Here is a 288,358-nt window from a genome sequence, read left to right on the forward strand (position 1 = left end):
GTAGGAAATCTCAGCTTTTTTTCAGCAAACGTCTTTAACAGGGCTCAGTCTTCCTGAAGCAACCACCCATTCAGTGATGAAAGCTCAAATCCAGCTCCCTTGCACATCATGGCATCACCTCCCTGGTATCATGGTCACCCTTGAGGAGGAAGGACTAACAACAATAGGGGAGTTCCTCCCATTCCCATTCACAATTAAGATTATTGTTTATTTTCTTCCATCTCATTTTTCCCCATTTTTACCTTTCTCTCCCCTTTCACTCTGTCCCCCCTCCCTAGTGTTTGTTTCTCACCACCACCTCTATCAGTCTGATCTCCCTTCTAATAACTGTCTCCTTTTTTTTTTTTCTTTCTCTTTTTATTTCTCTATAAGGTAAGACAAACTTCTACATTTAATTGAGTATGTTATTCCCTCTTTGAGCCATCTCTTCCCTTTCTCTCTATCTATAGATGCCCCTTTATGTGATATAATGTACCCTACTTTCTCTCCCTTTCCTCTTCTTCCAATAAAATCCTTTTGTTTTACCCCTCAAATTATTTTAGATCAAAACATTAAAGTCAACTTATACTCACAATCTCTATCTATACTCTTTTTAACTGAGGTAATAGAGATATTGTTCTCAAGAGTTACAAGTATTATCTTCCTGTGTAGGGATGTAAACAATTTTACCTTATTAAATAATACTTTTTTTTCCTTTCCTGTTTACTTTCTTATGCTACTCTTGAGTCTTGTATTTGAAAATCTAATTTTCTGTTCAGCTTTAGTCTTTTCATCAAGAAAATTTGAAAATCCTCTATTTCACATTGAATATCCATCTTTTCCCCTGAAAGGTTATACTCAATTTTGCTGGATAGTTGACTTTTGGTTGTAATTCAAGCTCCTTTGCTTCCTGGAATATCATATTCCAAGACCTTTTATCCTTCAACAGAGAAGCTGTTAAATCCTGTGTAATCCTGACTGTGGCTCCTTGATATTTGAATTGTTTCTTTTTGGCTGCCTGTAGTATTTAGTTCTTGACCTGATAATTCTAGAATTTGGCTACAATATTCCTTGGAGTTTTCATTTTGAGATCTCTTTCAGGAAGTGATCAATGGAGTCTTTCAATGACTATTCTATCCTCTGGTTCTAGGATATCAGGGAGTATTCTTTGCTAATTTCTTGAAAGATGCTGTGCAGACTTTTTTTTTTTATCATGACTTTCTGGTAGTCCAATAATTTTTAAATTATCTCTCCTGATCATGACTTACAGGTAGACCAATAATTTTAAAATTATGTCTCCTGGATCTATTTTCCAGTCAGTTATTTTTCCAATGAGGTATTTTACATTTTTTCCTCCTTTTTTTCCCCACTTTTTTTGATTTTGTTGGACTATTTCTTGATATCTCATGTAGTCACTAACTTCCACTTGCCCAATTCTGAGTTTTTGTTTTTGTTTTTGTTTTGTTATGTTTTGCTGAGGCAAATGAGGTTAAGTGACTTACTCAGGGTCACACTGCTAGGAAGTGTTAAGTATCTGAAGTCTAATTTGAACTCATGTCCTTCTGACTTCAAGGCTGGTGCTCTATCCACTGCGCCACCTAGCTGCCCCTCCAATTCTGTTTTTTAAGTATTTTCTTCTTTGTACCTACTTTTCCATTTGGGCAATTCTTCTCAAAGAAGTTGTTTTCTTCAATGCGGTTTTTTTTTTTTTTTTTTTTTTAATTTGACCAACTATTTTTGAGGAAATGTTTTCTTTAATTTTTATCCTTTCTTTTTTAAGCTATTGACACTCATTCTCTCTCTCTCTCTCTTTCTCTCTCTCAAGATTCTGCTTTTTAATCAACTCTGCTGTTTGCTTTCATTTTATGGTAGAATTCATCCCATTCACATTCACAATTATGATAACCAGTTTTGTGTTTCCCTCCATGCTGTTTTCTCCTCCGTATATAATTTAGTTCTCTCTTTCCACCCTGTCGTCTAAGTCATATGTTTTTTTTTAATCCACTCACCTTATCTTCTATCAAACCATCTCTCCTTCTTTTACCTTTTTCCCTAATGTTTCTGCCCTCCCTTCTATCCAGTCACTTCCTTTTCTTTTCTTCTTTCTCCTCTTACTTCTTTATAGAGTTAGATAAATTTCTATACCCAAAATGAATATTATTCCCTTTCAAGCCAAAGCTGACAAGATCAAGCTTCAGATAATGCTCAACCTCTTCCCTTTTTACTCTATATTGTAATAGGTCTTTTGTACCTCTTCACGTGAACTAATTTTCCCATTATACCTTCCCTTTCTACTTTTTCCAGTACAGGCTTCTTTCTAAACTTTGTTGTCTTTTACTTTGATGTCATCACATAATAGTCCATTCACATCAGTCCATGTGATATCTCCCTCTATCTGCCCCAGTGACAGAAACAGGGTTTTTTGTTTGTTTGTTTTGCTGAGACAATTGGGGTTAAGTGACTTGCCCAGGGTCACACAGCTAGGAAGTGTTAAGTGTCTGAGGCCACATTTAAACTCAGGTCCTCCTGATTTCAGGGCTTTATCCACTGCATCACCTAGTTTCCCCCAGATACAGTTCTTAAGAGTTACAGATATCCTTTTCCCATCTAAGGATGTAAACACTTTAACCTTTAAATACAAATTTTCTCCATTTACCATTTTAGGCCTCTGATTACTGTATTCCGAGATTAAATTTTCTATTTTATTTGTATTTTTTCAATATAAATAACTGAAAGTCTCTTATTCATTGGAACTCCACCACTGCCTCATAAAGATGCTGAGTCTCACTGTTTAATTAATTCTTGGTTGTAACCCTCGGTTCTTTGCCTTCCCAGAATATGGTATTCCAGGCCCTCTGATCCTTTATTGTACAAACTGCCAGATTGAAGTAATCCTGACTGTTAATCCTTGATATTTGAATTGTTTTTGTCTGACTGCATGAAGTATTTTTTTCTTTGAGAAAACAGCAATGTTCCTTGGGGCTTTCCTCATGGGATCTCTTTCCAAAGGTGATTGATGGATTCTTTCAATCAATTATTTCCCCTTCTGTTTCTAGAACATAGGGGCATTTTTCCTTAATGATCTCTTGTAGAATGCTACCCAGGTTCTTTTTTTGATCATGGCCTTCAGGTAGGCCAATTATTTTTAAATTATCACATCTGGATCTATTTTCCAGGTCAGCTGTTTTTCCAATAAGGCATTTCACTTTTTTTTTTTTTTTTTACTAGTTTTCCATTCTTTTTAGTCTGTTTGAGTGATTCTTGCTATCTCACAAAGTCATTAGCTTCCATTGCCCTGTTCTAGTTTTTAATGTGTGATTTTCTTCAGTTAGCTTTTGTATATCTTTTTCCATTTCGTTAATTGCACTGTTTAAGGCCTTGCTTTCTTCAGACAATTTTTTTTCTTTCCTTTTCCAAGCTGTTGACTCTCTCTTGCATAACTCTCACTTCATGATAGAATTCTGGTTTGGTTCAACTATTCTGAATATCAATTTGCAAATATGAAAGAAAAATGATTTACAATATTTATACCTTTAAAATATAACACATATGGTCTTAAAAAACAAAGACAAAAACAAAGCTAGAATATATATGAAAATATTCCTAGCAGCATTCTTTATCGTAGCAAAGAAATGGAAATGAAGTGAATATTCATCTATCAATTGAAGGATGGTTGGAAAAAAACTGGCATATTAATAGAAATAATAAACATATAGAATTCAGAGAAACAAGTTAAGATATGTATAAACTAATTTTAGAATTATAAGGAACCATAAAGGTCATTTAATTCAATTTCTTCATGTAATAGATGAGGAAACTGAGGCCTTAAGGGCTTGCAGTGACTTGCAGCACTAAGCAACAGGGCCAGCCCTCTGATCCCAAGACCCAGACTTGTTTCATTGGACCAGACAGATTTCTTATGGACCAGAAGGATGCAAAGAGAGCTAAAACCAAACCTCTCTTCTTTCTTCCAGTCTCAGACTTGCTGTTTACCCTGGACAGGGGGAAGATTCATCCCTTTGCAATCCTTCACCTGTCAGATGGGAACATGATCAAGTGCTGAAACAGACAGAAGCCTAGAAAGGCTTTACAAGGATCCACAGTCTGGGGTTAGCTGTCTTGTCAAAAGACTTTTTGTTTATCTTTGGATTTATATGCACATAGCTTATAAGGTCCAGAGATATTTGAAGATCTCTACTCTGTTTTCATGGTTCTATAATAAATAAAATATATTGAACCTTTTATGTTTCCATAAATTATTGATGTAATTAATATCACTTTATGACCTTTATTCCATTTCACCAATTTTGCCTCAAAATGAAGGGGAATTAATGTATCAGAATGGTATTTTAACTTTAGGGTTCTTTTCAATCTTTTAATATTCAGTTTTTTGCCTTGACAATTGATGACATTTGAAACATTCTTTTGGTTCAAAATAAACCCAGCTGGATTGTTCCTAGATACTCTAGATTGAATAGCTAACTACAAGGTCTTGTTAACTTCCAAATTTACTGCATTAACAAATACAGATAAATGCTTCCTTTTGTGTATGATTTATATTAACTCTCAAAAGCAGGCAGCAGCAGCAACAGGCTCATCCTAATCCTTTTTAATTTGCGTGAAATATACATTGGAAATTTTCCCTTTTCATTCCAAACCAAGAAGCTCCAAGAGCTCAGCTTTTAAAAATGTAATTCATTAGTTTGAAAATAGGAAGTGGCAGAAAGTAATTTATCTCAATCTCAATTTGTTCATGAAGAAGACAGCTTTTATTTCTTGGGCCTTAGTAGCCATTGCTAATTAAGAATATATATTCTTTTGAAGTTTTTTTTAATATTTCCCTTATTTGAGCACTAAAAATAATTTTTGAAATGTTAAACACCTAAGAAATGTCAGTTTTAAACAGTATTTTCCAGTAATATGGCCAAAGATGATAATACATGTGTTTATTTTCTTTTTTCTCTGTTTTTCTCTCTCTCGCTCTTTTTCTCCCTTTTCTTCTCCTTTCCTCTCTCCCCTCCCCCCCAATACCCACCTCCTACTAAGACTTTAATTTTGTTAAAATATTTGGAATGCAGCTGGGACTAAAGCAGTTCAGCTAGGTGCAAAAACACACAGTTATTTAATATTCAATCCACAGTCTAGACAGAATCACATTAGGTCATTTGAAAAAAAAAAAAAAAAAAGAGCTGCTGAGACTGCTTTATGTAGCACTGTGGTAAAGTCCTGCTGTGGAGTCACATACTGTATTAAAAACATTTGGCATCTATCACTAAAGCAGTAATTTGTTTTTTGGTAACATGGTAAAAATGGTTTTCAACTGAGACAAAATTTAAACTTCAGCATGAATTTATTCTTTTGTGTGGAAGGAAGGCAGTTGTTCTGTTTACATAGATATTTTATTACTGTATTGTTTTAAAGTTGAAAATTTAATTGCAATAGTCTATACTCTGTACTTACAATTCCTCATTATCCATTCATTTCAGGAACTCATGCAATCTGGATTACATCCCTATTCATACTGTCAAAGATATCAGCAATCACCTATTAATCACTAAAAGAAAAGACTTATTCTTCAGGACTCATGGGAGACACCCAGATCCCACCTGTTCATCTCTACCATTCTTGTGGATAATTTCTTCTTCCTTGGTTTCTCAGATTACTTTCCAGGTTAACTACCTTCTTTGCCATCTTTGTTGGCCGCTCTTATTTCTGTCCTTCTCCCTTAATATCATTCCTTAAACTTTGTCTTCTGTCATCCTCTTGCCTAATTCCACAGCTTATGTTATTACCTCCATGCCAGTGGCTTTCAAAGTCATACTTCTAGCTATGAGCCCCCAAACTGCATTGCCATTTACCAACTCCGGAGTTTCAAGAGGATATAGCCTTGGCACCTCATGTTTAATGTATCTCTGCCTTATCTTTTCCATAAACCTTCCTGTTGTCCTGCTTCTCTTAATAGCCAAGCATTTCTGCAATCTCAATAGCATGGAGTCCTTCCTCTTCTTTACCCTTTATACCCAACCAGATGTCAGATCATATTGGTGCTATAGCTTCACTATTTTTTCACATAATCTATTGCTATTATCTTCATCTAGACTCATTGCTAGCCTCAATTATTGAAATAGCCTTCTACTTTTTCTCTTCAATTGCAATCCATTCTTTTTTTAAATTTATTATAACCTTAGTAACTATTAACAATACAAACTTTCAGGTTCCTAAAGAATAAAAATTTATTGTACAATAAATTAAATCTAAACTCCAATATCAGCTTATATATTTACTTAAAGTAAATAAATTTACTTAAATAACACTAATGAAAACATACTACTTTCCATGTTTCCTTCAGAAAATCTTTCTTGTCTCTGTAAATTTTCTAGGCTTTGTTGACTTTTACCCACATAATTCTCTAATTTATTCATTCTATATTATTTAATGTAATATTTCATATTTATTTGTATTGTTTGTAGTATAGTAATTTTCAATTATGTTCACCTACAAGTATAGTCACTTTTCCCTTATTAGACATATTTCCTAGTTTTTAGCCACTATAAATAATATTTGATATATATTTTTGTGTAGACAGTTTCCTTCTTTTCTATAACATCCTTTAAGTGTAATCCTAAAAATAGGTTCACTGAGTCAAAGAATATGAGCAAAATTTTCTGCTTATTTTATATTGCCATATATATATAGCCAGAAAGAGTGAATCAGTAGTTCAATCAGTAATGTGATACTGTGCCTTTTTCTCCATAGTTCCCATCAATAATATAATAAATCATTTTAAATTATCTTTTGCCATTTAATGAAAATAAGGTAATATCACAAAAGTTTGTACTGCTCCACAAATTAGAATGTTTGAACAATTTATCAAGTGGTTGCTAGTTAGTTATAATTCTGAGAATTGTCCATTCATTAATAGTCTTTATGCAAATTTGTTAATATTTCTTAATTCTTTTTAGCTCCACAGAATAATCTGTATCAATTTACTTCTATGTTCTCACAAATTATGTTATTAATTTTTTATTAATTTTTAAAATTCCTGTAGCAATTGCTATTTTTATTACACTTTGGTCTTGTTAAACACTCTGTTTAATGTTTCTTTGGTTAAATTTTCTTTGTATTCTAATAACATGATCTATTTTTTATAAAGATGCAATGTAATACTGAGAATTATCTATTGAGAAGATGAGAAGATATCTATTGAGGAGTCTTTAGTACAAAATTTTCTAATAGTTCTTTATTTTTCCCTTTTTTCTTTTTTGTTAAATCTGTCCAGCTCTGAAAGAGATATATTAATGTCTTTTTCTATTATTGAATTACTATATGTTTCTTAATTGAATTTACTTTTGTGAATTTATATTCAATATTATGTTTCATTTCTATGGTTTTAAAGCATAATACAATCTCCTTACTCTTCTCTACTGATATTAGGAGTTTTTAAATACTGCTTTATCTGAAAAGACAATTGCAAAGTCTAGTTTATTGGAATTTACTTCAAGCATAATAAATTCTGTCCCAAATATAATTTTAATTCTATATGTATCCTTTTAAAGTATGTTTCTTATGTATAAGATCATTAAATTTTATTTCTTCATCCATTCTGTCACTTTAATTTTACTGGATTATTTAGTCTATTCACATTTAAAGCTATGATTGTTAGGCTTGTACTCACTTCATTTGTCTCTTTTAGATATCTCTTTAAAAATCCTCTTCCTCAGATTTCAGAAAGGCCTGGAGAGACTTACATGAACTGATGCTGAGTGAAATGAGCAGAACCAGAAGATCATTATACACTTCAACAACAATGCTATATGATGATCAATTCTGATGGAAGTGGCCCTCTTCAATAATGAGATGAACCAAATCAGTTTCAATAGAGCAGTAATGAACTGAACCTGATACACCCAGCGAAAGGACTCTGGGAGATGACTATGAACCACTACATAGAATTCCCAATCCCTCTAATTTTGTCCGTCTGCATTTTTTATTTCCTTCACAGGCTAATTGTACACTGTTTCAAAATCTGATTCTTTTTGTACAGCAAAACAACTGTTTGGACATGTATACATATACTGTATTTAACTTATACTTTAACATATTTAACATGTATTGGTCGACCTGCTATATGGGGGAGGGGGTGAAAGGTAGGAGGAGAAGGGTTGAAACAAGGGGTTTTGCAATTGTCAATGCTGAAAAATTACCTATGCATATAGCTTGTAAATAAAAAGCTATAATAATAATTAAAAAAGGAAACAAAAAAATCCTCTTCCTCTTTTTAAAGTCAGTACTTTTTTTTTCCTTGCAATTTGCTATGCTTAAAATCAGATGCTAATCTTTCCATATGTGTTCTCTCTCCATTGTCCCATAGGTTATTTTACCTCCTAGTCCTTGGATTTTATTGAAAATATTAATTTATTTTATATATTTAGTTTTCTAATTTCCTAGTCAGTTAAATGCAGACTTCCTTCCTTCTGGTTTATTTTTTAAATTAATTTTATTTTACTTTGCTTTTCTTTTCTGAACAGGCAAAACATATTTCTGCATTAATCATATTCCAAGAAGAAAAAGCAAGAAGTTGAGAAAATTCTGAGTTCATCAGTTTTCTTTACTGAATGTAGACAGCATATTTCATTAGAAGTCCTTTGACTTGTAAGCACCTGAGTTATAGAGTTTGCCTAGTTTTGGCATTGGTTTTCACATGCTTTTTTTTTTAAAACCTTCCCCTTTATCATTTTTACAACACAATAATATTCTATCCCATTCATAAGCTACACCTTGTTCAGCCATCCTTCAGATGATAGACATCCCCAAAGTTTACAATTTAGCTTTAGTTTTGGGGTACAGTTCCAAATCATTTTCCAGAATAAATGAACTAATTATCATGCTTTTTTTTCTACAATATTTTTCTTTGCTTTATTTTCTTTATTACCCTTCTTACTTTATAGTATTCTCTGAATTTTGTTTTCTGATTCATATATATATCATGATTAGTTTTGTGTATATATAATACACACACACACATCCTAGTATAGTTTTTGTAACTGAGAACAATTGTATTCCGATAACTTCTTGAGTTTGTGTTGGCAGGACTCCCAAGTATTTATATCATCTATGATTATTTTTTATTTTTTTGCTGAGGCAATTAAGAAAGAGTGAGTGACTTGCCCAGGATCACAGAGTCAGGAAGTGTTAAGTATCTGAGATCACATTTGAACCCAGGTCCTCCTGACTTCAGGACTGGTGCTCTATCCACTGCGCCACCCAGATGCCCCTGAAGTTATTTTAAAAGATATTTCTCTATCTCTTCCTGCTGGACTTTGTTGATAATATATAGAAATGCTGATGTGGTTTATTTTATAACCTGCAACTTCGTTGAAGTGGTAAATTATTTCCACTAGTGGTAGGTTGTTGGTTTTTTTTTTGTGTGTGTGTGTGTGTTTTTTTTTTTTTTTTGATTCTCTAGGATTCTTTAAGTATAACATCATATCATCTGCAAATAGTGATAGTTTTGTTTCCTCACTGCCTAATTTTATTCCCTCCTTTAATCTCTTTTGTCATTTGTTTCTATAACTAGCATTTCTAGAATATTAAGTAAAAGTGGTGAAAATGGGCATCCTTGTTTCCACTGATAGTACTAAAAAAGCTTCTTCTAGCTTATCTCTTTTCCAGAAAGTATCTGCTGATGGTTTTAGAATCAGTCATCATCTTATTCCTATGATTTCTATTGATTTTTTTTAATAGAAATGAGTGTTGTATTGTCAAACATTTTTCCTACATTTCTTGAGATAATCAGTTGGTTTTTGTTGTTTTTGATGTTGATATGGTCAATTTTGCTGATAATTTTCCTAATACTAAATCAGCTCTGTATTCCTAATAAAAATCCCAGCTAGTTATAATTAATGGCTGATCTTTGTGATAATAGTACCATAATTTCTTTACTATTTAGAAAGTTTTAAGAAACATTTTTTCATCAAAGTTCATTAGAGAAATTTGTGACATTCCATAATTGTAGGCATGTTTCAGTTGTCATTCTATGAAATGAAATAACTGTTTTCTATGATTTGCTGGCTGACCCAACTCACTCTTTAGGATTAAATTATTTTGTTGCTGTGTTGCTTAGTCATTTCAGTTATCTGATTCTTCAAGCCTCGCAATGTGCCTTCCAACCACTTCTCTTATCCCCTTTCCCTCCTGCTTCCCTGTAGGATATGTATAGATGTTATTCCCTCTTTCAATCAATTCTGATAAGAGCAATGTTGAAATATTACTTTCCCCTCAGTCATCTTCCCTCCTCTACTGTAAAAGCTTTTCCTTGCATACTTCTTTTAAGCAATTATCATTTTTCCTATTCTTCCTCTCCTTTCTCCCAGCACTTCCCTCTTTTTCACTCCTTTTGTTTTTTCAAAATCATCCTATAATACTCAATTCAAACCCATACCCTCTATGTATAGTTCTTCCTAATGTCCTAATAAAAAAGTCCTTAGAAGTTACAAATATCATCTTTTCATATAGGAATATAAACAGGTTAACCTTATTAAATTCCTAATGATTTCTCTTTCAAGTTTACCTTTTACTACTCATGAATCTTATATTTAAATGTATTATTTTTTATTCAACTCTTTTCATCAAGAAAGTCTTCTATTTCATCAAATATCTATTTTCCTCTTCAAATATTTATACTCAATTTTACTGAATGCATAATTCTTGCTTGTCATCTCACCTCCTTTACCTTCCACAGTATCATTTAAAATCTCTGCTCCTTTTAAGTGGTAGCTACTAAATCTTGTGTTATACTGATTGTGGCTTCACAGTATTTGAATCATTTCTTTCTGGCTACTTGAATGATTTTCTCCTTGACTGGGAGCTCTGAAATTTAGCTACAAAATTCTTGGGAGTTGCCATGATGGGATGGATCTCTTTCAGGAAGTGGTCAGTAGAGTCTTTCAATTTCTATTTTTACCCTCTAATTTTAGGATATCACGGCAATTTCCTAAATAATTTCTTAAAATGATAGTTAGGTTTGGGTTTTTTTTTTTTTAAATCATGGTTTTCAGGTCTAACAATTCTTAGATTATCACTATTCAATCAGTTGCTTTTCCTATGAGATTTTGACTTTGTTTTATTTTTTTGATGTCTTACAGAATCATTAGCTTTCACTTGCCCAATTACAATTTTTGAGGATTGCTTTCTTCAGTGGATTTTTTAATGTTTTTTTTCCCAATTAGTCAATTTTGCTTTTTAAGGAATTCTATTCTTGGTTTTCCTTTATTTTCATCATTTTCATCATTTTCTTGTATCACTTTCATTTCTTTCCCCAATTTTTCCTTTCTCTCTCTCTTTTGATTTTTAAAAATTCTTTTTGAGCCTTTCCATGATTTCTATTTGGGCTTGTGAACAATTCATTTTTTTTTCCTTTGAGGCTTTGCTAATGGCAGTTTTTGACTTTTTTTTTTTTTTTTTGAGTTTGTATCTTGATCTTCCCTTTCACCATAATTTTTCATGGTTAGTTTTTCTATTGTTTGCTCATTTTCCAGCCTATTTCTGGTGTTTATACTACACTTTACTCTGCTTCTGGGATGAAGAGAGCACTGTTTCAAACTTTAGGTATTTTGTATGCTGTTTTCAAAGCTAGTTCTGGGAGGGAGGGAAAAAAGGAATATTTAAGTTTTTGATGTTTCTAACATGATATGATCTCCATCCTAGAACTGATCAGGATCCTCTTCTTTGCCTTGGAATTGTGACTAGAAACTGTGTAAGGGCGATGCAGCAGAGTACTGAAGCAAGCACCAGCAAAGGGTTCCCTGCGACCCCTTTCTGACCAGTTGTCCAACACCTTACACCTCCTCTTCCCGGGCTTGAGAGTTCCTGAAGCTGGTGCTGCCACTGTTGCAGCTGCCTTGGAGGCTTGGTACAGATGACTCAAGGTGGGCCTGTGTCGTGCTCCCTGCCCAATCACCACCCAGATGAGACACTTTTCCTGCTGACCTCCGAAGTTGTCTGGGACTAGAATACTGTTTTACCAGAACCTTTTGTTGGCTCTGCCACTCCAAAAATACATTGGGGTGTTCATTTTAATGTTATTTGAAAAGGAATTTGGGAGAGTTCAGATGAATTCGGGCCACCCCTTGGACACCTTGGTTCCACCCCTTAGAAGCTCCATTAAATGGTTTAATTATAATTTCAACAAGGATAATTCTCAGATTTATATATATTCATTCTTGATCTCTTTCCTGAACTCTCCCATCATGAATTACCTATTAGACAATTTAAACTGTATGTCTGATAAAATCTCAATTTTTGCAGATCCAAGACAGAATTCATTATTTCCCCCTCTCCACCAAAAAAACAAAACAACAACAACAAAAAAACCTACCGGTCTTCTATACTTTCCTATATTTATGGATGGTTCTTCTGGTTGCTCAGGATTGTAAACTTATTGTCATCCTCAGCAACTTATTTTCCTTCCTTTCATATACTGAACCAGTTGGCAAACCCTAAATTCTGTTTATAGCTCAGGCCTTCATCACATCTTGGTTGACCTACTGAAAAAAGCCTCTTAAATGAGTGTTTGGATATCAAGTATTTGATAAACCCAAAAGATCCCAGACTTGGGGATAAGAATTCAGTATTTGACAAAACCTGCTGTGAAAACTGAAAAACTATGAAAAAAACTGAAAAACAAGAATAGAGCAACATCTTATACCAAAATAAGATCTAAATATATATGTGGTTAAAAACATAAATGATAATACTATAAGTATAAATAAGAAATAAATAAATAAATTAGTAAAGTAAGGAATGTCAGATGTATAGAAAAAGGAAGACTTTATGATCAAACAAGAGATAGGAAGAAACACTACTAGATGTAAAATTGACAACTTTGATTATACAAAATTTTTAAAAAGTTTTGCACAAATAGAACCCACGCAATCAAGATTAAAGGAAAGCAGAAAGCTGGAAACAATTTTTACAGCAAATGCCTCTGCTAAAGACTTCATTCCTCAAATACATAGAGAATTGGTTCAAATTTAGAACACAAGTCATTCCTCAAAGAATATGAACAGGCAGTTTTCAGATGAAGAAATCAAAGCTATCCATAGTTATATATATATCAACACTCATTCGAGAAAAACAAATTGAAATGACTCTGAAGTACCACCTCATACCTATCAGATTGGTTTATTCGACAGAAAAGGAAAATAATAAATGTTGGAGAGGATGTAGGAAAATTGGGACATTAACATTGGTGGAGCTGTAAATTAGTCTAACCATGTTGTAAAACAGTTTTCTATAAAAACTGCACATACCTTTTGATTCAGCAATACTACTATTGGGTCTATATCCCAAAAAGATACAACAAAGATCTATCTGTGCAAAAATATTTATAACATCTATTTGATATTGAGGGGATGCCCATTAATTGAGGAATGACTAAATAAGTTGTGGTATATGACTGTGATGGAATATTACTGTACTATAAGAAATGAGCAGGCTGATTTCAGAAAAAAACAGGAAAGACATATGAACTGATGCAAAGTGAAGTGAGAAGAACCAGGAGAACACTGTACACAGTAACAGTAATATACAATGATCAACTGTGAATCACTTAGCTGTTCCAAAAGATTTGGAAAATGCTATCTGTATCCAGAGAAAGAACTGACTGAGTTTGAATGCAGATATATTTTTCACTTTCTGTATTTTTTACTGTTAGAATCTGTGTCTTTCACAATATGACAAATATGGTAATATGTTTTCCATGATCAAATACACATAATCTATATCAAATTGCTAACTGTCTCAGGGAAGAAGGAGATGAGGGAAAGAAAGAAAATTTGGAAATCAAAATTTTTTTAAATGAATGTAAAAAATTGTCGAATTGTCTTCATTTGTAATGGGAAGACATTTTTTTATAGATACATATGTATACACACACACACACACACATATATACATACACATATAAAGTCCTGGTTTCATAGAAAAGAAAAATGTCTCTTATTTGGACTCCCTCAAGTTCCTTCCTACAAAAACCATTCTACATAGAGATGTCGAAGTCATTTTCCTAAAGTGTAAGCCTGACAATGTCACTGTTCCCTTACTCAAAACATTCCAAAGATTCCCTCTTACTTGTTGGATCAAATGTAAACTCTGTGTTGTAAAGTTCTTCACAATCTAGTTCCATTAGACCTTTCTAGACTTTTGTATGTTACATACTTTTACCCCTCTATTGTCTCTTGAAATTGGGTTTCTCATTATTCTTCACACAGGGCCCTCCATCTTGTCTCCAGCCTCTGTAGTGGTCTTTCTCCAGCCCAGAATGTCTTCCTTCCTCCCTCACTTGCACCTCCAAGAATTCTCAACTTTCTTTAAGGTTCAGCTCAATCCCTCCCTATAAGAAGCTTCTCTTTAAAAACCTTCTCTAATATTCCTCTCTCAAATAACAAATTATCTTCAATCTTTTTTGCATATTCTTGTATATACACATACTGTCCCCTGTCCTCCTAGACTCTTAAGTTCCCTGAGGGAAGAGACCATTTCACTTTTAATAGCTAACATTTACATAGTACTCTGAGCTGGATGCTTTCCAATGATTGTTTTCATTTGATCATCACAACAACCCTATTTTTATCACTACTTAACAGATGAAGAAACTGAGGCAGACAGGTTAAATGACTTGCTCAGGATCACATAACCAAAAAAGTGTTTGATCCCGGATTTTAATTGCTTTGGCTCCAGACATGGCTCTCTCTCCACTATGTCTTTTAGCTGTCCTAAATTCTCAGGGCCTAGTTTTCTAAAATGCAACAGGAGAATGGGCTCCCAGTGTGAGAGTTATTTCTATAACTTTTTCTGTCTTTGTTGTGCTCAGTAAATGTACCATAGAAATGAAATAGAGATGTGCTGGTTAAATGATATTGGCCCCAGAGGCATAGTCAATAGAGGCTCCTGAGTAATAATACCAGAAGCCACAACTTAATGTTACCCATAGGATCCTGAGGGGAGAACCCTTCCTTCTGGGACCTAAGCTGCCAGTCTAAAGCAGAGTGAGAAAGAGAACCCTGAAGGTGGGCTCAAATAGTATTTACTATAGCTGAGGGGAGTTCTATGTCTATTTGCTTTATCAAGATTTTAGTATAACTTCTGATGAAGTATCTTATACTGTTCATGGGGAAAAGCTAGAGAAAAACACCCTCAGAGCTCGTTGGCTGGCTCGCCCTAGGGGTCAGTTAGTGGTACAATGGATAGAGTTGGGAAAATCTGGGTTTAAATCTGGCCTCTGACACTGGCTGCAGGCCAAGCCACTTTACTATTTGCCTTAGTTTCCTCAAGTGTAGAATGACACACTGTAGAATTCCTCAATTGTAAAATGATAGTACCTACCCCTTAGGGTGGTTGTAGGGATGGCCTCTGTACCTATTTCTGAAAAGTGTAGCATATGGTGTCTGGCACAATGCTGGCATTATGTAAATACTTGCAGAGTTGTTTAAAGACAAAATGAGATAGATAGTAAAATGTGAAGCACTTTGTAGACTTTTAAGTTTTCTACAAATAGCTACTTTTGTCTGTTGGGATTGTTTTTGCTTGGTGCCTAGTACAGGCCTTGATATATAACAGATGCTTAATAAATATGCATTTGATTTTCAAGATTATTACCTGGAGGGATGTAGAGGGCCGGAAGTCTGGAGAAGTCTACTTGAAACAAGGTGTTAAGTCAGTGGAATTGACGAGATGATGGTTCTCCAGTTCACATATATACTTAGTATGGTGATGTAATGGTTCCCTAAGTTCACACATAATCAGTATGCTGTAATTACAGTAAGGTATGTAAGGGCTAAGAAGGACTGGAAGAGACATTCTACCTCTGACCAGTGTCCTGGTGGCTCTCCTGCCTCCTGCACTAAGATCAAGCCTGGGCCAGAATAAAGAATCTAGACTCTAGTCCTGACCATTCTCATAGTGTCTGTCCTGCTGAGACCCAGACCCGCCGGAAGGACCTCCAGAAAGCTAGCCCCAACATTACAGAGGGAGAGAAAGAATACTTTTTAAAATTAGGAATGGGTATACAGATCTTTTTAAACTTTTTTTTTTTTTGATTCATTAGAGAAGAAATTTGCTTTTCTTCTATCACACTACACTTGGTAACATTTTTAGGAAGGAATTACCCAATGCTGGTGTATCAATAACAAAGATATTAAACAACAAACTATCATCCTGTGGGCATGTGGTAAATTTCGACGGAGAATGAGAAAAGAGAATATTAAGAAAATATTTTAATCTTAATAGCTGGATGCCATTCATTAAAGAAAACATTCCTCTTTATGAAAGCATCTTGTCTTTATTTTCCTTCCACAGAGATTTTTCTAGGTAAGCAGCTCTGATCTATATAGAATCTCTCTACCGCATCACTAAAAAACCACGTAGGAGAGACAGAGTAAATGGTAAAACATTTAGAAACTATCCGCGGGTAAGGACCCCTCTAGTCCCCGACATCCATGACATTCAAGTCCTTGACAGCCTTCCCAGTCTAAGGTCCTAAGGGTTCCGCCACATCCCCCTTTGCACTTCAGTCGGGATACTGCACTACACTGTCTGCTTTCAGAGACACTCTCTCCCCAAACATCATCCCAAAGAAAACTGAGCAGCCAGAAACGCCCAGCCAGGCTCCCCCCCCCCCTTCCCGTTAAGTCTTTGTTCAGCCTCAGGTCACATTCTAAGGGAACCACTTAATGTTGATTAAAGGGAGGAGCCTGGGGACACCGAAGTCAGAGGCAGAGAAAGTCCGGGAGCGGACTGAGTCCATTATTCAGAACGGCCAGCCTTGAGGACTAGCCCGGCCCTCCCCAGCAGGGGGGAGCATTCATGCTGGGGACCACGGGCAGAGGGGGAGACTCTCGGGAACCCGGGCTCTGCGCGCCTCCCCCCGCCCCGCGGACGGGCTGACAGCGGCCGAGGAGGAAAGGCAGTCCGGAGCGGGGAGCGCAGCCGGGCAGGGTGACCGTCCCCACCGGCTCCTCGGGACGGGCTGCTGCTTCCCGGCTGCCGGCGGGGTGCGGATGCGCTACAGGCAGCCCGCGGCTCAGCTCGCAGCCTTCGGGAGGCACCGAAGCATCGGCCGGACATCCCCGGCGGGCAGGGATCCTCAGCCATGGGCAGCCTGGACAACGAGACTCTGCTGTTCTCGCCCTCCCCTGAGGCGGAGAACTACAGCCAGATGATCACCGAGGGCGGCTTCAGCCCCAGCCCTGCCCTGAACTTCAGCCCCAGCACGTTCGAGGACCCCAGCCTCAGCCCCAATTTCAGCTCTAGCATTAGCCCTGACCCCAGCCCCAGCCTCAGTTCCAGTCTGAACCCGACCCCTAGCCCCTGGGAGCCAAAGGTCAGCAGTAGTCCCCAAGGTCTTGCCCACCTCCCACAAGATTGGGGTAGCCCGGACAATCCGTTCTGGGACACCCCTCTGAACCATGGCCTGAATGTATTTGTGGGAGTGGCCCTGTGCATCACCATGCTGGGTTTGGGCTGCACCGTGGAGGTCAATCACATCGGGGCTCACATCCGCAGGCCCATCGGGGTCCTGCTGGCCCTGCTCTGCCAGTTCGTCTTCATGCCCCTGCTGGCCTTCCTCCTGGCCCTCATCTTCTCTCTGGACGAAGTGGAGGCTGTGGCAGTTCTATTATGCGGCTGCTGTCCAGGAGGAAACCTTTCCAATCTTATGTCTCTGCTGGTGAATGGCGACATGAACCTCAGGTATGAGCTTCCCTTCTCAAACCAATTAGCGACCCAATGAGATGAGGAAAAGGAAGGGAGCCGTGAAAAAGAACACAGCGGGGACAAAAAGTAGAGAAAGGATTTAATGTGAGAGGCTTTCCAATCAGAGAAGCCTTAGTGGCTTTGTTAGGGAAAAGGGTTGTAGCTTTGAAGGTGGGAGGGAGGAAAGGGAGCCCCAGAAGCTGGGCTCCTCCACCACTGAAGTCAGTTTTAGAGCTGGGATGGCTCTGTAATTGGGGATGTCAAAGAGGAGATTGTCACTTTGGGCAGCTGAACTACAAAGAAAATCTGTTGAATTCAATTCAACAAGTAGATACAAATAAAAAGAAATAATCAAGGACAATTAAGAAACAAAAACATGTTCAAAAGAATCAACTACAGATCCTAGTCCTTCTATTTAATTAGATCCAACCCGAATCAATGGAGTACTTTAGAATATTGGCAAACAAAGACAGGGGATGGGAGTGGAACATAGCTCTTAACATCTCTCAGACAGGTTTCATTAGGAGGATTGGCCGTAGGCCCCTTCATCACTCCAATATGTTGCTTTTCCCTGCAGCTCTCCTCAGATCTTTAGGGACCCCTCCCCAGACCTTAAACTGGCTAATTCAGATTCACTTTCCCCCCCTTTCTCTACAGAGACTGGGGGGAGGATGTTAGTCCTAACTAGATGTTTGTTGTGTTTACTTCCATCTCTACAGTATTATCATGACTATTTCTTCCACACTTCTGGCTTTGCTGTTGATGCCCCTGTGCCTGTGGATCTATAGTCGGGCCTGGATCAATACAACTTTGGTGCAGTTATTACCCCTGGGAGCAGTGACCCTGACCCTCTGCAGCACCCTGATTCCAATTGCTGTAGGTGTATTCATCCGCTACAAATATACACGAGTCGCTGACTATGTCCTTAAGGTATGGTCCTGATTCTGTTCCCAAACTCAATCTTGTTTATCAAAACCTCAGATCACTTCTCTGACCCTTAACTGGCCTGAAATGGGGAGGATCCGGGAGGGAAGAAAAGGAGAATCAGCTTCACAAGTTACAAGGAAGAAGCTACTCTAATTTTACAAAAGATTACCTACCTCCATCTCAAAGTAATGATTGAGGGTTATTTGAAAAGAATCTTACAAGACACAAGTAGAAGAAACAAAAGAGAAGTAGCTAGGGAAAAATAAGAAAATGCAGTAGAAGCAAAAATTCTTTCTCTAACAAGAGCTGATCAAATAATACTGTCAAAATACCTTACTGTATTTTGTAAAGCTCACGAAAACTGGCCTTAAGAACACCATCTAAATATAGTTTATTGAAAAAAAGAAACCAATTGTTTTCAAGTTACAAAACATTTTAATATTCTTAAAAACAAATGTGGACATGAAAAAACTCAAAAGAAATAGAAATAATGGTTTAGTAAATGGACACTATAGATACAAAATATATGTGTGAACATAAAATAGTATTTTATTTTTGAAATGTAACTTATGCCATAATCTTGGTTTTCTTTCTTGGTGAAATATAGTTTTGCATTATTTTTGGATATTTATTGTAGATAAAGTTTTCTAACCTTAGAGAAAAGAGAAAAATGAAAAGAATTCCAAAGTATTCTTCCAACAACAAAACCACCAAAGACATAATAAATTAACTCTAAATAATAAACACCAATTATTTCTTTTTTCTGATCTTTTTCTCTGTGGGAGAGATACTGAACCAGCTTTCAATAAATAAATAAGGTTTTCTGTATCAATATTTAGTCAAATCAACAAAAATAATCAACATATCAAATCAAAGGCCAACCTGACAAAACAACTGAATAGAAAACTCTATGACAAAGTTTCAATTATGTGACATTTGAGAATACTTCATTTGTTTAACTTTACCATCAGCAATATCTTTATTTCCTGTGGTTATATTGTTATATAGAAGATCTAAATTTGTTAATAGCAAAAACAATTATGCCTGCTTTTACCATGTGTACTGGACTCAAAAGTCTTATGAAGAAATATATGACCTTAAAATATATTTTTTACCTAATTTTTTAAGTGTTAAAAGGTGTTTCCTTCAAGACTTAATTGACAAAGAGAATCAAATTATCAGTTTGCAGGCCAAAAACAAACATTTTATTCACTTAAAAATAAATAAATATATTTGAAATTAACTGGAGAACATGGGTGAGTTATATGGCAGAGTGAAAAAAACACTGGACGGTTGACAAGGGTCCGACTCTCCCTTAGTACATTAGTCAGCTATATGACACATCTCTTAATTTCCCAGGTCCCCTGTTTCATTCCCCCCTAATATGGGGATAATATTTTCAATTAGCTACATTCTAGAGGAAGGCTTTGAGGAAATCCTTCTCAAACCTTAAAGTCACTTTGTCCTGGGGGACTTGGGTTCTCTGTCCACCCTAGCAGAAAGTCTCTTTTAAAGATACTTTACAAACTTCCAAAAATGATAAACATGAGTGGGTTTGGGGGACACCATATCTGTGATTTCATTCCAGTAACGGAATTCAAATCAGTGAGAGGCAGTACTAGAACCTCCAGCTTTTCCACAAAGAAGCCAAATCTTGATCCACTATGCCAGAGCTGATTCTCAAATATCCTTAAATGTGAATTATTTTAGGAAAACACAACGGTGAGATTTAATAATATTTTCAGATACCTGTAAAAATTTAAAAGGAACATCAAGTTCCCATAATAACTAAAAGAATTAAAATAGTTGAAAGACAAAAACAAACTCTACAATAAAATATTCCAAAGGACAGGTGATTTCCTTAGTCTTGATTTTCCAATTGTACTGACAAATCAATTGGAACAATGTTTTTCATATTTTAAACTACAAGGATCATAAGGTTGTTTAGTTTCCACCTATTTTTTATTTGAAAGTAAGTTGAACATATTTTTAGGAACTTCCAATGTTGAGATCTGTCTTAAAAGTTACTATCATATAGAAAGACAGAAAGTAACATTAAGGATATGCCAACCCCATATATTAAGCTCTCTTCAGAACCATTTAGGAGCTTGATGCATTATTAAAGGTACTGTATAAAATCTTACAATTTCCCACCACTCTCTCACAATGCAGTCTATTTTACTTGAATGAGTTAAAAGTATTTGGCAAGATGCCAAGATGACAGTGTTCTGTAACACAGAAAACATTTTTAGTGCCAGCTGTAATGTATAAACAAGCTACCTATTATGATGATGATATAATATCGTCATAAGAAACTATTATAGTCTAACAGATAAGTAAGAATATAATATGGAAACATTCAATTTAGTTTTATAAAAAATACATCTACATCTGACATCAGCTTGTTTGCATTCTTGACATCACAAAAATCTAAGAGATATGGTTCAACATTATGAAAGCTCCTTTGGAAATGTGAAATACAATCACAAGTGTTAAAAATATTGCTTGCTAAAAGGAATTTTAAAATTTCAGTCATTTAATCCCAGATATAGTACATATATGTGTGTGTGTGTGTGTGTGTGTGTGTGTGTACTATATATATATATACATATATATATATATAGTACACACATATATAGATATAATATAGTGCAAAAAGCACAATGTCCAGTTTTAAAGTTGTTATATAGTTTACATATGTATGTACACGTACATATACATACATATACATAATATAAAGTTTTATGTTTTGCATTAGTTAAGGCCACATTTGGAATTCCGTGTACAACACTGGAGGCTACATTTTAAGACGGACAATGAAAGTTTGTGAAATGGACTAGGAAATTGTAGAATAAGTAGAGTAGAATGTAGAAACTATGTTATATGATGAACAGTTGCAAAAATGAGGAATATTTAGTCTGGAGAAGAGAGGAGGAGAGGCAGAAAGCCAGATCTTTGTGTATCTGAAGGCAGTTATAGGGAAGAACTTTTTGCTCCAAAAGGGAGAACAAAAACTAACCAGTGGAGACTACAGGAGAGAAAATTCAATTCAACATAAAGGAAGAATTGAGTAAATATAACTCTGTTCAATAATAGCAAACTGACTGGATAAGTCTGACAAAAGCCAACAATTCTAGAGGGCTTTCAAGTTTGCCAAGCAGTTTCTAATCCTGTAGGGCAAGTAGTACCACTGCTAGTCTTCAGATGAGGACTTAGCCAGGGAGAAATCATGCTCACAAGCCAGGATCACAAAGCTTACAAATGTCAGAAACATCTGAATCCCTGCCTTTCTTACTGAAGCCCAACACTATTCACTTGCTATATAAAGTAATATCTGTAATTTATTTTTTGAATTTTCCTGCATTTTATCTGAATTTCAATGTGATTTGTCCATTTTCTATTACTAGGTTTCCCTGTGGTCTCTGCTAGTGACTCTGGTGGTCCTTTTCATTATGACCGGTACTATGTTAGGACCTGAACTGTTGGCAAGTATTCCTGCAACTGTTTATGTGGTAGCCATTTTTATGCCTTTGGCTGGATATGTGTCGGGATATGGTTTGGCTACCTTATTCCATCTGCCCTCCAACTGCAAAAGGACTGTTTCTCTAGAAACAGGTAGTCAGAACGTACAACTCTGCACGGCTATTCTAAAACTAACCTTCCCTCCACAGCTCATAGGAAGTATGTACATGTTTCCTCTGCTTTATGCCCTTTTCCAGTCTGCAGAAGCAGGGATTTTTGTATTAGTGTATAAGATGTATGGAAGGGAAGTTGTACATAAGCAAGATCCTTTGGATGAAGATGATACAGATATTTCTTATAAGAAACTGAAGGAAGAAGAAATGGCAGATACTTCATATGGATCAGTTAAAGTGGATGAACGTAATTCAATAATGATGGAACCCACCCAGACCTCCCTGTAGGTTACATTTAACGTAGAGCAACCTATCGACTCCTCCCCTCCCCCACCTCCCATTTATAGTCTGTGGGATGTTTAAGCAGTATTAAAGGGCTTCACTGTAGCAGGATTCTTCTACATGGAACCATATACCTTTCCACTGTTAGACAATCTGGGCTTCATGTTTGTCAGCTTCAGACATTTCCTCAAATTTAAACACTCAAGTACGTTCAGTGTTATAGTACATCAGATTACCAACACAAAGTTGAAGTTAAGTGAATGTCTGTTCTTTAAATACTTCTTTTAAAATGGAGACAGATTAGAGACCGGGACCTCTGAAACAGGAATTTTTGGCGCAGTGCGAGTTAATACAAGCTCTATCTCTAAGACCATAATCAAATTTCATGTATTCATTGGGGGAAAAAAATGTAGGATTTGTCTTGTGCTCAGTTAAGCTCAGTCAATTAAATAAAAACGGTGTAACAATGTCAATTCTGTTGAACCCACATCATATTAGAGAAAATCAGTAAAGACATTAAAACGCCTACTTGATTTGGACTGATATTATTTATTCCCGGTACTAAAGAGCACCACTCCCCAAGTGAGGTGGGACCTGAGGTAATAATCAACACAACAATCCGCAGAGCACCTTCCAGGGGAGAGAGAAAAGGCAGTTTATTCTAACTCTCCCAAGACGGGAGAAGAAGCCGGCCCACCCGGTGGCAATCCCGCCGAGGGGGTGGCCCAGCAGCCCAGCCCAGAACTCCACTCCCACCCCCGCCCTCAGGCCGTCTCCCGCAGACTTTCCCAGTTCTTTCCCCTCGTGCTCACACCTGGGGACCCCTCCTGCCGTAATTGACCAGGGCGGCTCTCTCTAGACCCGGGAGGAGTGGGGTCCTTTGGCTGGGGTTCAGGGCAGACCTGCGATGACTCTCCCCCCCTCCCTGCGGGGTCCCGGGGTAGTGGAAAAGGGACAAAGCTTACCTGGGCGTCAGGCCTTGCAGGCGGCCCCAGGCCCGGCCTAGACCGCCCCCGCGGGGAGGAGGCGTCTGGCCTCAGGGCCTCGGGCTGGGAGTGCCGCCCCCGCGGACGGGCCCGCCTATTTAGGGCGCTGGCGCCGGGCACAGCCGGGCTGCGCACATGGCTGGCCTAGGCGACGACGGCGGCCTGGAAGGTTACATGTTCCCGACCTACGGCCCGTACGCGTTCCCATACGCGCCGGGGCCCAAGGGCAAGGCCGGCGGCGGTGGCTGGCGGCCCCGGGGTGCGGTGGGGGTGAACTCCGGCCTGCCGCCCTTCGGGCAGCCCCCGGCGGCCGACTACCTGGACAGCTACCAGCGGGCCCAGCTCATGGCCGTGCTGGCGCAGGTGAGCCCGGGCCTGGTTCCGCGGCTGCGCAGGGCCCCGAGCCGCGACGTGGCCGTGCAGGTGAACCCGCGTCGGGACGCGGCCGTGCAGTGTTCGCTGGGGCGCCGCCCGTTACCTCGCCGGGCCCGGGAGCTGTCCGAGGCCGCTTTCCCGCGCACCGCCGCCGTCTATTCGCCCGTGGCCTCGCGCCGTCTCGCAGCCCTCGTGGAAGAGCCCGAGGGCGGGGGCTCCGCGGGGGAGGAGGCGGGCTGTGAGGCCCAGGAGGGCGGCGGCCGGGACAGCCCGGCCGAGGAGCCGACCCAGTCCGACGGCGCCCAGGCCGCGGAACCCGCCGACGAGCCCGAGGAGCTGGAGCCAGAGCAGGAGCACGAGCAGGAGCCGGAGCGGGCCGCGGCCGGGGAGGCGGAGGAGGCGAGGGAGACCGCAGCCCCGGGATCGCAGAGCCCCGAGCAGACTAAGACGAGGCTGCGCTTCCAGGTGAGAACCCCGCCCCTAACTCAGAGTCCACCCCCACCTTCCACCTGGCCCCTCTGTTAGACGCCGCCTGTTTGCTGGGCTGTGCTCGTCTTAGGGACTGGCGTCCAAAGCAGCAAGTGACTCTGGAAGGAGCGTGGGGGGTGAGGGGAGGGAGAGTCAGCCCCCATCCCCAGCGTGGAGCCGGGGCTGCCTCCGAGGGCCTGGAAGCTTTCTTAATGGAAAGCCTCGGGTTCTGGGGAAGACTATCCAGCCAGGGATTGCTCTGCCCATGTGCGCCCGCGGCCCTTGAGGGTTTGGGAAGTTTTTGGAACGGCTGGGGGGCTTTCGGCCTTCAGTGATGTGGGTCCCGTTGGTGCCGGCCGCCGCCAAGCGTCCAGGCCGCAGCGTGGAAGCACGTGGGACACGGTTTGGGGTCCTGGACCCCTGGGTGCCTCCCCAACATGCAATTGTAAATCTCTTACAAATAAAAGCCTAGGCCTGTCTTTTCCAACGTGGGGACCTTTCTTTGGGGCTCACATAGGGCTACATTCTCTTCCCTTAAAAAGACCCCCAAACTGCCTTTGAGCTCTTCTGTCCCCCTTTGGCCCTGGAGGTTACCTTATCCGCCTTGAGCCCCCCAGGATTATGCTTTGTTTTGCTGGATCCCATGATGAGCGGTTTCTTCCTTGGTGAGTTCCCGGAAAAGAGTCTGTGGAAATGGTTCGTGTTCTCCTTTCCTTAGCTTTGGGAGAGTACGATTGACCTCAGCCAAAGTACAAAAAAAGCCCCAGCTTCCATCACTGTCTCTGAAATAGAGACTGGACATTACATCTCATTTGCCCCCTTACAATGTTGTTGTTCAGTTCTTAGAGCAGAAGTACGGCTATTATCACTGCAAAGACTGCAACATTCGATGGGAGAGCGCATATGTGTGGTGTGTGCAGGGCACCAACAAGGTAAGCGGCACGTGCAACTGGTAGCATCTTTGTACCATGGAGTGTCTGGTTGGGGGGGAGGGAGGAATAGGGCACACTTACCTTACACTCTCTCCTCTCAGGTTTACTTTAAGCAGTTTTGCAGAACTTGTCAGAAGTCTTACAACCCTTACCGAGTGGAAGATATCGCTTGTCAGGTAAAATGTCTTTCTTTGCTCAGAAATGGGTGTGATTTGGGTTTTTGTTTGTTTTTAGTGCACCTTATTTATACAAAAGCTAGCTGGATACCTGATAGTTATAGAATCACAAGTCTGTAATAAGAAGGGCATTGGATTAGAAGACTAGGAGAATCTGGATCCTAACTTGGTGGATTGCTTGGGGATGTTGTAGAAAGGATTCTTGGTTAGAAATATGGCCTCTGAATTACCTTCCACTTTGTAGATACTGTGATTTTTGGGCCTAGTTTTTATGCCACATCCCCCATTACTAAAGCCAAATAGTCTCCTAGTTCAGGTTTTGGTACACAGCATTCCTCTTTTCCTCCAGAGTTGTAAACAGACAAGATGTTCCTGCGCAGTGAAGCTTCGCCATGTGGATCCTAAAAGACCCCATCGGCAGGATTTGTGCGGGAGATGCAAAGGCAAACGCCTCTCCTGTGATAGCACCTTCAGCTTTAAATACATCATTTAAGTGAATGGCAAGAGTCCAGATGTAACTTCTGCAGACAAATGAGTTTGTTTTGCTTGCCACCTTCCCTTCCCTCATTTAAAAGACTGATGAGAAAAGTAAGAATATTTGACTGAACCTTTAAATAAAGGTATTATTGCAAAACAATCTATACGTTATTGAGGTCTCACCTTCTTTGCTTTTTAAAAATTTTTTATTTTGGGAAACAAATTGAATCAAAAGAAAAAAAAAACAAACCTGTAACTCATATTGCAAGATAGATTCCAGAAAGTATCCATTTTTATACAGAAATTATTTATTTTGACAGATTTTTTTGTTGTAATAAACTAGAGTGACTTGGAAGAGGAGAAAAAGTTGTAGATGCCTGATCTGAGTCTGTTAAGTCCAATTTCTTCTTTGGATCTCTGCTCTCTTTATCTTACTTCCTATTATAATTGTAAAGCTAAAGCCATTGAAGTGTGTGGTTTTTTTTTTTTTTTTAAACTTGTCACAAGAGGAGGTGCTATAAAACCTTGAATGAACAAATCCTGGGGATTAACAAGAGTTGAAATGATCCTGAGTGTTGATTATTCGAGTAGGATTTAATATAAGAAGATCAGACTTCTTATTTGCTTATCACCCCAAAGAATAATCCAATGTGACCAAAATGGCGTGTAATCCCACTGGATTCGATGACTTTTGTAATGTATCCTGGCCTAGATCATTTTAAAGGCTAAGAAACTGGTGATGTGATAGCATGTGGACTCAGACATGTTTATACATGCCCAGATTTTCATTATAGAACTGAGATGGGCAGGTAGTAGCTCAAGGGATGGAGTGCCAGCTCTGGGATCACTTGGAGAAGACCTGAGTTCAAATATGGCTCACACAATTTCCCCATTGGTAAAATGAGCTGAAGAAGGAAATGGCAAACGTTTCCAGTATCTTTGCCAAGAAAACCTCAAATGAGCCCATGAAGAGTTGTAGACAACTAAATAGCAGAATTGAAATATGAATGAAAATGTTTTCTTCAAAATCTTTTTAAGTCCCTCTATAATCTTTTTTGTAATGGCCTCTTCCAAATTAGTCTTACTTCAATCATTCTGAAGAATCCTGGCAGTTAGAATCAAAACAAAAACTTCATTTGGAGGAAGCTACTTGCAGATAGACTTTCACTGAAATACAGGTGTCTTGTCTTTCCAGCCATATGCTGGAATCAAATTGAACATGTCTGCCTCAGAGCTGCAAAGGGGGGGGGGGGCTCACTCATGTGCTTGCATGTTGCCAATGCCTGTTAACTCTTTGCTTAATTATTTCAAGTCCTTTAAACCCCAAATCCAAAGAAAACCTGATGAAGTCGTTCATATTTGTTGCCTCAAAGGCTTTTGTAGAACAAAAGCTCTTGCAGATGGCAACATGTTACATGAATGTTAATTACTTCTTTCCTCTCAGTACTTGGCAATTCTAAGGCACTTGGGTAATATTGCAGTGACAAGCAAGTAATTGATGAGGTTTTACCCCTTTACAAGAAAAAATTCCTGGAGGCCAGTTCTTATATAAACTGCAGCCCTGAGTAGGTACTATAATAGTTGCAGTATCTTAACTATGTAAAATGAAATTTGTTTATTCTGTTTTGCAGAAGTGCATAAGAAAAAAATTTGCACAAAATTCTTTGAGCATTTGGACAGTTTAAGCTAGAAAATGATACAGAACTCTAGTTTAAACAGGAGTCAAGGCTGTTTTACAATAAATAAGCTTTTGGTAGTAATATGATAGTGTTCAGCATAGTACCTGACACGTAATGGTACTTTATAAATGCTTTTAAAATTTTATCTGAATGGCCTAGGGGGAAAAATTTAAAGGAAAATTTATTATGAAAGTCTTTACTAGATAATTGAGTATTATTTTTCTATGAGGAAAAACCCAGATCTTAAATGTCAGTAATACTGGCTGTGTGATTTTGGGGAGGTCACCACCTGTCACTGTGCCAAGCCCCCAGAGGGGCTTCTCATACAGATAGTCCTGAGATGCTGCTGTGGAACAGTGGCAGAGAGTATTCTACAACCTGAGTCATCAAAGACTGCAGAGTTTTTTCACTGAGTAGGGTTCCATTGTTAAGAGCTGATTTTCTCCAGACATTTCACTATCCCTTTAGGCTAAGGAGTAGGAAAGTGAAACCAGTTTAGCAATTTTAAATACTGCTTTTTAAAAGTATGTTCACCATCTTGGTGTTATTTTGACTAGAAGTCTATTATATTCTTATATTAACTTTACTGTGCTTTGGTAAGTTGAAGCAATATCTTATATGATTCTCCTAACCCTGACACATAGGTGTTATAATCCCCATTTTACAGTTGAAATAATACTTTCATTTGAGAATTTAAAAAAAATATGTGAATATTAACAATTGGTATCTTATTTGTACAAAAGTTTGCATGATCCCAATCAATACAAGGTGATGATAAGACACATAACTGATTTTTTAAGCTATTGCTTAGAGTGTGATTAAAATAAAATTAGTAATTAATAGCTTTCTGCTTTTGTAGCAATTAGCTTAGATGAAGTTTACTGAGGCAACAGGATCAAGAAATAGTTTATAGAAGAAAAGGGTGGTGAAAATCTACATGCCACCAAGTTCCCTGAAGGTTCATGTGAAGAACTTCATGGCCTAGCAATTGCAACCTTATATGTAGGATACATTTGAAAATTTGCTGTTATTGCTTGTTTTTCTTTACTTTTCATCCTCCCCCCTCAAAAAAAAGAAAGTTATCAGTTACCAGTTAGTTATCTTTGACAGTTTATAATACAGCTCACTGCTATTATATCATTTTGGATTTTATATCCCATTAGAATGAAGATTTCAGTTTTTCTACTATCACCCCTCTTCCCACCTTTTACAGAATAGGAAGCATGACATGAAGAACCAGATGATCTTTTTTTTTCCTTCACAGCACCTTTTGTTTCATTCATTTATTTATAGTAGTAATTGAGGTTAAATGACTTGCCCAAAGTCATACAGCTATGAAGTGTTAAATGTCTGAGTCAAGATTTGAATTCAAGTCCTCCTGACCTCAGGGCCAGTGCTTTAATTTACCCAGCCATCTAGCTGCCCCAACAGCGAACCTTTTTTGTAATGGCCTCTTCCAACTTAGTCTTACTTCAATCATTCTGAAGGATCCTGGCAGTTAGAATCAAAACAAAAACTTCATTTGGAGGAAGCTACTTGCAAATAGAGACTGTTTCACTGAAATACAGGGAGGCATTTCTCCTAGAGATATATAATATTTTTGTTGGAATATAATTGTAGATTACTAGAAAGAAATTAATTTTCAAGTCTTAGAAGAGAGGATTAATTCTACCTAACTGTACTTGTTTCATTTTATTTATTTAGTCTTTGACTTAACTACAGTAATTTCCATGATATAACTGTAATACCTTGGATTTTTGCTTTCTGAACATAGAACAATTAAGAATTTTTAGGAAAATGATCCTAAATTGATTCTGAAACTCACATTTCATAGAAAGTAATTTACTACTTGTTAAATTCTTGCAAAAGCAACACTAAAGCTAATTACATGTTTTCATATATATCTTTAAAGAATACTTTGTTTCACTTTTGGAAAAAAAAAGTGATTTTTAATTATATTCTAGAAATATCCTGCTCAATATTTATTAGTTTGAATGAGTTTAACATTAGGTTATAACTATACTTTTGGTCTGTAGTGAGGTATAAGAAATTATTTTACAATCTTTTAAAATAAAAATGATAAGAAAATGAAGTCCATTTAATGTAAAAAGCTTAAGATATAACTAAAATTATTTAAGCACTAACTTTCAAAATAATACACCAAGTAAGAGATACAATATTTTTATTTTAACAAAAACAAAACAAAAAAAAAAGGGTCAAAGGAAGAGAAAAAATAGGAAATGGAGAGAGATGATGGGAATAAGTGTGTAACGCACCACTAAATAAAACTACCTAACCTTCAGCAAATAGTTATTAAATAATTAAAAGAACACCATCTACAGTACCAACAAGCCATCAAAATAATTCAATTTTATCAGGGTCAAAAAAATACAGTGATTATGAATGTGCCATGACCAGTTATAGAACTTTAAAGGTAACATAACTACTGTCAGCAGTCCAACAGCGCGCACAGTGCCTTCGATGAATGCATTTCAGCATAATTACATTTCTGGTGGGGTCCTCTTCCCCAAGAAAAGGCAAAGCTAAGAATTTCATTTCTACATTCTAAACTCTGGAATCACAGAGCCTGTTTTTTTTTTTTTGTTTGTTTTTTTGTTTGTTTTTTTTTAAAGAAATCACAGTGGGTAAGAGATGCATATAAAAAATACAAGGTGTTCCTTTCAAATCAGAGGAATTGTGGGACTACATTCATTTCTTTTACAAAATACTTAAAAAAAAAAAAAACCTAACAGGTACAGTTCATATTATACTACAGACTCAATGGAGAAGTCTATTGCATGTTTTGGTATCCATCCCCTGTGGTCCTGTATTTGTCTTTTTCTTCTGCAGCCCCAGTTTCCTTAATTGTGACATAAGTCCTGAATAAACATCAAAGCATTTGCACCTCTTCAGCAGACAACAGAATCTGCAAGTCTTATGTTTCTACCACCAGTGGCCACAATTTTTCATTAGCTTTGTACATCCATTCTTGTATAACAGTGCATTGCACAAATGTACAAGAAAAATACTGGTTTTATTCTATACAGTTTCTAGAATATTTACAGAATAAAATAAGTTAACTTTTTCTAGTGAGAGTTGCTGATGGGCAGCATATATCTTTAATATACATTTTTAAGTCTCTGCAGGCAGCTACTTTGGTTAGTTGTTATCAATAATTGTAACATAAGCACTGATCAGAGAACTGAGCAGCATTCCAATAAAGTTAACAGATATATTATTTCTTTTAGAAATTCTGGGAAAGCCCAGTTTTAAAATATTATTTAATGTCCTAACATTTACACACTATGAAGAGTTAGATCTAATAAAATAAAATTTATTCAAAAATAATTTGCAGTGCTCTTTTAGGCATGCTCTGAGACTTTTATCAACAAACATCCATACTTGGAAAATGGGACTGTCACATATCCATACATCCTAACTCTCGCACATACAATGCCTTATGCAGACAATACAAAACAAAGAAAAGAAGTCCACCACACACGACTGCAATCCCCAAACATTAAGAAGTCAATGTTTTGTTTTTGTTTTTGTTTTTTGCAAACAGTCTTTTTCTGTTGATGTCTGACTGCACATTCTTCGTGTAGATAATTAGGTCTCAAGTGATGATTATGCTTGTGATTGCTGGAAAGACAGGAAGCCTTGCAGGTTTTCAGCTAAAATAACCCAGCCTTGATTTCAGCCTCATTCCACCTGCTTTTCGTCGTTTCAAGATTAGAGAAACATTATTGCAACTACTCATAGAATTATTTTCTTGCTGCAGAAAATAATGCATTTCTGTGCATCGCTTTTAGCCCTTTTTTTTTTCCTTTCATGTAGTTTATTTTGTGTAATTAAAAAAAAAAGTTTACTATTGTACAGAGTTATTAAGTGAAGTGATGGCAGTCAGTCAGCATTTTTTTTTTTTCCCTTCAGAGCTTTTGTTTTCAAGTTCGTCATTTCTTATTTTGATAAAATTCTACATTGGTCACCAAGGTTGTGGATGCTGCTGGAAAAGGTATTAATTATTTGCAACAGTTTGTGAAAGGTGCTTGATAAAAATTCTGAGGGACTCCTCAGCTTTAATCTTGTTCATTTCTAAGCAATGAAGCTTTTCAAAATCCAGTGCTCACCAAATTTCTGATTGGTTTGGCCTTTGTTAAAAGCTGGTAGGATTGCACCATTCGTAGAGACTCTCTTATTTCGAGATTAAGTTCCATCAGTTTTAAGCTGGCTTCTGACATGTCCTGGTTAGAACCTATCACTGCAAAACTGCCTGTCTGGCCCAACGTTTGATGACGGAAATATATGTGTAACAGTGTTTGGACAGGATCATCTTCACAACTGCCAAATATGTCATTGGGCCAAAGACACCTGCAAATATATATTTAAATTAAAAAAAATAAAGCAACTATGGTTAAATACTGACTGTTTTTAAAATAAATTACAGGTTATTATGTTTTTCAACAATTAACTATTATAAGATTAGGATCTATTTCTTAAATATGGAAAGGGAGGTGTTTCTAAAAAGTTAATCTTTTAGAAAACATTATGGTGAAAATCTTTCACTTTCAAAAATGACATGTATTAATCTATTATCATATTTAAATGGGCTGTGTAGAACTTTTATTTTCTTATGTATATGTGGCTAAGGGACCTGGACAGACTCAAAAAAATTCATATAACACATGACACAGATAATAAAACAGTATGATACAATAGACTATAGATATCCAGAAAAATAGCAACTATTTTCCCTAACAGCAACCTCAGGCCTTTGCCCCTAGTTCTCCCTTCAAATTTCAGAGTGACACTTTTCTTTTTGCTTAGCAGGGACCTCATCTGACAGATCAGTCAACTTTGTTCAACCCCTGGCCTCTACACTACTGAAGCCCAGAAGGACAGCATTAAATGGCCAGTGGTAAATCATTTTAGCTTTACTCCAAAAAAAAACTCACTTTCAAATGATTACATATTTTTACCTGAAAGTTTTGACTTGTGCTACTGCTGCCATAAAGTCTTTATTTCTCAAAGTTTCAATGAGAGAATGAATGGCTGTTTCTATGGTAGCTTGTGCAGCCTCAGATACATCACTTTCTCCAATGTTCTCAGAGGCAGCTTCGGCCTCTTGAAGAAAACTCTCTAACTGGGCAAGTTCCTCTGACATGTTAATGACCTAAAACAAATAATTAGTTATAATAGTTATAAACTTTATAGTAAAAAACTAATTTAATTTAAACATTTTTTTTTTGTTTCAAAATGGTTCTTTAAAGATATCAGGTTTGAATGTTACCAGATTTTCCCAGCACAGCACAAATCAAATATATGTGCTCTTTCCATCACTTTGTAAATGTACTGTGAAGTTCACAAAACAGGATCATAGCATTTCAGAGATAAAACATACAAGGGATTATGTCTACTTAAAGAATGCAGTTTTAGCAGCTATGTCAACTTGGCATTTTATAATGGGAAAACAAAGGCCCTAAAAAGTCACTTAGTCAAAGCTATTCAAATAGTAAGTGTTAAAGCCAGAATTTATTCTACTATCCCCAGAGGTTATTACATGTATAATGAAGTACAAGTTTAATCCTAGCTTTAATTTGTATAGTAACCATGAAATATTTCAAAATTATAATAACACATGATATGTCTTACCTCTGCTTCATTTTTGATTGTATCTACTTGGCTGATAAGTTTACAGTATGCCTGGAACAGAAGTAGCAATTGGAAATGCAATTTGTATAACCTCCGACATAATTCCAGTTCCTAGGAATAAGTAACATTACATTAAGATTTAGGAATTATTTTTCTGTAAACATGACAAGACATGTTTTAGCCAGCTTTTCAGCAAAGAATTTGCAAATAGTTATTTGTTTACTGCAGAGAAGGAAATGTAGAAAATTTTGACAAGTTAATAGGGTGTAAAGCTGACTAAAGGCAGATGAAAGATGCTTAGGGAATCTCAGTTTATAATTAATATTTAAAGATGAACCACTGATAAAGGCTATTTTATTTTAAAGTTTATTTTGAGAGTGAAAGCACATTTCCAACATAATAATGTTGGTCTACCAAGGCCATATGTAGAATGCTTTGAAAGGTGCAGTGCCCATGTAACACTTAAAATTCGAGCAACTTATAAATGTATGTTATTTTCCATTGCAAAGAAAAAATTCATCCCATTGCATTTACTTACAGCTGCCTGACACAGCAAACAAAAACTAAATTAATTCTTACTTAGAAGTAAGAATAATCATTTCCTTCTTTAAACTGATTTTTATCAATTCCCCCAAATTTCGTATCCTCATTGAAATAAGAAAGTGATATTAACATTTGCATTTTAATAATTATTAAAATTTTCTTTTAAAAAGCCACTGCTAGTTAGATTTAATTATGAAATTCCACAATCAATGTAGGAACAACATTTCATGGGTTAGGACTATGCAAAACTTAAGCACACACTATTCTTAAGGTAGTCTATGACAAAAACATTGCTATGTCACAAATGGACAAGAGACAGAAGACCAGTTTTTGTCCGACATGGTTAAGTAATTCTATAAATCAAGACAGTTCACTTACTGCTAGAATTTCCATTTGCTAAGCAAGAAGGTGAGCGGGTCACAAAAAAACACAAAGGAAGAAAGAGACCAAGAATTAGTTTAGGAAATCATTTTAACTAGGGTCACAGATGTCCCAGGCAAACTGAAAGAAAGACATTTATTCCCATAAAGAAAATCATCAGAATGAAACTTTTTTTTTTATTTTTGCTTTGCCAGAAAATAGAATTTGATAGTCACAGTGAAAGTTTTGTGTACTCTTATTTAAATACTTAAAATATAAATGCCACTGAGAGTAAAATAAAATTTTAAGACTCAGACCACTCATAAATTATCATGAATAGTATCAGACATAATCTTTTTTTTCTAGCTACGTTTTTAAAAATATTTTTAAAAAATCAGGAATTAAAATGAAATGAGGTCATTTGCTTTCATTTACAGAGAATAATTTTCAATTTAAATTTTTATGTAAGTGGTGCTTCTCTTGTAAAGTACTTCAATGTTACAAAAATGAATGATCTCTTAAATTGTTTAAGCATTTTCCATTTATATATATGTTTATGTTGGTTATTTACATTATCAAGTAAAGATGGGATTTCCTAAACTTCAAGTTTCTGTTATCATATTATCAACCCAACACAGAAGCCCTTTTAGAATTTAAGTGAATTACTAGTGTAATTTGAATCACCGAGAACATACCATATATGATATTTAGAGATTTCACTTTACTGGAATTATGAACACCTGCCCAGGAAATGAGTTTACATTTTCATATTTTACATTTTCTCAGTATTTGTATTTTCAATTCTTTATAAAACATCAATATAATAGTACATAACAGTCAACAGTCATTTTGACATTCTCATGTTTCTTTAAATGCTTCAAATATAATGCATATTAGAAGAGGATAAATATTATCTAAATATGCATATTTTTAAATCCTACTCCTAAAAACTTCTTCAGGGTAAAGTTGTTTTTATAAACATTTAAGAAATGTTTGCTGAGTTATAGGAATTATTAGTGTTAACTTTTTAGTGTTATTTTTGCTTTCAATTAACAAATTTTTAGACTCTTCCATTTTTTCAGAAAGCTTATATATAGAAATTTTGAAAAAAATTAATACCTGTAAGTATATAAAATTACAGCCTTTTAAAATACAGATAAGAACTTCAATTTATGTTATGAGCTGACTTTCATGAAATAAGGGAACCCAAGAGTATTTTTAAAAATCAGGTGCATAATTTTAAAAGGGCAAAATAAATGTTATGAAATCAAGTTTCACAAATAAATCAATTTTTGAAAATTCATTACATGCAGAGAATGACTCCTCCTCCCCAATCAGCTCCTAAAAATACTCACTGATTTGTATAATTTAAGAAAAGCATAAGAGGATATAACAATGTCACATATCTGCATTATCCTTGTTTTTAATATTTTTGTAACAAATTTTCCTGAGCAGGAGGGCAAAAGACATCCTTTACTTTAAATAAATACCTATTAGTCCCGAATATCCCACACTCATAAGTTCCATGAATCTCTCTCAACCAGTATGGTTCCTAGTAAATAAACCCCCACTTTTGCTTCTGCTGCCTGTTCTCTACCAATAGTTTTCTCTTCCCTCTTGCTAACTGTCAGCCTCATCCTTCCTTCTTTCATCTGAAATTGTTCTCTTTAGCCTTTATACCATAACTGTTTTCCATACAGCTTTTCAAAGAAAGTATTTCACTCTATTTTCTAATATGAAAACCAGCATTGAAAACCCCTCCCAATATATAAAATGGATTCTTTAGCCTAATTTTTCCTTCCAAAATAAGCACGATGGTATTGAAGATGTTGAAAAAATGTACCTTTCCAGCCTGATCCCAACTCCTCAACACTGTTCTTTGTCGTTAACAATGTAATTTAATGTCTTTCAATTGTTGAAAGCAAAATAGACAAAACTTTTTCTCCATGCAGCTATCAGGTGGAATACACAAGGTCTACTTATCATAGTGCTTTTAGTCCATTTGTATTTTTCACTAAACTTTTATGTGAACAAATTGCAAAGGGTCCAACCAGAATTTCATCATCAGAAAGCCTATAATATAGTTCTACAGTGCTAATTTCAGGTCTGGTTTTTGGAGTAGACAATGCATCTGTAAGGGACTGAAGCAGAATACTAATTCCTTTTCTTTTAGAGGCAGCTGCACTCAAAGCAGACCTGGGCTGACTGGTGCACAGATTTTTATCTAGCTTATCTATTGAATATTATTAAATCACATATCACAAACTGGTTGCTTACTTTTATTAAAGTGAAATTTTCATTACTAAGCCAATATTTCATGGGAACCTAACTTTCACAAAGATGATTCTGATAACTAAAATGAGAAGCTTTATAAATATTCTTTATTATTTCTAAGAATATCAGACAAGAACTGGAACACAAGAGTTTTTTACTTGCCTTAGAAATATACCAAGAAAATGAGAATAAGACACTTACCTGTGCATCTGTGTTATTTCTATACATGTTATCACCACCACCAAATGTCCTCTTGCAATTGTCTAACCACTACGGGGAAAAAAAAAAGCCAAGTAACATTGAGTAAGAGGAGCTTCTCCCACACGGTACCCCGCAGGCTGCGGACTGTAGGGACACCGTCACTGTAAGGTGCTTACCGTACCTTCTCACAACTCTCTCAAGTAACTATTACTGTATAGCTTGATGGAATTTCATCTTACTGAAGAGGAAACTGGCTCAGAGAGAAGAAAAGTGACCCACTCGGTGGCTAGGAAGGACTGGAGGTCGGGGCTTCCTGACTTCAAATTGAGCATGCTTTCCATTCTACTGTAGGATTTGGTATATATGAAAATATTCTGTGCTCTAGAGATGGACTGATAATTATTGCTTTTCTTTAACTGCTGTCAACTCACTCAAGCTGGATAATGCATCAACAACTATACTGCTACTTTTTTTTCCTTGTTGAATTGCAATAATGTTCATCCATCTCAGGATAAATAATTATAACTGTTTCTCTAAAAAAATTGAGAGGAAGTAAAGCTCATTTAGATACATCATTTAACGCTTTATAAAGTGCTCTTCTTTTAATAGCCTTGGGAGACTGGTAGTACAAATATTATAATTTATATTTAGCAGATAAGAAAACCCAGGATCAGAGAGGTTAAAATGACTTTTTCCAGCTGGGGTCATGTACAATGGATACAGTGAAAAGACCAGTTTTCTGACTGACTCCAAAGCAAGTGATGACTACTATGACAGATAACCTCCCCAGCTGAAAAGCTCTTGAGAAAACAGCATTAAAATCTACAATTTTCAGGAAAGTGGTTTCCAATTACTGATTCAAAGAAAAAAAAAATTTTTTTTTTTTAAACTTCAGAGAATCAAGCATATGGGGAATAAGTAAAATTAAGAAGTCCATTAAACTTAAGGAACAGCATGGTTTTAGATGTAAAAAAGTCACCTTTCAAAGCATGTAAATATGACTTCATTCATTTGGTTAAAAGGTTTTTCCTCAGAAGTCTGTGTTATTTTTCATAAAACAAACATCACAATTATCTTAATTTTATTTAGAATAAATATTTTTTAAAAATCAAATAAATATTTTATCTTTAGAATGTGAAAGATTGTTTAACATGAGTAAAATAAAGCTGACTAAAATTTTATTTTAATTTTATTCAGTAATAGCAGGGTAATGTACACATTGCTGAGACTGAAGTGCCAGTTCAAACATGGTAAAGCTTTTTTGACCGTGGCTCCCTCCAGACATAGGTCGGTAAACAGTCCACTTTGCCTCTTTAGATTTCATTGGAAATCTTCCTGACCTATATCTAACCTTTGTGAGATGTAAGACTGGGAAATGAAAAATGTGGTTTCTCATCTGGTCAATTTAATAAAGGCTACTGAATGAATTAACCAGGTCTGTTTGCTTATCAGAAGTGGAATTCTCTAAACACTGGTGTCACTTTCAATTAGTGACACAGAATCCAAGATCCATTTTAAATCTAGTAACAAAGAAAAAAATCATGGGTGTCAAGAAACATTTTAGCTTAAAAAATCAGATACAGACCTGGATCATTCTTTTCTATGCAGTGAGTGCACTTTTTTTTTCCTGCTCCTAAAGTTAGGCACATGTAACACATTATTGCTTAAGGAAAATGTATTATCAAATGTAATAGGAGGAAAAAATGTTAGCCGTCAATTTTCACTGGGTAGATTGGTTCAGTCCTATGTATATATTAAAATGTGTAAAACTATTAGAGCAAAATTTCAAGGCATGGAAAAAACCTTTTATATTTAGCTGAAATACTTTAATGATCAACAAAAAGTAACATTTTCGACCTCCATCTTAGCTTACAATTTGAAAAGAATAGAAAATGAGGCTTGATTTCAGTTATTTCAAAAGAGTGCTTTTGACCAGATTGGACCTCTACCCCAAACATTCAGAATGAAGTGGTCCTTGGGCTATTTTCTGACAGCATCACTGAAGAAAAACATGTTGTGCACTCCTATTGAGATAAGGCTGACAGAAATTATTGTCAAATGCCATCCAGTAGATTTCTTAATATCTGCCTGCACAGCAGACATCTATCACAAGATTACGCATTATCTTTATTCATAGACTGCTTTCTAACAGAATCACGATGCTAGGGGTAGTCTTTGTTTTTGTGTTTTAAATCTATCACTACTAGCAAATATACAAATAGTAAGAGTTTTAAATCTCTTAAAAAATCATGTTTCCTGCACCCCAAAATAATTTCAATCCTACATCGCCTGTTCAAAATACATACATGCATTATATTCTCATTACGTTGATTCTTGTTTTGCCCTTTCCTTCCCTACCCCCCTTCCCCCCTCGCACTGGCCCCAGGCCCTGCCATGTCACGAGGTGATTTGAGTCTGGCAGATGCCAGGGAGGGATTCAGCTAAGCCCTGGGGAAAATGACTCGGTGACCACAGGCAGGCCACTTAAGCTCTCTGGGTGGCTTATTTGGGGTTGAATTAGATGATCTCAACATTCCCTCCCAGCTCCAGATATATGAGCTGATACAAGAAAAGCTTCTACACTATGGGCACTGAGGAGAATGTGGAAAACAGCTGGGTGCTGCCTTGCAAAGTCAATTCACTAAGTCTCTTACTATGTCAGGTGCTCAAGATTTCAATCAAATCTCTTTATTCAACACATTCCCTAATCATGTTGATGTCTGCTTAAAAAAAAAAATCAAGTAACTATACTTCCAGAACTACAAATGTACAGAATCTGAGCAGCATTAGGCCATAACACAACACACTAGAATATAACTGCTACTTCCCTTCTAAAAGAAGAATGATATAAAACTGTCTCAGGTCAAATAGGGAAGGAACACATCCTTAGGAAATCTAAAATTGTACCTTAGAGTCTAGATTCAGCTGCACCCCTGAAGCTGTTATAGATTACTACAACTCCAGTGGCTCCTAGACCTGGAGGATCAGATGTCAAATCCTTTGCCCCTTCTTCCCTTTCCATCTTCTTCCATAAACTCTACAGCCCAGTGATGTCTCCAGACTGTTCTTGCACCAGACATTCCACCTCCTGATTCAGTGCATTTTTCCTGGCTGTCTCCTGGCCCTGGCATTCTGTTCTCTTACTCTTCCAAAGCTTCCTTCAAGTTGCAGCTAAAATCTCAATTTTTCTAAGAAGACTTTCTCGATCCTACTTAATGCTAAGTGCTTTCCTTTGGAGATGATCTTCAATTTATTGTGTCTATATTGTTTCTGCACAGCTGTTTGTACACTATAAGCTCCCTGAAAAAAGGGAGCTTTTGACTTTCTTTTTATCCCTAGTACTTAGGACAGTGCTTGGTACAGAGCTATACCCTATGAACACTCTCAGATGTTAGTAAGACCTAGAGGGAAGTCTCTGGAACATGAGATGATTTATCAATGAAAAGGACAAAAATTAACACAGAATCAGAAAGCATATGGATAGTAATTGGCATTAGTGGAGAGATGACCCACATTGGTGAGATCATAGGAGATAATGAAGTACTGAAAAGGCCATGAGTCAGTAATATATGATATCAATCTTTCTCTTAGTCACACATACTGGGGAAATGCTCACAATCCAGGAGTACTACTATTATTGAGAATTTCATTTTTGTTAAATATTCTGCAAGTCACATTCCCTCCTTTAATCAAATGAGATATATTTGTCAAGGACTTAGCACAATATCTTCTGTATGGCACTAAAAAATGCTTATTGCCTTCTCTCTCCCTTTTAAGGAGTTTATTTCCTCATTCTCAGCTATATAATTACCAAGCAAGAAGGTAGTTATCCTGCACTATTATATATGTACCTTTTAGGAGGGTACTAGAGTAGTACTTAGGCATTAAAAAGGCCTAGCTTGGAGGCTGTTCAGTTACCAAAGCTTAGGTATCCCCTTAGTGTACCCAAGTAAATTGGCAAAGGGAATATGTTCAAAAAGCAGTAAAGACTCAAGAGATTAAAGTCTAGACCTAATATCCAAGCTATTTTGCTGCCCTTTAAAATTTATGGCCAAAGACACACCAACAACTACCTTTGCTGTTACAATAAAATATGCTGCTTGAAATGAGTCACCTGTTCGGCTGCTTCTCTTTTGGCATTATACGTATCCAGATGTTCTTGCAATTCCAACACGCTGAACTTTAGTGTTTCTAGCAAACCACATGACATCAACTGTAAGCACAAAAAATTACTTTTACATGGTTGGCCAATTTAAGAATAATCATAAAATTAAACATTTGTAGCTGAAGGAGTATCAGAATTAAGGGAATCAACTTTGATCTGGAGACTAGAAAGGACTTAGCTAGTAGCTGCCAGCTTTTCAATTTCCTTGGACAATCTAATGTGTGGCAAGAATGTCCATGAATAGAAGAATAGCCCCCAGGAATTTAATCCCACCTCTATGTTCAAGCACAAGATTTTGGAATTCCTATTTCTGACGGAGCCACCAACTATCTAAGTTGCACACGGAAATTTCCTCAAAGTATGGTTAGAAATGGAAACTGAGGGCATCAGATATTCCATGCCAAAGGAGTCAAATCATATGAGGAGTGAGATAAAAAATTCGATCAAACTGAGAAGTCTAAAGTCTGAAATGGGAAGAGAGGTACCAGAGAACTGAATTTCTGCTGCATTATCATAATTTATGAAAATGAAGTTGGCGAAATAGGTGCCTTAAGGCAGGCACTGATTCTTATTGTGAATGACCTAAAGGTCAGATACAGGGCATGGGAACATAGGATAAGAATGCTAGGTACTATTTGGGAGTAGGGACAGAGAATAATATATAAAAGCAAATGCAGGATGGCAAAGACAAATTTTACCTAGGATTTACCCTAGCATATCCACTCATTTCCCCCTTCAAAGTACTGAGAAGAAGTTCTATGGAGGACCATTTTAGAGTCCTTCCAGGATAAGATACTGTACCATAGGAGAATAAACACTGGTCTGGAAGTAAAAAAAATTGCATGGTGCACTTAACTTTGCAATGTGACTCTGGACTTTAATAATACCTACTTATATGCCAATAAAATAAAAACAAAAATAAAAAGATTCCCTATCTCTAGGTTACTAATATTTTCTCTTAAAAACAACATATATACAAAATCTGTATGAAATAAATACAAGGTAATCTGGGGAAGTAACCATTAGCAACTAATGTAATCTGAAAGGGCCCCATGGAAGTGGTGGAAGATGAGTTAAATCTAAAAATGGCAAGATAAAGATATATCTTGACTTCTCTTCCTCCCCCCATTACAAAGTACTGTTATTGCTTTCTAAGATTTTTCATTACATGAAGTTTTAATCCTTTATATTAGGCTCAGTTGTATCACTTTACCGTTTCAGCATCCACAAAGACTGTTGGGCATTCTGAACACATCATCATTACTTCCAATGAACTTTTAAACTTTGTTCCAATTCGTTGGAGACTCTCACCAAGAAAATTGATTGAATCATTTGTTATAGCCCCAAATTTTCTTTGAATGGTCTAGAATAAAACACACAGAGGAAACTAATTATAAACATAATACATAACAAATATCCTTCCATCTAAATCTTTAATTTTATTAAAAACTAAACTTCAAATTCCACATGTTTAACATATGTTAGATTGCTTGCGGTCTAGGAGAGGGGGGAGATGGGAAGGAAGGGAGAAAATTTTGGAACACAAGGTTTTGCAAGGGCGAATGTTGAAAACTATCTTTGTATATATTTTGAAAATAAAAAGCTATTATAAAATTTTTTTGAGAATAAAATTTACTTTCCTCTTAAAAAATTAAATTTCATAGTTCTGAAAAGTAAATTTTAAAGCTTTTAAAACTACATTTTTGAAAACAAATAATACCAAAGAAATCAGAATATACATGCTTGTTTACCTGACTATGTCTGGGTAGTCCTGAAGAATCAAGAACCCCTAAGCTAAAAATATACATGGAGTGCAGAGAGGAAAAGCCCACCTCCTGGGGGCCCATATCACTTCTGAATCTCTCAGCTACACTAAACCGAAATCATTCTTTGTTGTTTCCAACCATGAATCTTGTTCCTGCCCTCTGCCATTTCTGAGTACCGGGGTTCAAAAAGTACACTGACAACTTGGGGATTGTGTAGAGAAGTGCATCAGGACAGAGAATGGCCTGAAGTGATACAGAGTCCACGGTCAGAACTTTAACCCACCCATATACCTTCCATGGCCACGGAGTTAGTTTAATCAAGACGGTCTTAGGAATTGGCCTATCTTAAGCCAGACCTAACCAAGTACGAGGTCACCGTCCCACTGATAAGCACACCAGTTAGTTCTCTACCTGGCCCTTCCCCAAGTCCTCCCCAACTCCCTAGGTCCTGCTCTTATTTTCCTTCCTTTCTCTCTAACTTCCAAAGTCCAAGCTATTGGAAGCATCTTGCTTAAACATATGTGATTCAGCCTTGCTTGGTCTTATTTGATTACATTCCTGATCCTTTCCCCATAATAAATGGCATCCTTTGTGGCTGTGATAAATGTCTCGTGAATTCTTCATGTTCGAACCACTCTCCCACTTAGTAATATGGCACTTTATATTATACTTCTTCACTAAGTTCATGACATATGAGGATTGGCTGAAGGAGGCAGGGCTTAGAAGGCAGAATCAGGAATAAGGGAGGGGGAGAATACAGAGAGGCAAAGATAAAAAGAGGAAGAGACCCTGCTAATGGTGACCATACTGAAGGGTGGGTGATGGGATAGAGCAGATCAAGTTGTGAGAAAGTCAGAGGAATGGAGTGAGAAGTTACTCTAGGTATCTGAATGTTGAAATTCATTTATCTAAATATACAAAATTTTCAATGGCAAATTTCTTTTAACATTGTAAAAAATCTATAATGATAAACAACACTTAAGAAGAACAAAGATTATACAGATATAAGCAAGCTCTCTTGTATTATCAGTCTCTATAGAATCTGAGAACTAGAAGCTCACTTTCTAAACAGAGGAAAACCAAACCTCAGATTATACTGATTAAAATGTATAATGCTGCTATCAAGGTTAAAAAAAAGAAAAAAATTAGCATGAATGAAAAAGCAAAGAAAATTGGGGCATCTACAGAAAGGAAAACAATCAAAAAAGCCTGGAGGTAGGAGAACAGAGCAATCAAAAGGAGAGCAGGTTTTTAAAATTACAAATACAAAATTCGTTTTAATTCCAGTTAAGGAAATTTATAGTGCAGATGAACTATATTAGAGGAAAAAACCTAAATGAATTAAGCTAGCATTTAAAGAAGTTAGGAAGAAAAAGTAGTCCAAAGGAAAGGTAGAAAAAAAAATTATGATTAGGACAAAAAAAATCAAGACAGACCATGATAGAATAAATAAATAAATAAATAAATAATCCCCAATGTAGAGAAATGTCAAACAGGTAATATAGCTAAAATTTACTTTAAAAATTCAAAGAAGGGAATGGGCTCAAATGATTGACAAAGGCCCAAAAACTGGTAGCAGAAATTTAGTGATGGATTAGACTGGAAGGATTGATAGGTCAAGATACCATTAGGAGAGCTTGTTTTCCTGAGCTAAAGCCCAGAGAACAAACTGTGCCCTGAGCTTGGCAGAAGAACCATCACTTTGTGCTTGTAATGGCCATATGAAGTGAATCAGGGTCCTGCTTGCTATTCAAGACTGGAAGGTCCTAGCCACCCCAACCCTGGTTCTACATACTGCTCAACAACCACAAGGCTCCACGACTCTAATGATCCAGAGAACTGTTTACTCGAGACCCAAGAATATCTGTTTGTGGTTTTCATGCTTAAAAACCCTACCTTCGCCCTAGGTGGATGAGCCCCTTTTCTTAGGAAGGAGGACTTGGCTTGCAAGCTGTTTCCATCACCATGAAGTTAAAGTTCTGTTTGATTCCTCATTCTCCAGTCTCTAGCCCACTCTGTTGGCTCTGGCCACCCGCAGATTAGAGGCCAGTTCATCAGGCTGACAGATAGGTAGAAGTAGAAAGGGCATTGGGAATGGGGCACTGGATAAAGAAAGGCAAAGATACCTGTACTAGACAATTAGGCATTTATTTATATGCTTATTTTTAATGTCAACCTGTGAATAATCTTGAGCCAAACAGAGCAGGCCAGAGATAGGAGAGTCAGGTATCAAATAAAAATTTAATTTCCGAGTCAGGCAAATGAGACTTGCAAGCAGAGGTTCCCCTGAGGAGAGGACTTATGTAGCTGGGAAAAGGGCAGAGTTTAACAAAAATCACAAGTGGAATGGACTGTGACAATCATTTTTAGATTATGAACTGCTGTCCCTGTGGCAGGTTCATGCACCTTTGGATCCTGTGGGAATAGCATTTCTGTTCTAAGTTTTGTGATTATTCTGTAGGATACAGAACTCAAGTTCTGTGAAGGGATCAGGAATGCCAAACCTGGTTTGGTGCAGTTGGCAGTTATTGCCAAGATGGAAGTACGTGGGCTTAGCTCTGCTAAGATTCCCAAGGGAGATAAGAAGGGTAGATATTTCAGGCTTGAAGAACTGCTTGAATGGAATATATGGGATACTTTGGGGGCAAGTTTGGCTGAAATGAAGAGGTCTGATAGTTAGTAAACCTGGAATCATAAGGTTGTGGGCATGCTTCAAGTGCTCAGAGGCATTACCTGGCTCCAGTGGTTGGAAGATTATGGTAAGGTTAGAAGAAATTTCCAGAAAAATCAGTATTTTTATTCAAGAAAACATGATCTCAGGAGAAGAACTAAATTAAAAAAGCAATTAACAACAGTAAGGAAGAACTTTGGAAAGTCCAAACCTCACTGACCTGAAATAACCTGGAGAACACATGGAAAGTAAAAACAGCACAGGATCCATCTGTGTCAGAAAGCATTTGGTTGACATGGCAACGCCAGGCTTCTTCTTCATCATCATATGCTACTGGTTGAAAAGCAGCTATTATGGCAGAAAGAAATGGCGATGGTGGTGGGGATGTCTGGATTTCTGGAAAGCCATCCTGCTCTTCCTCGTCTTGGCTGTTAACATAAATATTAACAATTAATCAAAATGCTTTATAAAAAATATATATATATTTTTTGCAATACATTGCAAGTACTATCAGGGTGATTTAGGTCTTGGGTTCCTAACGTATCCTTCAAATTATTCTCCCTATTTCCTATTTTTCTCATTCCTAAGAACTACAATTAGCATCTTAGGCAGCGATCACTCTCTATCCCTTTATTCTTTTTCTGGGTCCATGTCTGTCTATATTCTATTTTAACTGAAATCAATTTCATTTTTTAAAATTTTAAAAATTATTTTATAATTTTTACTTATTTAAAATTTAAATAAAAAATAGAAAAAGGAAAAAAAAATGCCCTGTGCATAGCAGAACATGAGAGGATTCAAAATATGAGACAATAAATTTCCATTTCAAGAAAGCATATAATAAATACTACACATTATGTTCAGAGCTGTCCATCTTTTATTTCCTTATAGATTTTCTTGTTTGCTGCTGTGCACTTTTTACTTGGTTTTTCCCCTTACCAGCCCCCACCTCTCCCCATGTATGTATGTGTGTATGTGTGTGTATACACACATCTATATACACAATATATAATCATACACATACATACAGACATCTGTTATCATATACATATTATATAAGGCTGTACTATGCTTGTTTATCCTCCATGTCTCTGAAGTAGATAACATTATCCTTCATAAGTACAAGCCATTCCATAGTTTTCAAACTCCACCAGCTCATCATTTTCTATATCACAGCAATATCCCAATCTTGTACTATCTAGTTATTATGAATAGTCTAAAACAATAGTGACTAATATGGCTGACATATAGTATAGTTACTCTATTTTTCTCTTTTGACTAAATCTATTTTAGCTTTAACTTTAATCTGAGACTTACTGATTCTTCTGCTGTATTTCTATCTGTTACCTTGTCTTGCTATTTACTTAACTTACCCTGTTTCAATGACTCCCTCCCTTATCCTCTCCTCCTACCTTTTCCCTTCCTCTTCATTTCATTCCCATTAATCTATACATTCTTTTATACTCCTCCTCCTCTTATCCTATTCCCTCCTTCACTTAGTTTTTTTTTTAAATAAATTTAGAAAACTTTAACCCATGCCCAATGTGAGTGGTACTCCAGAACTACCAGTTTCCTCCATCTAATTCCTCTATTCTTGCTCTCCTATTTCATTCATATAACATGATTACTATTTTTATCTTTTCCTACGTGACTTTGCTTTTTAGAATCACAATCTTACTCTTCTCTTCCCCATTCTTTCCTTTTAAATTACCTAATTACTAATCTTAGACATATATTTGCATTTTCGTATGTATGTATGTATATATATATATATATATATATATATATATATATATATATAAATCAACAGTTTGTCCTTAATGAGTGCTTTGTAATTATTTTAATTTTTTAGCTTATATCGAATTTATTTCATTAAAAGTATCCTATAACCAAATACATTACTAGTATTCATTATCGCCAACTGGGAACTATATTGTGCTGGTTGAAAAGAATTATGAGAAGTGGTTCCCATCTAGGAAGTTTAAATTTTGTTGGAAAGATAAGATACAAACAATCCTGGGATTGTATATAATAAAATATTTAAATTTATTAATTCAAGCTCTAAAATCCATAAGATTTCACAGAACAAGAGAAATCAGTGTAGTTAAAGCATTTTGGGAAAAATTTTTAGAAAAGTTAGGATCTAGGTTGATAATAGAAATGTTAATGTGGTTGTTGACTAATATAAACAAATTATTATTTTTAATGTTTAAAAATAAGTTAAGAGGGGGCAACTAGGTGGCGCAGTGGATAGAGCACCAGCCCTTAGGTCAGGAGGACCTGAGTTCAAATCTGGCCTCAGACACTTAACACTTCCCAGCTGTGTGACCCTGGGCAAGTCACTTAACTCCAACTGCCTCAGTAAAAAAAAAAAAAAAAAGTAATACATACATTCTTCTAAAAAAATTCAAATAAGGCAATTTATGTATTACATAAATAAAAATAAGTTAATGTAGCCAATATTTACTAACACTTTAAAGTTTGCAAAGCATCTTCAATACATTTTCTACTCCGGTCCTCATAATAGCCCTGAATATAGATTACATAGGTGTTAGTAAGTAGGTTATATAGGTGTTAGTATCCTCATTTTAAATATGAAGAAAAATGCAAGTCTTAGAAAATTGTGTCTTGCCCATAGATTCATAGTTTTTAAAGAGTAAATTTCAGGTCTAGCACTTTGTTTATTAAATTAAGATGAAGGGTATATGTTATGCAAGAACAGCAACGATCTTTCATGTGTGTACTAAGTAACAGATACAATATTTATCAGTAATTACCATAAGAATACCTAACATGTTCTATAGATAGCTTATTGTTTTTCCTAAGCAAAGATATGAAAATATTGATAAATGAATACCACACTATAAAAAACTATACTCTTAAAAAAAGAAATGTTCAATCATAGGAACAAATAGGTTGGAAAAAACTTCAAAAGAATTAAGTAGATGAAAAGGCAGGAAAGTTTTCTAAGAAATGAGAAAATACAAAATGCCATAGTTACATATATACGTCTTCTTTTTCTTATACTATAAAGGAGTTGATTCTCACCTTGACAAGCCTGAGAAATCAGCTTCCTCTTCTTCACATCTTTCATCCAGCTCTTTCAAGGCAAGGGTAACGTCCTCTTCACACACTGATTCAGGAGAGCTTTCAAGGACTGGGGGCTCTGCGATTTCAGTTTCTTCCAATTCAAGAATTTCTTGACACATGAGAGATTCTTGCTGTTCTTGCATAACATATGACCCTTCATCTTCAAAAGCCATGCTAACATGTTCATCTTTTAATAATGAACTTCCATCCTGTAAGCAAGCAGAGTTTTCATTACTTTTAAAACATTTTAAGAAAGTAAATTCATGACAATTTTCATGTTCAATCTAACCTAACAAGCATTTGTTAAGTGCTTACTATGTATAAGACAATGTATGGGGCCCAGCTGGTAGATAATAAAAACCAATATCTGCTATTGAATTCTCCTTTTTTCTAGAGGAAATGTAAAATAAACGGTCCTGATGACAGCCCCCTTCTCTTCTGATAGTTATTTCTTTATTCATACAATTTTACTTAGCATATCTTTATATTATAAATAAACTATAGTTATAATTTTAATTTTATATTACTGGTTCTAATTGAGGGGATCTCTAGTTCAATCACTTAAACTTTTTTAATCTCCATTTTTTTTTTCATCTGTAAAATCTGAGTGCTGGACAAGATATTCCCTTTAAAATGTACCTGCAATCTTATGGCAATAGAAATATTATGTCTTCTGATATTCCATTACTTTGATTATAACTTGAAAGTAAAGGTTCTTTTACCACCTTAAGTCTTATAATTTCAGCCATATGGTTAAATAGTTTCTAGTCATTGGATTTGTTTTGAAATTTTCCTTATCGATGCCCCCAGGAAAAAAAAGTTATCATGTAAGACATTCAAAAATTAATCGAACTGAAAGTTCATTTATCTAATAAGGTGAATACTAAAGGGAAAATGTAGTCCACATGCCAAACCCCAAAAAATATCATCTAGTATAAAATGTATTCAAACTTCTCTCTTCCAAAATTAAATGATATAACTTTGTATGGCATAATTTTCCAGAGCCCCAAAGGGCTATCATTAATGAAGCATACATGATACTTTAAGGCTTACTATATATTTTGCAGACATTATCTCATTTGTACTTCCTAATGATCCAATGAGATTCTACAGATCTACGTGGCATTACAATTTTCCTAGTAGATATTTCAACCACACAGTGAATATTTTGAACTGAAATTCCTTAAGCATTTCAAGTTCTGGATGTCAAAACTAAATCCAGTATCTTTACTTCCAAATCTGCTCTTCTTTCAGTTTGTAACAACTTCAAGGCTATCTATATGTGACTTCTCACTCTTCCTTCCTCCATAGACCTAATACATCCCTCGTTCTCTTTACTGTAGTCTTTGATGGACCTTTACCAGGCTAGTTCCCCTAGAAGTCCTTTTAATATCACCCTTTCCCATCCCTCTAGTGCAACTTCCTGCACAATTATCTCCTATCTTTGATATTCAATCTTTCTTCATCTACTCACTCTCTTCCTTCCCACTTCCCTATCAGAAAAAATAGAAAACACTTAAATATAGATAGTTACTTATATTTAGTTATATATAATTGAAAATTTTTTCTTCAATTAAGTAATATATTATTTTAATTATTCATTTTAAAATTATAGTCACTGTTTGCACTCTGAATTTGCACTCTGAAAATCAATATTTTTTTTAAAAAAGTATCTCAATCAGTAAAGGAACTTCAGTGTCTTTACTACCTGTTACAAAACACTGTTTGATTGTGGGCACTCTGAGCACTAGATTCTTAATCTACAAAATGAATGAACTGAACTTAAACTTTCCATGATCTTCCCCTTTCACTTTTAAATGTCTATTTTGGATGATCTTCCCCTTTCACTTTTAAATGTCTATTTTGGAAATGCAAGTGCTTGTTGAAACTATTTATACCAAGAGTTAAAAAACTTCAACAGGGAAAAGTGGTATAAAAGTAAATGCTTTAAAAGTCCACAAAGCAGGAAAGTTTTCTACAACTTTGGAGCTTTAGAATGAAATAATATAAGTTTCCTAATACTCAGTAAGGAAATTCCCTCTATCAATGCAGATTAGTCTGGGGTAAGGGAAGTTGAGTGAGCAACCCATGATGGCATAGCAAATTAAGTGCCAGAGCCAGGACCTAAATCTAATTCTATCTGGATAACTTACTTTGCCACTACTTTTCAAATCTAAGCTTAGCAACTACTGGAAGGAATATGAGTGTCCATTAGACACTCTAGATTACTATATCATCTATTTTATGAAGAGCTAATGAGCATTAGACATTTTATTTATGAACAAAATTATTTTTCCATTTCAGTGGAAAGATTATATATCACATGCATAAACATATTAATATTTACATATATACACACTTATCTATAAAGCTTTTATCTCAGTTAAGATAGGTAAGGATATATAAGGTTATAAGAATAGGGGACAGAGACATGATTTTATTAGTATAGGGAAACTGCTTGGTGAGAGCACTCAGAATGATGAGAGGGAAATGAAATACCCATATCACTCAGCTAGGAAAGATCAGAGGAAGGACAAGGACTTGGATAGTTTGGGCTTCAGAGCCAGCTTCCTATCCATTATGCTTTGCTGCCTCCTCTTTCAGAGGCAAAGGGCCTATTATTATTATTATTTTTTTAAAGTAATACAAGTAAAACAAAAGGTTTTTGTTGTTGTTTTCAGTAAAGAACTTCCTGGCTATGTGACCCTGGGCAAGTCACTTAACCCCAATTGCCTCTGCCCCCCCCCAAAAAAAAAACTCAGCTCAGGCATTTCCCTACTTCTCCCCTGGCTATATTATTTGGGGGCTTTCTCTGATTGATTTTTTCCATCATGCCCCAGTCAGTAATCTCCTTACAGGATAACCTGGTCATCACTAAGAGCTCAATGGCCATTAAGCACCAATCCCATCATCATGCTCTGCCTCTCCAAGGGTGGGACCTTGAACTCCAAATCTCCACTGAAAGAGAGGGTTCAGCGAAGAGCCCGAGCTTCTCAGTGGATTACATTGCTCTGAGACTTCTCCGCTATCCCAGCAGAACCCCCAATAGCCTTGGATTTTATCTTCTCCTGTTAAGATTGTAAATTCCTAGGGGGCAGGCCTTCTTCCTCTATATCCTTCTCTCTCACATTTGTATCCCCAGCACTTAGTAAAGAGTCTGGTACAGAGCAGATGCTTTTTTTGGGGGAATAATAATAGCAAAGTAGAGATCTCCAAACAAAAATATACTAATTACTTTACCAAAGATGGATCTCGGGTAAAGAAGTGAAGCATAACACTACTCAATAAATCAGAGGATACCTTTTAAATTTTATGTCCCAAATGACCTACTTAATAAACCAATTAGTTATGACAATGTCATTTTGGTAATACCTGAGAGAAAATAAGATTTTCTAATATTTAGAAATGCTTTTGCAAGTTTACTACACTGAAACCTATAATGGCACAAGATTTATTTAGAATTTCACCTTTATGTTCATTCTCACCTAATGAGTATAAAAAAGCTACAGTAACTACATTCTAAAAATTAATTATCTACAAAAGTCAAAAAAGCAGCTAAGATACTCACATCTTTTTGTTCAGTCATTAGCTTGAAATCTGGCTTACTTCTCACAGGCCTTTCCAAAAAACATAATACTAGGCTTCCAAGGTCCTTTTTAAAGGATTTGATTGCACCAACTGCTAACACAGCTGGCCTGAGGTTTTAATCCCAATCATAGCACCAATCAATAAACCCAAACACAAAGCAAAAAGGAACAAAGCAGTATTTTTTTTTTAAAGAAAATAAAGTGCCGTAGAAAGATGATCACCACCTCCAAGAAAGCATTTCATACATGAACTTAATGTTATTCTGCACTACAAAATGCTTATTGAAAACACTTGCAATTATTTTTAACCTGTGGATTGTTTCTTGAAATATAGCAAATCAGTTTTGAGATATTAACAAAAATTTTAATTTAAGACATTCCCACAGGTTAGAAATACTGAAGACAAATTAAATAATCAGTGTAACAGCTCAAAATTCTTTGAAAAGAAAGGAGAGTAGTTGGAGAGTGCTAAGGAGAGCCCCGATCAGCCATGCGCCAGCCCGCCTGTCTCCCCACCTCAGGCAGCTGGCTGTTAGCATTGTCTAGAGAGGCCTCCATGCCGGGGCTGTCCACTCGGATGTGAAGGACTTCTTCCAGGGCGACGCTGCTGGCTGAATCTTGGCACTGAACGAGGGAATCTGGGTGGTCTGGCATTTCATCTAGGGCGGACTCATTGGTTAGCTAAGAGGACGAGAAAAAGCAAAATGGTGGTAAACGTGGGAGCTGATGACGGGTCTGAAGATTGTAGGAAATCAAACTGACCCTGAATATTGTGTTGCTTGGGTTAAAATAGCTGTTGCAGCAATTTCTTGAAATTTTTTCATTTTAAAATCAACCATGACAGCTATCAGTAACATATTCATGGAAACATCAGTAGATCCCTTCCCCACCCGCCCCAAATAGCCCTAAATATAAGCAAAACCTATCTAATACAAATAGTGAAGGGAACTCCTTCTTGCCTCAGGGTAGACTGGCACCTTCACTTCCACTTAACAAGCCTGGACACTTAGGGGTAAAGTGACTTTGCCATGTGCCAATGCTAGGAACTTGTGGGAGGCAAGCCTCCCAGCTCTGGCTCTCCTGCAGAGACTACTACAGGGAAACTAGGTGGGCCTGTGGTCCTCAGAGACCCTCTATCTCCAAGACCAGCTCCTGTGAAGCATCCTTGAGGCCTCCAGCTTGGAGGTTCTGAACTTTTCTTGTGTCACAAACCCACTGATAAAGTTTTAAACCCTTAGCAGAATAATATTTTAAAATAACTGAAAGAAATATTAAATTCCAGTTAGAGTATACTGAAAATAAAGATGTCCTAATTTTTTTCTCCTCCTTTCGTGTTCACAGCTATCTCTGCTTAAGAACTCCTACTTTTGTCTTTCCTTCCTTATAGCAATGCTTTTGATCTTTTTCATGTACTTTTATGTCAATTCTGTATAGTGGTTCTTTGTGAGAATGATGTTGTTAATGTGTAAGCTTCAAGAGTGCAGACACTATGTTATCTAATTGTTTTTGCCTCAGGGATCTACACACAATGGACGCTTAATGAATATTTGCTGAATTTTTTTACAATTTCTCTTTTGAACTTCTGTCCAGAATTCTGCCCAATAAGTTATCTCTCCTGGCTTTATGTCACTGAGAAACATGGTAGTCAGGGCTACCAAGCCCTTTAGCCTTGAAGTCATAAATGAAGAGGGAAAGTGGCACTTGTACTGCACTTTTAAGTGTGTGATGTACTCTAGAGACAGAATCTTATTTGAGTCTCCTAACTTTATGAGACGTTATTTATAAGACCCCCATTTTACAGAAAGCTCTGAGAGATTAAGTGCTTTGGCTAGGGTCCCAAAGTTAACAAGGATCAGTAGCAAGGATGGTAGGTTTTATGTCCTCTACCCTGCTGTCAATGAGTGAATGGAAAAAAGAAGAGGAAAAGGAGAGGTGTGGGGAGGAATGGACAGCTAACCTACTGCTGTTACTAAAAAGAATGATTCAAAACTCCCATATGGCAATGAGAGAGATATATAGTTTTACCATAATATTTCATAGCTGACTTTACTCTGATGAAATCAAATGAAGTTTATATATATATATATAAAGAGGTCAGCTTGCATACAGTCAAGATCTAAGGAATTATAAATGATAAATGTAAGGGTCGAAAGGACAGACTGGGAAGCCAAGGCCCAGAAGTACAAGGGTGACCCAGGCTCACAAAGGAAGAAACAGAGCCAGGATTTGCATCCAGGCAAAGTTGAGATTTACCATCTGGGAACGGGATAGTATCTGGCTTGCTGTCAGGGCTGCCTCCTCCTCAGAGGACTCATCAGTATCTTCTTGATTGGTCAAGTTGAGGCTGGGCGTGCTGCCAGAGTACTGACATTCCTGAAGGGAAGGTGTGTCCCCTTTGTCAATGCTGTCCAGCGAACGTCTACGGACTCCCCAGTTGAAATTGTCCATACTTTCACCCTGTAAAACAAGACAATTAGTTATTTTATAACCACTTTAGAAAAATTTAATATTTGGAAAACATGTAACAAGTAGAAATATCACCAAAAACATTATAAACAGAGTTTCAATCAGCCCTTTAAATTTTAAAAAATGGTATCATATTGTTAAGTGTTTGTATTTAACTGGATCAAAACATGGTTGATGACCTATAGTTAACTTTAGACAAAGCAGAATTCTCTGAACCTTCTATATGTTATGATTTGGGACAAGCTAATTCTAATGTCTAAGCCATATATCTGCACTAAAACACAAACATAAAGAGACTATGCAAGTACAGACAGACACATCACAGATGACAACAGATTAAGCAGCCCCTAGACCAGGCTGCAACTTACCTGCAGCTCCTGGTTAGCAAAAAGGAAAACACACAGAATTAGAAAAACGAAGACAAACATTTAAAAACAGTCTCTAACTTGGGGAAAATGATTTCTGATTTGCCAATGGTTAAGACTGATTCAAGCTCTGGATTCAGCACCAGCATGGCCAGCCAAACCGCTTTCTGTACAATCTTGTGTGGAAAAGTCAGAGACAAACACTTGGAACAACATTTCTGTTTGGCTAAACATATAGAACAGTAGATTTTTAAAATACTAATTGCACACATACCTACTGCTTTGTGATGAAATATTATAATGATTAAAACTGTCCACAGTCAAAAACAACATACAGCGTTTACAATTTAATGCTGTAGAAAGACTATGCCTGATTTTTAGAAGTCATTGCCTGTGTCCCTTTAAATATCTGATGATTGAGATCCCAACCATCTATAGATAACCTATTCCTATTTCCAAAAGAAAATGTAGGAAATCACAATTCTTACAATTTCTCTAAAGCCTTGCAAAAACAAATTACACCATTAGTCATATTTTATACTATATAATCTTAATATATATATATGTGATAATAATTGTTAAAAAGATCCATTTCTAGATGTTAACAGTTGCATTCTTTGTGATTATTCCATGTATAGGTTCAGCCTGCCTAACATTGTCAACTGGTTCAGGGTGACTGGAATGATTTGCAGGAGGGTCTTGTGACTCTTTCTGTTAACAATCTTAATTCAAACTGCTCTGGGTCTGGGCCTTCTTAGATTTGCAGGAGGCTTCATATAAGAGCAGTTATTTCAGGCAGACCTATTCATATTTTGGAAGGCAACTAGAAATTTGGTTTTCTCTTCAGGATCTTTTTTTTTTTTTTTTTTTTTTTAATAATGACATAACGGTAACAGATCTAGAAATACAACAAATTTCTTTATTCCTGCATTTAAAGTCATTAAAGAAATTCTCCTACTCTACAGTTTCTTCAAAATCTACTTTATCCTTAGAGCATTGTTTGTTGGGGGAGATAGTGATGGAAATTTAATTTATGAATCTCTTTGTTTGTTTATGTAAATCCTCACATTTGACCTAATATTACTGAACTAGAAAACAAACAAACAAAAAAAAACCCAAACCAAAACAAATTACAAAGCAATGGAAGGATTAGTAATAGTGATGGGGAAAGTACATTCTGCTTTACAATAGGAAGTATTAGTTGAATTTCCCATGCTATGTAATACACTTTTTAATAAAAAAAACTTCTGAGGACATAAGAAGCTTTATAGCTAAAGTATCTTAAAAGAAAAAGCTTCCTGGACAACAACAATTTGAAATTTGAGGGGAGATAGCACCATGATAAGAAAATAACTGGGAATGTTATAGGGAAAGATATTCAGTGGTTTACCCCTGAAACAAGTTCAAAAAGAGAAGGCAGAAGATGACAATGGGGACATCTTTATATATGAATAATTTTTTAAACAGCATGTAATATTGCCAACAATTAGAATCATAACATTATTCTCTTCTGTTGAGCAAGAATTTGAATAACTTAGGACAATTACTTAAATATACATATAAAGTTGAATAATGAATTATTTGTGTGAGAGTTTGGGGGCTATATTTTTTAATGATCTTGCAGTTAGAAGGTTAACATACAAATTTTTCAATTTTTAAAAATAAATTTCAAAGCTTAAAATGTCTGTTTTGTTTAAAAATCTGTTTCTCCACTTTGAAGTTAACTGTATGCAATACTTAAAATCCACATGATGGGGCAATTAGATGGCACAGTGGATAGAACACTGCTGCTAAAGTAAGGAGGACACGAATTCAAATCCAGCCTCAGATACTTAATACTTTCTAGCTGTGTGACCCTAGGAAAGTCACTTAATCCCAGCTGCCTCAGCCAAAAAAAAAAAATCACATGAGAAGTTTCTATTTCAATTTTTATCCATTACGAATAATAAAATGCCTATACAGTGAACTTTTACAAAGGACAGACTGGGTATATTCTTAGTTCTCAGACAATTTAAATGTTGAAATACACCAGCATCGACAAGAGATAACCCAGATTCTTACCTCTGCATCTTCCAGCTCAACATCTAAAAAGTCAAAATCCTTAAAAACTCCAAATTGTTGTTCACTGCTGTTGTCCTCCACAGCCACTTCCTCCTCCTGGATGATTTCCTCTGTTGCAGAAATAAGACTAGTCTGTTGGTCTCCAACTTCCAAATCCTCATTAGAAGAAAACACAACCTATAGAGGAAAAAAAAAGAATAATGTTGTGGATTAGAGCCCAAAGCCACTTTACTATCTAAATGGACAATGTCTTAAGAGGCAACTTTTTAAAAAAATAACTTTTATTTATAAGATATATGCATGAGTAATTTTTCAGTACTGATAATTGCAAAACCTCTTATTCCAATTTTTCCCCTCCTTCCCTCTCCCCTCTCCCCAAGATGGCAGGTAGATCAATACATGTTATATATGTTAAAGTATATGTTGAGGCAACCTTTTTTTTTTAACCTAATTTTTGAATTGGCCACAAACTGTTTGTAAGAAACAATCGATTTCCCCCCTCAAATTTAACATCGTGGTTGTAAGTGCATGAAAACAATGGGAAAGAATAATTTCCATTTCTTTGTGTAGGTCATATAATCTAAGAACTCACCGATGGATTCTTTGGGAGACCAGATTCTGGACCACAGAGGGACAATACATTCATTAGCTTCTCTCTTGTTCTTCTCTATGATAAAAAAGCAGAATTCAGTGTTACAAGATGATTAATAAATTTATATATGTGTGTATGTAGTATGTATATACACATACAGAGAGAGAGAGAGAGAGAAAAAGAGAGAGAGAGAGAGAGAAAGAGAGAGAGAGAAAGAGAGAGAGAGAGAGGAAAGAGAGGAAGGCACAGAAGGAGTGAAGGCTAAACCGAGAGAGAATGTAGGCTCTGAATCCCCAACTCTGTTACTTATTATTGGGCCAATTGCTTAACCTTACTGTTCTACATCTATGACCTTACCGTCATCCCTAAAGGTCTTAACCTTGTTTTTAAGCCATTCCCTGATATTGCCACTGTGTATAACTTTAAGGACTACTTGCCATTTGCCTCAGCACTCAATATTTAGGACTAAACAGATTTCTTTCAGACCCTGAAGCTGAACTTGCCTTGATGCTGTTTCTTTCCAAATGGAGTTTGAGTTCCTTAAGAATACTGTTAAGACTGTTTTCTCTTTTAAAAAAATTATTTCCAGCACTTAGCAAGGTAATTGGTATAGAGTCTTCCCTTCTTCTCTTTCTATTTTTTCCTCCCTTTTATTCCCTCCCCCCCTCCCTCTCATGTACCTGGGATAACTGTGGTCTCTTCCAGCTAACAGGCACAAGGGCATTTGAATTTGAACCTGATGAAGTTGAAGAGGTACTTCGAGTAACTGCAATGACTTTTGGTTTCCCATTTCTTCCAGCTGCACTATGTTGATCACCATATTTATTTCCAATAATTGGTGTCTACACAGAAAAGGAATAATAAGCTTGACTCAATTCAAAATTATAGATGTAAATGAAATGTCTGAAAATCAGTTTAAGAAAGATGATATATTTTAATGTTAGATACATATGGTAAAATGATAAAAATGTCTTTTAATGCTTGCTGTTAATTTTTTTGGGGGGTCTTTAAATGAATTCAAAGATGATTCTTCTAAATATTGTTCATAAAATCAGATGGAAAAAATTATCCTTAAGTTTAATATACCAACTTTAAATTCTTTGCTATTTCTAACTTACCATCCAAAGATACTTTATATTTAGCTTTACTACTTCTTGTAGCTTACTTGACTATAAGTATATTAGATATTCTGGAATTCACTTTGTTTCAAGCAAAACATCACCACCACCAAAAAAACCCCAACACTCTTCCTCACTGTAATAACTCACTCAGAAAATACCATAAAGCACAATTCTCCATCTTACCCATTTGCCCATTTCTCTTGACTTTCAGAATTCAGGCAGCAGGATGGCAATGCTAAGCACCATCTCAAAAAGCCCATGTATTCTTGTTCACACACACCTCTCTCACACTTTCTCTCATTAAAAAGACAAAACCAAACCCTACTGACAAGACTATTACTGTATCTTTAGTGCACAGGATTTTAATAATTTTCAATTCCACTGGGGAAAAACTCCCAAATATAAGATGTAAAATTCTGTTGAAAAGAAAATGGGATGTATTTTTCTGTTTTATACTATTTTGATTACATGAAAGAGTTACCTCAGATATATCAAAATGAAAATCTAATGTCTTTCCAGGCAACTCCTTAGAGACATTATTAAAAATTTTTGTGAATGATATTTCAGGAGAACCCATATCACTGCCATAACTCTTAGGGATATCATTGGGGACAACCAGACTTGCAGATCTCGATACCACCAGCTTTAATATGTTGAGAGCTTCTTTCCAGTATGGACTCTAAAAAGAAATAAAAATACACTAGTTAGACATTTTTTTTCTCTTACACCCAGACATGCTGAACAAATATACTAAATGGAATCTAAATAATGTTTTGCTCTTGAAGGATTTCCCAGGGTAGAGAAAAGATGATGAGTCCAGCAGAAATGGGACATTTGGCTCTGCATATACACAAGCACATAAATTTTAAACAGTCAGATACTATAACATGTTATTTATCTCTGTGACATGATAAACTCTTAGCTTTTTAAGTACCCAAACTCTTTTTTCTAAATAGCTAATATTTATATAGCACTTGCTATGTGGCAAGTACTCTACTAAATACATCACAGTATCATCTGATCCTCATACAACTCTGAGAGGTGTCTTAATTTCTATTTTACAGAAGGGGAAACTGATGCAGAGGTTTAAGTGACTTGCCAAGGGTTAAACCCTCAGCAAGTGTCTTGAGGGGGACAGATAAATGGCTCATTTTGGTAAGCTCAAATCAGCTGCAGACACTGACCATCCATGTGACCCAGGGCAGGGCCCTCAGCCCTGTTTGCCACAGTTTCCTCAACTGCAAAATGAACTGGGGAAAAAAATGACAAATCTACCAGCTCTGCCAACCCCAAATGGGGTCATGACTTAAAAACATAACAAGATATCCTTAGGCTGTTTGTGCTCAGGTCTCCCTGATTCCAGCCCAGTGCTCTAGATCCAATACCACCTCATTTTAGCTGCCTCCATTTTCAGCTGGGTTCCAAGTGAATGAAATGATCTCTGTAGAGGGAAAGGAAAGGCTCCCCCCACCTCCAACCTAACTTTCCATTATTATGGGCAGGATGCTGCTCTGTTGTTTGTCCTTCATTCTACAAGGGGACCAATGACGCCAGGAAGGTGATGTCTTGACTAGCAAGTCGACTGAATTTAAGTGAGGCAGGGCTGGGTACTTAGCCTTAACTCATTCAAGTTCTTACTCTTCTTACTCTCAAAAGAAGCTTTTTTAGCTGCCCTACATCACCAATCCTGTGCAAAGCACAGTGCAAAGGGCTGAGGTTCTACAAAGACAAAAATTAAACAATGATGGCCTTTAAGGAACCCCACTTCTACAGAAAAAAACATGCATGTCATTAAGTTCTTTGTGAAAACACTAAGATAAATAACATTTCGAGTCTATAAATATCTTTTCTAGGATACTTAAAAAAAAGGAGAGCCAGGTAAAGTATAACATATAAAGGTAGGTAAGGATTTAAGAGGGCCCTCCATAAAAGAGTGGTCATTGAAAGCTGAGATTAGGACAGAACAGTCTTATAGTAAATGCTTCCTAGTAGCTACTTCAGCAAAAGCTCCTGTGAGCTAATTCCTGCTCTTCCCTGTTTACAGTCGAGGGAAAAGGGTCATTAAAGTTTTTTCCTACTGTACTCCCACAAGATCTGTAAAATGAAGGAGCTGAACTAGGGGGCCCAGATCTCTTCCAAATCCATGTACACTCCATTTTAGAAAGAGATGGTGGTCTTCCCTTTTGTATATCTCTTTATTTATAGCTATCTACATATATACTAGCAATACATCTGTACAACCACAAATCAACTCTTATTTTCAATGAAGGAATGATTTTAGAACCTTATTTTATCTGCAAGTGATTCAAGAGAGATGGACTCCTATATTTCAGTACAACATTGAAGAAATATGGTCTTATAGATAACCCTAAGTCTAAGAGCAAGAAAATCTAATGTTATTTTTCCCAGATGTATTCCTGGCAAAAACCCTTTTTCAAGAGTTTAATAGGATATGAAGCTGATACAATATATGAAAATTGTCTAAAATGAGATCTCAATGCTGTAGAATAGGAAAAAAGTACTTATCCTACTTTTGTACTTAAGTACTTAAGTATTTTAAATACAAAAGTACTTAACCCACATTTTTGTGGTTCCTCCTCCCCTTTTTAAAGCAAAGTTTTGAGATAAACTATAAACATTACAACAAATTAGAAGGATAGGGATATATATATCAGAAGGAGGAAATTCAAGTACCAAATCTATTTTGCTATGGTATGACATAAAAATTAAGAGAGCAAATAATTAAACCTGTATTTATTTCTTCTTTTGATATCACATTTTAATTTGATATTTTTAATAAAATCAAATGTTGGATTAGTAAAGTAATAGAAGAACAAGGCCACAAATTAGCTTAGTGGGCGAAGTCTCTAGATTTTGATTATTCTATACAAATTGCTGAATCAATCTGGAAATATTTTAGGCAAGGTTTAAAGGAAACTCATAAACTGCTATATATAAGTGAAGAAGAGGGCTTGGGTACTTCTCAGGAAATTTGAAAATTTATCTAAATCTTAGGATATGAGACCCTTTCTTAGGATTGATCTAGAACAGGAACTAGCAACTTTTTAAGGAAGAACCATTTTGATCAAGTGTCTGGTAGAGAAACATTTTATATTATGCACATTTTTATACATGCTGAATTGATATTAGAAAAATTTTAAAAGATCCATATCTGCCCTTATCCAACTCAAATATTCAAAAGGGTCTGTGATCTCTGTAGGACTCCTGTTCATGTCCTCCCAGTTTGCCATAGAGATTTCCCCCAGCATACTTCTTCCTCTCTCTGTTTAGGTTGTCTACATGTGATTCCTAGTTTTTACCAAATAACCAGATCCTCTTCTCCTACTAAAGAAGCTATTGGTTTCCTGACAATATCCTTTACTGCTGTTCTTCTTCAGAGTTTCTTGTTGGTTATGTTGCAGGCTGCCTGTATAAACACTGTGAACTTTTTTTAGTTCTTCAGAAGCAGTGCTTGTTCCATGGCTTGCTGCCATATAGCAACACCAATAAAATGTGAGATTGAAATGATAGGCCTTCGTTTTCAGGAAAAACTTGGGATTAGTAAAAGCTGCCATTTTCAGCCCACTTTCCTCTCACTCTATTTTCTATGGAGATAGGTCAAACTTCTCTGAATGATGACATTTATCTTCCATGAAGATTTACAAAACTTTGGGGCTAAATAAAATCAAGAAGTCACCAACAAAAAGGAGCTTCTGTAATTAGGGATCATTCTTTAACCTGGACTGTGCATTTAATTTCATTTTATCACAGTGGCAAATATATTCAGCAAGTATTCTTCTCCCTGATTTATATTTAGCCTGATGTTTATTATCAGAGAATCATTGAACAAGGCTATTTCTTTTTTGTTTGGGGGGGGTATAAAGCTATTTCTAATGTTCTATTTTCCCATGAATTTTGATGTACAAAATGAAATATTTTATTTAAAAAATAGCATCTTGTTCAAAAAAATACACGACAGCACAATAGTTTTAAAAAAATAAGTCAGAACATGATTAACAAGCCCATTTGTTTTACTGCTTTAGCTAAAAGTCATACATGTATACTAAAAGAGCTATATGTGAAAATCAAGCTGTTAATCTTTCAATCTCTGGAGCTTTAAATCACTTTATTATTAAAAACAAAGTCCAAGAGGCCCCAGTGAAAAATCAGGATTCCTTAATCACTTTTTTCAGCTCATCCAAGTAACTGAAAACAGAGCATAAGCCAAACCAAGATACTTGGTCACCTCATCTAAATTGAAATATATAAAAGTGGGTTAAATTATATTATTTCTAAAGTCTCTTCTGGGTACAATACTGTACAACTGAAAAACATTTCCACTAATTTTTTTTCTCCAATGTTTCTGGGGATACAAAAACAAAAATGGAATATAGTTCCTGCTCTCAAGAAGTTTCCACTCAAGAAAACAACAAGTACATGATTAAGTAAAATATGTCCTAAATACACACAAAGTAATTTTTTTTAGTGGATGAGGGAAACTGGGGAAAAAAACAGAAAAGATTGCTTGTAGGAGACTGTAATTTGAATCTCAGAAGAAGTTAGAGATACAGAGAAGTAGAGAGGAGGAAAGAGAGAAGTTCAGACACAGACGAGAAGAAAGGAAGAGACAGAAGATGGAATGTCACGTGCAAGGAATTGTAAGTAGATCCATTTAGTTAAAATGAATGGAAAGTTCGTAGAGAAGAGAAATGTGTCATCAGCCTGAAATTTAAGGTTGGAGTCAGATGCAAAAAGCTTTAAATGCCTAATAATGTAGTTTGCATCTTATGCTAGAGGAACCTGAGAACTGCTTAAGTTTCCTAGGCAGAACAGTGGCATAATCACCCCTGTATGGTGGAATAAGTCCTAGATGGTGTCGAGGTAACTGAATTTTAACAGCATTTTAGTCAGATGTGATTTGCCAACTCTTGTTAGTTACACCTCCCCTGCATTTATTTATCTCTCTTCTCTGATACAGCCCCCTCTTACCTCTCATGCCCAATTCATCTTTGGGCATGTCCGACCATGACATTCCCCATTTCAATAAGCTCTGGTGGTTCCATTATAGCCTTCACTGCCAAATACAAATATCATGGGCACTTAAAGTACTTCACAATTTGGCTTCATACACTGTGTTCTACTTAAACTGGCCTTTCTCCTCTTCCCAACACAATGCTCCAGATCTCTTTTGTCCACACTTTTGTGCAGCTGATTTCCCATGCTGATGAAGTATTTATTAAGAGACAACTATTTAGGAGGATGCGTTACACATGAGGGATATGTACAAAGGATGAAACAAACCTTACTCAAAAGGAACTTGCATTCTACTGAGGGAAACAAGTACATAGGCAAACAGAGACAGTATAAATACAAAGCAAATAAAATAAAACTATGTACAAAACTGTTAAATGCGAGGCACTTAGGGAGAGGGAATGCAAACAGTTGTGGGACTCACGAATGAATGAAAAAGCACTTATTAAGCCCTTACTATTAGCAAAATGCTTTGCCAAGTGTTTGGGATGCAAATAAAAGCTCTGCTCTCAAGGAGCACACGTTCTTGTGGAGGAGACAACATATGGTAGATGGAAAGTCTCGGCTGCACAGCAGACAGACGGGTTCTATCATTTCTAGCAACAGATGGCAAAGCCTTTTCTTTAATATCATTTCCACCAACAATATTTTAGTCTGTGATCATTACTTATTAGATAGCACACTAAGGCCTTTGTTAGCAAAACCTTTTCTGGGTCTTCACTACCTGGGACTAGAGGATATGCTTCCCAGGTGATGGCTTTGGGGTCCTAGGCCATCTCCAGTAGGATCTGAAGGAACATGGCAGTTAAGAGAGTAGAGCTGGTCTGCCTGGCTGGCACGGACTACCCTTTGTCCCTTCCTAAGAGGGCCCTGCTCTTTTAGGAAGGGTGGCTCTTGGGAGCACTGGGAGCAGGCGGCAAAATGGCTGGCTTCTGCTTCATAGAAGTTGCTTCTCTTCCACAAACAATGGCTTGGGGTTACGGGCTGAACTGGAAGCAAAACCAGTGGATAATCAGTCATTGGAGTCACCCTTCCCTGGGTTCCTGTGCTCTAATGCTTTTTCAGCTGGTGATTCCCATTAGAATCAGTGGAGAAAAAAAATCCTACACTTAAAAAAAGCAAAAAAGTAAAAAGAGCTGCACAGAGGCAGAGCTGAGGTGGCACTGAGTCATCCATTTAATCAAGTATGACCTGGCCCAAGGACGATTCCTTAAGTACAGGACTGCCAAGAATGAAGATGTCCAGACAATTCTAGAGTCATTATGAGAATGGTATTGTAAATAATCATATTTAACATTAAGTAAACTTGTGAACATGGGGAAAGAATCATCATTTTTCAGGCAAGTAATTAGACTCCAGGCATTAATGCACAAGCTTTTTGTAAAAAGCCAAAATTTCTCCAGGGACAATACTTCCAATAAATTACATTAAGAGTTATATTCCAAATGTAAAAGAGATCACCAAGGGCACAATTGTGTAAATGACTGGTATCATCTAAAGAAATGCATTCTAAAAAAAAAAAAAAATAGGAACTTAAACAATTCCTGTGAACTTTTGGAGTTGCCATAAATACAAGATGGTAATATCTTTGTTTTAAACAAGAAAAATAAAACCTCAAGAAGAATCAGATATTCTTTTGTAAGGAAATATGATTCTCACTCAGTAAATTCCTAATTTTAGTGTGGAATAGGGCTTAAAACAACAAATAACTCTGCCTTACATTTAACACTATAGGGAACTCTACTGGAAAGTCAGCAATCTCAATACTTTAATAGGCTTTTGTTGTTCAGTCCTTTGAACTGTGTCCAATTCTTTACAACTCCATTTCTGGGTAGTTTCTGGGGAAGGCACCAGAGTCATTTGCTATTTCCTTCCACATCTTATTTTTACAGATGAAGAACTATAGCAAACAAAGTGAAGTGACTTGCCCAGGTTCACAATAGCTAGTAAGTATTCTGAGACTGTATTTGAACTTATGAAGATGAATCTTCCTGATTCCAAGCCCACTGCTCTAGCCCTGGGCCAATTAACTGCCCTACCTTAATCACAGAATATTAAAAATATTGTATTAATTTTAATTCAAATGAATATTGTAGGTGGCTAGAGGGCGCTACAGATAAAGCACTGGGATTGGAGTCAAGGAAACTGAAGTTCAAATTCAACTTTGGACACATTAGTTTTATGACATTGGACACTTAACCTCATCTGTAAAAGGGGGATAATAACAGCATCAACTTCTCAAGGTTGCTGAGAGGATCAAATGAGACAATATGTATATTGATACTACTCATCATTACCATCATCATTATATTTATTACAAGGGATTTTTCCTTTTTTTGATTGATAGAAAGCTTAGGAGAGTAGAAAAATGTTTGTCACATGAAAAAATAAATTTTAATAATAAAAGAAAAACAGAAAACAGTTTTAAATCACAACAATTAACAGCATTTCCACAAACAAATAATCATAGGTTAGTTTTGCAAACCTCAAAGGACAAAGTAATTATCCCAAAAAAGTCTGCTTTCTTTGTTAAATTAAACATCCTCTATAATATTGAATACCAATTTCCTTAACAAACTTATTAACCATTTAAAGGTAAATTTCAGTACAGAGCATCACAAATCCCAAACAGTCAAATAATCTCTTTTAATACTTGAGACTTCAGATAAATATTTTCTAAGAAGTTAATAATAAGACTCACCTGTACATATTTCCCAATAACCTTTATGATCTCCAAATTAAATTGTTTCACTGGGGCTGCTGAGAGGTCAATATGACTCAGAAGGCTATAAATGATCTGTAGTAAGGACTGCTGCATACTTGACAATCCTTTTTCTAAAAGCTAAAAATAATGTGACAAAGTTATTCTTTAGTCAGGTTACAAGACAAGTTTCTTTTTCTTGACTAAGATACTGAAAATACTTGTTTATGATGTGTAAAAACATAGCTACAGCTTGAGAAAATTTAAATCAAAATGAGTAAAAGTATAGCATAATTAAGCTGTATATGCCTAAGATACAATGCATATGCAAACACCAGTATTTAACAATAAGCGTTAAACACTTTTTGATATTGAAATAAAGCATTTCTCTTAATTTGGTAATCTGCAGATTTGACAATTGGTTATAATAAATTCAGAGGATTATGCTAACCTTGTCATATCAGAAACAATGTTTCTATTATAAATTTCTATGCTTTGGAAGAATATAATATTACTTCTAAGAAAGAGGAAAGAATGGAGCTTTATTTTTCCTCTCAATCTTTCTTAACACATCCATTTTGAACAACCTTTATATTTGGCGAAGCTAATAAATAAATCAACATCTTAATTGGGACAATTAAACATAAGATATGGGGAGGAGATTAAAATATGAAAACATCAGCACTAGTGAACCATGACAATATAAAAGATTTCAAGCCTTAGACTATACCTTCAGTATACTACTTAAAACTACTTTGGTTTCAGAGTAGTCAGTAGTTTGATGGACATATAGAGGATTTACAGAGCCTGGGAGTTGGGAATGATATATCTGTTTCGTCAATTGGGCCTTTTAAATGAAACTATTTCTTTATCTTGCTCTATTGGGATTATCATTAAAAAGTAGATGTTAGTTGGGTTTGTAAACTTTGACATGCTATGAACTTTCCAAATTGAACAGGGTCACTTAGTCTATGTTTAAACAGACATGGACTGCAAAATCACTTATTACCTCTGTCCCTATTTATCACTGTCACAGCAATGGCCCATTTTGTAGCAGAGAACATTAGTACACAGAAAAGTTTGGTTTTAGTTACCAATTCTACAAATCTTCTATCTTTGTTCAAATTTTTGCTTGTCTTTATATAGCCTTGGGTCTGAACACTGACAGATGTTGAAATTCTGTACTACCAATCAAAACGTTTGAAAAAGGAGATGATCTTCATTAATTGCAAAACTGGTTTCTTTTTGATAGATTTTGGTGACGTTCACTGTATTATTAGTGGGATTCTTGGTCAGAAGGTAATTTTTTTTTTCATTTTGAACCAAAATCAGACTTCTAATGAATACCAGGATAAAAATTTACTTAATAGGAATTTGTGAATAGCATACATTATAGAATGGGGTAAAGGAGAGAAGTTGTTAATCAGTTAATTATTTAACTGAACAATACTGACTTTGCCACCATTTTCAAGGCAGAGGAGCTTTTTACATTTTTTTCCCAAGTTGGAGGCTAGAGAAACTATTTTTCTTTCTGTTTAAGAGAAGGCAAATTGTTTTGTACTCAACTAAATTACACCTCAAATTAGTTGACAGTACTCTGAATACAGTTAGATAGAAAGGCTACTAGAAAAACATAGTTAAATGGAAAATTTTATTAAATTTTAAAATAGGCAGATTAACAAGTTAAAGAAAATTTACCTCAGCAAGATAAGTTACAAGATTAAATGTAGTTTCTGAGAAAGAATCATGTAGATATCGACACACTACATTAATCCAATTTGAGCAGTCCCTGGAATAAGTGTGTGTACTGTATAAACTCATCATGTGAGCCAAATTGACAAGTGTTGGTGATTTTTCTTCTGCACAGACCTGGAAAATAAATGTTTTTCATTCAAAACCAAAACAACAACAAAAGACATTAAAGTCTAAACTCGAGGCAAATGATTACATTAATACATTTAAATTAAAAGGAAGTACAAGTGTGCATTAATATGGTTACAAGAAATCTGGTCTAATCTAAAACTTCTCAGTTAAGACGCTGAAAGAAATAAGCTAATTCTAAGATTCTAATTCTTCATGGGCTTTGACACATCTGAAGCAGTTCAAAGAGATCCCCATTCAGTTCTGCAAATCCATCATCCCAAGCCCCTAACCTGTCTGAAAATCAACTATGATCACATGGTCAAAGTTTCCAAGACATTCCACTGACAAGACAATGAAGGAAATTTGGCACTTCTGAAACCTACTTGTTACTAGATATAGTTTTAAAGACATTATGACATCGTGTCAGGACATTAGAATATCATATAAATGGAATAAGCTACAATAAATTACTATTCTTATCATTTTTTCTCTATTCAAACTCTATTCTGATGAGTATCAAGATGCCTTAGGGTTCTGGCATGTTATGCCAGTAGAACCAAAGCTCTGCCAGCTCTTACTATGTTGAGAAAGACTAAGTATGGGCCTAATAACTATGATGTATGTTATCCACGGACAGTCCTAGGAGCACATCACCAGTTTAACTGCAAGTTGATGAATTTTTCAGACAGAGGAGCTCTCAGAGGTTTTTACATCTATGAAGAAATGGAAAGGCTGTAACCTACAATGGAGAAAATATCCATACTAATGATATTAAGGGTTCTTATAGAATAATAGTGCAGGTCAAATGTGTGTAAATTTTAAGATTTGCACAGCATTTCTTCCCCCTACAACTTCTAAAGTAGGCAGTGAAAGTGTTATTTTCCTCTTTTTCCAACGAGGCTCTCAAAGGTAAATTGCCTGGTCCATGATCATGGGTAGTGGTGGGACTTGCCTATAACATCTGCTACTAGAGCAGAATAAGTTCGAGTTTATGCTTTGGTGGTCTGAGCTGCAGGACAGCTAAAACCAACTGAATGTTTTCATTATAAATATGGGGAAGGTCTTGGGAGTTAAGAGCAGGGATTATAGAATGGGAAGTCAGGTCCAGCCTACCTAAGAAGGGGCAAAGGAGCTTAAAACCGAAATGAAACAAGACAAAGATTCTGTGGCAGTCAGCCCCGGAACAAGGCCTTTTTTATTCCTAGTCTTCCTGGGCAAAATAAGAGGGCCCAGTCTCAGCTTCTTTTCTCCTCTCCAAAAGAGTCAAATGAATAATTTTATGTAAGAAAGGATTTACAGATCTTATACTATGCCTTCAATATCATCAATAGGCATTACCAATGAATAGACCCCAGATGTAATGTGTGTAAGAAATTATATTAGCCCTATGAAATACCCTAAAAGATTTTTTAAAAATGATGCCTATTTTCATACATTTCTTAAATATCTATTTTCCATAAAAATAGCACTCAAAATATTTTTTAAAACCTGATATTTGAGCTATCTGGGTATTTATGTAAGAGATAAAAGAACATCTGTAATATATGAAAAGAAACCTTACCAAGTGCTTTTAAAATATCACAACTGTGCAAATACTTCAGAATATGAAAAACTTGCGGAAAGAATAAAATTAGGTTCTCTCTTAAAAGACAGACATGATTAAAATAATAGCTGACATTTAAAATGTCAATAAAGAATGATCTGTGTTACATTATCTCACTTGATCCTCCCAACTATCTGGCTGGGGAAATATGATACCTATCTTCCAAATCAGGGAACTGAGGTGGAAAAGAATTATGACTTGCCATGATTACATGGTTTATAAGTATGAAGCAGAAATTAAAGCCAGGTCTTCACATCCAGAATACTAAAGTACCTAATTTTACACACACACACACACACACACACACACACACACACACACACAAATAAAACAGAGATTCTGTTTTCAGAAATTCCTGATTCTTTGTCTGGAAGCATATGCATAGTATATATGCATATGTATACAATACCTGTACATATATGTAAAAGATACAGAGAATATATGCATCCAAATATCTTACATGTGTTTGTGTGTCTCTGTGAGAGGATTCTATGTTTTATGAAAAAAGAAATTTATCTGAGCAAAATTTGTAACATTTAAGAAAATGTCATTTTGAAACAGATTTTAGACACTGGTACAAAATGTGATTAAAAGACTATCTTGCTTGACAATATAAATTTCTTGATGTCCTAACTTTTTGCCTGTACATGAAGGCCATTCCTAATCAGTGGGGCCCCATGCCGAGACTCTCAAGTACATGGAGACTGCTTAGAAGATGATGACTTGGGTGAGATTAAAATGAAGATATTTGCATAACAAGTGTTCACAAAATAGCACAAAGACCACTCAAGAGTTATATAAAGGAGATAGCAATTAAAGATTCAATCTAAATTTCCCAAAGCTCATCTACTTCCTGCCGACTAAAGACATCTAGAGAGGAACCTGTTATTCACTACTCAACAGGAAGGAAATAAACATTCTTTATCACAAATAAGAGAGAAGCCAATATGCATGCTGAGATTGTCTTTTAGTTCAGGAAAATTTTCTTGATTATGAGCAGCATACTGCTTTTTTATTTCCTGTGCAAATGACCTATTATTCATTATCATTATTTTTTAAGTCTTCAATTTTTCTTGCAATATTATTATGTATTACGGTTTGCTTTTGCTGTGCTAGTATAAATTCAATTTATCAGATTCCTTGCATACAGGATTATTAATATTTTCAATTTCTATAAAGTGTTTGAACGAAATCTTTCCTTGATATAGCAACAATTCCCCCTTTTTTCCCTAGGACATGCATACTTCTATTTTGTTATCTAAAACTTGTCAATTAGTTGATTTTAAAAAACTACTCATTTTTTGAAGCTCATCTTTGTTGGTTTTGTTTGCTTTTAAAATTTTAAAGCTTAAGCTGCTGATCACCATAATTTTTCCTCAGCTATTCTAATCCATTTTTAATAACATATCATGGACTTAACTTGTCAATTTCAGTTCCTCTTAACTTGCCATTCACTGGCTGTGTAGACTTGGATAAGACACTTAAAACTTTCTAGGCCACAAGTTCCTCATGTATTAAAAAAAAAAAGTTGGGGGGAAGGGGGAGGAAGGACTGCACCAGAAGGTTTATAATATCCTTTTCAGTTTTTAAATCTGTAATTCTATTTTTTTTTACCCTTTCAAATCTTGGACTAGTAAAATTATCCACTGAATTCCAAATCATTTGATAAAATGATTCATCTTGTCATCACGTTTCCCTCCCAACATCACAGTAGTAAAGTTAAAGGGAAAACTCAAGCCAGGGTCAGAGTCTAATTAGAAATATGAGAAGCCACCACATCCCAGCCATGCTTTCTCATGAAGCCCACGGCATCACAACGTGTGACAGAAAGATGTATAAATATGACGGTATATTTCTTTTTAATTTAGGGACTGACAATGGCAAAAGACATTAAGGAGAGATTCACTATACCTTCCTATCTACTGATGCCAACATAGAAGTTAAAGCAGCAATTTATTATTACCATCATTTTTTTCCATATTTACCTTGACTTATCAGTTTAGAAATGTTTAGATATTAACAGTACAAGTAGTAGTATTTCAGAAACTACAATTTGCAAAATAAATATATTGCTCTGTAAAGAGCATTGTGATAGTGAAAAAGCTCTAAGAGTGACTTAAAAGGAAGACCAGAAGACCGTATAGTGAAAGGTTTCAATTTAGAAATCATAATATTTACATACCTTTGCTATTCGACCAGCTGTTTCTTTGCAGAACTGTGTTGGGTTATCAAAATGCTGAATTAAATGAGGCAATAAGCACAGGATATTTAAGGGAAAACCTACAGACATTAAAAAAAAAAACAACACACACATCAAAGGTCATTGTCCACTTTTGGAGACTAAAAACTCAAAATCAGGTTAGTGATACTTTTTTCTTTTCTTCTTCTTTTCTTTTTATTTATTTTTAATCATACTGTTTTATGAATTATGCTGACAAAGAAAAATCAGAACAAAAAGAAAAAATCATAGGAGAGGGAAAAAAACAACAGGAAAAAGTGAACACATCATGTGTTGATTTACATTCAATCTTCATATTTCTTTTTCTGGATGCAGATGGTACTTTCTATCCAAAGTCTATTGTGATTGCCTTATTAGTGATACTTTTTTCAATTCTTATATGTCAACTACAGCAGTTGAAGTCTATATACCACAGGGTCCCTTAAACTACACTTATTACTGTAACTCATTTCATAGAGTTGGTAGTTTCTATGAAATTTGATGAGATATATATGTTTGCTTTCTGGAATTCTGTACCCATAAAATTCATCTAGGGAATCTAAATCAATATTAATTGCTTCTATAGGATGACATGAGTTATCAGTTGAATGAAATATATCTCAATTTTAAAAAGCCATAAGCATCTACATGTTAGTTCTTCACTTAAAAAGAAAAAAACAGCCCATCTCAATTGTGATACTATGTCAGGCAATTAAGAGGCAGAACATTCTGGGAAGACTCACATGTACATATTAGTCAACTATTATGTATGTTTATATGCTTATGCAGTTTTAATTGTTCTCTGCTTTCTTTCTTTGTTTTTTTTTTCAAATCCTCGAAACTATGAGTTGTTTCCCCAATTATAAATCCATATGTCCATCTGGGCTCAAATGGCACCAGAGCACCCAAGGTCTTAGATAAGACTTTCCACATACTTTTTGTCAGACATTTTAAAATAAATTGGAAAACATTCTAATTCCATACTTTTATGCCCTCAACCAAAAATCTGAAAGTATAAGGTTGAAAGCCAAGGTAACATTATTAGTATAATACCCAGTTTTCTACTAACCATCACTTTGAAACTTAGAACCTTTCCCTGTTAAAAAAAAAAAGGGGGGGCACGCATGTACACATGCGCACACTAGCATGGTGGGGGAGAACTGGAAAGTCATATTGAGGTAACTACCACACTAGCAACCAATCTGGATGTAAATGTGGAGGAACTCTCTTCAAAAAAAATCTCATTTGAACTTAAGCTTGTGCATAGAATTTTTTCTCTTCCCTTTCACTGGTTTACCACATAGTTACCCATCTAGAGAGTTCTTTGCTACTAAGTGTAAAACGGAATCATGTTGAAGAAAATGGGCATGTCTCCTCATTTTTAGCAGCCTCAAATGCATACCGAGCCTGTAAGGGTCCTTTAAGTGGGCGGGCACAGCACAACAGGAGATTGAGTGACCCAGAAGTAATCTCTTTAGATATAGGACTTCCCTGTGGGTGGGATCCTGGCCATATTGAGATAGCTTCATAACGGATGATGGCTCTCTCGCTGGTTGGCTGTGTGTGTACCCACTGCAGACAGCAGTCGCTCTCTTTAACCCGGCTCCCTAGCCTGGGGTAGCTGAGCCAAGCTGATAGATAGCCAAGAGAGGTACGGAGTTTGGTAGTGAACACGTGGGTCTTCAGACCAGGTGTTCACTAAGGAGTTAATAAATCAGGGCATTAAGTCAGGGCATTATGTGAGTGGGTATAATAAAGGCTTTTAAGATTACACGTGGCTGTTCTTAAGTGCGCTACCAGTTATTAAACTACTATTCAAGAAATCGTGGGCCAGAGACCTTTGAAGGCCTCAGAGGAGGCGAGCCAGTAGAGTTGACACTGCAAAGGTCAGTGGTCAAAGGTACTCTGCTGGGCCTAGGGCAGCCTGGTAATAGTAACTGGTAGGAGGGCATGTTACACAAGCCCTCATTCAACTTGTTGCAATGATTTACCTTAATTCAATGTAATATGTTTAGACAGTAACAAAAAAATTAGAAACACTAAGAATTTCAACATAAAGATTAACTTATACCCACTGACTCAAAACAAAGGTATTAGAACAATATTTTTCACATTACCTGATAATTGGGAAGGATCCACCAAAGTGTATTTGGAGACAGTAATGAGCTTACTGAGGAGGTGGACTGTCATTTCCTGTGTAGAGACTGAGGTAAAGCCCTTAAGGAAAAGCTGCTGAAGACCTGGAAAATTATTCCATTTTAATTGACTTTGTACATTTTCAATCTTCTCTCTGCTCTCAGATTTATCCAAAGGCAAATGAATGAGCAGTTTGTTGAGTAGCCTGAGAGCTAGGAGGTATTCATATTCGTAATCTGATTCTAGCAAGGATGCTGCTATCCAAAATATGGTGGCCATCAAGTTAGTAGGGTCAGTAGTGGACTGCACATCATTAATTCCTCCCTCTCTCAGAGAGGAAAGGCTTCTAGTCCTTGCTAAACTGCCACCATGATTTATCCGTCCATCCATTATATCCAGTGTGTTACTCCTTCGCCTGTCACCTCTTCGGTCACCAATTAAACTTAGTCTCAAAGAGTTACTTCTTGCATTGCTGTAGTAGCCCAAATAATTGCCACTACTAATGGGGCTTGTGCTTAGATTGAGTTGTCCAGTGCTTTTCCTGTTAGCTGCAAACTTGTTTCCCATTACAGGATCATGGTATGAGGTTCTAGAAAACAAAGAAAGGGCTTAAGCTGTACATGTAAATCACAATTTTGCTAATAGCCTTATAACCATATAAGAAAAAACAGTGTGTATCTATAAAGATGTGTTTTTTCCCCCAGGGTGTTAAATTCCTACATATGAAGAAATACATTTTCTCAAAGCTTGAAAACAGACCCAAAGGATACCGTGGGAGTTAAGCTAGGGAAAAATCTTGCCTTCACCCATCTTGGCTGAATGATCATGAGTAAATCATTTAAACTCTCAATGCATTGAGCTACTTTCCAAGTTACAAATCAGGGCAGTTAAGTGAAAAAGCTGGATATGGATTAAGGAAAATCCTACCCCAGACATTGCTGGCTGCATGCTACTTAGCCAACCTCTGTCTGAGTTTTCTCCTCTGTAAAATGGGGATAAGTAACAGCATTACCCAAAAGGGTTGTTGTAGAGATAAAATGAGATGTATATATTATAATTATTATAAATCTTAAATACTATTGTGAATGTTGCCATTATCATTATTGTTACTAGCAGTGGCAGCAGAAAATATACATTAGTTGAAGATAATGTCCTATTAAAAAGTTACCCGAAACTTAGAATCAAAAACAGTTTTTGTTTGGTTGGTTTTTAATTCTCCTCTGGCATGTTTTTCCTTGGCCTGGGGTTTGTCTAGCTCAAGGAGAAATTTCTTTTTATTTTTTCTGCAATAAGGTGACATTTACACTATTTATAAAATAGAATGTCAACCTTGTATATATGATCAACTTTGTCCTCAGCTTAATTCTTATTATGTCTACTATCATTAGTTAACACTAAGTGACCTATCTTATTCCACAAACCAAATATTTTCTAAATTCTTTTTTTCCAGACTTTCCTGTTTTTATTGATTATCAACACTCTTTAAGCCACACTCAAAATCCCAACAATACTCCCTTCTTCCTTATTCCTCAAATGTAAATCAAATTCCTGCTAATTCTAATTCCTAATGGGTCTCAGTACATCTCTCTTTAACTTCTCACAGCTATAGCCCTATTTCAAGATTGAATTACTTTTTGCCAAAATTGTTCTAAGAGCCTCCCAACTGGTTTCCCTCCCCCCAATTTCTCCCCACTTCTATACTCTATATATCACTGTCAAATTAAAGTCACCAGTCCTTCAAAAAAAAAAAAAAAAGTAAAAATAAGCTCTCTCCTGCCTATTAAATTAAACCCAAGTTGTAGCAAGTGCAAAAAAATGAAAGTACTTGCAGAAACAAAGGTTCAAGCTTCTGAACATATTGACTTATTGAGCAATGCATGACAAGTGCATAATAAATCAGGACAAGGGCTCCTTAGTTTTTGATACAGAACCCAGAATATAAGAGGAGATAGATTTTAATGCATTAAAAACAATTAAGCAAAGAAGAACAATTAATTAAAATAAAGAATTAACCAGAATCTAAATCAGGTAAATTGATTTCTAATTGGAAGAACGATTAGGGACTTTCTAAGTTGGGAGAGAGTGCAATTCCCTGAAATCAGAAAAAGAAATATATAGAATTTATGGTTCTCCAGAATGTGTTTCCAGTTTCACCCTCTCCCATTCCTTCTCTACATGAAATCCATCTTCTAGGTTATTATTCCAAGCTTTTCCATCTCTGGAGACTTACTTTTGTCTGGTAGTAGGTGTAAAGAACCTAAGGGAATTATTTTTAATTAACTTTTCAGGTTTTTTTTTTGTTTTTTTTTGTTTTTCCAGAGCATTGAGGGGATTAGGAAGTTTTTTCTTAATCCAAAATTGCCTTTCCATCAGTGTAAGAGATTACTTCTATTACCACATACTATAAAAATCTTTACTTACAAAGCTCTATTTCCAGACCAAAAAAAATTCATTTATAAAATGATATTTCAGAAGTATTGTATAAAGGTCTACATACAATTTTCTATTTAAAGTGAGAAATCAACCATTTCATTGTAAAAGGGAAAATCGGGGGAAAAAAAATCAATAATTAGGAACTGTCCCAAAAAATTTCCTAATTTTTTTCATGTGATTGTGATATTAAATGAATCATCAAAACACCCTCTTATCTGTTGCAGACACACACAAATCCAAGCATATATAAATATACATGAGAGTAAAGACAATGAGAATTTAAAAAATCACTTATATCAAGGATTAAACAAAAATACAATTATTTTATGTAATATTTCTCATAATAAAATGAGCAGTTTGCTAATGATTTTTAAATATAAAATTATTGATTGACAAATTCTTACTGAGAAAGGGCAGAAAGAAGATCATAATGCTTCATGGTTTCTGCCAATGTATCAATGGAAGACTCCAAAGTGAGAAGGAGTTCTATCACAAAACCCTGGAAGAAAATATAAGTTTTAAAAAATATATTATGCTATGAAAGAAGTAATCACAATGAAATATTTTTTTTCTTTCATTTTTTTATTCATTTTTCCAAATTATCCCCTCCCTCCCTCCCACAATGAAATATTAAAACAGAAAAGTAGAAATTTTATAAAGTATTTTATAATTTAGTATTAAAAAGTGATTTAGATTTTCTTGCACAGCATGATTTTTATGGACCTAAAAATCTATAAGCTATGGCATTTAAAAGCAAGGTAATAAAAAGGGTCATTTTAAGTAAAGGTATACTGATTTTCCCATTACCCAATTGGGATGTCAGAATAGGAAATCTATTCTATATATTTAAAGGAAAGTCTCTACCTTCCCTTACCCACATTGTCCTGCATTCTCTTTTTCAGGATGTTAATCAAATAAAATAAATAAAAGCTTCTTCAGAAAGAATTCCTAACTTAGAGAGGATAGGAGATGAGGATCTATACGTACATAATCACTTCACCACTTAATGGTGTAACATTCTTGATTTTTGGCTGTTATGCTAATATATTGGACATGAATTTCTAAAGTCCTATTTCTTTTTTCTACATTTGAAATCCCAGTTTCACAAACTCATTATAAGATGTTAATTCCCCCATAGCTACCATATAAAAATTGATTAAACTGGAATATATTTACCTGGGCATCTTCTCCTGCATCACCCACAGTTTCTACAAGTCTGGAAAGAACATCTGAAAGTGTATTTGCAGAAAGTGGCTGTTTCAGAGCTCTGAAAATCTGAAAAGATCTCCCAGCATAGTGTCGAGAAGAACAAGAAAGTGCTGTTTGCAAAGCAACTTCACTAAGATGATGCTCCAGTTGAAATCTTGCTGTGAAAATAAATAAAACAAATTCTTTTTTTTCCCCCTAAAACTGTCAGTTTATAATCACAAAGTATCTGTTCCCTTATTTATTTATATGTTCATTTATTTATTTATATTATCAGGCTTTTCCTATTATTTTTTTAACTTCCAGAGTAATAAACCTTCAGATACCTAAACAATTTAAACCATAATTTTAAAAAAAAAAGTATTTTGGAATAAAACTAAAACCCTAAGAAATTGTGAACCTTGATCAAGCTTATTGTGTCACACTCATGTATGTACCTCTAACACAATTCTTTCATGATATACAATAATGAAAATTACCTATGGATGCTGGTATAGTAATTTGACAAATTTTATGTTTGATCAGACATAATCAAAGAAGTCCTGAATTTTAAATATCCTGTTGAAAGGGTGCCTTAATATTAATTCCATTTTTTGGTTTGGTATTTTATTTTTTCCCAGTTACATGTAAAAACCATTTTTAACATTCATTTTTAAAACTGAGTTTCAGATTCTTTCCCTCCTGCCTCATCAACTCCCCTCTCACCACTGAGAAGGCAAGCAATTCGATGTCATACATGTGTGACCACATTAATGTACATAGGAATTGTACAATTAATGTCTATTACTATGAGTAGATGTAACTTTTTTTTTAAAGAAACTTTTTTTGACACAGACAATTATGTTTTATTTTCAGATGACCAAAAAGTATATTTTAGTTTGATATAACTAAAAGACATACCCCAAGGAGGTCAAAGGCCTAAGGAATGGCCTAATATATATAAATATATTTATAGCAGCATTTTTTTTTTTTTTTTTTACGAAGAACTGGAAGGAATGTGGCTGACCACTCATTAGAAAATGACAACTATCATATGTGAATATAATGGAATAATATGTTGTGATAAAAAATGGACCATTTTTTAACCATTAAATAGGAAGAATTCAAAGAAATTTGGGGAAACATGTAAATTGATATAAAGCAAAATAATTAGAACCAAGACAATAATTTACATAACAACAACAATGTAAAAGAAAAATTAAAAGATTTGAGAATTCTGATCAGTGCAGGTGCAGCAACCTATCATGATCAATAATAGGAAACCGGAAGAAAGTAGTGGACCACAGATATGGAATAAGGCACACATATATTTTCAGATATGGGAATTACTATATTTTTAAAAGAAAGGTTCTCTGAGTGGCCAGGCATAAATAAGAGGTAAGATGAAATTATAAAAGAACAAGTGGGTGGGTGTGTTGTTTTTTAAGAAAGTAAGTCACCAATAATTCTCATTGTCAAAATAAATTCATAATTTACAAAGTAGGAATCATATAAAATATTTACTAAAAGATACCTGAGCTTGATTGTTTAAACACAGAAACCACATGTTTTAGAAAAACAGTCAACTGTTCAGCACTTTTAATACTGGGGTTCTTGGCAGAAACATCCTCATGGTTCCAAAGAGGCCCTCTTTTTCTGTAAATAAAATATAGAAATAAATCTTTGTATTCCTAACATTGTTGATCCTAAAGTAATCATAGCATATTTAAATATTTTCTTCATTCATTATGTAAAGATATTTGACCCAAGAAAGGTAATTTCATTGATTCCGGTGTGATATTAATAAAATTATGGCAAAGGGGAAGAAAAGGGTCCATTTTAGAAACAACTTCAGTTGTTAATGGAATCCTCTTTTTTCCTCACACGACACTGCACCTAGCATTTTCTTCCTTTAAGACTCAGCTCAGACCCCGGTACTGCTTGATTCCTTTTCTGATAACACAGACTACTAGTGTCCTCTCCCAAATTACCCTGAACTGAACTCTGGACTTTGTATTGCTCTACTTTCTATGCATGCTTTACATACTTACATACATACCTGTGGGTTTCTCCACTAAAATGAAAACCCTTTGAGAGGAGAAACTGCCTTATTCTTTGCACTTATATCCCTTAACATCTGGCATTATCTTGTGCCATCTCTTTATTTTGTTTTTGTTTTTGAGACTGGGGTTAAGTGACTTGCCCAGGGTCACACAGCTAGGAAGTGTCTGAGACCAGATTGGAACTCGGGTCCTCCTGAATTCAGGGCTGGTGCTCTATCCACTGCGCCACCTAGCTGCCCCTATTTTATTATATTGAATTGTCATTTCTCTTGCCTTCAATGACAAGAAACATTTTGTCTACAGAGATCAAATTATGTTTCCTTAAATCAAATGATAAGAACTATAAAATCCAGCCATTTTTCTTTTTTCCTTATTTACAAAAAAACTCAGATCTAAATTAAGTATATAATTGCAATAACTAACTCATGTCATATATATGCTAACATTTTTTGTCTGTCCTATTATTTTTGATCGCAACATTAAATAAGCAAAGAAAAATAAATTATTGTCTCAGTACCACAGTTTCTTTACCCATCAAAAGGACATGATAAAATTGCACTGATAACTAACTCTTTACAGACTGATTTTGAAGAAAAGTACCTTTTAAATTGCAAAGCACCATACAAATTTGAACTAAATTGCTACTTTTAAAGTTTTCTGTTGAATTTTTTAAGTAACCTCAAATCCTATAGGTGAGGTTAAACAAAATGGTCAATTAATAAATATCTTATATTGTTCATTAACATTAGAAACTTTCATTTCCCTGACTAGATTGTAAATTCATTAAAGTCAAGGATCAATGTTATACCTCCCTAAAAAACACCTAGCTTTGGATATAGTAGAACTGCAAATGTTTGTTTATTAATGATACAGTTCCTGAAAAAGGGACTTTCATCACATATTGTACTCATTCCTCTTATTTTGAGAGTACAACTATGATAACCATGGACCCTCAGGCTACATCATATACTTTTAGAAAAGACAGTAATATATCCATAGCTGTGTACCTCAAATAAACTTCAACTGTGGGTCAATATGTTTAGAGCAACTTATACATGGTAAGAATGGCAAATATTACCTTGAGGTAATGAATTCCATGAGTGTTTTTACTTTTTCATCCTGCTCTACTGAAATGTCCGCCTCGGTTAGGAGAGTGGTGTGCAGCTGTGAAATGGCCGAGCTGGTATTTCCTAGGCTGATACTAGAAGAGGTAGAACTTGAGCTAAGCCCTGAGTCTGTCATGGGGGAGGGCTGGTAATCAGGGATAAAATCGTTAACACCTGTGGAAAGAAACCCATCATCACTACAACACAGAAGACTCTTCTTGGGCTTCAAAGACTCAAACTTAAGCTTTGAGCTGGATAACAGGGACATAGGCAAAGATGGATTCACTTTATCCCATGGTACATGACACACTCATTACATAAAAATGTGTTCTGAAAAACTGTCTCCTTCTAGGAAGGAATCCTGAACAATACGGTGTTGCTGCCACCTGCTGGGGGAGGCCAACCCAGCCAACTCCTCGGAATGCTGCTGAGTTTACCAGAGAGCTCTCAAACATACCTCAAAGATAAAATAATTTTATTATAATAAATTATGTACTAGGTTACCTGAATTTTATTTAAAAACAAAGCCATAGTAATGAAAAGCAATTAAAAGATTTTCTTGTTGCCAAGCTATGATTTCATAACATCTTCTGGGGTGGAAAATCTTCCAACATTCAATGGAGATCAGCAATGGGTCAGTAGTTAACTTACAGACTTAGGGTACCTGGGAGCATTGAGATTTACTCTATCCCACAGAGGCTGAAATAATCTACCATGTTTTGAGAATAAAATAACTGCAATATTATTAAATTAATATTTAATCCTCTTCACATTTTTTTCCCCATGGAATAATCCTGTCCAGAGACATAGGTCAGACCTGATGAATTCTCGAAAAACTCTTTAAATCTATAAGATTGCTGCTAGATGATGCATTAAACCCTAACACCTCTTGGGGAAAATATTAACAACACATAAGTGGTCTTTTAGTGTCTAGGACACGGATTTATTCCATATCTCGGGACAAAAGTATCTATTATGTTTTCACAAAAAAACCACAAAATAAATGAAAAAAATATACTTCATTTAAGTCTACCAAGAGAAATTATCAAATTTCTCAATGATTCTTTTCAATTATCTTAAAAGAATGAATATCAATGAACATTAACAATATATTTGATATGAGAAGAATTCTAAAAAGTTTTAATTCCAAAGTTTCAGGTCATTTTAATGTTTTTGTTGAATCATATGGAAGTCCTAATAAGTGAAAAAAAGATTTTAAAGCCATATTATGAATTCATTAGACATATTGCAAATAAAATTTTATAAATAAAAACCAAAGATGAAATAAATTGAGTTAGATTCATTACATCTGTTAATTCAGAATTTATAAATTAAAAAAAAATCTTAATAAAAAGTTTAAAAGCATTTAAGGCAATTTAAAAAGCAAAATACAAAAATTAAAGCCACCTAGTTTAGCAAAAACTTCAAATCAAACGTTCAAAAATGAAATATTCCTTCAGCATACATTTAATTGAAAGGTTAAGGAAGCTATCATTTTTATGTTTATGATGGTATGTGTTGACCAGTTATTATAACATTAATGTTTTCATTGTTACTTCCTTTTGCTTCTATTACTTTACATGTAACATATAATGGTAATGTAAATTATTAAATATTCTGGTGCTTAATCAGAACCAATATATTGCAAAAGACTGAGAACAAGGCAATCTGACTGTGATACTTCTGACACTGTAGCACTGGACAAGATGCTTAAGCCCTCAGTGACCAAGATCACTCTTGGAGAATCTGAGTTTCAGATAAATTGTATTTTTGTACTGGTAGAGGAAGTTCCTCAACTGGAGTTAGTTCTCCACAGGAATGAAATTCTAGGTCCAGGCAAAAAAATGGTACTTAATTATAACACAACTAATTTGCTTTAAAAATAGGATTCCAGTTTTTCAGGGTCAAATTTGCTTTCTCAACTCCAAAATTCCAAATACACTGTGTTTTCCTGAACTTTCAAATTCTGAAAGGAAGAAAGTGCAAGGAGGATAAGGATCACTGGAAAAGAAAAACTGAAATTACCATAGAGTATGTCCAACGTGCTTTTAAATTGAATAAAACTTCAATTACCTGTGAAAGTATAGTCTAAATGTGCAGGGTGTTTGACAGTAAGCACCCTGGGCTCATTAAACTCCTTATTCCTGAGGAGGACTGAAGCAACAGTTCGGACATTACTATTGGATCCCATTACTATCAGTAAATGCAAAAGCAGGCGTTTGCAATGCTCATAGACCTCAGGGTGGCAGTGGTCAAATCCTAGGAAGGAAAGCAGACATCATAATGAAGCAGGAAAAGAAAATCACTAATTACATACATCATCACATCAACTGCTATCATTACTAAATTCTTGTGACGTAAAATGTCTACAATAAAAACCTTTAAAACATTAAAAGCAAAAATGACAAATCTTTTATCTATCTTTTTTCAATGTTTTATCAGTTGTTTGTATGCAATACCACCTGTATCTAATAATAAGTTAAAAATCTAATACAGTATTTCCTGGTCTGTTTCCTCAACTGCATATATATATATATATATATATATATATATATATATATATGCATGCTAAGCATAGAAAAAAATTCTTGTACTTTTTTTTGGCAAGGCAATTGAGGCTAAGCGATGTGCCCAGGGCCAAGTGTCTGATGCAGGATTTGAATTCAGGTCTTCCTGTCTTTAGGATAGGTGCTGTGATATAAGTTTCACAGTAAGCCATAGCTGCCCTAATCCTTGTATTTTTTCACAGAACTGAGGTAACCTTCTAAAATTCTCAGGCAAGCATAATGTGTCTCTTGTAGGAAGTTGAAGGACAGCTCTGTCCTCAGTGAGAGATGAGGAGTGAAAAGCACTTTAAATCAGAAGAGCTGTGGATCTTTCTCAACTACATGACTTGGTCTATAAGCAAGTCAGTAATGATTTGATGCCAGGTCAGAAGTAGGTCTCCAGTGGAGTGTTCTAGGGTCCTTGGCTTGAAACCATTTGCAATAAAATTTTAATTAATGATTGGTGAAAAGGCATGCACAACAGATTTATCAGATTCACAGAAAACAAAAAGTTGGGAGTGACACTGGATGTATGTAACACACTGGATGACAGTGAGAGGTAGAACCTAAGTAGAATCTGATAAGAAGAATTAAAAATAAAAGATGTAAAATCTTAGTTTATAAAGCTCTTATTGGTGATATTTAACCAATGGATTAGGAAAAGCTAATGAACACTTATTTCTCAGAAGAGTAAGACTATTAAAGTACAAATGGAATAGAATAAATGTTAAAAATTACTGTGAAAAAGTAAGATCAGAGTGGATTCAAAGAAACCTAGTAAGTCTTGCATGAAGTAATACAGAATCAAGCAACAAGAAATAAGAGAACAGTCTATATATAGACCACAAAAATGTAAAAGGAAACTCTGAAAGGCTCAGGAGCTCTGATCAATGCCATGGTTAATGGTTCAGAAATTATGCCCTTCTCACAGCAGAGATTAGAGACATTAGTTCAGAATGAGGGGCAGCTAGGTGGCACAGTGGATACAGCACTAGCCCTGAATTCAGGAGGACCCAAGTTCAAATCTGATCTCAGACACTTAACACTTCCTAGCTGTGTGACCCTGGGCAAGTCACTTAACCCCAGCCTCAGGGGGGGGGGGGGAGAGTACAGAATGAGACAGTCCTTTGAATATATAATCAGCGTGTGTCTTTGTTTTGCTTAAGATATTTGTTATAAGGAAGGACTTCTATAGGAGAGATTAGACAAGAGGAAGTTGTAGGTAGTGATAGTGATGCAAAATAAGAAAGATACATTGAGAAGTAAGCAAGCTCTGGAACTATCATGTTAAACTTAATATGCACTGAAAAAACCAACTATATCACAGAAGTTTACAATTCCATATATAATACTTCTGCAATCTTTATATATTAAAATGATACCATTTATTGAGATTTGCAAGTTCGTAGAAAAAAAAAGTTCATTCTAACTTTTTATGTACAAGCATGGAAACTTATCTATTTCATATATACTAAATATATCAAGAATTATGATTTCAGCGAAATAAATTTCATTAATGCAATAAGCATCTTATTCAAGGACACAATAACTTGGGAAACCAATCATTCCTTCTTTCCCCAAAGTATCAGATTTTCCCCTAAAAAAGTCACTTAAGAGTTCAGAAACTCATTCAAAATTCTAGAGGGATTTTTTTGGAAAATAAAAACAGAATGAAAACTATGAAAAATAGCAGTCATTCCTAATGTCTTCTTGAATTCCTATGCATTTTCAAAGTAAGATCTGGCATCGGCTTTAAAAACTGCTAAAGGAGCTAGTGTTGTAAGCCTTATATTGACACAGCTATAAAATAGTCTAATAGCTCCCATTCTTGCATGAAGTAATACAGAATCAAGGATGGTGTTGGATGTGTTTCTTTTCCCCTTGAGACAGGACTTTTAAAAGAGAAACCAGGAATGAATGACCAAAAAATAGTATGTTCAGATATATTTTTAAATTTTTAAGGAAAAAAAGGTAATGATGAAAGAACTTATGTCCATTACTGTTTCTGGGAAATTTATGTCAGAACAGAATATATTCTTCAAAAAAAACTCTGAAGATTTAAAAAATAGAATTGAGAGAGGTAATATAAATATTTTAAACTGTATGTTTCACGAAATAGTGGCCATTTGGGATCAGTTGGTCTTTAAGTTATTTTAAAACTTGTAATACAGTTTTCTAAAAAGAAGCCCTATCTCCAAGAATCTCGTTTCTTCTAAAAATCAAGTAAAAAGAAAATGGAAAATATTAAAGTAGAGAAAAACAAGATAAATATGCTGAGTATAATTTCATACAAAATCTAAAAAAAAGACAAGCTTATATTTGTTGCATATACACATACACACATATATCTTTCATCTTACTATATAAATATAAGTTTAAAAATTTTCTTTTTACCTATAAAAATTGCATGAAGAAGAAGATGTAGGTAGCTTCCCCATTCCACCTTCACACTATGATCGATGATTAGGTCAGTCAAAAGGATCACTGCTATGTTGCACCTAAGAAAGACAATAGATACAATTAATACCTTACAGAATAAAAGCAAAAACTCCAGGAATTTTATAAAGATATGTAAAACACTTCAATAATTTCTCTTATCAATTAAATATAGATTATTAATAAAAAGAAAAGCAAAAGCCACAGAGCAAAACAACCACCAAGTTCCCTTACTCTATCACTTGCCAAAATAATCTGACAGAGTAAGATAAAAGCTACCCCAAAATTAATATAGTAACTAACAGTCAAATTCACAGCGCTCTTATAAAAGCAGTTTGTGTTAGATGTAGTGAATTGTAACCATGAAGTTTAAGTCCCTTTCACACAATTACTGCTTCCAGTTTCTGCCCCCTATCCCCACCCCGCCACGCTCCATTCAGCCACCGGGCCTGGGTCTATCATGTCTCCCCACCACATCCCTACTGTTTCCTGTTGCCTTTCCAGTCTTCTTATACCTTACTCCTCACCACTGACATTCAAGTCCTCCTGAGAAGACTCTCCATCTCTTTGGTCATTCCCCACATTCCCTCCTCTGCTCTAACCACTGAGCTGCCTGGCTTCCTTTAAGTTCCAACTACGATCCTCTTTCTGACCTGAAAGTCTGATCCATTCCCTCTTAATTCTATCAGTTTCCCTCTGCTAATCATGTCCTATTTATCCTGTGTAAAGTTTACTCAGAAGCAGGCCCGAGCCAAGAAGACATGATGGCTCGAGATGCACTGGTTGACTTTTCAGCATCTAACCGAGCTCTAAATGCTCCCAGCATGCACCTGCCTTCATGGCCACTGGGACTACCCGCTGCTATCCACCCATCCTATCAGAGGAAGTCTTCCCATGATTGGGGAGACACCGTCCCAACTCCCGTGGGGTTGGAGATCCTTCAGCCCCCTCAGTGTCAGCCTCGTTTAGCCCCTCTGCTCAAACAGTTTACCGGCTGCTGGGAGGAGGACAACTCTGGAGCAGCCAGTGAGTAAGGTGGACCTTATAAGCTCCTGAGGTGGAGGCTTTCTTTCAGCTCTCTCCCCAATGCTTGGCATGCTTCCTGGCACACAGTAGAAGCTTAATAAATACTCACAGATTTAGTGATGCATGTTATCTAATGGGATCCTAATCTCATGTTTGATTCATTTTGTAACTTTTGATATTGTATAAAGAAAGTCAAAAGTTTATAAAATTCATAAAGAATTACACTCTAAATTTTACCTGTGAAGAGATAATCCAGGTGATGAAGTTTCAGGCAAATAATCCACCAATGGTGACCAACAGCCTCCAGCAGGAGGGAAAGGCAACGGCTCTCCTTGATTATGTTCCATCACTTTCAGTCGCCAATTAGAGTAAAGTGGCATTGAATCACCTATCAAAATAAAATTATATTCCTTTTCTACATCATTTGTTTTATATCAGCTTCACATTACTCAAAAGAAATAAAAAAGAGCTCCTCACAATTTAAAAATATTTTTGCCAGAAAAAATTAAGCATAAATACATAATCAAATATGCTAATTTGAGAAGAACAAGATCATAAATCTTAAGGTCAAAAGTAAATCTTATTTAACAGATAAAATAAGCTATGAACCAGAGAAAGTGACCTATCCAAAGTCACAGAGAATTAAATCTCAGAGTTAAGATGCAAATGTAGATCCTCTGCATCCAAATACATTTTTTCTTTCTAGTACTAAAAGCACAGATTTATTAGGTCAGGCTCATTCTTTGTACTAAATTATTCAATGAAATAAGTATTTATTAAACACCTTTTTTAGGTTCTAAACTCTAAGCCCGTGCTGGGGATTAAAAAGGCAAGAGAGAAACAGTTCCTGTTCTCGAGGAGTTTATATTCTATTTGGGAAACACCATCACTGACACAAAGTCAGAGGTGAGACACTAGAGCTGCAGGGATCAAGAAATCTCCTGTGTGAGGCTCTTGATCTCAAGATGTGAGAAGCCAGGGATTCCGAGAAGTGGAAGTGAGAAAAAGCTGAAATCAAAGCCAGAGAAACCTACATAAAGACACAGACACAAGAAGTCAGGTATGGATGGAGCACAGAGAGCAAGAAAGCACTCAGTGAAAGACAGGGAGGTTGAAGTCGAGTCATAAAGGGTTTTAAAAGTGAAACAGAAATTATGCTTGATCCTCGAGGCAATTAAGTTACTGGAGTTAACGGAGCAGGAGGCAAACCTGTACTTTAGGAACATAACTTTTTGCAGGAAGACATCTGAGGGAGTGAGATGAATCTGGAATCCACAGCAAAAGTGTAAATGACAGACACCACGGTGGTGACCATGACAGGGGAGAGAAAGGGATAAATACAAAGACAGTAGAAGTAGAATTATTAAGTGGCAAATGACTAAATATAGAGGGAATTAAGAGTAAGGAGCTGAGAGTATGACCACAAAGTTGGGAACCAGGGGCACTGAAAGAATGGCAGGGCTCACAACAGAAAAGGGAAAGTGAAGAAGAGAAGAGTTTTTGGAAGGAAATACAGCAAGTCCTCCTGGGGCATGTTGAGTCTGAGATGGCTATGGGAGATCCATTTTTAAATATCCAACAAGTAATTGGTGACATGGGTAGTACTGGAGCTCAGAAAGGAAATGTGTGTGTGTAAGATGCATAACTAAAAATAAACACATATATACACATTTACGTATAGGACCAGGAGACCTCTTTATAGGTAAAGCAGCCTTATAAGTTGGTCCTTTTGGGACTTCAGTAATACACTGGGTAATTTTATATTATACTAACTCTTATCCTACAACATATAGGTAGGGAACAATAAAGCCACTAAAAAATGAAGAAAAGTATTTATATAATTCTGGGCATGACACTGCATAAGGAAAATAGAAAACCAGAATAGTTTGTAATGAAAGAAGAAATAAAGGGCATCTGTAAATAACTATTGTTATGTTTGTTTAGAATGAAAGATCAATAAAGAAGACAGGAGAAAAAGAAACTGGTAATATAAAAAGGAATTGACTCCAAGAGGACAAGTCACTGGCTTGAGTTTCTCTTTCATGAAAAGTTGTCTTAGCCAATACTTTTAGCCCCACTCTATTTCAAGCACTATAGTATTCTATTTTAGAATTATGGCAAAGTTTCATTTGTTATTCAGTTCATACTTGCAAAAAGAAAAGAATTCATGTGTTTATTAGAATAAGGAAATATATTCTCCCACATTTTAAAATTCTCAAATAACTGACTCAAAGTTATATTTTATGTTGTTAAATATCTAAAACTTATATATTATTTGAAATGATTAAAATTTCTCATTCCCAAATATGGAAAACTATAAGCTTTATAAGTGGCACTTATCTATACTTTTTTGCTTCTTAATTTTGTAGAATCAGAGAAATCACATTAGAGTAATATGGTACAACTAAATTTTCTGTGATCCTGGACAAATTACTTTACTTTAACTCTATAAAATGAAGAGGGACTGGAAACCCAAGATATCTTCAAGCTTTCAAGTTCTAAAATTCTAAATCATCTCTCTTTTTTCTTCACACAATGCTATTTTTATAGCAAAAGAAGCAATCTCTTCTAACCATCCTAAAATGTATAATATTCAGTAACCATTCAGTCCTTAAGTTCCTTAAGTTCATGTAAGTTCCTTAGGAAATGATGGGGTGAAATTTTCATAGAATTCCTTTTCACAAGCAAGGAGAATAGAGAGGAAAATTTATTCATTATACTACATAGCAACTGATGAATAAACACAATATTTTTGCATTAGTATTTAGAATGTGCTATAAGTTTGCAATAGCTATTTAACTATATCTTGGAGAAATCAATTACTTTACTACTTTGACTTTTCTTTAGTTGCAATATTGATTTTTCTATAATCTTAATAAAATGAGTCTCAATTTTTTAATCTACTTAATAACATAGTAACATTTTTTCTTCCTAAAATGAAAATGTCACTGATTAAGTTAGGAACATTTCTATTGGAATTAGCAATCTGTTGAAAATATATTTACTCTTAGAATAGTCTAGGTTAATAGAATGATAGGCTTAAAATTATGGAAATGCACTTTTAACATAATTAACATAAATGCATTTTAAATAAAGTACTAGTATTTAGTATTTTTACTTATAATATTTGACAATTATAGAAAAATAATTTGAGAGCTTTACTTTTCTCTTCTTCATATGATCCTCCTGAGCTACTACTGTAACGAGATTCTAGTCTGTGATGTTGACGATTTAAATTACTGTTCAGTCCACTGTAGATGTCTAGATGAACATAGCTGCAGAAAAAAGTTAGTAATTAGGCACAGGTGACAGTAAACCAATAAGTATATTTTATTATTCATTTTATATGCATAAATATACACATTGCAAAATAGTAACAGAAACTGATTATATTTTCTTAATTTTCCTCTTGAAACTCAAAAACTAAAGTTTTTATGCCAAAAATTAACTAAAGATTCAAATCTTAAAAAATTTTTTTGCTGATAATTATTAAAAAGAATGCTGATATTAAGATATTTATATCTCCTATGCAAAGATAGGGAAGGTTAAATTTTACAGCAAAACAAAGTGCAACAGAGAATTTTTTGTGGATAATATATTATTTTAAAGTATATTTTACAAACTCTTTACAAGAAATAGGAAAATTTTCATTATAGTAATATATTAATCTTAAGAATTTTGAATGAAGGAATATAAATTGAAATCCATAATTCAACTCCAATAATCCTGGAAAGATTAAGTATTTAATAATTACAATCTCAAGTAATGGGATGAATCACTTACTTCTCCTCAGTGCTGTCTTTAATGTGCTTATTGTCAAGGCTGCCATCTGTAGGAGGCACCATTGTATTGCTACTGGAAGTGGTTCCTATAAATTAGAACAAAAAGTACTAGTATCTATATATTATAAATGTTTGTATCTATTAAGTGATTATATAACATTACATAATTGGCAAATAATCCGTAAACCTCCATCACCTAGATTTTTGCCCAGAATGTGGCAAAAAATTGTATTTGGCTGTTGAATGGTTTTATCTGGAAAAATCAAACAGAAAAGTAGCTTAGACAAGATATTATTCTCAATTTGTCAGCTAAGTAGGTAAGGAGGTGATACGTTAATTTCATTTAATACACAATATAGTTTGACTCTGTATATGTATGTGTTCCTATGCATGCTATAATACCCAGCTTCTTAAATTGTGGTTCTTGACCCCAGTTAGGGTCTTAGAATGTGGGGTCATGAAATTAGGATTTATTATTAGTAAAAGTGTGATTTGTATACTTATTTTATATACCTATCTACCCGGGAGTCACACAAAAATTTCTTGGGCAAAACAGGATCACCCGTGGAAAAGATTTAAGAAGCCTTGCTGTACCATACATAGCGTTTGCAAAACTTCTTTGTTCTCTCCTCCTCTGTATCACACTGAACTGCATTTTCTTTTGCTGGATCATAATCTGTGCCACACATTAACTAAGGCTGAGCTCCAAGACTATCCTGAACCCTCTTTTTCCCCCCCTCTCTAATTTGGTGACTTCAATATTCTGCACTGGTTCAATTACCACCTTTATATATATAATTCATATATCCATATATCCAAGTCTAGATTTTCTCCTGAGCTCCATTTGAACATCTCAAACTACTTATTCAACCTTTCAAAAAGGACACTGTGGAGGCACCTCAAACTAACCCTTTCCAAAGTAGAACTCATGATCATTCTCCATGATTACTTGTCACCAAGCTTGGAGGTCTTGATTGCCATACTCAAGTCCCCATCTTACTCTTACTCTGCACATCCATTCCTAATTACACAAAAGCTCTTCCAAACACCCATTCTCTACATTTATATAGTCACTATCCCAGTCTAAGCCCTCATCATGTTTCCGGGCTTCAAGTTTCTACCCATTTCAATCCACCCTCCCAACAGTCACCAAAGTGTTGAGTTCAAGAAGTCTGTAGTCAGTACGAACTATCTAAGTGGTTGCTGGAACTGGATGGCTTGAGAGCAGAAGGGAGAATAGTGCTGAACACACAGATTAAGGGTCCAATCTATTGATAAAGGAATGATGGTATTAAATAACATCTCACCTGAGGTGACAGATGGTATTTTATAACTTGAAGTAATGCGATAATATGGTGGGTTATCCATATGAGTGACCCCTGAGCTGACTGGGTCTGTGAGCTGAAGTTCACTCACCAGTTCTTCTAAGAGCTGCATGGTTTTATCTCTACCTAAATATACAATAACCTTTTTCACCTGTCATGGAAAAATTTGCAGAAAACAAAATAATGAAAGGTTAATATTTATAACTTACAATAATGATTAAATAATAGTTGATTTTAAAATAAATTCAGTACATTTTTCAGAGCTGTTGTACTCATAAAGTCACAAAGGGAGATGGATTTGCATTAAATGTTCCTTTCCTTCCACCTCCTCTTGTATATAAAACCATGATACTTAGTTGACAGTTGACCCAAAAACTTTGTCCCTCTACTCTCAATTACATTTCCCCCTTTATTTTCACTCTCAGAAATTTATTTTTGATTTGAAAAATTTTAAGGTGTTAAAGATATTGGGATTTTGTCCTTTACATTTTCTGTCCCCCAAACCAATTTATGGAGGTATTAAAAAGGACTGTGGAAAAAAATAAATAAAACATTTTCCCTGGTCATCACTTCCAAATCTATAACTAGAGCTCTCATTTCTTACCTGTCTTCTACCATTTATTTCCAACTGAAAATTCCACCATTACCCCAATATTATATATAATGAAATATTTTCATATTTCCTTCCCAAACTTGTCATTTATGGCAAACTCTTAAGTTAGTCTCTCTGTGTCACTGTTGTTTCCCAACAATTTTCTAACTAAACCATTATGTTATTAGCAAATAGTTTTTTCATGTCTCTAATCTTTATGCCTTTACTTTCTCTTGTGCTACTGATACTGTTAGTATTTCTAAAACTATGCAAAAGCAGGAAAAAGGAGTTGTGTCCTTGCTTTACTGGATTTACTGGTAAAGTATCTAGTTCAGGGGTCCTTATTATTATTTTTTTTTTTGTCAGAGGCCCTTTGGTATTATGGAGAAGTCTCTGGTCCCTTCCAAGAAAAAAGTTTTTAAATATGTAAAATAAAAAACGTGTTTACAAAAAAAAAATTATAAATTTTTTAAGTTATCAAAAGTATTTTTTAAATGTTCATAGACTCTGGGTTAAAAACCCCTGTTTAATTGTCTCTCTACTACATATTATGTTTACTTTTTATCATATTAAAAAAGATGCCTCTATGCTTATGTTTCATAGGGTTTTTAGCATAAATGATTATTGTACCTTATCAAAGGCTTTATCTGCATCCATTGATAATTACTTAAGCTTTATATGATTTTATTTTTGATATAAAAACATCTTTGTATTTCCTGGTATAAATCCATTATGATCATAATGAATGATTTCTTAATCTTTTTTTTGGGGGGGCCAGGATGTTATAGAAAAATTTTAAAATAAATATTCATTAATACATTTTGATCTATATTTCTCTTTCTTTGTTTTTGTTTCTTAGATTTAGGTATTAGAATTATGTTTGTTTCATAAAAGGAGCCTGATAAGAGTTCTTTTTTCCCTCAAATTCTAAGGATAATTTATGTAGTAAATATTAATTTACATGTAAAATTTCTTTAAAAGTTGAGGAAGTTATCTTATAACTCCAATCAGATGAGAGGTAACCAGTATTTCATTACCAAGTTTTGTCAAAACTTCCATTATCAAATCTGTTTCTTTCCCTTCCAGTTAGTGATACCACTCTAGTCAAGGCCTTACTACAAAACTGTTCTTCTCCCAGTACATATTATAAATGAGGAAAGCAATTCCTAAAATTCTGAATTATATCATTCCCCTGGGAACCTAGCTCATTGCTCTGTTTCCCATAACGTCCACACAGAATGTTCTATTGCTCAAGACTCGAAATCTTTTCCCCATTTTATCTAAATAAAAATTACTATTCTATAGCAGATAGATTTTCCCATCTATTAAGATTACTCTGCTAGTGGCAGCTAGATGATGCAGTCAGTATAACACTGGCCCAGGAGTCAGGAGGATTCCTAATGTTGTCATTAGACCTTAGTCACTTAATACTACCTAGCTGTGTGACCCTGGCTAAGTCACTTAACCTTATTTGCTTATAGATATATAGTGCGAGCAAACATGTGCGCACACACGCGCACGCGCGCGCGCACACACACACACACACACACACATTACCCTGAGATAAGATTAGTGTGCTTATGAGTCTGCGCACCTACTATGCTCGCTCTTTAGGTCTTTACATTTCCTCTTTCCTACCAGAGAATTCTTCCTTTCTGCTATCCAAATCTTACCAAATCATTATGGTGCATTTAAAATTCCATGGCTATAGAAAACTTTCCTTGATAAGTTTATTAACTATTGTCATACTCCTATCCTTGTACCTAATCCTATATCCAATAATTATTACTCTTTCTTGCATTAGCCAGTATTGAATCCAAAGAGATTGTTCTAATCAACGAATTGGCTGCTAGATGCCACCATTTCCCTGCCCATGCACTTGTGCCTCATCTCTATTCCCTAACAGGCCGTGTAACAGAGTCCTGAACCAGAAAGCACAAAGACCTGAGTTCAAACCCAGACTCAGATCCTTAGTAGCTGTGTGATCCCAGGCTAGTTACTCAATCCTGTTTCGTTTCATTTCCTTACCTGTAAATTGTGGATAATATTAGCACCTACATTCCCACCCCCCAACCACTACCCCCACTGGTTTGAGGATCAAAGGTGATACTAACTACAAAGTATTTGGGATTTAAAGGGCCTGGCACATAGTAGGTACTTAATATATGCATGCTTGCTTCTTTGCTGACATAAATCTTATACCTGGCAGCAAATATAAAAAGCCAAAGTGGGAGCAAACAGCCCTGGGCTCAGGCTCACACTTCTGTGCTCGGACTCCCCCTGCCTCTCTGAACCTCTGATACGTCCTTAATTCCCACTCCCTATTTGACTGTTCTCATCAATTCTTCAAGCATTCCTGGTTATCTGGCTACTCCCTGACCTCTTTATTCGCCTCTTAAATTTACAATCCAGGCACAAGAGACTATGATGAATTACCAGTGGCAGGAAAAAAAAAAAGGGAATGACCTCTCAAGCTGTTTTTAAGAGTGCTCAGAATGACCAAGATGATGGATTCTGTGCAGACTGCACTGGGAATTCTGGGCTTAATCTTGAGCCACACCATGAGGAGCAATTTAATCAAGGGAGTTCAAGGGAGAGCAACTGAAATAATAAGGGGATTTGCAATTATGTCATATATAAATTAATTGGAGGAAATAGTGGTATTTTGCTTAAACAGAACAGTAGTCTTCAAGAGTTTGAGGGGCTCCCATTTAGAGGGAAGAAATCACTACTGAAATTGATTTCAAGTCAAGGCAATGAAGTATCCTAGAAAAGGCTAAACCATTCCTCTGACAGTCACTGTGTGATTTTGAGTTAATTACTTCATCTCTCTGAGCCTCATTTTTCCTCCCTATAAAATGGGGACAACAGTCGTAATATTATATCATACATGATTACTGGGAGGCTCCAATGTGTTATAAAGTCTACAGCAATGTCACCAATTAATATTACAATGACTCAGGCAAATCCCCTACATGGCATCCCAGAAAGAGGTTACAAGTAAGGGAAGAGTACAAAGAGAGTAGAACACAGTGGCTGTAGCTTCCACTTCCCCTCTGACCAGTGAGAGGGAAGAGAGCTGGGAGAGGCCAGGAAGGGGCCCCAGCTTTGGAATCCACACTCACTGGCTGCTCACTTTGTGACCTTCATCTGTCACATGAGGCTTCCAGCTCCATCCAGCTCTAATTCTGATTTTTCCGGCTTGACCCCAAAAGGAGGAGTATAGGTAGAAGTGACAGAGCAGCCGACTCCAGCTCAGTCTATGAAGAAACGTCCTAGAAGTTGGAGCTGACCCACAATGCAATAGCCCATCTCAGGAGGCAGCTGGGCGAAGGCTCACCACCAGCAGGATGCCAGGCTGTGGCCTCCCTGGTTCTCCTAAGCCTTTCTGTATTGTATTATACTGCCTGTGCATGGAATGGGTGTTCAGAAGATCGCTGTTAAACTGAATACATACATAAGGCAAGAGGCTGGGTTCACTATTCACTCCACAAATGCTGATCAAAAAGTGCAAAATTATTTTCAAATTCTTTGGCCAGCTGTCTGCTAGTGTGGTCCAAACATTCTCAATCTCTGACCATGCCAACTCGTCACCATACTATGAAACAAAATTAAGACACATTCATTAAAAAAGATTACAAATATAAAATAGAAATGCACATAATGATTTCCTAATGAATTACTCTGAAAAGCTTTGCCCATCAAGCACCAACATCTAAAGCTCATTGATGCAGCTATAGGCATTATGTTCAATTTCTTTGACAAATCAAATGACTACTCATTTCCTTTATTATAATTTAAATATAAATTAGTCATCTCTCAGGGCAAGAGCAGCCAGAGAAAGCGTCATTTCTAACAAATGAGAAACTTCTTCAAGAAAGCATTTAGAATTTCACATGTTAATTGTCCTACAAATTTAGCACATTATCTCTTTCAAACCAGCTTTAATATTCTTTATAGCAAATACAAAGATCAGATTACCTTTGCTGTCATGTACATCAAATTGTTCAAAACCATGGCTGTAGCCTGTGGTGACCCCCAACCTTCTCCTCGTAGCCAACGTCTGCTATTCACCATGAGTTCTCGGTCTTTTAAAGCTTCATCTTCATCTTCATCATGCCGTCTTACTGTTGGCAAAGGTTTTAAATCCACCAACTCTATATTATTCATCCATGGTAACAAATAGTGCAACATTATTTGTCTCCCAGCTGGATGAGCTGTTGGAATTCTCTGACTTATTTCTGTAAGAAAAATTGTAACAGTTCATGTTAAAACAAACTGGATCTATTTGCATTTGCAAAATTATAGGTATTTCAAATGATCATTTTACCTCTTTGTTCATTTAAGCTAAGTGTTATTAGAACGAAAAAATCAATCAATAGCTAAAAATAAAGTCACAGTCTTCCTTTATGCCTGAGATATTTTTTAGTGCTTAAAAAGGAAACTTAATTGCAGAATAGAAAAAAGTTCTCATCCTTCCTGTCACAGGAGCTATTAAGGTAAAGGTTAGATGATTATTTGCCAAGGATGCAATAAAAAGAAAATTTGTACATTGGCTGAGAGACTAGACAGAAGTTCTATCCAACTGCAAAGTACTATAACTCTATGGATATAATGTCTTTTCTTAAAGAAATAATAAGATCTTCAAGTAAAATGAAATTTTAAACTACTTAATTACTAAATGTCTTCAAATTTAAAACAATTTAATATAGGCATATGACTACCAACAGGTAAGTACTTTGAACTGCAAGTTAGATATTCTGACTTTAATTTTCTTTTTGAGGCTAAATTTTCATATTCAACTGAAAAAAAAAAGGGGGGGCTGGTGTAAATTTCTCCGAGGATACTAGTAAAAATTATTTCAACATGGATACAACTAACTTTATGTCTACAAAAGTGACTCTGAGACAACCTAAAAATTCAATTTAAGCATTTTAATGATTTTGGATATACAAAGGGCTTTAATAGAAAACATTTAAGAGATCGTTTGGCAAAGATGAAATAAGTTATTAATGTACAGGCAAGGAATAATATATATGTTTTTATATTGCCTTCAGTAGTTGGGGATTAAAAGAAGAAGGAATAGGATTGGGGAATATGTGGGAGGAGGACATAAGAGAAAGGAGAATAGAGGAAGGAGAAAGGAGGTAGATGAAAGGAGAGTGAAGAAAAGGAAAGAGAACATTAGAGAAAATAGAAACGGAGAGGTAAAATGCAAGAGGGAATAGAGGACAAGGTCGGGAAAAGGGTACAAGGTGGGAGAAGGAACGGTGTGAAATAATTTGGGGGAAAAAGAAGAGAAAGGGACAAAGAGATGGCCAGGGGAAGAGAGGGAGAGAGGAAATGTAAGGAAGTAAAAGGACTAAAAAAGGGGGTTAGTTAGAAAGGAAAGAAAGGGAAGAAGGAATGGATGAAAATGAAAATGAAAACAGTCCAACTTCTCAACCTGGCAGTGAAGGCCCTCCACAATGGAGGTACAATCTAACTTATTAGTCTCTTCTCCAAACATCTCTATTTACACTATAGTTTGTTGCCAAAATAAATTAGGGCAACAATGATAGTGAAATTTTAGAAGAAAAATACTCCTCTGAAGGAATCAGCACTAACTCATTTCATGGCAAACTTGATGGCCAATCATCAATTCCCACTAGTGGCTATGGGATCTAGGGTGTATTCCAAATAGAACATAAAAGATAAGCAAGTGGATATCCTAGATGGAATATTTATGTGGAAAAAATGATATCTCAAGTCTCCTCCATTTCTATGAGTCTATGATCTATGGGTTGGTCTGTTTTTCTGTCAAAAGGTTTTCAGTAGAAAATACAGAGAAATACACATACATAAGAAAAAATGGTATAATAAAGTCATTTCTTGGGGGGGGAACAGGTATAATGTTTAATGCCTTTAAAAAAGTATTTTTTAAGACAATCATTAGGGTGTACTTTTTCTACAATGATGCATACTAGATCTGTGTATATTTATTTAAATTCCACTTGGAAACAAACTCTGAAAATCTGTTCAAAGTAGGGGTTTAAAAATGTCTAAATATGCCTTAAACAGTTAAATGTTCATACCTGAAAAGATAGCAAGGGTTAGTTCGGGATAAGTCCTTGCTAATTCCTCTGACAACTGATAATATGAAACAGAATACAGGTGTGGCAGAGGAGACAGCTGACTGAGCACTCCATCAGTTCTATGAACTTCCAATTTGTGAGCATAACGAAACATCTTCGGTTCCAGAATCTATAGGAAGAGAATTATAACAATTAAAGCTAAAACTTAGTGGTCTTTTAGATTTCTGTTAAAATTATGTCTGCTTACAAAATTATCTCCCAAGGAACCCTCTTGGCTACAGAGAAATGTTAAAGCAGTTTTTTAATATTAATTACTGCTTTAGACAATATATGGAAGAAAAAATTTCCTATGGCATTTTATAGGAAACTTTGTGTTAAATGCCAATAAACAATACAGCTCTGTCCCAAGGCTTAAAATACACAATAATAAACTTCTACCATTTTCCCCTTCTTGAAAAATAAGGATAATTTAAAATAATAATGACAACAACTATGACTACTACTACTATGCTAAGTGCTTCAGTTATTATATCATTTGATCCTCACAACAATCAAGGAAGGTAGGTGCTATTATTATTCACATGGTATCAAACAGACTGAAGTGACATGCCCAGGATCATATGGCCAGGAAGTAAACACAGGTCTTCCTGACTCCAGGCCTAGTACTCTGGACAATGTGCCATCCAGCTGCTCTCTCAGTATTAGCTCTAATATTGATATGAAGGAGTCAAAAGCTCTAAAAAAAACCCCCTCAAAATTGACAAGAATGACTATTTCCATTTTGAGTAAAAAGAATATGATATGAAAATTATATTTTCTTCAGAATCCCTTCTATTTCATATTATTTGGAAATATATGATGCTCTCCAAACCTAGTAGGCCAGTTAAGAGCTTGTCATCTCATCCTATATTGCCAAAAACTTAAAGAGTAAATGAAAATATTCTCTCATAAAGGAAAACTTTAGTTTTATGAAAATATTTTTTATTCATTCAAGAAAGATAGTCTAATAAAAGACTACTATAAAATAAATTTTCTTTTTATTCAAGTATACCCTGCTACTGGAGGTAATTTAAGGTACTCTAACATTAAATGAGATTTTAGAAACAAATGGATTTTATAGAGCTTATAATTTTCCAAAATTACTTCATATAAATACATTTGAAATTACAAATGTGAATCTATACAGTCAACTGAATTGATTACATATTTTTGAATTTTAATGACCCATACTATCCTCTGTCCACTACTGGAAAGCTAACACATTTTATATATGTATGTATGTATGTATGTATGTATGTATGTATATAAAACTGAATACCAATGATGCATGTTAAAAGAAGTAAAATAAATCATTTTGATCTATAAGAAGTAAAGCATGGGCTTAACTAAAAACTGTTGACAAACCTGTAACAATTGCATAGCAACTTCATAGATATTCCTTGAAGAATCAGCTGCTTTAAACAATATCAGGTTTAGGAGAGTCACTGTGTCACACTGGTAGTCTCTGGGGATAAATTTTTACATATTCAGCAAAATATTTTAAAGCAGAAAGGAACACTACTATTAACAAACAGTATTTCTAAAGGGAAGCGAAAACAACTTATTGAAAAGTAATGTCTAAATAAAAGGCAATGTTAAAACAAAATAATAAAAGACCTGTTTTGGAACACATTTGCTATAGCTTTAAAGCAGCCAGCAGCAACCCTCTTGGAACCCGTGTAACAGCGATCCACAGCCCAATACATTAGATTGCTCTGGTCAGGGTTGAGCTCCAATAAGAGTGTAACAGCCTCACAGCCCAACTGATGAACCTTAAAAACAAATAAAAAGCAATGAGAAACAATGTAAAAAGAGAGAATATTTAATTTTTGATTTTCAGAAATGTTTTCACTAAAATAGTATGTATTTATTATATAATTAATTGTATTAATTCCTCCCATCAGATTCTCAATTAAGCTGATATGGAAACATTAAAAAAGGACACCAGAAGATGAAGTTACTTTAATAAATTTGGGCTTGTGCTTCAAGCTCTCTTTGAAAGCCTTTCTGATGGTGGCAAGATCAAGTGTAAATAATATAATTATTACTTTAAACTATCATTAATCTCTAGAACATTTTGTATAAAATCCATTCTAATGCAGTAGTCAGAGATAAGACGTTAAAAAGGGAACAATGTACACTACCTCCTCAAAACTGAAGCCAATAAATGTAAGGTAATGTGCAGACTGTAGGAATGATATGGATAAAGGGAAGGGACAATTGAGGTGAAGTGGGGACAGAAGGTTGAATACACAAGATGGAAAAATTTTATTACAGGAGATCAAATATATTCTACAAAAGTACAAAATATACTATTTCAGCCTGATAAAACATGACAATTACTAAGTCCATTTTCATAAGGAAGAGGAATATGACATACCATCAACTAACAAAAACTATTTTAACAATTAGAATCTCAGGTAATTCTGGACTACTTTTATACAATATTCTCTTTCTGCATGTTTTAATTAAAATTCAGTTTTTAATCATTTAGCAAACAGGGCTCAGATTATTTAGTTCATCCTAGAATTCTAAATTCCTTAAAAGATACATGAATATAAAGTACTAAAAAGACACACATTTGTCCTATTACCTTTTTGTCCAGAGAATCTAAAATATTATCCAGCCATTTGTATAAGTAGCCATCTGAAGAGAGTCCTACATTATCTGCAACAGGGCCGCAGCACAGAACAGCAGACATAGCCTTCAAAAATAACATTAAAAACATATAATCTAATAAATAATGCTGTTGAGTGATGCTGACTGAGAAAATTCAATCAATTTTAATGTTTGGTAATCTCAAATCTCATAAAACAGAGATGTAATAAGGTTTCAGAAAAATAAACATAGTATGTGATTTAAAAAAAATACCAGTTTTGTGTTTTAACACAACTTGGCTTGTATTACTTTTATTATTTTGTGAGACTTTAATTATCATGTGACATTTAAAAATACTGTTTCAGTACCAATTCTACCTTAGTAGATATAATGTATACTAAGATGTATCTGTTATATAGAAAAAGTAATTGACATTGCACTAAATCAGTCAGTCAGTTTATAAAATCTAAAAATATTCCAAATAGATTAAAAATAAAAACTTTTTAAGTTTTTATATACCAAACTTTTACACATACACAAACAGGGAGAGTTATGGGGTGAAGTAGAAGGAGTTATCATTCTAGGTAACAGGAATATTGTAAACAAAGTTGTAGACGTAATAATATGTTTAGATAAAAACACAACTAGTGCAGTGTACATGTAGGGGAGAAGTAAAAGAAAAGGTGGCTAAACTGAATTCTAATGCATAATGGTTTGAATACCAAAATGCTATGAGAAAAATACAGCTGTAGGTAAATACCTTTAATGCACAGTACTGATGTCTATTAATCTGCATGTTCCTATCGCTGTATCTGTCCAAGGGAGTAAACATGATGCTAAAAGGACCTGCCCAATGACTGAACAACATGAAGAGACTGTGACGGAGGCTCTGCTGGGGAAAGATGCTTCTTCTCTGGTGAACTATAAAGAAAAGCAGAACAAAAGTACCTGAGTTTTACCTTACTCTCCTTTAAAAGTATGTGTTAAAAATTTTTCAACTAAACCTTCAAATTTATTATCTTAGTCAAGGAAAACTTTCAATATACAATGTTGTCAGAAAGATATATTTCATTTTATTTCTATTTCATTTTCGTCAAGTAAAAAAGAGAGAAAGACTACATGCATATGTTATTATGACATGGCATATGACAACTTTTAAAGCAGAAATGTCATGCTGGCAACATGATGTATTTGAAAACAGAATAGTAATGGGTAGTTTGGGATACAGTTCCAACTATGACACTAATTGTATGATCTCAGTCAAAATCACTTTACCCAAAGGGCCTTGAGTTTCTAGGTTTACAAAATGAGAGAGTTGGACTATCTGAGATGCTTCAACCTTTAACAATCACTCTTTACATAAGATCTGGAAATACAATTTTGTAATAAAATTTAAATTAAAATAAATTTAAAGTTATCTACTTATACTATAAGAATGACATATCTATTATGTGGATTCCTGCAGCACGTGCATGCCCCTGCATACATACATCCACACTCTTTAATTTCCTCCTACTGATGCAGGTTAGCGCTTTTTCCTCTGGGGCATTAAGAAGTTAAGTGACTTATCCAGAATCATAAAGTATCAATCATAAAGAATCAGTAGTATCAGAAGTTGCACCTGAAAACCCTTGCTCTTAGCTGTTTCTCTCTCTGCCCCCACTGTTCTCTCCCTGTCCCTTTTCCTCTCCCTCACTCCCTTTCTGTTTCTGCCTCTTACACTTTCATAAAAGTACACTAAAATTATCAATGAATTTTTATTTGAGATCATCCAAAAAATTCAATAAATAGGTAATATCAAAACTTGATGGTTAGAAGTATTCTCAAGTCCTAAGTCCTACTCACAAGAAATTTACAAGTCCTAAGTCTCTTATTATTGATTCTTATCATAAATCAGAAAAATTAATTCTAGCTTTAAAATTAAATTTACATTTGTAATAGGCTCCAAAACAATATTTGATATATTACAGATATACAGTGTCTTATAATTTTTTGGAAAGCTATCAACAACATATTTTTAAAATTATATACTCATTATATCATCACATCAGTATTATTCACAAACTAGATGTCAGATCCATTACTTCTCATTTTTTCAAGGTTGTTATTGATTTAGAGTACCAGTTTACCTTTCTTCCAGACTTTTTTTTTCTTTCTCCACTCTCATATTCTCTCTCTCTCCTTTCTCTTTTGTGTACTCCTTTATGCTACCCAATATGTCTATAACAAGCTCACTAAAAGCCTCCACTGTTGTTTACCTTTAAATTTATCTCTTAGTCTTCATTTTGCATGAAAATGAAAATAAGTGTCAATTCAATAAATTTTATAATCTTTTGTCACCCGCACTTCTCTAACATTTCCCAATGATTAGGTCTTGTCACTTTAAGTCCCAGTCTCATTGTAGTCATCATTGGAGGAAAAAAGACATGGAGAATCAATTAATGCTATAAATACTGAAAATGATACCTGGAACATTCTGAATGATATTCGCCACTAAGGCACTAAAATGGCATCGGATATCCTTCAGTGTATCAGAGTCCTTTTCATTTTCAGCTTCTAGGAGTTGCCTAGTTAGATCTACATACTCCAGCAAAGTATTATTGAGGGAATGTGTTTCATTATCAAGGCCACCACTTGCACTGAAAATAAAAAAGGAAAATTATTCAAGAAATACAAAGTAAAAAAAAAAAAAAAAAGAAAGACAAGATTTTCTAACTCATCTAAAGAACTAAAGAACCAAAATCAGAAGTGCATTTGTTAAACTCTGCAAAGTTCCTTTTTAAATAGGATTGCCAATGTCTTAGAATTTTGAATATATTGTCTGATGTTTTATCAGGGAAACAAGTTGTTGATTAAGTATTTGTGGTTCTATACTGAGCAAGTATATTATATGGCCATATAACATTAATTAGAAAATGACAACTTTATTTTGGTGGAGTTTTAAAACATTATCTAAATATGGTAGTAACACAATATTATGTTTAAAAGCACAGTTAGAAACAAATTCCTTCCTTTAGTGATTGTTAATATTAATAATAATATAATTAGTTATTAATATTAATAATAATATAATAAGGAAAACTTTATAGTTTAAAAGCACAACAACCAAGTATTCACAGTCTAATTTTATAATCTCTTTAAGGAAATAAACATTTGTGAAGGCAAACTTAAAACAATTCCCTAAAGTTTTCTTTTGTGTTTTCTATAAATTATGAATACATTTTATTGTATTTCCTAAAAGATGATACTGTTTTTGATAATACTGGTCCTTGATGGTAGCATGGGATCCCAAATTCTTTTGTTAAGGCTTCAGAAAAATAAACATAGTTTGTGATTTTTAAAAAATACCAGTTTTGTGTTTTAACACAACTTGACTTGTATTACTTTTATTATTTTGTGAGACTTTAATTATAATGTGACATTTAAAAATACTGTTTCAGTACCAATTCTACCTTCATAGAATAAGAGATTACTTTTTTTTTTTTAAACAAGGAATCCAAAGTGAATATTAATAGTCTCCATGTGCTTTATAAGCACAAGTGTGCTTATAACAAATGTGTTTTATGTTTATAATTTGATCTTACTAAAATTTAGCTAATTACATATGATGATTTTGATACATACAACCTTATTATGCCTGAATATGAATAGTTTTCTTTTTTAAATAATGTGATTTTTCAATAGTTTAAATACAAAGCTTTTTTCAGATTAAAAATTCTATAAAAAGTTGTAATTCATTATTTCAATGGCTCTGTGAGCTCACTAATATGCAAACTTTCTCTAAAAGCAGAAGTTGGCTTCACAGTTTACCCCATCTTATTCTTGCCCTTCCCAGAAATTCTCCCCAGACTAGGCCTTCCTCTAAGTATTTTTATATTTTTATATCAACACAGCACCTAATGATACCTGTTTATCCTTCTTTAATTATATGTACCTCTTTTTTCAATCATATCTTTTTTTGTTGTTTAGGCAATTAGGGTTAAGTGACTTGCCCAAGGTCACACACCTAGAAGTGGTAAGTGTCCGAGAGCAGATTTGAACTCTGGTCTTTCTGACTTCAGGGTTGGTGTTCTATCTACTGTACCACTTACTTGCCCTTCAATCATATCATATACTCTCTCCCTATTCCCCTCTCAGACAGTCCTTCTTTTCTGTTAAGATGTTGCTCAAGAGCTGCCTTCTCCATGAAGCCATACCTGACAGCCTCCCTTTACTGTCAATGCCATCTCTCTCAAATTATCATAGATTTAACTACTTTATTCTGTATATGCATGCATGTTCTGTCTCTCCTATCAAAATGTAAGCTCTTTGAAAGAAAGGATTGTAATGCTAGCTCTTAATACAATGCTTGTTATATACTAGGCCCTAAATAAATCTGTGTTGCTTAATTTATATTTCAGAGGCCACAGATTTAGAGCTAGACAGGCTAGTCCAATGTCCTGGCACAGGAAGGAGCTGAAACCAGGTCTTGCCACAAATCCAGATGTCTAAAGTCTCTTTCATTCTAAAATTTGTGAATTTTAGTATTTTGAGTTCTATCCAATAGTACTAGCCTCTCTGACTTGACCTGAGGTATTCTAGCAAGGAAATGAAAGGGAATAGGGGAAGAGAAAATAAAGGGCTTGAAAAAGAAGAGGATATAATCATTTAAACTATGTGCTCAAGGCTACCACATTTATGACTCAGAATCCACTGACTACCACAAGTATGGTATGATAAGAAAAGTATTTCTTGAGTATTTTCTTTGAATAAGGCATTGACTGAGGTACCAAAGAGGTACCAAAAATTACAAACTGATTAAAAAAGAAAATATAATCTAGAATTAGAGACAAGATACACATACAGAAAAAACTATATAATACAACAATATAACTCCAAGATATCAGGCTATCTTAGTAGAATCTTGCACACAAGATGTAGAATAAAATTGCTAATTGTAGAATAAAATTTAAAAAATTCAAAAGAATGATGTCACAAAACACTATGAGCAAATGCTAAATGAAGGGGACAAAAAATGTGATGAATTCACAAGGAGAGGCCAAGGTGATATAGAATAACAACCTTCATCTATACATAAAAAGTCTATAATGCAGGGAGTCTTATATAATTTTTGCATGCCTATGACAATGAGGCTTTTTATTATTTGTCTAAGTTGTAAAATTACTTAAAAAAAAAAAAAAAGCATCTATGTCAAGTGGATTATTTGTACCACTTCTCCTATCCCGTGTCACAGATGGAATGGCTAATTAGCATTACTTTCACATTACTACCATACTAAAACTTGTAGTAAGTAGGATCATAAGCAAATAAGAATCATAAGAATTCATAAGCCAGAAGTGACCTCAGAGTCCATTTTGCAGACAAGGACAATAACGTGCCATGCCACAGAGGCAGTAAGCTCCAAGGGCAAGATCTGGATACAAACTGTTCAACCCCAGAGCTAATATACTTCCTAAAATAGCATCCTGTCTTCCTATTTCCTATGTTAAGTACTGTTGTAATGGCAGTCAAGAACAGAAAAGATAAACTGGGACACTAATACATTGTTAGTGGAGTTGTGAAAGAATCCGGCCATTCTGGAGAGCAATCTGGAATTATGCCAAAAAAGTTATCAAACTGTGCATACCCTTTGATCCAGCAGTACTACTACTGGGCTTATATCCCAAAGAAATACTAAAGAGGGGAAAGGGACCTGTATGTGCCAAAATGTTTGTGGAAACTCTTTTCATAGTGGCTAGAAACTGGAAGATGAATGGATGTCCATCAATTGGAGAATGGTTGGGTAAATTGTGGTATATGAAGGTTATGGAATATTATTGCTCTGTAAGAAATGACCAACAGGATGAATTCAGAAAGGTTTGGAGAGACTTGCATGAATTGATGCTGAGTGAAACGAGCAGAACCTGAAGATCACTATACACTTCAACAATGCTGTATGAGGATGTATTCTGATGGAAGTGGAAATCTTCAACATAAAGAAGATACAACTCACTTCCAGTTGATCAATGATGGACAGAAACAACTACATCCAGAGAAGGAACACTGGGAATTGAATGTAAAATATTAGCACTACTGTCTATCTACCCAGGTTACTTATACCTTCGGAATCCAATACTTAACATGCAACAAGAAAATTGTATTTACAAACATATATTGTATCTAGGTTATACTGTAACACATGTAAAATGTATGGGATTGCCTGTCATCTGGGGGAAGGAGCAGAGGGAGGGAGGGGAAAATTTGGAAAAATGAATACAAGGGATAATGTTATTAAAAAAATTACTCATGCATATATACTGTCAAAAAATTTTATAATTATAAAATTAAAAAAAAAAAAAAAAAGAACAGAAAAGATTCTCAGGAATATGAGGTTTATATAGGGAAGAAGAATTGGACTCGCTGTGTCTGGTCCTGAGGGAAGAACCAGCACCAGTGTTCAAGGGGCAAATAAATGCAGGCTCCTCACAAGGAGCATCTCCACAAGAGAAGAGGGCGGTCACAAGGGACTATAGTTTCCCTCTCTTTGTAAGGCTTCAGCTCTTTGTGGGATCTGCAGAACACAGGCTCCAGGTCAGGCACGGATAGCTTTTGGCAGCTTTTGGTCCTTTCTCCACCAAGATAGTGTGAGTCTAGAAGGCCTCTAGCTGCTGCATAACATGACTGCATCTTATGTACTACTCTGAAAGAATAATGAAGAATGATTTTCCCCAAGGACTTTTTTCTTTTTTGCATTTCAATGTTCTCGCCCCAAAGAAAACAGCTCCAGTACTAACCTGTGGCTGATGATACCAGCATCGGCCAGCAGTTCAAATATCCGTACCAGTTGCACTCGCAAAATATCTCGACGCCTGCGCCGTTTCATATTCTGCTCCATATCAAAAGAAATACAGAAGACATTAGAATGTATGCAGTGATGTCTTTTTTTTAATGAACTTTAAAGAATACAAACGGTTTTCCTCACAATAGTGCTATTACTTTAAAGCTGCACTTGAAGTCAATGAGAAGGAAAAAAAACCTTACTGAATTTTTATTTTAGGATAACTTCAGGGAAGAAATAAAGGTTCTATATCTAGGGAGGCTGCATGGTACAGTGAATAGGGTTTGGATTTGAAATCAAAGGATGTGGGGTGCAATCTGGTTTCTTCCACGTACTGTATTACCTTGAACTTTTTTAACCATTCATAAAATGGGGACTGAAGGTTGTGTAATGGTTCTGAAACTTACTTGCAGCTCTAGATCTATGTTCTTATGGTCCAGTTTATAGATTTGCTAAACCTTTAATGGTAACGAAAAAAGTTGGAAAATTCTGTTTTAAATGGAAGAATGTACAAGGGAGTCCTGAGTTTCACAGAAATCAGAAAAGGAGCAGCAATACAAACTCCAAGAGGATTCCAAGAAATCTTCAAACTTGTGAAAAGTTTTTATCTAAAAATTGTAGCACTGAGAAGCAGACTAAGAGAGCTTGAGCTTTTGATGCTAATGATGTGAATAACCAGCTACTTTTGACAATTAGAGGACCAAATAGGATATAGCACATCCCAAAAGCTTTAAGGCAGTTTCACACTGTCAAAAAACTTTCTTTCAAATATCCTAGGAAGAAGCAGCGTGATGTCATAGATGGAGGTCAGGGCCATAGAAGCAGGACAACTAGAATTCCAGAACTGCTGTCTGGCACATGTGACATTAGGCCTTAATTTCTTAGTGCCCCAAGCAGCCAACTCCCTAAAAATATAAGCAGCAGAACAGGCAGTGATCTGCCTTGGTATGGGGAGTTTTGGTTTTTTTGGAAAACCCTTCTAACAATGAAATCCCAGCTCAGCTTTTAAAAAAACAAACAAAAACCCAAACATTTAATCAATACAAACTAGCTCAAAGGCACAATATATAAGCTACAAAGATATATAGCATATCTTCTTAAAAAAAAAAAAAAGAAAAAAAGCTTATGGTATAGTAGATTGATAAGAACACAAATATAATATAGAAGTATATTTTATAAATATTTCATTTATTTTACTAAATAAAAAGTTTGGTATAAATTATCTGATTTTGGAGAATAAGACACTCATTCTAAAAGATTCTGTTCATGTCTCCTCTATTTTCTAGTATTGATACTGCTGTTTAAATTCTATGTTTTAAGCTGTTAAAGCTTTAAACTTCACTAAGACTTTTAAGATATTGTCATTGTAGAGAAGAAAGGTTGTGAGGATTATTATTATTTAGACTCATATTCCAAATAATGAAATTTCCAACTGCCAAGCAAGGAGTGGCTAAAGTATGGCTAAGAGTAATAGAATTTAAGCTTCATTGTTACTTTCCAATGAGTTATAAATTTAAGCTGAGAGTACAATATTATTTGATTTAGAGTAACTGGAAAAAATTAAGAAGTGGATTAAAGTTATGTTCTTTAAAATTTCTTCTCTATGTTAATTTTGTCCAAATAGATTTTTTAGATATTTGATTAATCTTGATAATTTTAAAATAAAAAGCTCCCTTCACTCCTATCCTCCAAGGACTAGAAAGTAACTACAAGGACATTAGGCACGGTGTATTCCCTGAGAAGCACCATTTAGTGTACTAAACATTGAACAAGAAACATTAAAAGGTATAAATCTGAAAAATATTCTCTCAAAGTTCTCAACAAGTTCACTTGTAGCTTAATAACCTAGGAAGTGTTCCTCCCCTCCCCACCCCCACCCCCCACCAAGAACTGGTTAAGAAACCATTTCACAGCAAAAATGTTTAGATATGGAAACGATAGATATTTCAACTGAAGTAGAATTAGCAAGCATGGAATTAAATGTTCTAGATATACTATTCTATAGTAAATATATGATTACCATGTATCATCTAATTCAGAAAATAAAGAAGAAATGAACATACAACAAATTTTGGTAGTTACCCCAAACTGATTATTTGATAAAATAAACCATTTGATAAAATAGACTAATATATAAAATATATTCCCACACTCTAAATTATCATTGTCAATGTACATGCCAGTCCCCATTACTAGACCATGGGTTCTTTGAAGGCAAGGATTACATCCCATTCATCTTTGTATTCACCAACATGTCCCAAAAGTCTTAGCGAAGTTTTAAGCTCCATTTTTTTTCTGGTTAATTGGACCTGCAATTTTATTGATACGAGGTGAACCTTAGGTTGCCCAGCCTCTGTGGCTATATGACTTCCATCCATTAGACTATACTTGAAATTAATTTCTCTTGGAGAATATCAAAGGACTTCGAGCTGAAAGATGTCTCAAAGGCAAAGAACTCCTAGATTTTCAACCTTGGGGTGACAGAATCCCAGGCAGTAGAGGTGGGAGAAGATTTATTCAAGTAGCCATTCATACACATCCATAAATAAATGTACCACTAAAATCTTATTATCATCTGCACATTTATTTATTACCATTTCCCAAATGTATTTGGATGCTTTTGTGATTAAATAAAATAGACATTCATGTAAAAGTATTACTGAATTGATAGTAGCTTTACATAATGTAAAATAGGTACTAATAGCACAACTGTTATGAGATGGCATGAGGTTTTGGGGTGGTTTCTTGTTTGTTTTAAAAGGGATCCTTTCAATCTTGAAAATATTGGGAACCTTTCATCTAGCTCAAATTCTTTACTTTATGTATGAGAAACAGAAGCCCATTTGATCGAGTCAAATGACAAGATCAAGATCAAGGTAGGATTGCCTTTCAAATCGATGTGTTTTAATTCTTAGTTCAACATTTTTAATACTTAACACTTTCAGCTATATTCTACACTGCATTGTTTCTATTACATGACAACTATATACTAGGCTGCCTAAAACAGGATTGGGTGGTTAAATTCTGGGCAAGCAGCCCAGCTCTGCCTACTTCGTATACGTCTGTTTTCATGTCTTAACTCAAAGATGTTAACCACTGTATAGAAACAATTTGCAAAGAGGTATTAATTTATATCCACAGAACTAAGCAAAATGCCTAAGACATAGTAAACTTTAAAAATAAATTTAAATAAAATAAATTTCTATTTTTTTTCCTTCTTTCTACCAACTTTTTCTTATTTTATTTTTTTTCTTCCTCCTCTTCCCCCAACTTCCTTCTCTATCTACACCATTAATCAATGTACTTCCTCATCTTGTTTGCTGCTCATGTGTTGTATTTTATTACTCTGTTCTCCTAAGGAACCGAGTGGTACTATAGCTAATGATTCATAATATATTTTATAAAACTTTTCAGAACAATGTCCAAAATCTTCTGAAAAGGCCTTCCTTCTAAGCCCAATCATAGTCTTAGCATTCCTTGAAAAGTCAAAACTTAAATTAGAAATTATTTTGGATTTATGCATAGTTTTGGCAGTCTGTGAATGTACCTTTTATCTTTATGCTAGTGACACACTAACACAGCTTTCAAGATTTACTAAGCATAATAATCTTTGGTACTTAGTGCAAGTATTATTTATACCCACTTCAGGGTTAGAAAACTAAGACTCTGTGAGCTCGATTCATTGTAACCTTGGTTATACAGACAGTAACAGGAACTGGATATGAATCCTGGTCTTTTGGCTTTAACAGTAATGATCTTTAAAAAATTTAAGCCCAACAACTTTTTACTATTCAGGAACCTAAAGTACTTCAATTATTCAATTGTCTAAGTAACACTAGTTTAAACCCCTATTATAGGCTACAGATGAAAAAGAAAATTTACCACTAAATCTTCATTCACAAATCTTTTCAGGTTGATTCTCTCTCTCTTTCTGAGGAGAAATTCAGCTTATTTCTAAGCAGTTTTGATGCATTTTTAAGTGTATAGAATTATGGCATGATAATGAAAAAATGTGTAGAATGTTCATTAGGTTACACATTCTCTAAGTCATTAGATCTCTATAATCAGTATGAATAGGAATCATGAATATGGGACAGATAAATAATTATCTTGCATAAGGTCTTATAATTCACAAATTTTCAGCCAAAAGTTGACATTAAATAATACTGGCCAAAGTAAGAGCTGAACTCTTATAAGTGGAAAAACTAAGATTCCTTGCTGTTTTGATCACTTATTAATCATCCTTTTGTTTGAAAAGGCTGGGGTTCACCCTTTAAAAATAACAAATGTGATTTTGAAAAGCTTTTATACAAAAACAGCAAGTAAATATGTAATGTAACAATACTGATGAAACATCATTAAATAGTTTGTTTACTGCTATTTCTGATATTTATCTAATTTTTCAATAGTCTTAGTTGCATAAGTCTGGGTTTACACAGCAATGTGGGGACCACACGTTTTCCACAGACAATTTTTTTTTTTTTTTTTTTTTTTTTGGAAAGACTTTCTCAAATAATTTTTCTTTGGGACCCAACTCCATTCCAGTCTGGCCATTCCTGCATTGGAATGAGGAGGCACAGAGAGGACAGCTGTCAGAACAATGCTCTTGCTACTAATCTAAAGCTGTAATGGAAATAAATTTTCCCTACAATTTTATTTCAACCCCAATTATGTTTTCACAGGGGGAATTAACAGTATTTGGGGCATGTTTATAATTTTGTTAGGAACTTCTCTACTCCTCTTATAATCACCTAACCCATCATACATCACATCACCTTAACAATCTCTTCTTACTTTAATTTGCTCTGTATACCAATGACAAAAAAAACCACTCATAAGACCATTTCTTGGTTGATAATGGTATAACAAGTCTATCTCTCTCTCTCTCTTGTCCATTCCTTATGCCTATCTAGCTTTAAGACTTTTTATCCAGTGGTCCTGGATGAAATGAAATGAAACATTTTTCCCAGCATAAATTCTGTTTATCAGGTTGACTTCCTTATTATCCCTGAGTAAGCCCTATGCATTTCCACTTTCATCCTTTAAAAAAAAAAAAAAAAAAAAGAAAAGCTACTTCCCTCTCCATTAATTGCTTCCTTCTTCCTCTTGGTTAAAGTAAAGGAGTAGATACCCTGAAGTAGAACAAAGTACACTAATTCTGGAGGCTCAAAATCACTCAACCATTCTCACCTCTGGCCTTCTTTCAAGTGCTTCTTTAATTATAGGGTGCAATTCTTCTATTAGTTCCCTGGAAAGAAAAATATTAATTGCTACATTAATAACCAAGCTGATATAATCAAACTCTACTTGAAAATACATTAAAAAAATTAACAAACAACCCTAGTACCAGTCTTAATCACTGATTTTTAGCACTCAATTTGTGTTGGAAACAGAGAGATTAGGTCAGTCAATTTTGATAACATTCTATTTATTTTCTAATAGTGAACTTTTTATTAATTGCCATCTGAAAAGAATATACTAAAAAGAAAAAAAAACAGAAAATCTGCACACATATTAATTTATTAGGGGGAAAAGCAATCAAAAAAGGTCTTTAGAAAAATTTACTGGCATAATATGCCTCTATTTCATTATAATGCATAAAACAGTTACTTATCAATGTTTAAAACATTTAAAGTTTTATTTTATTTTATTTTTTTTTGAAGATTGAGGTAGAAAAATTCAGCTTACTGATAATTTAAACACTTATACTGTGCCCAATATCTGCCAGGCACTGAGCTGGGTGTTAATGGCCAATGGATAAAATAAGACACAATCAATCCCCAAGGATTTCATACGCTGCCAAGGGAGAGGAGACTGCTGGGTCCGAAGGCAGAGGGTTCGTGTCTGAACAGTAAGCTTTGCCACTTACAGCCAGTGTAACGTTGGGCAAGTTAATTAACCTCCCCACACCCCCCTCTGCTCACCCATAAAATGAAGTCAGAAGGAGATGCTGAAAACTCTTTAAACTCAAATGTCTCAGATGTTTATGAAGATGTGGACACAAAATATAGAATACAAATCATAACATGGTGAGGGCAGAGGAGAGGTCCTACCAAGTGCTATGAGAAATGTAAAGAAGACAAGATGGCTTCCAGGCACTTCCCCAGAGTCCTCACAGCTCCAGATGAGGAGACAGTGGCAGGAGAAGTCGGGGCCAGAACACACAGAGGGAAAGGTCCTGAGAGCAGCAACAGGGGCAGGCCTGGGGAGAGGCACAGCTAGAGAGTGCCCAGTTGCTTGCCATCTCCCACTGAGTAGGGTAGGGTCAGGATGGGTATTCCTCGGGTGCTAGGGAGCCAAGAGTGGGAGCAGGAAGAGCTCGGGGGTCATCATGGAAGTGTGGGCAAGACACAATGTGGAAGGCTGTTCTAGGGTGGCAGCAGCATGGAAAGACAAGATCTAAGAGACCTTTTAGGGCTAAAGTGACAGGATGGGACAGGTGAGAAAGCAAGAACAGAGAGTGGCTTGAAGGTTTTATCCCAGTGACTAGAAGGATGCTGATAATGAGCTACCGAAAGATGGAAGTCAGGAGCAGGGACAGGTTTGGGGCAGGAGGATACACAGGCAGTCTGCAGAAGGGCAGAGCGGGAGCAAAGGAAAAACCTGCTCTTTATAGTCATCCCCACAGACATGAACACCTAAAGTCACAGAAGGTGGAGGGATAGCTAAGTGAGAGAGGGTGGAGAATGGAGACCCTTCCAGAATGCAGAAGGGGCAAGAGGAGGCTGAGTTGTGCATGGAACTCATAACACTTGGGGAAAAAATAGATATTGTCACGTGGGGCTTCATGTGGCTGATCAGATTAACTAGGGGCATCCTTAAGAAAATAAAGGGAAGATCAGAGTTGGACAACATTTTCCTCAAGCAGAATGAAAGAATGTACTTTATAAATACCTCAAGCCGTAAGAATCCCGTTCTATGAAATGCTTGAGAATTAAAAACAATTGTTTCATTTATGTCACTTAAAATCCATCCTACTTTTTGTTAAGTCTCTAAATATAACGTAATACTTGAGGAGGAAAATAAAAACAGGGATGCATCATAATAAGACTTAATTTTCTTATAAAACTAAATAAGGATGGTAGATTCATTTTTCAAAAATCACTACATTTAAGAGATGAAGAAACATTATCAAAATCACTACCCCTAAAATTCTAAATAAGTAGCCAATTTTTCTATTAATTATTTACTTATATAGAAAATATAGAGACAAGATAATAATTACCTAAAAGCTCCTGGGTTGGTCCTGCCAAGACCAAGAACAAGGGATTCAGTTATTTCCATGCTCTCAGAGCGCATCATTGGAACTATGTGCTTAAACAAGGAAGAAGGGGATGGAATGCCAATAATCTGGGGGGGGAAAAAATACTGTGTTTTTATAGTAGACAAAGTAAACCTACAATCTCATAGCACTAAAAAGAACAAAAATAATTTAACATGTTAAACTATTTTTTGGTCAGGGATAATGAATAGACAGACATAAACATTATACAAGCAGCACTGGAAAAACAAATCAATAAAACTGGCGTAACTCAAGGTGGTTAAATAATTTGCCCAAAGTCACACAGCAGGTTAATTACCAACCCAAGCCTAGAACTCAGTTATCTTGACTCCTACTTGCATGGTCTTCTCCCTGTTCCAGGCTAGCTCCCCCAACATTTTGTGTTCCACATTGCCTTAGGATGTCAGTAATGAGCTAAGGTGGGGAGAACATGGGTTAAAGGACAGGAGATCTGCTCTCTAGTCAGGGCTCCATAACTCCCCTTCGGATTGCAGTGAATTCATTTCCTTTCCCAGGGCCTTACTTTGACTGCTTAGCAAATGAAGCCACATGGTACAGTGGGGAGAGTCCGGAATGTGGAGCCCAAACCCTCAGTTGGTCCTGGGCTCTTGCTGTGAAGCCTTGGGCAAGTCACTTAACCTGGCTTTCATGCCCGAGTGTCAGACAAGGAAATCTCCAGACTTTCATCTGCTACAAGTTCATTACTCTAGGCTCCTAGGACCAGATCATCTGCGTGATCAGAGACGATGCAAAGCACAAATACCAAAAGGAAGGCTGTGATCACCCAACCCAAGATCTAACCCAATACTTTATGGTATGGGAGGCTGTACCGACGGCCTCTTTCTGGAAATGTTGTTGAAGGTGTGATTTTAAAAAACCTCAGTGTTCCCTTTTTGCACCAAGATTCTATAATCTTGTAATATCAATTCTCATCCACTTACCTGGGTATCACCTAAATGTCATCCTTGCCTTTGAGAGGAAACTTCAGTCACCCAGGCAAGATCCTACATTTCTCTCTTCTACCTTTTTAAAATTATACTTACCTTCCAATATTAGAAAACTAAATAAAAACTATATGATGTGCTATAAATATAATTATTTTTTAAAAATCCATAATCATGATCTTAAGAATGGTGGCTTTATTGTGAAAATAAATAAAATGTGTATATGTGATTAATATTTAATTTCTTTCTAAATAAACTTTACTATTCCAAGAAAAACAAAGAATTTGGAAAATATAAAGAAAAGAAAGTGATCACAATCTACTCTTCTGACAAAAAACAACTCTACAATTATTTTATTCAATTCTTCGCTATTATTATGGAGAGATTTCAAATACTTACTTTAGAATCAATGCCATAACCACTGTCAGGAGTAGATGCCAGCGTCTCAGGAGGAGAGCACCTCATGGAACCAGCAGATGGGGAAGAGGATGCACATGTGGCTGCACTGCAGCAAAGAATCAGGTAGTTTCTCCAAAGTCCAATGTAGGAATCGCTGCTTATGGTAGTACTGACTTTTTTAGCATTAATGGGGCTACTAGACAAAGATAAAAAAACAAAAGCAAATTCAACATGATATACAGTCAATAAAATTATAGCCAAAAAATGTCTATTAATGTATTTCAAAATATTTCCCAGTACCTCAATGGGTCTATGATATAATCAGTGGGGTAATTCCTTCAAGTAGTACAGATTATGGCCTACCACATCCTATGTATCCATGCTAATCCATGTATCCCCACAAATGTATACACACAGATTTAAAACAGCAAATATGTTTGAGAGGGATGGCAGTCAGTCAGAAGAAAGGCATGGAGATAGGAAATATTAACGCTATATGAGAGAAACAAGAAGTGGCTAAGGTAACTGAATCTAGAATAAACAGAATAAAAGACTAGAAGGATAAGAAGAGAGCAGCTTAGGAAGGTCTTTAAATGCCAAAGGAAGAACTTTATATTGAAGACTGGAGATAACAAGGCTAACAGCAACAGAGAGGGATGCAACAAGGTTAGACTTAACTAACTAAATCTTTTTTGGGACCTGAGTGAAAGATAGACTGGAAAAATGGGGAAAGAATTAAGATAATGAAACCTAATATGACTATTGTAATATAAAGTGAAGCGTGATTAGATCCTGAATGAACTTGGGCAGTGCCTGTGTGAGTAGAAAAAATGTATACAAGTTGTGCTATAGTTAAACAAATTTTGATAACAGAATGGACATGTAGAACATGGGAGAATAAGGACTAAAGATTGTCATGGGTATTGTGAGCCTACATGACTGCATGGCAATAAGAAGATGATGATCAATTCTAATGGATATGAGAAGGTTTTCTTGTTTGGGAACAGAATAATTTAGGGCAGCAAAAAGGGAATCAGAAAAGTAACAAATTCAAATCTGTTATTCTGTAATTTTGCTTCTAACCCTAGAAGCATCCAAAATAGAAGTTGAATGATGCTATAACAGGAATTATGAAACCAGGGCAAATTTAGAAGGATGAAAAAAGAGGAAGAGAGAAAAAATAAAGAGATAGAAAAGCTATATACACATATAACAGGAATTATGAAACCAGGGCAAATTTAGAAGGATGAAAAAAGAGGAAGAGAGAAAAAAATATAGAGATAGAAAAGCTATATACATGTCTCCTATGCCTCCCTTGTCCATTTTTATTTTAAGTATGTTAAAACACATTATTCTTTGAGAATCCCTATTTTCAGAACTTTTAGAAATGCTTTTTCCTAAAAGTAAAAATTATAATGTATTTATTTAAATTACAATTGAGAAGAACTCACTTTATATCAACCTGAGGAGATAACAACTGAAGTCTTGTGTAGGCAAACATCCAAGCATAGCTCACAGCAGTAGAGCAATATTTTGGAAGATTTTCTTGTTTCATAAAACTTGACAGACTAATTATCCACGGATCCTGTCCCTGGGTCACATGTGCAAATATCCATATATGAGATGGGCTGATCACATCAAACTGGTGGCTGATAGGAGATGAACTCCACTCAGCTAATGTTTGCAAATCTATAGAGCCAGGGCAATACAGTAAAGTTGTCTGTGGAGGAAAAAAAAATTGCATATTTAGAGCTGCCTGAAAGCTTTCTAACATGAACTGGATTTAATACCAATAGGTTCTCAGTCTTGACTCTAAATGTAAATGGATTGCATTTGTCTTTGCTCCTGAAATTACTAAAGAAAATCAAAGATAAAGATGGCAGTTTTCTGCTGTTTTACAAAGTTCTTTCTTTGTGTACAAGAGTAAGTCATCTAAAAGGCCCACATTAATTCTTAAAAATTGGCCTGTTGATATTTGGAATAAATTGCAAAACTAAAGGCTACCTTCAATTCTGTTCAAAAATCATAAGGCAGAGAACACAAATTGGAAAAAGCATAAAGTGAAAGATTAATAAGCACAATATTTAAAAAAATAATATAATAAAATATTTTTCAGATAGGCATTTATAAACAGAATAGATTTTTAAGCAAATATGACATTTTGGAAAAAGGTGTTTTACTAATCATAACTCTATGTGCAAACATAAACACATCTCTTTCCATATTCTTTGAAGCTCCTTCCTCCCAAACCCCCTAAATAATATTCTTGGTCTCTGTAATTTCCAAATAAAGAGCGTCATTTTGTAACCTAAATAAGAAATTAAGTAAAATATACAGAAAGTTCCTTAAGAAATAGATTTGTAGGGGCAGCTAGGTGGCTCAGTGGATAGAGCACCAGCCCTGAATTCAGGAGGACCCAAGTTCAAATCTGGTCTCAGACACTTAACACTTCTTAGCTGTGTGACCATGGGCAAGTCACTTAATCCCAGCCTCAGGGGAAAAAAAAAAAGAAATAGATTTGTATTTTTAAAAGAAAGTACACTTTTTTTTCTCTATCCTATAAACTCGTTTGCATTTCTTTGGAATAAGAGAATTAATTAAGCAATTAATGGTTGAATGATGTCTATAGTAGTTGCTTCATGATTAACAAGACATTTTTATTCTTAATTATTTAAACACAATACCTTGCAAATAAAGTTAGATTCCATTGAATCAACCATGCCACCCACAACCATCATAGGATCCTCATTCTAGACCTGGAAAGGCTCTTTGAGGTCATTTAGGCCAATTACATTGTTTGATAGATGTGGAGCTTGAGGTTCAGGGGAATTAAGTAACTTAGTTGGGTCACACAAGTAATATCAGAGACATGGTCTGAATTCCAGTCTTCTGACTCCAGAGTCTATGTTCTTTACATTATATAGACTACATCAACAATTCAGAAACCATTTCAAACCATGAAAATCAAATATATATTTTATCTATTTATATTATGAATTTGTTTTGGTTTTATAGAGTACAACTTAATGCCTTCTTATTGTTAATTTCTATATACACTTTATAATTTGAAGAGTATATTCATGTACATTATTTCTAAGGTAAAGATATATGCCCTTTGTTTAAGATAATATTCTTTAGCAAAACAACATCAAAGCAAAAAACCCATTCTCATTACCTGATCAGCTCCCGTGAGGTGTATGAAGCTCTCAAGAATGGATGGGCTCAATCTGTCCATCACATCGATGGCCAATTCATCATCACCCTAAAAATAATAAACATAATCTTCTGAAAAATGTAATAGTGCTTATGAAAAACAAACTAAGGTAATCATATAGTAGAATCTAATTAGAATACTATTCACTGTAGAAAGAACAAAATTTATCTGAAATTTCTTAATCTTACCTTAGAAATTTCCAAAAGTGCAAATAAAGCTCGTACTTCTCTAAGGACACTGACAGCTAATCTCCTAGTGGCGGGACGACTACTACAAAGAATGACGAGTGCAAATCCTTCCACCACATGGAATACGTTGGAATATGGGATTCTCTCCAAAGGAAGGGAGTGAGCAGCTCCATTAGACATGTCGTGCTTTAAAAAATTAAAACAATTACTCAAGACTTGCTGATAACAATAAAAACAGAGCACAGAAATTTATAATATAATAATTATGAATGCAAGTATGCCCTATTTTAATAAAATCCAATATGTAGAAATCCAGTTTAATAACAGATAAATGAAAGAATGGCTACTTCTGCTGCAAAAAAAAACATAGCTCCCATTGTCAATAAGTTGAACCACAAGAAACTTTTAAGTTATTACACTGAACTGTGCAGCAGAAAACAAAAGAAAACCTACAGGGAAACAAAGAAAAAGCTAAGTTGCTGGGGAAATAATGTATATTATTTATTATATAGGCTTAAAATGAGTAAAAATTTATAAATTTTTTTTATTATATTGAAAATAAGATTTGGTAAACAAAAACACAGAAAAGCAGAGGCAAAGGGCCCTGGAGTAGGAGCTGCAAAGATTCAGGTTACAGGTTCAGTTTTTGTTATGAAGTAACTAAGTTACATTCAACAAGACACAGCACTACTCTGGCACATGGTTTATCCAGACCTGATGACCTCAAAATTCATTTCCAACTCTATAATTCTTTTATTCCAATCACCCTTACAATCAATCAGTAAACATTAATTGGGCATTTAAAATAAAGGTACAATAAAAACCTCTTTTTTTTTGAGGAAAAAAACATTAAAAGAATAGCTTAGAACAAGTAGTATTAAGGTGCTCCAGCAAAAGATCAACAAGAATTTCTGAGATTCCAAGTATGATTTCTTTCCTGAAAGGAGACCATCTTTTCTGAGCTACCAGAGGCAGGACGGAGAAGTTATGGGAAATGAATTGCACAGAAATGTATGGATCACCTAAGAGTAAGGGAAGCAATCCCAATAAGTTTTTAGGGAACTAAAAATGAATTACTGCTTCAATGGAGCAGGGGGGACCTAGTAATATCATCAAGGTTATGTCAGTGAAGCTCAAGTTCTGAAATATAATATACTATCCCAACCTGGAAATACTTATAATGTAGACAAAATCTGTGTCAGCTAGGGTAAAGTCACTGCCAAAAAGCTGGTCAATACATAATGATTTTTAGTAACTGAAGAAATAGAAGATTTACAATATAATTTAGTGTAAGGAGTAATCACATTGATGAAATTAAGCATCTTTGGAAGCAGAAAAAGAAAAGACAATTTATACTTATGTCCACATATACGTTGGCATTTCTAACAACTTATACTTTTATAATTCAACACCATGATCTCATTATTTATTTATTTCTGCGGGGCCAATTGGGGTTAAGTGACTTGTCCAGGGTCACACAACTAGGAAATGTTAAGTTGTCTGAGCCCACTTTTGAACTCAGGTCCTCCTGATTTTAGGGCTGGTGCTCTAGCCACTGCACCACCTAGCTGCCCCACCACGATTTCATTTTTAAGAGGAAGAAGCAAAGCTATGTTCACAGATTTCTACAGCAGATTTGTTGTTTTTAAGGTTTTACTGAAAGTATAGTACCTGAGAGTCTTGGTTTTTATTGTGCATTTGGGCTGCTTGCTTCCACTGGTTTATTAACTGCACCAACATTTTTACAGCATTGTCAAGAAGTGTAGGATGGACATCCGTAATTTCCCGTACAATGAAATACACAAATCCTGAAAGAACATCTTCCCGCCAATCTGGAAAATCAAGCATTAGTGCCTGCAGAGTATTGAAAGCCAGAGCGCGTAGTTCCTCATCCATATGGATCGTAAGCCTATCAAAAACAAAGGGCCATTAGGATGCTTCACAACTCTCCCAGTATTTAGAGAGGCCTATGCTTGAAAATGCACAATTTTAACTGTTACATAACAAACAATGAGAAACATTAAATGAGGGCTCACTGGGCCCTTTTCCGGGCTCCTCCCATTAGCCTATTAATCTACACATATTTCCACCCATTTAACGCTATTCTTTTCATATAATTATTTCAGCAAGAAGTTTGAACAATCACTTTAGAAGATAAAATATATTTCATTTTGAAAAAAACTATCTTTACAATTAGTCTCAATGTATATTTTGACTAATTTTTCTTATACTTGATAATCACTTTTGTGACAGCTAAATATAAGATGCCGGATGATGAACAAAATGTAAATCATAATAGAATATTATAAAAACAATTCTTGGGAAATGGGAGTGAAAATGTAACTTAATAGATCAGATAGCAAACATAGGATGAAGTAAATAGAGTAAGAACAAAAAGAAATGATAAAAGAAATGAAGGTGAAACAACATAGAAGAAAACCTTCAAGATTAAAGAATCTATGTCTGCATATGATAAGAAGAAGACCTGGTAAAGTATTTTAAAACCATGACAACAATAAAGGGAAATAAATACCATTAAAAAAAACCACAGGACTTTATATAGAATGTAAGGAAGTGAATGATAAACAGGAAAACCACAAAATAAATGGTTGCAGTAAAAGGAATAACCAATAATATATTAACATGCGAACAAGAGATTCATGTCCTGGGTGAGAAGAAATAATTTTGGAGAATTGACTATAATGACACATGCATCAGAGTGAGAAATAGTCTGAATGAATAAGGTAAGTAGGTAGTATTAAAAAGATGCCACAATTACATGCTTGGGAAGCTGGGAAGATGGAGTTATCCACCATGACAGAGAAGAGTTGTGTGGTTTAGGAGAAAGGAGAGATCACATCTTCACCCTGCTGAACTCAGTTCTGGTCTTCACTAAGCCAACCTTCAACTGACAATGAGACTGAAGAGACAAGAGGTGACAGCGCAGCAGCCTTGGCAGCAGCAGTTACCCAAGGACATCGGCAATGACCCAGGGTCAGACCGATGGTCTCTCAAGCCCGGGATTCTCTCTGTCACTCTGTAAGAGAAGACCTTACACTGCCTACTATGACACCAATCGTAATAGTTTCATTCCAGCAGCCTTGGCTCCCCCAACAAACATTAGGGATTGACTGCCCATGACGCTATCAAAATGCTTTTAGGCAACACAATTTCTCAGAGTAACATTTCATAAACGTCCTCCTCCCAGTGTGGCTCAGGAAAGCCTTGAAGATTTATAAGCATTCCTCAGAGACAAAATAAATTCAGATACCACTAAGATAAAATCTACAAGCCATCCCAAACTTGTCATCAGAGCAGAATGTCACCACAGTTAAGTACATCTCAGGAAGTCATTCCTAATCTACTGTATCTGAAAACAATACAGACTTAACTCTTCTTAAGTAAATGAATTAGTAACGGAAAAAAAATGCTCTGAAAATAGTAGGAAACCCTGTGAGGCAAAAAAAAAAAGGTTAATTTTGAGGAGATAAAGTGTGTGCATTTTATCCTCTTGGAGGGTTTTTTTTTTAAATTATGTTTATAATTACATTTTGCTGGGCACAGCGGAAGTTGAGGCTTCTTTGGGGAGAGGGCAAAGTGGGACTATTGGGATAATGGGGATGCTGAAGGTGGAAAGAGTGAATGGGAATGGAAGGAGGCTTGTGGCTTGTGGAATCTGTAAGGCTCATGATATCATGTAAGGCTCAACTTTACCAAAAGCACTATGTCTTTGCTTTAACCTTTCAAGTGTCAGCAAAGAAATGTAAAAAACAACTTACCCTCATGAAAAAAATTTTAGTAAACATTTCTTTCTTGAATTGAATCAAAATGGAGACCACGTAAGGAAATCAGTGATTTACTGTCCCAAGATTCAATTATTTCCCCTTATATGCTTGACAACAAATACTAATATACTCACTCATTTCCACTCAAAACACCTTAGAGTATATACAATGTCTGTGCATGGACATGTACACATGAAGGTGAGGGCAATGAGAGATGCATGAGATGTATGTTCCAGAGGTCAATAAGAGAGGGATAGAGCAAATTCTAAGTGAAGAATATCCTTAGGAAAATAAAGCATTTGAAAGTGGGGACTTCCGAGGCCTTGCCTAATTTTAGAGTCTAAGATTATAAGGGTTCTCGATTACATTTATCTATATGGCAAATATAATAAATGTAACTGATTGAGATCTTAAGAATACTTGCAGTGTATGGGCAAATACAGATAAATATAACTAACTGAGAATACTGCTGATACTGTTCTCAAAGGTTACTGTTAAATATATACTGCACAATTAACTTGGTCACTTTTTTATTCTAACTACACCAAAAAAAAAAAAAAAAAAAAAAAAAAAAAAAAAAAGTATGGTTACTATAGTCTTAATCAAAATTTGGAAATATTTTTGGTGCATAGGGAAGTAATTAAATATGCTATTTTCAGCAAAAAGACATAACTTCTGCTAATGATACCAACAAAAAAGTTCACCAATGGAGAGAAGTGAATATAAGATGTCAAAGCAATAATTGGAGAGGTAAATTTAGTTTAGTATCTGTCCAAATAAACATGATGGTATTCTGGTTATTATACATGTAAAGGGGTAATACAGGGGCATAAGTGCCAAAAAACTTCATGAAGAGTTACAAGATGAAAAAATTAAAAAGCAATGAGGACAGATCCAAATCGCAGTCAATATAACTAAAAATTAGAAAACTGAGATTTGTAGGGGATTCAAGACAAGACATAGAAGTTAAAACGAATGGGAATCACAAGCTTGACAAAGAATTAAGAGAAAAAGTGATAATTAGGATGCTAAGTAAAATATAGGGTTTATAAATTATTTTATTCATTAATTTTGAAGACGAAATTGGTGATTTAAAGTCTAAGTGCAAGCATTAAAATTTCCATAGTAAATAATAGTTTTATTTCATTTACCTTGCTAACAATTCAATGAGGTCCGTTCTGCTCATACCATCTGGAATCAATCTTGGGATAGCAGCAATACATGTTCTAAACAAATCAATTTTTGGTTTTCTCTCACCCCTGAAAAATAAATGATATTAAGTGCAAATTGCTAGTGAAATTAGTGTTTAAATTTTTCTTCTGATAACACACAGAAAAGAAATAGTATAGAGCAATAAAATAATTCATTACATACGTGATCATATCTTCAGGCTCCTTATTAGACATTTGTATACTAGTCATACACATTGGTCTTCCAACTTCTTTGTCTAAATGTCTAAGTATGCTGTCTAATGCTTTTCTTACTTGAGGGTAGTATATGGACATTCCTGAAAAAGAAATAGAACACTACTTTTTCTTACATTTTTTTTTACCTTTATGATTTATTTTACCATTTCAAGTTAAATATTAATGAATCATGGCTATCAAATACTATTGTTAATATTTTGACAATTTTGCAGCTGAAACATATGATAAAATAATACAAATGACTGTCTATAAATTAACTACAACAAGTTTTTTTTTTGTTTTTTGTTAAGGAGTTAAGTGACCTGCCTAAGGGGTCACACAGCTTAGGAGGTGTTAAGTATCTGAGACCACATTTGAACTCAGGTGTCCTGACTTCAGGGCTGGCACTCTGTCCACTGCACTATCTAGCTGCCCCTACAACAAACTTTTAATACCAGGCTTGTTTCTTCTGACCCTCAGAAGAATTCTATCATCCAGTATTAAAATTTCTTAATCAGTTTTAATACTGGCAAAAGATACTACTGCTACCAACCATTTTACTACTATTACTTTCAAGATTACTAACTTATTCTAATTATTTTGTTGACACTTTACTTATACTGAGAGCAATTAGTCTGTATAACTACAGCTACTGTTTTGTCCTTGAAGCTCAAGTCCTGACCATTGGTCTATAGCTTTTGGTAAGCCTACTAGAAAGGTATATTTAAAAATATAAGTGCTATTAATTCCTAGCAAAGAATTAAGCAAGGAAGACAGAATGGAGAAATTAGGGTCCTAAATTATGTCTTATTGTGGCTTTATTTTTTGTTTGAGAGGAAATACCAGAATGTCAGATGAATCTATTTTCAAAGATAAATGCAAAAACTCATTATAAAAACACATTTTCTCCCATGACATGTCACTTTGGATTACTTATATCTCTGTTCTATTATAGACTTGACAATAAACAAGAATTGACAATACAAATAAAAAAAAAAAAACTTCTTTATTTGACATTTTGATTGCCTAGATCATAACATTCCTTCATTGTTAAGAGTTAAGGGAAAAGTCACTGCATGAACATTACTAAACAAATTACATAGTCTGGGAAAAACAAACAGTTCACAAAATAGTCCTTTAATCTCTCAACATACTTTCTCAAAGAAAGGTTTAAAAGAACAAGCTGTTAACATTAATTTCATAAGATGTGCCATAGCTCTTTACCTCAACCAGAAAATCAAAAGACATTTAACTAATATCATTGCCTATGTGTCAAGGACTGTGCTGTTTCAGAAAGGAAAGAAATCAAACATTCTCATCCTTTAAGATCATATAATCAATGTAGGGAAAATAAATCATGAAAGAACAACTATGAAACAAATCAGAAAATAAGGGCAAAGGAGAAGTCCATATAAAATATTATGCAAAAAGCTGAGCCTGGAGGGGAAGAGAAGAGTTTTGATTTACTAAAAATGGGGAAAGAATATTCTGAAAATAGCAAATAGCATACATCGCAAGAAAAGGAAGAGGGATCCATTCTGAATATGGGGAATGATGAGAACAAAGAGACAGAGAGGAAAGGGCAGGATGCAAAGATATGGTCACAAGAACAGCCTGGCTGGAATGTAGGCTCATAAAGGAGAGACAGGCTAGAAAAGGACATAAAAGCTAATAATACCCACTGGAGGTCTGAGCAGAGTGAGATGATCAGAACAAGGCAGAGTGAAGAGCTATAATCAGCTAACCGTAAAGAGGTAAGAAAAGATGAAGATCAAAAAGAGACAGGATAAAGAAAACCATATAAGAAGGAGGATATAGTCCAGTAATAACATTAACAGATCAGATGATATTAATAACTCTTCAGGGGAAAAGAAAGATGTTTCAGATGGAATGCAACTATAAGAATTATCATTCTAACCGAATTTATATGAAAATCTTTGCAAAAATATATCTATATAGAATATATCTATATCTCTCTATCTCTCTATCTCTCTATCTATCTATCTATCTATCTATCTATCTATCTATATAGGTTTGGCTCTCTGCTACATGCTTAAATATTCTGTTTATTTAAATTACTTTGCTGCAATTCAAAATGTCCTCTTTTTTAGTTTGGTAAATATAAAGAGAGATATGTGAATTATGTCTCTGAAAATGTTTGCCCAGGGCATGACTTGAACCTAAGTTTATCTTTCAAGCATTAGAATTGGAGAAGTAAAAGAAGAATGGGATTAAAAAAAAAAAACATTAGAGACAACATTAATTAATTTGCCAAGAAAAATCCCATTCCCAATAATGCTAATTAAATGTACTAAATTTTACTTGATCAAGGAATCTGAAATCAAAGAACTTTAAAACAGCAAAATGAACCTAATCTAGAGACTATATGGAGCTTGTATCAGAAACATTAATAAAATCTTGTGGAGAACTTTAAGTTTCTCAAGGGACAATCTATGTTTTTCTAATCTATGTTTTAAATCTACTTTTACTTTTCCAAAAGTCTGAATCTAATGGTAGGCAGGAAATAAACAGCTCATTTTTCTTTAAAGATTGTGCAGTATAATCTGATACTCCCAAGTAATAATCAGTCAAATTACAAACTAAAATCTGGGAACAACAACAATGAAAACATAAAATTATTTTCTTAAAACTTTCTCCTGGATCAAAAATAATGAAATATAATAATATTTATTTCAAAATAAATTTATCCAGTATAGGGAAAGGATAGATTTAGATTCAGTAGCAGTGGGTATACAGGACAAAGATCATCAACTCCATCCAGCCTTAAACAGTGAAGTTCTAGAAAGTTACAGAAACTGTTCTTCTGTTTAATTTGTTAAAAATAAAATGTAAAGACATGTGAGTAGTGGCTTTGAATAGATGTTCACTCAGGGCATGACCTGAACCTAAGTGTTTCTTTCAAGAATCCACGTTTCAGTGAGTCTGAACTAAGTCATTTAACCTCTACTCTCTGTCAAACAAATCCTAAAAGTATAAAGCAGGTAAATTAAATTGGACAATTTTCTTTATGCATAAAAATAATAATAACTAAAAATAGCAGCAGGTATAGATGGGAAAAAAAGTGATCTGGAAAGAAAAGGTATTTTAGAGGAAGACATGCTTTCTTATAACCATTCAACTATGTGGATGAGTTCTGCATTTGCAAATCAGAGTATGGAAAAATTTTTTTAAAGTGCTGGGCTGGAAATCAGGAAACCTGAATTCCACTCACTGCTTAATCAATAATACATGAGTGGGCTAAGAAAAGTCCATTTCCTTACATAGAAAATTAAGGCAAAAGAGGAGTTTGGTTCTTCCCTTAGATGTGGGGCTCAAAAGAAGAGAGAAGCTGAAAATATGGAAATAAGACAAGGAAAACCTGTTGCTGAATTCTTCTTGAGGACAGCTTCATTACTGTTAATGAGATTATACATAGGAATAATGTAAGATTGGGAAAATGTGTGAAAGTAGGTGAAATATATCTTTTAAAAAAATTATTTGCTCATTTGGAACTATGTCCAAAAGTCTATCAAACTGTGCATACCCTTTGATCCAGCAGGGTTACTACTAGGTCTATATTCCAAAGAGATATTAAAGAAGGGAAAGGGACCTATACGTGCAGAAATGTTTGTAGCAGCCCTTCTTATAGATGCAAGAAACTGAAAATTGAGTGAATGCCCATCTGATGCAGAATAGCTAATTTACATATGTATGTATGCAACGTATATATATGAATGTAATGGAATATTATTGTTCTATAAGAAATGATGAGCAGGCTGATTTCAGAAAAGCCTGGAAATACTTACATAAACTGATAATGAGTGAAATGAGCAGAACCAAGAGGACATTGTACAGAATAACAAAAAGATTATGTGATGATCAACTATGATAGACTTGGCTCTTCTCAACAGTGTGGTGATAGACTTGGGATGGAACATGCCATCAGCATAAAGAAAGAGAACAATGGAGACTGAGCATGGATCGCAGAATAATAGTTTCACCTTTTTATTTGGTTAGTTTGTTTTTTTCTTTCTCATAATTCTTTCTCTTTTAGTCTGACTTTTCTTGCACATGACAAATATGGAAATATGTTTAAAAAACTGCACAAGTTTAACATATATCAGATTACTTTCTGTTTTGGGAAGAGGAGGTAAGGGAGGAAGGGAGAAAAATTTAGAACTTACAAAAATGAATATTGAAAACTCTATGTTTTAGAAAAATAAAATATTGAAAAAAGTTATATGCTCTAATTCAATAGCTATTTGAAATGACATATAATGAGCAACTGCTCATTATTTCAATTATATATAATTGGATTTATAATTACAGTTATAAAAAGTTATAATTAAAACTATTTTAGATATATTCTAAAAAAGTAGAAGCATTAAAATCAATTCAATTCACCATTACACAAACATAAACACTAACCTATGACTTTTGCTTCTTCATCTGTCAAAGTTTTATTAAGAAAAATTTTCTTTACACGAAGAGTGTTTCCTGAGGGAAGAATGACTCCTGTTGTTGGCATTGGTGGCTCACCATCTTTCTGCTGCAAACTGTCTGCTATCACAAGGAAGACTCTGAGACCAATGTTCATCCTCTTCAAAAAAAAAAAAAAAAAAAAAAAAAAAAGAGGTTCAAAATGAAGAAATTAGAGTTTATACTATCATCATGAGATTTTCTACTGATTAACATTAATTTTGTAAAAATAATATTAAATTTATCCAAAAAATACAGTACATATGAGATCAAGGAAAACCTTTCTGTTTACCTTTTATAGTCAGTCTAGGAAACTAATTCTGAGGACAAAGTATAAACCAGAAAGTATTTCTGAGGTATAAAAGGTACCTATTGCCATTCTACCATGTTTTATATGGGATCATGAGATGATGGGAGGGAAAGGCTCATCAGAGAAAAGGATTGTAGCTCATTCTATCCTTTATTTTCTGGCTTTGGACTATTGAGAAAATACCATAAACAAGGAAGTATCCAATAAGATTTGGCAGAAAATGTTGTCTGCTTTCAGTAAAAATTGCTCGTTTCCAACATAGGTCAGGTTATTACTACTGTTAAATTATATGGATAAGAAAAAGAAAAGTTGAGACCTGATATCTCTGGCAGGGGTAGAAAGTCACAAAGTAACCTTGGTATGAAAAATTGTCACATTTAACTTTGGAAGTAAAGTTGTTACTGAATGTATAGACTAGGCAGCTCGGCCACCTTCCTAAAACCATGAATGCTAATTTTAACTTCCTCTTATAACAAAGTACACATAACCTTTCTTCCTTGACGTAATATTTTATCTCACCTGTTTTATAAGTGAAACTAAAATCTATTTTCAAAATATTTCACTTATTAGTTTTTCAGTGAAATAAAATAATTTTAAACAAGACAACAGAGAATTTAAAAAAACATCCATTTCAAGAACTTAATTATAATTTACAGATTACAAATATACTCTGACCACTTTGAGCCACAAAATATTGGAGGAAAAAATAACAAACGTAAAAAGGCACTAAGTTTTATCATTTCCTTAAATAATTATTGCTCATTATGAGTCACTGCAAAACTGCAATGTCCATATCCATTTTTTTTCCTTTATGTCTACCATTTCAAATGCTTTCTATATCCCAAGAATGTTAATCTTATTAACCAGATCTTTCCACAGCTACTGGCTCTACTTGTGTCTCCTTTAAATCTCTTCCCACCCAATAACATTAAAATTACTAGTTTCTTTACTTCAAGGCAGGGAGAGGGGAAGGAAAGCTTCTATTAATAATTACACACACACACACACACACAAAATTAGTCCAAAAAAAATTCAATAGTTACACATTCTAAAATGTGTAAATAAATTGCCTTCATCCTCATTATTTCACAATTCTTATTTCTGCACAAAGTAGAATCTGAAAAATCTCATCTGTAAATGGAAATCATTCCTTCAATGCAGATCCTCTACTGAGTATCCACATAAGTTACAAACACGTCAGCTTGCTCAGCTATCTTCCAATCTTTGTTTTCTTTAAGTGCCATTTCTACTTTTTCATACAATACACCAATAATTAGCAAGTTGATAGAATCAAATGTAGCAGGCACATTGTTATTGATGTAGATGACAATTACAAAAGCATGAAAAAAAACTTTTCCATTTTTCCATCTATTTTTTTTCTTCTTTTTACTGTAAATGTTCTTGCTAAAATTGCAGGCTAATTAAGTCTTTTACCAGACTTTGGTCAGACTGCCCCTCCACCAATTCTATTTCAAGCGAGAATATTATTATTTTTCACCATCCTTTTCCATATAATTTTATAAGTGAGTCTATGACTGCTGTAATTCTCTTCTTGTCAAAGAGTTTACGTATCTGCTCCTTTACTATAAATAAATAACTGCATTAACTGCTTGTTGCCTGATTGAGACAATTTCTAGGGTCTTTTGGCCTCTTTTTTATGGCAATGGAATGATTTCAGTTAATCCAATCATCTTTAAGAAATAGTCCCCATATCTGTTATTTAGCTTTTTTGTTGTTTTTTTAAAAAGCCATTCTTATCACTTGTCAATGACTAACCCTGCCTCAATAGAACCCTCCTTTATAATAAAAGACTACAAGCTAAGTAAAATAAATCCACACAATGATAAAGTCTGACAAAATATGCCTCTTTTCATAGCGATATTCACACCTCTCTTGAGACATACACAGATTAGAATTATCATGCCTTTCAGAGTAATTTTCTTTTACGTGATTATAGTCATTGTACATGTTTTTTTCTCTTCACTCTTTATCAGTTCATGTGAGACTTGCCATATCTCTGAATGCTTAATTATTTAACTTGTACAGAACTATATTAATATGATTCCTTTAAGCCACAATTTTTATCAATCTCCAGGTGCAGTAAAATGCATTTAATTCCAACTCTTTTCCAAGTTGAATCAATTCAGATTCACAAACAACTGCATTAGTGAATGATCTACATTTATCATTGTTTTTCCTCTTCATTTTTTTCTGAAAAGTGTGGGTAAACAGATCAATCTGATGATGTTTTATTTAATAGGAAAGCCTATCTTTTTTTCCCCCATTACTTGGTTCTGTTCTTTGCACTAACAAGACAGGTGGTTCAGAATGACTACTTCATTAGGAAGTCAGTTCTTTGGTAAAAATACAGTCAATTTCTTTTTTAGAATGTTTTCTGGTGCTTGCCATGCCTTATGTTTTCCAACTCTCTTCTTTATTAAGTATTATTATGGTATGCAGGCATGAGATGTTTATTATAGTTTCTTAATCTCAAGACATTTTTTAATATGTTTTTAAGACATCCTCCTTTATGTTCATTTTTTCACCATCAATATTTTGGTAGATCTTATTGAGCCTGTGAAATTTCTCTATTGCCTCAACCTTTACAAGAGCTGTTGCCACATAAGCCACAATAACCTTCAGGGGGTCGCCTTTTTACAAATAATTACACTGTTCCATACCTACCCAACTTCCTTGTTTTCTGGTTCCAAGAGAATGTTCCAGAATCTGTTTGACCCTTTGGCTGTTTAATATTTTCGTTAATTTTTCAAACTAAAGTCCAGTGGCATCTTCATCAATTTTATAGGGAATCCCATGCTGAGAAGGATCATAGAGTCAGGATCCAAAAGGATCTTGACAGGTTACAGCACTGGGCTAAATCTAGTAAGGTTAAATTCAACAGAGATAAAAAATCTCAAACTTCAGTTCAAAAAATCAATTTCATAAGTACAGGATAGGGAGGCATAGTTCAATAATTTGTGTGATAAAGATATGGCGTAAAATCTAATTCATCATTAAGTAATATTATAATGTGGTTGACAAAAAAGCTAAATTAATCTTGGATTGAATTAAGGGAGGCATAGACCTAAGAGAAGAATTCAGAGCTATTAGAACTTCAATTTGCTGTCCTTATTAGCCCTTATCCACATTCACTTCTGGCAGCCAGTTTCAGATGTACAATTATAAGCTGAAGATGTTGAGAAGAGAGCAATCAGACTGGCAAAAGACCTTGAGGATGTTTAATTTGAAGGACAAAAGATAAAGGGGCAATATGATACATATCTTCAAATATTTAAAAGCCTTTCAGGTAGAAGCAACATTGCTAATTGAGAGTAGAAAAAGTAGTAGAAAAAGAGTAGAATAGAGTAGAAAAAAAGAGCAAGAGCACAAATATAAATTGTAAAGAGTTGGTAGAATCCTTCTATCGGAAGATCTTTGAGGTGAGGCTGAATACTTATTAGGTGTGGTAGTGATTTCTTTGGAGATGGGTTGGATTACTTAGCCAAGAGCATCTCTTCCAATTCTCAAAATCTGTGATTCTATATTTCAGTTACACAGGAAATATCAAGTCTGAAATAATGCCATTTCTAAACTCATATATTAACTCATTAGTGGGCAAATTTCTGACATTCAGGGTACCAGCAGTGAAATTAATTTTGATAGTCAACCTAAAAATGGTGACTCTTTACACTCTATACCTCCTTTTCCAGCACTTTGCCACTGTCATTGCAGAACTGAAGGAGACTCCAAGGATTTGGTCATTTTGCAATTTTCTTTGTTTCACTGGAAGTTAATGTTGACCTAGTGATCATATTTAGCAAGGCTCCAAATTCAAAAACATGTAGTCTGTTGTTGTTATTCAAAGTTATTTCTGGCATGGCAGGATTTGCCATAAGTCTGTACCTTGCCAGTTGGTCTTAGGAATCCAGGGTTGGCTACATACTACAATGAAACATTAGAATATGATATCTGCTAAGGATATATCAAAGACTTCTGCTATACTTTATATATCAATGTTTCTTAAGTGGGAAGTATAAATCTACGATAAAACATGAGGAAATGAAAAGCAAATTAATTGGCAGATATTACAGAATCTTGGAATATACTGAGGCACATTAGAATGGTAGATACAAGGAAAAAATACATAGTAATTAGATGAATTTTCCCTTGAGAGTGACACACAAATATTATTTCTGTCAATCCCGAACTGGTCACTTCCAGCTTCTTCACTCTATATTACTCCCAGATGTCTTCTGGAGAGGGATAGGTAGTTATCAGCAATGATTATCCTTTCACTGTAGAAGTACAGGTCATTTTTATCCCATTTCATTCCTTGTCAAAATAGTCAAAGGATAATCTACACTATATTTTGGGGAAGGAATGGAAAAGGAAAAAAAAGATTTTTTTTCCCTAGATAAGGGATAACATATAGCTAAAGGGTAAATATGATATGCCTAAATAGTTTGAGAACCAATCATTCATGTTTTTCAGATTTCTAGTCAACAGCTTAATTTGTTTGTGTTTTTGTAAGCAAAATTTTAAGTGTTTCTTTTAAGAAGGATATTAAAAGTTTAAAAAGTATATAGACAAAATTGCAAAGACATCAGATTCTTTTACCTCTGGATTAATGGTGAAGGTTTTAGTAGATTTTCCAACACTGAGAAGATCAAATATTATTTCTTTCATTGCAAAATCCAAACGTTCCTAAAAGAAACATACTTTTATTATGTTTCACTAAGGATATACTAACAAAAATACAAATCCATAAACAATGATTAATTTTGAATTGGCTAAGCACAAATTACTATGCTAGATGCCATAAAGGATAAACATTCTAGAACACACACACAAGTTCCCTGTTCTAAAAAAGATTATAAGCTATTCAAAAACAAAAGACTAAACATTAAAAGTCAAATAATAACAATGCAAGCAGTGTCATAAATTAAAGGTAAAATTAAAATTACAAACTGTGTATTTTTAGTGCAGAACAGAGAACCTTCCTTGTATTATAGACTGCAATGGAAAGGTTTTATGAATTTAAACTGCGTCTTAAAAAGTAGGTTTTAGAGAAGCAGACAACAAGGACACAGGAAAATGGCATTAGAAAAGACTAATTTTGGTAGAGTAAAAGGCCAATTTAATGAAAGCACAGAATCACACAAAAGAACAGTGAGAAATAAGGCCAGAAGAGAAAGTTAGGTCAGATAATATAAAGTCTTGAATGGCAAGGAAAGGAGTTTGGACTTCTATGGAATGTGAAGTAGTGATATATGCTGTGTTTTAAGACAATCTGACAGCAGTGGCTAGAATGGATTAGAATAGAGGATCAATGAGAGAACCACCAATTAGAAACATATTACAATAGGTTGGAGGTGAAATAATGAAAAGAGAGAAAAGGAAGAGATGTACACACAAAAAAGGTATATTCCAAAATGTAAGTGGGGGGCAGGGGAGATACTGCATATAATATTTAATGTTATTGAAAACAATTACAACATAACCTCATCATTTTTGTTCTCTAATGATTAAAAATAACTATCATTCTGTCAAGTTCAAAATAATTTCATTTGAAAACATTCATATTTTCATATGTTTAGAACCATAAATTGGTACTAAAAAAGGTAATTGCATACTCTGGAATGAGAGTATTAAATACATATTTGTTCTGTATCCCCCAGTCAAAGATTTAGACAAAACAAATCACAATAGCATTAAGCTATATTACTATATTTCATGGATTTTATTCAATATAATTATTCATCAATAATATTCATTTTGTCTAGATTTTTGAAATGTTAACTATGAAAGAACTATTTTTTATTGTTTGTTACTTAGAAAACAAATATAAACGTACTATTCTATGGTGAGCTTACCTGAGCAATGAATTGGATAATCTTGACAAATATGTTAAGTGGCGTATCACGAGGGACTACGCTACGGGAGCCTTTTGGGAAAAGTGCTGATACTATGCTCATAAGACGACTACAGGAAAAAAGAATTTACAAATGAGATGAAAAGCTGCTATTGCAAAGGTATAATAAATATCTTTTTTTTACATAATTCTTTAAACTTCTTTTCTTAGTAGTAAAAGGCTTTTTCTTATTCATCATTATCATCATGGTCCTTAAGATTCATTTATAGGTCTTTAAGGTTTGCACAGTGCTTTTAATACTTTATTTCATTTGATTCTCAAAAAACATTGTGATAAGAGAAGCTAAGATAAAGTTATTTGCTCAAGATCACAAAATTAGAAAGTTTCTGAAGCATATACAAATTTTGGTCTTCACCTATCTATTATTTGAAACCTATTAAAGTAATTTTATTAAATGAGGTAATTTATTAAATGTTAACATTAATAATTGGTACTCACCTCTGAGTTACAGTGTTGCTTTCACATTTGATTCTAATTACATAAACCCACAATAGTCTATATAGAGATTCCAGTGCAACTCGGGACATTTTGGGATCTTTATTCTGTTAAAAAAGAAAAAACAAGACCAAGTATTATTTCTTCCAAAATTTGTGCTCTTAAAAATAATTAAAACCTTTTAATTCCAAAATATTTGCTCAATAATTATTTACAAAATTAAATTCCCGATTTTCCCATCAAAAGTATTTTTAAATGATTTCAAGCACAAACAGTAAATCAATTATTATTCATATTTGGGAAAGCCATTTTGAGTAATTTCAAAATAAAGTCATTCAACTAGTCATTTAGAAAAAATATGAACAGCTAAGGGTGATTGATCATGGCTTTGCCCAGGGCAATGAAATTAAAAGTAACCAAAATTAACTATTTAGAACTAAGTGATCGGAACAGTTAATTGAAAATGAGAAGCTACTAGATAGTTGAGATTGTTATTAACACCCCTATATGAGTCTATTAGTACCCAATACTCAAAGGTAATTATGATCTCATCAATGCAAATATTTTCTCTATTGATATAGCTTACAACCCAACCATGTCTGCCTGTTTTGTGTGACTAGCCCAAATCTCCTAAGGTTGCTACTGAGTGTGTTAGCAGTATTCTTCTCATTCTCCCTTTAAAAAAAGTTTTATTTCAGATGCAAGGGTAGGAACAGGTCAAGAGATAGTCCTTTATGTTTTTACTCAACTGTGGCAACTGAATCTCTTCTATATCAAAGGAAAATAAAGCAAAGACATTCAAAATGGCAACTTTGTCAATGTATTATATTCTGCCTTGGGTAGCCTCTAATCTACCACCACCATCTTTTTTTTTTTTTTGCTCATTTATTTGATTTGAATCATTTATAATTGTTTCCACTTAACCATTTTTTGGATAAGGTTCAGCCTGTATTTAATATACACCATGAACCTTCTAATCTCCTCCATAAATTGTTTTTGGGTGAAGTGAAAGAATATTGCCCTTAAAAAGATTGGCTTTTGTTTCAGGGAGAAGCACGGAAGTCTTTAAAATGACTATAATTTCCTAAATAAGCAAGTCCACTCTTCTTGGTGAATTTCAGTCCATATATTATCCATTTATTTTCTACTTGTAATATATATCTAAGACAAAACACATATACATATGTACATTCTATCTATCTACACACATATACAACATGCATATATATGCTAATGTGAATGAGTCCTATATTGCTGTCTACTTGCAATGTCTGTTCAACACAAACACACACGTATACATAATATATGTATATGCACATATATGTATGTATGTTATGTTGATAAATGTGAATGAATCCTATAGGTTGTCCATCCAAATGAGGAAGAGGCATTCTTCATTCACTTGGTTTTTACTGTGAATAGTCTGGCTAAGTTCTTATTATGTATTTCATTTAGAAAGTTCTGCAATGTTAATGAATCATGAAATCAACACAATGTAATCCACAAACAAAAGCATGTGAAGGACCTCACCAGCTTGAAAGAATCCATCCCTCAACTTGTATTCTGTGCTGTATCTCCACCATGACAGCAGTGAACATCTCTTTTATGCCTTGCTTGGTATTAATGATCAGAGAATAGTTGAACAAGGTGACCTATGTTGTCACATCTTCAAAAAATCTCATATAATTCTGACATATGCAAGATAGATAGCTTGTTGGAATAAAGATTTTCAAAGTAGCTCTATTGTATCAAATGCATTATTACAATAATAAGCAATAAGCACAGTTAGAAGAGCCCACTGTTTTATAATGTTTGATTGTGGAATACCACTGTCAAAGCCTATCTACTTTATCCTAATGATTCCCTTGACAAGAATGCTCTTAGTGAAGGTGGAATAGTCTAATAAAAATTTTATACATAGGAGATTAAGTATATGGGTTGGCCATTATGGATAATTGCCCTTTTTTGATAATCACCTTTGAAATCTACTACTCCAGAGATATTTATGGGATCTGTCATTATTCTTAAAATTGTCTTCAGCACAGATCCTCTTTCATGTACACTTGGTCTTGCTTTTGACTTCTTCAAACCAAACAATTTTTTATTCTCCGGTGCCACATTCACTTTCTCTATTAATTTAAGAGAGATTGTGATAAGTGGAAGCTCTACTATCTTTTATGTTGAAATATTTCTCATAAAAAAGTGACCAAAAAGTTTGAACAGAGTTCTCAAAAGAAGATATAAAAACTGTTAACCACCATAAGATAAATCTAAATTACTAATGCAAACCAACAATTAACATCCATAAAATTGGCATTAATGCTGTTAGATCACTAATTTTCAATTTCATTTTATACTGACTGCTTGCCTATTTCCAACAAATACACCCATGTTTTTTTCTCATCTGCAAAAAAACCACTTATTTGATCAATCCCTGTCTGCTAATGATCATCCTATTTCCCTCCTTTTGAAGATCATCAACAACTCAAATTTGATTCAGTCAATAGAGACCCCTGGGACTTAACTATTGTCAATTCTATTTTTGTAACATCTCTAGCTTATGTCCCTTCCTCTGAAAATGCAACCATACTACTACAGGCCACTGTTACCTCAACACCTGGATTATTGCAATAGGCAGCTCACTGATCTTCCTGACTTCTCACTCTCTCCTCCATTCAACTGTCAAAATGATCTTCCTAAAACACAGGTTTGATCATGTCACCTGCTCCTCATTAAAAGAGTGGTTCCCTAATACCTCCAGGATCAAATCTCACATCTTGTTTGGCCATTAAAGCTCTTCACAATCTGATCCCTTATTACCTTTCAGTCTACCTTACTCCCTTATCCACACTGTCTAGGATTTACTAACACTGGTCTTCAATTTTCAACAGATTTTTCATTTGCTGTCCTCTATACTTATATACTTATAATAGTCTCCTCAGGCTGATTTCCCAGTTTTTCTGGCTTCCTTCAAATTTCAGCTAAAATTACATCTTCAAGATAATTTCTTGATCTTTAAATGTTAAAGCTATCACCTTTTCTCTTAGATTATCTCCAATTTATGCTATACATGGTCTGTTTGTATATATATTTATTTGTACACTGGCTTCTCAAGAGCAATTTTTTTTTACCTTTCTTTGTACCTCTAGTGCTTAGGACAGTGCCTGGTACATAACAGAAACTTATTAAATGTTTGCTGACTTGACTGATAAACATATATTCCAGCAGGATTAAAAACAGAAAGGTACCAAACATACTAAAATATCTAATATATAGCAGTACAATTTGTGGTAGCAGAGAATAAAAAAGAAAGTTAGCACCCTTTGAGGAAAGGTTTAATACACTACAATACTTAACATCATGTAATAATACCGCTCTGAAGAAACTGCAAGCATGAAATATTCAGAGAAGCAAAGGAAAAATTATATGAATTGATGCATAGTGAAGAGCATAATCAGGAAAACAATATATTTATATGACTATAACAATATAAATTTAAACTACAAAAAATGAAACTGAATGATGCATAATTATAGTAACTTAAATTTGATCACAAGGAAGAGTTGAAAAAATGCAACTCCTTTCTCTTTAATGGAGAGGTGGAAGAACATGGATATTTAATGTCAAAAATACTGTCCAAAATGGTTCATATGTTGGTTAATTTTGCTGAAATGCTTTTTTCCCCCTCTCACTTTGTTAGTTTGTAGTAAGGAATAAGGATGAATATAGGAAAGAGGAAGAGAGATGAACTAAAAAAATAAATGTGACATAAAGGGATCAATAAAAAATAAAAGAAAAATAAATATCTTTGCAGAGCTTTTCAATTATTATTTTTTTTGGTAGTTGTTGCTTTCCTACTTAAATGCTCTTGGGATGACTATTTAATTGGTTCTCTCCCTAAACTTTATTTAAATTACTTTTTCTCTCTATTGTATCTTACATGCTCATAAGGCACCTTTGTAAGATTTCACAAAAGAATTCATTCTTAAAAATGTCTTCTTTGGCCATCACCTCTTTCTACCTGCAAAATCAGTCAAATGTTTGTTCATTTTGACAGTTTTTAGGATCTTTTAATCTTATGAGCAACATATGTACATCAGAAAAAAAAACTCTTATGAAATGTAGTTTATATTGATTTTTGTTCTACCCCTATTTATATAAATTAGATTAGACTGTTTAAAATCAATGCTAGATTTTCTCATTTTTATTCATTTTCATACTTTTTTTATTAATTTGTATTTCTGCCTTAACAATCAGTGGTATGATTGCAGAGACAACAGTTGAACCCAAAATGACTCCTCCAACAATCAATTATATTTTAAAGATGTTACTCAGTGCCCACCACATTTAGATTACTTTTTTCAAAAAATATAAAGGTGGCAGGCTTTTCTTGAAACTCTGGAAGACACCTCTCAGTCTTAACTCCTTATCCACTGTCTTCTCATATGCCCACTTTTCACAGAAGTCCTCAAGATTAAAATACATGTGATTTAATGTAAAAGGTATTACAAAATTCTTGACAACATTATTTTTTTCATTGTCTGCAATCAAAGAATAAAAAAAACCAGAAAAATATGTACAAGTACATATTGTACCTATTTTCTAGCAATTTTTTTTTTTAGTTATTTATCAGGAGCACTGCAATCCCAGATTATCAAATGTTCTATCTTTTTCATTTTCCTCTCCAAGAAAAATGTTTGAACCAGACATCTTTCTCCTGTCTTCTGATATTATTTATAACAATGCCAAGATTTTTATGAGTAAGTTCTCTCAATTGCTTTCCTTTTTTTTTTTTCAATTGCTTTCCTTAATGGTTCAATGAAGACTTTGACATGCAAAGAACCAAAAGTTGTTAATATTTACTTAAGTTAATTTTTATCCTGAGTGACAGGAGGAAAGGTGAGACCACTTTATGCTGATCCTTGATTCTTTCCTATCAACAAGAATGCATAAGTGAAAGTGAATAAGGCCAGGCTAACTAAGGGTTGCTTTCTATTTTTTCTTTGTTTTCAGGGTTACAGGAGCCAAGGCTAATTGAGCAAGGCTGATCCTCAGAAAAAGACACACACTGGTTCCTGAGACTTTATTAAAAATCTTCCTAGCATCTGTAGATATACCATCTATCAAATCTTGGCTCTACTTGAATAACTTTAAAAACCTAGAATAATCTCCACAAAATGAATATCAATGTTATAGACTAGTTTTCTCTAAAATACATTTTTTGTAATTACTTCTTATATTATTATATCATGAAATAAACTGATTTCAAAGCACTGGTCATTAGTGCCAAATTATTTATTATGGCTATAATTATACTGAATTAACATGAAAATGTAGTGGGTTTAAGTGATTAAATTTGTTTAGAAAATATTCACTTCCAAAAATTAGGAGTTCCTTGTAAGTACAAAAGCATTCTATCTGGTGATATATGCATAAGAACACAAAAAGGAGTTGAAAATAATGATCTTTTGAATAATTACATTTTGATGCCATTTGAGCTAATGGGGAAAAATTAATATGTGAAGTGGCATTCTAAATTGGTGACATTTATTTAATGTTTGCGGAAAAAAAAATAGTACGCAAATGCCCTTTGTTTTCATATGAATTGTAGAAACCACCATGCTAGAGGCATAAATTTGAAGTGGATAGCTTCTGAATTATTCAAAAGGAGTAAGATATACACTATAAAAATTTTTTAAAATTCTAATCTCATTCAATTTTATAAGCATTATAAATGAGGTTTAGTTCTTTGCTACTGCTATTCAAAATTTTTATTTTTTTTTCTTTTTTAAATCCTAAGGGTTAAATTCCGTGAAATGGATATGAAGTATATGAATTTAAATAAGTTTGAAATCATAACAATTTTTAGCTCTTTGCCCAATTAAAAGCAAACCATGAACCAGGAAGCAAATGATGCACTTTCATAATCATAACCCAAATATAAAATAGCACTTTAATAAAGGAGTAGCTAAACTATCTTGTCCCTAGTCCTGAGATTATACATATTACAAGCATACATGCATGCACATCCAAGCGTGGCAGAGTGAAGAAAATGCAGACTTTGGAATCAGAAAAAAGCCAGGTTCCACTCCTGCCCCCATGCCACACTAGCTGTGCGTCTGTCCCTTCTTTCCTCCAGAACACTGCCTGATTTCTCAGTACAGAAGAACAAGTTACAGCAAAGTAGCTAGAGTGCATTGGCTGAGTAAGTTTCCATTACCTACTTATGTAAGATACATACTACATATATATGCATATGTAATATAACACACACATTTCAGCTATAAACAGAATTGAAGTGAGCTTCTCAAATAAAAAGTACTAAATGGCAAAAACTCTAACTTTTTCACCATTATGATTTGAATTCAAAATCCCCAAGAAATCTTAAGTTTTTTTTTTTTTTTAATAAAAAAGGTAATAAGATTTTTTTCCCTCTATTGTAGTAGCTCAATTCCCCCCCTTCCCCCAAACACAGTTAAAACATGAAATACCGAAAATTAACTGGCAGGAAAAAGCCAATCTATTTGGTAATAGCTTCTTTTTAAAATTTAATTTAATCCAACTTTTTTATAATAGCTTTTTAGTATTTTCAAAATACATGCAAGGATAGTTTTCAACATTCACCCTTGCAAAATCTTGTGTTTCAAAATTTTCTCCCTTCCTTCCTCCACTCTGTCCCCTAGACAGCAAGTAATACTATATATATACATATATATATATACATATATATATACATATATATATATATATATATATATATACATACACATATGAACCTTTTTTTTTTTTTTAAAGAAAAAGGAAATCCAATTTCTTGAAATAGCAAATGATTAAGAATGGCAAAATGAAGCTGGAGAAAAAAAATTAAAACATTCTTTAATAAACAGAAAACAATGCATTGTAACGACCATGCCTATTATTTGTAAAGGAAATATTCCTAAATTCTTGGGCTACTTGAAAAGTTAGTTGTAAATAATCTGAATTTGACAGTATGATATAAAGTTTCTTGGCATTTAAAGTTTCAACCCTAGACCCTGCCTCTTCTTTTTATCTATGTGATCCTGACCAAGTACTCTTGACTTGCTCTTCCCCTACCTTCATATAATCAGCTCCTGAATCTTGTCTATTTTTCCTTCAGGCCACATCTCACATCAGCAACTTTCTCTTTATTTAAATGGCTCCACTACAATTTAGGTCTGAATCTTTGTGATTAATGAAATAATCTTTGAAATGATCTCCCTGCATCTAGCATTTCTCTTCTCTCCAATGTATCCTCCACACGGCTACCAAAAGCATAGGTATGTCACTATGTATGTCACTTCCTTCCTCAAGCATCTTTGGCAGCTCCCTCTTACCTCTAGGACAAAATACAAACTCCTCAACTTCTATTTCTATTGTGTCACAAACTAGTTCCTATCTACCTTGCCGGACTCATTTCATTTTTTAACACTCACATACTCAAACTGGAATCCTTGCTGTTCTTCATAAACAACATTGGATCTTCTGACCAAATGCCTTTGCACAAACTATTATCTCCCATTGCTGTCCCCGTTCCATCTTTGCTTCTTAAAATATGCATAGCCTGTCCCAAAATACAGCCAGAGTGCCTCTTTAAAAAGGCTCTTCCTTGTTCTTATTTTCCAAAAGCTTTTGTTCCCTCCTGAAAATGCTCTGTATTTATACTTTTTATATGTTTTGTATGGCCTATAAGTTTTTCAAGCTCCACATCTAACATTACTGAGCCCCCTTTCATTTTAGTAATTTACAAAAGTCTGAGGTGATATTTATATGTAAATTTTATATACTGATTCATATTTCTATCATACTTATTCTTTTGTGTTGGAATTACATGTTATGTAGTGTTGAAATCTTTCAAAGGCAAGATACAGATCTAAAGTATCAATTTATACAAACTGTCAAATAAAAAAAGTGAATTCTAACTTTAAAGAGAAAAGAACTATCACTTTGAGCACATATAATTGGCCTGAACTAAACAATAGGAAAAAAGAAAACTAAAGTGTGGTACCAGTTTGTTTTGTTTTTTAAATTGAACATCAGCTCCTTCTTTTAAACTCATTTTATCTGTGTTGTCTAAATATCACAGTTTTTTTCTATGAAGAATTCAATACAAGACAAACTCCCAGGAGTTGTTTCTCTTGGACGATGCTCAAAGCAGCATTTTAACAGAGTAGACATGCAACGCAACAATGGGCAAAGAACAAAATGCTGCACAGATGGACAACAAAGCAATATCTTAACTTTAAAACTTCAATCCAGTAACTCACCTGGAGGGTTTCTATTTGTTTTCTGATACTGTTGTTAGATGGCATCTAAATAAAGCAATGTGAGACAGCAAACATAACCAACATGAGATGCGGCACATGCATGTTAGATGAAAATAAGCACAAGACAGCTATTCACTAAGGTCTCTATTTAGAAGAAATCCGAGCGCACCAGCAGTGCCGGCAGGACGTTGGAGGCAAGCTCCTACAGCTTCCACTCTATGGAAGGCATTTAAAAGAGCCAGAAGGAAAGGGAACTATTACAATGTGGTTCCAGGGCGCATTTTTCTAACCACGTTTTTCAGGGTCAAATGTGCTTATTTTCCCATTCCAAGCACCAAATATGATTTTCAGTGGATTCAAATATAAAAAAACTTAAAAAAAAAAAAAACAACCCAAAAACAAAACCAAGCAACATGTATTTGAATCTGCACCTGACTTTAGATACAATCCAATCATATCCTTCATATTATGCTTAATTTATTCTTAATTTGTTTTCATTTTCAACTTTAAAGAAATTACAATATTTTCCTTTTTGACACAAAGGCCCCAAATGGCATCAAGATATTCACACACACACAAGGGAAACCACTGACCTCTATTCAGAGCCAGGTAATTTTTTCAGGGTGAAAAAAAAAATAAGTGAAAGAAATTGCAAAATAGCATTCTGGGCATGCAGAAACAAACTCCACTTACTGGTAGGATACAATTTGAAAAATGAAGGAAAGGAGGCCTATTCAAAATTTTATTAACTAAGAAGGAAAAAATGGAACCATTTCATAATTTCTGGCTTATTTTTTCCTTCTTTCTTCTTTCCCTTCCATCTTCCCTCCCTTAAAGAAGCAAAGACCTACAAAGAAACTTGAGAATTCACCTAATTTATTTATATGACTTTATAAATATATTTAAACAATTTCTTTAAATTACAACTAATTATGTCATTTTCAGCTCTAAGTTTTGAAGTAATATTAATCTCTAGTAAGAAATAATCAAGAAATTTCCTGAATTATTCTTCTTCTATATAATAAAGTTGAATCTTGGGGAAGAAGATTTATGAATTATTTTTATCACAAAAAATTTTTGGTTATTTCTGTGTGAGGTGAGATTTAAGAAACTTATTGATTTCTTAATCTAATTATTTATTAGTGAATCACATTATTTTGTCTGCAAATTATATGTAAAATTTCTGCTAAATAGAGCCTTATTGTAATTTGTGTTAATGGTCAAGGATGCTATATTCCAAACATACTTGCTGAGTGGCTGGCTCTTAATCCTTAGAATTAGCAAATATAAATATCCATAGAGAGAAATGGACTCTATTTCAGAATAATTAACAGGAGACAGGAGTTCAAAGAAAACATTGTATTTTAAAGAAAAGTCTTAAGACATACATACAAATAAAATTAAGGCATTGCTCAAGTATTATAGATGTTAGATGAAAAAGAATTCCCCCCACCAAATCTAAAAAGAAACAGAAAAGTATGAAATGTTATAAAACAAAGAAACCTTTTAGAAAAACATTTAAATTGATTACATGGCAAACCATTGTAGATATGATGATTTAATTGCTATGTAGAGTCTCATAAACACTGACCAGGACACATCATCATTAGGAAGAAACAGAAGTAGTACATAACAGTTAACTCAATATTATATAAAACATAATTATTTTACTTTGATTAATTTTGTGAAAGTTATCCAGATTAAACATGATTTTTAAAAAGTTAAAATGAAATTGATCTGAATAATACTTTAAAATTCTCAGTTGGATGCTTCTACTAAAAACAATTAAGACAATTTAGTCATTTTTAAAAGTGAATGAGACTGAAATACAGTATTTAATTTGCTTAATTTCATATATGTGATTGAAAATATAGTACTGATCTGAAATTAAAATATAGTATTTAATTTGCTTGATATAATAATTAAGCTTACCAAACTAGTTGAAAGGGAACAATTTTTTAAAAAGTTCTATTCTAGAGGGAAAGTCTTTCACATGTTTCAATAATCTAAATTGTATTTGCAATCCAAGAATTCCTCAAAATTTATTTAAAGCAGATTAAAAAAAAAAAAGAAGGGAAAAAAGAAACTTTAGAAACTAGAATCTAGAATGATAGATTGGAGATGTGTGTTGTTTTGTTTTTTTGGCTTTGATTAGTATTTTCATATTTTATTTTCTTCAGTTACATGCAAAACAAATTTTTTTTACATTTGTTTTTAAAACTTTTAGAGCTCCAGATTATCTTCCTTACTCTTTGAGAAGGTACATGTTATATAAAACAGTTCCATAAAAGTCAAGTTGCAAAAGAAAACAGATCCCTCCTGTGACATTTAAAAAAAAAAAAAAAAAAAGGATGCTTCAGTCTGTATTCAAACGATGTGCGATATTTTTGTACTTTGACTTAGATTTTTGACAAAGATTTAGTCTTTGTGAAATTGTGTGTCCCTGTAACTACAGTCCAAAGAGTATTACAAAACTAAATAATTTCTAAAATTATTTCTTTTTTTTTTCTCCAATTCTATAGGAAAAGGGTTCAAATTCTAAAGTGAGGAATGTATGGGTTGACTTCAAAATGTTATTAAAATTTAGCAGATCTTGAAATTTAGCAGACCTTGAACTGATCAGCTTAGTTAATATAATTCTCTACGGTTAGCTAAGACACAGATAGGCCTCTTTACCTGTCCCTAGGTAAACTAGGGACACTAGGGTGAATAAATTGGAGAATAACTAGAGCATTCAAACCACCTCTACGCCAGCTATTGTCTCACCTCATCTGTGTGTTGACTTTGTCATCCAGCCCTGATTAATAATATACTTTCATTGCACTTTAACAAAACTTCTCCACTTACTTCAATAACATATAAACTCTTTGATGGTAGGGATTGTTCCTGAGTTTGAGATCCTAAAATCTAACATCTGGCATGGTACACAGTGGGGAAGTAGTGTTGATTGCTTACTAAAATATTTGTTTTATTTTAAATTGTGTACATAAAATCTATATGAATGAATGTACTGAAGTTTTGATAGTTCCCAAAATTAAATTATTTCTTACTTTTAAATGTGGCAGTTTTTTAAGAAGCTCTGCCAGTTATTTAAGAAAACCTAAATTCAATAGAAAATTTCTAGATTAGGCTAAGCAGACATATAGAATCTTTTAATTTGACAATATGTGTCAAAAATGAACAAGAATCAATAATGATAAATACTCAAGTATCGCACAAGAGAATTTGTGAAATGTTAATTGACTATATGATTTAAGATTACAAATCCAGTGGTTAGCCCTCTGACAAAGTATTTTTTGCATAATTCTTAAAAGATTGCCTATGGCATCAGTTTCTTTACAGTTATTCCCAGACCTAAAAGAATATCAGTTGAAATTCTACAATGTAAAATAAATGAAATTGATTGAAAAATGTTATTATCAATATAAGAAAATGAAATGAATGTGTTGTTGAGGAAAATAACATGAAATATTTGAAAGCACAACTAATAAACTAAAAATATTTTAGTTTTAAATTGTAATCAGGGTATGTACATGATTAAAGCTTTGTTTTGAGTTTTGGCAGTTCCTGAAATTAAATTATTTCTTACCTTTAAATGTGATAAACAGTTTTGTAGGAAAATGTGCCAGTTATTTAAGAAAAATTGCTTTTGACTGACACATAAAAGGCAGGTGATCAGTGGATACAAAGCCTATGAGATTAAAAAAAAAAAAAAAGAGTATGAATTTTTAGTGGGACAACATAACATTTCCACTCTTTCTGTTATTGTTTGATTGCATTTTTGTTTTTTCTTCTCAGGTTATTTTTACCTTCTTTCTAAATCCAATCTTTCCTGTGCAAAGATAACAGTATAAATATGTATACATATATTGTATTTAACATATATTTTAATATATTTAACATGTATGGGTCTACCTGCCATCTAGGGGAGGGGAAAAGTTGAAACAGAAGTTTTTACAAGGGTCAATGTTGAAAAATTACCCATTAAATTGTGGTATATGAAGGTTATGGAATATTATTGCTCTGTAAGAAATGACCAGCAGGAGGAATATAGAGAGGCTTGGAGAGACTTAAATCAACTGTTGCTGAGTGAGATGAGCAGAACCAGAAGATCACTATACACTTCAACAACAATACTGTATGAGGATGTATTCTGATGGAAGTGGAAATCTTCAACATAAAGAAGATCCAACTCACTTCCAGTTGATCAATGATGGACAGAAACAACTATACCCAGAGAAGGAACACTGGGAAGCGAATGTAAATTGTTAGCACTACTGTCTATCTACCCAGGTTACTTATACCTTCGGAAGCTAATAATTAATGTGCAACAAGAAAATGATATTTACACACATATATTGTATCTAGGTTATATTGTAACACATGTAAAATGTATGGGATTACCTGCCATCGGGGGGAAGGAGTGGAGGGAGGGAGGGGATAATTTGGAAAAATGAATAAAAAAATAAAATAAAATAAAAAAGAAAAAAAAAGAAAAATTACCCATACATATGTTTTGTATATAAAAAGCTATAATAAAAAAAATTTAGTGGGAAGTAATATACTTGTCATATACATTACATTTATTCCTATAAAATTACTCTTTTGTATTGTTTTATTACATGAAATAAGAAAAATATGTATGTAACAATGAATAATTCCTTAAAGTTTTAGTTTCCTAACAATAATTCTCAGGCCTAATCATTACATTAGCTTACCTAGTGATACTTTCTGAAGTATTTGGAAAATACCAAAAATATTTACCATGGAATAAAACAGAAAAAGAAAGTAAGTAGAGCAATGTTTTGATCTTTCCCTTCTTTTTCCCCAATTCCTTCCCTCTCTCCAATCCCTCTTTCTATTTACTGGTTTGAATCTAAACTAGCTCTGGTACTGGTACACTGAAAAAAAAGAATTTAAGTCTGTTAGGACATTTCAAATTTTAATCTTTGATAAGGGTAGTTCAGTTATATTCTTAGATTCTAAAATAGAACTGATTATTTGGATTGAGGTCAGAAGTGCCACAAATTTGTTCAGACCCAAGTTTTAGTTGAACTTAAAATTTATCTAGCCTTCTTGAGCATCATGAATTTACAGGATGAAGTTAGATGCTACTGGGCCCTCTATAGAAAAGTTGGGGTTTTTTCCTCTAAATTACATGTGAAAATGATCTTATTACTACATAATCATAGTTTATTTACTTTGTCTGTGTTTAAATAATTTAAATTGATTTCATAGGCTATCATATAATAATATGTAATTCACATTTTTCATTTAATGTATTTTAATTCCATAACTGAAGAAAAGGTAAACCATTAATCACTGTATTCAAATTATTTTATTTTAGCAAAAGTTATAATACAATTAAAATTATTGATATGAGATTTTTATAAACTTTTCTATTCTATACCCATTTGTGAATTCTCCTAATCTTTCTTTTATTTTTAGGGCATGATTTTTGACATTTCATTCATTTAGAATTTACTATAGCTTATGGGGTACTAATGTGTTATATTTAAAAATATTTTCATCAACTCCCCCCCTCCCCAGTTTTCCCATTAATTTTGTCAAATCAAGAATGTCTTCCTTAGGAATTTGTATACTAAACTATCTTAATTTCAGAGTTGGAAGGAAACAAAGAGGGCCCTTGATAGATGAAGAATGAAAAGCCTCAGGCGGGAAAGTGACCTTGTGGTGGCACAGGTGCTGAGGGACAGAGCAGGAAATAAAATCTTCATTGGATGATTAAAAGCTAAAAATCATGTCCATAATACCACATGAGATGTTTAAGTATTTTTAAAATTTTTATTTAGGATCATGGTGTTTTGATAATTATTGCACCGTAATTGTGTGAGCTGGATAGCCTCAGTAACATTCTCCAGTCTCCTTCACACTCCAATACAACATTTTTTTTTTTTAAATCGTGTACTTTATTAGTCTAGACTTTTAAATTTTCTAATCTGGTGATGTTTATTTGTTACTTGCCCAGGGGCACACAGCTGGGAAGTATTAAGTGTTTGAGGTCACATTTGAACTCAAGTCCTTCAGCAGCAGTACTCTATCCACAATGCTACCTAGCTGCCCTCTGGTTGTTTTTTTTAAGTATTTGTTGTATCATGGTTTCCTTTAACAATCTGATATAGTCTATTACCCCATTTCAAAAGAACATTTTAGAAAACATAAAATACCTGCTATTACAAAATAAATTAAAGTTTAGTGAAAATAAATTTATATTATTTTTCCACCCAATTTCAAGGACTCCATGAAATCTATTGGTCCCTGGATTCCAATGAAAGAATTTGAGATACAAAGATAAAAAAGAAGACTCAAAGGGAAACACTCACAGTTGATGAGCTGAACTGAGAAGAAGCCGAAGGAAAGGAGACTCAGAAGCAATGTGCGATTGAATGGGTAGAATAAATTGAGAGTCAAATGGCAAAAGCCCTATGAGGAAAGAGTACCCAGAAGAAAGTAATCATGTTTGGTTTAATGGAATTCTTGAGAAGAGAGTCCATTTGATTTGGCACTTGATCCCTGAGAACTTTGGAATAAGTATTTTTAATTGAACAATTAGGTCAGAAGCTAGACAGTATCAGGTTTAGAAGAAAATAAGAGGAGAGTAAGTTATAGTACCTCAAAGCTTTCTCAGCTGAGAAGAAGAGATAAGTAGATGGAAGGCAGAATGGAACAAAACATTTTTTAAGAAAAAAAGGATTGAAATTGCCTGCATAAAGAAATTTTTAAAGCTAAATCAGTAGCAGCTGGAGCAAGCAGTTAAAGAAAATAAGCTACAAGGAAGATAAAGAAAATTTGCACTCCACAGGGGCTGCCCAGAAGTGGGCAGCAGAGAGCAACTGAAGAAGACTACCTAGAAAATGGGGGACACAGGAATGGAGATGGCCAAATGCAGTGATTTTTCAAAACTGCAGAAGATAAAGACAATAAACTACAGCCTGTGAACTTGATTTAGCTCCATAGAAAAATTTGAAAGCACATTATTAAAGAGATGATCTATCAACTTTTGAAAAGTAGTAAATACTACTAAGCCAGCACAGATTCACTAAGATTAAGTTACAGCAACCTAGCTTTATTTCTTTGTTGAAATTAGGTCAAGAAGGAGTGTTAGTTACAAAGATACTTTTCATCATTTCTACCAGATATGTGATTAAGTCTCTCCTGATATCTTCAAGGACTAAGGTGCAAAATAAAAATTCAGTTAGATGGAGTTAGAATTAGATGAAGAAATGGTTGATGTCAGTCAACAGTTATTTGCTAAGCCCCCTACTATGTGCTTGGCACTGTGCTAAGCAAAAGGGATACAAATAAAGGCAAAAACTAGATCCATATTTTCAAGAAGCTAACATTAATGGGTACAACAACTATGTATAAATAAAAAATATATAAGAATGTAGATCCTAGGGCTGGAGAGTTTTGGAGGAAAGGTGAGAGAACAAGTGCCAAGAAGATAGAATTTGAAAGGGAAATCCATGATGGGATATGATCTAAATCTTGAAGGAAGCCAGAAGTAGGAAAATCATAGAGAAAAATTAAAAGGGCATCTAAATGCTTTGATCTTAATACTGTTTTACTCAGCATAATTATCAACAATTTGGAATAAAGCATAAAAAAGCATAATTGAACAATTTTAGATGATTGAAATTACAGTGATTGCTAATATAATGGTTAACAAAACTGATATTCAAAACATTCTGAAGTCTAGAACAATGTCCCAAATCTGGAAAGATGAAATGATAGGGAAAAAGGCACTCTTCCATTTGGAAGGGGGAAACAAGGGTAGATATATTCTCTGAGGAGAGCTTTAAAGGAGACCTTTAAACCTTTCTAAAAATCACCGTTAGATGTAAAATGTGGTTAGACAAGAGTATATGTGAACAAGACATAAATTTTTAAGTGGATTGAAAAGCAGTAAGATCCTACAACCAAAAGAGAAGTAATAATCCAAGTACTGTCCAGAAGGAGAAAGGACACTGCCCTTCAGTAATTTCTCTATGTCAGAACATACATGGAGCACTGACAAGCTAGAGTGCATGCATATGGGACATCAAGACACAAAGGGACTTAATTTTCTACCATGCAGGGACTGGCTTAAAAAAAAATGTTTTGCTAAGAGATGAGAAGACTCAGGGAATAGGTAACTATTTCAAATGTCTGAAAAGCTGTCAGACACAACAAGAGTTAGTCTCACTTCCAAAAAGCAAAAATTAGCATCAATGGAAAGAAGTGTCAGAGACATCTGGAAAAACTTCTAAACTAAAAGCTATCTAAAAGCAAACAGATTGCTTTTGGCAGTAGGAAGTTCCTTTTCACTAGAGAATTTCAATAGCTTTCCAGATCATCATTTTTAAGTAATATATTACTGTGCATGCAATTATAAGTGATTTTTATTAAGGTTTCTTTCACCATTAAAATTCCATTTATCTTATGACATAAAAAACATACATTTACATTTATATTTTTTACATTTTTTTATAATCAGAATTGCTGAAGAGAAAAATAACAAGTATATTACACTGGGGAGAATAAGAAATAATCTACATATAAAAAATTTATAGTTATAAGGTGAGATTGAGGGAACAATCATTTGTTATAAAAGACACTAAAACAATAATAAGTAACTTGCATAAGATGTGGATTAAAACTAAAAACAAGCATTTGTTTATTCCTTCTTTTTGGAGAGACCCAAATAGAATAAAAAGAAGATGTGGCAGGTACAATACACAATTAAGAATTCTGCCCTTAGGCACTTTTTGAATGCTACTTCTTTCTTCTTCCTCAATTTAACATACTCTTTTAGAATACTATTCTTCTCTCAATAACTTATATACTACAAGAAAGTAGGGACCATTCAATTTTTTTTCTATTTGTTTTTTTAATAAATAAAGAGCCTTACACAATTCCCTGAAGGCAGGGCTGTAATAAATATTTTTTAAGTGTCTGTTTTATAGTCTTTCGGATTTTCTTGTTTCCTTCTACTTTACTTTGGATATTTGTGCAAATAATATAACTTGTCAATCAAATATAAAAAGATCAGAAATATTTTTTACATACCAGTGAATGCTTTTTTCTGGAGCTCAATTCAAAAGTAGTTTGATACAGCATCTCCACAAAATTTTTCAAACACGGAACATTTACTTCATTTTTAACAGCCTAGTAAAAAGACAGATACACAAAAATTTATAAAATGAATAAAAGAATAGATTAATAATATATATAAAATGCTCTAAGCCTCCCTAAATTATTTTGTATATGAAATTATAATCTTTCACACTATTTAAAAATATCAGCTAATGAACAAAATGATTACTTAATATAAAGCAGTCCCAACGAGCAATATAGTTGATTCTGGTGCTCTGAAAGTTCATTTTGTTTTATTGCACTGCCATAGATTATATTGTCCTGCCATTTCTCACCTCCAGCCCCAGGTTTAACCAATTATTATCCTGGTCTGGTTCTCCTCCTGAACAGTATCATATCAAAATTCTGAAAGAATTACATCTAATAGTAGATATTCCTTAAAACAAATTAGTATCATTTTGTTATATTTTTTCTCAAGACAACTTTCAAAATTTTATCTAGAAGTAAATAACAAGCGGCTTATATTTGATAACAATTTCAATTATAAAATCACTTTTTACAAATATCTCATGTAATCTTCAAAACAGTCTTGCAAGAAATGATGGCCAAGTATTAGTGCTGATTTAAAGTTCAGTATATTTTCAACTATTTCATACTCCTAGAAATTCAGATAAAATGTTACATAGGAATTTGTCTACCTTTACTGTTTTAAAGACTTCACTAAGATTTATACATATATCTATCTATCTATCTATCTATCTATCTATCTATCTATCTATCTATCTATCTATATATCAGAAATGAAGGCTATAATTAAATGTAAAATGTGAAATATTTTTGTATTTAATGAAAAGGCATTACATTATTAATATCTAGCAGTTCTATAGCACTTTAAAGTTATTATTACTTTCCATATTTGTGTGTATGATGTTTAGTATTTCTTATTATTTACAAACACACCATCCACAGGACATGACAATGACCTTTGTAAGAAATATGCATTATGAAGTGACTAGCTTTGGGATAGACTGAGGGGATGAAAAAAAAAAAATCAAGGTCTAGTCCAATAGGGAATTCAAGTTGCAATTTCATCAGCACTATGATTATCAAATGAGCTTTTCTTTTTGTGGGTTTTTAAATAGTATTTTTTCCCCCCAAATACATGTAAAGTAAGTTTTCAACATTCAATTTTGTAAAACTTTCTGTTCCAAATTTTTCTTCCTCCCTTTCTTACTTCTCCCCTCTCCAAGACAGCAAGCAATCTCATATAGGTTAAATAATACAATTCTTTTAAACATATTCCATATTTGTCATGTTGTGCAAGAAAAATCAGATCCAAAGGGAAAAAACAAGCAAACAGCAACAAGAATAACAAAAGTGAAAACACTATGCTTCAATCTACATTCAGATTCCCTAGTTCTCTCTTTGGATGCAAATGACACTTTCCATCCCAAGTCTATTTTAATTGCCTTGAGTCATTACAGTGTTGAAAAGAGCCAAACTATTGTTTCATTCACATGCACATATTAAACATAATGAATGTTACTAATTGTAGGAACAAGGTGCAGATAGAACACAAAAGTTAGAAGTTGAGAATATTTGAGCTTGAGCCTCAGAGAGTGAATATGCTGTGTAACACAATCTAAATAACTTCCTCCACAGCTCATTTTCCTCAAGTATAAAATGGAGTAAGAGCAATTATCTCACCAGGTTGTCTTGAAGAATAAATAAGTTCACATACGTAAAATGTTTTGTAAACTTTAAAGTGCTGTATAAATGCTAGCTATTGCTATTACAGTAAAGTTTTGAAAAATCGAGTATTTTATGTGAAAATACATTTTTCCAGTTTTACTACATAATTTATATAAAAAAATGAAAATGCAATATAAACAGCATACTGAAAGTTTGCAACAAAAGGTAAAGTGAACAAATCATGGAGTACAGTTGAGCACTAAAACGTAATTAAAATCAACAGTTTGGTATAATTGCTGTTTGCACTTCTTATAATATGCTAACAAAAATTACAAAAATCAGCTTTATATTTATATGTAATCTAATAAAAATGAGAATAATTTCCTTGTTAGTCATTGCAGACTTTAAATTACTCTCTGGGGATTATTAAAATGGTCAATTAAGGGGCAAAAATCACAGGGAAATGTAATGGATATATGACTACTGGCGTTACTGAAGCACAGATATTATGATCTCTGAATCCTAGATGATTTAGAGTGGGAGACAGTATTTAAATAAGAGAGAAAAGGGGCAAAAATGGGAGAGATGTATTAAGAAATTTCTGAATGGTGGCCTGTCACCATATTATTTCCTCCAAACCCAAACATTACTTCTATCTTTAAAACATCCTATATTTAAACTTTACTCAGGCCAATATTTGCAAGATTGTCCAAAAAAAAAAGCATTTTAAGGAATAATTTCATAAATATGAGTGCTTTTAAAATAACAGAAAATACTCACAGCGGCCACAGGGATGAGAATCTCCACAAATAAACCAGCAAGTGCATGTTTAATGTCTTTATCTTTTACTTCAAGGAAATATTGAGCACATTCCTTAAGGGAAAAAAAATAAAATCTTAAAACAAAGTGACTCAGCTCCTAAATGTATTAAGATTATAAAGATTGTGGGATGGTTTTTACATGTCTACTCCATTTCTCAATGACATTTCAGAAATATTAGTAGCATGATAAGAGATCCAAGTATATCAAAATTTAAAATAACAATTATTCTTTATGCAAAAAACCTTGACTTTCAAGCACATTAATACATTATTGTAGCACATGGAAGAAAATACAATTATTCTTTCCCTTGCAACTTAGTTCTTAATGGATGGATTATATATGTATATAAATATATATATGTATATATATATATATTTTTTTTTTTTTTTGCTCAGGCAATTGAGGTTAAGTGACTTGCCCAGGGTCACACAGCTAGGAAGTGTTAAGTGTCTTAGACTAAATTTGAACTTAGGTCCTCAGAGGCTGGTGCTCTATCCACTGCACCACCTAGCTGCTCCATAGATATATATTTTTTAAAAATTACCTTGAAGAGCAGAATGGTCAGTTATTAAACTGAATAGTACAATTACCTGCATGAACTGGAATGAGGCTTCAAAATCTTCTACAGGATACATTTTCACTCGGAAAAACTTCATCCCCATTATTAAACTGATGATACTTTGTACCACATGTGGGCTTTGTTCCTTTTGTCTTAGTTCCTTCAGTTCGGTTACAAATTTTTTCCGTACTGCCTGAAACCTAGATTACAGGGAAATTTTAAACTTGTTCTATTTTATGACTGAAATTATAAAAACATAGGATTTTAAGACTGAAATAAAGTTATTTGTAGTTATAAGTTAATAATCAGAACTTCTCTAGACTCATCACTAATACAAATATGAAAGGCACTCCATGGGGGAAAAAAAAAATTTAGCTTATAGGTGTGCTTATTTTATGTCAGGTAAAAATGCCTAATTTTGGCAGCTCTGCCTACCATTTGCCATTGCTTTGTCTTTCCTGTGCTCCACCTTGCTTCTGGATTTATCTAATGACTCACTCTCCCAGGTGTCCTGTCAACCTCAGAGTCAACACAACCAAAACAGAGCTCATGACCTTGCCCTTTGAAACAAGCCTTAGCCAGCCTTTCTCCTGTTCTTATCCCACATGTACCTACCTCAGACTGATTTCTGACTCCTCCCTCTCCCACAGGCCCAAATCCAACCTGCTGCCATGCCATCTCTATTTCCACATGTCATCTCTCCTCTTAGCTCCACTTACATAAACCACCCATACTAGATGTTCAGCAGCTCATGCTGGTCCCGCCAGCCTGTACCCCAACAGAGCCTCCTAAGTGCTCCCCAGGTTTCCGTCTTTCCCTCTACAAAACACCATCCACACAATTTACAGTGGAGAAGGTCTCCCTCTTTCAAGCTTAAGACCGTTAGGTGGCCATCTGCTTCCTCAACACAAACTCCTCAGTTTGGCAAGTAAGGCTCAACCTCAGTATGACCACACACTACTTTTTCTATATTATACTCCCTACAAACAATTCATGCTCCACCCAAATCGTCATTTCTTCTTCTCTGTGGCTTTGCAAAGCCTGTCCCATCTGCCTACCCTGTACTCCTGCCATGTTTCTACTATTTAGAACCCTTAGGTTCTTTAAGAGAATAATTCATTCCCCACCTCCTATAGAAAGTCTTGATTGAAGCCCTTGATTTTTATTCAAACAACCTCCTCAAATTATTCTTATAGAAATATTGTAACCTCATATATTTTTACCAATATATTGGATTACTTGCCATCTAGGAGAGGGAGTGGGGGGGAAATGCAGAGAAATTGGAACACAAGGTTTTGTAAGGATCAATGGTGAAAAATTATGCTTAGATATGTTTTGAAAATAAAAAAAATATTGTAACCTCCTCCCTTCTCCTAGTAACACACCAGTTCTAAGCTAGCAATGGTTTTTCACTTTTTTTATATCCCCAGTGCTTCCCAGAAGCTTTGCATAAATGTTTGAAAGTTATCCAGAGACTTATAATTTTGTTTGTGTGAGAAAACTTCTTATGTGAGAACTCCTCTACTTTATAGTCTTAGAGAGATGCAGAAGGCCCTGAGAAGTTAAGTGACCCAACCACAATAATGAGAGCTGGTCCATGTTAGAGGCAGGGCTTGAACCCAAGTCAGCAAGGTTGATCCTCCAACCAAAGTACTATGTTATCTTCTTAACAAATATTAAATAACCATATAATAAAGAAGCCATTGGTCTTGCATCTTGAGAACTAATATAAATGTATTGTATTAATTTAGCGATTACCAGAATTTTGACTTTGCTCTTCACATTTTCAGAGAATATCCAATACCTAACCAAACATCAAATAATAAAAGCTACTGCTACTAAATTATTCTGTCATGTCTTCACTAAAAGTCACCTAGCAATATGACTATAAAACCTTCCAATATTTCCCTCTCAACCTCAACAACTAATAAACACTTGCTTAATTTGTCTGAGTAACTGATCCAACTAAAAAATGGCCAGAGGAAATTCTCTATTTGACTTCATTCACATTGATCATATGAGTCAAAGCATGTCAGATTTCACTGGAAAACCACAAAAAACAATTACCAGCTCATTAAAGTCTTTTAAAAATTAAATCTGTATAACATTTTTAATACAATTGGTAAGGTATAAGATGTAATCTTTAATGTATATGCCTGCTCTTAGCTTTCTATGGACAGATACAGGCAATTAACCAAAATTAATAGACAAAGGTGGTCAAGAGTTTATTCTGTACAGATATTTATTAACAAATAATCTAATGAACAGAAAAGCTAAGTAGCAAAAAGAATGAACTGCACACTAATTTATAATACTACAGAAAAATTCAAAGTGGATCTACATGACATAATGACTAATATTTTTTATTGAAAAGAGTAAAAAAATATTGAAAACTGAATCAAAGTGATAAAAAAAATACTTACTTTGATTGAGCAAGAACCCCTATCACTTCTGCATATAAATCTGCAATAATATGCACATTCCCAGTGTTGGTTCCTGAATACCTAAAATGATTAAATATATAAGAAAATAATAAAAGTATTACATAATTTTATTTTTATGGTACAATTTTCCACAAATTCTTCTTGCTATTTTGAAAACAACTAAAGTAGCAAAGCATTAGAAATATCTTTTTTTTTTCACATTTTGCTCTTGGATTTTTTAAGAAAAAACATTTTAAATTTGTCAAGGTTTTTTTTGTTGTTGTTTTTTTAAACCCCAAATCAATTTCAAATTATCTTCCAGGACAACTGTAAGGCAAAGATCACAAGATATTTAAAACCCAAGATGAGAATAACAATATGTATTATTTTTATATCTCTACAACTTAATTTTAAAGCAAGTTTCTTTTCTATTGAGATAACTTTTCCCAGCTACTGTTAAATTTTTATAAAATATTTACTGTAAATTCTATGTGTATCCAACAAGTCTTTTGGACCCAAACCTTTGATCTATAAAATAACACTCCATATATAAATATAAATTTCTCTCTTTTTTTAGCTATTAAAACTCATATTAATTAAGAAAAATAACCATTGAGATAAATATTTGACTTACCCTTCCTTGTGTTTAAAGTGCTTAAAAGCCAAGTTTAAAACTTCATGAACTAAAGGATCTGGCACTGGATGAACAGGAATCTAAGAGGAAAAGCATCTAATTCAATAAAAAAATCCTAATAATTTGTTCAATAGATTATTTTTAATATTTTTATGAAAATTTAATTGAAATCTTCCACCAGAATATATGCCACGCAGGTGATAGTTAATTTGTTCATTTTTTTGTATTATTTCATAATGTCATGATAGATTTAAAGTTTTTTTGAACTGCTCATTCAGAAATAGTTTTATTCAGAAATTAGCATAATGAATAAAGTGCTGGAATTAGATACAGAAAATCCATATTCTGATTTTACTACTTACTACTTATGTGAGCAAGGGGAAATCACTTAAGATTCTTTATTCCTGCATCATTATTTTAAAAAGGGAGATAATTATACAGGCAGTTCTTACACCTCATAGGATATTTTGTGAGTATACAAAGAGATCACTGTGTGAAGCATCCTCTCTATTTCAGTAAAAATGTTCATTTATCCATATTTTAAATCTACTTATAATTCTTCCAAAAACTATCACTTTTGGCAATGATATTCCTAAATTTACTGCATGCTACATAAAAGTATTACTTTTGTTAATTTGTCCTAAGACTACCTTGATCAAATTTCCCCATATTCAGTGATACCACTGAATTCTGGCAACAAATATGTGTTCACCTTATCCATGTTGCTCATTACTTCATACATTTGAATATTATCTGCTTCAGTCTTCCTATTTCCAAACTAAAGAATCCCAATGACCTTTCTGATTTCAAATTGCCATTTTCTGAACACTCTCTAGACATGTTATCTTTGTTGAGATAAATTAATCAAAAATTGCATAAAATAATTCATGTATGGCTAATTGCAATTTTATTTAAGTGTTAAATGCATATTTTCTGTTTTGTTTCCATCACATTTCTTCGTAATTTTGGCTATCTGGCACAATCTACAATGACTCCTACCTTTCCATATCTGGTTTCTAAATGATAGCTCAAAGCCTTTCATTTCAGAGTTTAAATTAATGCCATATAAATGTATTGCCTTGTGCTTAAGAGATAATGAATTATATCTACAAGCCACTTCTCTACTAAATTCAGGAAGTCTTCATTGTAGAGTCTATCCCTATCATGTTGGCTTTTAATTATCCAAAAGTCTGAAGTGCAATCGAGAGGCTTAACTATTTTACAATGCACAACCTTCCTACTTTATAAACATATTTTTAAACATTCCTACCATGGATCACTGAGAAACTGGCACATATAAGAGGAAAATATCCCTTTGTTCTTAACTTTTGTTTCCTTTTAAGTCCATAGAAAAACTCAATTCAATAGTAACAATTTTTTAAATGACCATTTACATGCAAACTTACTTATAAGCTCTTCATTTGTCTATCTACTAAATCTTTCCCCCCAAATTTGAGTTCTTCACAAGTACAACATACTGCCCCAGGAACCAAGAGCCCCTTACCAGAGGTCTTATGATCACTGGTCACTGATAGTACAGATGGAAGTTTTCAAACATAGGCTTTCAAAACTTCTCTGCAATTTTGAAATTCTCTCCGAGTTGTGAAGATCAATGGAGATATATGTGTAAAAGCATGTATGTAAGCACTACATAAATATACTTATAAAACTATTCTCTAGTTGTTTTCCCAAGTCACCTCTTGAAAAAGTTCAGGGCTAAAGCCTAAGTCATCTCCTTTTGAGTTTCTAGACTATGAGTCTTAGAAATCAGTACTTAAAAAGGCAACGTTCTATAAGCCTTCACTAAAATCCTATTTTGATATGTCACTGTTATCTTGGTAAGGTACAAACCTCTGCAGGCCCTACCCAAGGTAAAAAGCTTCAAAAATGATGGAAAGTATGTCTGTTAGGTATCTTGTCTCAGTAGTTTATCTTAGGTTTAAGGGGGAAGAGAAGGAGAAGAAGTCACATGGAAGATTTAAGATCAAATTATATCTTCCAAAACATGCAGCAATTCATTTTAAACAATAAGAGCATGTGAATTTTCTAGAAAAATAGATAAGGAACTGTTAGTGGTGGTCTACTACAGTTAACCCACAGATCCTTTGTTTTTTTCTTCCTCCCCTTTCCTATATTAGCAGGAAGAAACAGCAGGGGGAAGTACCAGGAAAGGCATCCTGTAGAAGATGGGATTGAGATGAGGCAAGAAAAAAACTAGAGAAATCAGGGATGGAAGTGAGGAGATAGAGCAACACAGGGATGAAAAATAGTCAAGACAATCACAGAAAAAGGAAATATAGTGTCAGGTTTGAGAAACTGCAAATAAACAAGTATAGTTAAAATGCAAAGTACATAAGTAGTAAGAAGGTGGAAAAATGGGAAGGCAGGAAGAGGACAGCTTAAAAAGAGCTTTAATTGCTAAGTAAAGGACTTTACATTTAATCTGGAGGTAACAGGGAGTCACTGTAGTACTAAGTGTAATGAAGAGACAGTAGGACTTATGCTGAGTATTGGAGACTAGAATGGAGAAAGACTCAAGGGAGGGAAAACCCTGACAAGAATATTGAGAAACAGTCTAGGCAAGACCTGAAGCAAGTCTAAAATAGGGCTATTGTTGCATGATTACAGAAAAGGGCAAGTATATAAGATATGTTGTGAAATTAGAAACAGTAAGATTTGACAACAGATTGAGCATTTCAAAGCAAGGAAAGACTTTAAATATCACCTGCTACAACTCCCTCATTTTATCTTCCAAAACATGCAGCAATTCATTTTAAACAATAAGAGCATGTGAATTTTCTAGAAAAATAGATAAGGAACTGTTAGTGGTGGTCTACTACAGTTAACCCACAGATCCTTTGTTTTTTTCTTCCTCCCCTTTCCTATATTAGCAGGAAGAAACAGCAGGGGGAAGTACCAGGAAAGGCATCCTGTAGAAGATGGGATTGAGATGAGGCAAGAAAAAAACTAGAGAAATCAGGGATGGAAGTGAGGAGATAGAGCAACACAGGGATGAAAAATAGTCAAGACAATCACAGAAAAAGGAAATATAGTGTCAGGTTTGAGAAACTGCAAATAAACAAGTATAGTTAAAATGCAAAGTACATAAGTAGTAAGAAGGTGGAAAAATGGGAAGGCAGGAAGAGGACAGCTTAAAAAGAGCTTTAATTGCTAAGTAAAGGACTTTACATTTAATCTGGAGGTAACAGGGAGTCACTGTAGTACTAAGTGTAATGAAGAGACAGTAGGACTTATGCTGAGTATTGGAGACTAGAATGGAGAAAGACTCAAGGGAGGGAAAACCCTGACAAGAATATTGAGAAACAGTCTAGGCAAGACCTGAAGCAAGTCTAAAATAGGGCTATTGTTGCATGATTACAGAAAAGGGCAAGTATATAAGATATGTTGTGAAATTAGAAACAGTAAGATTTGACAACAGATTGAGCATTTCAAAGCAAGGAAAGACTTTAAATATCACCTGCTACAACTCCCTCATTTTACAAATATGGAAAATGAAGGATAGAAGAAAACTGATTCATCCAAGGTAATAAGTGAGCATCACTTGCCAGTAAATTTCCCATAGCAAAAATAAAATTAGGACAAAGGACCACAGATTAGAGGTTTCTTATCTATGGTAGATTCTCAAAATGCAGAAAGATATCAATGCCTGACATATAGAGATAATTCTTTCATGCTACAATTTAACCCATCATAATAGTATTTTTAATATTATGGCAATACTCAGCTAAGCATTTTTAATTATGTTCTATGATTTGCCAGAGCATATTTTTCTATCATACTTTATAAAGGTAGTTTTGAGTCATTTAGGATTTACATTATGATCCTAAAGAACATAAACTCTTTTGAACATCATTGTCTTCAAATAAAATATTAAAAAAAAATTTTTATCTAATTCTTCAATGTATGGAAACTTCCATATATCAACAGCACTTGATATAAACAAAAACAAAACAACTTATAACAACTGTATGGACTACTACTCTTACTTGACCCAAAATTAAATTTTTCATTTTGTTTATATATATCATGTGCAATCAAAGTTAAGGTCTTATTAAAATAAAGTTAGATTAAATTTATGCTTTTTTTTAATCTCTTAAATGTGAAATTATGTTAAAAGAATATTATGTTGATGTATCACAACTTTTCCAAAATTTTTATATACTTTTTACTCCTGTTTGATTTTATTAGCTTTGAAAGCTAATAAAGAAAACCGATATTTCCTATAATCAAATGGGATAGATTTTTACAACGTGTGGCTCAGAATGCCAGAGAAAAGTGTTATTGGGGAAGAGGGTACATAAGGCTGGACTGAATTATGTGATTACTCAAAGCCAGAAAAATAAAAGAAGTAATAGAAATAACATTCTATAGATCATCTATATATCCTGTACTTCCTACCTTCTGATTCCCCATCAATTATGAACCTGAAGAGATTAAATGCATGGCACCTTAAGGATACAATGCAGTTATATGAGCTGGATGAAGTATTATATATTCTGGTACTTTTCCTCCAACAGAGCTAGCTATCTTTAAAACAATAGTATAAAAATAAATATGTTTCAAATTTGGAAATTGGTACAAAAGAAAATAAATGTCAATCAACTATCAGACATATTGGGAAAATAACAGAGTTGTTAAGAATGGATAAAATGTTTTGTTTTCTCATTTATTTTTTCAATGATTATTTAGCTAATCAAAATAATCTGAAATCTGGTTACCAACCAAATATAAAAACAGCCTAGGGCACAAGAGCATGGGGATCATTTCCCAAGCACTGTCATTAGGATCATTTCAATTAAAGATCCACGATATTACCTATCAAGATACTACTGCATCCCTAATCATGCTAGATTCATCATCTATCATTTATGCTAGACCAGGTGGAAAAGGATATACTTCAAACTGATGCTACTACCCTTGTGAAAAAGTTTTGTCTTGACAGCTATTCTAACAATTTTAACAGCTCTTACAGAAATACCCTTTAAAACTTAGCAATGAAATTTTGATTACAAAAAAATTCGGAATAATGTAATTAACAATTAACTTGATGATATGTCACCTTGAAAAACATTTAATTCTATCTGATCTTTTTTTTTTTTAACATTCATTACTTTTAAATGCAAACATTTTGTATATTAAAAATAAAGATCTTTTGTATTTATTTATAACCTTTCTCTGAATATTCTTTGAATAACTACCTTTACAAAAAATGTCATTTAAAAAAAAAACAAACAGGTTTTCATATTGGCAACATTCCAAAAAAGTAAGATGAATGAGAAACCATTAGATTATTTTATATTTCATTACTAAATTTTCAACAGATGCATTTTAATGCCTTTATTTAAAAAAAACAATCCAACAATATGGGCACTGTGAAAGAGTAATTGGAACTGGAAGTTCAAAGGGCATCTGGGAGTATAGGATTGAGCTAACAGGGAAAAAGACACAGGGGCAGCAAGATTATGTGATGATCAATTATAAAGGACTTGTCTCTTTTCAACAATAAAGTGATTCAGGCCAAGTTCAATGGACCTATGATGGAGACAGCCAACTGAATCCAGAGAGAGGATTATGGGAACTGAATATGGATCACAACAAAGTATTTTTACCTTTTTAGTTGTTGGTTGGTTGTTTTTTTCTCTCTCATTTTTTTTTCTTTTTGATTTGATTTTTCTTGCACAGCATGAAAAATGTGTAAATACGTATGAAGAATTGCATATGTTTAACATATATTGGATTACATGCTGTCTAAAGGAGGGGGGATAGGTAAAGGGAGAGGAAAAATATTTGAAACAAAGAATTTTGCGTGCTTTTTAAAAATTAAAAGCTATTACAAAAAAATAATTTTAAAAATAATTTTAAAATCATCAAAATAATAAGTCAAATTCTGACTTGTAAAAAAAAAAGGAAAAAAGTATGTGGATGACAGATTGTACTTAAGTCTTAAATACTGGAAATATACTTTCATGAATAGTGAATATATTTTAGATGAGAGATTTTATACTAAAAACAATATGATATAAAGACAGACATAGATTTTATTGCAAAGATTTAAAACAAGAGTTCACAAAAATAAGAACTTACCTGTTTCAGAACTTCTACTAAAACTAAACAAAAAATGAAATCTACAGCTAAATCCCTCCTTTCGAGTAGGTAATCTCTTTCACGCTGCTGTTCATCCCTAAAACAACAGTTCAAGAATTATTATAACAAACATTGTAAATGAAAGAAATTCTTAAAGATACATATTTTATTGCATGCCTATCTATAAACCAGTAATACTTGATATGTTTTTAATATGATAAATCACATTTTAAAACCGTATCACCCAATTTTTCTTGTGCAGCAAGATAACTGTATAAATATGTATACATATATTGGATTTAACATACAATTTAACATATTTAATATATATTGGACTACCTGCTATCTAAGAGAGGGGATGGGGGGAAAGAGGAGAATTTGGAACAGAAGGTTTTGTAAGAGTCAATGTTGAAAAAATTACCCATGCATATGTTTTGTAAACAAAAAGATAGAATAATAAAAAAGGAAAAAAAAAAGAAAAGAAAAGAAAAGGAAGCCATATCACATGCAGCAAATCTGGTCAGAATTGTGGCACTGAGTTTGGAAAGTTTAATAAACATTTCCTGAATATTCCCCAGCTACTTCACTTTGATTTGCAAGCACTATAATATACCTCAATTGATACAGCAGTAAAGTTCTATCATGTCTCTTTGAATGAGTTGTTACTCCAGTACCTTAATTCAAATTCCCAAGTTGGTACTTCTGAATTTAAGCACCAACCACCCTCAAAGTAGTAAAACGGTCAACTGGCTTTGTGACCATAAAAATGTACAACAGCCTTCTCAAGAGCTATTACTTATGGATGGCTTTCTACCAAGATATTCTTACAAGTAAGTAGCATGGATTTGGTAGATATAACAATAACAATAACAACAAAAGCACTTACCCCTTAGATTTTGTGCTAGATCGAGGCCTATATTCATATGATTCATCTTCAGTTCCATTTTGACGTCTATACCAGTCAAACAAGGTGCGAAGTAAGGATGGGAGACAGTGCTCTGCTACTGAGCTCATAGAGCTTATCAACTGAAAAGATGAGATATTTATGGTTAACGTTACTAAATACAGTATTAAAAATTTTACTTGAGTTCATTAAATTCCCTGCCTCCAATCCTTCTCCTCTCTCCATTCCCATATCATTGTCACACTGCTATACCTTTGTTTTTCAAAAATAATTTATGTTAAACATTCTTTAAAAAAAAATTGAGTTCCAAATTTTTTCCCTCTTGTCTGCCTGTCTAAAGCATTGAGAAGGCAAGAAATAAATTATACATGTGAAATTCATGCAAAACATATTTCCAAATTAGCCATGCTACAGGAAATAAAAAAGCAAGAAAAATAAAGAAAGTAAATTATGCTCCAAACTGCACTTATACTTTCTCAATTCCCTCTTTGGAGTTAGATAGCATTTTTCATCCTAAATTCTTTGCAATTGTCTTGGATCACTGCACTGCCAAGTCACTCATAGATGATCAACATACAATATTGTTAATATTGTGTACAATGTCCTCCTGATTCTTCTCATTTTACTCTGCATTAGTTTATACAAGTCTTCCCAGATTTTATTAAAACCTATTTGTCATTTCTTAGAGCCCAATAATATTCCATAACAACCATACGTCACAACTTGTTTAGCCATTCTCCAAATGATGGAAATCTCCTCAGTTTCCAATTCTTTGCTATTACTAAAAGAGCTACTATAAATATTTGCATACAAATAAGTCCTTTTCTTTTTTGTTTTTTAATCTCTTTGGTATACAAGCCTAGTAGTGATATTGCTAGACCAAAGAGATACATATAGCTTTACTGTTTTTGGACATAATTCCAGATTCAGCTCTCTAGAATGGATGGATCAGTTCACAACTCCAAGGTACAAAAATCCCAATTTTCACATTCTCTCCAACATTTCTTATTTTCCTTTTCTGTCATTTAGTGCATTTAAAAAATGAGACTATTGATAACTTTGATTTCTTCTTCTAAAAAATGCCTATTCAAGACAGTTTTCAGATACCATTTCTAGTTATGTGAAGAAGTACTCTGAATCACTACTGATTAGAGAAATGCAAATTCAGATAACTCTGAAGTACCCCTTCACTTTCTCAGATTGGCTAAGACAGGAAAAGATAATGATAAATGTTAAAGGGGATGTGGGAAAACTAGAACACTAATGCATTGCTGGTGGAGTTATGAATTGATCCAATTATTCTGGAGAGCAATGTGAAACCATGTCCAAAGGGCTACAAACTGTGTATACCCTTTGATCCAGCAGTATCTATGCAGGGTCTGTATCCTAAAGAGATCATTAGAAAAGATCTATATGTGCAAAAAAAATTTTCACAGACTTTTTGTAGTGGGTAAGGAACAAGAAATTTAGTGGACGTCCATCAGTTGGGGAATGACTAAATAAGATAAGAATGTAATGGAATATTGTAGTTCTGTAAGAAATAATGAGCAGGCTGCTTTCAGAAAAGCTTGGACAGACTTACATGAACTGATGCTGAGTGAAGTAAGTAGAACCAAGAGAACATTGTACAGAGCAACAACAAGATTATATGATGATCAATTGTGATGGACTTTTTTTTTTTTTTAAACAATGGGATTGAAGGCAAATTCAATAGACTTGTGAAGAAAAGAGCCATCTGCATCCAAAGAGAACTATGAGTAAATGTGGATCAAAGTACAGTATTTTCATTTTTTTGTTGTTGCTGTTGTTTGTTTGCTTGCTTTTTTTCCTTTCTCATTTTCTCCCTCTTTTCTTGTACAGCATAATGAATATGAGAATATGTTTAGAAGTTTAACCTAGATCAGATTGCTTGCTGCCTGGACAAAGTGGAGAGGGGGAGGGAGAAAAAATCTGAAATACAAGGTTTTGCAAAGGTGAATGTTGAAAACTATACTTGCATATTTTTGGAAAAATAAAACATTATTACTTAAGAGAAACTGCCTGCTCATAACCTTTGATCATATCAATTGAAGAATAGTTTTTTTTTAAAATAAATCTGGCTCAGTTTCCAATGTATTTGAGAAATGAGGCCTCTAGTAGAGAAAACTCCAATTGTTTCACCATTTTCTGCTTTCCTTCTAATTTTGGCTACATTTGTTTTGTTTTTGCAAAACCTTTTTAATTGATGGAATCTAAACTATCCATTTATCTTCCCATGACCTTCACTATATTTGGTTATAAATTCTTTTCTTATCCATAGATCTGACAAGTAAAATTTTCCATGCTCCCCTAATTTGCTTATGTCATCACTCTTCCATATCTAAACCATGTGCTTATTATGACCTTAGCTTGATATAAGATGGTGAGCTACACACATTTTCTGCCAAACCACTCTTCAGTTTTTCCAGCAATTTTTATCAAATAGTGAGTTTTTGTCCCCAAAGCTTGAACCTTTTAGTTTAATCAACACTTGATCATTATAATCATATACTACTATTTCTTATGTACCTAATCTATCTACCAATCCTTTACTCTATTTATTAGGCAGTATCAGATTATTTTCATGATATCACTTTGTAATATGCTTTGAAATCTAGTACTGCTAGGTTACTTTTTTACATTTTCTCCCACTGATTCCCTTAATATTTTTGACCTCTTATTCTTCCAGATGAATCTTATTTTTTCAAGCTCTGTGAATTTTGGTAGTTTGTTATAATACTAAATAAATCAATTAATTTAAGTAGAATTGTCATTTTTATTATATTATCTTGGTCTACTCCTAAGCAATTAATATTTCTCACTCCTCTAGTTCTCAAATCTCACCACATAACTTCCCTGTTCAAGAAGCTCCAATGGCTCACAATTATTGAATGTTTGGCATTCAGAACATTCCATAATTTTATTTCCATCCATCTCTCTGGTTTTGTTATATACTGTTCTTTTGCATTCCCTCTAGAGCCAGTTATCTTTCCAAAGACCATTTGCCTTTCCTCACTCATGAAAGCTCTTTTACAGACCATTGTTTCTCCTTTGACTTCTCTGAATCCAGAACTACAGCTCAACTTGAATATCCTTTCCTACCCATAGCCCTTCTGAATTGTTTTTGCTGCTAGTACATTCTCATGCCATTGGCTTGGAAATATTTTGTGTCTGTGCACAAATTGTTTCCTTTGATAGGCAATAAGTTGGACAGTAAGAAATGTCTCTCTCTTTCTCTTTTTTGGTCGCCCAATATCAAATCCAGTTTCTGTAACAATTTCAATAAATACTTATTGATTGATTGATCATGTACCCTTAAGCCTTTTCTCCTCAAAGCTAAATATGCCTCAGTGACTTCAGTTGATCCTCTTAGAGTATGATGTCACTACTTGCAACATCTTTGCCCTATATCCTCTTGACACCTCCTCCACCTTATGAAAATCATTTTTAAAATGTAGAGAACAGAACAAAATATTCTAGAATACAATTAACCAAGAGAGACACAGCTGTCTTAGAAATATCCCAGTCTTAGGAACTACGCTAGTTTTACGCAGCTTGGCTGCCATATCACACTAATGACTGGTACAGGTCTAGAAAACCCTCTAAACTAGCCATACATAATCAGTCCAATTTTACTTACACTATTGATCTTTTTAGTCTAAGTTTTTCCACTTGTAATAGCTATAATTCATTGTAAAAGATTCAGACCAACATTCAAGCTTCGTAAGACCTTTTTGAATTTCTGCCATTGAATTAGCTGTCACTTAAAACGTTATGATTTCTAAAAATGCAATCATTTCATCTTCAACACTTGCATACTGATGAGAAAACTAAGGACCACACTTCAAGTGACTTGCACAAGGTTATGGAGATAAAAAGTAAGCTGTGCCATATTTAAGAGCTCTGATTCTATATCCAGCATACTACTTTCACTTTATCAAAATGAAATATTACGTTACAAATGTCCAGTCTCAGCTTTAAAACTAATATTCTCACAGTGATATTATATGCCTGAATCAAGAACACTATGATTTTGGGGAAATTTTTGGAAACCCTTATTCAAAAAGGCAAAAGAAAGGCAAATGACACATGTCAGCAAGGATGAGAAAGGTAATCAATGATGACTGCACAAGTGACGCTAAAAAAATCATTAAGGTCATGAACCAAAAAAGGATGTGACCACAAAGAGAACTTGAAATAAAAGATAGGAAGCCTGAACTGTAAATCCATTATGATATTTGGAGTTGAATTATTTTATATCTGGGAAAGATAGAAGTCAACAACAGATTTAAACTACATTGTTATGTTTTGCTTAAAAAAATGTTGACATTAATTTGCATTTCCTAAATACATAGTGATAGTAAGTAGAAGTATTTCAAGCTTGCTAGGTAGAAGCAAAATGCTAATCTATTATTCTGAAAGCATTATAAATAATAAATGCAAAATCAAAAGTATAGACTAGTAAAGAAACAAGAAAATAACTAAAAATTGTTAATAAAACTATAGTGATGTTCACTGGAGGGAAATAATGTGTATCACAAATTCAATAAATTTTTGACATTAAGTGTTATGAGAAGTATATAAAGAAAACTAAGCAGAAATTATCTATATTATCAAATATAAGGGGAGGACTAATGTACAGTTCTGAATCCCTATCATTTAGAAAAACTGGGTGAAAAAAAAAAAAAAACCAAAATGTTTAAAGGTTAGACTAAAGTTATTGAAAGTTTACATAAGGAGAAAATGAGAACTAAAGTTATGCCATCTGAAAATAAAACCCCCAAAAGTAATGCTAAATACAACTCAGTAACTTTCCAGCTATTCTGAACAGTGGCAGGAATTAGAGAATCCATTTTAATTGCAATCAACATACAGCTTAAGCAGAGATGCTCTGGTTACTGCTAGAAAATGAGCTCTAGCTAGAATGAAATCCCTCAGTTAAGAATATATAAGAACATTTCAAGAATTAATGTATAATTCAAACAAAGATAAAAGTAGGAATTTGCTAAAGCTGTATTTAATTACATTTGGTCATCAGATATTCTACCCTTAGGAAAATTGTCATCGCTAAAATCAACCTACCTGATCAAACTGAAGATCTTCACCCCTTTGAAGAGATCTGGATAATAACTTTTCCTAAAATGTAAGAAAAGAAGTTTTAGTAAAAATACATGTAATGACAAATTAAATGTAATTTCATGTTATGGACAGGAGAACTTTATACTATAAATTCCAAAGGAATTATCTTCAGATACATTAGTAAGATAGAACAGAGCAACTGCAATCCCATCCCACACCACCCCCAGAGTAAATTATGAAGTCACAAATCCAAATACTATATGTAAAAAGAAATTATCAACTTTCAAAATGCAAAAAGGTCAACAAATAGATTTAAATATGCCGTACTAAGCAATAATTTAGTAGCAATGAACAAGCAAGTTTGAAACCAAATATGTCCAAAGAAAATCCAGCACTCAAGGAAATATTACTATATATTGAAAATGTACCCAAAAGAAGGAGGGATTACAATAATGAAGAATCCCGGAAGTTTCCTATACCAAATGACATCACACAGTCTCTATTACTATGCATACACTAAATTAAATTGCTATATTTTTTTCTAATGTTTGTCTCTCTCATAACTCCCAGCGAACCAGCCAACAAAGCATAAAGGAGGAGAAAATATAGCAAAACTAACCAAGACATCAGATAAGAATGCAATATTTACTAATCTATACCATCCGATATCTATCTATAATCCCCCTAAATATGCAAAGGCGGGGGGCTGGCTGTCTTTTTTATATCTCATGTTTTGGGCTAAGTTTGATCATTATAATTTCACAATATTCCATTTAGATTGTCATGTTACTGTTATTTATATTTATATTGTTATTTATATTTATATTGTTATAGTCATTATGGTTAGTATTTTACCAAATATGCTTATTATTCTTTACAGCAGTTCATTTAAGGCTTCCCAAGGATTTTATTATATTAACTTTTTCTTATTTGAACCGTAATAAATCATTGCTCATTCCAAGATATTTATTCTCCTTGAATTTTTTTCCCTCAGAGACTTTGTCATTTAATTACTTAAATAATTTCTTCCAGATTCTCTTACAATTCTTGTGAAATTGTGCTCTTCTTCTAAGTTTACCCCTTGGGCATCTCGTTATCCATATTATTTTTTTCATAGTATTTAATGTCCTCGTCTGTTTACTATTATCCCTATTCTTAATGTTGACTTGGGATCCTAGACCAGATCTTCAGCCACTTGCCCATCTCTTAGATGGAGTGGGTTAGTCCCTGTTGAGAAATGACCGAAGTTTCTAGGACTACTAATGCTGGTTTCTACCTCCCTTGGTATACCTGTGCTCAAATGTCCATTGACCCAGATTGGATCTCTGAAGTTGGCCATTCTGAGGGAAGGTTCTATTTTGTGCTTCTGTTCTTTCTGCGGCTTCCCTAGCCACTGATACAATGTATGAGGGAATTGAGCTGCTTTCTAATTGTTCATGCTGCCACCTAAACTAGAACTCATTTCCATAGTAATATTCCTTTATATTCAGGTACCAAGACAGTTAACAAAAGTTTATTAAATATTTAAATGTGAATCAGGCTTATGTTAAAGAGGAAACTGATAAAAATATATTATTAGTAATTGATGTGCTACCATCAAATGTTTGAATCAGTAAATTTAGATCTTAGGTTGATTTGTGCTTTCCCACAAAAAAGGTAATGTACTTTTTGTTCCTTCGTGTCCTCATTTTAGCAATCTCATGCCAGCTTTCTGTTTCTCAACTTCTGTTTTTCATTTCTTTGAGCTACTTGTGACTCTCAGACAATCAAAAATATTTCATAGTCTGCTTCTTTGAGGATTCTTTGTTTTAATTTCTAGGCTTCACAAGGCTCTATATTTGATTGATTTAGAATTATTGGATTTTTTTATGAGTGTACCAATGAGTCATTATAATGCCTCAATTTCTTGACTTTTTCTATCATTTGCTAGTTAAGAAATCAGAAATTCTTGATATACTTTAGTTTTCTAAATTTTCAGATGTATGTTTCTTTGTTGCCTTTAATCAAAAACAAATACTATGCTCAGGTTTTTTTGTCCTATGTACTAGTCAAATGTCATGGTAATCTTTCAAGGTTTTCGCACAGACTTTCAACAGCTCTCTCAGGTCACTTCTGCCAGTTTGATATTTGATGCCAGTCTTCAGGACTATTGGATGATAACTCCATTTTCTTAATAGGATAAATTTCTTTTATCTAATCTGATCTTTTCAAACAGAAGAAAAATTTTAAATTTTGAATAAAAAGAAAAAGTTAACATGTGAACTGTGAATCTTTATTACATTTAGCTTTTTCATTATCACTAGTTTTTCTCTTACCCCCAGTGAGAAATAAACACATGTTCCATACAAACACACACATACATAGATACAAGTATATATATAAAATAAAGTCCATACATCTACTATGTCCCAAAACACACTATATTCTGAATCTTGTACTTATCACACCACCCTCCCAGGAAGCAGGGAGCTTGCTTCATCACTGATTTTATACTGCTTTTCTTTATAATGCTGTTATTGCTATCTAAAACATTCTTCTGGCTCTGCTCATTTAAATGTCCATTAATTCACCAAATCCTCTCTAGTTTCTCAGCTTTTATGGTACACTAATACACCATTATATTTATATAATTTATTCAGCCATTCCCCAATTTAGCTGTACCTCTTCTGTTTTCAATTATTGTCAAAATTAAAAGAACTCTTTTAAGTATTTTTATACAATGGATCCTTTTCTTCTTCTTCTTGTTCTTAAATCACTTAGGGAATAGAGGTCTACTAGTGCCATTCTTAAACATGGCAATAGCCATAGCATAGGTGGTTGTATGCAATTCCTAAAGTGTTTTTATAGCTTCTTCAAATATTGTGAGAGAATGCATTCTTTCATGCTGGTTACAGCAAAGTCAGCTTTTCTGAATTAAAATGTTTTGGAATGGTTAGTCTGATTGCTGGATTCATGCTGAGGAAGTCACAAAGAGCTTTTTGAAATTCTAGGCTAAGTGTGCTCATTCTCCTTTTAAAAATAATTTGAGACATCAGTGTTGTTTGTTTGTTTTTCCATCCGATTCATTTTTAGAAAGAATTTCTAGAGTTGCATGAGAGGTAATAGGTTTTCCTGGCTAGAAAGCTGCCCTTAAGAGTCAAGAAGATCTTCTGAACTGATATTGAAAAGAAAGTGTTAACCTACACTGGTATGAGTTTGCTCATACCAGAATTTCCAATACCAAAGAAATCAGAGGCTCAATCCTCCAGTCCCTTTGTCTATTCGAAATTCAGTGAAAAGATTTCAATAATTTTAGTTTCTAAGACAGCTTAAAAATCTTGAGCTTTTTAAACTTTTCACTCCTGAGAATTTAGTAATTCCTCAATTTCTCTTATTTCATTCAACCCAGACTCATGGGTGAAGTAACTTCTTATAAATAACCTGTACTCATCATTATTATGTATTTATTTCATTGTTGTATAATATGGGCACTACCAATAACACCAGTATGAAGCCCTTGTTTCCAATTCTGAATGACACAATAACAGCACAAAATTGCTTCAGTCCATTCCATGTGCATTTGTGGTCTGCCTGTTTTTTATGGTCAGTGCCATTTATGCTAGAACACTATCAGCAGGTAAGGTATTCACATTTCTTATGCGTTCCAGTGTATCCTATTTCTTGTAGTACCAGGGTATAAAGGAGTTCCATTTGCTCTTCTGACCTCCATGTCTACCTGATCACTACAACAGCTACAAACACCATTAGCCAGGAAATCATATATTGAAATAGAAAATTCTTTGACTTTTAGGAGTAGCTGCCTCCCACTGACAACACTACTGACTTGATCAATGTTTTTCTCAAGATTACTGACAGGCCTTTCCAGCACCGCCTTGCTCAGTTTATACATCACACTGGCAAGCACTGTCCTACCTTGTTTTTGTCCCCATGCCTTCATCCAAAGGCTCAAACAATGGGTTGGAGTTATTAGTAGCACTATTAGTAGTAATAGTGGTATTAGCAGTATCTTTTTTTTCCCCTCATCTGTTTGGATAGGTCATAAGTAGAAATAGTGATAGGACAAGCTGCTGTCCTAGAATTGGTCTTTTACAAGAATAATGATATGGCTTTGCTTAGATAATTGCTTTATATCACTGAATAAAAGTGCGAGATACAAGTTCGGTGAAGGCATATTTCAGACAATTTCAGTAGCATACACAATGTCAGTGATGATATATGTGTCTCCATATGGTACTGATTTGCCTTACTAGATTATCCATTTAAGAAAAAAAACTTTTTCATTTCACATAACATAATGGTTATATCAAGATTATAAATATTTAAGATGATTATTTAAAAATCATTCTTAAATTTTTATGGATCAATGTTATTTTGATATAATAATTTTGTCTTTAATGATGTTTCTAGGATAGTTTTTTTTTTTTTTTAATTCAAGGATTCTTTGGATGTCTGTATTATAAAGAAACTTTATCTTCTGCTGATTTGTGAGGGATAGATATCAAAGCTCTAGAGTACAGCTCTGGCATTAGATGCTAAATTTCTTCAACTCACAATGTTATGGATATGTTGCAGTTTTTCCAGATTTTCTTACGTGATCAATATAAATAACTGTCTTGGCACTTTCAGGATAATCTTTCTCTTATTTACAATTGTAATGACAGGTCTTATTACAATCAAACCTCTCTATTTTTGTAAATAAAGATGCACAACTGGGCCATTTCTTTAATGTTTCTGTGGTGATATATTGAATTCATGTGGATATCATTCATAGAGGCCTCTTGGATCTTAGTCATTTCATAGGTTAACTTCATTTCAGTTAATTAACAAACCCAATGGCACATATCTAGTATCATAGTTTACTACTGCTCTGTGAAATACAGACAGGTCTACTAGAAAGACTTACACGAACTGATTCATAGTGAACAGAACCGGAGAATATTGAACACAGTAATAGCAATATTGTTCAATAAAGAATGGTCAATGACTTATTCTCAATAATATAGTGATCCAAGAGAATCCCAAAGAACTATCAATGAAGCATACTGTGCCCAGAAAAAAAGTGATACTAACTAAATATACATTGAAGTATGCTATTATTCACTTTCTTTCTTTTTTCCTTTTATTTGAGTCTTCTTGTACAAAATATGGATATATTTTACATAAATGCATATATAAGACCTATATCTGATTGCTTATGATCTCAGAAAGTGGAGAGAAAAGGAAAGGGAAAGAGAAAATTTGGAACTCAAACATTAAAATAAAAATGTTTTAAAAATAAAATAAAATGCAGGTCTATTTACAATCTACAGAAATAATTTTTTACCTATATCATGTACTTTGAGAATACATATTGATCATTTTCTTCCTTTTTGAAGAGCAATTGTCAGTCTTTTTGTAGCAGTGATAAACTAAGAGAATCTGGTGTTTTATTAAAATTATTTGGGTTGTAAGTTGTTTATAAGTTTACTTCAATCAAATTCATCTACCATTTACTAAATATCTACAATGTACAAGATGTTGCCCTAGGAAGTGAAGAACCCCAACTTTCAGGACATTACATTCTAAGCAAGAAAAGAATATACTCCTCCTCTAAAGGGGGACCACCTATGCAAAAGTGAAGAGAGAGAAATCAGGTTGTTGTATTCAGGGAACGGCAAATATTCCACTTTGATATGTACAAGTTTATAGTTCTTTCCACAAATTATCTGTTTCAATGTTTTTAACTGTTAGATGCTAATTCCAACAGTATTAGGCAAAGTTTTCGTAAACGTGCAGAATTAAATTTTGAAAATTAACATCAAAATAGAATTTCAATCAACTAAATACTTAAACATTCATAGACATTAATGATCTACTAAAATAGAAAGAACACAAGTAATATTAGTAAGGAACTTTCCAAAGTATCTAGGAAGGCTTTTTTGCTTCTTATAAACCACACCTTTATAATCATCCTGGATCACCTTGCTTCTTTTTCCACATGAAACTGCATATACAACCATTGTTACTATAAAGGCATTTAACATACAAATACCAATTGTACTCACCAAGGGCTCAGCCATTACAACCTCAATTTTCTTTTCAGCTTGAACAGCAAATTCTGCGAAGAGACTCTTGATGACATATTCCCCGGGTTTGACATCTGGGTCAATAGTAATGTTGGACATGACGATATTCTTTTTATCCACGGTGGAATGAAAGGTGGGTGAAGCTCGGAATTTATTTACACTGCTGGCTGGCACTGAGGCTGTGAGAGAGATGAGGAAGAAGGGAGGAGAGAGACAGAGACAAGGAGAGGTAGAGACAGAGGCGAGGGGAGGAGAGAGAAAGGAGAGAAAAAGGGAGAGGGAGAAGGAATGGGAATAGAGAGAAAGGGAAAGACAAAGAGAAATAATTTAATAATCCTCTGAAATTGTCAAAATCCTTAATCATACCAAGAGTTGATAATAATACTTTTGTAATATCACTCAGAATTAAAACCAAATTTAATACATTGATTGCATATAAGGTAGGGAGCAGGTTTCAAAAGGTTGTTTTGTTTGTTTTTTTTTTTAAACACTTAGCACTTAATGAACTTATGACTAAATAAAGCCTTTTCAAGTCAAAGTAAAAAGAATTCCTGCCATAATTTCAGTTTTCTCAATATTTCGATCTCTTAAAACTTGTTAAGTCAACAAGGAAACATTAAAAGATTTTCAATAGGATAAAACGAAAAGACTTATCTGCTGCCCATGACTTGACAAAGTCTTTGTCTCTATTTACATAGCATTCAGTTTTGTAGGGATTTGGGGTTGTTCTTTCCACTTATCTTGCTGCTCTTGTGCATACTGTTTTCCTGGCCTTGCTTAAACTGGATTTGTATCCGTCCACAAAAGTTTTCCCATGCTTCTATAAATTCTGCATAATCGTTATTTCTCACAGTGCTATGGTATTCCACTATTTATGTGCCACAATTTTTCTTGTCATTCTCAAAATAATGAGCATCTATTCTGTTTCCACTTTTTAGCTAACACAAAAAATGCTTCTGTTGCTCTAATTACTTTTTCTTTTCTTTGACTTCCTTAGGGTATATGTCTAGATAAAAAGGTATGAATACTTTAGTCACTTTTTAAGCTTAATTTTATATTGCTTTCTAGAATAACTGGACTAATCCTTAGATCCAACAGCAGTATACAACAAAATATCTGTTCTCCTATTGTCTTACCAACATTGATTATTCTCTTTTATGATCTTTGTCAATTTTTTGGGTTGAAGTGAAACCTGTGATTCAATAAAGAGGAAGCAAAGATGTTTTAAGTTGAAAAAGGAATAATGAAATGAAATACGTTCTTGCAGAATGCAGGAATGAAATAATTCCCTTAACCAAACATTATGTAAACACTGACTACAAATACAAAACAAGATACTATGCCAGGCACCTAAAACAAGAATTCTTTTGGAATTTGTGGGTGGCGGGGAGAATTCAATCTTGAACTTCTACAGCTTTCTATTCTTTAGTTGTTCTAATAAACTGTGTCCGCCCTACTTTTGTGGGTACCATAATGGCAAGGGCAGAAGCAAAGCTGACGTTCAAGAAAAACTTGCAGGAAAAATGTGGGTAATGTAATGACTATGCCATTGCAAGGTCAAGCCCAGGGCAATTCCTAAAGACTCAAGATGTTCCTGGGGGAGGGAGGGTATAGATCTTGACTGTGGATGGAAGTAGATAAAGAAAACACACATAGAAATTGTCACACTTAATGTTCATAGTAGCCAAACCAATAAGAAACTAAAGTAAATGTAACAAACATTTCCTTTTAAGTAAAGGTCTAAATTCTTTCACAAAAAAAAAAAAAAAAAAAAATCTCTATCCCCTCCCATATACTATATGCACAGCCCTGTATTACCACAAGGGGATTTATGGAAAAAACCTACAAAAACTGAAAGATGAAGCCAGTGATTGTTTTTACAAATTTATAATGTATTAGATGCTGCATAATCATGAATGATTAACATTTCAATGAACATAGAAGACAGACTTAGAGGATTGGCAACATCTGATAAAAGTAAAATAAATTTGGGGATATACTAGGGGGAGGAAGGAGGAAAGAATAGTATTTGTTCAACTAATACATGAAAAAATGAGAAAAGATGTAATAAATGAGAGAGAGAGAGAGAGAGAGAGAGAGAGAGAGAGAGAGAGAGAGAGAGAGAGAGAGAGAGAGAGGGAAATGCTATGATATACAGCTGAGGAATCATTTTTTTAATCACAGTTGAAATTAAGTAGAATAGGAGGAAAGAATATGAGATGGTTAGGAAAGGAGGAGAAAGTAAACTTTCTAGAATAGAGGGCCTTTCAGAGAAATCCAGGTTTAAGTGGAGTCCATTCTAGGCAATGACATATTTTGAACAAAGGCCTTAAAGGTGGTGGGGGGGGGAGGGAGGAGGAGACAGGTCTTGAATAAGGAACAGTGAGTTATGACAATATGGAACACAGAATGCACATTCCATATGAGATAGGAGAATGGGGAGACAGATTGGGTGGGGTCCCTGAATGGCAGGATAAGAGTTTCTATTTTATACCTTAAGCAATAGGGAGCAGCTGAAGTTGATAGCTCGAGAAACTAAATATAAATAAGAGGATTTGATTTTCTTGCCCCAGGACTTCAATGATTTTGGAGAAGAGAGTAGAGCTGATGGATGGCTTTGCACAACTGCCTCACTTAAAGTGAATTCACAGACAAGTCAAGAGATTATCCTCCTCATATCCCAGGTCCTCTTAAAGAAGGGCAAACACCACATATCATGCCACAAGCAGACTTCAATGGGAATTCTCATTTGCTTCTCCTAATGGTATTGAGCTTCTACCTCCTCTTCTATAAAAACAGGGGATCAGATAAAATGACTTCTAAAGTCCCTACCAACCCAAAAAGATCTCACAATCCCCTCCATTCTTTGAGTTGAGAAGTAACGAGATCCTTGTGGTAAATTATCTGGGCAACAGCATCACAGTTAGTCTAAAGATAAGTTCAGGAAAAAACCTCTCATATAGTATGTAATAGAAAAAGAGACAAAGTCCTGAACCTTCATATTTTTGATGGCAGTAGGAAGGAAAGAATAAATTTGAAAATTAATAGTCAAATTTGGTAGCTATTTAGATGTGAAGGATAATGGGGGGAGGAGGCAAAGATTACTTTCAGCCTATTAATCTGAATGAGGGCAGATAGTGATGCCATCAACAGAAAATGAGGATTTAAGGCAAGAAATAATCTTGATAGGAAAGATGAGTTCAAGTTTGAACATGCTGATTTTGAAAAGCTAGTGAAAATAGGTGAAGGGATAGAAAGAAAAATTTGAAATTAAAAATATATATTTTTTAAAGTCAGTGTAATATAGTGTTGAAGATATCTAAACATCAACTAGGAATACAGGACTAAGTATCTGCGCTATATCTGGGCTGAGGGAAGATACTCATATGTAAACTTGAGGAGTCATTTGCAAAAAAACAACATCAAAATTTATTAAAATGATTTAAAAGTCCAAAATAAAGAGAAAGGGCCAGGATAGGCCTCTTTTACTTCCCAGCCCCTCACTGAAATAGCTTCAAACTGAATTTCTCACTAAAAAATAATTTTAATAAACTAATATCTATAATTCAATTTATAATGGAGAACAGCATCATCAGATAGCCATTCAAGTACTAAACACGAAGGGCAAAAAATAGAGATCCTTATCTCCATGGGAAAAATCATGATTTTAACTGAAAAAATCACTTGTCCTATTCTTAACTTATCAAATTAAATCAGTAATTAGATATTTTTGGTGCTTACAAATATCACAATATATTTTATAAATTAAAATCTCCCAAACATCAAAATGTTAAACAAATATTACTTTTGTAAACCCCAAGAAATATAGTAAATTCTCAATTACAGCTATGTAACAAAAACTAGCCATTAAAAACAAAAAAAATCCAGTTTCCTTGGTCACACTGCACATTATTCATTTTAAACAATGCTCTGGTTATATTCAGTTTCATGATCTAATACTGTGTACTCCTTCTATGTGGGAAATCTATGAGCAAACGTCCCTCTTGAACACCAGGAAGTTCTTATAAAACAGAATTGTTTTTACTTGCTTGGAATCTTTTTTCGGGCGTGTAATATATTATTTAACTAAATAATCTCAAGTAATCATAAAACAACATGAAAAGAAGAGTCTTGAAGACATGAGATGGGAGTACTTCCCAGGGGTAAATCATCTCTTTCTTTTTCTCTCTTTCTCTCTCTCTCTCTCTCTCTCTCTCTCTCTCTCTCTCTCTCTCTCTCTCTCTCTCTCTCTCTCTCACACACACACACACACACACACACACACACACACTCTAAAATAATTTTTCAGATTTTTACTATCTTTATCTTAAATTTTAAGTTACAGAAATCCTTGAAAATGAAAATATAATTATTCTTAAAATTTATCCCCTCTAATTTAGAATTCACAAAGTGAGGGAGCAGCTATGTGGCGCAGTAGATAGTGCACCAGACTTGAAGTCAGGAGGACCCGAGTTCAAATCTGGTCTTAGACACTTCCTAATTGTGTGACCCTGGGCAAGTCACTTAACCCCAACCTCAGGGGAGAAAAAAAAGAAAAGAAAAAAATAGAATTCACAAAGTGACTAAAATTTTATCAATCCAACTTATGCATGTTTTCTGGATAAAAAAAATTTTTTTTTTTTTTTTGCAAATAATCTGTCCTTGCAGAAAAAAATCACTCTGCCTAAAGAAAATTGACAAAATGTCTCTTATCAAAATGCATGATATATAAACTTTTCATCATTAACCACTCAAAATATAGAAACCTTTATGTTGCTAAAATATTATAGTACATAGAGGGAATCAGAGTTAGTAACAACTATAAAAAGTTTCAATATAATGAATGTCACTTTAATAGGATAGTTCAGTTTAATAATTTAAGCTTTAATAGTTGGAATTGTTGTCAAGGTAAGGAGGTCCTTCATTGTTAAGTACCATATGCTATGATAAACAGAACACTGAATCTGGGTTTAAATTCTGGCTCTGCTTATTCTCTTTGATGTCTAATCATTCCCCCCCCCCCTCTCTGGTCCTTAATTTTCTTTTTTTTTTTTTTTTTTAGGATGTATTTTTATTTTTTATTTTTTATTTTTTTTTTAATTTTATTTTTTTTATTATATATATATATATTTTATAATATTATCCCTTGTATTCATTTTTCCAAATTACCCCCCCTCCCTCTATTCCCTCCCCCCGACGACAGGCAATACCATACATTTTACATGTGTTACAATATAGTCTAGGTACAATACATGTGTGCGAATATCATTTTCTTGTTGCACAATAAACATTAGAATCCGAAGGTACATGCAACCTGGGCAGACAGATATTAGTGCTAACAATTTTCATTCCCCTCCCAGTGTTTCTTCTCTGGGTGCAGCTACCCCTGTCCATCATTGATCAACTGGAAGTGAGTTGGATCTTCTTTATGTTGAAGATTTCCACTTCCATCAGAATACATCCCCATACAGTATTGTTGTTGAGGTGTACAGTGATCTTCTGGTTCTGCTCATTTCACTCAGCATCAGTTGATTTAAGTCTCTCCAGGCCTCTCTATATTCCTCCTGCTGGTCATTTCTTACCGAGCAATAATATTCCATAACCTTCATATACCACAATTTACCCAACCATTCTCCAACTGATGGACATCCATTCATCTTCCAGTTTCTAGCTACAACAAAAAGAGCTGCCACAAACATTTTGGCACATATATGTCTCTTTCCGCTCTTTAGTATTTCTTTGGGATATAATCCCAGTAGTAGCGCTGCTGGGTCAAAGGGTATGCACAGTTTGATAACTTTTTGGGCATAATTCCAGATTGCTCTCCAGAATGGCTGAATTCTTTCACAACTCCACCAGCAATGTATTAGTGTCCCAATTTCCCCACATCCCCTCCAACATTTGTCATTATTTGTTCCTGTCATCTTAGCCAATCTGACAGGTGTGTAGTGGTATCTCAGAGTGGTCTTAATTTGCATTTCTCTGATCAGTAGTGATTTGGAACACTCTTTCATGTGAGTGGATATAGTTTCAATTTCTTCCTCTGAGAATTGTCTGTTCATATCCTTTGACCATTTATCAATTGGAGAATGGTTCGGTTTCTTATAAATTATGGTCAGTTCTCTATATATTTTGGAAATGAGACCTTTGTCAGAACCTTTGTTTTTAAAAATATTTTCCCAATTGGTCCTTAATTTTCTGAATGATAAAATGGGCATTAGACTAGACATTGTATGAAATACCTTTCACTTCTAAATCTATAACAAACTGTACTGAAGTAGAATAGTTTTGATTTACTTGGAGAAGTTATATTTACTTCACAGCTGTCAGAAGATGCTTCCTCTAGTGAAACAAATACAGTACAGATATTCTGATGCTACACTCTTCTACATTTGGTTTAAAGCTATCTAATGCTCCATGTTAAAAGGAGTACCCAAATAATAGTACTGCTGAGTATCTAAAACTATTCTCAAATTGTTGTAAAAAAATAAGTAAGATCATAATAGTGGCCTTTAATTTTTCTTTTCATTGTGCATAATAATGCCATAGCTTAATTTATATGGCATATTAATATTAGCAAATTTCTTTCCTCAAAAAAGTCTTGTTATTTAATCATTTCTGTAATATCTGACCCTTTGTGACCCCATGCAGGGTTTTCTTGGCGTACTGGAATGGCTTTGCCATTTCCTTTTCCAGCTCATTTTACAAGTGAGGAAACTGAGGCAAACAGGTTTAAGTGACTTGTCCAGGGTCACACAGCTAATAAATGACTTGGCCAGATTTGAACTCAAATTCACCAACGTGAGTCTTCCTGACTCCAAGCCTAGCACATTACTAGTCTGCAAATTGCAAGCCCACAAGAAGTGTCCCAGTAGCTAATGAAAGGGTTATTGACAAGTTGAGAAACCTAGATTAAATGACTTGTCCAAAGTCAAACAAGAATTTGAAGCTCACATCAAGTGTATAAATCTCTAGCAAAAATTGGCAAAATACTCTGAATCAAAGAAAATCCTGATGACTGAAATGGTATGCCAATTTAAACCCATTAAACATCTTAGGTTTTCAAAATGGAAAGATGAAAATTTTGCTACTATGGTATCATAAAGACCCTGAGAGGACGGTGCAATGAAAAGGACAATGAGTTCCGAGCTGCCTCAGTTCTGCTAACAGCTACCTGGGCTACCCTAATGTAAAATAAAGAGTTCATCCAAATCATTTTTAAAATACCTTCCACTGCACATGCTAGCATACAATCTGTTGATGAGATCACCAAGTTGAAGAATATAGACAATGGTCAAGGTTAGAACACTGAAAACCTACATTTAAAAGACGACTGTATACTAAACAGAAATGAAATAATAACATGATAAGAGAGAACATAAAAACTGAAGTCCGTCAGGAAGGAATAGCAAACATCAGAGATAAAAGAAAATGGTCCTTGAACGTTTTAAGGAAAGGAAACATACAGACAGTGCTCATGACATCATAAAGGAAATCATTCTTGTGAACATATGGTAAGTCTGAAATTCATTCCTAAATCAGGATTTTTATTATTCTTTTGTCACAGAAAATCAATATATTGCACAATAAGCATTTGCTATAGGATATTAAGATAAAGGGGATGAAAAATTCAATGAATTAATAAGGTATCCAGGGAATAGTAAAGTGAGAAATTTTTAGAGCTGATAAATCCCTTAAAGGTCATCTATTTCAAATGTTTCATATTAGAAGCTATAAATGATGTTTTTGGATAGGTAAACCTGAAGAACAACTTACTCAAGTAACTGTAGTCAGTATTGTGTAATCCTACAAGTAAGTATTAAAGTTTATGTCATTAATACTCAATTAAGATACAGATAACAGAGTAGTACTAAAATGTTATTGAAACATTTACCTAACTTCCAAAAATTAGGCAGTAATCCTGTCTTCTAGTAATTAACTACTCATGGAAACTCATATTTCTGAAACAGGCAAATATGAACAATTATTTTGTAAAAGAACAATTATTTTGTAAAGTCTAATTAAATCATCAAGCTAGATTGCCTGTTAAATTACTCTTCCTCTTCTTCTATTTAACAATTGGTCTTGTTCCCTTTTGGTACTCTCCAGAACCTCACATGAGGTTTGCCTAACTGTATTCCCACTTGTGCCTGTACCATTCATTCAGTACTGTATACACGTAACTAGTCACAGATGTCCTTAAGAACTGTCCCTAAGAGAGATTTTGTGATGTCTAAATTTTTTGCTAATAACACAAATGACTGGAAAATGATGGTTGAAGGAGGGGGGGAAATCCATTTTTTGTAGTTACAATGCAAATATGACAGTAGGTAGCCATTATTTTCATCTACCTTCTAGAAATACAAATTTTTCTATCTTAAATAGGTATAAGCTATTCTTTAAGCCTTGGTAGTTTTATAGTGAATTATTTTCTCAAAATGATCTTTTTGATTCTATAAATTAAGTTCCATTTTTATAATCTAAGAAATTCAAACTGAGGGCTTTAGGTTAAATATCCTAGATGATTTCTTTATTTTTGGTTCTACCTGGTTCTCTAACTTTTTTGGTAGAAGAGATATCACTCAATTCACAACAAAATAATCTTTACTAATCTTCTAGAAAAAGAGAAGTAGGAGAGGGGATTATATGCTCTGGGGAGTACAGTGTGAGATCTTTGGACTGCACACTGTTATAAGCCTAATTGTTCAAAAAGGGTGCCAGGCTTCAAGCAAAATTTCTCACAGAGGTGCCAAATATACAGTAGAAATGTTCAAGGGCCAAATTCCCCTATTGTAAGGGTTCTTATTTGCTTTAAAAAGAAAAATTATTTAACACAGACTCCTTTTGAAGTTTGATAATGGCTAGGGGCCTCTTCTCAAAATAATGTTTTGTTTTGTTTTTAATTGATAGAACTGTTAAATTTCAGTTAGAGTTTTATGAAAATTTTTTTCCCATCCATGTTCAAAGACTGATTAAAACCTAACCCCAAATTAATACCCTTACTCTATTAGTTTTCTGTAAATGCAGATACCAACCATCTGGCTTGGGGCTTTTTTCTCACCTCTCAAATGTTATGGCTTACTGCCATCTTAGTTCTTCAACTAATTTTCTTTACTGACATAAGATTGACATAGGTCAAAAATAAAAATCTCAGAATGAACCCATGCTATTCCCTATTCCTTATTTTTCACCTTTAATCAGTCCTTAATATCAAACACATCTTTTCCAATACCATCTTTTTGTATCAGAGACAGTGTGGTACAATTTGAAGAACACTAGATTAGGAGTCATAAGACTCAGGGGCCCAAGCTTTGCAAAGCTCCAACAACAGAACCACAGCCAAACTCAGTTTGCTGAGTGCTTGTTTCTTCACTTATTAATAAGTAAGGGAAGAAGCAGCATGGTGCTTGCCTTAAAAGCAGGGATGTTGCCTCTGATGAGACTAGTTATTGTGAATGACACTGTAGTTGCTGTTATTTAGCTGTTTCAGTCACATTGGACCCTTTGAGATCCCATTTGGGCTTTTCTTGGCAGAGATCCTGAAGAGATTTTTGCCATTTCCTTCTTCAGCTCATTTTACAGGTGAGGGAACTGAGGCAGAGGTGGAACTTGCCCAGGATCACAAAGCTAGGAAATGGATTTGGACTCAGGTCATTGGCAGAGCAACTAGGGACCCAGGAACAATCCACACCAATGAGATCCCATGTCCAGTCCCTTCTTCTATCCCAAAATTTACAGGGATATACCTTTCTGCTCCATCTACCTCACAGTACTATTGTGAAAATAAAAGTGATATATATCTGTGTGTGTGTGTGTGTATGTGTGTGAAAACACATGGAAAACTACAGTGATATATAAAATATTAAAATATTATTCTCATCAATATAATATCAATCTCTGATCTCTTTCATCTAGGTACTCCTCTTTAACAAAAAGACACCATTCCAAAGTCTCTCCCTCTTACTTCAGCTAATGACAAAACGCGTAAAAAAGGCTGTTACTGATCTTCCTATGAATTATATAGATGAATCTCAAATTCTCTGTTTACAAAAACTAGACACTAAGATCACAGGGTCATATGATTTAAACCTAGAAGGGAACTTAAAACAATCAATCCATCATTTTGTGTAGAGAGTACGATGTAGTAGGTATAATATTTTCATTTCCCTACTAAGTCTAAAGGAAAAAGAGAATGAGAGTACTATTGAGTATAACAAAAGTAAGTCTACTTACTCCCTATTCATTATTTCTTGTTACATGATAGGAATGGGATATACTGAGTAGGTGACTTAGGGGTGAGAAGACCAGACACTCATTATATATATGTTATGTATATATGTATGTATATATAGATATATATGTCTATGAGAAATTCACCCCTAACTACAGTGTCATTAACTAAGTGAGAAAAATCAACCACAAAGCACACATTGATCATCTTCTATGTGTAGAGGCACCTTGCTAAATTCAGATAACAAACTAAAAGAATCATTGACCTCAAAAACCTTGTATTCTATGGGGAGGGTATTGGGAACCAGGTTTACAAGAAAGCATATACAAGATATATACTGAATGAATTAATAAAGTAAGTGGGGTCACCAATAACTTGGAGAAGCAGGAGAAGCCACTTGAAGGAGGGGAAATGAGCTTAACCTTGAAGGGAGTCAGTGGTGCTCCAATAGATAATGGTGAAGAAAGAGCATTTCATACATAGGAAACATGAAGACAAGATGTATTTAAAGACATAAGATTTAGCAATTGATTAGAGATTCATGGTTAGGGAGAAGAAAGAGTAGCTGATGACTACGTTATGAACCTGGGGAACTCACTGGAAGGATCATAGTGTCCCCAACTGACATAGGATCCATAAGATCATTTGGGTGGAATGAGTTGAAAGGTATAATAAAGAGTTTTATAAACTGTTAAATGTTTTTTAAAATGTATTGTTGCTATATATAATTTACATTTATATACTCATACACATATATAATTAACTATATATATATATATATATATATTTTTTTTTTTTAATCCCAAAGAAAATTCACAAGTTCTCTGTGCAAATCTACAATTTCTTCTGAAGCAGGCCAAGAAATCAGAAAAACTTTATTTGAAAACAACAGATAATGATGGTGGAGAAGGAAAGTGGGTAGATCTCTAGGGGAGATAAAATAATAAAGAGAGGATGCCTAGGAATTTAGAACAATTCCCAAGATACTTTCCAAGAGGCTCCTCTTACTCACATCTCTCTTTTCTAAATAATTTTAAATTTCCTGTATCTATACACCACCCTGTCCCTTACTTCACTCCAACTAGAGCCTTAGTCCTGGGCTATCAAAATGAATCCAGTAAGCTCATAGCTTGGAAAATCCTTGGACTCATTACATACCAAGAGGAATAAGGAAGACTGAACTTTGGTTCATATACTTCAACCTAAAAAAGAGGAGAGCCAGATTTCTCCATATGTTCCACCTAACATGACTATTCACTAGGAAGATGGTTTGTTTGAGTTTTTTTTTTTTTTTCATTTTTGTAAACTAGTTAACAGAGTTATCAATATGGGCTCCATCTGACTAAAAGTGTTGTTAAGACTCCCTTGGCAGCCTAATGAGATTGAGAGATAATATTAGTGAATTTTCATGCCTAAAACTATGTCATAAATAAAAGAGTTAGTATTTTATGTTAGGTATATAATACTCTCTGAGTTTTAGGATTTCTGTATGTTGTTTTTCTTCTTTTCATGGTTTAGTCAAATGATATTTAGATAGGATTGCTATGCTTTTGGGGTCTGGATTTTTTTTTTCCCTAAGTGATTTAATATAAAGGAAAAACTTGATTTTGAAGTGAGAGGAGTTGAGTTCTGGATCCTAGTTCTACTACTTAGTGCCTGGGCAATCTTGGCAAGTAAAAGCCTTTAAGGGGAGGGACTGTGACTTATCCCTAAGTGCAGCACTTCTAACCTCTTAAGACCTCAGTTCCTGTATTTGTAAAATGAAGATGCTGATTAAATTGCCTCTAATGTCCCTTCCCACCTCTTTTAAGTTGTAATACTGCAACGTGAATATGTGTGACTGTGTGTTATTTTACAAGAGAACATAAACTTTATGAGGGCAGGGACTCTTTGTTTTAGGATTTCTCAAAAGCCTAGAAAAATTCCATACACACAGTAGGTGTGTAATAAATGTTTGCTAAATTAAGAGAATAATTACTGTGCTACCTACCAGGCAATGACCAATTCTAAAATGCATAATGAAAAAGATACCATTCCATTATAGCAACTCTACTGAGTTTCTCTTCATTGAAAACATTTCATAAAATGCTATCAGTGTTTAAACAAGAGACAGTATAAGACAGTGGGCCCACAGCAAGGCTTAAGAGTTGGAAGAACCGGGTATAATCTTATCTCTGATTCTTACTAATTAAATAACAGTGGGCATTTCATTTACTATGTGCTTCACAGGTCTCCCTTTGACTGCACTAAATCAGAAAAAGGTTGAGATCTTGTAGAAGTTCTCTATGTTGACAAAAACAACAACATATAAACCTCTGTGTGTATGCTCTCTTAATTCATTCTTTTCTGACATAAAAAGATTTTTTTAATATCCAAAAGCCTTTCCCAAATTCTTCACAAAAATCAGAAGCACAATATGTAAATTTAGTTTGTCCATGCCTGTGTGTGTCTAATGTAAGATTTGGGTGGGAAGGGTGAGAGGAGCTAGTTACTTTTTTTTTTTTTTAACTTGTGGGAAGTTGAACTTTTTTTTTTTTTTAAACACAGTTGCAAAGTCACAACATTAACTGTACAAATTAAAATGTTAACAGGAGATATATGTAGCTGTTCAAGATTCTTTGTGACCTAATTTAACATTGCAGATATAGAAGCCTGACATAAGAGCACTGAATCTTTCCTTCATTTTCAATTCTAGTGAAGTGAACCAATCACTTAAATGGCAACATCCTCACTACACAGCTGGTTTAACAGAATGTTCCTGACTCAATTTTAAAAAGGAATAATGTCTAAAACTGTTGGCACAGAGACAACATCCTGAATCTAGGCCATATGAATGTCACTTCATTGTTGTTACTAAAAGAAATAAGCTCAACTATAATCAAACCTTAGCCAGCACTGCATCAACTTTCTGCCAGCTAAGCAAGGCCTTAAAACTAGAATTACATGGCTCTAAGAGTTCAACATAAAAAGTTACATTTACCATTAGCACAAAGCATTCAAAAGTATTTTTGTAAGCCTAACCAAAATTAACGGAAAATATAGGACATATTATGAGTGAAAGCACCATGAAAGTACCTAATTCTATTTTATTTGGGGTATGAACAGAAGCATACCTCAAAATGTACAACTTCTCAAAGGATTAAATTTGTGTTGACTGTTTATAATTTAAAAACAAATATATGAATAAATCAAATTTTCACTAGGGCCTGCTCAGGAACTCTGAAATATCCTACTGTCATTAAGGTATCATTCTATGCATTACAGTTTCAGTTATAGATCCCATTCTATTTTAAATTTTATTTTAAGTGAATATATGCTTTATGTTAACAAATTTATATTCAAAAAAGTTTTTTAGATAAGATAATGAAGTATTTAGTCCTTTTACTACCAAAAACATATTGAAGAATATACAAGCAGAGCTGTAACTAGTAAGTTTTTGCTCCACGGGCAGATAGCAAAAAAGACACTGTCAAGTTCACTTTATTTAAAGCTACATGGGCAAAAAAGCTCCCAGGAATTCCTGTTTTAATCAATCATGTTACATTTACATTGCATACATATAATATATATAATAATGTTCATATACTGCTAAGTTGTAGAAGTACTCCAAAGATGCCAGTGTCCTTTAAATGTCCTCTCTTTGGAAAAGACAAAATCATTCCTCAATAGTTACAGTTTGATTAGACAGCCTCTCAAGCTCTTTCTACTGGAGGGCTGAAGTCTGGTGAAAAAGGTCAAGTGCCTTGCCTACGGTCTCACAGTGAGTCTAACTGTAAGGAAAGAGCAAATTCTTAGAATCAGAGCAATATTAACAGTATTGAGAAGCTTATCAGTGTCCTAGAAAGAGTCAGATAACCTGTATGCTTAGAAACACTATGAGCTAGCAAACTAACCACCTTGTGCCTCAGTTTCCCCACCTTTAAGATGAAGGTGCTGGGCTTCCATCTCAACTTTTTCTTGTTTCTAAGAATCCCGTTCTCCAACTATGCAAGTGGTACCCATCCTTTAAGAATCAGTTTAAATCTCAAATCTTCAAAGGTTTTTTCTTACTAATTCTATTTCAATGGGGAAAATGAAGCCATCAGTCAACAGTCTCTTCATGGCATTCTATCTACTACGTGACACATAGGTTTCCTATCTTTCACTTGAGGAAGTAGCCCGTCCTCCTTGATTAAGGTCCCCTCAATTTCTTCCCCTCCTATCTCTTCCACAAGCCTCCTTCCTCTTTGATCATGTGCCCTCTCAATCCTCTCTAATCCAAGCCTATCCCACAACGCAAAAACCATCCCTTACCCAACTTTAATCTTTGCTTTTGAGCTTACCTCTTTCACTAAAACTCATTATCTAAGTACTTACCTATCATCTCACGCTAAACACTGATTAACCTTGAGGACTCTGGCTTCCGGCCTCCCCATCTTGACTGAACAATCTCTCCCTCTCTCTTTCTCCAAAGTTAAGAGGCTCCCTCTTAACTGCTAAATCCAGTCAAATTCTCGATCTCTTTGGCCTCTCTTCATTCAGCTTGATAATTATTGACAACCCCCACCATCACCTGCATCATGCAGGTTTTTATCTTCTTTGCCTTCAGTTTAATATGGCTCTCTGGAACAGGGTAATCATGTTACCCTATTCCATGTGCTGGGTGCTGTGTTCCCATGAGACACAAAGGTAAGCAAGCAAGACTATCTCAAGCTCTGTCTCTATACATCTACTTTATATATCTTTATATACTTCTATAGCGAGGACCCCAAAGAAGCTCCACTCTGTATTAGATAAGCTCTTTTAGAGGCAGGGGCTATAAGTTTTTTGTCTTTCTATCCTCCAAGTAAAAGTAGAATATATGGATTGGAGTAGGCACTTAATGTCTATATTTAAAATTTCAATCCAGAGATTTATTTGTACTCTGAGATCATATGCCCATACCCTGAATGTTAATCTAGAGCTGCCTAGTAGTTCTTTATTCATTTATTTATTTATCTATTTAATTTGTTAAACTTTTTGAAAGAAAAATTCCATGTTTCACATTTCTTTCTCTTCCACAATGCATTATACAAAGTTTGCCATTCTACAAAGGGTAAGCTACTTATTCAATATTTATTTCAAAATATTTACTCCTTAGAAATACTGAAAATTGTAATTGGTTTGGAATTTAAAAGATATCAAATGTTTATTTACAAATAAGTAACTGCAGTTACAGGAAAAAATAAAATCTGGTCATTGGTCTGTTGGCTATTATAAAAAGTTTTATAATTTAACTATATCTCTCTCAACATTACCTGAAAACCTAAAAGAGCTAATTTGCCTTTAGGAAGTGAATAATAAGAAAGTAAAAAAAATTGGAACACAAGGTTTTGCAAGGGTCAATGTTGAAAAATTATCCATGCATATGTTTTGAAAATAAAAAGCTTTAATTAAAAAGAAAATTTTTAAAAATAATAATAATATTAATTAGAAAGTAGATACATAAATATGTTTAAGTACAATAGAGACTCCCAAAATAAATTATTATAATTTTCTACCTAAAATAGAAGACTCTAAGTAAGGTCTATCACAATCTTTTATGACTCACTTATTTTCAAAATGCTAAATAAACTGAGACTTGGAAGCAGCAAAAATTAATGTATAATGATTGCATAATATAGTGTTAGACTTGAAATTAAGAAGCCATAAATTCAGATCCTGCCTCAGAGCTGAGGGACCCTTAACCTCCCCAGTTTGCTCAGCTATAGAATGAGGATAACTCTTTATCTCACAGGGATGCTTTAAGGATCAACTGAGATATTGAATGTCAAGTGCTCTGCAAACTTTAAAGAGCTATATACATTGTGGCTATTGTTATGTTATAGATGTTTTCAATAATCTTATACAAAGTAAATAATACATTTAGGAATATTCAAATAATCATAAAACAAAAGAAGAGAAAATAAAATACCTACATACAAGAATTGTGATAAGAATGGCTCTGTGGTTTCACTGGTATAAGGCAACATGTTACCTTATGGTTACCATAGCCTAATCTCCAATGTATCTCATCGACCAAATGCAAGATAGGAAAATGTATTGCATTTCCAATAGCCAGTCATCAAATTTGTCTCCTTCATAATTACAACCTGGATCTGAACTCATATTTTCCTGCCTCCAAGCTCAGTGCTCTCTATCTGCTCAACCATCTAACTCTCTCTGAGTTAGTTTCTCAGAATGTATAGACATGGATGAGTTCTAAGCTTCACCACAGATATCATTACATTTTGTTTCCCCCAAAACTACTACTTATCTTCCAAACTTCCCTATGATGGTCAAAGTCACCACCATCACTTAAAGCACTCAGGTCCACAACTTTCAGGTCATTTTCACCTCCTCCCTTCCACCCACCCAATATTCAAACAGCTTCAACACTGTATAGATTTCACTGCTACAAGGCCTTTCACATTCTTTCCCCTTTTCTCTCTTCATGGAGCACTAACCATCTTAGTTTAGGCCTTATCATTGCTTGCCAGGACTACTCTAATAGCTTTCTGCTTGGTCTCTCTGGCTCAGGTCTTTTCTCCTTTCCCATTCTCCATACAAATGACAAAACAATTTTCCTAAATCGCAAGTATGACCATGTCACCTCCTTTCCCAAAAGTTTTCAGTAGCTTCCTTCTGATTAAAGAATAAAATATTTCATCTTCATCTAAGGCTTTTACATTTTCTGTTTATGCTTAAGTCTTTTAATATATAATAATTAGTAGAGCAGCAATATTATATATATATATATTTTATATACATAAATCTATATATGTATATACTTTTTATAAACATAAATATACATTTATGTATATACTTTTATACACACACACACATATATATATGTATATATATGTATATACTTTTATATACATAATTTGTAAATAACTACAAACCTATATAGTGTGTGTTGAAAAAAAATTTCCTGACTAGGGTATATAACCAACAATGTTTGGAGATCACCAGTAACAACTCCCTAGGAGGACATCTTCTCCATTGATAGATTGATATCTTCTGCCCAGCAATTTTACAGTTTGAGGTTGCCCATCAAGGTAAGAGGCTATGTGACATGCTTAGGGTCAGCTGTCCAATATGTATTGGAAAGAAAACGACCACCCTAATCTGCATCCTACACTCTACCCTTATGTACTGAACACCGTGAAAGCAGACTGGGTTTGGTTTTTTTTCCTTATCTTTGTATCTGCCTCCAGTTTAGGATTTTAGCAGGCATTTAGTAAGTGCTTTCTTAACATGATTTGACCTGACTCTTATTTCTGTACTGATTGCAAAAATAAAATTCAAAATAATTTTAAAATACTGTGGAGGATAAATTTACTTTCATAAAATGTGGGTTCCATTTCAAGGTATCTTCTAAAAATAAAGTTAAAAGTCTTTGAATGAAAATATTTGATCAAGAAGTTTCTCTACTTTTCTTAACATTTCTAATGCTCTCATTATGGACTGATATAGTTTAAAAAAAAAAAAAAAAAGATCTGAGGAAACGAATTTTAAGTCATTCTTAGTTACCTCTTGAAACTTTCTCTAAACTAAACCAATGCGGGGTAATAATCAATATGACAATCATCATATGAAAAATAGAGGAACAGGTCAAAGATTTACAAAATAGTGTTTTCAAAATATCCCCAATAAATATGTAGGTAGAACTCCTCAGAATACAGAATAAGCTTTAATTAAAACTGACAATATGGGGAGTTTAGGATTTTTCCCATGTGAGCATTTGGTCTTTTATATTATTTGTTTATAATACAAAGCTGCTCTAAAGAAATAGATTGATCCCAAGTTAAATTAAAGAGGGAAATCCATTCTAAATTCAATCATATTCCATTTATTAACCCAGTCACATGCTGCATAGTTGGAAGTGAAGAGAACAGGGTTCTCACTTGAGCTCTCTGCCACTGAGTGACCTTGGAAAAGTCATTTAATATTTTTATACCTCCATTTTCTTCATACAAAGTAGATATTAATAATACTAATCTCTACCTACTTCAAAAGGATATATGGAGTATTCTAGAAATAAACAAATAAAATAAATAACCCTAGAAAGAACTTTTGAGAGTATATAGTAAAATACCTGACAGGAAAAGCTCTATTTGAAGGTATTAGCATAAATACTAAGCAAATAGTATAGAGTTAATAAAGACCTCTGAAACACCCATTATTGGCTACTCTAAGAATAAGATAATCATTTAAGTGATATTGTCTTTATTAAATCAAATGAAAAGTATAGTTTTATTCACAAACATAAATTTATCTTAAATCTGCCATCCATATCTAGACTATATTTTCTACCTTATGGAATGGAAGAAAAAAAAGTTATGGTTATTATAATAATTATTCAATTCCTGCACATAACTGATTTTATTTCTAAAGAACATTTAGTGCTGACCAAACTATGGAATAGTACCAGTATCAAATAACTCTGCAGAGACCCATTGGGTCTGTTACCTTTTTTAAATCTCCTTTGCTTCTGGCCCAAGCTTACAAAGAACTTTGCCAGGAAGAAAGTAATTAAAAGGCACCTCTTTTTAAATAAAAGAAACTTAACTTTTCACATACTGAAGGTCTCCTCTCTAAGACAGCATATAGCTACAAGAAGATCAGAATGTGTTTTCCATAATATATCAAGTTTCAATAATATTCCTCATGAAAAAAACTGATCACTTTTTTTTTACCAGCTTTTATTCCATTCCTGTTGCCTTATACCATTAGCATGCAAAAAATGGTAATGATGGCACGAAAACATCGATCTCAGTAAGAAGCACATATACTTACAGCTACTGCTCCAAGACTTTAACAGGGACTTTATGCTAATTTCAAAAAACACAGAATCTTGTAGGCTCAACATTATGTCTCAGTCGGCTCCAGCAGCAGCAGCAGCAGCGGCAATAGATTTGTTGGTCTGGCTTGTCAAACTGTTAGTCCCTTCTTTGCTCACAGGCAGCAGAGTTTTGGCCCACAGTCTCGCTGCTTCATTACCATGCAGTCTCTGAATGACGCACAACTATAGTAGAAATACTGCTGAATGCAGATGACTATCCAGGAAGAATAAAAGCTTACAACTTTATGATAAGTGCCCTGAAGGACACCCTAACCTTTACTTATGCAGAGGCATAAACTGCAGAGACTGGCTTCTATTGGCTATTTTGTTAGTAGTTGGAATAAGCAGTTTCTGAAGTGCCTTTCAGAAGAGTCCCTGTAGTTAGTAAACATAACAGGGTGGAGTTCTGCCCTGCCAACTTCAACGAATTTCAGATTGAATTGCTTAGGAATAAAAATGAATTAGCAACTGGCATGAGATTTTCAAGCAGGTCTCCTCCTCAGACAGTTGGGCAAAACAGTGGCATTTGATTCCACACAGATCCCAGTTTTAGAAAAGCTATTCCTCTGGCTGGTCTTTAGTAGGACATTCCTTCTACAGCTCCACAGACCGGTCAAGAAACACTGACTTCTCAGCATGCTTGTGATGATGCAGAGTACGTCATCTCACTAAATCCACTAAAGATAATGCTGGCTAATGGAATGAGAAGATGATGTAATGAACATGGATCCTCTCAGCTTCTCTCAGCTCTCTACAACTGTTCAGCTCAGTGCAAAGTTTTTTCCTGTCTCTTGTAACTTAATGTCTTGGATATCTACTTTCCTAACGGCAATATAAGCTCAGAAATAGATAACTATTACAACTTTAAAAGATAGTTCTCTTTAAATAATAAATTACAACTTTAAAAGATAGTTACTTTACTCAAAATAATTTTTTGAAAAACTTTTATTTGAAATATCAAGTAATAACTAATCACTATTCAATTTAAAAGACTTTAAAGGTTCTCCGTGTAAAAAGCTAAGCCTTAAGTGACAGGTTTACCCTGATTCTGCCCTTTCACTGGACTAGACACTATAAAAGAGAAGGAAAAAAGAGAATCTTTGTTTACATGAAATTTTATTGCGAAGAAAAAAAAGATGATCATTTTCACTGTAGCTTTACAAATGGATTCCCTTATGCCTGACTACATTACTCAACACATACCAAAAAAGTTCCAAACATTAACCAGCTATGAATCCCAGTAAAAGTTCAATATCCAACAAAGGAGGAAGAGGTAGTATGCTGGATTTGGTATGAGAGAGGCACAGGTCATTTAAATGACATATCCAGGCCAAACATTTAAGACATTAAATGAAGCCAAACGTAAACTCAAGGTCCTTATTGACTTATTCATCATTCATTCCCCTTTAGTGCCTTACTATTAATGTTTAAGATCCTTCCCAAAAATAAAGCTATAATTCTATAGTTGTATTTCTGCTCTACATTAACTACATGGGGCTTCCTTTTAGTCAAAAGGGAAGCAGCAGACTAAGGAGAAAGAAAAACTATATTTCAAGAATCTTTAATAAAGATTTGGTGTTTCAAAATATCAATAACAGAAATATCTAAGACCAAAAGTCATACTTCAAAAGAGAAGCAAAGAATATGATATGCACATCTCAACGTACATTGAGATGTAGTTCTCAATCAACTACATACTGCTAGCAATCTCATAAAGGAATGTTCCAATGACTAATAAAAGACATGAAACAACTCTGATACCTAATAAACTGGCAAACATGATAAAAGACAAGATCAGTCAATGCTGGAAGGTTGAGAAAACAGAGGCATAGTTGGTAGAGCTGTGAATTGGTAAAACCATTCTGGAAAGCAATGTGAATATATATATAATATATATATATATATATATAAACCAAGTAAACTGCTGGTGCTCTAAGACTGATTCAGAGACTCCATTCCACTGTTAGGTAGGCAGTCCAAAAAAAAGCCATTGCCAAAAAGGTTTCCAAAAAAAAAAAAAAAATTATAGATAACAAAAAATTAGAAACAAAGTAGATGTCCACTAGGAAGTAGATAAACAAACTGTGGTTATAAAATTATAAAAGATTTTTACTGTACTGCAAGAACAGATAAGTATGATGAGTACAAAGAGGCACAGATTTACATGAACTCAAGTGAAAGAAAAACAGTATACACAGGAAAATAGCATGAGTACATAGCAATGTAAACAGAAAGAAATGACCAAAAAACAAAACAAAACAAAACCAAAAAAACCCACCTAAATGTCTTAAAATTGCAAAGAACAAGCTGGGCCACAATTAAGAGATAATGTAAAGACATGTTCACTTTCTTCCTTTGTTGAAGTCTGGATGGAGATTGCCACACGTGTAGATCATTGCATATAACATCAGATTTTTTTCTTTGATGTTGATCAGTTTTCTGAACTTTTTTTTTCCTTTTTTTTTCTCTCTTTGAATAAAAAAAAAAAAATATGACATTGTTTAAAAAGACTTAACCGGCCCTTTAAAAAAGTATCAATTTGATATAGCATCCATACCCATTGTTTCCATGAGATGGAATTAAAAAAAAAAAAAAAAAAACTTACACAAATAACAAACTACAAATTCTAGTTTACTTTAAGACCTACATGCAATGAATGCTTCAAGGAGGAAAAAAAAAGTATTTACTAACTGAAACAAACTTTCACATCATACCCAGTCCAAATTTATATATATTTATATATATATATATATATATATGTAACTTTGATGCCTGATTTTGGTAACTATTTTATGAAACTATCAGATAAATTGAAAGAAGTAAAGAATGAAATAGGCAAATAGAACAGTTTCAAATATTCATCACAAGTACTACATTAAAGGAATGATTATCCTCTTTGCAATTCTTTTCAGTCTTTCATCATTTATTCCACAAACTTATTAACAGTTTCACACACACACACACACACACACACACACACACACACACACACACACACACACACACCTATTTCGGAAGAACCTTCTAGAAAATCAAGTATCATTATATTCTGAATGTTTTTTAAACTGTTTAGTCATTTTTCAGTCATGACCCCATTTGGGATTTTTCTTGGCAAAGACACTGGAGTGCTTTGTCATTTCCTTCTCCAGCTCACTTTACAGATGAGGAAACTGCAACAATCATGGTTAAGTGACCCACTCAGGGTCACACAAGCACAGTTAAGTGTCTGAGGCCAAAGTTGAACACAGAGAGATAAATCTTCCTGACATCAGGCCAGGCACTCTGGCCACTGTACCACCTAGCTGCCCATTAATTACCCATTTTTTGATTGCTCAGTTTTATATTTTATGTTGGACTCTTTTCTCATTCTTCAAAAGGATGTTACACTAAGAATAAAAATCCAGAGCAGATCTAAGCCCACCAGATCAGTAAATACTTCCCAAAAGCCAGCATTCCTTACTATATCCTTTGTATACATGCAAAAGATTCAGAGTAGCTCTTCCTTCCTTCTCCTATAGCTAAAAAGCAAACAGTTTTTTAGGTTTAAAAAACCAAACCTAACCAGTCAAGTTCAAGGCAATTAACTCTCAGGAAGAGGAGAAGATATAAAAGTACAAGAGCTGCAATTTGTATCCCAACTCTGGGAGAAAAAGAGAAAAGGGAAAGGGGGGAAGGGGAAAATAGGAGGGAAGAGGGAGGGGGTTCATCCATGTTAGGATGTAGTCTTATTTTTAGTCTGTTAGGATATTCCCAGTTCTCTTAAAAAACAAAAACAAAACTCCCATCGCACTTGGTGGTGGTAATTGTTTTTAAATATACATTTTAAAAGTTTATAAAATATGGAACTAGAAAGGGCTTCAAAGGACATCTAGTCAAAATCAGAAAGGGATCTCAGGAAAGGATCTAGTCCAACTATGAATCATTAATAATTTCATCTACATCATAATATGAGGTTCATCCATTCTTATCTCAGAAACCTCCAGTGAATGCAGAGGAGCCCATGACCTCCCTCTGTAGCTCATTCCTTCCAGGCCCCCCTCAAATTTCAGGTTTTTCCTTCCATCAAGTCCAACTTTTACTTATCCTGACTCTGGCTGATCCTGAGGCCTCTAGGGAGCCATATCAATTGTCAATTCAACCAATTCCAATGGCCCCTTCTTGCCTCCAGGATCAAATATAAAAATCTCTATTTGGCTTTCAAAGCCCTTCCTTTCACACCTTTGTACTTTTGTTGCTCCTCATTACTCTTTCTACTCTGAGATCTAGTGACATTGGTCTCCATACTATTACTCCCACATGACCCACTGCTTCCTGACTCCTGAGCATTTCACTGGCTCATCCCTATACCTGAATTCTCTCCATCCTCAGTTCTCCCTCCTGGTTGGCCTCTAATCTCAATAGAAGTCCTACTCTCTCAGGCCTCCTTAATCTGAGGGTCAGACCTCAGTTTATCTTGTTTGTATATAAAGTTGTTTCATGTTGTGACTTCCTTGAGAGGAGAACTGTCTTCTGCCTTTCTCTATATCCCCAGCAAATAGTTCACTGTTGATTAAGAGAACACTAACTCACTGACTGATATCCTAGAGACGCATGAATTCATAATCTCTACCTACCTTATGGAATTTTCCCATTTCTGTCAAGAATACTACCAATGATAGAGCCTATTTAGGATCCCAGGTTCACAATCTCCATGTCATTATCATCTCATCATTTTGTCTCACCCCATACTTTCAATAACTTGTTAAAATTTGCAATCTCTATCTCAACAAGATCTCTTGCATTCACCTCATCTCTCCACTTATAAAGCCAGCCTTCTCACTTGGACTATTCAACGGCTTCCCAACTGGTCTCTCTGGCTTAGATTTCTCCCCATTATAAGCCACTTTTCATGTAGGTCTTAAAGCAATATTTCTGAAAAGCAGGTTTAACTATATTAAATCCCCTATTCAATAAATTCCAATAGCTCTTCTCAACTATCTATAGCAGTAGGTCAAGCTCAAATAGAAATGGATCCCTACCACCTGTTGGCTTAGAAAACCACAAATTAACATTATCTATATATTGTATTTTTATTTATTTTATTGAACATTTCCCAATTACATTTTAATCTCATTCTGGCCTCTGAATTTTACTGACTGCAAATCTGACACTTCTGACCTACAGTATCAAATATAATCTCTTCTGGTTTTCAAAGGCCTCCACTCCACACCTCAGCCCCAATTATCTTTCCACTCTTATCCATTATTCCCTTTCCTATACTCTGCAGTCCATCCAAAATTGACTTTTCTTTGTTCTTTGAACCAAGTACTTGATATCTTGTCTCTGTTCTTTAGCACTCCCCATTCCTGCAATGTACTCATCCTCACTTTTACCTAACAGAATCCCAAACTCCCTTTAAGACGCTATTTAAGCTTAATTTTCTACATTAATCTTTCCCTGATTTCCCCTCAATTTCTAGAGTGCGCTCTAATTAATTATCTAGCCTACTTATTATGTTGATATGTACACATGAATGTATGCACACATAAACTGACATCATTCCTCTCCTCACTGTACTCTAAACCTCTAACCATGACCCAGAAGTCTCTTCATTCTCTTAAATTTACTCCAGCTCTGGAATTTATACACTAGAAGTACAATACTTCCCTTTGTTTTTGTTTTTGTTTTTTTTTTCCTGACTGGATTGCTCCTCCCAGAATATTTTGTTCGTATTTGTATTCCCAATGAACACTGCCTGACACATAATAAGTGCTTAACAAATAAAAGCTTGTTGCCAAGCTTCTATTAAATTCTACCTCCGTAGAATTTAAGCCCTTCAACATCCCATACACAAAAGGATCTTTCCAAATGCTTGCTGATTTACTAGTCATTTTATTTGACTTTGCAATATTCTCTGTTATATAAAGTACTCTGAAGTCCTCCAGCACTATGTATCCATGTGGAAGACTTTTGCTCCAAGAAAGTTTAGAGTATCTTAGAACACTATTTTCATAACAACTGACAGACTGCTTTAAGACTAGTAGAACACTTTACATACATTATCTTACTGGAGCATCACATTCCCATAAGGCCTGGATATAGGCGTTTTTATCTCCACTTTAAAGATTAAAAAAAAAAAAAAAGAAAGAAAGAAAGACTCAGAAAGATCCAATGCCTATGCCCAGAGGCAAACAACGAACGCCAGAGGCTGGAACTGAAGTTCTCGGGAGCCGCCAACTCATTCTATCACCTGAATGGTACCTCTGCTTAAAAAGTGACCCTGATTACAACTGAAAATAAGACCTCATTGCTTAGCAATTTTGCAACTCTTTAATTTGACCAGTTCGAGCACTAATGTTTTCATCAACCTTCGCTTGAGGGAAAAGTGCATTAGACTTCCTCACATTGACAAGAGACCATAGAAGCTAGGTTTCGACATCTACCTGTTTCAGCCTATCCAAACAAGAAACAAGAAATACAAAACTTTTTAAATCTAGCAAAGCGAATCCAACAAAGTAACAGAAAAACATCATAAAACTAGGATAAGGAAATGGGAAAGAAACACAATTACTCATACTACTGTACAAATGAATGAGTTCGGCTCAGAACTGAACAACAGGAGGTGATAGGTAGAGAATGCAATTGGAAAAATGCAAAGTTCTTTTACTGACTCTAAACTTCTTCAGACCTTGTTTTTAATATAAATATTCTCCTATGCTCCTATATGGTTATGGGTAAAAGATCACATTGTGGAAAAGTGAAATTGTAAAGTCCCCAGAGGACAAAGAAAGGTGTATGGTGAATATAAGCAATTTATAAAATTTATAAAACAGTCAAGGCATGAGCTAGGAGAACTGGGCAAAAGATGCCATCAAAGAAATATTAATTTTTAAATGGGTCTATTCATAATTCTTATGAAGAACAAACAGTTCATGCGGGTCATGATTTCAAATGGAAGTGAAAAAGCCTCCAAGCAGAAAACCTATGGGAGGATATAAGGAAGAAGTGCAAAGGACAGACAAGCATGAAAAGCTTAAAGGAACAGACCCATTGAGAAGGATACAGATCCATTTATATAGTTAAGTAATATTAATTATAATTATTAAGTATATTATATATATGTAGTTAATATAAGTATATTATATAGTTAAATATTCTTTCAAAAAACCTCAAACTAGCAAATCTCCAAAATGTTTCTTAAAGAGAACAGAAGATGTAAAGATGAGCTCAAATACAGCTCAATTCAACTCTTCAAACCCCAAATCATATCTTTAAATGCATAAAAACAGAGATTTGGATGAAAAATAGAATTTTTTAAAGTACCTATTAAGTGTCAGATACCAGAGCAAGCATCAGTGATAAAATAGTAACAGTTCCTGTCATCAAGGAGCTTACACTCCTTCATCAGAAGAGATGAAGGAAAGAGGGAACAGCCAGTGAAGATATTTTTGATCCAAGAAATCACATGGACTATGGTTAGAACCACAGGAAAATCAACTACCATATCCTTTCCAGTCACAATGGCAGTGCTTATTTGATTACTGTTCAATGAACAAAAAATAAAAAGGGCTTCAGGGATAACTCATACAATATAAGAGTGGAGAGCAATATATCCAAGTAGGCTGTGGGTTCTTTGTGGATGGATGGATGGATGGAAAGTGAAGCAAAGTCTGAGATCTGCTAGTTATAATGGGTTAAGTGATATTCACTCTCCAACTGGGATGACTTAGCCCCAGAGCAGAGATTCTAAGATTGATGGGTTACACAAAATAATATATAGATAGATAGATATATATAGATATATCTATATCTATCTCTATATCTATCTATATATATATATATATCAATAAACTATGCACATGGGGAATACATCACAATAAGAAAAAAGTTTTGCTGGAAAAAAATATTCTTCCCACTGGACTCTTCCCATAGATAACAATGATATTGAAAATTATTCAATAGTCTTAGAAAAGACTGCAAAAGAAATGAGAATGTGCTTACATTATAACTAAAGGGAGGAAAAAATAATATTTTTATGTATTAGGAGTATAAAAAACTTCTTAAATACTTCTAAAATACCTAATGTGAAGAATCTGTGATTTCATCAACAAAGAGAATTCCCAATATTAGAACTATTTCTTCAATGCAGATCCTGTATGATAACATGCAGTCTCTACCTGCCCCACATCTAAAAGAAGAAAAAAAAGAAAAATATAAGCCACTAATATTTTTCAAAATTCATGTGACATTTAATGACAAATACCATATGGTTATTCATCATGGGTTTTATGATTACAAGTCATAAATCACTATAGTCTCCATGATGTAGTGGAAAGGACACTGAATTTGGGAGTCAAAGTACCCAAGTTGCAAGGCTACCTGTGCACTGATTGCCTGTGTGATCGGAGATAGATCTTTTAATCTATCTGAGTCAGTTTCCTCATCTGAAACAAGAGGACTGAATAAGATGTCTTCTAAGTTCTCTTCTAGATCTAAATGGTTTTATCATTCCCCCCAAATTAAAAATGAATGCAACAAAGAAGGCAATGTAAAGGTGCATCATAGGTACGAGCATGCTCCAACACCTAAGAGATAAGAAACTCTAAATAAGAACCAAAGGAAAGAATGTTGTTAAAAAAAATAAGATGGTCACATGACAAAAGCAAGGGCTAGCCAGTATACATACTCTCCTAGTATCTTCAATTTTTTCAGAAGAAAATAAGAAGGGCAAATTCTTGAGGCATAGTAACTTGGAATGGGTTGCCAATGATAGGAATAATCATGAATAAAGACCATGCTGAATAGGCAGGCACTAATGAAATATTGTCTATATCAGATCTGATCAATCCAAGTCTGGATCAACATCAACATTAATGAACTTGTGAATCTGTGAAGTATGTAAGGAGTTTGCCATAAAATTATTGTTCTGTTATCATTCCCACTGACAATGTCTGTAGCAACTTAAGTTGCTCCTCATTTCAATACTTAATATATCTATCTCATATATGTTTTTATTCAGTTGTGCCCAACTCTTCATTACTTCATTTGGAATTTTCTTGCCAAAAATACTGAAGTACTTTGCTATTTTCTTCTCTAGTACATTTTCAGATGCAGAAACTGGAGCAATCAAGATTAAGTGACTTGCCCGGGTCAGACAGCCAATAAGTGTCTGAGGCTGGATTTTAACTCAGATCTTCCTGAATCCAAGCCTAGCGTTCTAACATCTATGATACCCTAGTTATAGTTCTCATAATATACAGCAAAATTTAATTTGTATCAAGTTTTATATTACATGAAAAATAAAACAGCTTTCTATTATTAGAGACCAATAGTCCTGACATTATCAATTTTTATACCCACAAACATCCTATTATTCCTACACTATACTAGGGTATTATTATTTCTTAAATAAAATGGAATTTTTGGGTTCTTTTGGAATAGATTTTGCAAGCTTATATAATCTAATTAACCAGAAATTATGGGGGAAAAATTCAATGTTAGCAAAAAGTAAACAGAATTGGAAAAAAAACAACCAGTAAATTAATATAAACTAACATTCACAGGTTATAGTTTTCTTCTTAACATATAATAAAAGAAAAAAGAAAAAAAAGTTTCCTTTTAAACTAAAAATGAAAGAAAATTTTAACATAGATGCAATAAAAGTCACATTGCTTTCAAATATTCTTACAAGCTAAAAAAGAATAAAAAATTCTCCCAAATAATCTGTTTTTAGGCTTACCAAAAACTGAATTGTTGAATTCATTTGTTTCTCATACAAATATACATGACTGACTAACATGTCACTGAAATACTTTGACTAGTATAACATAAAAAAGTACAAATTAACTTTGGTAGTATTGTCATTTTTAGAATATTGGCACAATTTACTCATGAGCATTGACCATTTTCTGCAATAGTTATGTCATTATTTAATGAATACATTATAATTGAATATATATTAATTAACTTAGTGAATATAATTAAATGTAGACAAATAACTTTATTTATTATGCAATTATTTTAAATGGAATTTTCCTTTCTTTTATTGTCTCCTGGATTTTATAATTATTATACACACATGTGTGGCTATTAGGTATGTTATTATATATTAAGATTATATTTCTGTTGATTTATATGCATGCAAAATGTTACTTCAATTAGTTTCTTTGAAGATAGTATATAGGATTTTCTAGATAAAATATCATGTCATTGGCAAACATTTATCTTCTTTTTTTTTTTTTCCAATTTTTGTGCCTTTAATTTTCTTCCCTTTTACTGTTATTATTTCTAGAACTGTTTGAAATAAGAGTGAGGAAAGGAGAATCTTTTTTAAGTCTTATATTTATACTAGGAAAGATTTTAGTGTCTCCCATTTACATATATTTGCTTTTGATTTTCCAAAGATATTTCCAATCATATTAAAAAAGACTTCTCTGTGACTATATTTTGTGGGGTTTTTAGCAAAATGAGTTATATATTTGATCAAAACCTTTTCCTCCATTTATTGAGGTAATCAATAAATGTTTGAGATATTTTTAAAAAATTATTATGTTATTTGTTTTCCTATTATTGAACTACCTTTGTGTCTCTGGTATAAAATTCAACTTGATCAAATTGAGTGCCTTTCTGAATAAACCGCTATTGTATCTCTGCAAGAATGTTATTTAAATTTTTAAATTGATATTCATTCACAATACTGTTCTAAAGTTCTCTTCTCTTGCATTATCCTTCCCTGGTTTAGGTATTAGGATTAATTCGTTTCACAGAAGAAACTTGGTAAAAAGCTTATTCAATTTTTGAGAATAATCTGTATAAAAATATGATTTTTTTCTTTAAAAGTTCTCCAAAAGAATACCCCTGTAAAGCCATGTAGACATTTTACTTTCTTTGGTAGCCTAAGAAGGGAAACACTTTATTATGGGGGAGGGAGGGGAATCTATGCAACAAATAGAGACATCAGAATATGTCACAAACTCAAATAACTATGTTATGGTTTGATATAAAAATTGTGAAATCAACTAACAGAAATATATAAGCCAAAATTCATTCCCAGTCACAAAACATTAACAATTAATTCTCAAAAGTAGAACTGCAAACCATTAACAACTTTATGAAAGAATGTTCCAAGTCACAGACAACAGAAGACAAGCAAATCAAATTAACCTGAATTTCTCAGGTTAGTCATTTTGCAAATTAGCAAAAATGATAAAAAATGGGAACTGTCAAGATGGGGAAAAATGGGAGTAGGAACAAAATTGGAAGTAGTTATCTGCAATAGTACAGAATTTTCTATTTCTTGAAGATGTTTTAAAGGAGGAATTCTCAATATTTTTTGTATCATGCATCCCCCTTCAGCAATCTGGAGATGACTAAGGACTTCTTCTCAGAGGACTATTTTAAAATACATAAAATGACATGCATCAGTTTACAATGCCTTTTTTTTTTTTTTTTTTTTTAAACTTTACCAACCTCAGGTTAAGAACACCTATTTTGGCATTTTCACTGCTGACCCACCTCTAATAATGCTGTCACTGTCTCTCCCTGAAGGATTTCATTGGAATTCAATCCTAGGGATTTTTCTGAGATTATCCAAACATTTGCAAGATCTTCTCTGAGATCAGCTCTGCCCTATTCTCCTGTATCTTTTTTTCTAACTTTCTCTATATAAACGCTCAGCTTATTCAGCTGGGTTGCTCCTCTCTCCCTTAAGGAGGCCAGAGAGTGAACCATTCTTTAACCCAACTAAATGCCCTTGTTTGATTTGGAGCCTGAATTCTTTTATAGTTGACACTGTAACCTACATCCTGGAACTCCAACATTTTTGGGGTCCAATTTTAGGTGGAACTCTTCAGAATGACTTATGTCCTAGAAGTGCAACCCATAAGAAAGATAAATACTCAAACTAAATTCTAGAATTCTTTTCAAGGTCACTTCCACATAAGATACCAAAACAAAAAAAGAACTATAATTTATGTGAATATACAATTTAACAAATTAAATAGGGAGTACACAAGCTATTTTTCTTTAATAAAATGGTACACTCCCATATTAATGTTTTCATTAATATGGTAAGCAAATTCCTCAAGGTTATACAATAATCTCCTCTGATAGCTCCTCGAATCATATCACCAAAAATAATTTAACCAGCATTTTAAAAAGGAAAGCAAAAAAGCTGAGAATATGTTCTGCTGGCATGACTAAACCAGTTAATACTCAATTTTAATATATAGAATTTCAACTGCTATTGACTCCTTCTTTGAAACATGCTTGAAGTTACTTTTGAATCATACCTAGAGATCCAGTGAGAAAAGCTCAATTATCTTTTTCCTCATTCTTCACCAATCTAGTTTCCTTTAGTCCAATTGCTCTAGTTTAGCTTGGGCTTTCCATTGTCTTTCAATTCAATCTTTACTTCCTTTCATGGAAAAAGGAAAAAAGGAAAGAAATCTATTTGTTTCAGATGAATATGAAAGAGTAGAACTCTTACTTTCTTGGTGACTTTCAGCTAAATATTTTTATATTCAATTCTAGACTCTCAGCTCAGTGAAAGTACATAATTATAACTGGTCCATCCCAATCACAGAACTTAGCCTAGGAACTCCAAACTTAGCATTTTGTCCATAACACTCTTTACTACCTATGGACTCTGTTTTATAAGTATTTGTATATATAATCCATCTCCTCTATTGATCCTTTCTTAATATCTTTCTACTTCCATTAGCCATAACATACTGATTTATAGTCAGTCAAGAAAATGTTTATTGTTTGATTGTGGTTACACACAGAGTTTCCATAAAAATCTATCCAAATAAATCCTGAGGCCCTTTTGAATTTTATATCCAAATATTATTTTCCTGTAAAATTAGATGACTGGTTCATTATGGAATATATTAAAAATAAAAAATTTATTTTATTTTATTTCTCAGTCTAAATTAGTCATGGTAATGAATTAAAATTTTAGTATATAAAACTCATTGCTAAAATTGCACACCAATCATCACTCAGCTGCCTGACGAGTTCCACTAAGAGTTTGAATTTGTTGCCCACTGTCAAACAAACCAAAATGAATCGGAAGCAAAATGTGAAAATCCAGCTACGTGAACCTCAAAATCAGTTTCTTGATCTATTCACTTTGTCAGGACATCATTATTCTTGATTTCATTTTTTTTTAAACTACATTTACTACCCCCTGAGATGATGCACAAAAGGCAAAATGGCAATAACCTAGGCAGAAGAAAGATGGAATTCCAGAATTCCATAATAATTTAGGACAAACATGGAACCATATCTACATGAAGAAGGTACATATGTTTTATTTTAGAAACAGAATAGTACCATTAAAGTTAGCTTTGAAAAGAAACAAAACAGAGTACATGTTCTATGAAATAGTTCCATTCAACTCTGAAACAGAATCTAGTACTTCATATCAAATGGTAGCATGGAGAGAACATTAAAATATCTTGTGTTGAGATAAAAGTCATTTCACTTTATCTGTTTCCAAATTTCATAATCCTGAGCAAGGGATTTCATAAAACCCCAACCAATTACTCATCTTCTACACACAGTTATTTTAAAATATCTTTAAGGAAACAATTTCAATTACTAGAATATTAGTACAGTTTATATATATATATATATATATATATATATATATATATATATATGTATGTATATATATATAACATGTTTAATGAATGAGTTTATAATGATCAAATATAAAAACATACATAAAATGAATAAAAAAAGAAAACCTTGGTAATGTCCCATTATTTTATCCAAAATATCTAAAAGGTATACTCAATTCAATAAATAACAATCTGTTCTTTATATTTTTGAAATCATACAATAGAAAAAAATTTTCCTTTAAAATTAGCTATTCTGTATCCTTACACCTAATTTTTTTTCTGTTTAAATAATGGTAAAACTTTCCTCATGACAATATACTTTATATTGTGTGTATATTATGCAAACTGCTGAATTATGCAATATAGGTTACTTATATTCTTCCACCATGTGTGCGTGTGCATGTGTGTGCCTTCTCAAAGTCTAAGAAAAGCTTAAAATTTAGACTTCTGGGACAAACATGATGTATTTTACTTTATTCTACTTCATTAATAATGATGAACTATTCCTGAAGGAGATTCTTACTAAAAACACAGATACATTTCTTGTTCTAAGCAAATTTAGAAAAAGTACAAACCTGATAAATTTTTGACATTTTTATTTTAAATGTTTCCACATGTATGAAAAATAATGTCATAAAATATTCCATTCATAAACCTTGAATTTTTTTTCTTTTATTAGCACCATTGCCTGGTTGGAATTATCTAGCTTCTAATGAATTCTATTGATAATGCAGGATAGACCAAAAAATAAATTCATTCCATTACCAGGATATAAAAATAGAAATAAGTAGATAATTTAAAGAGGATTCTGCTGCTATTACCAATGTAAAAGTACAATCTCAATACTCAGTCATAAATATTCAATTACTAAGAGATGATTTTTAAAACATATTGACTATTCATAGTCTTTATAGATTATTTCTAAATATGACATCATTGACATCATTCTTTAGGCATAATACTTATTTAAAGTACTTATAAATACTTATTTATACTTATTTAAAATATTATAAAATTTATATTAGCCTATAATAAATGAATGAACAATAACAAATCTTATGATGTTACATGAAAGAAACATAGGAATTATTCTGGGAAAATGTTACTTTTACTTTGGTTATAATTTTCAATGTTACACCAGATTTGGTTAAAATTACATGTTCGTTTTATGCTTAATAATTTTTCTGAAAAAAAGGTTTGGGGTGATCAAGATATTTATGTTTTCCAATAAAATTACCACTACTATTGAAAAAGGAATGCAGGAGGTGCCAGGGAGGGAAAAGAGAGTAAAGTCCTCCTACATGTGAAGGTTAATAAAGCAGAAAGTCATTTTAAAAGAAAATATTTCCTGCCTTTCACTAAAAGTACATATAACTATAAAGCTAATAATGTTATTAAAATGATAATAAGCTAATCTGATTCAATGCTTTCAATTTAATGTTGAGAAAAGCCCAAAAAGTTTGACTTCCCTAATTATCACAAAGTCCATCATCAAAAAAGTAGATTTTTAAAAAATGATGTCCTTTGTATTATAAACTATGTCATAATACATATATTATATATTATAAGGAACATACGGAAAATTAAAATATGATCTCTGCTCTCTAGAATTTTCCAACAAAGTTAATGAAAAAAGATGAAAATATATTAAAATTTATGAATCAGTAAAAAGATTTAAACAAATTTGAGGCAACATTAAAAAAGATAACATAAAACATTGTATTACTAACTTATAAATTAACTATTTAAACAATAATTACTGTAGGAATGCAAAGAAAGAGATCATTTTAAGACAGTCTAGTCAAAAAAGGTTTTATAGCAGAGGTTACAAATGGATGTTGAACAAAAGGATAGATTGGATAGCTTTTTTTAAGGTCTAGTGATTTCATGATAGGGAAAATATCCAGTAAGGACAATGCCTTTCCTAACGCAGCCATCTCAAATCTTAGAGAAGCACTTGGGGCACTGAAAGGTGGAATGCCTTGCCCAGCTGGGCCCCCCAAAACCAGAATGTGGACAAAGCAGAATGTGGAGCTCAGCACTGAGTTAATGCCGCCCTGTCTCTGAAAACAGGAACAAGAAGGAGACAGACAGACAGACAGACAGACACACACACACACACACACACACACACACACACACACACAGAAGAAGAGGTTAAGGAATCCGATAAGCTCTAAGGGAAAAATAAATCAATGAAAATTTTCTGAGCAATATTTTAGGGAAACTGATCTGTTCCCATAGTAATGACTGAAATGATTGAGCGTAGAAAGATATATGTACAGGGCAAGTTCCTTTTTGATGAAAAGAAAACTAAGTAAAATGAAGGAATTAAGTGACCTCTCTTATCTGGGATTGGCCTAATATTCTCACACACGGTAATAAACAAAACAGGCTAAATACAGGAACTGGGGTGTGGAAATCAGGAAGAGCTGTGAGCTTGTGACCACAATCAAGTCATTTTACCTTGTAACTCTCGGAGGCAACTCTACAACTCCAACTTCCCTATAGGTTTGAGCAAAAAACACCACAAAGCAAAGGCTCTTTTGGCCCTTATACAATTTAGATTCCATCTGTCCTAAACTATTCTTAATAAAGCATATTTATAAACTACAATAATATTACTACCTCTAAACTTGCACCTCTGAGTAATTTCAATGACAAATGTATTCATCATGTGCTATGGCCAGGCACTATGCTAATGCTGGGTATACAAAGAAAAGGAAAAAACAGCTTCTGCCTCTCAAGGAGCCCATAATCTAATGAAGGAGCCAGCCTGCAAACAAATATTCACACACAAGTTGTATGGAGCATAGACTTAAAAGAGCTGATTGGTTGATTGCTTAAGGGAGACTGAGGAAGACTTCCTGCTAGAATCAGGAGGCAGAGGTGAAGGAGGAGAGCATTCTGGCCATGGAGATAACCAGAGAAAATAACCACAGTCAGATGGAGGCTTTTCTAGGTCCAGCAAGGAGACAGATGTCACTGTATTTAGGGTTGGCCATTAGAGGAAGAATAAAGGTGTGAAATAGATATGTCTGCAATTACTCAAAGATTCAGCTGATCTCCAAGGCATAAGGGAGTTCAGAGGCCAAGTCATCAATTTACACCTGAACAAGAACTTCTTCCATAGCATCCCCAACAATGGTCATTCAGAATTTTACAAGAAAAATTCAGTACAGGGGAACTCATTACCTACCAAATCAGCCCATCCAGAAGGCATTCTTGTCATGTAAAAATATTTCAGTCTTGGAAGCAAAGACTCATTTTAATAGTCATAACAAATCTATGGTAAGCTTAGGGCTGCTTATTACTTTCTACTAACTTTTCACTCATTGATTATTTATCAATCAATCAGATAGTAATATGGAACACTGCATAATGCAGATGGCATTTTTATGTTGCTAATTCTCTGTAGTAAATATTAGTCTTTAGTCATTTGATAATCTCCATGAGGGGCAGGAATCAGCTTTATTCTTCATCTTTCATAAAATACTTAACATTTTACATAATGAGCACTCAACTATATATATAAAATATACATGTTCATACATATGTAAATATATATTATATACACATAATATATATTTCAACAGGAGTGTCTTAGGATTAAGTCAAATTACATTAAATATCTTAATATTTCTAGTTTTTAAGAAGACAAGTTAATAAGGTGATATAGTCTAGTTTGTGTAAATAAATTTTATACTACTCAAAATTTAGAAAGATTACTGGATTTCACAATATTTAGAAAATAACATAAAAAAGATATTAAACAACAAAAATATTTTCTCTATGAAATACATTCCAACTACTACCAAAAAATGAATACTTCTCATTCAGCTTATAGCAACATCTTCAAAAATGGAAATAATTATGAATTAAAAACTTATCATTCAGTTGTATTGAATATTTTGATTTCTGTCATGTCAGTGCTACTTAAACTTAAATTCAACCTTAAGACATATACAATTGCCAAATAACAATATTTACTAATATTTTAAAATAGCATTTCTTAAAAGTTTTGATTACCCAGAAAAAAATTCAAAGTACTCAGAGTATCCAAAATAAAATATGACTTAATATGTAACATTTGTTTAATAACTGAAGAATTCCAACCTCCCATTCTGATAAGCTTTATCCATCAGACATTTCTTGGCACAATCTCAGCTTTTCATTTCATGAGACAGACAAAACGGAGATATTTCTCCAAAAGAACTCTACACTTCCAACATTCTTATCATTCCCTCTGCCTAGAACTATGGCAGATATGGCATATATACATACATATGTATGTGTATATATATATATATATATATATATATATATATATATATATATACACACACACACACACACACACACACACACACACATGTAATATGAATATTCAACATTCAAAAGACTCTTTTACACAAACATGAACCATAAAGGTATTTCTTAATGGCTACATAAATTTTTACATGACAATAGATTTTGATTTATAAAATCCAAATGAGATTCAAAGGATTGTATAACAGAAAGAATACTGATTTGTACCCGTTATATTGCCGCTTATTAGCTTCTATGTAACTAATAATAGGGCACATCGCACACATGAAATTATTTTTTGATTCATGGTAATATTACATGATATTACATGAATCAATGACATTTGTTTGAAAATTGAGCACATATATCGAACTCCCTGTGGAAAATATTCTTCTAGACATTCAAATCAACAAATCTTGAGTAATTTTTGATCTTCAGCAAGTTACCAGGAACACAAAGGGATTAAATGACTGGCTTATTGAACCTTCCACAACCTGTACATACCAGAAGCAAGTTCTGAATCCATGTTCCTGACATTAAGGTTCTAATCTCAATTGTCTTGACATTGCACTTATTAAAATGTGTATTGTTTTGTGATTCCTATGATAATGGCTGCAAGGTGCATTCACCTATTTTAGAAGTTAACTCAGACTACTCAAGCCAGTTCCAATGGTCTTATGATGAAAAGAGCCAACCAGAGAGAAGACAGTGGAAACTAAGTGTGAAGTACAACATTCTTTTTTGTTGTTGTTTGCTTGCATTTTGTTTTCTTTCATTTTTTCCCTTTTTGATCTGATTTTTCTTGTGCAGCCTGATATTTGTGGAAATATGTATAGAAGATTTGCACATGTTTAACATATACTGGATTACTTGCTGAATAAGAGAAGGGGTAGGAGGAAGGGAAGGAAAATATGAAACACAAGGTTTTGTAAGGGTGAATGTTGAAAATTATTCATGTATATAGTTTGAAAATAAAAGGCATCAACAAAAAAAAAAGAGAAAGTTAACTTAGTCTTTCACTAAAGGTATATTAGTTATAACATATTATTGGGGCTATCTATGATAATCAAATGTTTCTTCATTTTACAAGTCCAATTTTGAGCTAGATATATGACACTGAAAAGCTTTTGCAAAAACAAAATTAATGTATCTGGGCTAAGAAGGGAAGTGGTAGAAAGGGAAAAACATCTTTGTAACACATTTCTCAGGTAAGGGTTTGATATCTAAGATATATAGACAATTAATAATTGTGTAAGACCAAAAGCCATTTTTCAATAGATAAGTATCAAAGGACATAAATTTCTTTGAAAAAAAATTGCAAACTTTTAATAAGAATGTTCCAAGTCACTAATAATTAGAGACATTCAAATCAAAGTAACTCTGAGGTTTTAGCTCATGTCTAGCAATTAGCAAAGACAGCAAAAGATAGAAAAAACTACTCATGGAAAGTAGCAGGAAGAGAGGCACACTGGGACATAGGCCAACTATGAATTAACACAACCATTTTGGAAAGCAATTTGAAATTATAAAAATAAAGGGACTCAAATATCCATACTCTATCATCTAGAAAGATAGATAATGAAAGCAAGAAAAACTAATAACATTTTTATAGCACCTTCTATGTGCTAAGTAATGCACAAATATCTCATCTGGTCCTCACAACTCTGAGAGCCAAATAACCATTTTACAGAAACCAAGAAGTAATTTGCCCAGGGTAAAGTAGCTAGTGAGTGTTTGAGGCTGACTCCAGGCCCAATCTTCTGCATAACCTAGATGTCCCTAAATTCCACTAGGCTTCCCTTCCAAAGGAAGTCATTGATAATAAGATAGTCCTCACAGACAACAAAATATTTATAATATTAGCAAAGTAATTCTCTGGGTGGTGGGGAAGGGAAAGCCAATAAGAAAAATGTACATAATATAAAAATAAAAAATATAAAAATGCTTCTCTTCTCTCTTCTTATTACTTCACATGGTGATCTCTTCAGCTCCCATGGATTTCATTACCATCACCATAATGATTTTCAAATCTATCTATCCTGCCCCAAACTTTGTGCTGATCTTCATATATCATAAAATGAATGTCCAATAAGCATCTTAAAGTCAACAGATCCAAAACTGAACTCATGATAAATCTTCCATCACCACCATCACCACCATCACCTCATACTTCCTACCTTTTGTAGTACTGCAGAGGGCAACAACACTGCCCTCCTAGTCCCTCAGGCTTCCAACTCAGGAGTCATCTGGACTTTCAGGCTTTCACTCCCAATCACTAAGCTGCTGTCAAGGTCTGTCCATGTGCAAATAAGCTCCCTTTCCCCCTCTGCCACCATCCTGATACAGCCCCTCATCACTTCTCCCCTTAGTTAAATCAATAGTCTACCTGCTTCAAGTCTCCTCCCACTCCAATCCATCACAGTCACTGAGTGATCTTCCAAAAATGCAGTTCCACTCACATTACCACTCCTCTACTTAATAATTTCCAGTGGCTTCTTATTGCCTCCAGGACAAAATAAAATTCTGTGCCCAGAATACAAAACCCTTCATTTCCCAGACCCCCAGCTGCTCCCTTGTTTCTGGTCTTCTAGTACTTTATTCCCTGACTCAGTGACACTGGCTTCCTATCTACATCTCAGACCCCGGTATCTTCTCCAGTTGATCCCCATGTCTGGAATGTTCTCTCTCTTCCTTTGCTCCAAGGCCCAACTTAAATCCTACCCTCTACAGGCAGCCTTCCTTAACCCCTCTTAATTCTCATGTTACTTTTCCTGTTATTTTCTATTTATCACATGCATAGCTTACACTGTACATAATCTGTCTGCATACTGTCTCCCTTATTGGACTGTGATATCCTTGAGGGCAGAGACTCTTTTGCCTTTTAAAGCATTCCCTCTGTGCCTGACACTTAGTAGCCATTAAATAGCCATTTACTGATGGACTGATGGACAGAATTAAGATGCCTATAAAAAGGCAAGAATCTTCTGGTAGTAAATCTGGCATTTTGGCGATGATGACCGTAATAATAATAATGACAATAACAGCTAACAAGGTTTGCAAAATGCTTTACACAAAGATTACCTCCTTTAATTCTCATAACAAGTCAGAGAGGCAGGTACAACAACTATTATTCTCATTTCACAGATGAAGAAATCAAGGGACACAGGTTAAATGAGTCTCTCAAGGTCACACAGTTGGAAAGTGTCTCAGACCACAATGAGCTCCAGCTCCAGCCCTCTATCCTCCAAGCTGCCTCACTGCAAAAATGGCAAATAAATGCCATGTGAGAAAAATAAAAAAACTAACAAGGAGGTAAGGGGAACCTTACACAAAACTAGCCCTGGAAAGTCCATATGCACACACATGCAGAGACACCCACTAAAAATTAGAAGTGAAGAGAAGCCCATGGAAGCCTCTCCCCAGGCCGCTCACTCACTGAGCAATCCCACAGTTCCAGCCCCAGCCACAAGAGTTCTAACCGCTCCTTGCAATGTCAGGGCCAGACTAATGAAGCCTCCTTGCTCAGCCAGCTGATAAAAAGACTCACAAATTGAATCCTGGATGGGCCTTCTTTCCCACCACTGTACTATACAAGAAAAAAGAACAAGAACAACAGCATGAAGTTACACTGTAACCACGACTGGGGGCAGCCAACCTCCCAAAATTCTTCGACCAAAAAGTGAGGTGTCTGCCCCTCCAGGGGAGCACACTATGATTTATGGCTTCCAGACTAAAGTACCTCCAAAAAGTACAGTCCACAAAAGGTCATCACCGTTTCAGTTTTTTAAGAAAAAGGGAAAGAAAAATCAAAGGTGTATCACTTAGAAACAGAAATTTCAAAGCTAAAAAATACATAATATCAAAAATAAATCACAGAAAAATTTTAAAATCAGATACAACTATTCTTACAGTTTTGACCAGAGACCAAATAAGTAAGGGAATACAATAGATTAAGCTAAATAGATCCTAAACATTAGAAATGATAATATAAATGGACTTGGAACAGTGAAGAAAGTTTTATATATATATATATATATATAAAGAGAGAGAGAGAGAGAGAGAGAGAGAGAAGTAAAAATACATTATCTTTAATATAAATATCTTCAAAACAAAAATAGTAACAAGAGATTTCAGGTTTAAATAAAAATGTAAGGCATATTTCAATGACTAAGAGGCATATAAAAAAAAAATCTGGTAGTAAACCTGGTATTCTGGTGATAATGATAATAAAACAGCAACAGCTAGCATTTATATAGAACTTTAAGGTAGGCAAAGAGCTTTACAAAGGTCAGCACCCTGAACTCCACTTTCCCTATTCAAATTAATTCACAATGTGAATCCTAATAACTTTTAAGTTCTAGTGCCACATACAAACTCTTAAGGCAGCTGGCAAAACTAAAATCATCAATAAGGAAATAATCTCCAATTCTTTAATAAAATATCTTTTCTTAAGGATAACATAAAAAAGTAACTTTTCCCCTCAAAATTTTATTGGATAAAAAGCTTCCCTATTTTATATAATACTATATCTCTACAATATAAGTGAGATGTCAGTTCTTTTTTTTCCATACCTATTTGGAATGAGAGAAGTCAGTATATTTCAACAGTGAAAATCAGATCCAAATTTCTCTTAAGTTAAAGCAAAATTATTAATAATACGTATGTATTTGGCAAACAGTAGCACTGTTTCTTTAAAAATGTTATAAACTAAAGAATAAAAACATCTCGATCTGCCATGGTTTATTTTAATATAATCAAAAAACCTAAATACCTAGGAAAAACTAAACAATTAAGTTTTTACTTTACCATGTTGGTGATGTTTATACTTGGCATAATCAGGATGAAGAAAATCGATGGCATCTTCTTCATTTATAGTCTTTCCTAAAGAAAATAGACTAAGACGTCTCATCTTCAGTAATAGTGGAGGGTTTTCCTGAAAATTATCACCAATATCCAAAGCCACATCTCCAGGAAGAGCAGTAGGCACACTCTTTTTAAAAAAATCCATCTTGGGATTCTTCTACATAATTAATATCAGTTGTTAATAGTTTTCAGAATTGAAAACCAGATACTGACACAAGCTTCCCTACTGACAAATTAATGTCAACTGTTTATGTTAAGGGAGCAAAGAAAGTCATGTGAACTTAGGCAGCAGTAAGTAGGAGATCTAGAGCCAGCTGTCTTGAAGCTGATTTTTGAAGGCATTTACTGCACAAAACTGATAACAAAATCAGCAGAAAAAAAGACCCAAAGTTAAATACACACACACACACACACACACACACACACACAACTATTAACAAGACTACAAAGACTATAACATTTTAGAATTATAAACAATCACCGAGAAACTAGATTTTTGTGAAATGCTTAATAAATGAAAGTTTACTTTGATCTAGGTTGAGTAATCAATCCTTTTGTATACAATAGGAATGACTAACAGTAACTTTGTTAAAAGATAATACTTATCATTTAGAAAATTCACCAAGAGACTTCAGAAGCACTCCTACACACATACAAGAATAATCAAAAGTTTCACTTTGTTCAGCATGCTACATTACAGAACATACAAAACCACTTAACGTGTTAACTGCTAATTATTAATGATAATAGTGAAAACCTTAGCAAAGATAACAAAATGGAAATAAATAAACAAGAACATGAAAATTAGGTGCAAAGTTATAGCTTTAAAATTTTAAATGTCCAAATGTAAACTCTGCAAACACAGAAGATTAAATTTAAAGAAATTGAGCATTTTATGAAATACTACATAATGTAAAAATAAAAGAAACTTATTTCTCTAAAATAATCCTGTAAAATGCTACGACAGTTCAGGGACCGAAGGTAAAATCTAAAATTGATTAATTTCTTCTCCATTCCTGTCTGCATGCCCTCTGGCGGAAGTGTTAATGAACAAAAAAGAAACAGAAATAAAGGCTATAAGAAATATAAATGGGATTTTACTATTTTATCAAGAAGTTAACTGCTTTTAACATCTTGAAAAATTTTAAATTGATATCTGATTTTTATTAATGAAATATGAATTATGCATATAATGTAAAAAGAATGACAAAAAGTAAAAAATGCTGAAAATATTATAAAATAAGCATATTAAAGAATAAAATACTTAAAAGTCGATGGAAGAATAACATTAATGTTAATTAAGATAACTAGGGTTCCCTACCAACACAAAAAAATTAAGAAAAAAAAGGTGGTTTGGTTTTTTTTTTTATCAATTTTCTGACTCAACTCTATTGTTTCCATTCATTAAACAAATATTTTTTGAGCTCCTATTACATGCAAAATATATATAAGGGTGGGTTTGGCAAGCACATAGAAAAAAAAAATATTACTGAGTTCTTAAACAGATATGGCCTCAATCAAGGCACACTAGTAAGGAACCATTCAACCTCTTCTATATTCTTTGATTTCAGATTTTTGTTTTTCCCAAATACACTGAAAACTATTTGAAGGTAAGGCCCATCTCATACTTTTCCTGGATCACCACAGTACCCAAGACAGTGTGAGACACAATAATAAATATTGTTTTCATTATTAACACAGGGAGTAAATACCCACCATGTGTAAGGTATTGTGCCTGTCCTATACATGCTTCCTTTCTTTCCTACAAGTACTTAGACCTAGAAACAAAAGACAAGTGCTAAGAGAGGTCCACAGTGATTTAGTCCAAATTTATTTTATTACAGGGGAGGAGAGGGTGATTAATAGTATCAAAGGCTGCAGAGAGATCTAGGAAAGTGAGGCTATAAAAAAGGCTAGTTTTGTATTTTCCAGAATTATTTCTTAATAGTTTGGATTGATTTTTTTCACTGTGCTAATTTTTTTTTTCTTTTTGAAGCCTTAGTGATTTTTTTCTCTTCCATCATTTTTTCAAAACAAGCCAAACAACCCAGATAATTCCTTAGGTGAACAGCTGGATGACGCAGTAGATAGTCTACCAGGCCTGGGGTCAAGAAGATCAGAGTTCAAATTTATCCTCAGACCATATTAGCTGTGTGACTCTGGACAAGCTACTTAACTCTGTTTGCCTCAGTTCCTGAAAAAGGAGCTGAAGAAGGAAACTTCTGACAAGAAAAGCCCAAATGGGGACATGGAACCCTGAATGGGAAGCATTCCCACTGAAATGACTAAAGGACAAATTCCTCAGGTGATTTGGGGATGAAAAGGTCATGGAAATCTGAGTTGAATGCATCTAGTTATTTGAATAACATTTGTCCTTTCCACATATTTTGCTTTCCCCATTTTAGTTTTCTACTAGTTCATAGCTACCTTCCCCCAACCCCACCCCACCTTTTTTTAAGTGAAGGGAAGCATTAAGAAGGAAATACAGTAAATGGTGGGAAAAAAATAATTTCAGTGAACTTGTTTATATTTGTTCTATATCTTTATATTTCATGGGAAAACAATCTTCTTTATTTTTCTTAGTATTATATTTTTTCTACTAGAGAACTATTTGCTTGAATGACCTCACAGCCATAAAAGCTAAAATGTGCTAGTATTAAAATACAAAAATTAAAAAGAGATAGTGAGCGTCATATTATTCCTTATTAATTCAGAACTTAAAAGCAGTCACTCTCAGGCTATAGAATTAGCTGCTATAGAAGTGAGCAACCAATAATTATCAAAGCACAGCAAGAAAAATTGATCTGGCCGTCTCTCTACCACTAACAAAACTCGTATTTCCAGTATGAGTCAATGGGAGTGGGGGGGAAAGGCTAGTACACAAACACCTTTTCCTGAGGACTTCTGGGTCCCATGTCTAAACAAAATGCTCTATTTTCCTCCAAACCTCACAATCTTTCAAACCCTTCCAACACAGGGATGCACAGAAGATGAAGTAATTTCAGCTATTTCTAGGACACCAAAAATCCAAAAAAGGTAAAAAAAAAAAATCAATGAAAAACCTTAACTGGCTCATGTAGCAGGAGCCACAGCAGCATGGCTTACAACAGAACTTACACCAACCTACACCAACTTCCCTCAAGCTCCCTGTGCTACTAAGATTCAAAAAGCAGAAAACTTTTTTTCAACAAGAGCATCAGCAGAAGCAATGAACAGCAATGCTCTGTGCCACAACACAGGTCAGCACTATTCAATCCTTTGCACATGATGATTCCAAAATGCTAGGGAGTTCCATCAATCATGTACAAGACAGTTCCAAAGGATCCAAGATGACAAATACAATGAACTCTGAATGCAGATTAAAAACATACTGCTTTTGACTTTCTTTACATTCTTGCTTTTTGTTATTTATTATTTATATTTATTGAGCTGTTCTGTTTTTATTCATCTTTTATACAACATGGTTAAAATGGAAATTTTTTTTGCAAGACCTCATAAGAATAATTGATTTAATACTGTTTACCTTCTCAGTGGGTGGGAGAAAGGTTGGAGACAGGGAAAGAATTTGGAACTCTTAATTTTTTAAAATGTAGGTTAAAAATAAATAAAAATATTTTATCGGGGGGAAAAAAAGGCAACTATAGAATATGACTGAACTTGATCTCCGAAGTTGAACAAATAAATCTCAGACTCAGTTCCCCATTCTGGAAAATAGAGAAATTATATTTATACTACTTCAAAGATTTGTTATGAGGATACTTTGCAAAGTGACATATAAATGTTAATCAAATATTATCATTATGATTATTATTCTTTGATAAAAATACAAAAACTGTATACAATCTAAATTCCTTTGAAAACAAAGGCTTTTTGTTTGTTTGTTTGCTTTTTGCCTTTCTTTGTTATCTATCTCAAATATGTAGCCAATGACAGGCACGAAATAAGTACTTAAAAAATGCTTCTTTAATACTTGGTAGATCCAATTCAAAAAAGTTATCAAAAACAAGTAACTGAAATATAATCTTTTTAAAAGCTTTTTTTTTTAAATATTCCATAATCCATATGTGGTACTTTTAAAGTTTCTGTAAGAGGCTTACCGTTTCACTCAACAAAATGACCTCTTGATGATAACTTGGTTCATCTACCTTGATTGTGTCAATCTTGGGCAGATTAGCTGAGTTAACAACAATCCAAGATTCAAATAAATGGCTTTATTTCTAAAATATAAGAAAAAAAAAAAAAGGATACCACTTATAAATTATTGCATAAAAACAACATATTCAGTGACAACAATAATGTACTTCTAAAAAAACAACAACAGCTGAACAATTAAATAACAGAATGACAAAGCATGGCCCCAGAAAAGATAATCCTCCCTTCTTGGGGGAGGGGAAGAAAAAGAAGGGAACAGTTGGGACAGTATAGGTATGAAATACTGCTTGCTTTCAGACTCTAGAGATGCTAGATAATTTTACTGAATAATGGTTTCTTTCTTTTTTATTACAAAGGATGGCTCTCTTGGCAAGGAATATATTTGGAAATGAAGGGAATTTTAAAACAAAGAATATAAAAGAAAAAAAAAATCAGAAAAAAAGAGTCCATAATCTTTAACCTAGATATTCAACCTATATTCCATGAAATCAAAGAAACAGAAAGAGCTCTTAGATTTAAAAAAAAAAAATCACAAAATATTCGGAGCAACACTTCTGTAAGCAGCAAAACAACTATAAAGTAAATACCCGTGGACTGGAGAATGGTTAAATCAGTTCATTGTGATACATGAATTATTGTAATAGCATGTTATTATCAAAAATTATCAAAATTAATTCAGATAAGCATGGAAACATTTAAATGAATAGCAGCCAAATAAAATGGGGAGAAGCAGGAAAATGAAATTCACATTAACTATTATATAGTGTAAGCCAAAGGATAAGACAAAGGAAATTAAATGCTAAGCAATTTTAAAGACCTAAACCTAGTTTGGAAATAAGGTAATAAAGTACACTTTCATTTATGCTTTGGGAGGTGAGAGAGAATGGGTGGGTAATGAAATATATTGTTAGATTCAGCTGATGTTTTTTATTATTTTATAACAAGAGGATTACTAGGTGTAAGAGATAAATTCATAAGAAGCTATGAAGAAAATTAAATGAGGGGAAAAAGAGATATCAACAAACCCCAAAAATAACTTTAAAAAATAAGTCTAATAAAACCAAAAGGATATAATACAAAAGGCACAATTTAAATAACTACCAAAAAATACCAAAATACCTGAATAGATTTTCAAAACATACATAAATATACTTATAAAATATTCTTCTAAGAAAAGGAAAACTTTTTTTAGACAGATATTCATTTCAGTAAGGCTATGCCAAGATTTTAAAAATTAATGGAACTTAAAATTACCTTACAAATTTTAGTATTACAACAGTCAAACTACAGATGGGAGAGAGGTTAAAGAAAGGAAAAGGAAAGGAAGCAGAACATTTCCAGATAGCAAATTATAATATAAGACAATAGCTGACAAAATTATTTTATGCTTACCAAAAAAAAAAAAAAAAAAAAAAAAAAAGGAATATGGCAAATGTTGGGGAGGTAAAACAAGTACATTAAAACTGGAACTGTAAACTGGCCCAACCATTCTAGAAAACAATTTGGAACTGTATACAAAATGACCAATTTGTGTATAATCTTTGACCCAATGATACCACTTCCAGGCCTATAATACAAAGAAGCCAAAGAAGATATATAATGATAGTAAAATTAAAGAAGTGCCCATCAATTTGGGAAAGATTGAACAAAATTATGGCATATGAATGTGATGGAATAATACTGTGCCATAAAAATCAAAAATAGGATTTTTCAGAGAAAATCTAGTAAAACTATGAACTGATGAATGAAATAAGTAGCAACCTGAGAATAATTTATTCTACAATAAGAACACTGTAGAAACAATTGTAAAAGATCTGCAAACTCTGCTTACTATAATGACCAATCAGGAATAGAGAAGATCTATATATATGAAAAATGTGTCCTACCTCCTGACAGAATGGTGACAGATGCCTGTTTGCCAAGGCCAGGACAACTACACAAGACACCTGAAATTAGTGGGTTATACAATAAGGAGTATCAGTGTCACAGCAAGTAATGGTCTTGATTGGGGATCATGCAATGACAAATTAGAGGCCAGAAGAGTTCAAAATCCACAGGGAAACAACAGGATATCAAGACTGAATCAAGGGGATAAAGGAAAGGCTGGTGCCTAATCAATACCAAACTATCCAACCAGGCCAGTAGGCACAATACCACTCAGACCACAGAACTCACATACAAACAGAAGCTCCCTAATCCTTCCAAAAAAAAAAAAAAGACAGAAAATTATCTGAGCATAAAATCCCAATCCATAAGATTTAATTAACTATGACTATAAAGGAGATAACTGTACACAATGAAAAAATCCTATGAGTTAAGAAAAATCAGAGATAAACCCAGTAGTTAATAATAAGCATTAGCAGAGCCTCAAGGAGGCTTGGCCACAAAGATTTCTGAAACTCTGAAAGAAATAAAGAGTTAAAATATGAAATTCGAGCTCTTGAGAAAAAACTGGAACAAATGGCTTAAAACAGAAATGTGGGGGGGGAAAGTCATCTCTGTACAAATGAACTTATGTTTCTCTCTGTGTGTGCATACACACACACACACAAACCCATATAAATAGATTACATATTTATTCTAATACTGTTCCATAGCTCAGGTCTGAATCTTAGTAATATCCTGATTGTTGGTACAGAAAACAAAATGATGTATTACTAGTACCAATATATTTCACTATAAATATTCTAAGTTTTTAATAAACTAAAAACAGAATGTTTCACAGAAACTTCAAAATTATATTGGAAATTAATTTTTATCATATTTGTTCCAACTAATAAAACTGAAATTATTATACAAATATTAAATCTTAAATAACTATTATCATAACTAAAGCTATAAATCACAATCTTAAAAACATATCAATCAAGAAGTAAACATTTGTTATCTACTATGCGTTTAGGCATGCTAAGCTGTCCTAACAAACATTACTGATTTAGACAAAAAAATTTTCTATAAATCCTTCTCAGAAAACTAAAAATATGGTGCTCACTAGTAAACATTTCAATGAATATATTCATTGAAGTTCACATGATTGAAATTAGAAAAACTAAAAAATTATGCTGACACATATTCTTAAAAAATAAAATTAAATGAGACAAAAACTTCTATCACTGAAAAGTCATGAGACCAAAATGAAAAAACTGCTACTAAAAAGTTTTGTTAAAAAGAAAAAAATGTCAGTTGACTGTTCTTACAATGGCAAATTCATTACTCTCAAAATTACTATGAAAACAATTGATGAAAATTAATGCTATGAAAGAATTAATACAATCATAGCATTAAAAAATTTGGGTTACTTCAAATTCAGGTTCATATGATTAAGTATAGTTTTGCTAAATAAAAGTAATTTGATAAGATCAACTTATATTAGAAGTAGAAAAAATAACTATATGTAGAATTGCTGTTTACACTTTTTCCTAAAATTAAAAAATAATAATAATTCAGGGCAACTTGATGGCTCAGTGGATAGAGCACTGGCACTGGAGTCAGGAGGACCTGAATTCAAATCCAGCCTCTGACACTTACTAGCTGTGTGATCCTGGGCAAGTCACTTATACCCAATTGCCTTTCAACAAACAAACAAGCAAAATTCGAAGACTGACCTCTACTGGAAAAATTAAGTTTTTCATCACTTAACTTTATTCCCCATAAGCTTTCTATTAAAAAGCACAAAACTGGATCACAGTACTCTCAAAAAAAAGAAGTGTCCAACTCCCTTTTAAATTCCCATTTCTGAAATATTCAGATTTTCATGGACCCATAGACTCTCTAAAATATTGTACTTCTTAGAAAGCCAATATGGTTCCAAAGAAAATGTTATTTTAAAATGAAAAACTTCAAGTTGCAAATTTCTTTCTTTTTCTACAGTCTTTCTTCTTTTGACTTTGTTTTAGAACCTACCCAGATGTTGTGACTCAGTCTAAAATACTTTTCTAAGATAAGAAAAAAAGTTTCCAACATGTTTTCTGTCAGCATCTTCAAAGATCTCTTAATTCTTTCCATCCAACCCCTATGACACTAATTATTCCTTTATTACATTAGTAATTATTAATGTGGAAATCTCCAATATTACATTCTGAAAATCCTTATTAGCTCCTCAGGAAACCTGACACCACCACAATCACAGACAACTTACTGAGAGTTATGCAAATAGGATACAGAGAAGGTAAAGAGGCCAAAATCTATCCAGGTTTGATGTTAACTATGCATGAGGATGCATGGAGGATGAGGGCAAGTTCCAGCCACCTGATTTAGGACTACAACAGCAGCGACCAGACCACATAAGGAGTCAGAGCCAAACAAGTCCTGACTAGTCAATACAAGAGTAATGAAGATAAAAAAAGACTGTCTCTGACAAAGCTTCAGTAGAAAAACTAAAGCTGATGGAAGGGGTAAATCAAAGAAAACTGTCAACACAATAAGGAAATAACATAAATTAAGAGATGCCAAAGAAGTAAACCTAGAGGAAAAGAATAACTCCACAAGTATAAGCAGAGTATCAGGAAAAAAGAATGGCTTAGCAACAAAGATTTGAATAGGGTTGGAAGAAATGACTTAAGAGTAGAATGAAATTTGAAATCTTAAGGAAAAAATGCTGGGAGAATAGCTCAGAAGTTGGAAAATCTTATCAAAATAGTAGACTCCTTAAAAAATAAATTGGAGCAAACAGAATTTCATAGTGTCATGAGAAAAATCAAAAGACTAAAAAATTAGAATACTACATAAGCTGATCTATAGACGAATTTAAAAATGCTCTAAATCTCTACTGATTAAGAGAAACACAAATTAAAACAACTCTGAGGTATTGCATCCCACCTATAAGATTGGCCAACATGACAGAAAAGTGAAAATAATCTATGTCAAGAAGATGATGAAATAATCCAACTATTCTGGAGAGGAATTTGGAACTATGTTCAAAGGGCTATAAAACCGGGCATACCTTATGACCTAACAATATCACTTATTATGTCTGTATCTCAGAGCAAAAGGAAAAAAGGACCTATATATACAAAAATATGTATAATATCTCTTTTTGTGGTAACAAAGAATTAGAAATTGAAGGGATATGCATCAATTAGGAAATGGCTAAACAAGTTGTGGTGTTTGACAATGATGGAATACTATTATGCTATAAGAAATGATGAGCAGGATGACATCAGAAAAACCTCGAAAGACTTACATAAATTAAAAGCAAATGGAAGTGAGCCAAAGTAGGAGAAGATTGTATTAATAAAGCAAAATTTCAGGATGATCAACTATAAATGACATATCTATTCTGAGCAATACAATAATCCAAGATAATTTTGAAAGTCTTATGATGAAAAATGCTATCCACTTCCAGAGAAAGAAATGATATCTGCATGTAGATCAAAGTACATTTCTTTCATTTTATTTTCTTTGTTTGGCTGGTGGGGGTAGGGAGGTTAGGGTGGTGAGGGAATGGATGTCTATTTTCTTTTGTAACATGGCTAATATGGAAATGTTTTGCATGATTTTACATGTATAATCTACAATTGCTTGCTTTTTCAAAAGGGAAGAGGACTGGGAAGGAGAGAATTTGGAATTCAAAATTTCAAAACATGAATGTTAACTTTTTTGCATGCAACTAAAAAAAAATAAAGAAAAAAATTTTTAAAGAATATATAAGCTTAACTGCCATCTTAAAAAAATGACCTGGGAAACAGGCAAAGAAGAAATAATTTAAGAATCATTAGACTTCTTGAAAAGGCTGAACAAAAACTTAGACCACATTTCAATAAAGTAAAAGAATACTGTCCAGATCTATTAGAAACACAAGATAAAGGGAAAATAAAATCTGCCAGTCACTTCCTAAAAGAAATTCCAAATTTAAAGTTTTCTCAAAAATATCATAGCCAAAATCCAACCTTCCATTTCAAAGAAAAATATCAGAGATGGTCAGAATTCAAATAACAAAGAACCAATGTCAGGATCACACAAGAAGACTATGCAACTGTTGCTATGCTCACTCGTTTTTTAGTTGTGTCCAACTCTTCAAGACTCCATTTAGGATTTTCTTAAGCAATTATACTACAATATTTTGCCATGTCCTTCTCCAGCTCATTTTACAGATGAAGATCTGAGGCAAACAGTGTTAAGTGATTTGCCCAGAGTCACAGAGCTAATATGTGTCTAAGACTGGATTTGAACTTAGGAAGATGTCTTCCTGACTCCAGGCCTGGTGCTCTATCCATTGGGCCACCCAGCTGACCCTAAGCCTATTCTGTCACTCCTGTCAAGATGCCAAACACTGGAATAGCAAATTCCAAAAGGCAAAAGATAAAAGTTTAAAATAACAAGCAGCTTGGCTTTGAAAAGTGAATAAAATACCTTTATTGAAATAGAATATTTTAAAGCATTTCTGATGAAAATTACAAAACTGAATAAAAATTGTGAAATGCAAACACAAAGTAAAGAAAAACCTAGAAAAATAATTATATATTAGCAATTGGAAAAAGCTAAATAATAATAAGTAATTGCAATGTAACAGGGAAAAGAAAGACAAGGTCCTTTAGATCTTTAATGTCTTCAGGGCTTAGAGATAAATTTTAAAAAGGATGATGGCTAAATGTGGTTTTGTCCTGTAGGCTATTTAAGAAAGGAAAAAAATGGAAAGAAAGAATACATTACTGAAAAAAAAATAATAATGAAGAACAGAGAGACCCAAGAAACCTATGATTTCTCATACTTGGTTGATCAAAAAAAAAAAGAATAAAAAACATGGAGTGAGGTGAAGTTGGGTACAAAAATCCACTAAATTCCACAGGAAAACAAACCAAAACAGACAGAGGAAAGGGGAGAGGTTGGTGATTAAGAGGGAGTATAAAGTAGCAGAGGGAGTAGTTACAAGCACAACAGGTTAAAAGAAGACAAGTATAGGATTCAGTGACAAGGTTCTGGGCTAGGTAAAGAAAGGAGGAGGAGGATCAGGCCATTTCAATTATAGATTATTAATCACAAGGAAACAGTTCAAGACAATATGATTGAAAAATAAAAAGTAGATATGATTATCCACAAAAAATATTATAAACTTAACAATAAAATATCTCTGAGAAGGCTAAATGAGGCTCTATATTAGAATTCAGTCTCCTCTTTTACTCTCAGACTTCTGCACCTCAAATAAAACTGTTCATTAAAAGCCTAGGGTTGGGTTGTCTATTTCTCGGAACTTTTTCCTGACTCTCTTGTACATGAAATGTTAGGTGAGAAACTACGATAATAGGAGTTTTAGAAGGGAAATGAGCAAAGTCTGCCCATAAGTCTGGAGGTTTCTTGTGTATTCGACTTTGGACTTTTTTCTATTTCATTTCAGAATCACTGATAGAAAAAAATTATGCCTACATTCAATGCCATGTGAAATGACTATTTTACATAACTAAATATATTTTTAAATTCATTTAGAAGAGTGAAAGGTCAAGAATCTTAGCAGAAATTATGGGAAGGAAACCAAAGCAGTATTTCACTAAAACTATTAGGGATAACTGAAAAATAAACAAAAATCTGATCAGAAATAAAAATTGTATATCAGAGAACCAGGCCTGATCAAACACAATATTTGATATTTGATAAAAGCTTAATATTTGATAAACTCCAGGACATCAACTACTGAAGAAAAAAAATTCAATAATTCAAGAAAAACTACTGGGAATACTGAAAAATAATAATAAGAAGAAATTAAGTTTTTGCCAATATCTCAACTTATACATTAGAATAAGCTTCAAATGAAGACAAATTTTAGTTGAAAAAAAGGTTATACCACAAATTAGAGAAGGAATGGAGATACCTTTCAGAACTAGGAGTATAGGAAGAGATTTTGACCAAATAAGATTTTGATGAAAGAATTATAAAAATAAATGAACAATTATGATTATTAAAAATGAAGTTTTGGACAAAATCAATTATTAGGAAAAAAAGCATTAACAGGGGAAAATATTTGTAACAAATTTCTCAGTTATAAGGTCTGATAGATAAAACACATTATTGAATTGAATCAAAGACCCACTACTTCTAGTAATAATAGATCCATTCCCCAATAGATAAACGGTCGAAGGATTATGAACAGGAAATTCTCAGACATATCAACAACCATATGAAAAACTGCTTTACATAATTAATAATAAGAGAAATACAGATTTAAAATTACTCTGAACTAATTTTCATTACTTTATACCCATCAGATTGGTTAGGATGCCTCCGAAAAAAGGACAATTCTTAAGAGGTATAGTTCAAAAAATAATGTACTGGTGGTTGAGCTGTGAGCAAATTTAACCATTCTGGAAAGCAACTGAGAACAGTTATAACCCCAAAAGTCATGAATTGTATATATTCTCTGAAATTATACCATCACTAGACAGATATTAGACAGATTGAAGTTTTTAAAGTCAGAGGAAAAGGATCTACAAAGACAAAACTATTTATAGCTGTACCTTTTATTATATCAAAAAAAAACCCGAATCCAATAATTGCACATCAACTGAGGAAAGGCTGAACAAAATGTAATGCCACAGATTATACAATGAAGTATGAGAAAAGGGAGTCAATCAGAGAAATGAAGAACAACCTATGTAAACTGATGCATAGTGAAGTAAAGAGAAGCAGAATAACATCATAACAGTGCAAAGCAAAAAGACTTTTGAAGATTTCAGAGCTCGAAACAAAAGTGACAAAGTCATGATTTCAGATTGATGAATGTTTCCCACATCTCAGAGCAAAAGAGAGTAAAGTACAAGGGCAGACTGAGGCATATTTTCAGAAATGGGTAATTGTAGGAGTTGTTAGTTGTTAACTATAGAATTGGCCATGGAACATTTTTTTTTAATAAAAAAAAGCTGAAGGAAATTCAGAATGAGAGAACCAAGCAGGACAGTATTGTTCCTATAAGGTAAAACCTATAACTTTTTTTTTTTTCAAAAAACAAACTGGACCCCAATAAAGATATATGGTTTCACATGATGTGATATTTCATTTTCCAATCTTTCATGACCCCATTTGGGGTTACCTGGCAAAGACGCTGGAGTGGTTTTCCTATTTCCTTCTCCAGCTTACTTTACAGATGAGGAAACTCTGAAGCAGACAGGGTGAAGTGACTTGAGCAAGGTTAGGGTTAGTACAGCAACAGTTAGCTACAGTCAGATTAGAATTCCAGGAAATATCTTCCTCACTCTAGATTCAGCATTTTTTCTACTATATACCCTTGCTGCTCTGTGGTTTCATGTACAATTGTCTAATCATAATATTCATAATAAAGTAAAATTTACTTTTAAAACCTGCTTAAATAGAAAAATGCAGAGAAAGTAGTATAGATTATATTACTTTGGGTATCCATTATTGCCTTTAGAAAAATGAAAAATCAAATTTTCAATGAAATTAACTTAAAACTATTTAAGACGAACTCAAGAGCAAGGAAAACAATTGAAGTATTAATAAAATCTCAATTTCATCTGACAAACATACCAAAAGAATTGAGCAAAATACAATGAATTCTTCCTTACACAGCTTCAGCATAAGATGTCAGTTGTCAAAAACAATCTTTTTATGCAGTACATTTAACACATACAACTATTCCCCTGTGTGTACTCACATGAATAGCTTAAGAGTGATTTTATTATGTACTGGTACTAAATAAGTCAAACTCTCCTTAAATTCAGTATGTAGTTTTCAGCTCTAGAAGCAGAGAATCAAACCCCTGAAATACTGCAAAAATTTGATTAATACCATTTAGATTACTAAAAAAAATTACAATAAACAATGACAAACCCACAGTCATGGATGTGTACATCCTTGTAGAATATTAAAATCTCACTCCTTTTACCCCCAATATCTGTTTAAAATGTATGAATTAGCCCTAAGCCATTTCTGAGAAACAGTTTCTGTTAAGCCAAAGAGCTAATACAGAGATAAATTGGAAAACTGGATGGGAGCTTCACAAGTGAGTCAAAAAATAAACAGATTGATAGGTAAGAGGAGAAAAGGCTATTTTCCCAGTTCAAAGGAGAGGGTTTTAAAAACTGGGTCTGAAACTAAAATATGAAACTAAAGAAATTAGCTTGTCCTTTTTTAACATAATAGAGCAAGGAAAAAAAGAGGTGGGGCCTAAGAATAATCACATAATAAGTGCACTTGGCTGCTTCCAAAATTGCTGTTTATTTTTGTATCTTCTGCCTACCCTGTTAGTCTCTTTTTATTAAGTCCCTGAGTCTCCCCAAACTCCCCGCCCCCATCCTGACCCAGGTTCACATCAGATGACCTACTAAATCAGCTTATTACTTTAAGTACTATGAAAGCATATTCCATAAGCTGTAAAGCACAAGTACAGCCAGGGGTCAGTCATCTCCATCACCCAAGTCCACACCTCCGGTATAACTACAATAATTGCCTGACTGGTCTTTGGCCTCCAATTTTTTCCATCTTCCAAAATGCTGCCAAAATCGTCTTCCAAAAGCACAGATCTCTCCATGTTACTCCTCTCATGAAGCCTGATCTTAGTTTTTGGTACACTCTCCATCCTCCATTCTCAAATTATCATCTACTTCTTAGGTGTTTATTTGATATATCCCCATGCAGAATATAAATTCCTTGTGAGCAAGGACAATTTTTGTTTTATATCACTACCAATAAACATAGTGCATTACACAAATAAATGCCTGATTAAACTGAATTTTATTCAAAATGACAATTTTGTCCTGGTTGAACCAAAAGCATCTATGGATGCTCAATTTTAAGTTGACAGACAATTAGCAACTATATTTCTCTGCTTGTTTATCCTATTCATATTTTATGTAGTATGGACTTTTATTTACAATTATTATCCGAAGCAACAGAATATAATTACAAAGTACTAAGCATATGGTCTGCAGAGCTCATATTCAAATTCTGAAACTTATTTTCCTTATCTATAAAGTAGAGATAAGCATATTGGTACTATTTACTACAGAGTTGTTGAGAAGATCAAATGAGGACTGGGTAAATTTTAAAGCACAATATAAATGCCACTTGTCATTTACTATTATATAAAACTTCTATCCCAATAAGAATTTCCTTCCCATTTTTTAAGTTCCAGAGACAGGTTAAAAAGAAGTTTTATTTGCTTAGCTTGATTTTAATCTAAAAGTAAGGAAGAAAATAAATGAATGAATAAGAAAATAGATAATTAATTAAAAGGAAGAGAGTTAAGTAGTCTTCAAGAAATTTAAATAGCTTCCCAATTTTCTCTCCTAAGTTCTGCCAAAAAATAGTAGTTTACTGTTTTGTTTAAAATAAACATATCTTCTATTCAAATGAAAGTAGAAAACATAAATTTTAAACAAAAATTTTTTGCCAGGCCATTTTAATAATTTACATAAATGCTTGACTCTCCTTTTTTTAATCTATGTTCAGTAGGAAAGGCAGAATGGCAAAGTCAAGAGCCTTCTCAAGTGAAATGGGTCACCAATATTTTGTCATATTTCAGATGGGGCATTAATGTATAATGTTTAATAGAAATTCATCTTTATTATTTGAAAACCTAGAGAATGAGAGAAAAGGATGCTTCAAATACAGTAGAAGTAAATGACAAATAGAATTGTTTTTGCTTTCTGATCCAGAAAAGTGGAAATAATTCTGAATATAATTACTCTAAGATAATAAATAAAAATCAGAAAGTAAATGAGTTTGGCTAGATCCTTTTAGTAATTGTTTTCTGGGAATGTGTCCAAAAAACTAGAAAATGAACAAAACACAGAAAAGGAGAAAGAAGTATCACAGGAAGAAGCCTATATAATCCAAAAATTGAATGCCTCACTCTTAAATAATTAAAAAGGCAATGATATCTTCCTATGAAGGGTGCTATTGATTCCTGGACCTGTTAATTTCCTTCTTTTTCTCAAAAACACATTTTAGATGAATACTTAAGGAATTTTTCTACCTATACTTATGCCTTTGGATGAACTAAGATCTAGTCAGAATACTTGGCTGAAAAACATAGGTTTTATTTTACATAAATTGTGTAAACAACTTTTAATTTCAAATGAGATTTATCACTAAAGATTAATGTGTGCTGGCTAGAAATCAACAGATCTGAGATCAGATTCTGCCTGCTGCTTTTATAAGCTTTGAGGAAGTCACCAAGCTTCCCAGGCTTCAGTTTCCTTCTCTGAAAAATAAAGGTGCTGAATTGAAAGACCATCAGCACAGTCTCTTTCAGTTTAAAAACTTATAAATTTCATGACTTCCCCAACAGAACATGCAAGACTTTAAAGAAGCATCAAGCTCATGATATGCACAAATATATACACAATGGTCATCTGAAACAAACTCAAAGGATTGTCTCATATTTCCATAAATTACAATTTACCAAAATTCTCTTTATGATAAAGCATATTACAATTCTTACTTTGAAAAAACTTTGTTCTGTGTTTATTGCTTGTTAATTAAAAAAAAAAATTCAGAATGCAATGGCAAGTTGGAAGATCCTTAAAAGTCTCCCACAAGAAGGCAGATTAGAGGCAACCCAGCTGAACTCTCAACATTCTCCTGCAAATAATTTTAAAGTAACACCTCAAATCAAATGTTTGAAGTGGCAGAGACTACAAAAGGTCATCCTTTACAGCCTAAGAAAACTAAGGGGATGGCAGAAGTTTGTGATGCCATGGAAGCCTGTCCTGAGCCCCCACACACTGAAAAGCATCAGCTCTGGGGGCAGCAAGGAGGCTGAAAACAGATTAGCAAGCATTCTTTGCTAGCATGGTACAGCTGGCACTGATTAGCAATCCTACTGCCCAAACAGCACTGCCTTGCAGTTCCAGGATGAAAAAGAGCTCTAGGTCACAAGAGAAGGGGCCCTGCTAGCAAGTGCTGGGGACCGGAGGCCTTTTTTCTGAGTATAGACCAGAAAATGGACCAAGACCACAGTAACCATACCTCTCCCAGGCTCACTCCACCTTGGAAGAACCAAAAGCCTGCACACAACCCACAATGAGCTCTAAAAGGGGCAGCATGAAAAATGTCTAACACTTGGGAGAGCCCAAGTGTAACATAATTTTAAATAATTTTTTTACTTAAAACTTATATACAAAAGAAAAAAAAACACACCATCATGTGCACAGGAGAACATGAGCATTCAAAAAATGAAACAATAAATGTAATAAATGTCCATTTGAAGAAAGCCTATGTAATAAATACTCCCTATTGTGTTCAGAGCATTTCTTTGCTTCCTTATAGGTTTTCTGTTGTGCACTTCCTATCTTATTCTTTTTTTCCTGTTTCCTCTCTCCCACATCCCCCAAGAAGGATATAATAAATGTATGCCTATGTATGTACATATATATACACGTACAAATACACAAATAAATGTCTATAATATATATATATACATATACACTCATATATATCTATACTTGTTCTCCATTTCTCTCAAAATGGATGACATTATCCTTCATAAGTTACAAGCCTTTCCATATTTTTCTAAATCCACCAACACATCATCTACATTGCAGCAATATTTCAACTTTATAACTGCCTAGTTATTTTAAATAGTCTAAAGCAATATTAATATGGCTGACACATAATATAATTTCCTTATTTTTCTCTCTTGATTAAATCTATTTTAGCTTTAACTTTGTCGGTGGATCAATGATTACTACCTCTGGTTTTTTGTTTTGTTGTTTTGTTTTGTTTTTAATAAATTCTACTCCTGACTATCATTATTGTTTGTATGCATCTCTTACTTTCTATTCCCAGTGACTCTTCTACTTTACTTCTTCTTGCTACCCTGCCTTGCTATTACTTAACCTACACCCTTCCCCCTAGGATCCCTCCTTTCTCTTCTCCCTACATTCTCCCTCCCTCTTTATCCCATTCCCATTAATTACATACCCTTCTATATCACTTCTCCATCTTTACCTTCTCCCCCCTCCAATATTTCTTCACAAGTTCAGAAAACTTTTATACTCTTCTAAATATATATGTATTGTTAACTCATTTCTGGTGTGAGTAGGATTCCAAAACTGCCAGGCCGCTCTCTCATCTCATTCTCCTGGGTCAGTTCTTGCTCTGGCACCTCATTTGTAGAGTATAATTACTTTTTTTCACCTTTGCCTACACAGTTTTGCTTTTTAGAATCACATCATACTCAGCTCTACCCGAATCTTTCTTTTCAACTATGTAATTACTAATGGAAATTTTAAAACATATGGTTTATATTTCCACACATAAAACAAACAATTTATCCTTATTGAGTCCCTGGAAATTAGTCTTTGATATTTCCCTTACATTTCTTTCGGCACTTATATGTCAAATTTTCTATTAAGTTCAGGTCTTTTTACAAGAAAATCCTGAAATTCTAACAATTCACTGAATATCCATTTCTTTTCCATTCAGTATTATGCTTAATTTTGCAGGAGATGATATCTTTGGCCACAACCTTAGTTCTCTGCTCTTCACTAACTCAACATCTTTCTTAAAGAACTGATGGTATCCCCCAACCAAAAATTAAACTCGAAATACAAAAATTAAAAGGAGAAATCAATAATATTGAAAGTAAAAAAACTATTGAATTAATAAATAAAACCAAGAGTTGGTTTTATGAAAAAGCCAATAAAATAGATAAACCTTTGGTAAATCTGATCAGAAAAAAGAAAGAGGAAAATCAAATTGTTAGTCTTACAAATGAAAAGGGGGATCTTTCCACCAATGAAGAGGAAATTAGAGAAATAATAAGGAGTTACTTTGCCCAACTTTATGCCAATAAATTTGATAACTTAAGTGAAATGGATAACTTCCTCCAAAAATATAGGCTTCCTATATTAACAGAGGAGGAAATAAATTGCTTAAATAGTCCCATTTCAGAAAAAGAAATAGAACAAGCTATTAATCAACTCCCCAGGAAAAAATCCCCTGGACCAGATGGATTCACATGTGAATTCTACCAAACATTTAAAGAACAATTAGCCCCAATGCTATATAAACTATTTGAAAAATTAGGGAATGAAGGAGTCCTACCAAACTCCTTTTATGACACAGACATGGTACTGATACCTAAATCAGGTCGATTGAAAACTGAGAAAGAAAATTATACACCAATTTCCTTAATGAATATTGATGCTAAAATCTTTAAGATATTAGCAAAAAGACTTCAGAAAATCATCCCCAGGATAATACACTATGATCAAGTAGGATTCATACCAGGAATGCAGGGCTGGTTTAATATTAGGAAAACTATTAGTATAATTGACCATATTAATAATCAAATTAATAAAAACCATATGATCATCTCAATAGATGCAGAAAAAGCATTTGACAAAATCCAGCATCCATTCCTACTAAAAACTCTTGAGAGTATAGGAATAAATGGATTACTCCTTAGAATAACCAGGAGCATATATTTAAGACCTTCAGTAAGCATAATATGCAATAGAAATAAACTGCAACCTTTCCCAGTAAGATCAGGAGTCAAACAAGGTTGCCCACTATCACCATTACTATTCAATATAGTACTAGAAATGCTAGCCTCGGCAATAAGAGCCGAGAAAGAGATTGAAGGAATTAGAGTAGGAAATGAGGAAATCAAACTATCACTCTTTGCAGATGACATGATGGTATACTTAGAGAACCCCAAAGACTCTGCTAAAAAGCTATTATAAATAATTCAGAACTTTAGCAAAGTGGCAGGATACAAAATAAATCCACATAAATCCTCAGCATTCTTATATATCACCAACAAAATGCAAAAGCAAGAGATACAAAGAGAAATTCCATTCCAAACAAATGTTGAGAGTATAAAGTATTTGGGAATCCATCTACCAAAAAATAGTCAGGAATTATATGAGAAAATACAAAACACTTGCCACAAAAATAAAGTCAGATTTAAATAATTGGAAAGACATTCAGTGCTCTTGGATAGGCCGAGCGAATATAATAAAGATGACAATACTCCCCAAACTAATCTATTTATTTAGTGCTATACCAATCAGACTCCCAAGAAACTATTTTAATGACCTAGAAAAAATAACAACAAAATTCATATGGAAGAATAAAAGGTCGAGAATAAAGTCAGAGGAAGGTGGTCTAAGTGTACCTGATCTAAAGCTATATTATATAGCAGCAGTCACCAAAACCATTTGGTACTGGCTAAGAAATAGAACGGTAGATCAGTGGAACAGATTAGATACAAAGGACAAAAAAAGGGTACATCTATAGCAATCTAATCTTTGACAAACCCAAAGATACCAACATTAGGGACAAAAATTCATTATTCGGAAGAAACTGTTGGGAAAACTGGAAATTAGTATGGCAGAAATTAGATATGGATCCATACTTAACACCATATACCAAGATAAGATCAAAATGGGTCCATGATTTAGGCATAAAGAACGAGATCATAAATAGATTAGAGGAACAGAGAATAGTCTACCTCTCAGACCTGTGGAGGAGGAAGGAATTTATGACCAGAGGAGAATTAGAGATCATTATTGATCACAAAATAGAAGAGTTTGATTACATCAAACTAAAAAGTTTCTGTACAAACAATACTAATGCAAACAAGATTAGAAGGGAAGTAACAAATTGGGAAAATATTTTTAAAAGTAAAGGTTCTGACAAAGGTCTCATTTCCAAAATATATAGAGAACTGACCCTGATTTATAGGAAACCAAGCCATTCTCCAATTGATAAATGGTTAAGGGATATGAACAGACAATTCTCAGATGATGAAATTGAAACTATTTCCACTCATATGAAAAAGTGTTCCAAATCACTACTGATCAGAGAAATGCAAATTAAGACAACTCTGAGATACCACTACACACCTGTCAGATTGGCTAAAATGACAGGAACAAATAATGATGAATGTTGGAGGGGATGTGGGAAAACTGGGACACTGATACATTGTTGGTGAAGTTGTGAAAGAATCCAGCCATTCTGGAGAGCAATTTGGAACTATGCCCAAAAAGTTATCAAACTGTGCATACCCTTTGACCCAGCATTGCTGTTATTGGGATTATATCCCAAAGAAATACTAAAGAGTGGAAAGGGACCTGTATGTGCCAAAATGTTTGTGGCAGCTCTTTTTGTTGTAGCTAGAAACTGGAAGTTGAATGGATGTCCATCAACTGGAGAATGGTTGGGTAAATTGTGGTATATGAAGGTTATGGAATATTATTGCTCTGTAAGAAATGACCAGCAGGAGGAATACAGAGAGGCTTGGAGAGACTTACATCAACTGATGCAGAGTGAAACGAGCAGAACCCGAAGATCACTATACACTTCAACAACAATACTGTATGAGGATGTATTCTGATGGAAGTGGAAATCTTCAACATAAAGAAGATCCAACTCACTTCCAGTTGATCAATGATGGACAGAAATAACTATACCCAGAGAAGGAACACTGGGAAGTGAATGTAAATTATTAGCACTACTGTCTATATACCCAGGTTACTTATACCTTCGGAAGCTAATAATTAATGTGCAACAAGAAAATGGTATTTACACACATATATTGTATCTAGGTTATATTGTAACACATGTAAAATGTATGGGATTACCTGCCATCGGGGGGAGGGAGTGGAGGGAGGGAGGGGATAATTTGGAAAAATGAATAAAAAAAAAAAAAATAAAAAAAAAGAACTGATGGTACAACATGAGAGACCCTGGCATGGGACCACCAGCAAAAGGTCCTGTGCTCTGTGAGCTCAGAAGAAACACAAGATGCAGCAAAAATGAGAGTCCCTCCAATGTTCATAGGGACTACATGTGTCCGACCTGTGGCAGAGCTTTCCGAGCTTGTTTTGGCCTGTTTGGCCAGTCAGACACACTAACTTGTCTTTAACATAGAGGTGTCATTTGGGCCATCTTCAAGAACAAAGGACAATAACCATGACCATTTTCCAAGATCTGCAATTTTTTAATGTAACCATGCTAGATATTGGGTAATTCTAACTGTGGCTCTGCTGTATTTGAACTGGGTTTTTTGCTCATATTTTCTTCTTGACCTGGGGGTTTTAGAATTTGGTTATGATATTCTTTTAGATTTTCCCCATGGAATCTCTTTCATTGATCAATGGATATTTTCTGTTCCTATGTTCTCTTGTTCTAACACTTCAGAAGAATTTTATTTCTTGTATCACTGTATAAAGATTGTTTTTTTGATTGTAGCCACAATCAGGATTACACCAGCTTTAGCAGCTTCCACATCAAGCCTTTTGTCCTTTGAAGGATAAAAACCAAGAATCACTTACCCAGTAAAACTGAATATAATAATCCTTCAGGGAAAAAAAATAAACAGCCCAAAGATAAAAAGAAAATCTAATATTCAAACAAAAGACTCAAGAAAAGTATAAAAAGATAAACATGAAAAAGCAATCATAAGGATCTCAATTAAGTTAAACTGTTTCCATTCCCATATAAGATGATGATACATATAACTCCTTAAGAACTTTAGCAATATTAGGGCAATTAAAAGGAATTTACTAGAGGGCATGAATATGATTCAATTAGCTGGAATGATCTCCAAGAAAAATGAAGGGATGAGAAAGAGGAAAGCATTGGGAAAAACGGATAAGAGAGATTTTCTCACGTAAAAGAGATGCAAGGAAGAGTTTTCACAATGGAAGGGAAACTGGGGCAGACAATGCTTAAATTTCAGTTTCATCAGAACTGGTTCAAAGAGTAAAGAATATATACTCAGTTGGGGATAGAAAAATGGACTTTTGAAAAGGAACAGAATTTTTTAAAAAAGTAAAGGGACAAGATAAAAGAGAGGAAAAAACGAAAGAAAATGGGAAGGAGAGAAATACACAGTTAATAATGATAATTATAAATGTGAATGGGATGACTTTTATCTAGAAAGAGAAACTGATAGCAGAACAGATTGGAAACCAGAATCTAACAATATGCTGTTAAACAGAAAGACACTCAAAGTTAAAGGGCTAGAGTAAAAACTAATATGCTTTAACTGAACTTTTAAAATGCCAGAGTAGCAATCATGTAAGCGAAATAATTATTTATAACCAACAATTTGAAATGATCCAAAGTTGCCTCCCCTTCCTTTTTTCTAAAGTTCTGATTCTAAAAATTCAGTCTCAGAAGGACATCACTGATAGATAATGAGATTGGACTATCTTTCTGGTTCAGACCTTACCTGGGTAAGGAAGTATGTATAGTATTCTGCTAAGGATTGAGTGGGACATAAGTTCTTTGACTCATGTTTTAAAAAAAGGTTATCTACCTCATGAAAACTGATGAACTCTTGAGTGCAAAATGACAATTTTCTCTCATGATTTTTCTTGCTTTTAAAAAAAATTTGGCTTCTATAAAAATGTTTTGCATGACTTTACATGTATAATAACTGATATCATATTGCTTACCTTCTCAGTAGGTGAGGAAGAGGGTAGCAAAGAGGGAAAGAATTTGGAACTCAAAATTTATAAAGAAAGCCAAAAATAAATAACAATATGAAAGAATATATTGTAAGGGCCCTTTAAATGGGCGCCACAGTGCATCGGGAGATTGAGTGGTCCGGAAGTAATTTCTATGGATATTAGGACTGCCTTGTAGGTGGGATCCTGTCCATTTGAGATAGCTTCGTAATGGGTGACTCTCTCGCTGATTGGCTGTGTGTGTGACCTCACAGGCCCTATGTAAGCCCACTGCAGGCAGCAGTCGCTCTCTCTTTAACCTGGAGCTCTTCACCCTCGCTCCCTAGCCTGGGTGGCCAAGCCAAGATGGATAGCCAAAAGAGGTAAGGATTTTAGTAGTGAACACGTGGGTCTTCTGACCAGGTGTTCACTCAGGAAACAACAAGTCAGGGCATCAGTCAGGCCATTATGTGAGTAGGTATAATAAAGGCTTTTTAAGATTACACGTGGCTGTTCTTGAGCGCGCTACCAGTTATTAAACTATAGATTCAAGAGATTGTGGCCAGAGACCTTTGAAGGCCTCAGAGGAGGCAAGCCGGGTAGAGTTCACACTGCTAAGCACAGTGGTCAAAGGTACTCTGGTGGGTCTAGGACAGACTAGTAATTGTAACTGCCAGGAGAGCACGTTACAATATATATTTAAAATTTTTTTTTTAAGTCTTCCACTGTGGAAAGATCTCTAATTAATTAGGGGGAAAGGTAAAATTTTAATACCAAGGGAAAAAAATAGATAAAAAGACAACAGTGCTTACAATTATTGCACTATTAACTCATTATCTTTCTTAAATTGTTAATACTGAATTCATTTATTAATGGTCCCAGAGCTCCCACAGGCCCATAGGCTTGCACCTGAAGACTTTGAGACAGGTGGTCTTAACCATTTCTATATTAGATCCATTACGCAATCTAGTAATCTCATATTGTATAAAAACACAACATTACCAAGGAAACCAAACATAATGAAATGCTGTTATAAAAAAAAAAGTGTAAGTTCATGATTTCTAAGTTAAGAACACCTGATTTATCTTTGAAATGCAGTCAAGCATCCCAGCTAAAATTAAGACATCAGAATTTTGCCAGATACATCATCTTCCTATCATACTTTGAACAGTTGAATGGATGCTCAAAAGCTTTCTTTGATCAAGATGATGATTTCGTTGAAGAGCCTACAGACCATTAAGTCAGAGTTTGACAGTTTCCCTGTGTTGGGTTTTACAAGCTGTGGATATACAATGATTCTTTGGCTATCTCCCAATAGTACTTATCCTGATTTCTACTCCTACTCAAACTTTTGAAAGAACTTACTGTCATGGGCAATATGCTGATTGACATGGTCTGCTGGGTTAAGAACAGCTTTTATTCATATTATCATCCTCTAGATGGAAAATAATGAATTTTGATTGCCAACAGCTACAAAACAACATTCCAAATCAGCCTGATCACTAGGAATGACTATGTAGAACATACCACAAGGCTTAGTACTTCACATTCCACTTGCTCTTTTTTAAAAAGTAGCTTGCATACACAAAAAGCCAACACACATTTTTAAAATGAGCTCTTTTCTTCTAAGTGGTTATCATTCCCTGAGAGTTAATTAGGAATTCAGGGAAAACAGATGACTGTGTATGTACGTGTATACACACACATACACACATACACACACACACACACACACGAAAGAACTGAAAGAATTAAGCAACTTAATACTTAGATACAGAGGGAAATATAATCACGCTAACCAGGCACGTGCAGAGTTTTACCTTAAAGGGTTTGTAAATTTATGTATATAGTTATATGAGACAAGTGTCATAAATTTGAATGATGATTTTCAGTGTATTTATAATAAATTCTATTATCTTGTATAATCCCAATGACCTACCCTAAGATTTGGTTAATAAAAATATATATATAATGATAATATAATGCACAAAAATATTATGGCCCAAGATTCATGCATAACTTTGCAATATTTCATAAAAGAAGCAAATATGCTTTTTCAGGATTCAAAATGTAACAATTTGAAATTTAGGTCAACAAAACACATTAAAAACCAACATGTATAGAGAACAAATTTATTTCCTTTCTATTAACATTTTCAAAGCAACTAACAAATCCAATGAATAAAACTGATGTGGGAAGTGTCAAAACTTTTCAAATTTGAATTCATTATTTAAATATCACTTGGTCTACTGTCTTAATGCAAAAATGTCTAGAAGAGTACAGGACTTTATTGCCTCACTTTTATAATAACATAGCACTACAGAAATGAGCTATTATGATTATTAATAATTTATTAAGTAATATATGATTATTATTTTCAAACTTCTCTTTAGGATTCTTCCTATTACTACTATCTTTTTTTTTTTAAACTTAAGTAGAAAATGGGAAAGAAAAACAAAGTAGTAAAAGAAAAAAACATTGTCATGTACAGAACATATGAGAGGATTCAAAATATGCAACAATAAATGTCCATTTCAAGAAAACATGTATGATAATAAAACACATTGTGTTCAGAACAATCCATCTTTTCTTTGCTTCCTTATACATTTTCTTTTGTGCTCTGCTTTTACTTTTTACTTGATTCTTTTCTTCCCCTCTGATTCCCCATCCAGGCTACACTTCAGCACAGATATTTTTATATTTACATATCTAAATATATATAGATGGAAAGACAGACATAGACATCTACAAATACATAAATATGCATTATCTCTCGTTTCCTATTCCTGCTAATTCTTCTACTTTACTTCTTGCTAACTTGCCCCCCACAAAGATCCCTCCCATATCATTTCCCCCTACCTTTCCCCTCCCTCTTTATCTTTTTCTCTTTAATCTACACCCTTCTATAAATAGTCCGCTCTCTTATTTCTTTATATATTTTGGAGAGTGCTATAAACTTCTGGGTCAGTTATTACTGGTGTCCAAGGCCAGAGCCATTCTCCCTCTCCTTCCCTTCTCTGACACTCTTGTCCAGGTATTCTAGCTACCTCTTAAGAGTCAGTTTGTGTTCTGGGTTCCCTCCAAGTCAGAATCCCCATCTCCTCAAAACAAAAGGCTTCACCAGATCAGCATTTAAACATGAACCAGAAAAAAAAATAATGTAGCTAGCAAGCACACCACAGTCTAGAAAAATAAAAGTTACCAGGTTACTGCACAGAAAAGCAAACAGAGTAAAGGTGTTTGGGGTTTGGATTGTTTAAAACCACAGTACAGCAAGTATTGATAAGGGCTAATGAAATAAAATATGCAGAAGGACTTGCCTTTTGACATAAACTTAGCCCCCTCTTGCTTAAATTCCCATCCCCAGCCACGGATAACCTGCTGCCAAGCCCGGGACTTTCCACTGCATCTCTCAAACAAAAACCCCATTCCTACAACCTGCTTTCCCCACCCCCCCCAGAATCTCCCACTGATTCTGCTGGGTCTCTGTGCCGCGGATTTCTCCCCACTCCACTTCATTCTCCACTCATCTCTCAAACTGATCCTGCTGAGCCCAGGCCCAAAGCTATCAAGTTCTCCTGGGCACCTCTGCTGGCCCCAAGGGCCTTAGGAATCACAGAGTAAGTTCTTTCCGGCTTCCTGGCCCAGATTCCTCTTGCTCTTGCCCCTGGTGGCTCTCCTGGTATGTGCCAGGACACCATCCTCCAGCTCTCCTGGTTGTCACATTCCCTTTCTTTCCCCAGGCTTGGCACACTGCTTCCCTCATGGCTTCTCTGGATTCCCACAAGTCTTGACTAAAGCCCACTTTCTAAAAGCAGCCTTTTCCAGGCTTCTTGTAGATCCCAGTGCCTCGCCGAGTTTACTGCCAATTTATCGGATGTGTGTCTGCTTTGTACAAAGATGTTTGCAGTGGGAGTCCTTTGGCTCTGGGCAGAAAGTCTGAGTGACTTACCCCACCCACGCTGCCCCAGCCTCTCCTAGCTCCCAGGTTCACAATCTTGAAGCTATCTATCCCCATTCTCCCTCATCCATATCTCAGTCACCTGTCACTTTTGGAGCTTTTATTTCCACAAATTCTCTTGTATTCACCCTTCTCTCTAGTCTCCCCCCTGGAGTATCACAAGGCTTCCCAATTGCTCTCTCTGGCTTTCCTTTAAACCCGTCTTCAAAAAAATTCCACGTTTAAAGTAACTACAAAATATCTTTAAAAGTGTCAGTTTGCTTATTGAAAGTTTCTCTACCATCAAATATTTAAACATTAAAAAAAAATAAAGCACCATTAAAAGAGTCGAGTGAGATCTTCCTCTGACCCAGGAATAGCTGTGTGGTCCCCAAAGGAAGGTGGCAAAACCCCCAGTGCAGAAGTCTTCCATCTGCCCCACAGAGGCTTCCTGCTGCCCTGCCTGAGAATCCAGGTAACTTCCACCTGTATCAAGACAAGGCAATGTCAGCAGCTGGCTACCACCCCCAAATGGGATGTGGAAAATCTCTGGTGTAAAAAGGAGCCATCTTCCCTTTAACTTCAGGGCTTCCATCTCTAGCACCTGTCCCTTAAGTAGGGAGCAGCCTTTTTTCTGCTACTCAGGTTCAACTTTCCTTTCCTGGCTAACAGCCAGCTTTCAGAGGGAATAGGGCTCTCCCTCTCAAACTTGCCTTCAGCCTCTTTCCATTCAGTGATGAAGCTTCTCCCACAAGCTCACATCCCACACATCCCAGTGATTCTGCACATCATACAAACCCCCTTTCATTTCCCCTATGATTTGATTCCTTATTCCTATTCCCCTAAAGTTCAAACCAAACCCCATCTGTCCCTCCCGAGCATGAATGCTGGTTACACAGATCACAAATTTCCCTTCAGGCCAGATCTGCACTGCTCCCTTCCATCTACAAGCAAGCAACAAAAGGAGTTCCCCTTGATGAGCCAGCCTTCCTAGTCACCTGAACAGGCCTGGTGGCCCCTTCTCACTCTCCTCTAAGCTCAAGATAAGATTGTTACAACCCTCCTTGATCTTCATGCACACTCCCAGACCTTCTCCCTCCCTTCAGGAGCCAGTCCTGCTACAAGTATAGATCATTCATCTCTACCACCCAATCAGAACCCTGGAAGCTTCCTTCCTTAATGAGTATAGTATATGGCTCTCAATTTTTCTCTCCTACACACACCATACATATATACAGATATTCTCTTCCTCAAACACCATAACAACCCAATTCCTCATCCTACTCTTTTCTCATGAAGTACTCTCACCACTCCACCTCATCTACCCACAAAGATCATCCCCTACCTTCCATTTTTCCATCACCCACAAATGTTCAATGTTCAAGAACTCTGAAATCTCCTTATCCAACCACAATATGGCCAAAAATAAAAAAGAAGAAAGAAAATCATGGACTCTATCTATAGGGTTATGCAGAGATATGACCAAATGACTAAATAACAACAAATTTGCTATGGTGGTAGAAATAGGAGCTATGGTAATAAGACAAGAAAAAAAGAATTTAAAGGAATAAATATGGGCAAAAAGGAAATAAAATATATTTGCATACATATGATGATAGAATAATCTTAGAATCATTTAAAGTTTTATTGGAACAATAACCAGCAAAGTTATAAGATATAACCAACAATTCCACATAGGAAAACATTAAAAAAAAATTCTATTTAAAGTAACTACAAAACATATAAAACATTGGGAATCTATCAAGACACCCAATGGAACTAAATGAATGTAACTATAAAACATTCCACAAAAATAGAGACCTATGAATATTAACTGCTGAGATCATACAAAATTATAATCTCCCCTATGTTAATTTGCTTATTCAGACAGGAAAAGATTATGATAAAAGTTGGATATGTGGGAAAACTGCATTATTGATAGAGTTGTGACCTGAATCAGCTATTCATGCTAGAGAATATTTTGGAATTATGCCCAAAGAACTATAAAACTATGCAGACCCTTTGATCCAGCGATACCACTTCTGGGTCAATATCCCAAAGAGATCATATAAGAGGGAAAAAGTCCCACATGAGCAAAAATGTTTGTGGCAGATCTTTTTGTGGTGGAAAAGAACTGGAAATGAAGTGGATGCCCATCAGTTGGGGAATGGCTGAATAAATTATGGTATTTGAATATAATGGAATACTGTCATTCTATTAAGAAAAGCCCGGAAAGACTTACATGAACTGATATTGGGTGAAATAATACTGGGTTCTACAAAGAGAACATTGCACATAGCAACAGCAGGATTGTGTGAAGGACAATTATATCAGACCTCACTCTTCTCAGCAGTACAGTAATCTAAGGCAATTTCAATAAACTTTGGAAGGAAAATGCCATCTATATCCAGAAAAAGAACCATGGAGACTGAATGCAGATTGAAGCAGATTATTTTCACCTTTGTTTTTCCTTTCTTATGCTTTTTCCCTTTTTTGATTTTTCTTTCCCAACATGCCTTATATGGAATTCATATTAAAAATAAATGTACACGTATAACCTCTATGAGATTGCTTGCTAGCTTGGAAAGGAGAAGGTGAGGAAGGGAGAAAAAAAATTCTAACTCAAAATCTTACAAAAATGAAAAGTTGAAAACCAACTTTATGTAATTAGAAAAAATGTACTATTAAAATATTTTTTAATTTGCTTATTCAGGTGTCAATCAAATCAAAAATCAAAGAATTATTTCATAGAACTAGAAAAATAATAATGAAATTCTTCTGGGGAATGAAAAGTAAAAACAAACAAACCCAAGGAGAAAGTGAAAAAAAATGGACCAACAATTTTACATATCAAACTACACTACAAAGAAGGAATTATCAAAATCATTTGTGCTAATTAAAAAAACCAATCAGTGGAAGAGATCAGGTAAATAATATTAAGAAGCAAACAAACACGGTAGGTTAGTGTTTTAATAAACCCTACACCAACCTCAGCTATTGGATAAAGGATTCATTATCCAACTAAAAACTCCTAGGAAAACTTTAAAGCAGTCTGGCAGAAATTACACTTAGAAGACCAACATTTTATACTATACCAAGATTGGTTCCATAATAGACATATGACTTAAGACATGAAAGCTTCATGAGCAAATTAAAAAAGAGAAAGATTAAGAAAGAAAAAGAGAATTCCTTTTAAATATATGAATATGAAATGCAGAGATCTATGAAAATCAAAGCCTCACTCTGGAGGCTCTGCCTCATTCATCAGATTGGTAAATTTGACCAAAAAGGGAAAAATGGTCATTGTTGAAGGTGCTATGAAAAAAGGTAGAGTAATGTTTGCTGGTAAAGCTAAATGGTTTAGCTATTCCAGTAATCAATTTGGAACTGTATCTAAATAGCTAAAGCACCAATTACCAAACTTTTTATTCTCTTATAAATTTACATTCATAAAAACCAAGAATCCCACAAAAACTTTTGTTGATGTGGCTTATATCTGTTGACATTTTTCACATTAGAAATGATAACTGACAATTTTTTAAAAATATTGTCTTTTTGAAAACAAACCAAAAAAAAATTCTGTGGGATGAGTACCAGTACTTAACATTTTCCCATAAATTTCTTTCATAAGTTCATTAGTAATAAACACAATAATTAATAGATAGTATTTTTAAATGCATAAACAAAAGGATCTCTATAAAAATCCTACTGTGATGCTTCAAAATGATGAAATGAGATGAAATGATAACATTAAGTGCTTATAATGTGCCAGTGGAGGGCAGCCAGCAGCACAGTGGATGGAGCTCAGGGCTGGAAATCAGGAAGGCTCACTTTGCTGAGCAGCGACACTTACTAGTTGTGTGATCCTGGGCAAGTCCCTTCACTCTGTAGCCTCAGTTCCTCATTTGTAAAAATGAGGGAAGAAGGAAATGGCACATTTGTAAAAAAAAAAAAACAAACCCAAATGGGGTCACAAAGAATCTGACATCTCTGAAAAACTTAACATTTTAGTAGAACGTTTCAGTAGAACGTTTCAGTGGAAACAGCCCAATGATGGAGGCTCTGAAAGCCAGGAAGTCTGAGTTCAAATTCAGCATCAAAAACTCACTGGCTGTGGAACCCTGGCCAAGCTACATATACTGTTTGCCATTAAGGAGGGAAATGACAAACATACAGTATCTGTGCCCTATAATCCACAGAGATCCACAGGGTACAAAGAATCAGACAGGACTGAAATGTTTCAATAAACACTGAGGACATGAGGAAAGGCAACAAACAGTCCCTGCCCTCAAGGAGTGGACATTGCAGTGCAAAAACCAGTACAGCAGGAAGCAGGTCATCAGAGCCTAGAGGCACCAGGAATGGCCTCTTGCACAAAGAAGACTGGAAGGAAACTAGTGTAATTTTTTTTATAGATATGAAACCTGCATTTAATGCAGTACTGACCACTATGTCTTAGTAATTCAAGTAGCATTTACAAAACATACCTACACACACACACACATACATACATACACACACAAACACGCACACACACAGCCCTTCCACTCACAGAAATTATTTTCAGTCCAAGTCTCCTCCAGAATGCCATGAGGTCACATTCCCAAGGACAGAGGAGAGCAGACGGGAGGCGGGGAGGGAGAGGAGAAAGGATCACTAATGTCTCAGCTCTCAGGCCCCTGCTCCCTAACAGGACACAACACACAGCCCATCTTCCTCCCCATCACCCCCATCCCACCAGCTAGAAAATAACAGACCACACACAGTATCTGGGGGGACCCAGAGGCAGGCCTTGCTTCAATGCATTGAGAATTCAAGAGTCAGTACTGGACTGAAGGCACACTCAGCCAGCAAGCCCTTTTGGCAAGACTTGAACTAAATGGGGCAATAGGTTTTAAAATAGTCTGCAGGATCTCAAAGATTCATCTAAAGGAGGTGAATTCCATGAGATTCTCTATCTGGCTTCTCCAAGAGGACTACAATGCAACCAGTGATCCCAGTCTCAGGGAGAGCCTTATTTTCTCTATACTTAAATTCATCTTTAAGAGCTCTGTGTAGTGCTTCCAGGTAGGGATAGGGAGAATGATGGGTAGTGTGCTTCACTACCCTGATAATGTCCTGAGAAGATGTCGGGGGGGAAAGGGGATTTCTGTAAGAGGACAGACAGTGAATATTGTATACAAAGTCCAATGTAGCTGTGTAGGGGAGTAAGCTGACCAAGGAAAAGTATTCAATAATAATCTTGTAAAGAAAATTTGAAAAAGTTTAGGAGAAAGCAGTAGTCTCCACCTTCTGCCAGAGGAAATCATTTCAAAAGACAGAGTGAAATTTTCAAATATGCAATATGTGGGATTACTGTTCTTGACTATATCTATTGTGTATTTATTCTTTTTTTATTTTTTAAGCACAAGAGGAACATTTAGGAAATTGATCAAATTTTCTTGGCTTTCTATCAACTCACTTATTCTACTTTTTTTTAACCTAATTGTTAAATTTTAAATAAAAAATGCTCTAATAAAAATAAAATAAATAGGTTGATTAGATGATCTCTATAGTGTTTTCAAGCTCTAAATTCTATGAGACTATGAACGCTGGTCTCAAAACACACAAATAACAGACTAAAGCTTATAAATGCCTAAAAAGAAGGGGGAAAGAATTGTATTTGCTCAATCTCAACAAAAAGGATACCGAACACAAGCCAAGTGCTAGAGGTTTTTGGCACTTTTTCTATGGATGTTACCAATAATATTTAAAATGCAAAGTGTAAAGAATGTTTATAAGCTTCTAAGACCTGTCAAAAGGTTTTTAGCTAATGTTCAGGCAGATCTGAACATTCAACACTGGCAGTAATTGGTAAAAAAAAGAAAAAAACATGAAAAAGCCAATTATATATTGATGACAAATATAGAGAAAAATTAAAGCCTTCTTAAAAAAAAAAACAAAAAAAAACATTTTTACCACTTACCACTTAGAAATGGTACTTGAGGCACAGTATATGTTGAAAAACCACCAGAGTTGGAGAGGATCCATCTAGAAGTTTGTTTTCAATTTCTAACATAATTTGTGGGCATACAAGTAGGCACAGTGATGTAACGCTGTCAACAGCAAGGATTCATTCACTTTATATTCAGAATATGGAATATTCTGGAACAGGAAGAAAAAAGAAAAGTATGAAAGAAATTGGTAATTGCTGCTTCTAATAAACCAATCTAACAATACAATAGTAAATCACTGACAATGATTATTAATAATTTCTGTGATGTGGAAGGTTTTTTTTAACATAGGATATACAATTCTCACATACATTATGAGATCAACATTCACTTCAGTTTTTATAATGAAAAATTTGACCAAAAAAACCCCGTTACAGTAATTCTTGTTTTCCAAGTTACTCAAGTAATAAGCAAGTTTTCCAAATATTGATTAAAGCAGTAAAAACACTATATACTTTCTACCTTAAAGTTTATTAACAATCTTATGAAGTAAGTAAAACCAGTATTTTTAACCTCCACATTTAGCTACAAGGAAAATGAAGCTCAAAACGGTAAATGCTATGCTAATAAGTGACAGATTTTCTAACGCTTCCTTCTGTTTGTCCCTACAAGCTGATCCTCTCTAATAAAAGCTATGTTTTAACACAAGAAATTCTAAAACATGGAACACTTTTGATGGAAATATTTCTAAAATGTGATATTTTACTTTTCTTGTTGGCTCAAGATCACATTTATTTAGGTCAATTATTGTGAAATATAATGGACATTAATATTTTAATTGTCGTGAAATATTTAACATTTGTTTCTCTTTTTGAAGTCTCACAAGAATCCTGAGAGGAAAGTAATAATTACTATATTATTTCCATTTTACATATGAGGAAACTTAAGCACAAAAAGGTTAAATGACAGTGCCTATTGGCACACAGCTAGTGTCGAATGCGAGATGCTGATTAAGGTTTCCTTACATTAGATCTAGCACTCTATCATGAGGAAAACATAGCTATCCAAGTGACAGCAAAGGGGAGAGGACACAGATTTGACTGGATTCTCTAACGTAGGTCCTGAAACTTGTTTTCCACATATAAGTCCTTGGTATCAATTTCTTTGGTCTCCTATTCATTAAGAACTAGAATATATGTAACCTGCATAACTGTCTTTTTGCTAAATTAATTAGCAAAGTAAAAACTGAAATGTTAGTTCTTTCACCTTTCAGATAATAATTTTCTTTCTACTTATCAATGCATTTTCACTAATTAACATCACGTAGGAAATATAATTTCTGAGTTCTGTTTTTATCAAACAATTGACCACAAGTACATCCTTGTCACACTAGCTAAATCCATAGTTCCATTTCTATGTGTTTATTTTGAATGCATACTATTTTTCACCAAGTCAAAAATTTCTGCCAAGGTATTTGGGATATGGTTTCTTCCAATGCCTATAAATTCCTCCTCATTAGATGAAAAAAAAAATAGTTACTATTCTCCAAATTGTATTCATTATTTGATTTTGAACAAAATTCCAGGCAAACAATATTAAACACTGTATCTTCAATATAACAAGAGTAAAAGTTCAGAATAATGCATGCATGATGTAATCACTTTCTCAAAATCCTTAATCATTTTATCTGGACATCAACCTAATCCATGGCCATAATCAATGAAATAACAATATAGAGCAAGATAATAAAATATTCCCTGAGAGCTCATGGTAAGATCTACAAGTGACTAACAGTATTAATAATTCACATTGATTTTCTATACAATTCAGTGAGATATGAATTGTAAATATCATATTCTCTAAAGGAGAAAACTAGAGCTTGGAGAAATTAATGATAGTCATTTTAATGCAAGTAATAAACATCAAGGTCAGGTTTTGAACCTAGTTCTCTTCACTCTTAAGAATCAACTTCTTTTATGAACAGATAATTTTCAGATGATGAAATTTGTAAAGGGCTGAAACTCCTGAGTTTTAGCAGTGAGGTCAGACATGGGAGCACTTAAGGCTAATTACCAATTGGACAATGCTCTATAAGAATATGCTAGGAAAATGGCCCTTCCCACTATTCTGTGCTGGCCCAATCGTTTGGTGTATACAGAGAATTGTGGCACATTAAGTATTAGATTCCGAAGGTATAAGTACCCTGGGTAGATAGACAGTAGTGCTAACAATTTACATTCACTTCCCACTGTTCCTTCTCTGCGTGTAGTTATTTCTGTCCATCATTGATCAACTGGAAGTGAGTTGGATCTTCTTTATGTTGAAGATTTCCACTTCCAACAGAATATATCTTCATACAGCATTGAAGTGTACAGCGATCTTCTGGTTCTGTTCATTTCACTCAGCATCAGTTGATGTAAGTCTCTATGAGGATGTATTCTGATGGAAGTGGTTAACTTCAACAAAGAGAAGATCTAATTCAGTTCCAACTGATCAATGATGGACAGAATCAGCCATACCCAGAAAAGGAACAATGGGAAATGAGTGTAAACTGTTTGTACTTTTGTTTTTCTTCCCAGATTATTTTTACCTTCTGAATCTAGTGCATCTTGTGCAACAAGAAATTCGGTTCTGCACACATATATTGTATCTAGGATATACTATAACACATTTAACATGTATGGGACTGCCTGCCATCTAGGGGAGGGGGTGGAGGGAGGGAAGGGGAAAATAGGAACAGAAGTGAGTGCAAGGGATAATGTTGTAAAAAAAAATTGCCCATGTATATATACTGTCAAAAAAAGTTATAATTATAAAATAAAAAAAGAATCAACTTCTTTTAAGAACTAGAGATTACAAAATGAAAAATAGCTAATTTTGATTATATTAAATTAAAAAGGTTTTGCACCAATGTAACCAGATTAGAAGGGAAGCAGAAACAGAGAAAAAAAAATTTATAGCCAGTATATCTGAAAAAAGCCTCATTTTCTTTTTTTTTTTTTAAGTTTTTTATTTTCAAAATATATACAAGGATAATTTTCAATCACGCTTATAAAATCTTGGGTTTTAAATTTTTTCCCTCTCTTCCCCCATCTCCTCCCCTAGACAGCAAATAATCCAATACATGTTAAACATGTCTGATTCTTCTATACATTTCCACAAATATGCTGCACAAGAAAAATCAGATCAAAAAGGAGAAAAAAGGCAATAAAGAAAATAAAACGTAAGCAAACAACAAAAACTTAAAATGCTATGTTGTGATCCACACTTTCCCACAGTCCTCTCTCTGATCACAGATGGCTCTCTCCATCACAAAACTGGTCTGAATCGTCTCATTGTTCCATCAGAATTAATAATCATATCTCGCTGTTGCTGTATATCTCCTAGTTCTGCTCATTTCACTCAGCATCAGTTCCTATCTCTCCAGGCTTCTCTGTATTCATTCTGCTGATTGTTTCTTATAAAACAATAATATTCCATAACATTCATAAACCATAACTTATTCTGCAACTGCTGGACATCCACTCAATTTCCAGTTCCTTGCCACTACAAAAAGGGCTACCACAAACATTTTTGCACATGTGGGTCCCTTTCCCTCCTTTAAGATCTCTTTGGGATACAGACCTAGTAGAAACACTGCTGGGTCAAAGAGTATGCACAGTTTGATAGCACTTTGGGCACAGTTCCAAATTGCTCTCAGAATAGTTGAATCCGTTCACAACTCCAACAGTTGTATTAGTGTCTAAGTTTTTCCACATCCTCTCCAATATTCATCATTATCTTTTCCTGTGATGTCAGTCAATCTGAGAGGTGTGTAGTGGTATCTCAGTTCTCTTAATTTGCATTTCTCTGATCAATAATGATTTAGAGCACCTTCTCATATGACTAGAAATAGTTTTAATTTCTTCATCTGAAAATTATCTTCATATCCTTTGACCATTTATCACTTGGAAATTGGAAAAGTCTCATTTCTACAATATATAGAGAACGGAGTCAAATATATAAGAATACAAGCCATTTTAGTGGTTCCTCAGCCCTTCTTTTCCCATAAACTATAGAATTGAACTTTTCTCAGAAAGCTGATTTGTAAGCATCTTTCTACTTAAGGTTACATGTAACAGGGTATTATTTATGGACCTTTAGCCACTCTAAAAATCTCAGAAAGAAGGCTAAACAATGAAAAAGAAGGCTAAACAGTAATTAAGTTTCCTCTAAAAAAACTTCTCACTAACCAAAAACAGCAAATTCCCCCCAAAAAAACCCATCAAGAATAATGAGAAAATAAACAAGAATAGAAACAACAACCAAAAAAAAAAAAAATAGGCCAAGAAAACCATCAAAATATTGGGAGATTATAAGCATAATGAAAGTCTTGGAGTCTTAGAGATATCAGAGGCCTCAAATGTTATACTTCCCCCTTTGCATCTCTAACCACCTTCCACCTCCTTTTTGATCAAGGGAGGGAAAGGGGGAAGAGACAGAGAAAAGAAGGAGGAGGATAGGGAGGAAAGGTTGCTGGAGCTCTTTTCTATCACATCTTCTAGTCTTACTGGACCAGAAATCATCGGTCTAGCAGCATGACCAATAAGTTTACAGACAATCTCAGATTGCAGTCTGGCTTCTCAACATACTATGCACACTCAACCATCTCACTTCACCTATGTCAAAACAAGAAAAACAAGGAGCAAGTAAGTGCCTTTCAATTTCATGGTTGCAGTCACTGTCTTTGGAGCCCAAGAATGTAAAATCTGACATTGCTTTCATTTCTTCTCCCTCTATTTGCCAAGATGGTACCAATACCTCATGGGGAAAAAAAAAAAAAAAAAGGCATGTGGCCCAGTAGAATTCTTGTAAAGTTTCCAAGAACCAATAATTTCTAAATTACAAAGATTACTTATAAATTTAAGACAAAGTTACATTACCTAGTAATTTCTGAGGTAAATATAACATCAAACTTAAGTCTAGGAAAAATAACATTAACTAAACTATATGTTACTTAGAAAAATCTTGGAAATTCACAACCAGACTGAATAATGAGCAAGAATGTGAACATATAGTCAGTAACTTCTTCCATATAAGAACTGAACAAAAAGCTAGTCAGAAAACTCAATAATACGAAATAACTGAGAATAATAAATTTTAAATTTCTTAAGTCTACATTTTTTCCTCACCATTTAAGTTAAGCAAACAAGGAAATATTTAAAAGAATTAAAGTTGTGAATCCTTCAGATTCCCCAAATGTAATTTATAAAAATCAGAATAGATACCCCACATCTTCCTAACTCCAAGAGTCAGTTTGTGTTTATTCACCATCATACTGGCTTCTTCTCCCACTAAATATTTGGTTACTAAATTCCTCATCAATCTCAGAAACATGATTTTATTTCGCTACCTATTGACCTGGCTCTACTGTACTTTCCTCTTCTGGAACTCAGTTTCTTAAAACAATCAATTTTAAAGGGATATATCTGAAAATAATAAATTTCAAATTTTCTAAGCCTATACATTCCCCCACAAGTTACTTAAGACAAACATTGAAATATTTAAAAGAATTTAAGTTTGATATCCAAGAATAATACTTTACCTTTATTAAGTTAAGTTCCAATAGAAGTTCACATCTTTTGTACACTTCTAAGAAGAATTTTTTCTAAGAAGAATTTCTTTTAATCCCAATGTGAAAAACTTAAGCCATAAAAAAAAAAAAAAAAAAGCTTTATGCTTATAGGACAATTTCATCTGTTTTGTTGTAACAAGAAGTCACAGGTTTCCTTTCTCCAGTAAACAATGGGGAACTAGCAAATCATGGGAAACACACTCCCATAAAACATCTACTGTTTTTATACACAATTGGGTCTACTTCCTAATTATCAAAGGTTACCAGAAGCATAAGAGATAAAAATCTATCAAGAACTGCACAATAAAATGGGGCCAACCACATGCAAAATAACTGAAGCAAATTCCAAAGTTTCCTTGAAGAGACCAAGTAAGGAAAGGAAAATGTTTCCAAAGATTTGATATAAACTATCTTCCAAATTCCTTTTAAAACTTCTGAGACTATTAGTCCCTCAAGATCAGAAGTCATGTTTTGGGGTTTTGTTTTGTTTTTTTGTTGTTACTGAGCCAAGTTTAACACCTTGTGGATTAAATAACAATATTACTAAAAATGGAACATAATTAGTACAAACTTTTTCTTAAAGAAAAACTATCAGTTTCAATTTTTTTTTTTTTTTTTTTACTTCCATCCTTTCCCAAATAGGAGTGATGGGATAAATGAGCATTAGTAATCTTGGAATCTTGAGACTCCTTCAAAATATGAAAATTCCTTTTGGAGATAAAAAATTTCATCAAGTCATTTTAAAGTAAATTTTTATACTAATTTTTCCTCTGAAAAACTCATTTCCAGAAAATAAATTCCTCTATTTCAACAAAACCCATTAAACAAACATGTTTTAAAAGCTTCAGTCAGTATTTATGGGGACTAAAGCCCAAAATAGGCTAGAAAAAACTGGGAGGTCCAAAAATTTCATGTAACTTTTTTAGGATCTATTTTTATTACAATTAAACCATTCCTATTTTCAATTAATTCTTCGGTATATAAATTTTAAGAAGGAAACAGCCAGGGTTCAGTGTACTGACTTGGCCTTTGAGTCAAGAAAACCTGGGTTTCAAAAGTCCCAGTTCAAAAAGTACTGACTGTTTGAACTTAGGCAAGACATTGTACTTTTCAATGCCCTTGGCATCTCCCCAAGACTTTAAATTGCAGAAGAGGTGCTTATCTGTATAATCAGAGTAATTTCTTTAAACAAGTGTCAAACAGGCAAGGCTCAAAACAGATTAAGATATAATTCCAATCTGAGCTTCATGTGTTGATATATCAACAAAAAAAATCTATACACGTGCTTTTCTAAGTAAATATGAGATCCATAGGGATCCTTAATTATGATTTAGTGACCCTGTTTCTCTTAGAGTTTAACAATGTTGTACTACATAAGTAAAATCACAAGTCCAGGCCAAAATAAAAACATTTGGTAAAAATCATGAACTTGAAAAACAATGTTAAAATTTTTCTCCAAGCAGTAATTTTTTTTTTTTTTTTTTTTTTGTCTTATTAGCCCTTACTTTCCTATACTGTAGAGAATTAAATTTAGAGTCAGAGCAAGAGTGAGCAAGATTCTGGCTCCAACCCAGGACCCTGAACAAGAAAGTCATCTCGCCTCTCTCAGACTCATTTTCCTCATCTGATTCGAAACAAAAAAGTCCCACCATCCTAAATAAATCACGAAATCAATTTATTTTCTGGTTTGTCTCCTTTTTTTTTATGTGTTGTCTTCTTCCATTTGAGTATAAGTACATTGAGGGCAGGAACTTTTTGTATTCATATAACACTAGCATTTAGAATGGTGCTTGGAACAGAGTAGGCACTCTGTGTGTGTATGTGTGTGTATATTAGACCATCAGATTTACAGTCAAAAGCCTTAAAATTCATGTATTCCTTATTTTATGACAAATAAACTGAGTTTCTTAAGTTACTTACGGTCATACAGGTAGTAACTGATAAAGTCCCAGTTATTCTCACCCTAAATCCACTTTTGTTTCCACTATACTTCGCAAATATTCTTTAGTTATTCATTCATTTATATTTTTAAAGCTACTTTTAAAAACAAGCAACTGCACATTAAAATAAATGTTCTAAACCAATTCAATTATAGTCATGGAAGTTAAAATCTAAGTCTCACACATTTTGGCTCATACATATTCCCAGAGTGGTCATCTTAAAAATCCATTCTAGGAGGGAAAGGGACCTGTATGTGCCAAAATGTTTGTGGCAGCCCTTTTTGTAGTGGCTAGAAACTGGAAAATGAATGGATGCCCCTCAATTGGAGAATGGTTGGGTAAATTGTGGTTTATGAATGTTATGGAATATTATTGTTCTGTAAGAAATGACCAACAGGATGAATACAAAGAGGCTTGGAGAAACTTACATCAACTGATGCGGAGTGAAACGTGCAGAACTAAGAGATTATACACTTCAACAATGATACATGAGGATGTATTCTGATGGAAATGGATATCTTCAACATAGAGAAGAGCTAATCCAATTCCAATTGATCAATGATGGACAGAATCAGCTACACACAGAGAAGGAACACTGGGAAATGAGTGTAAACTGTTAGCATTTTTTTTGTTTTTCTCCCCAGGTTATTTTTACCTTCCGAATCCAATTCTTCCTGTGCAATAAGAAATTCGGTTCTGCACACATATATTGTATCTAGGATATACTATAACACATTTAACATGTATGGGACTGCCTGCCACCTAGGGGGGGGAGTGGAAGGAAGGAGGGGAAATTTTGGAACAGAAGTAAATGCAAGGGAGAATGTTGTAAAAAAAAAAAAAAAAAAAAATTACCCATGCATATGTACTGTCAAAAAAAAGTTATAATTATAAAATAATAAAAAAGTAAAAAAAATTATTAAATAGTATAATTTTGACATCTTTGTCCAATTCCTACAAACAAGTCTAAATAAACTACTTCTAGGAAATATTAGATGTTTTGGTTGCAAGTGAAATTCAAACACTAATGAATTGCCATAGTTAGTGAAGATGTGACATAATGGACCAGAATTTAAGGTGAAGTTCCACTTGTCTGGAAAGCTCACGCAAAACTTGTTTTCAAAAATCCACTGAAACCAGGCGACCATTTGTCTAATTTTAAGTGACTAAAAAGGGGAATTGTGCAACTAGAAGCCATTAAGATGAGTTTCTTTTGCAGCTAATTCCTTCAAGGGAGTCTACAAGTGAAGGAATGAAATTTCTTAAGGAGATTTTTTTTCTAATACTGCATCTATGCTACTCCCACCTCCCTCCAACCTACTACATTAATGACCAGGATGCATTAGAACCAATTAAATCTACCCAAAAGATATGACGTACATGTTCTCATGTACTCAAAAATTCTAAAACTTCCCCCGGCCACAACATCATAAATGTATGTGCAGGTATGTTAAAATTTGAGTAGCACTAGTAGCCATTTAGATGAGCATAGGTAATGGTATAAATAGTTGCTCTGATAATGGGAGAAAGGAGCCCCAATGTCACAAGGTAAAGAAGTATGACAAGATCTTATAAAACAAACTTTGTTCTAAAACTTCCAAAATATGGTACTAATAAGATAGATCAATCACAAGTCCTATGGAAATGCTAGTAAAATTGTACCAGAGCATTTATCCGTGGGGCAGAAAGAGTCCTTTAGGCTCACCCAAGCCAAAAGCATCCCATAAAGGCCCTGACTTGATTTAAGGGGCTGAGGAGTTAAGATATGAGAGGAAGTAGAGACAATAATTACTGAAAACTTTTTTCTAGAAGGCCGACTAGTGAACAGACTAATTTTAAATATCCCAGATGAAGCTGGTAAAAAGTTACACATGAAGTTAAACTATAATATAGTATATCACATCAGTATAACTATAGATGTTCATTGCTGTATATTCAATATGCTCCTGTCTTATTATTTTTTTCTCTCATGGTTATCTTTATTTGTTTTGTGTCAACACTGTGCAATTATTACAGATTATTAACTATGCTTAGCTTTCTTTAGCTATTTGCACATAATTCTGCTATTTTGCATAGCCCAGTGATGTTATATTATGACTATGATACTGTTTGCTATTATTCATATTTGTAACATATGCATATTACTTCTAAGGAAGGTATAAAAAAATTTCTTTCATGAAATTCACATGTCAAAGAAGTAGCCTGTCAAGTGATGTTCTTCATTCCAATAGGACCACTACATGTATATATGCTTACTGTGAAAAGCAACCTTCGATGATCATCTGGACACTAGGTTAGTCACTCCTTTTCAGTTAAATGCTAAGGTAATGTGATGCTATTCTCTCTCTCTCTCTCTCTCTCTCTCTCTCTCTCTCTCTCTCTCTCTCTCTCTCTCTCTAATATATATATATACATATATATATACATAAAATTCCAGATATAAAATGTACCCCAATTGATTTTTCAAGGGACTGCCAAATTCCACACCCCAGCAAGAAACATAAAGGAAGTTAAGAGATTTGACTGGTGCCCTGGGATTTATAGTTAAAGGAACAAATGTTCCCCTTTCTAAGCCAGAAGGCTGACTTCAGTCACACACTCAGGAGTTCTCAAAAACATAAACACAGTCTGGAATATATGAACTGAGAGGAAGCAGTAGGAACTTTTAGAACTGTATAGCAGTCACAATGGGGACCCAGCATCCCCAGATCAACCAAGGACTTAATGAGATGAGCCAGAAACAATCAGTAGCACAGGTGTGAGGCATGAGGCACAGGGAGAGCTGAAAAGCTAAGACTCGGGCTAAAGCCAGCAAGTTGTATCCACGTCCCAGACAAATAAAGGAAAGTACAAAAGGTCTGCTCTTTCCCCAACTCCTTCTCCTGATCCAGGAATAGACACTATTATATTGTGCTGACTTCTAATCTAAATGTTTCCTGTTTTGTTTTTTTTGCCTTAAAGAGACAAGGGTTCTTTAAAAGATAAAACATAAATTTAAACACAAGGATAAGAAAACAAGTCTCTGCATCAATATTGAGAATTTTCTCAACTAGGCCTCTAAGCTACTGTGATTATCCTACCTTTTCATCTACTGTAAACTCCATACAATAATGGAAGAGAGAATCACATAGATCTGAGAGACCATTATACGATCCCTTGTATAAAAGGAACTTATCATAACAGAATTTACCTGATTCAATCTTCAGGGAGAAGGAGGATAGGATTCAGCTCTGCTCCTTTCAACAGGGACAGAGGGCCGGAAGGCCAACTTTAATTTCCACAATCTTAGCAACATCGTTACTGCTACAAGTTACTTCTTACCATGGTCAAGTGTATCAACAAGCCCAAAGAAAGGCACACAGAGTACTAGAGAGTGTAGCCAAGGATTTTCAATGTCTTCTGAGTAGGCCAGGTTTTAATCAATGAAAAGAAGATACGATGAGTTTGAGAAGAAAGTCAAAGAAAAAAATGTATTATTTTTAAAATGGGGGTTTTGGAGGGAAACGGGCACGGAAAGGACAGAAGAGAGTCTATAGAGATGTGGGTCCAGAAATGAGGGAAAAGGGCATGGCAGTAGTACAAGAGAGTTTTCACTTAAGCAGCCAGGGATCCTATATTGCATGAATGAAAATGGAAGGAAAGATTTGCTACCTCTAAGAAGAAGAGGGCCATTGTATTTGAACGCTCCCCCTTAAGAATTCAGTATTTTTTTCTCTCAAACACCAGGAAGAAAGGGAGAACAGGTAATCATTCAACATCTGAATAAAATGTTTATGAGATTACTAAGTCTCCATGAACTCACATCCATCTCACTTTCTTTCTTTCATCCCAAAACTACAGAGAAATGATTATCTGCTTGACTCAACTCCAAGTCAAACTTGGTGCCTGAGTTGTAACTCCTAAACAATATATTACTATCTGAAGTCTTGATTCTAGTCAGGGGCCTGGAATTAAGAAGCTTAGTGCCTAAGGTTTTTGTTTGTAGTCAATATCTTGCTGGCAAGAAACCTGGCTGTTGGGTATGGTTGGGTTATGAACCATAGTTATAATTATAAAGTTATAATTATAAAGATCTAAAGAACTATTGCTTTTCTCAATGAAATAATATATCATATGTGGAAAAAAGATCCTGGGCACTGGGAGGGAAAAACTGCCTTAGCACCTATTCCTTCTTTAGCCCCTTAAAATATGACTTCCATTCTCACCATTCTACTGAAACTTTACTCTGAAAGGTCAACAATAACTTCCTATTCACAAAATACAGAAAATTTTTTCTGTTCTAATTCTGGCTTGGCTTCTTTGCAGTGGTTTCCTTTAGGAAATTCCACCCTCTCTTGGTCATTGGGATATTTCCCATCATACAGAGAAGCAACTCCTGTGGAGAAGGGGCCAGTCAAATCTACCAAACCTTGGGAACATCAATGCTTCCAGTTTAGTACCCCCAGCCATCATCCTGGGAAGTAACCCCATGGAGATGAAGCCTAACCATTGCTCCTACAGGTGCTACAATCACAGTGACTGATGCCCTCTACTCACCTCCTCCCCCCAAAGGAAAAAAGCTCTTGCCACCAAAGTCTTTGGTACACTGTAAAAATGGTTCAACATCCAAAACTTATGGTTTTATCAATGGAAATGACATTAAGGAAAAAGTATTGACATTAAATGCTTTGGCACTCTATCCAAAGGAGGATGGGATTTTCCCCATCCAGCTAGCAATTGAAATCTTCCAAATCAGTTGGCTTTCCATTAAACTGTAAGTTCCTAGAGAGCAGATAGTCTTATTATTCTATCTGTATGCAAATAGCTTTAGCATAATGCTTTGCACATGGTAAGTACTTAGAATTGTTTATCCCTTCAATCATTCTTACTAATATATTGCTTCTTATCCCTCAAGCCCTTATCTAATCAATCAACAACTGTGTGCCTAGGTAGTTAAAAACCTATCACTAAATGTTTATAAAACTTATTGAAATTTCTACATTAAGCCAAGAACTATTCTACAAGGTTATAAGAAAAATTTAACTCATGGGCTCTTGAAGAACTTAAAATCTAGCTAGACTAGAGAAAAGACAAACATAAAAAGCAAAACAGAACAGATTTTTAAAAATTAATCCAATATTTATTAAATGCCTATTACATATTCAGCAGTAAGTCAGACACTGTAAAACCTATAGAAAAAAAACATACAATATATGCAATACTAACATACTAATATACAATATTAATTGTCCATGGTTAATATTTAAAATTCCAGGCTAGGGCTAGGCTCAGAAAATATTTATTTACATGATATACAGCATTACTCAAGCTACAGATCTCAAATATGACTCATATGCAATTTATGAAATGCAACCTTCTTCAATAACCAATGGACAGAATGTACCTGTGAGAAAGTTCAGCTCTCTTTTCCTTATGCCTTATTACAGAAATCCCTTTTCCCTTTCCAAATAGTTCATCAAAATCTGTCCTAATCTGTTGTGTTTCTGAAAGAGAGAAAACAGAAAAGTTCTGAAAAGAACTACAAAAGCAATCAAGTGGGACCCTTTAATTCAGAAAAATGTCTACCTGCATTGTGGTTCTATGGATCCTAAGGGAATCACTGTTTTATAATACATATACATGTTTATGCACAAACATGATCTAGTTTCAGTTTGATTTCCTATTACTCTATACTGATGCTTAGCATAGTAGACTTAATGCACTTCCAACTCCAGCCTCCACACCCTTTAAAAACTGGCCTCCATGCCTCAAATGTCTTCCTTCTGCCTCCTAGAGATCCCCAGTCTCTTTCAAAACTTAGCTCAAAGACTTTCTCCTGCTACTAGAAGCCTAATTACCGTAGCTGCTAGTGCCATTCATGTCCTGCTGAAATGACATTGTATTTTCTGAAATCTATTTTTCTGTGTGCCTCCTCTTTCCCTGATGAAATGCAACTTCCTTGAGAATGGGGTCTGTTATATAATCTATATGAAATCACTTGCCTTCCCAATTAGGCGAAAGAGAAAATACATAACTCAAAATTTAAAAAAAAAAAAAAAACTAATGCTAAAAAAATTTTACACATCTTAGGGGGAAAAAATACATTTGAGAATGGGATCTATTTTATCTATTTATCTCCAGGATCTATTGCAATGCATAGCTCATAGTAGGCACTTAATTCCTATTGACTGACTGAAACAAAATATGTAATTGTTATACAAAAGAGTATTTTAATTACTCAGGAATTGGATGATCATGAAAAGGTTAAATAAATTGTGCTTAATATCCTTTAAGACATGAAAGCTTTTATATACATATATATACACACATGCATATTCTTCATATATACATATACGTATATATATATATATATACATACACACACACACACACACATATATATATATATATATATATATATATATATATATATATGCATACATATACATATTTTTTCTTTTGGAAGAATAGGGCCAAGGTGACAAAAAAGAATCTAAAGTAGCATAGGGAAATGAGCAAAAGGGGAAGGGCTTGCATTGGGATCATCATCTCCTAGTAAAAGAAATGATCTATGGAAAGATCTGGAGTGGGAGAAGGCAAATCTGAGGTCTTTCCTGCTTTCTCAAAAGAAAAGTCCAAGGGAATCTTTAGGAACTTAAAAGAGAACAACATTCATCTCAAAACAATCCAATATTTCTGCCCCAACCTGACTCCCACTGACAAGTCCTACTGCTTTGCTCTGCTTCTCTCCAGGCCTGGAAGGAGAGGTCTTCCTCCTCTGTCTTAGGTCTCCAACATCTGTTCCCAGGTTGATACCAGCTCACTCAGTTTCAATGAAGCATAGTCTACTCTTTTCAGAGCCATATGGCAATCCTTCTTTGAGGCATAGATTGACCGCTTGTAAGGTTGGCCATTTGCCACCTGAGGGAGATTGCCCATCTGGGCAAATAAGTCGGCCTCCATGTGTCATAGAGAGATAGTGAAGGCTGCCATCTGCTGGTCCAGCGACCTTTTATTTATTTACTTGGACAGCTCCAGGATAAGATTCCCAGTGCTTTTGCGGGACAGTCCTAATCACCCCATCAACTATCTTCAAGGTCTGCAGACTCTGGTTTGCCAGAATATATTTCAACATCAACAAAACAGGAACCCTTGCTAGAAATTCCCACCAAAACTCAGGTCTGATCTGCAAGTATCTCTCTTCTCAATCCTACAAAAAGATGAACCAAGAAAGCAAGTTTTAGAAAGATACCAATCCAAAAGAATTAAGATTACATTAACTTGCAGTACCTAAAAGAATAAAGCACCTATTATCCAAAGCTGTCCTTTCTACAAAGCTGATGTTTTATCTATTTTGGTTTTAGCATCATTAGACATTAATTCTGTCCTGCAAATGGTTTATGCCTGGATATCTGATCCAAAAAAGCTCATAGGATTCAGAGCTGGAAAATACCTCCGAGACCATCCACTCACTGACCCCCTTCACTATCCAAATAAGGAAACTGAAGCCCAATTCACTCAAGGTCATCTAAGTAAGGAAATAACAAAACTGCTCTACTTTGTCAGGAATTAAAAATCAATCTAGCAAAGTGGTCAGAAAATATGAGCCAAAATAGTTTTCAAATGAATTCCAGTCTCTCTATAAATGACAACATGAAAGCATATTCCCAATTGCTAATAAACAGCTGGATCCAGATTTAAGCACATCTTAAATCCCACTTTATATTCTGCAAACTGACAATAGAACAAAATAAAGAATGGTCAGTATTGGAGGGAATGGGAAGCTGGGCAGACTGATGTTTTATGAATCATTAAGTGATCTGGCTACTCAGGACATTAATTTGGGCAATCATCTAGAAAAAAGCAACTACACTTCCATACCTTTTGACTCAGAAAACCCAATCCTGTGTATTTGTACCCAAAAGAGGTCAAAGACAGAAACTAGACCACATATATACCAAAATCTTCACAGCAACACTCTAATGATATAGCAAACCGGAAGCAAAGTAAGAATGCATCAACTTGGAAATGGATGAAAAAAAAAAAAAAAAAAAAAACACAGCAAATGTAAGTGATGAGTGTATTTGCAATAAGAGAGATTCACAATAACTCAAAAGTCATTTGAGCTGATCATATCCACAGACCAAAAAAATTTAATAATAACCATGCCTCGTTGCTATCTGAAGAGCAAGTACAGAGACAAGCAACCCATTCTAGTTTGGAATTCCTACCCTCAGCATAAACTCACATAATCTATTCTCTCCAAGCTTTAACCTTTTACTCCAGCCATCTTCTTACCATTTGGCTTGTGGTATACTCCTTATCTCCCTCCTCTTGCTCTGGAAATCATGATCAAATTGGTACTATATCTGGGCCATGTACTTAAAATTGTTGTTTGTCCTTCGTTCTCAAAGAAGACCATGACATCAGGGAGTGCTGCCATGTTATGCAAGTGAACTAGAAATGGTCAACAGATATGAAGAGCAGGGTTTTTTCTGTTGTATTTATTTAAAACTTAAATCCAAAGTAAGAAAAAACAAAATAGGAAAAGCCAGAAAAAGGAAAAAAAATTGTCATATGCTTAGCAAAATATCAGAGAGGACTCAAAATAAGTAATGATAAATTTCCATTTCAAGAAAACATATTAGAAAATATATATTCTTGACTGTCCACCTTTTTTCCCCCCCTTATTTGTGGGTTTTCTTTTGTTCTCTGTCACACATTTTTCACTTTATTCTTCTTTATATATATATATATATATATATATATATATATATATATATATATATATATATACACACTTCTACATATATACACACATATACAAGTATACACATTTATACAGACGCATGTACACATACATTAAAAACAATATTAATATGGCTAACAATGTAGATTTCTTTCTTGATTGGAAGGGAAGATATTTAAAATATCACTAGTCATATGAAAGCCATATGAAAAAATACTTCAAATCACTAATAATTAGCCCAATTATTAGTGTAAATTGTTAGTGCAAAATGCAAATTATAACTGAGGTTGTACATCTCACTCATAAGATTTGTAAAGCTAATCAAAATGGAAAATAACAAAAGTAGGGGCTGCAGACAAACAAGCACATTAATAATGCAGTTGGTGGAGCTGTGAACTAATTCACCTTACTCAAGTACAAAAAGTAATGGAATATAATCATTGAGGCATGGACAGTAATTAATCTCAAGTATCACAAAAAAATAAGACAAGATTAGAAAAAGGTAAATATCATTTTTTCTTAAATGGGAAGAAAAACAGTTTGAAAACTATAGGGCAATGAACTTGAAGTTGATGTGGGGGGAAATTCTAGAATATCTAATTCAAGAGATAATAAACATCTAAAAAGATAAATGGTGATTACAAAGAGCTAGTATGGCTCTATCAAAAACATGTTATACCAGACTAACCTTATTTCTAATTCCTTATTTGATAGGTTTACAAAACTATTAACACCTACCATGTAATGGATATACTTTAGATTTCAAAAGAGTTTTTTATTAAGTATTTCGTATTGTTATTGTGGGTGATCAAATGGTATCAAACCCAAATAGAAACATGTTAGTATATAATATACATAAAGGCGTGTGTATAGGTCATACATTCACTTAGTTTTAAAATATAATGTAATCTATGTTTTGTTGTACTTTTGTTTTGCTAAATAAATATTTTCCAGTTATATTTTAATGTGTTTAAATTTTAATATGGTTCTGGCTCCACTCAGTAGTATTGCTAGCTGTACCACCTATTTAATGTCTCTGGACTGCACAATGATATAATTAGATGAATTCAGACCTGGTTGAATGGCTAAACAAAAAGAGGAATAGTTAATGGTTCACTGCCAACTCGACAGGAAATTTCCAGTGGAATGCCCCAGAGATCTGCGGCGGGCCTTGTGTTAACATTTTTATCAACAACCTGAATAAAGTCACAGATAACATGTTCATCAGATTTGCAGGTTCCATAAAGCTGGTCAGGACTGCCAATAAATTGGATGACTTAATCAATATCCAAAAAGATTTTGGTTAGTAACTAGACTGGTCTGAATCTAGTAAAATGAAATTGAATAGGGGTCTTAAGTTTGGACAAAACACACACACACACACAATTGAATGGACAGATTTCTGGGCCTGGAGTCAGGAAGATAACTTCCAATCTGGCCTAATACACTTTCTAGCTGTCTAACACTAAGAAAATCACTTTACCTCTTTTTGTCTATTTCATCAACTATAAAATGGGGGTCACAAGCGCAGCCACCTCCCAGGGTTGTTGTGAGGCTCAAAATGAGATCATAACTGTGCATGGCTCACAATAAGTGCTATAGAAAAATTAGCTGTTATTGTTCCCATCTTTTGTCATCTTTGCCAAACTGAAGTCTATCAGGTAAGAACCACAGATTTTCAATTCAACAAGTCAACAGGCTCTTACTAATAGCTTACTAAGTCCCTGGCACTGTATTAAATATCATAAGGATAAAACGAGATAACATCTGTAAAGCACTTAGCACAGTACCTATCTATAGCAGGCACTTAAACACAATTTCCATTCCATTCTATTCTAGTAAATGATAAAAGGTAAGGTAAGGTTCAATTGTAGTTTGTCCGGAAAAGATCTAGGACTTTATAGGACTGCAAGTTTAGTCTCAGCACCATGATGTAGCAGCCAAACCCCCCCCCCCAAAAAAAAAAAAAAAAAAAAAAAACTAATGGGATCTTGGACCCGCAGCTACAAGCACAAGGAGGAATCCTTCCCACTCTCTTCCGTCCTCATCAGACTTCATCTACAAGGGGATGATAAACTGGAATCTCCACAGGCAAGAGTTTCAGTGGATGGGCAACCAGAATAGTGAAGGGACTTGAGCCTGTCATATAAGGATAAACAAAAATAAATGGGAATGTTTAGCCCAGAAAAGAAAGGGGTGGGGGAAGATGTTTGCAAAAACAATTTATCAACATTTATTGAACACCTACTATGTTACAGATATTTTGCAATGAGAATACACATTTTTAAAAAGTGAAATAATCCCTTTTATATACTAATGGGAAGAAAACAAACACATATAAATAATATGAAGTTATATGAATTATGTATTAAGTAATTAGAGAGGGCACTAGCAGCTGGAGGAGGAAAGGAATCAGGAAAGGTTTCATGGAGAAGATGGTGTTTGACCTGCATCTTACAGGAAGAAAGGACTCATAAAGCTAACATAAGGAAGCAGCACATTCTAAACAAAAGGGATGGCCCAGGCTAGGCTCACAGGCATGTGTAAGAAAACAGGCCAGTATAGTCCAGTGAGAGTGAAAAAATTAGGTTGAGTAGGGCTAGGTTGTGAGAATGTATATTTTATATATTATCCGTATGTATAATGTTTTATATATAAGATTATATTGGTGTGTATATGTATATATCCATAAATATATACACACCAATATAATCTATACCTACATATTTGTGTATTATTGCTTAAAAGCAATAGGAAGCCACTAGACCAAAGGAACCACATGTTCATAACTGCACTCAATGTAAATTACTTTATCAGTATTATACAGACTTGTTAGGAGTTGAGAAAAACTTGAAGAAAGACCAATGAGGAGACTTCTGCAATAACCTAGTGAGAAAAATAAGGCTCTGAACTAAAAAAGTTATTGTTTTGACAGGAAACAAGAGACTCTGCAGAACAAGAAGGAGCAAGTAACTGGATATGATGTGGGATGTTGAGAATAATGGCAAGATTATGAAACTGGGAAACTAAAAGGATGGTGGTACCTTTGACATAAACTGGGAAGTCTGGAAGAGGGATTAACTATGCTTGAATATCTAAAGGACTTGAATATCTATACATAGAAGGGAGGATCAGTCTTTTCTGTGTGGGCCCAACAGACAAGAGCATAAGTGAAAATTATAAAGAGACAAATTTAGATTTGATGTAAAGAACCATCAATAGTGAGAACTGTTCAAATTGAAACAAGGTTGCTTCAAGGGTCTAACTTTCCCTTCTTTAGGAATCTTGAAATAGGCTTGATCAATATCAGCCATCTATGATCCCTTTTGATGCGTTTTAACAAAACAACAATAATAATGGCAGCAGCAGCAGCAATAGCATTTATGGAGTGCTTTAAGATTACAAAGCCCTTTACAAAACATCATCCTATTTATCCTCGAAGCAATTGTAGAAAGATAGTACTTCTAGATTACTAGCTTACTCTAGTCATCCTAGAGAGAAGTATTTATTATAATTCTCATTTAATGAATAAGGAAACTGAGACTGAGGACAGTTAAGTGATTTGCTCAGTCACACCACTAGGACACATTTGAAACCACATTTTTATATCAGGGCTTCCTATTCACAGGTCCAGTGCTCTATTTACTGCCATTAGCCTTGGACTTAAGAAATTCAAATTCTGTGATAATATGATAGTCATTTTTAGGTATAATAAGAGAAAACAGTACCAATAGAACACTTTTAAAAGATCACTCCAATGGAGCTAGAATCTCACAAGATGCCAATGTTCTGTCAAACAAAGCACATTGTATTTCATCCATTGCTGGCCATCCTAGACAATCCTAGCCCTTCCATAAGTTTGTCAAAGGGATACCCATCCAATGTATTAGCCTCTCATTCTATGGTTATTACATGGACATTAGTGGCACATCAGAGCTCTCCTTGAGTTATCTTTCACTCTTTCTATATTACCAATTTTTTTTTTCCAGGCATACATTTGATATTTTTATTCTACTTATCCACCACAATTCCTTGTTTATATTACAGCTCACAGACACAAACCCAAAAATTTCTCCAAATATGACCCTCAACTCCAATTATACAGAGACAGTAGTCTCTCATCACCATGCTAAGGTGATAACTTGATATGCTCTATAGTGTCCAGTCCTGGTGTAAAAAAAGTTCTCCTACTGGCACAGAGCACTTCTACCATCCATACTGATCAAAAGAATTAGAACTTCCCACCATTAAGGCATTCTATTTGTAACCCTGTACAAGGCAAGAGAGATTGACTTGGATTGACTAACCCTGTACAAGGCAAGAGAGATTGACTTGGATTGACTAACCCTGTACAAGGCAAGAGAGATTGACTTGGATTGACTAACGAAATACTATTATTGCTAAGGCAAACAAAGTGAAGAGAGAATAAATAGAAGCTCATGTAACATCTCTAAAACTTGTTACTTAAAAAAGCATAGGGGATTTATTAAAGGTTGGGTAATAGACTTCTTATTTTTAAGGAAGAAAAAAAATATGTCTTTAGACTATTTGGGACTCTAAAAAATATCAAGATTTTAGAATTCTCTTCCACCAATGCATTAGACAATAGAATAAATTGTTTGGAGATTATCCATATTGCCAAGAAAAAAAAATGTACAAGGTTTCTTAATATTTCTACTAGTAATGTTAGGCAATATGTGGTAAAAGGAAGAACAATGAATTTGGAAATAAGAGATCTAGGTTCAAATTATGGCTTCAGCACATACTAATTGAGGAATCCTAGGCAAGTCACTTAACTTTTCAAACTTTATTTCCTGATACTATAATGGAAATAATTTGTATTATCTATCAGAGTTTTTTCTGAAGGCTAAATGATAACAGTATGGTAAAAAGACTCTCAATATATGAATTACAAATATACATTGTATACCCATGAGCTCCAATTAGACCTGATTAATAAAATTTGCTTCACCATGTCACTTAACTGGAGGCATCATTATAATACTTTATATACTATATTTGTTAATGATAAAGTCCAACTCAGGATCTGCTCTAGTTCCATCTTTCCTACCTAGCTTTGCTAATTACCCCAAAACTGTCAGCACTGCCCATAAGAAACACCACAACACCACTATTCTCTTCACAACACAAAGAACTATCAACCCAAACTTTAGCAAAAAAAAAAAAAAAAAAAAAAAAAACTGTCAATTTTTAAATATCTTACATTGCACTCTATTTGTGATATCTCTTTACTAGAGAGAAGGATTAAGAAAAACTTCTCTTGCTAAGTGAAGTGAGTAGAACCAAGAGATCATTTACACAGCAACAATAATATTATTCAATGATCAGTTCTGGAGGGCATGGCTCCTTCTAACAATGAAGTGATTCAAGCCAGTTCCAATAGACTTATAATGGAGAGAGTCGTCTGTATCCAGAGAGAGGGCTATGGGAACTAAATGTTTTCCTTCTCACTTTTTTCCCTTTTTGATCTGATTTTTCTTGAGCAGCATGATAAATGTGGAAATATATATAGAAAAATTGCACATGTTAACATATATTAGATTACTTGCTGTCTAAGGGAGGGAAGTGGGAAGAAGTGAGAGAAAAAATTTGGAACACAAGGTTTTGCAAAGGTGAATGTTGAAAACTATGCATGTATTTTTTAAATAAAAAACAAAAAAAATTGAATATTTTACTTAACTGAATTCTGTTATTCATATATTCATCAACATAGCATCTTCTAGGTCATAGAAATAACTTCCTAATATAGAAACATATATCATTCATTAGAGTATTCAATTGAATATTATTCAACTGTATTTGTAGAATATCTGGACTATATTCTGTCCCAGAGGCATAAAATTATAATCTGGGAAGACAACTTCTGAGGAATTCAAAGCACTGGCCCAACAAACTCCAAGGTAACAAAGATCCCACTGGTGATGATTGCGCTTGTTTATTGCTTTGCCCTCAGTGGAGACATGCAGTACTAGCATCACAACAAAAATAGGTATAGAAATTAGGTTATTATAGATCTCAGTCTAAGAAAGGAACTTATATCACCCAATCCAAACCCTACAAATGAAAAGGCCAAGTTAAGTTCTCGGCCTACCCCTAAGAGAAAAATTGATTTGCTTACTTCACATATTAAGTAGCAGGCCTGGGAATGAAACCCAGGTTTTCTGATCCCAAAAACTCATGCTTTTTCCTTAACACTATAATTTATATATGTATATATATATACATATAAAAAACAAACTATATATATTGTTTTTCTGAGTATTTCTTGCTTTTGGAACTTTACTTCTTCAGAAGTCTTTCCCCTAACCAGTCAAACTTAAAGTAGTATCTAAAGCAGGGTTCTATCTAGCCCACATACCATATAAGGTACAAAAAATCATTTGCTAAGGCAACCACAGGCAATGAGCTAGGTACAACAACCTCCCACTGCTTGAGTTCTATAAACTGATAATTTTGTGTGTAAATATCCAAATATCCCTTGGCAGAAAAAAGATTCCCCACCCTGATCTAAAAAAATATACTCCCCTTTGAGGCTGTTTTCCCTCACCTGCAACACATTTAGTTAAGACTGTGAAGTATAAAAAGAAAAATAAAAAACAAACAAACAAACAAAAGACCCTATTCTAAATATTTGACTATTTGGTAATAAAAAAACAATTCCCACCTCTAACTTCCTGGCCTAAGACCAGATTACAAGCTCATAACTGTTTATGGATCTTTCTCTAAAGATAAGAAGAGTTCCTGGGAACACAGTCAAAGAACCATAAAAATCTCCAAATAAAGAACAGGGAACTAATCCAAGCATCAAGCTTTTAATATGATTATCCAAATTTTCTAATCACCATTTCTAGAAAGCAGACATATACAAATACACATCTATTGATGGATATCAATATGACTGATCCATATGTCTATATACGATATCTTAAAATTGCAGAGATCCTATTGTGTTTATTATATATGCTGACTATAAAAATAACTTGATTTCTATGTAATAGATAACCCTTTAACAGATGACACTATTATTGAAATCCTCTGATCATCAATAACAAGGAAGGCATAAGTCTAAGAAGATAAATGTATGTTCACCAAAGGTATTCACTAGTGCTGAACAGGAGAGCTAGCACAGAGTCCAAATGGAAGAGGAGACTTCCCACAGAAACTAAGTTCTTCAGAAGCTCCTGTTCACAGATGACAGCATGCTAATTGCATTAAACTGGTATACTACAAAGCATCCTAAATGAGATCAATAGTTAAGAGACTTTGAGCTAAAGGTCCAAAAATTTAAAAAAATAAAAATAAAAATTTATGGTAAACCTATTGCCAAAATGATGCTATAATAGCACATCAAATTAGTCCATGAATACCTATATCTTGGATAAACATTGTAGAGACAATAAGAAGGACAATCAATTGACAATAAACCAAATCTCTCTTTTTTTTAAATACCAGTGAACTTCTAGTGATTCCATATGGCTTCAAATCAAAAACATCACAAACTCAGAAAAATTCAACTCTAAAATGATTATTAAAAAGATTATAAAAGAAAAGAAAGTGATCATGAACAACCAACATAGTTTCATTAAGAAATGGACAGAAAAAAAGGATAGGGACTATAGCTGTGATTTCACTTGTGTAGGGAACTCCCCAGTGAGGAAACTACTTCTCTACCAATGCTGGTCACCTAAGTAGCTTACAGAATAGAAATGCTAAGTTATTTGCCCAGGGGTATGGTCAGCAAAGTCCCAGAGGCTGGACTTTTAACCCAAGTCATCCTATTAGATGTAGAGTTGATTTTTTTTTTTAGCATTTAAAAATATATGAAATTGGATTACTTGCCATCTAAGGAGGAGTGGAGGGAAGGGGAGGAAATTGGAACACAAAGTTTTTCGAGAGTCAATTTTGAAAAATTATCCTTACATGTTTTTAAAATAAAAAACGTAAACGTAAAAAATAAAAATATATATATGAAAAAATATCTGCCTTCCTAAATAATTTAAAATATGAAATTTTTTTCCTGATTTACATTTGATAAAAGTTGACTTGGGAAATCTGTCTTCTCTCCCTCTACCATTCTACCAATATTTGCTTGATATCATTGTCTTCATCAAGACTTTCTAAGAGTAGCAACCTAGGAGGTTAGAAGGGATTATAGAGATAATCTAATCAATCCCCTAGTCTCAGAGGTGAGGAAACCAAAGCCAGAGATTAAGTGATTTGTAAAAGGTCACAAATGTAGAAAATAGATCTGACTTTTCTAGAATTCATCTGGGGAACAAAAGGACAAGAACATCAAGAAATACAATGAAAAAAAAAAAAAAAGAAAGTAAGGGAACCAGAAATACCAGATCTACAAAGCAGTAATTATCAAATTAATGTGGAACTGGATAAGGAGTGGTTGATCAATGAAACAGATTAAACACCCAACATACAGAAGAAGCAATTGATCATATAACCCAGTGTGTGATAAATCCAAAGATTCAGTTATTGAGGCAAAAATTCACTATTTGATAAAAACTGTTGAGAAAACTAGAAAGCAGTCTTGGCAGTAAGTAACACCAACATTTCAATCATATATCAAGATAAGCTCCAAATGGGTACAAAAGAGTAACATAAGCAAATCAGGAGGATCACAGAAAAAAAAAAAATTACCTGATAATCTATGGATACAGAAGGAGTTCATGAATTCTTTATGAGAATCACAAGGGATAAAATGGATAGTTTAATAAAAGGAATAATTTTAAAATAAACTTATATTTTTAACATTCTTTTTTTTTTAATTTTGTGTTTTAAATTCTCTCCTTCCCTCCAGTTCCAACTCCAGCCCTGAAAACGCAAGAAGTGTGCTATCAATTATACATGTGAAATCATGCAAAACATTTCCACATTAGCCATGTTGCAAAATTTTTTTTTACAAAGCAAGAAAAATAAATTATCCTTATATTGATCACAAAATTAGGGCTTGCAAAAATAAAATCTATTGGGACAAGGTTATAAGTAGGAAATGAGGGGAGAGGAATTGATTTACAACAAATTCTCTGATACAAGTCTCCTTTTCAAATATACAATGTAAAATTTGTAAAAATAAGAATCATTCCCCAATTGTTAAATGGTCAAAGGATATAACAGGCAGTATTCAAAAGAAACCAAAGCTATCAGTAGTCTTACCAAAAAAAATGTTCTAATTCACTAATAGAAATGCAATATTTAACAAACGCTGAGATGACAATTTACACCAATCTGACTGGCTAAGATGGCAGAAAAGAAAAAGAAAAAATAATTAAGGGAATATGTAAGAAAACAAAAACACTAATGTGTTGTTGGTAGAGCTGTGAAATAGTGCAATCATTCTGGAAAACAATTTGAAACTATGCTCACAGTATTATAAAACTATTCATATCCTTTGACTTAACACAACTGCTAGCTCTGTATCCCAACTAGATCAAAGAAAAAGAAAATGACTTATATGTTCAAGAATATTTACAGCACCTCTTTCTGCAGCAAAATCTGAAGGAATACCGATCAATTGGGGAATGGCTAAACAAATAAAAGTATATGATTATGATGGAATATTAGATGGTTTCAGGAAAAACCTGGTAAGACTTATATGAACTGATGCAAAGTTAAGTGAGTAAAAGTAGAAGGATTTTGTACACAACAACAGCAATATTGTAATGATAATCAATTGTGAGACTTAGCTATTCTGATCAATACAATTTTCCAGGAAAATTACAAAGAACTCATGATGAAAAACGCTACCCACATCTTCAAGAAAGAGCTGATGAACTGAGTGCAGATGAAAGCATGTTGTTCTTTCATTTTTAATTTTTCTTAGTGTTTGTTTATTTTGCAAAATGGCTAATGTGAAAATGTGTTGTGTGACTTCACATGTCTAAGGGGTATAATATTTCTTAACTTCTCAATGGGGGAAGAGGAGGGATCAGAGGGAAGAAGAAAATTTGGAAATGAAAATTTTAAAAATATTTAACATCACATTTGAACTCAGGTTTTATGAATCTAAATTTAGTTAGTATTCTGTCCTATTATACCATAAAGCCTCTGCTGAGAATTAAATTAAAATGCTCGGATTTGAAAAAGAAAAGTATGTACACCTAAGATACTTAGCAATATGATTACACATCAGTCTTGAATTTGAATTTCATTGACTGTAGTCCAGAAACACAAAAGAGTATTACTATGTATTAAGATAATTTTCTACCTGTTCTTAAATATTTTTAACAAAGGAAAATTGTTTGGTAAAATATTTCTAGGATAAAAAAACAAATCTGCTCCTCAAAAGCAGTAAGATACAAAATAACTTGGAAGAGACAGAATGTAATGTTATTTCTGATCATGAAAGTAACTAAATAGTGTTACAGAATACAACCGGGGCACTTTTAAGAGTATTATTTTTAAAACTTCACAACAAATTAAAAGGCTGAGGAGGGCACAGGAAGGCCACATGTGGGTCTCCAGCCAGCAGCATCCCGGCCCCGCTCCTTTGGTGCACATTTGCATGGATGCACTTTAACCACAGTTATCTTCCTAGTACTTGACCCTCCCCCCCAGCCCAGTTTCTCTCCAGCCGGCTGGCTCCGTCCTTTGTGCCCGAGCCCAGCTGGTGCAGATCGCGGACAAGTACCGGTGGATGGGTTTCCAAATAAAGTTCAGGTGAAGCAGTCAGGTACGGAACGGTGGTCCCAGGAGCCGGACCGCACAAGCCCCGGGCTCTGGCTCTCGCCGGGAGGCTGGAAGCGCGGCCGACACTTCGGTCATAAAAGCCCAACTTTGTCCCCGGGGAAGCCCGGGCTCCGGCGCCTGAGGGAAGGAGGCAGAGTCCGTGCCCGGCCGAACGCCACTCTCCCCGGGAGGCATCGCGGCGCGGACGCGGAGCCCGGGACAAGCTGTCCACCGCACGCAAGGAGACTCCCGCGGGAGCAGCGGAGCGAACCCGTCCCGGGATGGGGCAGGGGCCCGGGGGCCGGTCGTGCCTGGCAGCCCGGCCCGGGCTCGGGCTTCGGCTCGGCTCCTTTGTACCCGCGGGGCCGAGAAGCGCGTGGTCCGGACGAGCCGGGCCAAGGACCAGGAGAAAACGGGCGGAGACCGCGGCTGCTTCCCCAGCTCGGCTCCCGCCTCCTCCTCCGCCGCCGCAGCCTGGCACCGCCGGAACCCCCTCCCCTCGTCCCCCTGGGCCCGACTGGGCGACCCCGAGAGGGGGCGGGGAGGGAGCGAGGCCGAGGCCCGGCAGCCGCCGGAGCCGAGGGGGAGGATGAGGGGGTTCAGCTCGCGCCGCGCCGGGTTCGATTTCCGTTAGCGGCGGCGGCGGCAGCGGCGCCGAGAGGGGGGCCCGGAGCCCCTCGGTCTCCTCCCGACAGCACGGTCGCTCCGGGCCGGGCCGGGCCGGGCGGGAGGGCATCAGTCCCCAGCCCGCGCCTCCCGCCCCCCGCGGCGCCTGCCCACAGGGATCCGAGGCTCGGAAGAAGAGAAAGTGAAATGTAGCGCCGTCGGCGCGGCGACACCTACCCCTCCTCCCGCGCGCGGCGCCCTCTCTCCCCGCGCCGCCAGTCAGTCCGGGCCCGGCCGCAGCTCTCTTGACAATGGCGTTTCCGTCCTACCGGAGCCACTTGGGTCGTTCCGCCTCCTCCGCCTCGGCTCTCCCCCGATCTGTGTCCCACCGAGCCCGGCGATCTTACGGCTGGGGAAGCAAAGCTGGCTCCGTCTCTCCTCTGCACCCTTTTGATTGGTGCGGGGCGCTCCAACAGGAACAACATTCGTTTCCCCTGAATGGAGGGTCCAGCCGCCCTTCCGAAGTCCACCTCCAGCTAGCCTTCCCTTTGGCTTCGTTTGGACTTCGCTGCTGTCACTCAAGGCGATCTCGATTGTCATTGCTCGGCAGAGCTGGCAATCACCTGAATTCCCCACCCCTCCCCTCAGGATGCCGAACGTCATTCCTATTGGTGAAGGGTCCTCTTCCTGTGCCGCTGATTGGAACAGGAGGGAGCGAGCGTCCCTCCCCTCGGCTTTATCACTCAGCCAGTACCGGTTTCCGAAGGGCTGCTGCTCTGGCTTTACTTTCTCTGGAGGAGGGCTGTTTTCAGCGCCTTTTCCTTTAAACAACAAAAACGGGGCTTGTAGAAACTCGTAATTCTGCCGGAGGAAGGCCGGATCCAAACAGTCTCCAGAGCTGTCAAATTGCCATTCTTGGAAGCGGGGGTTTCCGAGGGCACGGCAGCTGCCCGGCGCCACCCCGGTCGGGCTGCTGGGGAGCCGCGTCCGGACCCCCGGCTCTGGCGGTGGGGGGCCGGATACGGACTCTGCTCCCGACCCCCCGCCGGACTGGAAGTCGCCGCCGCCTTTTCGCTCCCACGACGCCCGAGCCTAGCGATTTGGAGTCCAGCGCTCCATTACTTCCCCCCTCCTGAAAGTTCACCTGTGCAGGTGGGACAAGGGAGCGTCGGACGGATTCCCTCGAAGCCCCACCGAGAATCTGGCGTAGCCGGACTGGGAGGCAGCGGAGCCCGGCCGGGGGGGACCCCACCACCGCCCAGCCGAGCGGCGACGGGCCCGAGCCCTGCCTCTCCGTTACCCTGGGCATCTTTGCCTTGCTGGGGTCCGCTCCTACCTCTCATGACCCCTTCTTGGGATATTGTTGGCAAAGAAACTGGAGCAGTTGGTCACTTCCTTCTCTAGCTTTACAGGCGAGGAAACTGAGGCAAACGGGCTAAGTGACGTACTCAGTGACAACTAGCGTCTGAGACTCCATTTGGGCGTGCTTCGGCCCGGCACTATCGGTGGCCGCTGCCCAGGATCGCGGCTATAGCTGCCTGTAGTATCTTACCCCACAGAACGGTGGTGAAGATCAAAAGAGATGTGTGTACAGTTATGTAGACTCTAGCTATCATTAACTTATTTAAATCTTCCTACTATGGAAGAAGAGAGAACTTCGCAGTGTAGGCAGAAATAGGCTGCGGCAATTACCACCTCTTAGCTGCGTGCCGCAAGTGTTTGGTAAATATCTACTCCAGGAATGCGTGTGATGTGTGTCTATAATGTAAGCAGTTTCCTGGGATTAAAATAGGTGCATGGCTAGACAATAGACAGCGTTAAAAAGGAAGCTATCCAGGAGTAAAAGCAGTGGGGATGATTTCTGGCATTTGTGGTAGGAACCACAATGAAAGTGTAGTATACAGGTAGGAGTTGACAGAAGAATCTTAGGCCAGTACCAGCTTTTGTAAGAAATCATCAAGTTCGCATAAGCGCAGAGATCAGGAAGACCTGGGTTCAAATGTCACCCCTGACATAAGGCAGGTCTTTGTCAATGTCACAGGCACCTCCCAACACTTAACTTCTGGAGGAGTGCTTCATTTGCAGCAGCAAAGAAGTTTCCACTTTGGAGTTTCCTCTGTTGACAAAGCACAGGTCTAAAATAACCCCCAAACATTTTTTTAAGGAATCATCTCTTTATGTAATTAATTATGTATTTATTCCTCTTTGAATAAAATAATACTTCTTTTGATTTGTCCTAAATTTCCTTGTCTCTCTATGAGGATTTAGTAAATGTATAGTTTTTGAGGTGCAAAGGATTGGGGCTGAGTCCCGATTCACTCTTCCTGTTCTCCATCTGTAGCTCCACCAGGTTTCAGCTCCAGAGGACAAGACGCCTCTCCCAAGATAAACTTATCATGTCTAACCTTATCACTGTGCTCCTAACTCAATAGGCCTCCTCTCCACGGTGGCTTCCAACGCCCTCGGTTATAAAGGGTAGAAATTGAACTTCACTGCTGACTCCATTTTCCATCTGTGGTTCTTCCTGCTTTCTTCTCCAAGAAAAAAAGATTTCTTCACACTGAGTTCCTCCCCTAGAGTCTCCTCTTCTTCCTGATTTCCTTGTATGTGTTCCCCCAATTAGACTGTAAAATCCTTGAGGGCAAAGGTCATCTTTATTTGTATTCCTAGTGCTTAACAGTGCACCTGACATATGTTAATTGTTGTTGAGTCACATTCAGTCATGACTGACTCTATCTGACCTCATTTGGGGTTTTCTTGGCAAAGACACTGGAACAGTTGCCTTTTCCTTTTCGGGTTCATTTTACAGATGAGGAAGTAGGACAGAGTTAAGTGACTTGCCCAGGGTCATAGAACTAGTGTCTGAAGCTAGATTTGAACTCAGAAAGATGTGACCTCCTGATTCCAGGGCCAGCACTCAATCCACTGCACTACCTAGCTGCCCGTCTGGCACAGAACTGGTCAGTAGTTGTCCTTCATTCTCCAAGAGAACCAAATGACACTGTATCAAGCTGCAGGATGTCTGAATGTGGCTGATCATACCATATAAAACTCAGAAGGCCACAAGTTGGGTATGAATAGTCCATATGAATATTTGGGGTAGAGAGGTCTCTAAATTTGTGCATTTCTTTAATTCTGCTTTGCTCATAGCCTATAGCACCTTTTTTGATAACCATGGGGGCAAGCTTGTGCCAGTCTCTAGTGGCTCAAAATATATTCCAAACTTCTACAGAGAGTGTCCTTGGAGTGCTGCTTCTGACCTCCATGTGAGCACTTATTTTGTATGAGTCCTCTTAAAATAGTCTTTTAGGCAAACATACATTTGACATTCAAACAATATGGCTAACCCATAGGAGTTCTGTACTCCATGGAAGAGTTTGAATGCTTGGTGGTTCAGCTAGAGAAAGGATCTCAGTGTCTGGTATCTCATCCTACCAGGTGATGATTAAAGGATCAGAGTCTTCCTAGGACAATTCAAATGGAAAAAAAAATCTGTTTCTTGGCATGGGCATTGATAGACTCTCCAGGTTTCACAGGCACACAACAGAGATCAACACACAGCTCTGTAGACCTTCAGTTTGGTAAACAGTTTAATCTCTTCTCTTCCACACTTTCCATCAGAGCCTCTCAAATATTAAACTAGTTGTGGCAATGTATATGTCAATCTCATCATCTATGTGTACATCCCTACAAAATAGATCGCTAAGGTAAGTAAAATCTGCAGCATTCATATTTGCTCTATTTGCTGTAATTGATGGTTCTACACTGGTGGAAAACCTCTGTTCTCTTGGTGTCCATTGTTAGGCCAAAATTAGCACAAACAGCAGAAATCCTCCATTTGGTTGCATCTCAGCCTCAAAGACTGCATTAAGTGTACAATCATCTGCAAACTCTTCCTCACTTTAGTTTTGGCTTGTAGACTTTTCAAGTTAAATAATTAACCACCATTTTAGTGACATGATATTTTAATCCTCATCAAAAGTGTTGAACATCACTGAAAACATGCTAAAAAGCATTACTGTAAATATACAGCTCTGCTTCACTCTATTGGTGATTGGAAATGTTCAAGGATATCATCCGTTATCCAAAACCCAAGCAACTGATATTCGATACGGATGAACTTCTCCAGGCAAACAAATTTTATCATTTTCCACAAGCCTTCACAACTGACAGTATTAAAGGCTTTGATTAAATCAATGAATGTGGCATATAGACCTCAATTCTATTTCTGGTATTTCTCCTGGAATTGCCAGGAGGCAAAAACCTCATTCCTTGGCCCTTTTTGAAGCCACAGTGGCTCTCAGGTACATGATCATCTTCCAGGTGAAGGATCAGCTTATTAAGGAGGCAAGAATCTTACCAGCAATGACAGAGACCTCCCTGTGAGCATCACAAGACAATCAATTTCCTTTTCCTTAATAGAGATGGATAGTAAAGGCAACCATGAACTCCTATAGGATAATCTCCTCTTGCCATATAAAAATTCAGTCTGTTTTTGTTTGAGCAATGGGCACCCTGCTTTGGAAATCTCAGCTGGAATAGAATCAGCAGATGTTTTGCCACAGAAGAGATACTAATGACATTCAAAACCTCTTCTGCAATTGGACGTTTGGCTAGAGAGAAAGTAACTTCAAACTGAGGTATAAAGTCAATGACTTCAGTATAGATTGGTGACTGACCATGATGACACCATGGAAGTGTTCAGCCCACCTCTTCAGGATCATGTCCTTATCAATGTGATTCCATTAGGACTGAGTAGTTCAGCTGTACCATATTTCTTTGCCCCTTAAACAGCCTTCAGAGTATAAGTGCTTTGGATTGATATTATCAGTATAAAACTGAATTTTTATCTGCTTTCTAAATGAGCCAAGAATTCTGTATATTTTTATAATAGGTGCTTGATGTTTATTGAATTGAATTAAATTTCACACCTGGTAGGGATTTTAGAGTTTTGAGTATCATTTAATTATGAAAAGGCCAGTAGAAACAATAAACCTATCCTCCAGGGCAAAGATTGCGTCATCTGAGCACCTAGTAGAATGTTTTACATTTAATAAATGTTAAATTTAGGTTAATAGTCTTTGATTATAATTCCACTTAGCAATTCTCTTACCATACTGAAGACTCAATTTTTTTTCATTTTTAAATTTAATTGAAATTTAATTATATATATGTGCATATATATATATATATATATATATATATATATATATATATATATATATATATATATATATATATGCTGTGATGCATAATCAGGTTCTCCACAACTATTTATGGGGGGTGAAGGAAGAGTGGACAATTGGGGTTAAGTGACTTGTCCAAGGTCACACAGTAAATGTCAAGTGTTTGAGGCCAAAGTTGAACTAAAGTCTTGGAGATCCACTATGTCATCTTCTTGCTTCTCTGCTCAACTCTTTCGATTTTCTTAATCTGTAGCCTCCAGAACTACAGAAAACATTACACAGCAGAGTCTGAGTCAAAGGTAAGAAAAAGTATTTTGTTTGGTTTGGTATTGCCCTCCTAAAGACATTCAACACTTTATAAGCTTTTTTAATCACAAAAGCATATTAGACTGATATCTTCAGGAAACAGTTTGCAATGACTTTTATATTCTATTCCTAGATTCAGATAGTTCTAAATTCATGGCTTTACAAGGACAATTTGTGTTATTTGCTCCCAAAATATCTGTGACCACAATGATCATCTTCCACTTCTCTTCCCACTCAGTTTCATCTATTTATTACCCAGAATGGCTTTCACTGTATATTTCATCTTCCCAAACTATTTATTAATGTTAAAGAAGATTTGACCCTTACCCCTAAAAAAGCAGTTTTCATCTTCCTATACAGAAAGGTGCCCAATATGTCTACTACTTTTTGTTTTCCATTTCAAAATTAGTTTCTTTATATGATAAAGCATTTTTTATAATTCTATGACTCAGTTTTTAAAAATAGCTTTTTTCCACTCATGAAGGGTTTAAAGGGAGTTAACTTCTTTATAAACCCTAAAAAAGACACTATGATGAGAAACCTGCTTTTAAAAACTACAATTAAAAAAATATTCCAACATAATAATACTTTAAAATACTACTGAACAACTGAATTAGCTAAAGTATCAGAGACAACACACGTGACAAAAAAATCATGAAAAATTCTCGAGAGACCTCCTCAAATGGCTTAAACACAAAGTCATGAGAATTACGCAAAAATTCATACCAATAAGGAAACCACAAGGCCAAATTAAAAAAGGACTTAGAGAACAAAAAGTGTGTAGGAAGAAATAAAGCTAAAATGGAAAGCTGCTTAAAAGAAAAAAAGTTAATGAAAATAATCATCAGAAAGCAAAAAAAAAAAGTCTCAATCAACAAAAGACATATTCTAGCTGTCTACAGAATTGTATCCAAGACCAAATAAAGGTAATAGGCACAGAGAAACAGTCAAATAGCTGGAACAAAATCAAATTATGGACCTGGAAGAAAGATCATGGTACAGCAATTTTAGGACTGATGAGATCCCAGAAAATTTAGAAAAAGGGAAAAAAATTTTAAGTAATATTCCAGACAATCATCAAAATCCCTGAAAAATTAAATTTAATTTAAATTAAGAAATTAAAAATAAGCCGTTAAGCAGAAAAAAAAAAAAAAAAGAAAATTCATACTCCTCAAATCAAATTGGGGGCTAACAATGCAAGAGCCTTCAGGGTATTGACTTTGCTAGAGATTTTTAACCAGATTCATGAAATTGGTTTTTAAAATATTGTGATACTACACACCTGTCAGATTGGCTAAGATGACAGGAACAAATAATGATGAATGTTGGAGGGGATGTGGGAAAACTGGGACACTAATACATTGCTGGTGGAGTTGTGAAAAAATCCAGCCATTCTGGAGAGCAATTTGGAACTATGCCCAAAAAGTTATCAAACTGTGCATACCCTTTGATCCAGCATTGCTACTACTGGGCTTATATCCCAAAGAAATACTAAAGAGCAGAAAGAGACATATATGTGCCAAAATGTTTGTGGCAGCTCTTTTTGTTGTAGCTAGAAACTGGAAGATGAATGGATGTCCATCAGTTGGAGAATGGTTGGGTAAATTATGGTATATGAAGGTTATGGAATATTATTGCTCTGTAAGAAATGACCAGCAGGAGGAATACAGAGAGGCTTGGAGAGACTTAAACCAACTGATGCTGAGTGAAATGAGCAGAACCAGAAGATTACTATACACTTCAACAACAATACTGTATGAGGATGTATTCTGATGGAAGTGGAAATCTTCAACATAAAGAAGATCCAACTCACTTCCAGTTGATCAATGATGGACAGA

The 288,358-nt window shown here is 34.4% G+C and overlaps 3 protein-coding genes across 8 annotated transcripts; 2 read left to right on the top strand and 1 right to left on the bottom strand.

The window, feature by feature from the left end:
- The first annotated feature begins 16,450 nt into the window (after positions 1–16,450).
- On the top strand, positions 16,451–23,100 carry SLC10A4 (solute carrier family 10 member 4). The gene is made up of 3 exons (XM_074276877.1): positions 16,451–17,727; positions 18,450–18,660; positions 22,065–23,100. The coding sequence occupies exons 1-3, from the start codon at positions 17,129–17,131 to the stop codon at positions 22,578–22,580; spliced, it is 1,326 nt and encodes a 441-aa protein (XP_074132978.1). The 5' UTR covers positions 16,451–17,128; the 3' UTR covers positions 22,581–23,100.
- Positions 23,101–23,547: 447 nt separating this feature from the next.
- Positions 23,548–26,113, top strand: ZAR1 (zygote arrest 1). Its single transcript, XM_074276879.1, has 4 exons — positions 23,548–24,400; positions 25,243–25,335; positions 25,437–25,511; positions 25,861–26,113. The coding sequence occupies exons 1-4, from the start codon at positions 23,696–23,698 to the stop codon at positions 26,002–26,004; spliced, it is 1,017 nt and encodes a 338-aa protein (XP_074132980.1). The 5' UTR covers positions 23,548–23,695; the 3' UTR covers positions 26,005–26,113.
- A 3,719-nt stretch (positions 26,114–29,832) lies between these two features.
- Positions 29,833–220,447, bottom strand: FRYL (FRY like transcription coactivator). 6 transcript variants are annotated; one of them, XM_074276869.1, is made up of 63 exons: positions 220,006–220,447; positions 178,191–178,390; positions 172,150–172,203; positions 167,032–167,171; positions 166,146–166,242; positions 160,041–160,120; positions 159,407–159,487; positions 157,015–157,183; positions 156,383–156,475; positions 153,884–153,982; positions 148,404–148,505; positions 144,815–144,859; positions 136,533–136,636; positions 136,036–136,144; positions 134,780–134,866; positions 129,802–129,973; positions 125,342–125,474; positions 125,119–125,226; positions 121,854–122,091; positions 120,183–120,368; positions 119,956–120,042; positions 118,232–118,500; positions 116,781–116,973; positions 115,381–115,505; positions 113,346–113,403; positions 108,112–108,203; positions 103,805–103,977; positions 102,099–102,259; positions 101,334–101,444; positions 100,358–100,512; positions 100,106–100,205; positions 98,702–98,870; positions 96,609–96,868; positions 96,085–96,225; positions 92,018–92,186; positions 90,712–90,796; positions 90,091–90,203; positions 87,166–87,316; positions 85,861–85,964; positions 82,994–83,179; positions 80,893–81,094; positions 79,286–79,407; positions 77,743–77,933; positions 76,971–77,065; positions 74,115–74,722; positions 71,962–72,059; positions 68,012–68,182; positions 66,314–66,454; positions 59,063–59,260; positions 58,141–58,302; positions 57,461–57,535; positions 56,869–57,045; positions 54,230–54,433; positions 52,493–52,657; positions 48,348–48,598; positions 45,520–45,727; positions 42,076–42,225; positions 40,812–40,910; positions 36,698–36,766; positions 34,241–34,258; positions 33,320–33,430; positions 32,647–32,840; positions 29,833–32,038 (listed from the first exon to the last, which is right to left on the bottom strand). In XM_074276869.1, the coding sequence occupies exons 1-63, from the start codon at positions 220,205–220,207 to the stop codon at positions 31,780–31,782; spliced, it is 9,369 nt and encodes a 3,122-aa protein (XP_074132970.1). In that variant the 5' UTR covers positions 220,208–220,447; the 3' UTR covers positions 29,833–31,779. The 6 variants fall into 6 exon arrangements, with proteins under 6 accessions (XP_074132970.1, XP_074132969.1, XP_074132973.1 ...); XM_074276868.1 differs by having other exon boundaries at positions 116,781–116,976; positions 220,006–220,446; XM_074276872.1 differs by lacking the exon at positions 220,006–220,447 and adding an exon at positions 197,242–198,184 and having other exon boundaries at positions 116,781–116,976.
- Between the last annotated feature and the right edge of the window lie 67,911 nt (positions 220,448–288,358).

This window comes from Sminthopsis crassicaudata, chromosome 6 (assembly GCF_048593235.1).
Source record: "Sminthopsis crassicaudata isolate SCR6 chromosome 6, ASM4859323v1, whole genome shotgun sequence".
Classification (NCBI taxonomy): Eukaryota; Metazoa; Chordata; class Mammalia; order Dasyuromorphia; family Dasyuridae; genus Sminthopsis; species Sminthopsis crassicaudata.

Excerpts from the sequence above, each read along its gene's own strand:
- ZAR1 (XM_074276879.1), top strand. The coding sequence starts at position 23,696 with ATGGCTGGCCTAGGCGACGACGGCGGCCTGGAAGGTTACATGTTCCCG. Across the intron at positions 24,401-25,242 it reads AGACGAGGCTGCGCTTCCAG|TTCTTAGAGCAGAAGTACGG; the intron begins GTGAGAACCCCG and ends GTTGTTGTTCAG. Across the intron at positions 25,336-25,436 it reads GTGTGCAGGGCACCAACAAG|GTTTACTTTAAGCAGTTTTG; the intron begins GTAAGCGGCACG and ends CTCTCCTCTCAG.
- FRYL (XM_074276868.1), bottom strand. The coding sequence starts at position 220,207 with ATGGATTTTTTTAAAAAGAGTGTGCCTACTGCTCTTCCTGGAGATGTG. Across the intron at positions 113,404-115,380 it reads ACCAACCCAGGAGCTTTTAG|GGAACTAATAGAAGAATTGC; the intron begins GTAATTATTATC and ends TTTTCTTTCCAG. Across the intron at positions 72,060-74,114 it reads GGATCCTTCCCAATTATCAG|GTTTTCCCTTAAATATCCTG; the intron begins GTAATGTGAAAA and ends TAATGTCTGTAG.
- SLC10A4 (XM_074276877.1), top strand. The coding sequence starts at position 17,129 with ATGGGCAGCCTGGACAACGAGACTCTGCTGTTCTCGCCCTCCCCTGAG. Across the intron at positions 17,728-18,449 it reads AATGGCGACATGAACCTCAG|TATTATCATGACTATTTCTT; the intron begins GTATGAGCTTCC and ends CCATCTCTACAG. Across the intron at positions 18,661-22,064 it reads TCGCTGACTATGTCCTTAAG|GTTTCCCTGTGGTCTCTGCT; the intron begins GTATGGTCCTGA and ends TTCTATTACTAG.